Source organism: Cloeon dipterum, chromosome 2 (genome assembly GCF_949628265.1).
Source record: "Cloeon dipterum chromosome 2, ieCloDipt1.1, whole genome shotgun sequence".
Lineage (NCBI taxonomy): Eukaryota > Metazoa > Arthropoda > Insecta > Ephemeroptera > Baetidae > Cloeon > Cloeon dipterum.
This window is the reverse complement of record NC_088787.1, coordinates 255,111-522,837: the sequence shown is the minus strand read 5'-3', so window position 1 is coordinate 522,837 and position 267,727 is coordinate 255,111. Positions and strand designations below refer to the sequence as shown.

The 267,727-nt window shown below is 44.4% G+C and overlaps 33 protein-coding genes, 2 long non-coding RNA genes and 1 other non-coding gene across 64 annotated transcripts; 14 read left to right on the top strand and 22 right to left on the bottom strand.

Moving 5' to 3' along the window:
* Positions 1–12,315: 12,315 nt before the first annotated feature.
* Positions 12,316–12,931, bottom strand: LOC135935063 (uncharacterized). Its single transcript, XR_010574170.1, has 3 exons — positions 12,868–12,931; positions 12,500–12,810; positions 12,316–12,440 (listed from the first exon to the last, which is right to left on the bottom strand). It is a non-coding gene; the product is annotated as an uncharacterized LOC135935063 (long non-coding RNA).
* Positions 12,932–35,608: 22,677 nt separating this feature from the next.
* LOC135936832 (protein yellow-like) lies at positions 35,609–37,833 on the bottom strand. The gene is made up of 5 exons (XM_065479805.1): positions 37,806–37,833; positions 37,221–37,553; positions 36,589–37,149; positions 36,184–36,319; positions 35,609–35,807 (listed from the first exon to the last, which is right to left on the bottom strand). Exons 2-5 carry the CDS (start codon positions 37,533–37,535, stop codon positions 35,767–35,769), a joined length of 1,053 nt encoding a protein of 350 aa, XP_065335877.1. The 5' UTR covers positions 37,536–37,553; positions 37,806–37,833; the 3' UTR covers positions 35,609–35,766.
* A 9,232-nt stretch (positions 37,834–47,065) lies between these two features.
* LOC135936965 (uncharacterized) lies at positions 47,066–49,476 on the bottom strand. 4 transcript variants are annotated; one of them, XM_065479991.1, is made up of 7 exons: positions 49,321–49,396; positions 49,193–49,255; positions 49,082–49,140; positions 48,860–49,022; positions 48,496–48,810; positions 47,337–48,304; positions 47,066–47,279 (listed from the first exon to the last, which is right to left on the bottom strand). In XM_065479991.1, the coding sequence occupies exons 4-7, from the start codon at positions 48,950–48,952 to the stop codon at positions 47,114–47,116; spliced, it is 1,542 nt and encodes a 513-aa protein (XP_065336063.1). In that variant the 5' UTR covers positions 48,953–49,022; positions 49,082–49,140; positions 49,193–49,255; positions 49,321–49,396; the 3' UTR covers positions 47,066–47,113. The 4 variants fall into 4 exon arrangements, with proteins under 4 accessions (XP_065336063.1, XP_065336062.1, XP_065336060.1 ...); XM_065479990.1 differs by having other exon boundaries at positions 49,082–49,124; positions 49,321–49,394; XM_065479988.1 differs by lacking the exon at positions 49,082–49,140 and having other exon boundaries at positions 49,321–49,476.
* Positions 49,477–49,780: 304 nt separating this feature from the next.
* Positions 49,781–53,873, top strand: dos (daughter of sevenless). The gene is made up of 5 exons (XM_065479338.1): positions 49,781–49,990; positions 50,045–50,170; positions 50,381–50,922; positions 51,517–52,255; positions 53,280–53,873. Exons 1-5 carry the CDS (start codon positions 49,904–49,906, stop codon positions 53,520–53,522), a joined length of 1,737 nt encoding a protein of 578 aa, XP_065335410.1. The 5' UTR covers positions 49,781–49,903; the 3' UTR covers positions 53,523–53,873.
* An 824-nt stretch (positions 53,874–54,697) lies between these two features.
* On the bottom strand, positions 54,698–66,218 carry sws (patatin like phospholipase domain containing sws). 12 transcript variants are annotated; one of them, XM_065477747.1, is made up of 24 exons: positions 65,894–66,215; positions 65,640–65,718; positions 65,254–65,584; positions 63,499–63,593; positions 63,198–63,439; positions 62,884–62,997; positions 62,532–62,819; positions 62,175–62,360; positions 61,908–62,122; positions 61,215–61,346; positions 61,035–61,158; positions 60,904–60,982; positions 60,724–60,854; positions 60,343–60,669; positions 59,468–59,806; positions 59,007–59,126; positions 58,751–58,937; positions 58,262–58,378; positions 57,110–57,226; positions 56,477–56,688; positions 55,984–56,073; positions 55,706–55,931; positions 54,981–55,217; positions 54,698–54,922 (listed from the first exon to the last, which is right to left on the bottom strand). In XM_065477747.1, the coding sequence occupies exons 1-24, from the start codon at positions 65,987–65,989 to the stop codon at positions 54,918–54,920; spliced, it is 4,089 nt and encodes a 1,362-aa protein (XP_065333819.1). In that variant the 5' UTR covers positions 65,990–66,215; the 3' UTR covers positions 54,698–54,917. The 12 variants fall into 12 exon arrangements, with proteins under 12 accessions (XP_065333819.1, XP_065333821.1, XP_065333816.1 ...); XM_065477749.1 differs by lacking the exon at positions 54,698–54,922 and having other exon boundaries at positions 54,929–55,217; positions 62,532–62,665; positions 62,735–62,819; XM_065477744.1 differs by lacking the exon at positions 54,698–54,922 and having other exon boundaries at positions 54,929–55,217; positions 65,894–66,072; positions 66,139–66,215.
* A 678-nt stretch (positions 66,219–66,896) lies between these two features.
* On the top strand, positions 66,897–70,531 carry LOC135935102 (casein kinase I). 2 transcript variants are annotated; one of them, XM_065477177.1, is made up of 3 exons: positions 66,897–67,803; positions 69,492–69,723; positions 70,085–70,531. In XM_065477177.1, exons 1-3 carry the CDS (start codon positions 67,054–67,056, stop codon positions 70,093–70,095), a joined length of 993 nt encoding a protein of 330 aa, XP_065333249.1. In that variant the 5' UTR covers positions 66,897–67,053; the 3' UTR covers positions 70,096–70,531. The 2 variants fall into 2 exon arrangements, with proteins under 2 accessions (XP_065333249.1, XP_065333248.1); XM_065477176.1 differs by having other exon boundaries at positions 66,898–67,803; positions 69,492–70,531.
* A 564-nt stretch (positions 70,532–71,095) lies between these two features.
* Positions 71,096–87,717, bottom strand: Col4a1 (Collagen type IV alpha 1). The gene is made up of 30 exons (XM_065477170.1): positions 87,502–87,717; positions 87,399–87,450; positions 79,230–79,331; positions 78,907–79,041; positions 78,737–78,844; positions 78,393–78,525; positions 78,249–78,337; positions 78,073–78,197; positions 77,953–78,016; positions 77,781–77,897; positions 77,566–77,730; positions 77,149–77,514; positions 76,778–77,098; positions 76,516–76,722; positions 76,263–76,360; positions 76,013–76,211; positions 75,795–75,957; positions 75,566–75,742; positions 75,353–75,513; positions 75,012–75,299; positions 74,517–74,955; positions 74,235–74,464; positions 74,031–74,177; positions 73,746–73,980; positions 73,570–73,677; positions 73,409–73,519; positions 73,187–73,356; positions 72,931–73,132; positions 72,584–72,870; positions 71,096–71,657 (listed from the first exon to the last, which is right to left on the bottom strand). The coding sequence occupies exons 2-30, from the start codon at positions 87,447–87,449 to the stop codon at positions 71,400–71,402; spliced, it is 5,256 nt and encodes a 1,751-aa protein (XP_065333242.1). The 5' UTR covers position 87,450; positions 87,502–87,717; the 3' UTR covers positions 71,096–71,399.
* A 36-nt stretch (positions 87,718–87,753) lies between these two features.
* vkg (viking) lies at positions 87,754–99,318 on the top strand. Its single transcript, XM_065477168.1, has 23 exons — positions 87,754–87,845; positions 89,339–89,536; positions 89,590–89,634; positions 89,683–89,904; positions 89,954–90,016; positions 90,067–90,919; positions 90,974–91,138; positions 91,913–92,265; positions 92,315–92,448; positions 92,497–92,612; positions 92,665–92,932; positions 92,987–93,119; positions 93,173–93,574; positions 93,636–94,283; positions 94,339–94,438; positions 94,492–94,649; positions 96,772–96,853; positions 96,909–96,969; positions 97,024–97,201; positions 97,256–97,520; positions 97,898–98,376; positions 98,506–98,681; positions 98,742–99,318. Exons 1-23 carry the CDS (start codon positions 87,783–87,785, stop codon positions 98,929–98,931), a joined length of 5,352 nt encoding a protein of 1,783 aa, XP_065333240.1. The 5' UTR covers positions 87,754–87,782; the 3' UTR covers positions 98,932–99,318.
* Positions 94,890–95,895, bottom strand: LOC135935110 (protein TonB-like). The gene is made up of 3 exons (XM_065477185.1): positions 95,703–95,895; positions 95,239–95,490; positions 94,890–95,183 (listed from the first exon to the last, which is right to left on the bottom strand). The coding sequence occupies exons 2-3, from the start codon at positions 95,389–95,391 to the stop codon at positions 94,989–94,991; spliced, it is 348 nt and encodes a 115-aa protein (XP_065333257.1). The 5' UTR covers positions 95,392–95,490; positions 95,703–95,895; the 3' UTR covers positions 94,890–94,988.
* Positions 99,302–101,539, bottom strand: LOC135935109 (L-selectin). Its single transcript, XM_065477184.1, has 3 exons — positions 101,386–101,539; positions 99,824–100,130; positions 99,302–99,759 (listed from the first exon to the last, which is right to left on the bottom strand). Exons 2-3 carry the CDS (start codon positions 100,126–100,128, stop codon positions 99,405–99,407), a joined length of 660 nt encoding a protein of 219 aa, XP_065333256.1. The 5' UTR covers positions 100,129–100,130; positions 101,386–101,539; the 3' UTR covers positions 99,302–99,404.
* Positions 101,540–108,203: 6,664 nt separating this feature from the next.
* LOC135935111 (uncharacterized) lies at positions 108,204–110,907 on the top strand. The gene is made up of 3 exons (XR_010574178.1): positions 108,204–108,439; positions 108,909–110,405; positions 110,468–110,907. It is a non-coding gene; the product is annotated as an uncharacterized LOC135935111 (long non-coding RNA).
* ath (athos) lies at positions 108,860–112,709 on the bottom strand. The gene is made up of 10 exons (XM_065477173.1): positions 112,474–112,709; positions 112,121–112,419; positions 111,935–112,065; positions 111,475–111,753; positions 110,640–110,827; positions 110,455–110,584; positions 110,104–110,396; positions 109,650–109,821; positions 109,393–109,593; positions 108,860–109,123 (listed from the first exon to the last, which is right to left on the bottom strand). The coding sequence occupies exons 1-10, from the start codon at positions 112,671–112,673 to the stop codon at positions 108,923–108,925; spliced, it is 2,094 nt and encodes a 697-aa protein (XP_065333245.1). The 5' UTR covers positions 112,674–112,709; the 3' UTR covers positions 108,860–108,922.
* A 463-nt stretch (positions 112,710–113,172) lies between these two features.
* On the top strand, positions 113,173–115,774 carry LOC135935105 (thioredoxin-related transmembrane protein 1). The gene is made up of 6 exons (XM_065477179.1): positions 113,173–113,370; positions 113,442–113,603; positions 113,658–113,832; positions 114,087–114,188; positions 114,246–114,326; positions 115,153–115,774. The coding sequence occupies exons 1-6, from the start codon at positions 113,237–113,239 to the stop codon at positions 115,363–115,365; spliced, it is 867 nt and encodes a 288-aa protein (XP_065333251.1). The 5' UTR covers positions 113,173–113,236; the 3' UTR covers positions 115,366–115,774.
* Positions 115,769–122,469, bottom strand: LOC135935107 (neurogenic protein big brain-like). The gene is made up of 6 exons (XM_065477182.1): positions 122,178–122,469; positions 121,628–121,754; positions 117,788–117,977; positions 117,493–117,673; positions 117,330–117,434; positions 115,769–117,127 (listed from the first exon to the last, which is right to left on the bottom strand). Exons 1-6 carry the CDS (start codon positions 122,467–122,469, stop codon positions 116,703–116,705), a joined length of 1,320 nt encoding a protein of 439 aa, XP_065333254.1. The 3' UTR covers positions 115,769–116,702.
* A 638-nt stretch (positions 122,470–123,107) lies between these two features.
* Positions 123,108–124,904, bottom strand: LOC135935104 (uncharacterized). Its single transcript, XM_065477178.1, has 6 exons — positions 124,751–124,904; positions 124,579–124,697; positions 124,216–124,527; positions 123,585–123,691; positions 123,338–123,528; positions 123,108–123,285 (listed from the first exon to the last, which is right to left on the bottom strand). Exons 1-6 carry the CDS (start codon positions 124,896–124,898, stop codon positions 123,143–123,145), a joined length of 1,020 nt encoding a protein of 339 aa, XP_065333250.1. The 5' UTR covers positions 124,899–124,904; the 3' UTR covers positions 123,108–123,142.
* Positions 124,905–139,381: 14,477 nt separating this feature from the next.
* On the top strand, positions 139,382–140,873 carry LOC135935101 (protein yellow-like). The gene is made up of 4 exons (XM_065477175.1): positions 139,382–139,720; positions 139,793–140,356; positions 140,454–140,601; positions 140,718–140,873. Coding segments are annotated over exons 1-4 (1,035 nt in total). The 5' UTR covers positions 139,382–139,399; the 3' UTR covers positions 140,720–140,873.
* A 5,841-nt stretch (positions 140,874–146,714) lies between these two features.
* On the top strand, positions 146,715–157,220 carry LOC135935098 (serine protease nudel-like). 2 transcript variants are annotated; one of them, XM_065477172.1, is made up of 13 exons: positions 146,715–146,844; positions 151,595–151,736; positions 152,224–152,348; positions 152,766–153,419; positions 153,572–153,952; positions 154,293–154,431; positions 154,490–154,657; positions 154,870–154,987; positions 155,043–155,141; positions 155,190–155,294; positions 155,534–155,970; positions 156,024–156,327; positions 156,930–157,220. In XM_065477172.1, the coding sequence occupies exons 1-13, from the start codon at positions 146,779–146,781 to the stop codon at positions 157,054–157,056; spliced, it is 2,865 nt and encodes a 954-aa protein (XP_065333244.1). In that variant the 5' UTR covers positions 146,715–146,778; the 3' UTR covers positions 157,057–157,220. The 2 variants fall into 2 exon arrangements, with proteins under 2 accessions (XP_065333244.1, XP_065333243.1); XM_065477171.1 differs by having other exon boundaries at positions 155,519–155,970.
* TRNAR-UCU (transfer RNA arginine (anticodon UCU)) lies at positions 152,096–152,168 on the top strand. Its single transcript has one exon. It is a non-coding gene; the product is annotated as a tRNA-Arg (tRNA).
* Positions 157,142–159,126, bottom strand: LOC135935106 (farnesol dehydrogenase-like). The gene is made up of 5 exons (XM_065477181.1): positions 158,434–159,126; positions 158,198–158,375; positions 157,538–157,797; positions 157,334–157,489; positions 157,142–157,275 (listed from the first exon to the last, which is right to left on the bottom strand). The coding sequence occupies exons 1-5, from the start codon at positions 158,563–158,565 to the stop codon at positions 157,234–157,236; spliced, it is 768 nt and encodes a 255-aa protein (XP_065333253.1). The 5' UTR covers positions 158,566–159,126; the 3' UTR covers positions 157,142–157,233.
* Positions 159,127–159,276: 150 nt separating this feature from the next.
* LOC135935108 (ganglioside GM2 activator-like) lies at positions 159,277–161,573 on the bottom strand. The gene is made up of 3 exons (XM_065477183.1): positions 161,413–161,573; positions 160,582–160,761; positions 159,277–159,784 (listed from the first exon to the last, which is right to left on the bottom strand). Exons 1-3 carry the CDS (start codon positions 161,512–161,514, stop codon positions 159,404–159,406), a joined length of 663 nt encoding a protein of 220 aa, XP_065333255.1. The 5' UTR covers positions 161,515–161,573; the 3' UTR covers positions 159,277–159,403.
* Positions 161,574–161,584: 11 nt separating this feature from the next.
* Positions 161,585–167,315, top strand: LOC135935100 (uncharacterized). Its single transcript, XM_065477174.1, has 5 exons — positions 161,585–163,399; positions 165,071–165,246; positions 165,309–165,505; positions 165,900–166,729; positions 166,790–167,315. The coding sequence occupies exons 2-5, from the start codon at positions 165,081–165,083 to the stop codon at positions 167,229–167,231; spliced, it is 1,635 nt and encodes a 544-aa protein (XP_065333246.1). The 5' UTR covers positions 161,585–163,399; positions 165,071–165,080; the 3' UTR covers positions 167,232–167,315.
* Positions 167,316–167,621: 306 nt separating this feature from the next.
* Positions 167,622–169,246, bottom strand: LOC135936315 (protein yellow-like). The gene is made up of 4 exons (XM_065479077.1): positions 168,849–169,246; positions 168,198–168,779; positions 167,908–168,055; positions 167,622–167,821 (listed from the first exon to the last, which is right to left on the bottom strand). Exons 1-4 carry the CDS (start codon positions 169,173–169,175, stop codon positions 167,784–167,786), a joined length of 1,095 nt encoding a protein of 364 aa, XP_065335149.1. The 5' UTR covers positions 169,176–169,246; the 3' UTR covers positions 167,622–167,783.
* Positions 169,247–195,885: 26,639 nt separating this feature from the next.
* LOC135935088 (ankyrin repeat domain-containing protein 13D) lies at positions 195,886–201,657 on the bottom strand. 3 transcript variants are annotated; one of them, XM_065477154.1, is made up of 9 exons: positions 201,443–201,657; positions 201,016–201,151; positions 200,788–200,958; positions 200,571–200,714; positions 200,362–200,424; positions 199,262–199,509; positions 198,841–199,005; positions 197,572–198,203; positions 195,886–196,233 (listed from the first exon to the last, which is right to left on the bottom strand). In XM_065477154.1, exons 1-9 carry the CDS (start codon positions 201,533–201,535, stop codon positions 196,005–196,007), a joined length of 1,881 nt encoding a protein of 626 aa, XP_065333226.1. In that variant the 5' UTR covers positions 201,536–201,657; the 3' UTR covers positions 195,886–196,004. The 3 variants fall into 3 exon arrangements, with proteins under 3 accessions (XP_065333226.1, XP_065333227.1, XP_065333228.1); XM_065477156.1 differs by lacking the exon at positions 195,886–196,233 and adding an exon at positions 196,257–196,445; XM_065477155.1 differs by lacking the exon at positions 200,362–200,424 and having other exon boundaries at positions 201,443–201,656.
* Positions 201,658–202,265: 608 nt separating this feature from the next.
* On the top strand, positions 202,266–206,112 carry Git (ARF GTPase-activating protein GIT1). Its single transcript, XM_065477153.1, has 7 exons — positions 202,266–202,500; positions 202,564–202,697; positions 202,756–202,868; positions 203,014–203,263; positions 203,820–204,340; positions 204,917–205,235; positions 205,284–206,112. The coding sequence occupies exons 1-7, from the start codon at positions 202,449–202,451 to the stop codon at positions 205,917–205,919; spliced, it is 2,025 nt and encodes a 674-aa protein (XP_065333225.1). The 5' UTR covers positions 202,266–202,448; the 3' UTR covers positions 205,920–206,112.
* Positions 206,113–206,125: 13 nt separating this feature from the next.
* LOC135935090 (intraflagellar transport protein 22 homolog) lies at positions 206,126–207,629 on the bottom strand. The gene is made up of 4 exons (XM_065477159.1): positions 207,473–207,629; positions 207,265–207,422; positions 206,878–207,077; positions 206,126–206,826 (listed from the first exon to the last, which is right to left on the bottom strand). Exons 1-4 carry the CDS (start codon positions 207,506–207,508, stop codon positions 206,687–206,689), a joined length of 534 nt encoding a protein of 177 aa, XP_065333231.1. The 5' UTR covers positions 207,509–207,629; the 3' UTR covers positions 206,126–206,686.
* Positions 207,630–208,093: 464 nt separating this feature from the next.
* On the bottom strand, positions 208,094–210,365 carry jub (LIM domain-containing protein jub). 2 transcript variants are annotated; one of them, XM_065477157.1, is made up of 7 exons: positions 209,740–210,365; positions 209,347–209,535; positions 209,125–209,289; positions 208,853–208,915; positions 208,668–208,798; positions 208,375–208,615; positions 208,094–208,321 (listed from the first exon to the last, which is right to left on the bottom strand). In XM_065477157.1, the coding sequence occupies exons 1-7, from the start codon at positions 210,187–210,189 to the stop codon at positions 208,289–208,291; spliced, it is 1,272 nt and encodes a 423-aa protein (XP_065333229.1). In that variant the 5' UTR covers positions 210,190–210,365; the 3' UTR covers positions 208,094–208,288. The 2 variants fall into 2 exon arrangements, with proteins under 2 accessions (XP_065333229.1, XP_065333230.1); XM_065477158.1 differs by having other exon boundaries at positions 209,146–209,289.
* Positions 210,366–211,051: 686 nt separating this feature from the next.
* Positions 211,052–215,847, bottom strand: Sdc (Syndecan). 3 transcript variants are annotated; one of them, XM_065478129.1, is made up of 5 exons: positions 215,469–215,847; positions 214,356–214,728; positions 212,995–213,065; positions 212,753–212,936; positions 211,052–212,693 (listed from the first exon to the last, which is right to left on the bottom strand). In XM_065478129.1, exons 1-5 carry the CDS (start codon positions 215,535–215,537, stop codon positions 212,524–212,526), a joined length of 867 nt encoding a protein of 288 aa, XP_065334201.1. In that variant the 5' UTR covers positions 215,538–215,847; the 3' UTR covers positions 211,052–212,523. The 3 variants fall into 3 exon arrangements, with proteins under 3 accessions (XP_065334201.1, XP_065334203.1, XP_065334202.1); XM_065478131.1 differs by having other exon boundaries at positions 214,356–214,722; XM_065478130.1 differs by having other exon boundaries at positions 214,356–214,725; positions 215,469–215,846.
* A 1,363-nt stretch (positions 215,848–217,210) lies between these two features.
* Positions 217,211–220,747, top strand: LOC135935645 (uncharacterized). The gene is made up of 3 exons (XM_065478128.1): positions 217,211–218,736; positions 219,112–219,532; positions 220,175–220,747. Exons 1-3 carry the CDS (start codon positions 218,665–218,667, stop codon positions 220,630–220,632), a joined length of 951 nt encoding a protein of 316 aa, XP_065334200.1. The 5' UTR covers positions 217,211–218,664; the 3' UTR covers positions 220,633–220,747.
* A 1,979-nt stretch (positions 220,748–222,726) lies between these two features.
* LOC135935888 (MAP7 domain-containing protein 2-like) lies at positions 222,727–223,874 on the top strand. Its single transcript, XM_065478504.1, has 2 exons — positions 222,727–222,972; positions 223,186–223,874. The coding sequence occupies exons 1-2, from the start codon at positions 222,958–222,960 to the stop codon at positions 223,753–223,755; spliced, it is 585 nt and encodes a 194-aa protein (XP_065334576.1). The 5' UTR covers positions 222,727–222,957; the 3' UTR covers positions 223,756–223,874.
* A 3,686-nt stretch (positions 223,875–227,560) lies between these two features.
* LOC135935956 (uncharacterized) lies at positions 227,561–228,267 on the top strand. Its single transcript, XM_065478595.1, has 2 exons — positions 227,561–227,629; positions 227,698–228,267. The coding sequence occupies exons 1-2, from the start codon at positions 227,618–227,620 to the stop codon at positions 228,118–228,120; spliced, it is 435 nt and encodes a 144-aa protein (XP_065334667.1). The 5' UTR covers positions 227,561–227,617; the 3' UTR covers positions 228,121–228,267.
* A 382-nt stretch (positions 228,268–228,649) lies between these two features.
* Positions 228,650–232,124, bottom strand: LOC135937065 (uncharacterized). The gene is made up of 4 exons (XM_065480145.1): positions 231,968–232,124; positions 230,470–230,919; positions 229,110–230,037; positions 228,650–229,018 (listed from the first exon to the last, which is right to left on the bottom strand). The coding sequence occupies exons 1-4, from the start codon at positions 232,061–232,063 to the stop codon at positions 228,933–228,935; spliced, it is 1,560 nt and encodes a 519-aa protein (XP_065336217.1). The 5' UTR covers positions 232,064–232,124; the 3' UTR covers positions 228,650–228,932.
* A 508-nt stretch (positions 232,125–232,632) lies between these two features.
* LOC135937117 (cuticle protein 16.5-like) lies at positions 232,633–233,685 on the bottom strand. 2 transcript variants are annotated; one of them, XM_065480204.1, is made up of 3 exons: positions 233,562–233,685; positions 233,156–233,340; positions 232,633–233,125 (listed from the first exon to the last, which is right to left on the bottom strand). In XM_065480204.1, the coding sequence occupies exons 1-3, from the start codon at positions 233,571–233,573 to the stop codon at positions 232,723–232,725; spliced, it is 600 nt and encodes a 199-aa protein (XP_065336276.1). In that variant the 5' UTR covers positions 233,574–233,685; the 3' UTR covers positions 232,633–232,722. The 2 variants fall into 2 exon arrangements, with proteins under 2 accessions (XP_065336276.1, XP_065336275.1); XM_065480203.1 differs by having other exon boundaries at positions 232,633–233,340.
* A 1,967-nt stretch (positions 233,686–235,652) lies between these two features.
* Positions 235,653–236,992, bottom strand: LOC135937010 (prisilkin-39-like). Its single transcript, XM_065480065.1, has 2 exons — positions 236,857–236,992; positions 235,653–236,550 (listed from the first exon to the last, which is right to left on the bottom strand). The coding sequence occupies exons 1-2, from the start codon at positions 236,866–236,868 to the stop codon at positions 235,828–235,830; spliced, it is 735 nt and encodes a 244-aa protein (XP_065336137.1). The 5' UTR covers positions 236,869–236,992; the 3' UTR covers positions 235,653–235,827.
* Positions 236,993–238,032: 1,040 nt separating this feature from the next.
* SrpRalpha (signal recognition particle receptor alpha) lies at positions 238,033–242,215 on the bottom strand. 4 transcript variants are annotated; one of them, XM_065481350.1, is made up of 12 exons: positions 241,963–242,215; positions 241,524–241,890; positions 241,235–241,270; positions 240,987–241,170; positions 240,613–240,745; positions 240,420–240,553; positions 240,223–240,367; positions 239,398–239,589; positions 239,164–239,335; positions 238,905–239,032; positions 238,325–238,501; positions 238,033–238,244 (listed from the first exon to the last, which is right to left on the bottom strand). In XM_065481350.1, exons 1-12 carry the CDS (start codon positions 242,077–242,079, stop codon positions 238,119–238,121), a joined length of 1,911 nt encoding a protein of 636 aa, XP_065337422.1. In that variant the 5' UTR covers positions 242,080–242,215; the 3' UTR covers positions 238,033–238,118. The 4 variants fall into 4 exon arrangements, with proteins under 4 accessions (XP_065337422.1, XP_065337423.1, XP_065337424.1 ...); XM_065481351.1 differs by having other exon boundaries at positions 240,987–241,167; XM_065481352.1 differs by lacking the exon at positions 241,235–241,270.
* Positions 242,216–242,640: 425 nt separating this feature from the next.
* Positions 242,641–245,373, bottom strand: LOC135937962 (uncharacterized). 2 transcript variants are annotated; one of them, XM_065481355.1, is made up of 7 exons: positions 245,244–245,373; positions 244,661–244,918; positions 244,197–244,600; positions 243,678–243,819; positions 243,279–243,403; positions 243,156–243,220; positions 242,641–243,100 (listed from the first exon to the last, which is right to left on the bottom strand). In XM_065481355.1, exons 2-7 carry the CDS (start codon positions 244,838–244,840, stop codon positions 243,033–243,035), a joined length of 984 nt encoding a protein of 327 aa, XP_065337427.1. In that variant the 5' UTR covers positions 244,841–244,918; positions 245,244–245,373; the 3' UTR covers positions 242,641–243,032. The 2 variants fall into 2 exon arrangements, with proteins under 2 accessions (XP_065337427.1, XP_065337426.1); XM_065481354.1 differs by lacking the exon at positions 245,244–245,373 and having other exon boundaries at positions 242,641–243,220; positions 244,661–244,892.
* Positions 245,374–245,384: 11 nt separating this feature from the next.
* Positions 245,385–261,186, top strand: Myo81F (Myosin 81F). 3 transcript variants are annotated; one of them, XM_065481347.1, is made up of 25 exons: positions 245,385–245,518; positions 248,408–248,514; positions 249,429–249,491; positions 250,383–250,662; positions 250,723–250,913; positions 250,985–251,362; positions 251,423–251,665; positions 251,724–251,849; positions 252,191–252,591; positions 252,992–253,389; positions 253,441–253,711; positions 253,802–253,816; positions 254,084–254,696; positions 254,761–255,102; positions 255,305–255,529; positions 255,585–255,722; positions 256,039–256,268; positions 256,329–256,521; positions 256,585–256,894; positions 257,392–257,672; positions 257,732–258,074; positions 259,005–259,318; positions 259,378–259,585; positions 259,649–260,199; positions 260,532–261,186. In XM_065481347.1, exons 1-25 carry the CDS (start codon positions 245,473–245,475, stop codon positions 260,937–260,939), a joined length of 6,675 nt encoding a protein of 2,224 aa, XP_065337419.1. In that variant the 5' UTR covers positions 245,385–245,472; the 3' UTR covers positions 260,940–261,186. The 3 variants fall into 3 exon arrangements, with proteins under 3 accessions (XP_065337419.1, XP_065337420.1, XP_065337421.1); XM_065481349.1 differs by lacking the exon at positions 245,385–245,518 and adding an exon at positions 245,879–246,036; XM_065481348.1 differs by lacking the exon at positions 253,802–253,816.
* The last annotated feature ends 6,541 nt before the right edge of the window (positions 261,187–267,727 follow it).

Below are 267,727 nucleotides of genomic sequence, written 5' to 3'. Positions count from 1 at the left end.
GGTTCTAGCCATCTTCCCGATGTTCGCCTTGGTCCAGGGGTGCCACGCCGGAGTCCCGTAAAACAGCTTGGGCTTCACGAGGGTCTGATAGTCTGATACGCAATCCTTTTCACTCTCTGCGTGCAGCCACGCAAATTGCGGGCCGCGAAGCTGAGAGTGCGCGCCGCATTCTTACGCTGGACGTCGAAATGGTGGTTCCAGCGCAGATCTCTAGAGATGAGGACGCCAAGGAGGCACTGAGTGCCGCCGATCGTAAACTTGGGCATCCACGGCTGGCGCGCTCGCGAGATGTCCATCGCGACGCATTTCTTTGCGTTCAGCTGCATGCCGTTTTTGGTGTACCAGATGTCGACGAGGGCGAGGTCGTCCTACAGTTCGTCGCCGTCGTCTTGGCTGCTCAGCACCGTGAACACGATGCAGTCGTCGGCGTAATGCACCAGGTTGGTTTTCAGGGCTGCGGGCAAGTCGGACACGTAGATTTTGAAGAGCAGCGGCCCAAGCACGCTGCCCTGGAGGACGCCACTCGTGACCTCGCGTGGTTTGCTCCGTGCATCGCCGAAACGCACGACCCTGCTGCGGCCAACGAGGTAGTTTTTGAACCAACCGAGGACCTCGCCGTCGACGCTGTGGTGCTGCAGCTTTTGGACACCAGCTGCTGATGTGGAATCATGTCGAATACTTTCGCCCAGTTGAGGGAAATTGTGTGCACGTGTTACCCACTATTTCTTTCGAGGGCCGCAGTCCAGTTGTCCAGGGGTTTCAGCAGCATTGTCGTGCACGAGCGCCGCTCGCTGAAGCCGCGCTGGCAGTCTGAATTTCCAGCAAATTAAAAAAGCAAATGAAAGAGCAAATGAAAGAGCAAATAATGTTTTTATTTCAGACCCTGAATTTTCATCAATTATAAAATGGTATAAAAGATAAATAATTTTTCGATTTCAGCCCCACAGTTGAGGGATGAAGTGCTGCAGAAGCTGCTGAGGACAAGGCGTCCCGCGAAGATTAAGAGCATTGAGGAATTTAACAGGATGAAGTGGTTGGTGTTTGTTTTGATGAACTCCAGGACATTTAATCTCAATTTGGACGCCCTCATGTCATTTTACCCAAGAAATTTGAATATTAGGGATTCCATTTTGGACTTCATCGAGGTAAAATTGCAAGCAGACAATGATTGCACTATACAAAATTAATTTTTTTTCTTTAAAGGTATTGAAAGAGGTTTCGATTGCTGCCCCAAACGTACGGCATTTACAGATTCACAGTGGTCACATTACAAGATGCTTGATGAAGAGATTTGAATTTCGAAACGATTGCTTAGAATATCTTAGCTCCCTGAAGGAACTGAGGATCTTAGAGTTAAACGATGTTTTTTACAATCCAATGGACTTGGTGGAATTGTGCAGACAACTCCCCAATTTGCAGGTCCTCAGTGCACCTGGTGCTTATTTCGAGCGTACCAATATGTCTGAAGAGGATATCAGATTATCATTCGGGCATCTAAGATTGCTCAATATCAATATTTCGTCGTGTGAGAAACTGACGAACAAGAATTGGAAGGTGGTGCCAAATATCATCCATCGATATTGTTTACCGGAAGGTCTCACATTTGAATATTTCGTTGAGGACGAAAATATCCCAAGAGAGCGTAAATATCTAAAAATTGATGAACACCGGAGCGAATCAAATGTCTGTGAAGACTTCTCCAGCATCAGATACTTGGAGGTATTTTAAAGAAATTATATTTTCTGAGCCTACTTATTTCCTCTTATTTGAATTTTAGTTTGATTGTTATGGTAGAAGATGGAATGATTTTAAGAAGAATCTGAAGCTGCCGACAACACTTGACGGTCTGAGCCTCTTCTGGTTGCATTGTGAAGAGACAGTTGATGCCATCTTGCGCAGATTTGGAGCAAACCTTCGATTGCTTTCATTAAACGGGGGCGGTTTCGAAAGCGTCAATCTGAACCGCATTTCTGAACTATGCCCCAAGCTGGAAGTTCTCAGTATGTCATTATTAAAGGTCACAGGAAATTCCACCCAACAGATCAACTTCAACCATCTGAAAGAATTAATTACGGAACGTGTATATATGTGAGTATTTTCACATTGTTTTGACTTTCCAATTTTTAATTAAAAATATCTCTGCAGGATGAATGGAAGCTTGACTGCCGTTTTGTCCTCGTCTCCGAATCTGCGTAGGTTGAATCTTTTTTTATGGTCTTACTGCTTGGATGATGTACGGCAAGTCAAGAATTTAGTCATCGAAAAGAAGATCCTGGGTTCGTTGCAGTCTGTCGTCTTGAATATACCTAAGATGACATCAGGATGTGGTTTCAATGAATTTGCATCAATTGTAAAGAATGCGTCTGCCACTCTCCCACATTTGAAGATATTGAAGATGTTTTATAAGAATTCCAGGCTTAATAACAATACCTATCAACATTTCTTAAATAACATTGGTTTGCACGAACCCATAAATTGTTACGTAAAACTATTCGAGATTCTAAATTTGTACGAATAAATGGATTTATTAAATCGAATAATATCGTTCTGTACTGTTTTTTGTTTATACTGGTTTCTGTTTGTATTGGAAATTCAGAAAAGAGTCATCAGACAATTCTTGGAACACTCGAATTCGCGCTTTTATTTTGAGCTTCTTTTTCTTGCTGTTCAGTTAGAAGGGCCCAAACAAGATCAGTCGAATGGTTCTTGGATTTTAGGAGAATCAAAACATAAACACTGCGGCCTCTCTTTTGCGAAAAAGGATAGGCCCTCTCCGCCATGATTATCAGAATTGAATTTTCCCGCTCTCTCAGTGATCTGTGGAAATCGAATGAAGTTGCTGACGTCACTCGAAATAAATTTAAAAACATGGCAGCCAGGCCAATGCTCTTTAAAGCAGTGCAACCAGCGCCTCCTTGTGTTCCCTGCTGACATTACTTGACCGGAGTGATTCAGGATGCTGCAAGCAGTAGGCGGGAATTTTCAAATTGAAATGCGGGAATCAGTCTAAGGGCCAACCTCCCTTGCCACTCCTACTCGCACTTTATTACGTTGGAATATAGTGCCCGAATAATAAAAAAATTATTTAATAAGAATTTAAAATCTCAACGAGAGAAGCCATTATTGTCATTTGGCTGAAACTGAGTATTAATTAATCATAATCCTACTGAAAAATTTGAATTTGATATTTATCCATTAAAATTCGTGCAGGAGGCAAATGTGTTTAATTTAGCAGCAATTTATTTCTATTCTCAGTTTAATTGCTTCATGAGTTTTAATATATTTACGAATAAACGGATTATTTAAACAGGTCTATTGTCCAGCATGACGTGAGTAGTAGACGCGGATCTTTTTTTGCCGCCAAATAATATGAACCTTTAGTGCGCGAACGACGCATTTGTCAGACCTGGGGAGGCCGGCAGCTAGCTGACGCACATTATTTTCTCTCGCCGTCTGAGAAGGCTGAAGAAAAGTTTGTCGCCGGACGCCGCCATGTATCGAGGTTGGATTTGTTCCTGCTTGAAACTCTGATTGACAGCCTGTTGCCTGCTCTCCTGCGAGGGCCACTCAAAGTCCAATTTGTGCCACTCGTAGACGGGGCTGAAGTCGACACCGGAGGCGAACCTCGCGCCGAGCAGCCAAATTAATAAAACTCGAAGAGCCATGCTTTGAGAAGTGCCCACGACTCCTCCTTCCAGACGACTGACTGTAAGGCCGCTTTTTAATTTTTATTTGCCTCTCGACTGGGCGCGAAAGGAGAAGTGGGGAATTAGCAGTGCTTTTTGGGCTGTGTCGTCCGGTTTCTATATGCAACCTGCGCAGCTTGCACGTTGGGCAGGTTGCAGGTAAACAATAAGGTCCAGGGTTTGGGCGGAGCAAGCCATTATTGTAGCTCTCTCTGCAACTCTATCTATCTAAATCGGAGTTTGCATCAGTAATCGAACCTCAAGTTGACGCTTTTGATAGAAATTTCCCACTCTGAATGACCAGTTTTATATATTAATTTTATATATTTTAAACCCAAAATTTCGTTTTCGTGTTTGTGTTTCTGCTTGGTTCAAATAAACGAATATACTTCTTAGTTTAAGAATATTTATTTATAACAGTTTAAGATCTCTGCGAGATTCGTGTCAGCAAGTATAGCTTCTTTCAAGCCATCGCCTTGTGGCGAAAAGTAGGTTCTGCACCAAATTGGGTTCATTGATATCACGAGGAAATCGAGGCAACAGGCGTCATACTCGAAAGTGAGCTTCATTTTCTTCAAATCTGGAAGTGTAGCGGAAGCGTTCTTCAAAACTGACGCAGTTTCTGTGAAATTAAGTCCAGATGTGGTGTTGCCCATGTGCCAGTGAAGCGACTGCAAACAACCAAGGATCTTCTTTTCGGTTATCAAATTTTTGATATTGTGCATTTCTTCCAGGTCGCATGCCTCTCCTTGCAGTTCCAACTTTCGCAAATTCGGAGATGAAGACAAAACGGCACTAAAGCTTCCATCCGTCCACCTGTGTTGCATTAAATTAAAAATTAGAAATTAAAAAAATGCATTTTAAACTCACAGATTTAATCCTTCCGTAAATAATTCTTCTAGATGGCGGAAGTTTGCTTGTTGGGAGGTTTTTGCAGTAACCCGAACTGACGTCACAGCGAGAACTCTCAGCCTTGGGCAGAGTTGAGAAATGCGGTTCAGTTCGACGCTTTGGAGACCAGTCCCTATCAAGGTCAACCAGCGGAGGTTTGATCCACATTGAAGCAAAACGTCATCAACTGGTGCAGCATTTTTCATTATTTCGAGGGTCAGACCCTCGAGGGCCGTCGGATGCTTCAGAATCTCCTTCAATTCTTCCCACTTTGTCTCATCACAGGAAAACTGAAATTAATAAAAGATTAATTAATTATTTATGGAAAGGTAAAAATGATATAATACCTCCAAGTATTTGATGCTTGATAAATCGGCAGAGTCATTCAATTTCCGATCTTCAAAATTGAGATGTTTCAGCTCTCTTGGAATATTTTCGTCCTCAAGGAAATCCTCAAGCTTGAAACTGTTTCTCTGGTCGTTTTGGATGATGTCCAGTTGGGGCAGCTCCTTCCAAATCTGCCACTTTTTGTCGCTCGACACATGTTCAATATGGAGCAATCTGAGATGCCCGAATGATCCTATGATTTCCTCCTCAGTCGTGCAGGTGTCCAACAAAGGGATTTCAGGCGCGCTGAGAACCCGCAAATCGGGGAGTTCGCTGCACAATTGCGGCAAAATCGCGATCTTGGATAAACTTCCTATGACCTCCAAGATCCTAAGATTTTTCAGGGACCGTAGATAATCCAAGCACTCCTTTCTGACTTCATCGTCGGCGAAACATCTGCTCAAGTCCAATGAGCGCATTTGCATGTGCCGCACGTTTGGGGCAGATATTGAGATCATCTTCAAAATCTATAAAAAATATGTTTTTTATATTTTAAATAATAAATTTGTTGATATTTTACCTCGGTGAAGTCGTTCACGGAATTCGGATCATTATTTGGTCTTGGATGACATGCCATGAGGATGTACAAGTCCAGATTGTATGTCCTTGTGGTCATCATAGCAAAAACAGACCGCATCGTGCTGTTGTACTCCTCAATGGTATCGAATTTGTTGATAAACCTGCTATGCAGCATTTCCTGAAGGACGTCATCCCTCATCTGAGGTGCTGCAATTGAAAAAAATTGGCTTTTAGTTATTTTATTTGATTCAACGGAATTTCCAGGATTTCTAATACATACACAATTTGGATTGGATTAAATTAGCGTTCTTTTGCGTGTAGGCCTGCAAGTTACTCAGAACAGCTTGCATTGCCAAATCCTTGACCGTCATTTTTTGCTGCAGCCGGAGTTTGGTTTTCTTAAGGAGAGTAGTGTCATCCATCCTGTGTCAGATCTGAAAATACGAGATTTTTCAAAATTAAATTACCACGCAAACTATGCTCATAACACGTGTCCTAGAAAAAATCCAAACAATCCATGGATTCCGAGATTTCCTGCCAAAGCTGGCTACAGAAGCGAGTGCAACGCAATTCCAACTTATTCTATTTGTTCTCAATTATTTCAGGGTAAGTTTTTCTCACCTTATTATCGAGTTTTAGGCTTTAGAGAGTTAATTTGCTGTTTGTTCACGTGTCTCTATTTCCAGGTGGACCCAGATGATAAACAATAACAAACCCTGACCTTTCTTTGGGAAAAGGAATGGTTCTGTCCACCATGCCGCTGAGATGTGACTAGCCCGCCTTTAACGACCGCAGTGGAAATCATATAGGATATATGACGTCATCCGTTTTTGAACTAAAAACATGGCGGTCATTCCTATTCTCTTGTAACCTCTTGAACCAGTGCGATCAGCGCCCCTCATAGATAGTGTTCATTGCAGAAACTACTTAACCAGAGAGATTCAGGGAGCCGCTAGGAGTTGGCGGGAACTGTTTGATTTTAAAGGCAAGTTTTGATCGTGCTTGTGCAGTGCGTGTCCTCGGACAGCGATAAAAAGCAAAACTACGCCTTATAAAATTTTATTTCTAGCTCATGTTTCCTATTTGTTAATATATTCATAAAATATCTTCCATTGTAGTGACTGGAAGTAACTCTTGGATTTAAAATATCAAGTCGAGTAGTGTCTGCAACGATCACAATCCTTCAAGTGGCGCTGATGTCATACTGCTCGGTTTTAAGTTTCCAATTCTAACACCGGGCACAAAGTGGCACTGTTGTCACTGCTCTGTATTGCAATACTTTGGGACATCGATAATTCTAATGGGGGTGGATTGCGGCAACGCAATCGTGACAGAATATTGCAACGTTGGGACATTTTACAGTGCTTCAAATTCAAGCTAAAAAACGGTCCGTAATCCACACTATGTAAAAATTAAAAAAAAGAACCGATAGTAATGTCACTATTCTAATCGATATTAAATATCGAATTTTATGATGAAATATTTCAAAACACATGTGTTGTGTTTACTTCTTACGATAAGATAGCCGAGTAAAACACAGAAACAACAATTTAACACCCAGCAAAATCCTCGAAATCAAGGTGAGTAAAGCTGCTTGTAACGTTTGAATGAACTATTTAGTGATCCGGTTGGAATAATTGCCAAGAAATCGCTACTGCGGGTACGCTTTAGCAGGAACCATTCAAAATTATTAAGAAAAATTATGGCACAGGCATACGTGTGCAACGTTTGTTGTCTGAATTTCTATAACACGCAATTTCACCAGTCCCAATATTTTTGTAATCTAGCAAAATAACTTCAGTCTATGAGAGAGTCCTGCAGTCACATATCGCATCTTGTATTCGCGTAGAGAAACCTTTTGATGAATATTTCTTCTACAGAGAAATAAAATAAAATCAATCTCCACAGGTCAGACACAAGATGGATGATGCTACTCTTGTAAGAAATACCAAACTCCGGTTGGCGCGATCAAAGTCGTTGAAGGATTGGACGATGGAGGCTGTCCTGACTAACTTGGATGCTTACACGCAAGAAGAGGGAGCAAATTACCTCAAAACTAAATTGTGTATGTATTAGAATTTTCATCAATTATAAAATGGTATAAAAGATAAATAATTTTTCGATTTCAGCCCCACAGTTGAGGGATCAAGTGCTGCAGGAGCTGCTGAGGACAAGGCGACCTGGACCAACCACAACCATTGAGGAATTCAACAGAATGAAGCGGTCGGTGTTTGTTTTGATGAACACCAGGACAAAAAAACTCGATTTGGACGTCCTCATGTCATTTTACCCGAGTGATTTGAATACCGAATTGGACTTCATCGAGGTAGAGTTGCAAAAAAATCATAAAATCATTAGAAAATAATTATTTTCATAAAAGGTGCTGAGGATGGTTTCGATTGCTGCCCCAAACGTACGGCATTTAAAAATTAAAGCACATCACATTAGAATCTGCTCGGACCACATTGGAAACCGAAATACAAGCTCAGGATTTCTAAGCTCCCTGAAGGAACTGAGAATCTTAGAGTTTGTCGGTTCTGTTAACAATCCAATGGACTTGTTGCGGTGCTGCAGAAATCTTCCCAACTTGCAGGTTCTTAGCGCACCTGGTGCTGACTTAGAGCATACCAATATTTCTGAGGAGGATATGAGATTATCATTTGGGCATCTAAGATTGCTGCACAGCCGTATTTTGTTGGACACACTGAAAAATATTTGGGAGGCGCTGCCCAATCAGGATATCCTCCGTGAACGAATTATACCAAACGGTCTCACATTGGAAGATTTCCTTGAAGACGAAAATGTCCCAAGAGTACGCAAATATCTTAATTATGATTCACTCATTTCCGGATCAAATGTCTGTGCAGACTTGTCCAGCATCAAATACTTGGAGGTATTTTAAAATTTTTTCTCTTTTCGGAGTTTATTTATTTCATCTCATTTGATTTTTAGTTTCATTGTTCTGAGAGAAGATGGAATGATTTGGAGAGGAATCTGAAGCTGCCGACACCAATTGACGGTCTGAACCTCTTCATGTTGAATTCTCAAGAGATTGTTGAAGCTGTCCTGCTAAAGTATGGAGCAAACCTTCGATGGCTCTCCTTAAGAGGAAATGGTTATCAAAACATTGAACTGAACCGCATTTCTGAACTCTGCCCCAAGTTGGCAGTTCTCAGCATGGCATCGGTGCGAGTCACAGGAAATGTTACCAAACAGGCATACTTCAGCCATCTCGCAGAATTAGTTACTGACCGAGTAGAGACGTGAGTATTTTTGCATGGTTTGAATTTCTAATTTTTAATTACAAATGTCTCTGCAGGATGAATGGAAGCTTGACTGCCCTTTTATCCTCGTCTCCGAATCTGCGTAAGTTAAAACTAGAAGCAAATACGTGCAGTCTAGATGATGTGCAGCAAGTCAAAAATTTGGTCATCGAAAAGAAGATCCTGGGTTCGTTGCATGCTCTGCACTGGAGTATAACTTCTGCCACACCAGTACTTGTTTTTAATGAAATTGCTGCAATTGTGAAGAACGCGTCCGCCACTCTCCCAGATTTAAGGAAAATGAAGATCTTATTCGACAGTTTCAGGCTTAACATCAATAACTATCGATATTTCTTGTTTATTAGGCAAAATTACATTGGCTTTCATGAACCCATAAAAGCTGACACGAATCTCTTCGAGATTCTAAATTTGTATGAATAAATGGATGTGTATTAAATTGAATAATCACGTTCTGTTTTGTGAGTGAACCATATGCGGAGTTTTAGCAATAAGAAAATGAACAAAAAATTAATTTAATCCCCAAAACGAAAAGGAAGCATATCAGAGACCTACAAACCTGATATGACTGCACCAAATGGCATTTCATCCTGGCACCTCAAGGTCGGCGCGAAATCGTATATCTTCAAGGAATCGCCAGGTAAGTTTCCTTCTTCGTCTCTCAAGTCCGTCAAGGCGTTGAAATTGACCATATATGCATTGGTGGCGGCAAAAAAGTCCTCAGGTCATACAATGGGAGGATGGTCAAAATTATAATTGAGTGTCGTATAAAATACGCTCGAAAATGCAGAAAAAGTATTAAGGACTGGCTTGGGATCGGATTTCAGGTCAGGGAACCCTGAAAAAGGTCGTTAAGGTATTCTAAGTATATAGTTAAATTGAATACTTTTCTGATGAGGGGTCGTGGTTGACGATCCGACGAGCGAACGAATTTAAATAAAATTAAAAGCTTTTTTCGAGTTCACACATTGAAGAACAAATTAATAAAAATTAATTTTAATTTTTCTATATGCTCGAAATATCAATAAATTTGTTTCAAGACTAGCGGTGGTCTTGTGCGTATGATTGTGTCGATAAAACTCTTTAAGTCTGCTCCGTTTGGAAAAAATGGCGATTTTTGGATTATCTATTTTATTACGAAGAAAGTGTTAAAAAATGTTTTTCAAAGTTAAAATTCCTACTCCTCGGATTTTGATCGAATCGTCTCTTATTTGGTCTCGAAATATTCCCAGACAAATTTTGAGTTAAGTTTTATTCTTTAATCGCGATAAATTGGCGACCGGAATAATAATTTTGACTTATTGAAAATTCAGCTGTAAAAAAATTAGAAAATTTGACTAATTTTGGGAATCTACAAATGGGCGGACGTTTCTTACTAAGGGATAAGATTATGGTTACTTGAATTTTGTCCCATAGGCTCTCCCTTGGGCCTCGAAAACAAATGTTTGCAATATCAGAAATCGCGTTTCTCAATTTAAAAAAAAACCCTGTAGCTATTGGCTGAAGAGTGGAAAGCTTAATTTTTTTAAGACTCTCACATTGAAATTCTAAGTCTTTAAGGTCCGATTGTTGCTGTCGGCCGCAAACGTCCTCAAATTTGCGCTATTTTAATTGTGTTTCGTTTATTCTTTTAATTCATTTATATATTTTTAACTTTTATCGCGAATTTTCCGGTCAATCAACTCTTTTAGCAGTTAATTGTTAAAAATTGGTTTCGTTAATAATCAAATCTACACTCGACCTGACTCAAGTAGGTTGTTCCCGGAATAAGAGCGAGCTAATCCGCCAAAATAAAGGCATAAATTTAAATAATGAGCCTCTGACGCGCAGAGATTACCGTAAAAAACTGTTTTGGCGGTCAACAGATCTGTCTCGCCGGGGGAGTGAAAGAAAAGGCGTGTGCTAAAGCTGCATTTATTTCTTTTTACGAGCTAAATAAACGAACCTTGATATTTGGCGCTCCTTTCCTCTCGCCTAAAAGAATAAAAATCAATGTGTCGATCATTTTGGGTTTCGGACGAGAACCAGTCCCCAAAGTACCGCATATCTGTTCGCTTGGAATTGGAAGTCTTTTGTACTTTTTCTCCATTGCAGCCAGCGAGCGAGAAAGTGACGAAGGTGTTGAAGATAAAGACGGTACATGGAAAACCCAACAAGGCCGACCTTCTTGGGTTTTCCAACCTCAACACCTTCTCGCTCGCAGGCTGCCCACGAGAAAAAGCACAAGACGTCAAAGCGAACAGAGATGACGACCGGCCTAAACGGCTGGCCGTAAAGTGCGTCGCGAAGTAGAGTTTTATTTAAATCATATTTATTGCTGTGCATTACTAATAAGGTTGAAATTAGATTTGCCTTTACTGTCAGACTTTTTTGTAAATTTTGTTATATCAATGAATTGAGGACACAATTAGTCAGCTAATTAATGTTGTTAATTTATGTACATATTTTGGAGGTTTCTAGCGCCATCTTAAGAGGGGGTGAGAAATCACACAAACGAGCACAGGGCGTACACAAGCATGATAGTGACTGTCATGCCACTATGGTTGTGAGCATTGATGTTACAACCAGTTCAGGGCGCACCGGGCAACTCCCCGGTGGGCCGCGGCCAAAGTGGGCCGCCGGCCGGCCATCTGACCGACACTCATTAATTCGTTGCACTGCACGCAGGCTGCGATCATTGCGGGGCAGTAGCGCAGTGGTCGAGGTCCAGGGTTTGGGCGGAGCAAGCCATTGTAGCTCTTTCTGCAACTTTTATTTATCTAAATCGGAGTTTCTGTGAGTGATCGAACCTCAAGATGACGATTTTGATAGTAATTTATTCCCACGCTGAATGACCAGTTTTGTGATAGCACGAATCCAGAGGTGCCGCAATCCCTTTGATCTAGGGGGATACTAGGTGGATTTAATGTTATTTTCCCCCTGCGCCGCGGTGGATTGGCACCCGACGAGATTTGATTGAGAGGTTGGCATAAATCAACAGAAATCATACTGAAAGATCCCTATGATAAATAAATAATAATCATAATTAGTCTCAATTTAATCCTTCTGCAGCGGCAAATAAATTAAAATAACAACGTGGAGGCCTAGCTAGTCTCATTGCAATCTTCTTAAGCCAAATCAAAACAACGATCGCATAGCGCCGTTTTCGATAAAATATGTCTAATTTTATGTATTAAAACCAAATTTGGTTTTTTTAATATACACGTTTCCGTGTTTGTGTTTCTGCTTGGTTCAAATAAACGAATATACTTCTTAGTTTAAGAATATTTATTTACAATAGTTTAAGATCTCTGCGAGATTCGTGTCAGCAAGTATGGCTTCTTTCAAGCCATCGCCTTGTGGCAAAAAGTAGGTTCTGCACCAAATAGGGTTCATTGATATCACGAGGAAATCGAAGCAACAGGTCTCATACTCGAAAGTGAGCTTCATTTTTCTCAAATCTGCAAGTGTAGCGGAAGCATTCTTCAAAAGTGACGCAGTTTCTGTGAAATCAAGTCCAGATGTGGTGTTGCCTATATGCCAGTGAAGCGACTGCAAAGATCCAAGGATCTTCTTTTCGGTTATCAAATTTTTGATATTGTGCAATTCTTCCAGGTCGCATGCCTCTCCTTGCAGTTCCAACTTTCGCAAATTCGGAGATGAAGACAAAACGGCACTAAAGCTTCCATCCGTCCACCTGTTAAATTTAAATTAAAAATCAGAAATAGAAATTAAAAAAATGGATTTTAAACTCACAGATTTAATCCTTCCGTAAATAATTCTTCTAGATGGCGGAAGTTTGCTTGTTGGGAGGTTTTTGCAGTAACCTGAACTGACGTCACAGCGAGAACTCTCAGCCTTGGGCAGAGTTGAGAAATGCGGTTCAGTTCGACGCTTTGGAGACCATTCCCAATCAAGGTCAACCAGCGGAGGTTTGATCCACATTGAAGCAAAACGTCATCAACTGGTGCAGCATTTTTCATTATTTCGAGGGTCAGACCCTCGAGGGCCGTCGGATGCTTCAGAATCTCCTTCAATTCTTCCCACTTTGTCTCATCACAGGAAAACTGAAATTAATAAAAGATTAATTAATTATTTATGGAAAGGTAAAAATGATATAATACCTCCAAGTATTTGATGCTTGATAAATCGGCAGAGTCATTCAATTTCCGATCTTCAAAATTGAGATGTTTCAGCTCTCTTGGAATATTTTCGTCCTCAAGGAAATCCTCAAGCTTGAAACTGTTTCTCTGGTCGTTTTGGATGATGTCCAGTTGGGGCAGCTCCTTCCAAATCTGCCACTTTTTGTCGCTCGACACATGTTCAATATGGAGCAATCTGAGATGCCCGAATGATCCTCTGATTTCCTCCTCAGTCGTGCAGGTGTCCAACAAAGGGATTTCAGGTGCGCTCAGAACCCGCAAATTGGGAAGTTCTCTGCTCAATTGCGGCAAAATCGCGTTCTTGGATAAACTTCCGATGACCTCCAAGATCCTAAGATTTTTCAGGGACCGTAGATAATCCAAGCACTCCTTTCTGACTTCATTGTCGGCGAAACATCTGCTCAAGTCCAGTGAGCGCATTTGCATGTGCCGCACGTTTGGGGCAGACATTGAGATCATCTTCAAAATCTATAGAAAAATTATGTTTTTTTATATTTTAAATAATAAATTTAACAATATTTTACCTCGGTGAAGTCGTTCACGGAATTCGGATCATTATTTGGTCTTGGATGACATGCCATGAGGACGTACAAGTCCAGATTGTATGTCCTTGTGGTCATCAAAGCAAAAACAGACCGCATCGTGCAGTTGTACTCCTCAAAGGTGTCGAATTTGTTGATAAACCTGCTATGCAGCATTTCCTGGAGGACGTCATCCCTCATCTGTGGTGCTGCAATTGAAAAAAATTGGCTTTTAATTATTTTGTTTGATTCAACGGAATTTCCGGAATTTCTAATACATACACAATTTGGATTGGATTAAATTAGCGTTCTCTTGCGTGTAGGCCTGCAAGTTACTCAGAACAGCTTGCATTGCCAAATCCTTGACCGTCTTTTTTTGCTGCAGCCGGAGTTTGGTTTTCTTAAGGAGAGTAGTGTCATCCATCCTGTGTCAGATCTGAAAATGCGAGATTTATCAAAATTAAATTACCACGCAAACTATGCTCATAACACGTGTCCTAGAAAAAATTCCAAACAATCCATGGATTCTGAGATTTCCTGCCAAAGCTGGCTACAGAAGCGAGTGCAACGCAATTCCAACTTATTCTATTTGTTCAATTATTTCAGGGTAAGTTTTACTAACCTTTATATCGAGATTTAAGCTTTAGGAAGTTAATTAGCTGTTTGTTCACGTGTCTCAATTTCCAGGTGAACCCAGTTGATATACAATAACAAACGCTGACCTTTCTTTGGGAAAAGGAATGGTTCTATCCACCATGCCGCTCAGATGTGACTAGCCCGCCTTTAACGACCGCAGTGGAAATCATATAGGGTATATGACGTCACCCGTATTTGAACTAAAAACATGGCGGTCCTTCCTATTCTCTTGTAACCTCTTGAACCAGTGCGATCAGCGCCCCTCATAGATAGTGTTCATTGCAGAAATTACTTAACCAGAGAGATTCAGGAAGCCGCTACGAGTTGGCGGGAACTGTTTGATTTTAAAGGCAAGATTTAATAGTGCTTGTACAGTGCGAGTCCTCGGACAGGGATAAAGAGCAAAACTACGCCTTATAAAATTTTATTTATAGCTCAGGTTTCCTATTTGTTAATATATTCATAAAATATGTTCCATTGGAGTGACTGGAAGTAACTCTTGGGTTAAAAATATCAAGTCGAGTAGTGTCTGCAACGCTCACAATCCTTCAAGTGGCGCTGATGTCATACTGCTCGGTTTTAAGTTTCCAATTCTAACACCGGGCACAAAGTGGCACTGTTGTCACTGCTCTGTATTGCAATACTTTGAAATATCGATAATTCTAATGGGGGTGGATTGCGGCAACGCAATCGTGACAGAATATTGCAACGTTGGGACATTTTACAGTGCTTCAAATTCAAGCTAAAAAACGGTGCCGTAATCCACACTATGTAAAAATTAAAAAAAAGAACCGATTATAGTACTGTCACTATTCTAATCGATATTAAATATCGAATTTTATGATGAAATATTTCAAAACACATGTGTTGTGTTTACTTCTTACGATAAGATAGCCGAGTAAAACATAGAAACAACAATTTAACTCCCAGCAAAATCCTCGAAATCAAGGTGAGTAAAGCTGCCTGTAACGTTTGAATGACCTATTTAGTGAACCGGTTGGAATAATTGCCAAGAAATCGCTACTGCAGGCAAGCTTTAGCAGGAACCATTCAAAATTATTGAGAAAAAATTATGGCACAGGCATACGTGTGCAAAGTTTGTTGTCTGAATTTCTATAACACGCAATTTCACCAGTGCGAATATTTTTGGAATCTAGCAAAATGACTTCAGTCTATGAGAGAGTCCTGCAGTCACATATCGCATCTTTTGTGCGCGTAAAGAAACCTTTTGATGAATATTTCTATTACGGACAAATAAAATAAAATCAATCTCCACAGGTCAGACACAAGATGGATGATGCTACACTTGTAAGGAATACCAAACTCCGGTTGGCGCGATCAAAGTCGTTGAAGGATTGGACGATGGAGACTGTCCTGAGTAACTTGGATGCTTACACGCAAGAAGAGGGAGCAAATTACCTCAAAACTAAGTTGTGTATGTATTAGAAATTTCATCAATTATAAAATGGTATAAAAGATAAATAATTTTTCGATTTCAGCCCCACAGTTGAGGGATGAAGTGCTGCAGGAGCTGCTGAGGACAAGGCGACCTGGACCAACCACAACCATAGAGGAGTTCACCAGCATGAAGCGGTCCGTGATTCAATTGATGAACACCAGAACAAACAAACTCGATTTAGACGTCCTAATGTCATTTTCCCCGTGGAATTTTAATTCTGAATTGGACTTCATCGAGGTAAAGTTGCAAAAAAATCATAATATCATTAGAAAATAATTATTTTCATTAAAGGTGCTGAGGATGGTTTCGATTGCTGCCCCAAACGTACGGCATTATAAATAAACACACATCACATATTACACTACATGGACAGCGTTGAATTCCAAAACGCGTGCTTCGCATTTCTAAGCTCCCTGAAGGAACTGAGAATCTTAGAGTTTGTCGGTTCTATATACAAATACAATCAAATGGACTTGGTGCCGTGGTGCAGAAATCTTCCCAATTTGAGGGTTCTTAGCGCACCTGATACTCTTTTTGAAGGCAACAACATGACTGAAGAGGAAATCAGATTATCATTTGGGCATCTAAGATTGCTTCACATCCACAGCCGTATTTTGTTGGGCACACTGAAAAAGATTTGGGAGGTGCTGCCCACTCTGGATATCCTCGGTGAACGAACTTTACCAAACGGTCTCACATTGGAAGATTTCCTTGAGGACGAAAACACCCCAAGAGAGCGTAAATATCTCAATTTTGAAAGACACCTGGGGGAATCAAATGTCCGTGCAGATTTCTCCAGCATCAGATACTTGGAGGTATTTTAAAATATTTGTCTTTCCTTAGTATATTTATTTCAATTTTAGTTTCATTGTTTGGAGAGAAGATGGAATGATTTTAAGAAAAATCTGAAGCTGCCGACAACACTTGACGGTCTGAGCCTCTTCATGTTGAATTCTCAAGAAACAGTTGATGCCATATTGCTCAAATATGGAGCAAATCTTCGATGGCTCTCCTTAACAGGAAATGGTAACCAACACGTCGATCTGAACCGCATTTCTGAACTCTGCCCCAAGTTGGAAGCTCTCAGCACGACATCGGTAGAGGTCACTAGGAATTCTACTCAAGAGATCAAGTTCTGCCACCTCAAAGAACTAGATATAAAAGAAGGAAAGATGTGAGTATACATATATACATTATTGTTTTGACTTTCCAATCTTTAATTACAATTATCTCTGCAGGATGAATGAAAGCTTGACTGCCGTGTTGTCATCGTCTCCGAATCTGCGAAAGTTGAAACTGAAAGCATTGACGTGCTGCTTGGATGATCTGCAGCAAGTCAAGAATTTGATCGTGGAAAAGAAGATCATGGGTTCAGTGCAGTCCATCCAATGGGGAATATCTCATTCTGAAACAGGACATGTTTTCAAGGAAATATCAAAAATTTTGAAGAATGCGTCTGCAAATCTCTCAGAGTTAAAAAAAATGAAGCTTTCCGTAGAAAAAGGCGACGCCCTTTTTTGGAACATGATATGTATGGACACGGTTGTAAGGAATACCATTGTTATGTATGACATCATTCTCTTTGAATTTCTTAAATTGTACTAAATAAATTTAGAATAAAATCGAATAATAACGTCATGTTTTGTGACTTATAATTATTCAACGTCGAGAGCAACTTAATAGGCCGCTATCCAAAAGCAATTGCAGGATTTGCAACGGAAATGTCACTAGAAATACCATTCTTCAATAAAAATGGAAAATGCTGCCCCTCTAAAAAAATTAAGAATGCATGCGTGTTGGTTTTTCCCGTTGTATCACCGCGTTTGTAACTAAATATAGTAAATAGTATTACTGGAGCCGAACAAAAAGACAGTCCCGACTAAATTTAAAATTCCCGCCAATTTTACTGTCATCAGCTGCTCTTTACGCCAATCGAGTAGTTTCTGCAAAGAACACAGTCGTTGAAGTGGCGCTGAACTCACTGCTTTGAAAGGTTCATGCTCGACGCGTAGTTTCTTATTCTGACACCGTTGATGGAGTGGCGCTTTGCACAGCTCTGTAATGCAATACTTTGAAATATCGATAATTCTATTTGAAGCATTCTAATGATTAAGGCAACGCAACAGTGATAGAAAATTGCTACGCTGAGACATTTTACAGTGTTTCAAAGTTCGAGCTAAAAAACGGTGCCGTAATCCACACTATGTAATGTTTTAAAAAAATAATCGATATTATTGTCAGTATTTTAATCGATATTAAATATCGAATTTTATGATGAAATATTTCAAAACACATGTGTTTACTTCTAACCACATGGTAGCCGAGTGAAGCAAAGAATAACAAGTGTATCTCTCAGCATAATCCTCGAAAACAAGATGAGTAAAGCGGTCTAACAGGAACTATTAAGCGATCCGTTTGGAATAAATGCCAAGAAATCGATTTTGGAGGCAAGCTTTAGAAGGTACTATTTCATGCTACAGTGAATTAAAATAAAAATCAATATCCAAAGGTTGGACACAAGATGGATGATGCAACTCTTGTAGAGGAACCCAAAATCCGGTTGTACGGACCTATGCCGTTGAAGGATTTGACGGTGAAGACTGTCCTGAGTAACTTGGATGTTTACACGCATGAAGAGGGAGCAAATTACCTCAAAACTAAATTGCGTAGGTATTAGAATTCCCACCAAATTTAAAAAGCAAATAATAGAGCTAATTATTTCTTTTTCAGCTCCTGAGCTGAGGGACTACGTTCTGCAGAAGATTTTAATGGAACGAACTTCGAAAAAATTCAACAACATGAAGGAGTTCAACAGAATGAAGCGGTTGGTGTTTGTTTTGATGAACACCAGGACATACAAACTCGATTTGGGCGTCCTCATGTCATACTACCCACAACATTTCCTTTATAGGAATTCCAAAATGGGCTTCACCGAGGTAAAATTAAAAACAAAAAATGATATCATTACACAAAAATAACTTGTTTCTTTAAAGGTACTGAGGATGGTGTCGATTGCTGCCCCAAACGTACGGCATTTAAAAATGGACAGTCGTCATATTAGAATCTGCTTGTACTACAATGAATTCCGAAACGCGTGCTTAGAATATCTAAGCTCCCTGAAGGAACTGAGAATCTTAGAGTTAGTCGGAATCTTTTTCAATCCAATGGACTTGGTGGAATTGTGTAGACAACTTCGCAATTTGCAGGTTCTCAGCGCACCTGGTGCTGAGTTAGATTGTACCAATATGTCTGTGAAGGATTTCAGATTATCATTCGGGCATCTAAGATTGCTCAATATCAATATTTCTCCGAGTGAGAAACTGATGAACAAGAATTGGAAGGTGCTGTCCAATCTGGATATCTTCCACCATGATATTTTACCGACCGGTCTCACATTGGAAGATTTCCTTGAGGACAAAAACATCCCAAGAGAGCGTAAATATCTAAATATTGACGAACACCTGAGCGAATCAAATGTCCGTGCAGATTACTCCAGCATCAGATACTTGGAGGTATTTTAAAAGATTTTCTCTTTCCTGAGTTTATTTATTTCCTCTTATTTGAATTTTAGTTTTCTTGTCATGGTAAAAGTTGGGATGAATTGAATAAGACTCTCAAGCTTCCGAATACCCTTGATGGACTGATCCTCACCGCTTTGGATTCTCAAGAGACAGTCGAAGCCGTCCTGCTCGAGTATGGAGCAAACCTTCGATGGCTTTCCTTGACAGGAAATGGTAACCAAAGCGTCAATCTGAACCGCATTTCTGAACTCTGCCCCAAGTTGGAAGGTCTCAGCATGTCATCGGTAGAGGTCACTAGGAATTCTACGCAAGAGATCAAGTTCTGCCACCTCAAAGAACTAGATATCAAAAAAGGAAAGATGTGAGTATTTGTACATTGTTTCGACTTTCCAAAATTTAATTACAATTTTAACTGCAGGAGGGATGGGAGTTTATCTGCGCTTTTGTTCTCTTCTCCGAATATTCAAAAGTTAAATATACAAGGAAAAATTTGCTGCATGGATGATTGGCAGCAGGCCCAAATTTGGTCATCGAAAAGAAGATCCTGGGTTCGTTGCAGTCTTTCCACTGGAATATGCCTCGGATGACATCAGGATGTGGTTTCAACGAATTTGCATCAATTGTAAAGAATGCGTCTGCAACTCTCCCAAATATAAGAGAAATGAAGATCTTTTACGACTATTTCAGTTTTAATATCGATGACTATCGACATTATTGCTCATTTGACAAAATTACATTGGCTTTCATGAACCCATAAATAATGCTGACACAAATCTCTTCCAGGTTTAAATTAGTATGGATAAACGTATTTATTAAATCGAATAATATCGTTCTGTTTTGTGAGGAAACCGTGAATCATATTTTGAAATGTTTTGTAGAAACCTTGGCTTGTATAGAGCCATAATTCATCGAGATCTTGAAATGTTTTGAATAAAACAAATTTAATTTTCTTCCGAGGAGATGGTCGTGAGGCATGTAATTGTGGAATTTAAATAAAAAGATGGAGCCTCTTTGAGTGACAGCTTGAACACAAACAATTTTTGTCTTAATTTCAACGATGAACTGCAGCAGAGGGAGAGAAAGAGTGCTTTTGCCATACATGTGTTTGGCTGTATTCAATAAAGACGGTGCAAAATCACGGGTTGAGAGAGAAACTGCATGTTGCAATCGCTAAAAGAAAGAATCAGATGGCCGTAATCTGAATATATGTATGCAACTCCCGATCAAGCAAATTTGAGTAAATATAGGAATTTAAAGGACTCGTACCTTCGTTTTATTTTATTAACAAGAAAATCTCCATCGTGAGATTTTATAACGCATCAAAACGAATAAAAGGGCGCAGTTTTGGCTGTTTCTCACGCAGATGAGAAACGGGTGAGCGAGCGAGAGAGTCGACTTGGCCTCCTATCATTCCATGGGCCGCTGTTTGAACTCAATATCCATCACTTACTTTACGCAAAATAATAATTTGGTAAGAAAATCTCAATTAATAAAATTGAATTTCCCGCCGCTCTAATCATATGTTTGCTTGAAGCCCTTGGTCTGATTTTCAAATGTTTCTTAAGCTGCACATGTCCACAGAGTGGCGCTGATATCAGTCCATTGAAAGGTCACAAGAGCGGAGGCGTAGACGCCATGTTTTTCATTCAAATACGTGTGACGTCATATTGCCTGTATGATTTACACGGATCGCTGAGAGCGGGAAATTTCAAATCAGAAAGCAACATGGCGACGACAGCCTATCCTTTTTACCAAGCTGTGTTTGGTTTTCTTCCTAAAACGAATTCGCACCTGAACGCCGAGTGTAAGATAACACAAGCGTATTTCTCTGTAAAAAAATATTAAAATCAAGGTGAGTTAAGCTGATTTTAGCGTCAATTTGAAATTTTACTGGCTAACTTAAGTTGGAAATGCCTTGAAACCAATAATGCAGGCAAGATTTTAGGGGATTTAATTGAATCAATTCTGTTTTGTTGGCTCTATCTCGCACACGCTTGTTTGTTGCGTAATTGTATATACACAGACGATCTGTGTACTCGAATTGCGTGTATTTGTTAGTTGCACAGACGGCAGAGACGCTTCAGGGATTTGATACGATAACGTCATAACATTATCCGTCAAACGAGGATTGTTCAGCTCCCTCTTGGCGGTGAATTTTTACAAAATGGCGGACGAACGCAAACGGCGTGGTGACGCTGCTCGCTTTTCCAGGTCATAATCAGCCTTTTCAGGGTGGCAATCGCGCCTAAAGCGACCTAAATAAGTGTCATCGCATGAGCGTCGGGTAGGGTGGACACAAGAAAGGTACGAAACCTTTTTCTTAATTTCACCAATGATGAAAATTGTAGCTAGATCGTCTGTGCAAATATGAAATATGCAACAAATTTTGATAAATACACGGATCGTCTGTGTATTTAAAATTACCCGCCGTAACATGCATTATAAGAACTCAACGAAATTGCGTCGTTTATATTTCAGTAAAATTAAAATTTATTTTATATTACAATTTTGGCGTTTCGTATACTACATTCAGTTTCAGAGGGAAAAATGGAGCAAATCTGAGTGCAAGCTGGAAGAAATTGATCTGTCAAACATAATTAATTATTTAATAATTAACGGCTGTTACCAAGAGCAATTATTTGATATCGTCCGCAAAATTTTCAGATAAATGGAGTCGAAGAAGATGAGGCATGGACAAACAAAATTGTCCAATCTAAAAAATTATAAAAGAGAGTGCAACACGAAGTGGAGATTGAACCTCAGGAAGAAAGTCGACTTGCATGCAGACATCGCCCAACTGTCTCTGTATGGTACGGAACGAATTAAAAAAAAATTGTAGAGAAGAGAAAAATGATCGAAATTATTCCAGAGGAAAAATTGGCTGAAATTCACCAGATTATTTCCTTGAACGAGAAGTGTCCAGTCAAGACATGGGACATTGTCAACGTAATGCAGCTAAGTGACTCGACGCTCCAAAGAGTTGCAAAAATTCGTAGACTCCCAAAGTAAGATTGAGTGTCATAAATTATGTTGATATAATTTAATTTAACAACTCAAAATCATTTTTTCTCACCCGATCGATTTTAATTTAATTTTAACCGTTCAAAAATATTATTTTTATTTCAAATGAGGTGTCTTTTCCAATTTTTAGAGCCTTCAACGTCAACAAGCTCTGAAGTTTTCATCCCTCTCGAAAAACAAGCACCGCTGGACACACCAAAATTGGTCAAGTGCAGCAATCCTGCAGGTAAAATAACTTGTCTTCAAATTTCGTCAAACAACTCATCAACATAATTCGTTCAATTTTTCAGAAATCAGGGCCACAGAGGCTGTGAATGAAATTCGTCCCTGCTCTCCGAAAATTGAGGTCATCCAGAGCGAAGAAAAGGAATTTTCTAAGGAAGCATCAACGTCGTTGCCTAAGGATCATAAATCGCAGGCTGTTCCTTTTCAGAGATCATCAGCGTCTTTGAAGAAAATTCTCCCTAAATTCCAGGCAAAGCGTGTCGCTGTCGATCCTCAAGCCTTCAAACCCAGCCCCAGTATGTTGACATAACTTTATTATTACTCTGACAAATTTGAAAATCACCAAAAATGAAATAATCAGCAGCCCAAGGCAATTGGTGGCGTGGGCTATCAAATTATTTCGTTAACAACTCATTAATATACATCGTTCAAATTTTCAGAAAAAAGGACCGCAGAGGCTTTGAATGAAAACAGTTCTAGCTCTTCGATTATTGAGATCAGCCAGTTCAAGAGAGAGAAAGTCTCGACGTCATTTCCTCAGGAACAGAAATCAGAGGCTGTCACTGTCCAGGCACCATCAGCAGTGTCTTCGAAGGAAATTTCCCCTCAAAGCAAGCCAAAGCCTGTCAATCCTCAGGTTTGTTGAAATAACGTATTTTTTATTTATTTTATTAAGTAAATCTTTTCAATTTCCTTCACATATAGCACGTGTTATGGAAAAATTACGCTGCATATTATAGAAAAAAAATCATGGAGCCATCGCAAGTACGGTGGATCAGTGAGACTCCAATTTTGAGGTAATTAATTAATTTTGAGCACATAAAAATCATGTTAAAAAATCCATAGACCATAGACAACAAACAGCCGTAGATCTCTTAATTCAAAACTTCGAAGTTAAAGGAGATAAAATTTACCCCTCAACTGCCTTTTTCCCAAAAATTTTATTAAATATTTTTGAAAGTTCGAAGCTGCCAACAGATGGCGCCATCGAATACTTTCGTAATAAATTCAATTTTAAGGCACTTCCACTGTGATTTCAGACTCAATACTTCTACTGTTTATTCTGCACTTATTATACTTTCTTTTGATGTGCTGAAAACCAAAATCGGTTAAGCCACTCGCCTTTACATGGTCGGAAATATATATTTTTTTATTTCAAAAAATAGTTTTTCAAGATTCTCTATGGCGAGTGTTGGAACCAAATTTGGTTTTTAGCACGTCAAAAGAATGGATATCAAGTGAAGAATGCACAGTGGCAGGATTGTGTCTGAAATCGCAGCGGAATCGCCTTATTACGGAAGTATTCGGTGGCGCCATCTGTTGGCGGGTCTGAACACTAAAATGGAATATTACGCTCTATACTTTTTACCTATATTTTATTCTGTAACTTTTGATTAGAATCTAATGGAAAATTGAACGTTGCTATTGCCAAGTTCCCATGAAATTAAACAAACTTTTTAATAGTCGTAGACCAACTGTTGAGTCACCAATCCAGGAGAAGCCGAAAGCAGTTGCTGTTGTTGCTCCTTCACAGCATTTAACCAAGCCTAAGATATTGACGGGAGAGGAGTTGAGGGAAATGGCAGAAAAAGAACGACAAAAGTGGGGGCCGAAGGATGTAGGCTGCCTTTCCTTCCAGGAACCCGACATATCTGAACTATTGGCAACTTTCGAGAAGCATTTATATGGCGAAATGAGGCACCAACCATTAGACTATACAGAAATTGACCAATTTCTTGGACCCTCACGCTACTATAACGGCTGAAAAGAGTTTCATAAATGTTTTTGGACTTTTGCTGCAGAGTTTATTGGTCGATCTTTCGAAGATGAAAGCGAGTGGACGTGATAAACTTTATCAGAAAGTGTTTATTCATTAATCTTGAAGTTGTGGTAAAACAAATCGCTAAATGCTGCGTGGAAATAATAAATTTCTGTCTTCTAAGATGAGAACTTGAAATTTTTGACTTATTTTAAACAAAATGTGAAATAATCTGTTATACTTTATCAATCAATCAGTCAACTATCTAGGCGTAACTTTTCAAGCATCTGGCACTTGTTTCAGTCAACATATTGATCGAAGGGTTTTAAGACTAAGATGTCATTGAATTTTTGTTCATGCGTTTTTGACTCAAATGATTTATTTTTTGTCAATGCCTTTTAGAATATCAGCTAGAGCACAAATAAATTGTTTTGGATAACGCGATGATCCGATCATTTGCAGCAGGGAATTAATTTGACCATTTAAAAATTTAATATCTTCCCAGAAAAGTGTATAAAATTGCCCGTTTCTATTTTTTGATTATTTTGTGATTGTAATTTTTGTTGATGCGCATGATTAAATAGATGTTATTGGAAAATTCACTCCGCCATATCTTTTGCCATCAAATCCCATTCAAGTCACCGTTAAATGCATTCATATCAACACAGCAAACAATCAATTTAATCACAACGTGAAGCAAAAAGGCTTAATTATTGTCTATTTGACTTGTTGCGGAGATGCATATTTAGCTTTGGAAGCATGGAAAACTGTCTTGAAGAGATAGCCAACTTGTGAACGGAGAAAGAAACCGCAGTTCTTCCAGAACTAAGAAAATTATAATTTTCTTATAAACTGCTCTCGTTCGACGACGCCACCGACCAAAAATGCCGCCATAATGTGAAGTTAAAACAACTTAGTGTTGCCGAATAAATAATTTCCCGCGATTTTTATTTCAAAATTCTCGCCATCTGCTGTCCAAGTCCCGCACTCGCTCAAGGTTTAGTAATTTCGGCAGTGAACGCCGTCCATGAAGTGGCGCTGATGACACAACTCTTGAAGAATATGCGAGGTAGCCATTTTTTATTCAAAAAATGGGGGTAACTTCTACCCCATATGATTTTTCATGGCCAGTTTGAAAATTTCCATTCGTTCCTGAAAAAAACATGGCGACAAGAGCCCATCCTTTCTCCAATGTGTTGAGAGTGTCATTTGTTTACTCCGAAACCAGCTGGTAGTCGACAGGAGCAGTTCATCACGCGTCTATATTTTACTCTGCAAAATAAAATCACTCGCCTCAGATCGGACAGAGGATGGAAGTTGCTAACCTTGTAGAGAAGACCAAATGGAGGTTGAACAGACAAAAGAAGTTGAAGAAATGGGTGACGAAAGCTTTCCTGAGCAATTTGCTTGGAATCACGCAAATTAAAGGTGGAAGTTACATCCAATCAAAATTTTGTATGTATTTGGCGTTGCGTTGAATTCCAAATAGTAAAATGCTTTGCTGTTTCAGCCCCACAGCTGAGGGATGAAGTGCTGCAGGAGCTGCTAAGGAGCAAACGTCCCCAAAAAAACACAACTGACGAGGAGTTGACCAGCATGAAGCAGTCAGTGTTGGTTTTGATGAGCAAAGCGACAAAACAACTCGATTTGGATCTGCTCATGTCATTGTATCCATTTGATTACGACTTCAACGAGGTAGGAGAAAAAATAAACCAAGATGCTGATTAATCAAAAGAATTATCCACAGGTTCTGAAGACTGTCTCACTTGCTGCTCCAAACGTTCGGCAGTTGATCATTCACTTTGATAACCTCGAAGATTGTTTCAACGATGATTCAATCGGAAACACGTTTATAGATTATTTGAGATCTCTGAAGGAATTGAGAATCTTAAAGGTCGTCGGAATCATTGGAAATTATGCGGGAATAGCGCTGCTGTGCGAAAAACTCCCCAATTTGCAGGTTCTTAGTGTGAATCGTATCGACTTAAAAGACAATATATCGGAAGAGGTTATTAAAAATTCGTTCGGCAATCTCAGACTGTTTGAGTATGGAACGTGGAGAATAAGCAAAAATATTTCAAAGTGGCTACCACAGTTGGATGTTGTTTCTGACGTCCGGAGTATTGGACTTAAACTGGAAGATTTCCTTGAGGACGAATATTTGCCAAGAGGGCGTAAATATATGGACTTGGTAGATTACAATTGGGAACCGAATGCCTGTACAGATTTCACCAGCATCAGATACTTGAAGGTAATTTAAATTTTTTCTATTGTATGTCAATTTATATCATGGTGTTTTTTTAGTGTTTTGGTGACAAGAACAGATGGAATGGATATAAGATGTCTCTGAAGCTGCCGACGGAACTTGATGGTCTAATCATCAGCATGTTTAACGATGAAGTACCAGACGATGCAATTTTGGTCGAATATGGAGCTAACCTTGGATATCTTTCCTTGAGTGGACGTGGATATGAAAACGTCCAAATGAACCGCATTTCCGAATTATGTCCCAAATTAGAAGCTCTAGAACTGAGAACAATACCGATCACTCAGAATTTCGGCCATCAGGAATACTTCTACAATCTCAGAGAGTTAGTTTTGGTAAAATTTAATTGGTGAGTAGATATAATTTTACTTTTAATTTTGACGTTTGTAAAAATGATAAATTTCAGGTTGGGGACCAGCATTGCTGCCGTTTTGTCTTGGTTTCCGAATCTGCGGATGCTAGAACTAGAAGGCCGGGCATACAGCCTAGATGATCTGCTGCAAGTCAAGAATTTGATCATCGAAAAGAAGATCCTGGGATCGTTGCAGTCACTACACTGGGCATTTTGTAAGCGCATGCAAGGATCCGAATTCAAGGAAATCGCGGCAATTGTGAAAATTGCGTCCGCCACTCTACCAGATTTAAGAGAGTTGAAGCTCTCGTTCATAGGTTGCAACTCGAGTTTCTTAAACATCGCGAAATCAATGCGCTGCGAACTGACGAGAAAACAACTAATCTGTGGAGCTTTGTTTAGTTCTAGCTTGATTGAAGTCATAAGTGCTGAAGAAAATCTGATCGAGATTTTGAATTTGTATGAGAAATTTTATTAATAAAATATTATAAAAATTATAAAAAGCTTCTTATTGAACGAGCAGCTGTTCTGCGTAACTTGGATAAACTGAATCAAAAAGAAGGAAAAACTACATCAAAAGTATAATTTCTGTATCTAGCATATCGCTTTTGATCAAATTAAAAGAATAAGGGAAACGTTTTCATTTCAGCCTTCAGCCCCATTGCTGATGACAAGGCATTCTATGGAGAGTGTGAACCTTATTTTAATATACGACTCGAAACCGCAGTTGATGACAATTTGAACAAATTTGGTACCGAACAAAAGACAGTCTCGGCCCAATTCAAATTGAACCGCGAATTTTACTACCATCAGCTGCTCATCACGCCAAAGTCGAGTAGTTCATGATTCGAACACAATCCATGAAGTGGCACTGACGATCTCACTGCTCTCTGAAAGGTTGGTGCTTGTTTTGTAGTTTCCAATTCGAACACCGTTCTATAGTGGCACTGGTCTCACTGCTATGTAATGGGCGAATGCTTTGTAATACCGATACTTATCGAGTATATATTCATTTCAAAAATATTGCTAGTCAATGGTGTGGTTTATTGGCTTGCCCTTGAAACACTGTACAATGTACTAGCCCTATGCCCAGCGTCGCCATTTTCTTTCAAGGTTGCGGTATCGTAATCAACCCGAAGAAACACCGTTATAAGTATTTAAAAAATACCGATAGTATTATCTGTCATTTCATCGATATTTTCGAAATTTATGAGGCATTATTTCAAAACACGTGTGTGTTTACTTCTAACCACATGGTAGCCAAGTGAAGCAAAGAATCACAAGTGTATCTCTCAGCAAAATACGCGAATTCAAGGTAACTAAAGCTGTCTGTAATATATGTTATGAATTATATAGTGTTCCGTTTGTTGGAAATGTTCAGAAATTGCTACTGCAGGAAAGCTATAAAACTCTTCAAATCTCCACAGGTTGAGCACAAGATGGATGATGCTGCTCTAATAAGGAATACCAAAATCCGGTTGAATGGAAAAATGACGTTGAAGGATTGGACGGTGAAAGCTGTCCTGACTAACTTGGATGCTTACACGCAAGAAGAGGGGGACAAATACCTCAAAACTCAACTGTGTATGTATTACCATTTCCACCAAATTAAAAAAGCAAATAAAAGACCAATTATTTTTCGATTTCAGCCCCTGAGCTAAGGGAATGCGTTCTGCAGGAGCTGATAAGGAGTGGGAAAAAATGCGACAACATGGAGGAGTTCAACAGAATGAAGCGGTCGGTTTTTGTTTTGATGAACACCAGGACATACAAACTCGATTTGGACGTCCTCATGTCATCTTACACAAGAAATTTGAATGCCACATGGGATTTCATCGAGGTAAAATTGCAAACATACCATTTATATAATATTATCATTAAAAAATGAATTATGTCTTTAGGTGCTGGGGATGGTGTCGATTGCTGCCCCATACGTGCGCCATTTGAAAATGGACACAAGTCAGATTACACTCTGCTTGAACAGCATTGAATCCCGAAATGCGAGCTTAAAACTTTTAAATGCCATGAAGGAACTGAGAATCTTAGAGATAGTCGGAATCTTTAACGATGAAATGGACTTATTGGCCCTATTGTGCAGACAACTTCCCAATTTGCGGGTTCTTAGTGTGCCTGATACTTTTTTAGAGTGCACCACTTTGTCAGAGGAGGATATCAGATTATCATTTGGCCATCTAAGATTGCTTCATATTCCTTTTTTTACGTGGGTGGTAACTAACAAAATTTGGGAGGTGCTGCCCAATCTGGACATTCTCGGATACATTTTACTAAACGGTCTAACTTTGGAACATTTCCTTGAAGATGAAAATTTACCAAGAGAGCGAAAATATCTCTATTTGAATGATCACCAATTGAATGTCGGTGGAGATTTCTCCAGCATCAAATACTTGGAGGTAAATTTTGATTTTATTCATTTGTATGGTTTTTGATATGACCCATATGAATTTCAGATTTATTGTTTCGATAGAGGGTTGGATGAATTAGAGAAGAATCTGAAGCTGCCGACGACACTTGATGGTCTGATTCTCAACACCATCTTTTCTCAAGATATAGTTGAAGCCGTCTTGCTCAAGTATGGAGAAAACCTTCGATGGCTTTCCTTGAGAGGGCATTCTCACCAAAGTGCCGATCTGAACCGCATTTCTCAACTCTGCCCCAAACTGGAAGTTCTAAGTATGGCACACGTACGGGTCACTGAAAATGCCGCCAAAAAAGCCAACTTTCGCCATCTCAAAGAATTGGTTACGGAACTCGTAGAGATGTAAATATTTTTTACGTAGTTTTGATATTTTAATATTTAATTACAATCATCTCTACAGGATGAATGGAAGCTTGACTGCCCTTTTGTCCTCTTGTCCGAATCTGCAAAAGCTAAAACTAGAAGCAAAAACATGCAGCCTAGATGATCTGCAGCTAATCAAGAATTTGATCTTGGAAAAAAAGATCCTTGGTTCGTTGCAATCCCTCGACTGGGGTATTATAACTTCGACCACATCAGGACCTATTTTCAAGGAAATCGCAGCAGTTATGAAGAATGCGTCCGCCACTCTCCCAGATTTAAGGAAAATGAAGTTCGCTGTCAACCGTATCATACCAAATATCAACAGCACTCGCAACAATTGGTTCATTTGGCCAAATTACCATGGTTTAAAAGAAGCCATAAATGCCGACACAAATCTCTTCGAGATTCTAAATTTTTATAAATAAATGGATTGTTGAAATCGATTAAGATCGTTCTGTTTTGTGAATTACTACGAACCATATATGCGGAATTGCCTATAGGAAAATAAATAAAAAATAAATTATGGTTAAATAATTTTTACAAAAAAGTTTCAAATTCTCGCGCCCTGCTGTCTAGCTGCCGCACTTGCTCGTCTGTATCAGTAGTTTCTGCAGGGAACACCATCCATGAAGAGGCGCTGATTCTTCTCAAGATTATTAAAGGATATGCTTGGAAGCCATTTTTTCCTGAAGTAAATGAACCCCAATTGCTTTTAACAGGCTTGAATAAGCGGGGAAAGAAAGTGTCATGGCGGCAAGAGCTTCGTCCTTTTCCCCAACGAGAAAGAAGTTTCGTGAGTTTCATTTGTTTACTCCGAAACCAGGTGATAGTCGACAGGAGCAGTTCATCACGCGTCTATTTAATTTTACTCTGCAAAATAAAATCACTCGCCTCAGATCGGACAGAGGATGGAATAAGTTGCTAACCTTGTAGAGAAGACCAAATGGCGGTTGAACAGACAAAAGAAGTTGAAGAAATGGGCGATGAAAGCTTTCCTGAGCAATTTACAAGGTGGAAGTAACATCCAATCAAAATTGTGTATGTATTTGGCGTTGCGTTGAATTCCAAATAGTAAAATGCTTTGCTGTTTCAGCCCCACAGCTGAGGGATGAAGGAGCTGCAGAAGAGCAAACGTCCTGAAGAGACCAAAAAAGAACAGGAGTTTATCAGTATGAAGCGGTCTGTGTTGCTTTTGATGAGCGCGATGACTATAAAACTTGATTTGGATCTGCTCATGTCATTTGATCCTTATTTTTTTGATTCTTCACTTCACTTCCAAGAGGTACTCTCTGAAACTGATTATAGACGTTGCTTGATTGAAGCCATAATTGCTGAAACAAATCTCGTCGAGATTTTAAATTCCTACGAATAAATACCCTACCTTCAATCATAATTAGTTGTATTTTTAATTAATTATTTCCTCAAACTGAAACAAACCATAAAGGCAGTGCAATGTTAAAATTCATCAGCTGCTCTCATGACGCAAATTGAGAAGTTTCTGCAACGAACACAATTCATGAAGTGGCGCTGATAACTCACTGCTTTGAAAGGTTCTTACTCAATGTGTAGTTTCTTATTCTAACACCATTCATGGAGTGGCGGTTTTCTCACTGCTCTGTAATGCAATGTTTTTGAATATATCGATACTTATCGAGTAAAATAATATAATAAGCATTCCATGGGGCGGATCACAGCAACGCAACCTTGAGAAAAAAATGGCAACGCTGGGCATAAAGCTTGCATTGTACAGTGTTTCAAGATCGAGCTAAAAAAACGGTGCCGTGATCCGCCCCCATGCAATGCTTTTTTAAAAAAATAATCGATATTTAATATCGAATTTAACTAGGCATTATTTCAAAACACAGGTGTTTACTTCTAACCGGAAGCCGAGAAAAGCACAGAAGCAAGATTGTATTTCTCAGCAAAATAATCGATATTAAGGTGAGTAAAGTTGTCTCCGACGTATATTATGAACTATTTAGTGATCCGTTTGGAATAAATGCCAAAAAATCGCTACTTGAGGCAAGCTTTAGCAGGAACTATCCAAATTTCCGGTTTTTTGAGAAAACCTTATACCACACATGCATTTGCGTCGTGTTTGTTGTCTGAATTCCATAACACGCAAATTTGTCAGTCTGAACATTTTTTTAATCTTGCGAAATTTGTCACTCTATAATAAGTGTACTGCAGTCACATTTCGCATCTTACAACGTGTGCGAATAATTAAACCCTTTAATAACTAATTCTGTTACTGAGAAATAAAACAAAATCGATCTCCACAGGTTGAACTCAAGATGGATGATGCAACTCTTGTGAGGAATACCAAAAACCGGTTGACGCGATTAAAGACGTTGAAGGATTGGACGGTGAAGGCTTTCCTGAACAACATGGATGCTTACACGCAAGAAGAGGGAGCAACTTACCTCAAAACTAAATTGTGTATGTGTTACAATCTCCACCAAATTAAAAAAGCAAATAAAAGAGCAATTGTTTTCGATTCCAGCTCCTGAGCTGAGGGACTACGTTCTGCAGGAGCTGTTAAGGAATGGAAAAAAATGCGACAGCATGGAGGAGTTCAAAAGAATGAAGCGGTCGGTGTTCGTTTTGATGAACACCAGGACATACAAACTCGATTTGAACGTCCTCATGTCACCTTACCCAAGATATCTGGATTGCGAATTGGACTTCATCGAGGTAAAATAGCAAACAATCATGATTTCATTGAAAAAAAATTTTTCTTTAAAAGGTACTGAGGATGGTGTCGATTCTTGCTCCAAACGTGCGGCATTTAAAAATAAATAAACATCACATTACAATTTGTATGGACAACAATGAATCCCGAAATGCGTGCTTAGAATGTCTAAGTTCCCTGAAAGAGCTGAAAATCTTGGAGTTTGTCGGACATTTTAACAACAGATTGGACTTTGCGCTCTTGTGCAGAAAACTCCCCAATTTACGTGTTCTTAGCGCACCTGATACATTTTTAGAGAACATAAACATGTCTAAGAAGGATATCAGATTATCATTTGGCCATCTAAGATTGCTCCACATTTCTTTCTGGACGTCGAAGAAAATTAAGATTATTTGGGAGGTGCTGCCCAATCTGGACTTCATCCAAAACAACTTGCCGAACGGCCTCACTTTGGAAGATTTCCTTGAAGATGAAAATTGGCCAAGAGTGCGTAAATATCTCAATCTCAAAGAACACCCGATCAAATTAAATATCTGTGCAGATTTCTCCAGCATCAGATACTTGGAAGTAATGTTCTCTTTTGTACATTCACTAATTCCATGGTATGAACTTTAGTTCTCTTGTGATGAGAAAAGCCGGTGGGACAAATTGAAGAAGACTCTCAAGCTTCCGAATACCCTTGACGGTCTGAGCCTCACCATTTGGAATTCTAAAGAGACAGTTGAAGCCGTCCTGCTCAAATACGGAGCAAACCTTCGATGGCTTTCCTTGAGAGGCTATTATGTTAATAGTAGCGTCGATCTGAACCGCGTATCTGAACTTTGCCCCAAGTTGAAAGTTCTCACTATGAAAAACGTACAGGTCATTGTAAAGGACTCCAAACAGGGAATCTTCAGCCGTCTCAAAGAATTAGTTGTGGAACGGGCAGATATGTGAGTATTTTTGCATGGTTTTGACTAATTTCTAATTTTTAATTACAATTTTCTGTATAGGATGGATGGGAGCTTAACTGCCCTTTTGTCTTCGTGTCCAAATCTGCGAAAGTTAAAACTAGAGGCAAATACATGCAGTCTAGATGATCTGCAGCAAGTAAAAAATGCTATCATCGAAATGAAGATCCTGGGTTCGTTGCAATCTCTCAATTGCAGAATATCTTGGACTACAGCAGGACCAAATTTCAAGGAAATTGCCGCAATTATGAAGAATGCGTCCGCCTGTCTCCCAGATTTAAGGAAAATGATGTTCACAATCAACCATTTTAGACCCAATATCGTTAACTTTCGCTCCCTTGTGTCCTCTTGGCCAAATCACAATGGTTTAGGTGAAGCCATAATTGCTGACACAAATCTCTTCGAGATTCTAAATTTGTATGATTAAATGGATAGTTTAAATTGAATAATATCGTTCTGTCTTATGAAGAAACCATGAAACATAGGTAGGGATGTGCAAAAATACTCGATTTGGCAAAGAAATAATCGATTATTATAGTCGGAAATTTAGAGGCAAATAATCGGTTTTATAATCGGTTTCTAGTCAAATATTCTATCAATTAATCGGTTTCAAATGTGGTTTACTGGTCCTATATAGGCGATAAATTATATATTTTTCTATGCTACATTTTTTATTGGAAAAGCAAAGCAGGACGTTTGTTTACGATATTAAAATGTGTAACATTTTGGCGAAAACAATTTAAAATTTGTATATCACTATTAACTCTTGTGGAATGTATTGATCGTGTTGAAGTATTTTTAGACAGTTAAAATTTAATTAAAGTCGCAGTAATAGCTCAAAATACTTAAAGAGGAATGATACTGCAAATGCCTGGAAAATGGTTGTTGTCAATGCAGAAACTCATCCATTAGGATTCAGTTAAAGCCTAAATTGACCTAGGAAGCACTGTAATTTTTTGAGAAAATTGGCTGGAAAGTTAGCGTGCTATTCAAATGGTAATGGCTGTCTGCTTACTTGAAATCTGATTTAATTCCAAAACCAAGAGTTTGCCCAATAAGTGGCATACACCGTTGGACAGATCTCAACGAGAGGAATCGAAATTTGCCAAGAAAATATGTTCAAGCACTGTACATTTTGGAGAAAATTGGCAAAATTTGAATTTTACTGTAGGAAGGTCCTTTTTTATTAGTGCAAATTGTTGAACAAATTATTTATCGATCCAACAATTGTTTATGGCATCCAACAATTCAAATAATTTTCAATTGTTGCCCAGAATCAGCATTCCACTTTAAAAAAATAATTGTTTGAGTGAAAAAGTTAAAGTAGAACTTACAATTAACAGTCCGCTAAAGATTAAAAATATTTTTGCATTTATTGTTCGCTTTAGCAATTTGTTCATTTTGCTAAAAAAAAATTTGGAATTAAGCAACTTCTACAATGAACAATAATGAAATCAGGTCTGTCAAAAAATTAAAGTTCAGATATTGCCTAACTGCTTGACAAATTATAAAGTTAGTAAAAGAGTTTCGCTTGATTTTGATTCCTTTCGTCACGATCTGTCCAATTAATGGTATGTGATTTATGATCTAAATTTCTCTTCTGGTGAAATAAATTATGATTTCAAATCAAGATATTGATTAGACTGGCAATATGACTAAAATGCAAGCTTAATAGCCGATTTTCTCGCAAATTTGGAAAATTTAAGCTTTTATAAAATTTCGGGTAAATTTAAAAATAATTTGTTCTTGCAGTAGAGCTATACTTTAAGTAACAACAACTTTCTGCAACTGGTTACCTCATGCGGTCCTTACAAATTATTACGTTGCAAATCAATCATTGCTCACGCACATTACTGTTAAAAGATAAAAATGTTAAAATTTGAGCTATTAAAGTAATAACTACTGTATATTTAAATGATTCATTGTTTAAAAATTATCTGTTTTGTAAGATTCCTTTAAAAAATTGGCTTTGTCAACCTCTCTGATTCTTAAAACACTGTTGCACGTTCGCGGATTGCGTGGTTTTCGACAAAATATAGTGGAAAATAACCCCTTTTTAAGAAATCAGACAATAATCGCTTTTTTATGGGAAATAATCGAAAAATAGTCGGTTTGGATGAAATAATCGAAAATAATCGATTTCTAAAATCTGCCAAAATGCTTAAAAATTGATGATTCGTACTCATTTGACAGTCCCAACATCATAGAGGAAAAAGAAAAAATAATCGATAATCGGTTTTGCACATCCCTAAACATAGGAGGAGATACCAATAAGAATAAATGAAAAAAATTAACTTTATTGCAAAAACGAGGGGGGCCTACAAACTTGATGGACTGCACCAAAATGGCATATCATTCTGGCAGTTCAATCTTTTATGCATGACAGTTATAAGAGTACACCATGATTCCAATTGCAGGGGTGAAAATATGGTACCTAACATCCACGGTATTTTTGAGGTTGTTATATATGGTTTAAAGTAAAACTCGCTGATGGTTTCCCTTTCAAACATTTAATATCCAAACTACTACTCGAATTTAATTTTTTACAAAGGTCTCGGAGCTTTGCAGGGAAGTCGAGCAGGCGCGGGTGCACTCTCAGGGTTGGTCAGTTTTCGCCACCCTTTCAGCTAACCTAGCAAAGGGACACTCCTGGAAACCTTAGGCTGCAGTTTCATTCTTGTGACATGAAGTGCCGCATTCTAAAAATTCAAATCATGTTCTTTTATTGTTAAATTGGCAAGCATTGCCCAAATTTTATTAATTCCTTATTGACCAATCTCAACAAACTTATTTATAGCTCAATTAATTTTTAAATTAAATATATCTTTGTTGAAACAAACATTTTTGCACATTGATAAAAATAAAAACTTGACGGTCGTCTATATCGTCGTCTTCCACCCGCAGAAAAGTTAATTTTAAAACTCGATCCTTTTATAAGATCCTAGAGATTTTTTATTAACCTCTCACGCAAAATTTTTAAATTTAAATTAAAGAATTCTCTTATTATCCACCGTCATGTTGCCAAAAAGTTTTTTGCATGGCTAATAGTTAACAAATTTCCAAATTGCAACTTGCCTGGTGATTTTGCTCCAACAGCAGCCTTCAAAAGCCTGTATTTTGGATTTCTTTTATTGTCAAAGACCGTCATCCAAAGATTTCCATTTTGGTCCAAGGAAAAAGTAAATGGCCTAACAATGTCCAAACCGGCGACCTAAAACAAAACAATGCACCGAATTTAATAACCGATAGGAAAGATAGAAAGTGGAAAATAAATATAGAAATAATTGTTCGATATTTCGAGTGAGAGAATTTTCCGGATCTCGCTAAGTACCCTTTTGCTTGTTTCTATTTCTCATCAGACACGCATCGGCATCACCAATTTACTGAAATACATTTAAATAAACCGAGAATTCAAGAATAATTCTAAGGTTGATTTAAAATAAATTATTTGTATTGTAGTCTCAAAATTGGAATCAATACCTGATAAACTCGTTGTTCGTGAAATGGCTGTAAAGAGTTCCAAGAGGACATGTAATCCTTCCACGTGAAAGCGGTATACATGGTCCCGTGACTGTCAATCAGCATTCTATACGATCTTGCAGTCCAGTTTCCGATTAGTTCCGGATTTGCAGTTCGAGTTCCGTTCCTGATTGAGGCAACGGAAATTGAATACAGTTTCCTGGAGCTGAATGCGCTGAAGTAGAGCTTTTTGGGGGACAGGGCAATGGAATAAGCATCTACTTCTGGCATGTCCACAATCCAAGATTCATTTTTCTCCAAACTGAAGACGAGAAAGCCTTTTTCAAACCACCAGCGCGTGATGTAGGCGAAGGTTCCGTTTGGCGTTTCGTCGATCACCAAATCTTGCACCCAGCCGGGAAAAGATAACGGATGAATGAGTTCGGTTTGGTTGTTTTTCAAGTTGAAAATCCATAAATTGGATTTGCAGGTGTCGCTTCCCTGGTGGAGCATCCACAGCCTTCCAACGGAGTCCACTTGAAGCCCTTTTGCCTGCTGGATCTTGCTGCAGTCTCCGTGTCCCTGCAAAAACAGGAATATCGAGTTGTCAATCATGAGGATTCACGAGAAGAGCATTTATTTTTGCAACTTACATTCATCTCCCACGAAGGGAATGGAGTGAGCTTCGGGGCTGCGGAGGACGCGCTGCTCGTCGGCATGGACACCAAAGTCACCGGAATTCCGTCATCTTTGTTCAGGCTGAGGAATAGCCTTGATCCGTAGACAGCCATGAAACGCGGATCTATATTCTCAGGTTTGAAAGTTCCATTTTTCAGGGCCAGTGTCCTGCTGGCCTCCGACGGCCACTCGTAGTCCAATTCATTCCAGCCAAAGACTTGTTTGAAGTTGGCTGCGGTGGCCAGAGATGAAAGGCCGAGCAAGAAAATGGCGACCAAGAACGGAGCCATGCTTCCTGCCTTTTTCAACTGGCAACAAAATAAAAAGATAATTATGCAAAGTGCCGGCACAGACAACGAAAATCCAAAAATATATTAGCACGGCGATTACGTGAATTTTTCATATTCTCTATTGGCTCGGTTTCGGTATTTTTCTTGCAAAAACTTTTAACCCCTAAAATAGGAACCAATTTTTCTACTATTCACGAAAATATATTCCTTGCTATAATTTTAATCTAGCCGACTGACGAGATTTGATTAGTATAAAAAGGAAATTCTTACCAGAAGTGAAGGTCCGCGTTGCTTTTCGGACTGAATCACATTTATTCAAGTGCGCCTTTTTATATCACAGAGGAGTCGCAGAGGAAAGGGCAAGCGATTTCGTCTCAAGGGCGTAGATATTGCGGTTGCTGTTACCAAGCAGCTATATAAATTTATAAATGGTCTAATTCGGCGTTTTCAGTAAATTCAAAATTGACGGGAGCGAGAAAAATAATTTTTAAAATTTATATGTCGCGGCTTGAATTCATCAGGTGTCCAATTTTATTTATTATTTTACACAAAATTGCAGCAAAATTTTAAAAAATGTTTAAGAAATTTTAGAATCACAAAGGGTCAAAAAGGTTACCGTACTTGCCACTTTGATCTTGGCCTCTCTCCTTCTCCAACAGCGATAAACAATTCAATGCGCAGATTAATATCAATTATATGCCTCTTTTCTTAATTAATTCTCGTCCGTGCGAGCTTCACTTTTTCGCAGCAAGAAAATTAAAGCATCACAAGAGGTCGTCGAACAGGCTGTTGCTTTGATCTTGGCCTCTCGATCTCCATCTCTTATTTAAAACGATTTTTTATCACATGGGGCGCCGCGACCGATGCCGAGTCTAAATACAATCAAGCCGACGACCACCAGTCCAAAAAACGAGGGTCCATATCAATTTTGCAGAAATTACACTCGAATAAAAAAGGTTAGTTCATAATTTTATTACAATTCTTCTATAAAACGTTTTATTTTTAATTAGAACTTACTAGACACAGCACTAAGTGAAGGTTTGGCAATATTTGTCTTAAATTTTAAAATTTTTAATAATTTTTACCTTTTTTTAAAGATTTTGTCGAATTAACTCGTGGTAAAAATTTGGACGGAACCTGAAAAACAATAATTAATTTGCATAAAAGACAGCAAGGCCGAATTATTTGATGTTCGAGACCGGCCGATCGGAAAGTTCATCAAAAGAGGATTGAAAATTACCTTTGACAGCGTTGACCAAGTATAATAAACTCTGCATGCCGAAACTTAGAATGAACTCTATTTTTTCCCATCAAATAGGTCAACTTTGGCAAAGCAGTGGAGGCGTGTTTGTACAGGAAACTGCAGCTGCTGGAAATTGACCAATTCGACGATTCAAATTTTGACGACGATTTTCATGAAAGTCTCATCAGTTCTTTTTTGTTTACTGAAAGAGGTAAAAAAATCACGATTGATAAAATGAAAAAAATAACCTTGCTTCAGAGCCCATAGAATTTTTGTGGACGAGTGCGGTGCCGTGTTCGAAGAACGATCCGCTGAACAATAGCCACGAATTCGTGCTCCAGTGTCACCTGGTGTCCAAACAATGTGCAAACTCGACTAAACTACACGTTGAATTTGGGAAACTTTACTCGGCCCTACTGCATGATTTCCAGAATTCGGGAGAATAAACTATGTATAGAACCTATTGATTGCTACTCGGAAGCTTCTTTTATATGCGAGGTATTTCAAATCGGAACTTCTTTAATTAATTATATACTCTTCTCAAATTTAGTCGGCGTGCTCGAAGCCAAAGTGTCCGTCACCGAATGAGTGCCAAAAAGATGTAAAGGGAAAAATTGAGATTTGAGTAATTAAGCAGGATACAATAAAATTTTGCCAGGAGTGCTTATTTGAAGTAATTGGCGGGAAAACGTACCTCAAAAAAGGTTCCTTGTTATTTATCGGTAGAAGCATTTTCTTAATTGTAAAGCAGAACATGAGATCCGTGGCACTTGGGAGGAAACCAATTTCGCCTTTTATTTCTTTGGAGAGAAATTGGTATTTCTCATAGATATTCCTCGAACAAATATTATAATTATATTTAAACATTTCAGCTTTCAAACGTCTAATCAAACGCGTGGTAAAAAATTAATGAATATTTTTATTTATTTGGCTGATATTTGACGCCTCTGGAACCCGGCTACCCGTTTAAAGTAATAAGCGAGGATTCTTTGAGTTCACTTTATTTCTTACAATTCCTAACTGACCTTTAATTTGGTTGGAATCGAGAAATTTGAAAACAAAACAGTTCTCACGCGCACGAACCTCCGATAGCAAGAAGGAGACGTAATCAAATCCCCTACTTACGTCTTTCTTGGTGGCGCTGGCGAGCATGGGAGCTAGGGTTGCCAGCTGCATTTACTTTGGAATAATAATTTTCCGGATGTTCTGTTCTAGAAACGGGCAAATTAGTGTCCAATTCGGAAAATTTAATCATTTTCAGCAGGTTTTCAGGCCCAACAGGATCCTAACGTATTGATTTTGAAACACCTTCGCGTTAATTCTCACATGTGGCAACCCCAGCAGAAGATGCTGGGATCAGCTGGGGATGTTTCCATTTGTTTACCTGCGAGTTACAGCGGGTAAATTCAAAACCGTTCCTCTCCAAAAAACGATTTGTGTTACCGTAACCGCTGCTACTATAAATTCCTGGGTGATAGTAAGTCTTCATAGAGTGCTAGGTTTGCAGCGGCTTTTGAGGATCTCCACAAAATTGAGCCACGCAGAAGTATACGTGGTTCACGTGGCGTTCTTTCAGACCCAAAATACCACCGAATCTATTTTCTTTTCATCTCTGCAGCGGCGACTAAAACGTTTTTCCCCCAGATTAATTTAATCAGTCAAAGCTCGTCACTTCTTTGCGTCCTTTGCGGGCGAAGAGGTGACCATTCTGTTAAGGTGTTAAGAGCCGCAAAGACGGCGAGAATTGAATTTCCCCAAATAAAATACGAGTGCAATAAATGAGTTGTGTATTTATTATTAAACCCTGCCTCCCACACTTTGAAACATATATTGTATGAACGTCAGCAGTCCCTACTACTCACGCCCTTCTTGTGAAATATTTTTCAAATCCTTTTATTTAGTTGCTGGTTTTGGAACGTTTTATTTCTAAAACAAGTAATGCAGACCGTAAATAAATTGATCGGAAATTAAAATAAGGGATTAAATTTATTCCAACAACAAATGCCTTTTACAAAGAAGGAACAAAAAAAGATTTAAGAAATAGTCCATGCTGTGGCTGACATTTTTTTCACAATTAGGAGCACAATTTTGAAAAAAAAAGGTGAGACATGAGCTCAACACTTGTTGAAAAACTGTTGTATTAAGAGTTCCTTAAATGCATTTATTTATAGGTGTTTGTTGAGACACAGATTCGGTGCAAGATCATTCCACAGGAGCTAGGTTGCTTTGAGATTTAGGGCAGTTCAATACGTACGAATAATATATGATTCGCAACCTAAAGAGCGCAGTGCACGAGCTAATTCATGGAATCCTTCTTCATTGTGATATCGGCGAATGAAATTGACGTAATACCTAATCTCCATCTTAGTCAATTTGGTCAATATCATGCGATTCCTAATCTGGTACAAAAGCAACTCTTTGTCACCAAGATCTATTTCAGTGGGTAAGCAAATGGCAATGTCTTCTAGAAGAGGCGCAGACAAAAATCTGCCAAGTCCTACGGTGCCAGACCATTCTGCTCCAAAGCAGAACCTGTAAATAAAATAATCGGGTTAGATTTATATCATTTAGATTCGAAATATATATTTTACTTGTTTATCCAGGTAAAACTTTTCAACCGGCCAAAAGAAGTTATCGGCCCACCATCCGCTACGTATGAGCCAGTTAATGTCAGTGATTCCAATTCGATGCAGTGTTCAAAGATATGTTTGAATGTGATATTCAATTCTGCCTTTAAGTCTTCGATGATAAGAGCTTTCAGAGTTCCTCCTACTCTGCTCAGGTTGCGCAACAAACAGTTTCTCTCGCTTTGGATGTCAATTGTTTGGCGGGCCTGAATCTGAAATGTAATATTATTTTGAATAACAGCACAACAGCTGGAAAAAAAATATTACTTCCAGTTTCGTCAAGCCTGACGGGATCAGTTCAAGAAAGTCTTTCGAAAGAGACACTAATGCTTCTCGATGAGGTGTAACATCGTCTGTCTTCTTCAAAGTCATTCCAAATTGTCTAGGAAATTTCCATTCATACTTTTGGTAGGCAAAATTGGAGGCGAGGGTCTCCAGAATGTTCTTCATGGAATTAGTTGGTTCCATATCGACCAGAATATTGTCTGCTAAAATGAACTTCAAGTTTCGGCTTTCTCTGCAGACTCGCACAAATTCTGTAAATTTGATGTCAACTCCGTTAATGCTGACTTCCGTTAAGTTTTCTATCTTCAAGAGCAGGTCAATGGCAAGTGGCTGTAGCCGTATTTGTTTTGACAACTCTCTATTCAAATGTGGCCTTGGGTCCTCAATCTCGAGCTCTTTCAAATTCGGAACAAAATCAACCAGATATTGAAGAAACTGAAAGCAAAATCAAAATTTTTTATTATGTTTCGGCAATACGCACGGCTCTAATTTTTACCTCTTCTATTGAAACGGATGCTTCAGAAAAACCTCCATATTTGCTTTTCAAGCGGAAAAGTCTAGCAAAATCTTTGATTGAAAAACGTTCAGTCGTCTTGTGCTGGTCAAGGTATGGAAGAGCAGCCCAAACCTGGTCTTCTCCAATTTCTTCCATGCTTTCCATTGCTTCGTCAAACAAAATTTTGCGCATTGGAGGAGCTAGAATTTGTTAAATATAAACGAAAGCTAAGATAATAAAAATGATTAAACAATACCAATCTTCTTGGTAATGAGTTCTCTGTAGCCCCCAATATTTTTAACGATTGTGTTGATCGGCAAATCTTGCAGGGATAAAAGAACTGGGATGAACTTCAACACTTCGTTTTCTACGTCGCTTTTTTATTTATCTGGAAAAATAAACGGGATTCAATTTTGGAAACCGATAGCGTTTATATAATTAAAAATTTCAACGAAATAAAATCAATTACTTTCTTATTCCCTAAAATCTCTAAATTTGGTAAATTCTATAAGGACTCTTTAGTATCGAAGATAAATTATTTGGAGGAATTTGTAAATTAAAATAACAAATTTGATGGTTAGATTTATTTTTAATTTTTGTTCTGTCTGTTGATAGATAAATTTACTGTTCAGGTCTACCTTTTTTTAATTCTAGAATTACGTTTTTATGTAATATTTAACCAATAAATGGAATAATTATGTTAAAGTTTCGGAAAAGCTAAATATTTCAGCTTTCAAACGTCTAATCGTCCGCGTGGTTAAAAGTTAGTGAATATTTGTATTCATTTGGCTGATATTTGACGCCTCGGGGACCCTGATAAACGTTTAAATTAATTGACGAGGCTTCATTGAGCTAATTTTTTTTCATAAAACACCTAACTCACCTAAAATTTTGTTGGAATCGAGAAATTTGAAAACAAAACAGTTCTCACGCGCACGAACCACCGGTAGCGTGGAGGAGACGCGTAAACAAATCCTCTAGTTACGGCTTGGTGGCGCTGGCGAGCAAGGGAGCTAGGGATGCCATCTGCATTTACTTTGGAATAATAATATTTCGGTTGTTCTGTGCTTGAAACGGGCAATTTACTGTCCAATTAAGAGAATTTAATCATTTTGAACAGGATTTTGGGCCCAACACGATCCTAACCTTATTGATTATGAAACATCCTTGCGTTAATTCTCACATGTGGCAACCCCAGCAGAAGATGGGATCAGCTGATGGGAAGTTTCCATTTGATTACCTGTGAGTTAGAGCGGGAAAATTCAAAACACTGCTTCTCCATGTAAACAATATTTGATACGAAAAGTTCACGAGCCAACTCTTGGAATTCTTCTTCATTGGAATCGTAATTGTATTCGACATGATACCAATAAAGCTTCATCTTAGTCAATTTGGTCAAAATCTTACGATTCCTAATCTGGTTCAAAAGAAACTCTTTGTTACCCAGATTTAATTTGGTGGGAATGCAGATAGAAATGTCTTCCAGAAGAGGCGCTGAAAAAATTCTGTCAAGTTCTACGGTGCCGTACCGTATTTTTGTCCAGCGCCAATCCTGTTAATAAAATAGTTGAGTTGTATTTGAATTATTTTGTTTCAAAATAGACATCTTACAAGTTTGTCCAGTGTAAACTTTTCAACTGTCCAAAAGAAGCTATTGGAAATTCAAGACTCATAAAGGAATGGATTAGCACAATTTCTTCCAATTCGATGCAGTGATCAAAGATATGTTGGAAAGTGATATTCAATTCTGGCCTTAAGAATTGGAAGATAAGAGATTTCAGAGTTCCTCCTGCTCTGCGCAGGTAGCGCAGCAAACGGTTTCTCTCACATTGGAAGTCAATTGTTTCCCAGGCGCAAATCTGAAACAATATTATTTTGAATAACTGAGATATAGCTGGGAAAAAATATCTTACCCGCAGTTTCGTCACACCAAAAGGAATCTGGTAAAGAAATTCTTTCGAAAGAGAGGCCAGTGCTTCTCGATGAGGTGTAACATCGTTTGTCTTCTTTAAAGTAATTATAATTTTTCTAGGAAATTTCCACTCATCATACTCTTGGTATTCAAATTTGGAGACGAACGTCTCCAGAATGTTCTTCATAGAATTAATGAATGAAATATTTATTAAACACCAAAAGGTGTACAACAGACATAAAATATAGAGTAATTAAATCACATATCAATGCTCGTTTTTGCTTTGGCGGCTTGGCACAACGTCAGATTGTTCTTAACACATTCAAAAAAATGGTAAAAGTTAATTTGTTTAATATCACAGAATTTGCACTCGCAGTCCTCACTCGCGCAGGAGTGATAGGTCAATTTATTACAGATCAAATAGTGAAAACCGTGACAAGCGTGTCTCGTGAACATATGTCTGTTAATAAACATGGCTCCCTTCCAATTTTGGTTGACCATGGCGGGGGTGACGAATTAATTCATAGAATTAATTGGTTCTATATGTCGACCAAAATATTTTGGGCGTCAAATGTCCTCAAGTTTCGGCTTTCTGTGCAGACACGCACAAAATCCGTAAATTTTATGTAAACATCATTTATCATTCTCGTATAGGTGAACTGGAAGGAAAATTGGATGACATGCTGCAGTCTGGGCCTCAAACCTTTAGCCCTGACTAACGCTCTTATCTATACCAAATTAATGAAAATCCAAATACCCGTAAAACTCTAAAATGGCATAAATAGAACTTAGGTTTAATTTTGACAGTGTGTGTTTTAATCAAACCCAGAGCAGGGTTAATTTTTATTCATTCAGCTGAAAATCAGTGAAAAGCGTTAATTAGTCTGTCAATTTCCGACCCTTGTTCAAATATATTATTAAAGTTTAATATAATTTTGCTAAAAGGCGCCCATGGGAGTCGACGTTAAATCGAAGATGCATTATCAACTTTGCAGGAGAAATTTCAGGGTTAAAGAAAGTATATCTTTTATATATTTTATGATTTGTTCTGTTCCAATTCGATCTTCATTTGTTGCTAAAAGGCGAGGCCGAGAAAATTTGGAACACTGGCTATTTTTGAGCCGCACCAGTTACGCAGCCAAAGTAAAACCAAAAATAAATACAAATTCGTTAATATATTAACGCTTAAATCGGTCTTGCAGCAAATGATTCAATGCCTTGCAGAGCACACAGGACTGGTTAAGTCGACGAAAAGTTAATGAGAAAAATTATTAATTTAAACAATGAAACCCAAAGGTGTACAACTCGACCAAAATCAATGGGCACGTGTACTTGAAAATGATGTCCAGGATGTTTTATCCCCTGTAAAAAATTATAACACTTTTGAATCAGAAATTCAAATTTTCAAAAGTGACTTCTATTCGATGCAAAGAGCGATTCGTCAACAACAAGTCAAGTACTCGCCGTTGGAAGACGTTTACGGCAAAAAGAAGATAAATACTTTCTTATTCAACGTGGTTTATGACGTGACAAACGAGTATTACTCGACCAACTTTGATCTTGCCGCCGAAATGATCATCAAACTCTACGAAAGCGGAGAAATGAAAAGTATAAAATACTTGCCAAAAACAAATGAAAAAAAAAACATTATTTTTCGGTAATAATATTTGAAGCTATGAACGAGGAAACGTTCGCGTTTGACTTCCTTGGTGTTTCTCCTTCAGGCTAATAAGGCGGCGAACCGCTTCTGGAAAATCTACGATTTCACCTTGGAGGTATTTCACAATCCTTTTTTTTTTGTCAACGACAAGACCTTTAAATTCTTTTTCCACCGATTTAAATAAGCCACATAGTCGGATTCCCGCCGAGCAAGATCTAAGCTCACCGTGCATGACGTTTGACGGGTTTTTTATAATTGACTCTTCGTGCACTAGCTGTATGATTTTCTTTTTCATATTTTCCACATTTAATTTCGTTTTAAAAGGGATTCCGCTGACTGAATCTAAATCTGCTCTCACCACGAGAGCGATCGACACAAGATGGGTATAATTTTGGCACAAATTTAGCATTTCTCAATAGCAATTTTTCCACAGTACGGCATGTCATCTCTCAACACGTGTTTGAAGATGAGGGGCTCGCTTCCCTACGCAGAAACCAAGCAGGAGTTTGAAATGATCTACAATTTTATCAGAGGTGAAATATTCCAAGAAAAAAAACAAACGCTAAATTAAATCAAAGGAGTGAATCCGACGCTGATTATAATCTGGGACCAAGGCTTTTACGACAAGCTGAACGACAAAGTCATGTGGTGCCGCAGCGACTTCATCCCCTTCGGACCCGGGGCAAATATTCCGATCCCTGTCGCCGTGAACGTGACGACGAATCAGGATTTCGTGATGCTCGTCTCGCTGCCTGGTGCGACGCCAAATCTGCACGCCGTCCCCGCCACCGATGAGCTAAAACACCAAACCAACGTCTACTGCCGCTTCTCAGATTTCGTCGTGAGCGGTTGCAGAGCGAAGTAAACCGAGATGGAGGCGAGAACTAAATTCTCTTAGGGTTGTAGGCTTTTAAAGGTTTCTTAACTTTTTGGAATAAAAACACTTTTTCTAATCGAGTTGCTTTTTTTAATATTTATGGACTTGTTAGATGTGAAGAAAGTTTTTGATTCGTTGCAGTCTCTACACTGGAAGATTAATAATTCGCAACGAGCCAACATTAAAATTAATGTTGTTTATTTTGCCGTCATCAATAGAAAAAAGATAAAAAAATGCTTTTTACCGAATTATTTATTTACTTTTAGCATCTGGAAAAGCTGTATTAAATTTTTAAATAATAATTTGGAAAATTCCTAATGTCAGGACTGTGCTAAAAATTGTAATTTTTTTCAATTATTTTCAAAATAATTAAAATGGTCTGCCGCTGCTTTTAAAAATAAAAATTGTCTTCTATCAAGATTTAATAAGTTTATTTAATCGAAAAGGTTCAACATTTAATTATTATCTAAGGTCTGAATCATTTATTGGCCCTTCTGGGGCTTCGGGAGGTGCTGGGACTGCGGTTTGGCGAGCTGCGTTTCGAGCCGCTCGAAGACTTGGACGACGACGACGACGGACTCGCCGGCCGCGTCCTCAGGGCGCTCAGGTTCTTGATCTTGCCCCACGACGACGAAGGTGACACCCTGAAGGACAGAGTTTAAGAAAATGGTTTGTCAAATTATAAAGGGAAGGAGACTCACCCTGACTTGGAGGGCGGGGGCGGAGGGCGGTTGGGAGTGGGCGCGTGCCGCAGGATGTCGGCCATCTGCTGCTCCAGCTCGGCGTGCGGCTCGGCCCAGCTTTCCGAGCTCGCCTCCTCGTACATCCTGCCAGGGCCGACCTGCTCAGGTGCCTCCTGCGCACCCTGATAGTCCTGCAAGGGCGCAGCCTCCGGCTCCTGGTACGCCGGGATCGGTTCCGCTTGGGCTCCTTCGAAAGGTCGTTCCTGACCTTCGTAAGGTACTTCTTGAGAACCTTCAAAGGGTCGTTCCTGAGCGAAAGGCCGTTCCTGAGGACCTTCGTAAGGTTGTTCTTGAGGACCTTCGAGAGGTTGTTCCTGAGAACCTTCGAAAGGTCGTTCCTGAGGATGTTCGTAAGTTATTTTGTCCTGATGACCTTCAAAGGGTTGAACCTGGGCAGGTTCTTGGTAAGGTTGCAGTTCAGGTTCTTCGTAAGGTTTTACTAGAGACTCACGGTAGGCTTCAACCTGAGGTTCTTGGTAAGATTCACGATAAGGTTCGACCTGAGGCTCTTGGTAAGGTTCGACCTGATTTTTATGGTAAGGCTCTTCCTGAGGTTCTTCGTGCAAAGGTCTCGGAGGTTCTTCATTGTACGGTTGGTATGACGGACCCGGAGATAAAACCTGAGGTTCTTGATGAGAGTCACCCTGAGAATGGACATCATTTATCGGTTCTGGCTCGGAAATACTCGTCTCCAAAAATTGTTGTACGGAAGGTGCGACCTGAGACCCTTCCAAAGGCGCGACCTGATTTTCTTTGTGTGCTGGAGCGTCGGAATTCCGTCTGAATTCAAGCGGAGCTTCTTCGACGGGTTCATCGTAAACCCTTTTCTCGTGAACCTGAGGTTCTTCGAAAGGTGCGACCTGAGCAGGAAGGTACGGCTCGACCTGAATCTCCTCCAGAGGCTCCTCTTTAAGGTTTTCCAACACCTGAAATCAGGAAAGTGGTTAATTAATTTTCCGTGGCATTAACTTGTTCCGAATGATGCACAATTCGGTTAATATTTTTAGCCAAAATGGCGCTTTTGCAGTTTATTTACGTCTAACAAGGACAAAAGTTTGCAAGTCTCGTTTTAATTCGTGTCAATCGCTTTTATTGCAGGGGAAAAATGAAGACGCACCTCGTGACAGGCTTGGTCGGAGGGCACGGACACGGAAGCTGCGTGACGTTTGGCTTGCGTGTCACCAGCGGCGGCGGCGGCGGCGGCGGAATGTAGGCCAATCGATTTCGCCTCAACCCTCTCGTTGATGGAGGCCAAAAAGTTTTCCACCTCTCTCGACACTAAGCGTTTTTCCTCCTTTTTCTTCTTGCCCGACAGGTCGAGCACCTGATCCAGGTCCAGGTCCAACCCTGGCCACTCGGGCCGCCTCACGGCAAAGCTGTCGCTCATGGTCAGTTTCGGTTGGAGACGCGCGTTTAGACTGTCCCACTGCCGCTAAATCGAAAATAAAAATATATTTTTCAAAAGAATTTTTCTCTGGTACCCTGGAGGCCCTGAGGTGTTCGGTCTTGGCGTGCATGACGGCGGCGTGCTGCTCCAAACTCTCGAGCGAGGCCATCATGTTCCTCGTGCGCATTTTCCGCTGGCGTTCGTGCTCCAAAAATCGGGAATACTCCTCTTTCAGCTGCAGAATCGTGTCGCCATTCCTGCAAGCTCAACGTTAAAACGACTCGAAAATTTGGAAAATTTACAAAAATAAACCTGCCTCTACTTTCAAATCTCAGAGGAAGCTACAGGTGCTGTCAACGCTACGAAAAAACGCAACTAAATAAAGTGCATTCGCAAAGAATTCGTGCAAAAAGAGCGGGGGCCGAACCTCCTGCGCCTGTTCTTCACCAGGGCGGCGTATTTTTCGGCCAGCATCGTGCGCTCCTCCTCCCTGCGGAGCAGAAATAATTTGCGTGAGAAATTCGTGCGTGAAAAAAGGCGCAGTTCGGCACTGACAGCTGATGCAGCCGCTCCTGCAGCTCGGCCATTTTTCGGTAGAAGGTGAGCGGCTGCTCGTGACCCGAATTTGCCAGCATCCCGCGCGATCCAGACTCGACCGAACGAAAAGAATTTTTCAATTTCGCTCCGTTTGTTTACGTCCGTTGCTCTGGACGACGAGTTGCAGCACGAATGTGTTTCGTACCGGTTTTCTAACTTTTAACCGTGGGAAACAGCAACCAACAAAGCTACAGAGGAATTTTAATCGAAATATTTTCACTTCAAAACCGGTACCACGATGAATCACAAACCGGTTTCCCATCAGCCAATGAGCAGCGTTGTTGATCAATCATAGAGTTTAAAACCAGTCAGAGCGGAGCCCCCGCCATCTTGGTTTTAAAATTAACATCAATGTAATACGGATTTCGAATTCACCGCCGTTTTTAAGATGGCGGCGAGGGAGCGGTCGGTTGGTGGGAGGCATCAGCAGGCAGCCCGAGGCAGCGCAATGTCAATGGCGAGTGTTTGACTTTTAGAGGCGAACAACAAGTGAAAAATTGCGAGACTGAGACCACGCACTGGGCCGCACGGAGGCAGGACAATGTCCAAGCGGCACTCGAACGAGATCGTGCACGAGGGATGGCTGACCAAGTCGCCGCCGACGCAGCGCCTGTGGCGCGCCGTCAGCGTGAGTTCGTTTCCGTTGAAAAGGCAACGCAATTTCACCCGAATTCTTTTGCAGAGGTGGCGGCGCCGCTGGTTCGTGCTGCGACAGGGCGACCTGCCCGCACAGTACTGGCTCGAGTATTACACGGACAAGAAGTGCCTCAAACTCAAGGGCCGCATCGACCTGGACCAATGCGAGCAGGTGCGAATTTTTCTCTTTAAAGTGGTCGGGTTCTGTAAAGCAACCGATATTTCAAAATTCTTGCTTCCAAATACGTTATTTACCGCCAAAAAAGTAGTCCCCAACTACAATTTGACCATTTAAGAGTGGCCACGATCCGTTTTACGACCAATTCTAGCCGTAAAGGTGGCCATGATCTGTAATACGACCATTTAATCGATTTTTCCTCAGGTTGACGCTGGAATCGAGAGTCCGGCGCACCTGCGGGTCAAGTGCCGGGAGAACCTGTTCGACCTGAAGACGCCGCGACGGACGTACTACCTGGCGGCGGACTCGAAGGTCGAGATGGACAAGTGGGTGGAGTGCGTGTGCCGAGTGTGCGGCCTCCGGGCCGAGATGGACGCCACCTTCGGCTCCGTGGAGGTGGAGGAGCTCTCGTTCCCGCCCCTGACCGACCCTGAGCCGCCCTCTCAGAGCTCAGGGTCGACGCCATACATTTTCATCAGCGAGTGCTACTCAGGGCAGCCGCCACCTGGCGTGCTGACCAAACAACTCGAGGCCCAGGTCGCTTCAATGACTTCCAGGGGCCAGAAGCCGACGCGCCTCTTTGACGCGCCGCACCCTGTCGATGACTTCTACGACCAACCGCGCACCCTCGCTGCCCCCGTTTCCCTCGCGCAGGCAGACGACGACGTCTTCACCTGGGACGTCGCCAGGGCGCCCTCTGTCAACTGGAACACCTTCCCCAGGGACAGCGTCTCCGAACTCAGCTTGTACGTATTTTTTATTTCGACTTTAAAGGAATCTTCCACTTGGTATCTTAAAGGCCTGGGACATCCGCCATTTTGAATTTTATTTTTTGGTGTGATACAAAATTTTGTATAAAGGTTCAAGATAAAGATCAAAATGGTGGCATTTTAAAGGCCATATATTTTTTAAAATTTAAAAGGTGGCCAAGAATTTAATTTTTAACGTCATTAGAGGTGGTGGTTTGTTGAAATGTCTCCTAAAGGCCAAAAATGAACAAGTTACAGCTTAACAAATTAATTTACTTTAAAGGAAAAATACAAAATGGCGGCGTGTAGACTCCAAACTAGTAAAAACTGTTTATATTTAAAAATTTCGAGCTGTTGTTTGTGGAAGAACGCTTGGAAAAGTGCTTGGCGCCAAATTTCGAATCCAAGATGGCGACCAATTGACGTGTCCTTAGATTCCAGGCCTGAATTCCGCCATTTAGGTCTTCCTTTCGGTGTTTTCAACCTATCCAATTGTCCCACACGTTCTTAAAATGTTTGTTGCAATTTTTATAAATCCAAGATGGCGGCCCTTGACGTGTCCTTTAATGCTGTTTTTTTTTCTTGGTGCAGAAAACGGGCGTCTGAGAGCTCGGAGGCGTCAACGACAGAAGAGCAGCCGAGTTCTGCGGAGCTGGGCTCTCTGGTGGCCGCTCAGCGCTTCAGCAGGGCGATCGGGGGCGGCAACGGCGGCGGCGGCGAGGAGGTGTCGGCGCCGCCACGCCCACCGAAGCCGTCGCACCTGGCCGAGGTGCACAGCTACCTGAACATCGAGAGCGTGCTGGAGAACCGGGCGAGCGCGCCGACGCGTCCGGCGCCGCGCAGCCCCGACTGCCTGGACGAGATGTACGACTTTCCGCGGCAGCACCCAGCCGCCGGCCGCAACTGCTACTCGAACGCGGCGGCCACGACGTCCTCCTCGTCCTCGACGGCCACCGGCACCGTCTTCCAGTTCGAGGTGCACGAGACCTCGGAGGAGCCCGGCACGCCGCGCTCCGAGGACGACTCTGAAGAGCTGGGCAGTCCGCCGCCCCCGCCCTCGGTGCACCGCGACCTCAAGCCCCGCAGGAGCGAGCCAAGCCCCTCGCCCGCCCCCTGCGTCGACCGTGCCCTCAAGCCGAGGCGGCGAAACGCCCCTGACAGCCCCGACGAGCAAGCTTTCACCCTGGCCGCCCCGCCGACCCAGAGGGGCGCTGAGGGCCGCCAGCGGAGGCAGAGGGCCGCCCCCAGCCCCACGCCCCCCGGCACGTTCGGACCTGTCGGCGCTTTTTTCCACGGAAACTCGTGCTCTGAAGAATCCGACGAAGAGCAGGTAAATAAAAATAATAAAGCTCGCTTTGAAATTAAATCATCTCGATGTAACATTATATAAATTAATGTAAAAGAAACCTCATTGAGAGATAATTAAACTCGAAAAAGAAAACCTGGTGCCTTCCAACGTCGATTTATTTTTTGAGCAAAGAATTTTGCCGTCAAAAGAACCCCATGCAAAACCATCCTGCTACTGATTAGCGGGAATCCAGTTGCCTGATCATTTCTTAATTAATCTGTCGATTTACCCTGCCGTAAATTAATTAAAATCTGATTTAACTCTTATTTTAAACACAAAAACGGAAGAAAACAGCAAGAATTCTTTGTTTATAAAATACTCAACGCTGATTGGTTGGCGCAGCGCGATTGTTGACTGTTCCCACGGTTGCTTAGCAACTGCTCAAAACACGCGGGAGCGTTTTGCGTCGAGAATTTTATAAACAAAGAATTTTCACAAGAATTCTCTGCACGAAAAATCTTTGACGCTGAATGGCTGTTGTACGCGCATGACAGAATCTCGTCTCGCGCATTTGAGCGGGAGTTCCTGACGAATGCGCGACAACGTCGAGAATTCTTGCTGCTTTCTTCGATTTTTCGAATTTTTCCCAAGAATTTTCGGCACAGAAATTCGCCACCGCTGATTGGCTGACGCATCGCGATTTTTAACGGTCCCCACGGTTGCCTAGCAACAATTCAAATTGAGCGGGAGCGTTTTGTGTTAGCCAATCAGCGCTGAGAATTTTTGAAACAAAGAATTCTTGCCAATCTTTGATTTTTCACAAGAATTCTCTGCTGAAAAATTCCTCGACGCTGATTGGCTGACGCAACGCACTTGTAAACAGTTCCCACGGGTGCCTAGCAACTGCTCAAAATGCGCGGGAGCGTTAAGCGTCAGCCAATCAGCGTCGACGAATTTTAAAAACGAAGAATTCTTGCTGCTTTCTTCGATTTTCTAGTGTTTATTCGCAATTTAACCAACTTTTAACGCTTTTGCTTCCTTAACTAATGAAAAATGTTAATTTCAGAACTTTTTTCACATCGTGAACAACAAATTCGTGCCGTCGAGCAAGGGTCTGGACAAGCTGAAGTACCTGGACCTGGACCTGGAGATGGGCGGCGCGAGCGGCGGACTGGCGAGTCGGCAGCCGAGCAAAAGCACTCTGTCGCTCGGCCCGCCGACCATTTACAACACGGTCGACTTTGTGAAGACACAGGCCTTCAACCGCACGCGCAAGGAAGTGGAGAGCCTGCGCCAGCTGCCTCATTGAACACTCGTCGCATCTCGCTACTGAAAACTAAAATTCTGTGCCTTGTCTTCTTCGCTGAACGAACGCTGCGACCACTTCTTAGCTTAACCGATTTCTTAGGTTTGCTTTTTGAACTCCAAGTATCGGACGAAATGCCGGACAGCGAACAAATTGAAATAATTTATGTAATTTAAGTGTCTGGTATCTGATTAAATAAAGTGGAAGGAAGCTTCGTTCGCCATGTCCCCTGGTGATCAAGGATTCGCTGCCCTCACAATCGCAGCGAGTCGCGATATTCAGCATAATATTAGACGTGTCTAAAGATTAACTAACTTCTATGCATAAATAAATATATCTATATAATAAATATACGATGAATATATTTTATACTGAAACAATGCTTTTATTTTCCTGTCGTTCGCAATTAGCACGCCAAGAATTTTTTGAATTTCCCGTCAGATGTTTTTTCCATCTATATGGGCCCCGCCAGTGAAGTTGTCCAAAAATGAATGCTGCGAATTTTAGCCGTTTGGATTTGGATAGCCCGCCATTTTGAATTTTAGCAAAACAACTAAGCCTCAAAAGGTGATAATAATTCCTCTGTTACTGTGTTGAAACATCAGTGACTCAGTAAAAAGCGAAATTCTCCAAGAATTTTTCATTTCATCTCTTCAGGCGGCCATCTTTGATTTTTAATTGCGTCAAGAAGTGTCGTATTTTGTAGTAAGCAGCGAAGCGCCGGCTCTCTAGGCCCCCTAGCGAGCATCACTGTAAAGAGCTCTAATAGGAGTGTAAGTTAAGGAGTAGTAGAGTATCAGCTCTGATGCCGTTGTCACCTGCTAGTATCTGCTCTCCTTTCCTCACACTCCAGTATGGAAGCGGTCGTCACGTTCCTACCTAGAGAGCCGGCGCATCTGATTGGTCGACGCGCTGCTTACTATGAAACAGTAATTGACGCATGCGCAGTTTTAATTTTGCCTAAATTTTACGTTAGTTTCACACATAGTATTTTAATTCTTGATTTTAAATATCATTTTTTTATATCAAAATGGCGAAAAACGCTCCAAGAATTTTTTTTATTCCCCGCCAATATTACGTTAATTTATTTTATCCATAAAATACGTCTTTGAAAGCGTGATTTCGACTCGATCTGAAGTAAAACTTAAATATCAGAGGTAAAATACACGATAAATATATTTATACTGAAACAACGCATAATTTTCTTTATTCTTTGGCTAACAATCCGTGCAACAAATAAAATGGAGGAACCAAACGTTGACTATATCGCGTGTATCACACTTGTCTTTAGCACGAGACTCTCTTGTGGTCTTGTGGAGGGGGGGGGGCGTGTCCGCTCCCGCTTGGGCCTCGAATCTCGGAGTACAGTCTTGAGAGTTGCGGTGCAGCATCAGCGGCTCAATCTGTGCAACACACAGCCTCGGTTTTAGACGTAGGAGACGTCTGTTAAATCGATTCTACCAATGCGCGCGTCGTCGAGCTCGTTGTCGGACAGCGAGTAGCCCTTCTGCTTGGGCTGGCGCATGCTGGTGCCGACCGTCGGCTCGGACACGTAGCCGCCCACCTGCGCCTCCTGGTCCGTGTCGTCCTCGTCGTCGTCGTCGTCCTCGTAGTAGTCCTCCTCGCTCGACGACTCTGCAAGTTTGAGAAGAAAGCGTTGAAGCAGTCCGCTGCGCTCACCTGGCGACTCCACCCGGCCTTCCGATCCATCGCAGCACCAAAATTCAATTTAATAAAATAAAATAAAAAAAACCAATGGACTAAGCAGAAAGCGCGGTGGCTGCGAGCGAGAACCCTTCGCCGAAATGATTTTTCAAGCTTGCAAGCAAACGGCGCATGCGTCAATTACTGTTTCGTAGCAAAGCAGCACGGCGACCAATCAGATGCGCCGGCTCTCTAGGCCCCCCAGCGAGCATCACTCGAGTGTAAGGAAAGGAGAGTAGATACTAGCATGCGACAATGGCATCACAGCTGATACTCTACTACTCCTTAACTTACACTCCTCTTAGAACTCCTCTCTTTAGAGTAATGCTCGCTAGGGGGCCTAGAAAGCGCTGCTTTACTAGAAACAAGACACTTGACTGACTTGACGCATGCGCAATTTTAATTTAGCATCAATTATCCCAAACTTTCGCATTGCATCATGAAAATAGCGGTTTTTTACAAACTAATGAATTTTAAGAGACCTTCGTCCACGTATTTCGGCTCCTTGCACACCATCTGCGCCAGGTCGGTGAAGGTGTAGTGCGGCGAGGCGTCCGGCATCGTCCTCCGGATCAGGGTGCGGCTGCTCAGCACCGCGCTCAGAGCGCACGGCGCGATCTCCTCGGCCCGGCTGTTGGTGTACGGCAGCGTGCTGCCCGCCTTCAGCAGGCCCGCGAAATACGTCTTCCCGCACAGGAAGCCCACGTCCTGCAAAACCTTCCAGTCACACGACCTTCAGGGCAAGGCAAAAAGGACGAACCTTGATCTCGTCGAAGCTGCCGAACTGCAGCGTTTTGTACTTGTCGATCGGCGGCCGGATGTACTCGCAGTAGTCGCTCGTTTTCACCTCCTGAATTGGATATAACGGTCGGTAATTAAAAATGGGGGCGTGGTCGTTGAATTTGTTAGGAAATAAAAACAAAACATCGTCGTTTTTTATGTAAATCGTTATAAATTAGTCAAAAACAGAGTCTGTGTGGCGAAAAAAGGCGGGAGACTTAAAGAATTCACGTTAAAATGGGCGTGGCAGTTTAAAATTCTTCGATTTAATGTAAAATCAACCAGGGGACCAACACCAGGCGCGCGAAATTGGAGCAAGGGGCGTGTCAGCTACAATTTTTCAGCAAAGAAAAACAAATGAATATCGTTTTTTGTGTAAAACGGATAAAATTAAGTCAAAAAAATGCGGGAGAGTGAAAGAATTTTCCGAATTTCCATTAAAATGGGCGTGGCAGGAAGAATTTTGCTGTCACCTCGAGTTGTCGGACGCAGGAGACGTAGGCGAGTCGCGTCTGGATGTCTGGCAGGTTCGGCACGCGGACGGGCGAGGTGAAGGGATTCCAGCGCTTCCACAGCAGCCACCAGCCTGAGAGCGTGTCGCCGTAGTTGGTCAGGTCCTTGTCGTCCTGCGAGCCCACGTCGATGGCCAGGATGTGCCTCGCACCTTGGCTGCGCATCACGTCCGCTTTGAACACGAAAAGAAACACAAAAATGCCTAAAGTACCGGCCGAAAGTACGGGAATATGACTGTGCATTTTTGTTAGAGGGTCCTCGAATTGGGCGGCAGGCGCAACAGTCGCTTCTTAAAGGACGCGAGCAGCCGCCATTTTCATGTTCCAATAAATTATTTAAATTTAGGCCCAATTCGAAAGGCGTGTTGTTATTTTACAGGGGGAACAAAAGCATGGGTTCTAAAATTGCCTCGAGTCATCCACACTAAGGACGGTCGAGGTGCGAATGTTGCCTCCATTTTTGTATTTCTTTAATGGCCGACCTCGACCGCGCTTAATCCTCACAAGTCGAACGGGAGAGCAAAAGCGAGTATGTGAATAATATTGAATTGAATTTATGTCTGCGTGTCTCATTTTTGGTGTTTGATGGGTTACCTGGCACGTTGTTGACGTAACACCCGTCGATGAGCAAGTGCCCGTCGTGCGGGTCGCAAACGGGCGGGAAAATGCCCGCCACCGACATGCTGGCGCGGCAGTACCTCCAAAGCACGCCTGTCGGCACCAAGAGTCAGACAACTACTCGCTTTTCGTTCGTAAATTTTCCTCTTTTTGCACCACCTGAAGTCTATTATGCGCGGCGACCTTGCGAGGACAGACAGACAAGACTACCACCTCGGCGACTCGCTTGCAACAGTGCGTTTCCTCGCGCATTTCAAATCCAGTTTCGGCTTTCAGCAGGCACATTTCTTCAAACACGCGTGTTTGGCGCCATTTTTCGAAAATTAGAAGTGGGGAGAGAGAGACAGGCAGCAAGAATTCTTTGCACGAAAATTCAGCGTCAGCCAATCAGCGTCGAGAATTTTATAAACAAAGAATTCTTGCTGTTTTCTTCGATTTTTCTCAAGAATTCTTTGAACGAAAATTCTCTGACGCAACCCGATTGTCAACTATTCCCGCGGTTGCTTAGCAATAACAGATTGAGAGGGAGGTTGTCGCGTCAGCCAATCAGCGTCGAGAACTTTACAGGCAAAGGTTTTGCACAAGAATTCTCTGCACGGAAATTCCTAGACGCTGATTCGGCTGATTGGCTGTTGTACGGATGACAGAATCTCCCGCGCATTTAAGCGGGGGTTCCTGACGCATGCGCGTATGTCGAGAATTTTTGGAGCAAAGAATTTTAGCTTAATTATCCGATTTGCGTGTTTACTTCCGCAATTAAATCGACCTTTTCACATGTTTCTTCGATTATTCATCGATTGATCAAGGTAAGCGGAAAATTCCGGCTTTCTCTAGCGCGCGAATATTTTTTGGCGCCAAAAGCACGTGTTCTAATTCCAAACCAATCCAATTTAGAGCAAACAACAGCTAAAAGAAATGAGGAAACACACCGAGCAAGTCGCCGCTCTACTCTAAAGTTGAAAGAGAGAGTGTGAGCGCGAAGAAAAAGAAAGATTTTAAACCAAAAATGTGGACATGCACACGCATTCACGCCATCATCAAACGAACCGACTTGCAGCCGAGAGAGAGAGAGAGATGCAATTTTAGGACCCATTTTCTTAATATTAATTGCAGAGAGAGTCAAATTACCTGGCAGGTTGTTGACGTACCCTCCGTCGAGCAGCAGGTGGCCATCGGTGGGGTCACACAGGGGCGGCATGTAGCCGGAAAGGGACATGGACGCCCGAATGTAACGCCACAACGATCCTGACAAGCAAACCGCCGCGTCAGCATACACACAGCACACCCCTTCAATTCAGTCTTTTGGATGCAAAACAACCCCGTCCATTCACCGCAGACTTGATAAAAGAATTAATGCTTTCGGGAGAGGCGCATGCTACTCGCCTCGCCGGACAGTTTCGCAGCTTTGAAAGAAAGATTCAAAATGGCAGGGGGCGCCATTTTGAATTTTAAGAAGGGAGATTTGAAAGCTTCGAAGCGGTCCGGCGGGTGGAAGTGAAAATTAGCAGGGTGTGAAGCGTGAGGGTCGCGTCGTCGGGGATAATAGCCTTCAGAGTTGTCGAGAGAGAGAGATAAAGAAAGAAAGAGAAAGCGTTTGTAAAGTTGTATTTATCAGACCGTGGGTGTGGATGCGCGGCGCGCTCGCCGAGATGTCCGTCGTGACCGTGAAGTACGGGATCCACAGATCCTCGATCAGCGTCTCGCCGAACGTGTCGCGGATCGTCTGATTGAACACGCTGCCCGTGAACATGGAGGTCGCAGGGTAGGTCAGGTCCAGCAGCTGCTTGAACCAGCTCGTCATTTTCTGCAGAACAATTTAACGCGGTTAATTCGGCCCCAAGAGCCGCCATCTTGAATTATTCTTTTTAATTACCTTGGACCACTCCCTGGCCTTCTGGGTCATGGTGACGATGTCCCTCTCCAGGCACCAGAGCCCGCCCATGAAGGCGCCGATGGACACGCCCCCGACCATGTCGATCGGAATGCCGGCCTCCTGCAATTTGAAATAATTTCCTCTTGTCTCACTTGAAAAGGATAATTTCGCTAAAATTCTTTGCTCCAAGAATTCTTGATGTACCCGCATGCGTCAGGAACCCTTGCTTAAATGCGCCGGGGAATCTGTCATGCGCGTACAACAGCCAATCAGCGTCGACGAATTTTCGTGCAGAGAATTCTTGTGGAAAAAAAACAAAGAAAGCGGCAAGAATTCTTTGTTTATAAAATTCTCGTTCCCGCGCAATTTGAGCTGTTGCTAAGCAACCGTGGGAACAGTTGAGTTGACAGAAGAATTTTCGTACAAAGAATTCTTGTGAAAAATCGAATTGTTTGTCTCACCAAAATGGCCTTGATCATGCCGACGTGTGCGGCGCCCCTGGCGCCGCCGCCGCCGAGCACGAGGCCGACCGAGGTGCCCGTCAGCCAGCGCGCCAGCCGCGAAAAGTCCGAGTGGATGTCCGGCGGCGTCAGCATGAGTTTGCTGTACAATTCCGCGATTTGGTTCTGCGATCGCTTCGAGAACATGCGTTTTGGGCAGATGAGGTGGTGGTGCTGCGATATCCAGGTGCGGTTGTTCAGCCATTCGACCGTGTTCTTCGGCTTGGCGCTGCCTTCTCGATGCAGCAGCACCAGCTCCTTCTGCGTCCGCATGCCCAGACGCTCAACCTCCTTTTCCATCTGGATGAAAATTGAAAACAAAATAGAAAAATGAAGGAAAATCCTTTAAAGGAGCCGCCATTTTTAAATTTATTTCGGCAATTTTTCCTTTAAGATTATTCAAAATGGCGGCGAATCAAGGATTTCGTTAAGAATTCTTGCTTCCGCCATTTTTAAATGGCGTCGTAGCCAATTTTTTCCTATCAGCTGGTTCAAGATGGCGGCGAATTAAGGTTTTCGTACATGAATCTTTCTTCCGCCATTTTTAAATAGCTTTGAAGCCAAATAAATCCTCTAAGATGGTTTAAAATGGTGGCGATAGTATATCTGTTTGAGTTTTATGTTATTCAAATATCTAATAAAAATGCAAGATCTCGCATTTTAATTTTTAAAATTCCAAAAAGCGTTCTTAATAATTTTCCCTCCTCCATTTTCAAAAAATGGCTGCCGCATTAAATTTGTTTAGGAAATGGCTTGCACTCCTTTGTAAAAATCCATATCAAGGCGTCTCCCCGTGAGGAATTGCGCCGAAGTTTTAAAAATGGCGATCAACTGACCTTTCCGACGTTGGGTCCGCGTTCGAAGAGTCCGACGATGAGGACGCAATCGGCCTGTCTGATGCAGCGCTGGCTCCAGGCGGACATGGAGGTGTCGCACTGGTAGAGCACGATGCGGTGCTGGTCCTCCTGCTGGGCCAGCCACGACGTCAGCCGGTACTCGTTGTTCGGGTCGAGGATGGACATGCCCTGCGACTTGCGGATCGATTCCGACGTCAGCCGCAGACAGTGGCCGGTCGCCGCCAGCGCGTGGAACAGCTCGTGCGAGAACGCCGTCAGCGGCACGTCGTCCGAACTACCCACCACCGCCACCGTGGACAAATTCACCTGGAAAATTAAATTTCTGGGGTTAAAAGGTTGATTTATAAGCGAAAAAATTACCTGAGTTGGCCTGGAATCGATGGCACGGCCGATGGAGGGTTTCTGCCAGGAGCCAAGGATGCGGTGGCCGAGCAAACTGATCAGCCGCGTCACCACGATCGGGAAGCGCAGTTTGATCGCGTTGAAGAGACCTGAAATTTAATTTTAATAGAAACCACATTTTCGGCTACGTCTTCGAACCTTCAGGCAATTTTGCAAGCTCGGTGTCTCTCACAGCCATGACGGTGGTGCTCCGCTTGGTTTTGGTCACCATCTCGACCTGAAAATTAATTAAATAAATTGTAACCTTAATTTAAAAGAAAGAAACTAACAATTCCGACGAGGTCGCCCTTGCCGTACTCGCCGACCAGCTCCTTTTTGCCGTTCGCGTGCGTGATCACAGATCGAAGACGCCCGCTCAGCACCACGTAAGTGCAGTCAGAATCGTTATCTTGTCTAAAAAGCACGAGAAATAAATAAATAAATCAGAAGTTAAATCAGGGAATTCCAACCTGTAGAGTGCGCGGCCACTCTCGGGAAAGACCCAGTCCAGGGCGAAGTCGACCTGTCTCACGAAAGGTGACAGCCTGCGGACCACGGTTCGGGCCACGTGCAGAACGACCTTCGGCCGTTCTCGCATGATACTGGAAAAAAAATCAGGAATATTCGTTGAATGTGTTAATAAAATTATTTAAAAGACACAATTTCCGGCTTCCGGTGATCGCAATTTTTCGCGATTGGGGAAAAAATTCGACAAACCGCACAGTAAATCAACGCGGAATTTATCTGTGAACATTTTGAGACCAAATACGAGCAGATCCGGTCAAAAACTAGGACTAGATAATTTTTGAACTTTGAAAAACGTGATTTTCTGTCACAAATCCGAAATTTGAGATTTTTTCCAAACGGAACAAATTTAAAGAGTTTTACCTACTGAATCACACGCTAAAGATCGTTGCCGGTCTGGAAACCGATTTTCAGATTTTTCTCGCCCATAGAAAAATTAAAATTAATTTTTTACGCTTTTCCGACTTCACATAAAAGTGGTTTTATTTTTGTTTAAATTCGGCCGTTCGTCCCACCATCAACCACGACCCCTCGTCAGATAGGTTTCAGTCTGCGCTTCAACCTAGCCTACCCTGATGACCTTTCTCAGGGTTCCCCGACCTGAGATCCGATTTTTTAACGATAATAATTATACTGACCTATAAAAAGTGCTCTTTGATAAAAGAGCAATCCTAGTAAAGTGTTTTGCTTTGATGGTGAAGAAGCTGGGCTCGCCCGTGAGGACGGCCAGCCCACCCACGACCTCGCCATGCGACGCCGAGAACATGTACACCTCGTCGTCCTCCTGCGGGTTCACCGCGCTCTTTTGCGACACCGTCAGCATGCCGGAGATAACGTAAATCAGCGCCACGTCCTAATAAAAACTAGTTAATTCTCGAGTCTCAGGGTCAGGGCATGTTTGGTACCTTGTGCGAGTCTTCCTTCATGAGGTGGGTGCCGACGGGCACGTCCCTGAGCTGAACTTTTCCACCCTGGAGCACGGTGGCGTCGTCGAGGCCGAGCTCCCTGACGAAGGCAGCCGTGGCGATCTCGATCAGGGTGTCCTCGTCGTTCAAATCGGGCACCGTGCGGCGGCGCGTCAGGTCGGGAGGCTGCAACAAACAAAAAGGGGCGTTGTCCAAATTCTCCCGGCAAAAAATGTGCCTCGTGAGTAAAAAAATTAAAGTAGTTACGAAAAGAAACCGCATGAGGCGCCACTGCGAAGGCTGAGTTGAGGGTTAGCTCTGAGTGAATAACGAGAGGGGAGGGGAGGGGAAAGGCACCTGGGGCGAGATGGTGGGGTCGAGCTCCGGCACCATGTCGGGCGTGTGCGCCGAGGAGGCCGCCCTGTGCGTCCGCGGCCTCACGATGGGCACCGGTTGCGTGCCCTCGGGACTGAACTCGGCGTCCATCGTGTCTGAGGGAAAAAAATCCTTTAGCCGGAGTTCCTCGAAGAGCGAGCTCGGTTCCTCCGGCGCCTGCTCACCTTCCGCCTGCACCCACGAGTGCCTGCTCTTGGACGGCGACGTCACAAACGGACTCGTCCGCCGCTTCTGGTGGTGCGCCGGACCCTGAGAAGAGATGGGAAAATAAATTCCAGATTTCAGGGTCGGAGGAATGATTTTTAGGTCTTACCGGATTGACTAGCTCGGCGCTGAGACCGAGGTGCTGGTGAAGCGCCGTGAACGTGACCCGCTGCAGACGCACCATGATCACCTGAATCACCCTGATGAACGTGTCAGGGTATTCCTGAAAATTCCGGGCGTGAAAACTGCGTTTTTAACCAATGTCAAATGATACTGGGCGATACATCGATATCGCACCGTGTTAAAGGATAGGGAAATGTCGATATATCGCCCGGTGTCGAACGATATTTATTAAAATCGTGTATTTACAGAAAAATATCAATAAATATCGCCAAAAAACACATCCGTAGTTCCAACCGATACCTCGAAGACCTCTTGGAAGGCATTGACTGGAAGCCTGAGGACGATGGAGTCCTCGATGGCCCTGGCGGAGACGGTTTTGTAGGGGCTGGGGTGTCCGGCGAGCACGTCGACGAAGCTGAGCAGCGACGTCACGCTCTCGCCCTTCTTCACGTACTTCAGGGTCAGCGTCGTCGAGTCAGTGCCCGTGATGTACACATTCAGCAGCCCGTCCTGCACCACGTACACGTTCTCGTCCGGGTCACCTTCAGAAGAATATTATTTAGGGAAATAAATTTAAAATAATGGAAATTAAAAGCCGCACCGATTTTGAAAAGGTACGAGCCGGCGTGCAGACGAACCACCTCCACGTGCTTGCACAGCGTCAGGAAGACGGGCTTCTCGAAATGTCCGAACACCCTGAAATTTCATCATGACATTTTTCAATCCAATTGAGTCCACGACCCAAATTTGGCTTTGAGATAATTGTTTTTCCTAATTGAGTGTCTGATAATGACAACGAGGCGCATTAAAACAAATGAGATGAGTGCTTTTAGCTGCGTCAGCTCTCCTCGCGGTTTCAATGCTGACATTATTTCGCAAGTGCGCAGAGTCGCGGCCTTGCTCCGCGAAACCGTGCAAAACAAATCGCATGTGCAGAGTCAAGGGTTGTGATTAACGATTTGCACTCGCGCACAACCCCTCATATAGAAATTATTTCACTGCTACGTACTCGATTGACATAACTTTAAGAGCTGGAAAAATATTTACTGGCTTTTAAAATTGAGAAAGAGTTGTATTTGTTCACAGAAAAGCTTGACGTTTACCAAATACCAGCAGTTTTTATTATTTTATTTTTGTTCAAGGGTCAGACGGTGAAATCAAATCTATTTTCCGACTATTTTAGGTCAAAATCGATTAACTTTCGTTGCAAGAATTGAAATGTCTTGTTTCCCGCGGGAAATGACGACTGCCGCGCCCCCTTTTCTATTCGCTGCGAATTTTGGCCGTTTAGATTTCCCGCCATTTCGAATTTTAGCCTATAACGAACTATTCAAGCCTCAAAAGGTGAGAATAATTCATTTGTTACCGCGTTGAAACCTCAGTGACCCGATCTAAAGCGAAAATCTCCGAGAATTTTTCATTTCAACGAATTTCAGGAATTTCTGCGCAGTTCATCTCTTCAGGAGGCCATCTTTGATTTTTAATTGCGTACTATTTTACCTACTTTGTTTAATTCTGAGCTTAAAATATTGTTTTTTGATTCCAAAATGGCGAAATAAGAGCCAAGAATTTTTCGAATTTCCCGCTAATAATTTTTTTTTTATATTTTTGTTTAGAGTTCAGATCAGTTCAAGAATTAAAATGTCGTGTTTTCCGCGGGTAATGATGACTGCCACTCCCCCTATTTAATTTTCTGGGAGTTACGCCCCTCTTCAAGATCCCCGCAAATGAATTTTTCGTCTGTAAAAATGAATGCTGCGAATTTTGGCCGTTCAGATTTCCCGTCATTTTTATTTTCAGCAAAACAACGATCTTTTCAAGCCTCAAAAGGTGAGAATAATTCGTTTATTAACGCGTTGAAACATCGGTGACGCGGAAAAAAGCGAATTTCTCCAAGAATTTTTCATTTCAACGAATTGCGGCGCAGTTTATCTCTACAGGCAGCCACATTTGAATTTAAATTGTGTAATATTTTAATTCTCTCTTTAATACTGGTTTTTTTTTATTAAAACGGCGAAAAAAGTGCCAAGAATTTTTTGAATTACCCGTTATAATTAAGATAAGTCATTTAAACCATATAAATGCGACTTTGAAAGCCTGATTTCGACTCGAATTGGAAGTAAAATGGCGCGAAATCGATTTTATCCAAAAATAAAAAATTGTAAAGATGTTTTAAAAAGGTTTTTCACCTCATCAAAAAAGGTACAGGTTTTTTAAAATAAAAAAACGATTTTTTCGTTTTAAAATCGCCAAAATTATTCCAATGGCAGCCATAAAAATTTGAAAATAAATTTATTTGTTAATTTCCGAGCAAAAAATGACATTTTGAAAAAAAAATAAGGATAAGGGTGCACACCTTATGCTCTGGAGGATGTAGAGAGCGTCGAGGGGGACGCGGTCGTCCTGTCCGGAGGTGGTGGCCTCCTCGAGGTACTCGGAGGGCGGCTCGAGCACCTTGAGTTGGGCCGGGACGGCGTCGCGCTTGAACTGCAGCCATCGGCCTGCGAACTTGATGAGCTTCTTGCGCTTGCCCTGCGTGCTGTGCACCTGCCGAGAGATGCTGGTCACCTTGCGCAGCATCTTGCGTCCGTAGAAGAGCACCTTGTCCCGCTTGCGGAAGCGCGGCCGCCCGCCGCCCACGCCCAGCACCTCCTTCACCTCGGCCGGGATCAGGTCTGCAACGAAACCTGAGTCCGATTAAAGGGTCTCCTCAGGGCCAGGGGCCAGGGTGTTTGCTAATACCTTTGTTCTTCCATTTCCGCACGAGCAGCGTCGTCACCGTCACCACCACGGCCAGCAGCAACAGCCACAGCAGCCCCACCTGCCAAAATTGGACAACAAACAGTTGAGAACCACATTAAATTATCGGAGGTTGACCTATCCAGGCCACTGGGGACACCTTACAATAGGTGGCAACCTGTTAAATGGATGAATAACATATCTCGGCCACCTATTGAACCCGTGACATAATCAGAGCCAGCGGGGCGGTGACGCACCTTGTTCTGCAGCAGGAAATCCGCCGAGTCGTTCCAGGAAGACCTGAGGGCGTCGGGGCCGGCGACGGCCCACAGCTGGTCCCAGAGGCGGCTCATGACTGCGACGGAGAACGGATCATGTGCGCCTCGTCGTGTTTACGCTCGCCACCAGCGGCGCACTTGGCATAATCCGATTGATCCTGCACCGAGCACCGAGAATCGTTGGTTGTCTTGCGTCACTACCGAATGCACAATCACACACGTACATACATACCCACAGCACACCTCTTGCCTAACAATAATAAATATTTTTGAGTGACGGCCGCTCGGACAGTCGAAGCGACCCCGTCAGCTGACAGGCGAGCCGAACAAGGAAAACCGGTTTGGGTCAGAATGGAAACCGGTTTAAACGAAAGTAGGGCGAATGTTAAGCAGCTATGTAATATTGAAACCGGTAAATGTTGTTAAAAACTACCGGTTAATAACAATTTTCCGGTTATACTGGGCTTTACAATGTGTTGGGTTGACAGAAATTTAATAAAAATCGGTTCTTGACATCAAAACAAATCTGCGAATTTCCTTTATTTTTCCCGTTTTATTAAATTCTGCAGGTTTCTTGGACGTTGCGGCTAAGAATTTTTGAAAAACAGCAACGAGAGTCGTTTTTTACGCTGATGACGGTGAACCGGGACGATGAGAACAGACGTAATTAGGTGGCTTCCGGCGATCAGCGGAAGTGGGAGGTGGCGCGAATTTCGAACGGCCATTAGCCAAGCGGCGTGATTCGAACCTCGGTCGTGAGAGAGCGACGCTAGCGCCGCCAAGGGGGCCTGGCCGTGAACGCAAACGCGACGCTGCCAACCTGGCAACATTTAATTAATTCGATTGTTGGTTTGAATTAAACGTTTTATTGGGAGGAGTCTTAAGTTAATAACTTATTTTGAAAGAATTTTATTATTTTCAACTGTATCGATCGAGTTTGTTTTGAAAATCGCGTGGAACTGTTAGTTGTGGAAGGCGGTTCGGTTGGCAGGCAGCAGTCGACGGGAGCTTGGCAAGCCAGCTGTTAAATAAGGAAATGGCGAGTGTGTAGTTGGGAGTTTATCGATTGCGAGTGCTGAGAATCGGCCGCTTTTTCGCGAGGTGCAGCTGGATGCAGGTGTAGGAGCGGCGGCCTGAACATGTCTTCAGTCACGTCGGGCAAGCAGGAGTTCATCGTGGGGGCCAAGTACCGGCTGGTGCGTAAGATCGGCAGCGGTTCGTTCGGCGACATCTACCTGGGCATCAACATCACGAACGGCGAGGAGGTGGCCGTGAAGCTCGAGTCGGTGCGCGCCCGCCACCCGCAGCTGCTCTACGAGTCGAAGCTGTACAAAATCCTGCACGGCGGCATCGGCATCCCGCACATCCGCTGGTTCGGGCAGGAGCGCGAGTTCAACGTGCTGGTCATGGACCTGCTGGGCCCGTCGCTCGAGGACCTCTTCAACTTCTGCTCGCGCCGCTTCACCACCAAGACGGTGCTGATGCTGGCCGACCAGATGATCGGCAGGATCGAGTACGTGCACACCAAGAGCTTCATCCACCGGGACATCAAGCCGGACAACTTCCTCATGGGCATCGGCAGGCACTGCAACAAGCTCTTCCTCATCGACTTCGGGCTGGCCAAGAAGTTCCGCGACTCGCGCACCCGCCAGCACATCATGTACCGCGAGGACAAGAACCTGACGGGCACGGCGCGCTACGCGTCCATCAACGCGCACCTCGGCATCGAGCAGAGCCGCCGCGACGACATGGAGTCGCTCGGCTACGTCCTCATGTACTTCAACCGCGGCTCGCTGCCCTGGCAGGGCCTCAAGGCCGCCACCAAGAAGCAGAAGTACGAGAAGATCAGCGAGAAGAAGATGTCCACGCCGGTCGAAGTCCTCTGCAAGGTTCGCTGACGTCATTCCCTTGCCCGCCGTGATCGTGACGTCACCTTGCCCAATAACACATTATTTTTTATTTATTTCCTAATGTTTTCGGTAATTAATCCGGGCAAGTGCGTCGTCGCTTTGTTTTTGTTATCTAAGTGTGCCGTAACCCAGTTTGATTGGCGATCGGCGCCGCCAAGGTCGCGCACTCGCAAACTGACGGAAAAAAACGCAGCTTTCCCTCCTAATCGATTCTTCTTCTAATCTCGCTAATTCCAAATTTACAGGCTCTCAAAGCTAATTAAAAGCCGGCGCGACACTCGATTTTAATCTCGAACCGGCCGCCCTTCAAGGGCCTCCACTGTGAATATTTTTTAAAAGGTCCAAAACGGCCGGAAATTAATTTAAATCGGGCCACTTTTGGATTTTCTTTGTTTTGATCGGCTGAATTTTGAATTATTATGTCAAACATTATTTTAATAATATTTTCAGTTGAATACTGACAAAATATTTTGAGAAAATCCCCTTTCGACCTGAAAATATTAATGATTTCTTTCAAATGGCGGTTTAAAATCAGGCTCTGAGTGGAAATTCGCAATAATAAAGGATCTTTTTTCGCTCAGCGGAGGACCGCGGACGTTCTGATTGGCCAAATGTGACGTTTTCCGCCGCCGGGACAATCAGAGCCTCCGTGGTCCTCCGCCAAGCAAAAATAGATCTGCTCAAAACAGGAAATTCGTCTCCTTAAGTGCAATAAGGCCTCCATCTTGAAGCATAATTAGGTTTTTGAAGCAAAGTTTAAATCATAATGGCTCCTTGACTGCATTTAAAATCGTTAAAAATCACTTTCAATAATATTGATGCGAGGAAGAATCTATTTTGAAGGAAATCGGCGTTTTTTAATAATTTTATTTTCAATTGTGTTTATTCCGAGACATCTTGGAATATTTTAAACTAAATTAACATTCAGATTAGATTTTTTCAGTTGAAGTTCTTTGTCTTTAAATCACGAAAATTACGTTATTCCTCCGCCAAGTGAAAATAGATCCGCTTAAAACGGGAAATTCGTCTCAAAAGGTGCAACAAGTCGGCCGTCTTGAAGCAAAAGAACGTTCTTGATCGAAATTTAAATCTAAATGGCTGCTTTGCTTAACCATGACCAATTTCTTAATTAAATTCTCAAATAACCGCGTTCCTTAAGAATTTTTTGTCATTTCTGCTTGAAGAATCCTCGACGCTCATTGGCTGACAACGCGCAACTCACTGTACGCGTTGCTAGGCAACCGCGGGAGCTGTTGACGTGCGTTCAGCGTCAGCCAATGAGCGTCGAGAATGCTCTGAACAAAGAATTCTTGCTGATTTCTCCGATTTTCGTGTTTTAAATTCTCAAAATGTCGGCCTTCCTTAAGATTTTTGTCTATTCCGCCATCTTGGAATGTTTAAAATTCAGTTTAGATTTTTTCCGGTGTCTGCATTAGAAGTTCTTGGTCCTTAAATCAAGAAAATTACCGAATTATTCAAAATTAAAATCCAAAATGGCGGCGTTAAAGATTTTATATTTTTTTACATAATATTTTATTAAGAATTGAGAAAATTAATTTAAAATGGCGGCCTTTATCTTGTCCTTTAAAGAGAAAAATGACGTAAATTTCCCTTAAACTCCCCGAATTTGTATTTTATCGTATTAATTTTGAATATTTTCCAATTAGGGCTTCCCTGCCGAGTTCGCGATGTACCTGAACTACAGCCGCGGGCTGCGGTTCGAGGAGGCGCCGGACTACATGTACTTGCGGCAGCTGTTCCGCATCCTGTTCCGCACGCTGAGCTTCCAGTACGACTACACGTTCGACTGGACGATGCTGAAGCAGAAGGCGGTGATGACGTCGTCGGGCAACGGCATCAGCGGCCCGTCGGCCGGTACCTCGGGCGTGCCGCCCTCAGGTGAGCCCTCCAAACAGGCCTCTGCCAAAGAGCGATAGAAGCGAAAAGAAAGAAAGAAAGAATCAGCCAGCACGAGCAACAAGCAACCGCAACCTCTCCTTGTGTCTCCACCAGCTTATCCACCATCCAATCAACCGATTTCATTTAAACCAAAAAACAAAAAAAAAGTAAAATATTCACAAATTTCGGCACTAGGCGGACGTCAAAAGGTCTAGTGTGACGCCGCTCCTTTGCGCACACCCCCGCTGAACGGGGTGTTGGCACGGGAGCGAAGGACTTTGGAGCAAAGTTGTGCTGCTTGCCGCCCGCGCGCCGCTCTCTCCTCCGAGACTAAGCTGTGTCTTTTTACATTGGCTTTTAGGTGGGCGGTAGAAAGGAAATCGAATCAGTTTCCCCCGTCTGTCTGTCTCTCTCTCAAAAATGCACAGTTTGGACTCTCAGTGAAGCAGTGGACTTTCTCACCAATCAGATTTCCATCGTAAATGTTCAGAGGTGCGTCGACTGTCGAGCCGACGGCAGAGAGAAAATAAATCTTAAAAACTTTATATATAAATGCATATTAAAATGCTGATGATGCGATGAATAAATCGAATTAAAACACACACAAGAGTAATTATTACGATCATACGATAATATGTTATGTTATTCTTACGCCCTAAGTTTAAAACAACTCGGGGACCCGCGCGATCCACGTGTCCCGCTAGACTAATAAGCAAGTTTAAGTTTAGATTACCTGGTAATTCGTAATGTAATTAATTATTGCCGTTTTATATGTTTGAAAATGAAATAAATCCAGAATTACTTGAAATGTCTGCGCCTTTTATTCCGACCCAACAGAAAAAAATAATAAAATGTTTTGTCCGCTAGATTGCACGTCAGGCTAAAGGAAATGGAACAAAATTCGCGGCAAAGAAATTCTTAGCACGCCCCTTTTTGGACGCTTCTGAATGGACGCTGCAGACTGTCTCCTGATTCTGACCGGCGGGAACCAACAGTTGTTCAAAAACTTCTCTCAGGATTTGATTTTAAAGGTGGTCAACGTTAAGCAAAGCAGCCATTTTTATTTAAATTTCGACCAAGAAAGTTATTTTGCTTCAAGGCGGCTGACTTGTTGCACTTTTTTGAGACGAATTTCCCGTTTTGAGCGGATCTATTTTCCCTTGGCGGAGGACCACGGAGGCTCTGATTGGCCCGGCGGCGGTATTCGTTGTTCTTTGCCAATCAGATCGTCCGTGGTACTCCGCCGAGCGAAAATAGATCTTTTTTTGATTGCGAATTTCTCGCTCTTCATTTTTGCTTCAAAAGATGATTTTCTCAATATATTTTTAAATAAAGATATTTTCGAACCAGAAAAGAATAAAACGCCATTAGGTTTGGTTTTAATTTGTCGATTCGAAGCCGTAACTTTTTATTTAAATTAATAGTGGTTGCGCGTTACACAAAAAATAATAAATTTTTGGCAGTGACTGGTGGTTATTGCCTGTGCAGGTGAATGTAATGTACAGAAGAACACATTTTATGGCACTCGTCTCAGCGACAAGGAAACTAACTCGTTAAATTATTAATAATATCGTACAGCGAGGAAAAAAATAATGAATTATCACAATAATCAGTAATAATTATTATATTAAACCTTAAGAGAGAGAATAAAACGACCGACGAGAGGGAGAAAAGTCCTAGTTGCTCTTGATGCACACCTGGCAGCGGCTGACCCTGGTGCGCAGGCTGCCCGCCTTCAGGGTCTCGGAGCGCGGCGCCACGAACTGGTCCCGCTCCTCCACCGTCGCCAGCCAGAAGCTGAACTTGTTGGCGAAGTAGTGGCACGAGCCGCGCGCGCCGTTGCACTCGATGAACGGCGTCGCCCGGAAGTCCTCCAGGCACGACCCTGGCGACGCCAGCGACTGCCCGCCGCCCTCCGCGCCCGCCGCCGTGTGCTGCCACCAGACGATAAACATTTTTAAAAGGTAAGAACATACAAAACAGGGATCCTAATGGATTAAAATGGTTGAAAATAGTTTAATTCCAAATAAAAACACTTCAAATCGGAGAAATCAGCAAGAATTCTCTGCCAGAAGAATCCTCGACGCTGATTGGCTGACAACGCGCATGTCTGATTCTCCCGCTCAATTCAGTACAACATCAAAGCTGTTTTGCTAGGCAACCGCGGGAGCTGTTGACGAGCGTTCAGCGTCAGCCAATCAGCGTCGAGAATGCTCTGAGCAAAGAATTCTTGCTGCTTTCTCCGATTTTCGAGTTTTAAATCGACTTTTAATGGATTTCTGCCTTAATAAATCGATAAACCAACTCTTTCTAATAAAGAGAGTAATTTAAAATGGTTTAATTGCGAATGAAAACACTCAAATCGGAGAAATCAGCAAGAATTCTCTGCTAGAAGAATCCTCGACGCTGATTGGCTGACAACGCGTTGCTAGGCAACCGCGCGGGAGCTACTTGCAAGTTTTTATTTCAGCCAATCAGCGACGAGGAATTTTCTGGCAGAGAATTCTTGCTGCTTTATCTAATTTGCGAGAATCATCAGCGGGAAAGTGCGTGCCACGCCCCCCTCTGTTTCCTCTGTTTGTTTTTGCCAGTTTTCTCCGGAATTTCCACCGCTTGACCATGTTTTCTCAGACGATTTTGAATCCTCTGATCAAGATCTATCTGCCAGTGTGACTTTTTCTTTGGGGAAATGTGAAATTCAGTAAAAATCGCGATTGCAAAATTCCTCTGAGAATTCTCCATTTAAAACAATGCTAACTTTGAGGCTGATTTTCTCGAAATTTTCCACGGCTACCTATGACTTTTTTAAACTGATCATGATCCACAGGACCTAATTGAATTTAAAAAATTGAAATATTACCATGACGAAGCTCCAGCCGATCCACAGACCGTTCCAACCAGCCGGACAGTCTGGAATGTTGTTTGACTGCGAGTGGACGGCCATGACGTTGGCCGGCACTTCGCACACGCTGCACCTCGAAATGTACTTTTTGATCTCGGACTCCATGACGGGCATCATGGGAATGGGCGCCGTCGTGCTGAGCCAGTACGACTTGTCGTTGCGGCTCGCGTAGTTGCACACGTTGTTGAAGTCGCAGAACAGGAACGGCATCGTCGAGAACTTCTTCACGCACGACCCGGCGAATCCTGCCACGAATCGAAATAAAATTAAACTAATTAATAATTAATTAATAAAATTGTGCTCACCTAAATCTTGGTGGTGGGCTTTTTCGTTTCCTTCGATGTAGAGCAAGCTGTATCCGTCCCACAGCTTGACCTGGCCAGGGTCGCACCTTGGCACCTCCGAGCTCTGGCTGTGTTTCACGAGCAGGATTCCGGTCATGTAGTCGGGCGTCGTCTCGCAGGGTTGGCCTGGTTCGCCAATGCGACCTGGCAGCCCGTCGATACCCTGTCGATTTTTTTTAATGAAAAATAAATCTTAATATTTTTAAAATTTTCTTACGTTTCTTCCTGGGAGTCCGTCGATGCCAGGCTCGCCCTTGGGTCCTGGCGGCCCCATGGGTCCCGGCAGGCCGTCCTTGCCTGGCCAGCCGTCGACGCCCTTCATGCCGTCCAGCCCAGGGTAGCCCCTCTCTCCCTTGTCACCCTTTGCGCCTGGGAAACCTGGCTCGCCTGCAAATCCAACCTTTTAATACTTTTTGAATTTTAATATTTTAATTCGTACCTTTGGGGCCGATATCTCCGCGTATGAGTGGAGCGATTGGCACAATGCCCTGTTCACCCTTTAAACCCTTGTCACCCTTAAGGCCAACATATCCAGGCAGCCCGCGAACACCTGAAAATTAATTTAAATTATTTTATTTATATAAAATTCGATTTTATTACCTGGAATTCCTGGCAGGCCGATTTCACCCTTCAAGCCGTCCTGTCCCGGACGACCGTCCAATCCAGCATCGCCCTTTATTCCCTTTGTGCCGTCCCTCCCGTTGAAACCTACATTATATATATTTATTAGACCCTCTCTCGAACCTCTCGGGCGGATAATTTAACACACGACGTACCTGGCATTCCCTTGTCGCCCTTTTCTCCAGGAACGCCGAACGCTCCCGGAGGACCGGTGTCACCTTTCATGCCTGGCAGACCTTCCGGACCCTGGTTACCCTTGACGCCTGGCACACCGTCTCGCCCTGGCGGGCCTGGGAAACCTGGCTGACCAGTCTCACCCTGCGGACCAGGAGGTCCCAGTGGACCAGGCAGGCCAGGAGCGCCCTGAATGCCCGGCAAACCAGGGAAGCCCTTTGGAAAAATTTTGTTTTAGAAAAATTCAACCTTTTTAATTTTAAAACCTTGTCGCCCATCTGTCCCTTGAGTCCAGCTGGTCCCTCGCGTCCGTGCTTTCCAGGCGCGCCCGGAAGTCCCTTTTCGCCCTTGACGGTTTGTCCAGGAATTCCCTGAGGTCCGGCGTCTCCAGTGTCGCCCTTGGCACCTGGGAACTAGTAAAAAAAATTAATTCCCTTTGCCCGCGAGCTGAATCAGCCTGAATCTCCTACCCCAGGTGCGCCCGTGAGTCCCGGTGCTCCCTGAGGACCATCGAAGCCCTTGTCACCACGAAGTCCTTCAAGGCCATCCAGGCCAGTGTCACCCTTCTGGCCAGTTGCGCCGATCATTCCCGCGCGTCCTGGCTCACCCTTTTCGCCCTTGACGTCGACTGTTGGGCCGGACGGCCCTCTTTCACCTTTGTCGCCTCGCTCGCCCTGAACGCCAGGCATGCCGGGAAGACCTAACAAAGGGTGATTTAATAAATATTCAGGGTCCTCGAAGGTCCGTCTCACCTGTGCTGCCGAGTTCACCCTTCAGGCCCTCCAGCCCGGAGAAGCCAGGCTGTCCTTTGTCACCCTTCGCACCAGGGAAGCCTCTCTGGCCTTCAGGTCCTTGGTCACCCTTCAGTCCGTTGAGGCCGTCGATGCCAGGTCGGCCAGGTTCTCCGTAAGGTCCTCGTTCGCCCTTGTCGCCGCGCATTCCCGGGAAGCCTGGCAGACCAGGCATTCCCTTCTCACCGTCGATTCCGTTCAAACCTGGCGCCCCAGGGAAGCCAGGTTCACCCTTGGCCCCTGGGAACCCTGGCACGCCGATGGCTGGCAGTCCTGCGTCGCCCTTGGCTCCGGGGCGGCCGTCGAAGCCCGGCAACCCTGGCTGGCCCTGCACACCAGGCAGACCGGGCTCGCCCTTCTGGCCCTTTTCAGACACCAGACCCGCGGACCCTTTCATACCCTGTAGAATAAAAAAATTTGTCATCTTCCCTTATTATTACGATGAGAAATACGCACAGGAAGGCCGGGCAGGCCCCGGTCACCCTTCTCGCCGTCCAGACCGAAGACGCCAGGCATGCCAGGGGGGCCGATTGGCCCTTGGTTGCCCTTTTCACCCGGAAGCCCTGTGAGACCCTGAACGCCTGGATTACCGTCGACGCCAGGCATTCCGCTGAAGCCCTGCTCGCCCTTGTTGCCTTTGAGTCCGGGAACGCCGTCCTGGCCCGGAAGCCCACTCAGTCCAGGGTAGCCTCGCGCCCCAGAGTAACCAGGAGGTCCCTCCACTCCGGGAATTCCTGCGTCACCCTGTTGAAGATTCATAAATCAGGTTATACAGAAGATTTTCTGGGAAAACTTACCTTCTGTCCAGGGAATCCAGGGAGACCTTGCCGACCTGCTTCTCCAGGCAAACCTGGTTCGCCCTTGGGACCTGAAGTGCCTTGCGGACCTGGTATTCCTGGCACGCCCGGTGGTCCGAGTGGTCCAGGATCACCCTTTCCACCGACCGGGCCCTCCAATCCTGAAAAATTGAGTGTGATCTCGTGCTTTTTGGCGATTTGCGTCAGGTTCACCTGCGAGTCCAGGCACACCAGTGTCTCCCTTCTCGCCAGGTAGGCCGGGTGGCCCCTGAAGTCCCGGAGAACCGTGTTTACCCGGCAGACCAGGAAGACCCTTCTCACCAGGTTGTCCGTCGCGACCTGACGGTCCTGGTGGACCAACCGATGGAATTCCAGCCTCGCCCTTCAAACCTGCGGATGGCGAATGTTACCCTTTCTCGTTTAAGTTACGTTTCGATCGTACCTTTGTCTCCTCTGGCGCCAGGGTAACCGGGTGTTCCGTCCTTTCCAGGCTCGCCTGGGAATCCCATGGGACCCTCGTTGCCCTTATCACCGCGTGGTCCTGGGAGGCCGCGGGGTCCGATCGGTCCGGGGTCACCCTGAAGGCCAGGGCTGCCAGGGAAGCCCTGAAACAAAAATGTGACCTGAGTGAAGTAAATTTCGGGCCAATGGCCGACTAACGTTGGGTCCCCTGTCGCCCTTTTGTCCTGCCGGACCCTGGTAGCCCTGCCCGCCTGCCACTCCTGGCTCGCCCTTCGCACCAGGTTCTCCCTTGAAGCCGGCGGTCAGGTCCAATGGCGGGCAGACTCCTGGCTCACCCGGAGGACCGTCTTTTCCTGGAATTCCTTTGTCTCCTGGCGGGCCCTCGGCACCCGGCTCTCTGGAGCAGGATTATTAATCTCCCTGGAAAACTCAGGAGAATAGTCCGTACCCTGGCCTTCCGATAAGGCTGAAGCCTTTCTCGCCTTTCACTCCGGGGATTCCTGGCCTTCCGCTCACTCCATCGTTGCCAGGGAAACCACGTTCACCCTGAAATTTATTTTAATATTTTAAATTTGGCGCCTTGAAATTGAGAAAACTGCGCCGTCGTGCAGTCGAGCGGCGCAGGTTGCATATCTGACAGGTATTTTTAGCGATTTACGCCTTTTTTAAAGGCATTCGATGAAAATAAGAGAGAGACCAACCTTGTCGCCTTTCACGCCTGGAAAGCCGATGGTACCGGGCAGGCCTGGCAGGCCGGCGAATCCCTTGTCCCCCTTGAAGCCAAGTGGACCCTGAATGCCAGGGTCACCCCTGTCTCCCTTGATCTCCTTGATGAAGCTGCCGTCGAGGATGGCGTCACGACCTGGTGGTCCTGGCGCGCCGATGTTTCCTTGAATGCCGTCCTTGCCCTGCGAAGAGCGTAGTTAGGCCACTCAGGGTCGCTTTCAGGGTAGGAATACTCACTGGTGGACCAGGATCACCGGTCACTCCTGGGTTTCCGGTGTCGCCCCGCTCGCCAGGGTAACCGCGCTCTCCTGAAGGTCCTCTGGCGCCCTGGAGCCCAGGGAAGCCTTCGCGGCCCTCGGAGCCCTTCTCACCCTTGTCGCCAGGTCTGCAGTCGGAGCAGCGGCCGCCGATTTCACCTTTGTCGCCCTGAACACCCGGAAGTCCCGGCTGGCCAGGTCGTCCGTCCTTACCGGCGTCGCCCTTCCGGCCAGGTACGCCAGGGTTGCCCGGTGTTCCTAGCAAAGAGTCGCCAGGCGCACCCTGACGCCCTACGAAACCCTGTGAAAAGAATCGTCAGGTTTTCTCCCATCTCCACCTTTTAATTTTACCTTTTCACCCTTGTCACCCTTTGGTCCGTCCCTTCCTGGAATTCCGTTCTTGCCGGGCGGTCCTTCGATGGACTGTCCTCGCTCACCGGGGGCGCCCCTGAGTCCTTGCGGCCCAGGAAGACCCTGGTAGCCCCTGGGGCCGGGCTGGCCAGGGAAGCCTTGGAGTCCTCCTTCACCCTTGCTGCCTTTCTCGCCAGGGAAACCCTCAGGGCCGTTCTTTCCTGGCTCGCCCATGCCACCCTTGGGCCCTACGGGACCTCGTGGGCCCGGATCACCTGGGAATCCATCCAGTCCTTTCGGTCCAGGGGAGCCAGGGTAGCCGCGAGGGCCGGGAAGTCCCTGAGGACCCGGTGTCCCTTTTCCGCCCTGCAGAGCAGTGGTAATTTTTTTGAAAGGGTTATTTAACTCTCAACTCACCCCTGGAGGGCCTGGAGGACCCCGAAGACCCTGCTGTCCCTCCCCGCCATCGCGACCTGGCTCGCCCTTGAGTCCAGGTCGGCCCGGCAGACCAGGAATTCCCTCATTGCCACGGTCACCTTTCATGCCCTGAACTCCAGGAGGTCCAGCCAAACCGTCTCGACCCTGAAACCGTCACCTTGTGGTTAACTGGCGACTGCCGAAGATTCCCTTACCCTGGGACCTGGTGGCCCTGGGAGGCCCTTCTCGCCCTTCATGCCGATCTCGCCAGGGTAGCCGGGATCTCCTTGTCGGCCCTGGGATCCTGGGAAGCCCTGCAGGCCAAGTTCACCCTGAAACACGAGAAATGTTAAAATGGGCTCAAAGGTGGATGGAGAGGAAACTGACCCTGTCACCCTTGTCGCCGTGGTCGCCGCGAGGTCCGACCGTGATGTTGTTTCCTCCGCCGCTCCTGCAATTCAAAGCCGAATAAGGGCAGACCTGGCGAATTAAAAATTAAATTCTCACGGTTCCTGGGTGGAGTAGCCAGGCGGACCAGGGTCACCCTTGTCACCCTTCGTTCCAGGTTCGCCTTGGAAGCCGACGCCCATCTGTCCTTTCAGTCCGGCTGGGCCGCGAGGACCGACCGGACCCTGAGGAAATTAAAAGTTTTAAACAGGAGGGAAAAAGGTGACGAAACTCACCAAGGGTCCGCGTTCACCCTTTGGACCAGGGTAGCCCGGCACTCCGGACGCGCCCTGAGGCCCGCGCGTGCCCGCGAATCCGTCACGACCTGTGCATAAAATAAATAAATTGGACAGGTCGCTAGAAAAAGGGGGAAAACGGACCTGGTTCTCCTTTCTGGCCCTTCGGGAAGACGCCGCTGTAGGCAGGTTCGCCCTTCTCACCCTTGGAGCCTGAGACTCCGGGCAGACCTCTTGGCCCCTGCTCGCCGTTGAGCCCCGGCAGCCCTGGTTGGCCCTGTCGTGGGGAATTTGGCCGAGTTAAGCGAAGATCACGCGCGCCGCGATGGCGACGAGGAGGAAGAAAGGGCGCCGAGAGGTCACGCCATTACGTCACGCGTGGGCCGAGCGAACATTCATCTCGAGTTTCGCCCTTTGATCTAATCTGCGCGCTTAGTTCTTCCTCCTCGGATCGCCGCTTAATTGCAAACAGCTGTCAAACAACTCACGTCGGTGCCGTTGCAGCCGTCCAGCCCAGGCAGACCCTGCGAACCCGGCGGACCCTGCACCCCCGGAACGCCGTTGATGCCTGGGAAGCCTGGCATGCCCATCTTACCCTGAGAATTGTTAATTTTTTATTAATTCGGATAAGAAGGAGAATAAGGTTTTATGTACGGACCCTGTCTCCTTTGGGGCCGCGAGGGCCCTGCGGTCCTGAGTCACCTTTGTCGCCCTTGGGCCCCGGCAGGCCCTCCATGCCAGGGTAGCCCTGCTGTCCCTTCTCGCCCGACAGCCCTGACAGGCCCGGGGGACCCTGAAATCATTTTTACCAGATAGAAAAATAAGTTTTTTTTCAATTTTATGGGCTTAAAACCTTGAAAATTCTAAGAAATAAAATAATTAAAATAAATTCAAGGTCGTCTTGGGCCGGTTTTAACCAGTAAACCGTGTTTTTTGGCGCCGTGATTATTTTTGAAAGTGAAAAATTGTGTCAATACGGACCATTGAACCTTTTTCTGCGTAGCATCTGGGACCGCCTCCGCCGCACAGCTCGCGCAGATTCGTTTGTCTGCTGCTTCTCCGAGTCGCCTCTGACGAGTTGCTCTGCAAACAATCGAGAACAAAATGAGACAGTGCCAACCAACGCTGCCGCTGCCGAATTTAAAATTAAATTATTTGTATTATTTGCGCGCTGCCTACGCAGTGTCAAATGAATTCGCTCGCCTCCGCCATCTCGCTCGGCCGCAAACAAATTCGAGCCGCCGCGCAAACCGCATCCCGGCCGCCGAAACCCTGCTGTCGCTCGCCGAGAAAAAGAAAATAAGCGAGGATCAAGTGATGCGTAAGTCAGCAACTAAACGAACAATTTTTTTTTTACTGAATTTAGTGCCTGGTTAAAGAGCGAAATAAAAAACTGCCAGTCACGCGCAATTGAAGGGAGCTGCTCTTCGACAAAGAGCAAATAGAGAGGAGAAATAAAACAAATTTTCGCTGCGGCGAGGAAGATGAAAGAGCGAGACCACCGCGGCGTGCATTTTTTAATTTTTTTCTGTCGAGAAACGCGATATGCGAAGTGAATGAGCGCGATGCTGTCATTGGACGCGTGATTCATGTAAACAATGATGTCACTTTTCGTGCAAAGAGCACATGTGCACTTTCACAGTGTATGAAAAGAGCTGAAGAAAAGGAGGAGAAGAGAATGCATCGTAAATCATGCAACCTCTTTTTCCATCTGCTCCGTTTGTTCCAGAATATATAAAATAAAGTGTAGCATGTGTGTGAGTCGGATTCGCGCGCCGAGCCGTTGTTTCCCAACTTCCGCCGCCAGATAACAAAATTATTGTACGCGTCTAATCGCGAGAGCAACACTCAATGAGAGCAACTTCATTCAACGCGCCTGCTGCTCCTTTGTTTTTTTGTTCTCCAGTCTAAACAGTTGTAAATCCTCCCAATATTGAAGAAATGTTTTAAGTTTGAAAAAACCATTCGTTAAAATCACTCAGGTTGGAAATGAACTAAAATATAGGGCAGAAAATTATTAAATTGGAGATTTTTTAGCACCTCAAAGGTTATATTTCGGTTATTAAAAATAATAAGTCATCAGGAACGCGATTTTGGGAAAATCAGGGCGTTCCCTGGGCGCCCTGACGACTTCCAAAGGGTCGAATTGCACATATTCTGAAAGGTCTCAACTTGGCCGTTTCAACGGTGTGCAAATCTTAAAGATGGATCCAATACAGAGCCCGTCAGGCGTCGTTAAAGTGGCTGCAAAATGAGATTTTAATAAATTTTCGATTTTTTTCAAAATTTACCCTGACGCCAGGGTTTGATTTCTAGACTGTACAGATAATTTTTCTAACCTCGGGAGTGATTCTCAGAATATTTAGAAAATAAAATTCAAAAGATTATGCAAATTTGATTTTTTTTTAGTTCGTTTAAATTTTTTAAAAACTTTTAACAATTTTTAGCACAAAAACTTTAGATAATTTTAATTTAGCAAGCCCTGAGAGGGTGATTTTTAAAGATTTCGCTCTGATTTTCCAGGAAAATGTCCTCGCATATCTTAGAAAATTAAAGAAATGAAAAGTCATCAGGAACACGATTTTGGAAAAATCAGGGCGTTCCCTGGGTGTCCTGACGACTTCCAAAGGGTTGAATTGCATATATTCTGAAAGGTCTCAACTTGGCCGTTTTAACGGTGTGCAAATTTTCCAGATGGAACCAATACATAGCCCGCCAGGCGTCGTTAAAGTGGCTGCAAAATGAGAATTTAATAATTTTCGAATTTTTCAAAATCTACCCTGACGCTAGGGTTTGATTTCTAAACTGTTCTGATGTTTTTTTTAGCCTCAGGGGTGATTTTCAGCTTGTTCAGAGAGTAAAATTCAAAAGATTATGCAAATTTTATTTTTGTACTTCGTTTCAATTTTTTTTAAAAACCTTTAACAATTTTTGGCACAAAAGCTTTAGACAATTTTAATTTTGCAAGCCCTGAGAGGGTGATTTTTAAAGATTTCACTCTGATTTCCAGGAAAATGTCGTCGCATATCTCCGAAAATTAAAAAGAAATTAAAAGTCATCAGGACACGATTTTGGGAAAATCAGGGCGTTCCCTGGGCGCCCTGACGACTTCCAAAGGTTCAAATTGCACATATTCTAAAAGGTCTTGACTTGGCCGTTCCAACGGTGTGCAAATCTTGAAGATCTAACTAATAATTAGCCCCACCAGGTGTCGTTAAAGTGGCTACAAAATGAGAATTTAATCATTTTCCTTTTTTTCCAAAATTACCCTGACGCCAGTGTTTGATTTCTAGACTGTTCTGATGTTTTTTTCTAGCCTCAGGGATGATTCTCAGCATGCTCAGAGAATTAAATTCAACAGATTGTGCGAATTGGTTTTTTTTAATTTTTTTAACCAAAAAATGACATTTAAAATAGTTAAAATGTGGCTTATAAAAGTGGTAACATTATTTTTATTTTTTTACAAAAAAAATCGAGCTGAAAATCAGGGATTTTGCACCCTGGAATTAGTAGATTTTTAAAAAATTCCAATTTTCGTGCAGATTTACGTGGAATTAATTCCAAATTTGACTGAAATTTTAATTCAAACTATTCGAGGTCATGGTTTGCGGCTGCGATATTTTATTTAAATGAATTTGCTTGGAAATTATCGTTTTCAACCACGAATTTATGAAGAAAATAATATTTAAAAAGTGCTGCGAACGATTTGGCAACAAAATTCGCGTTTTGCGTGGGGGTGGTTCGGCGTTGGCTGCTCTTGTTGTGTGTCTCGGATGCATGGGAATTATCGAGCACTTCCGCGCGCTCGCGTTTTATCTAATCGCTCGTGCGTCAGGCCTGCGCTCGGATAAATTTCCGTCCAGCGGCGAAAGGCGAAAGGCGAAAGTGTGAAGAAAGAGACCAAAAGCAAGAAAGGCTGTTTATTTTGTCAGCCCCCGTCGCGGCCGCTGTTTAGATTATCCAAATTATTTTTAACCCGCCGCGTGCGTGCGTTAAAAGCGGCCTTTTCTCACTCGTCTCCGACTTGACCAAACCCCGGCCGACCGAAAATTAAATTTTCTTCTGTCGGCTGTCACTCAAACTTTTCTCTCTCTCGAGTTAACAACCTCCCGGAGGTTAAATCATTTTTAAAAAATTATTGGAAGTAAGAAGAGGTGTTTAAACCGTTTGTTAAATGGGGCGCAGGATTGTTTGAATAACAATCGGATTGAGTGGCGAGAGAAAGGATCGTTACTCGCGACTCAAGGCCGCGAACGCACACGCTTTTTCCGCTTTTCGACCCTCCCAACTAATTAAGATCGGCTTCAATCAATTTTTTCGATACAGATCTGCGTGTGGGAAGAGTTTTTAATAGCCATAAAATAAAATTATTAATTTTATTCGCCAAGGTAAAATAAATTTAAATATTTTCCCAAATTAAAAACCAAAAATTTCAGTTTTAAATTCTTGGATAAATTAAAATTGGTATTTTTGTTATTTTTCATTGATGCTTGGCGAGGAGAAATGCATTCTCGGGCGCGCATCGCTTCGTCTGCTCTATTTTTAGAAAGAAAAATGACGCGTGCGAGGGTGCGATTCGAATTTGAATGTCGGGCCAACGACTAATCGGTGCGCTGGAGATTTTTGGAAATTGCTGCGGCGTCGTTGTTTTCCAATTGAGACGCTGAGAGAGTGGCAAGTGGAGCCAATTAGCTTGTTATGCCAACCAGCCAATTGGCTGCAACAATTTCATTTGAGCGGCCAGCTGCTCGCTCAAGAACTCAAGAAGCAGCCGAACGGAAGCTGCCAACGAACCGACACAACGAGCCTCTTTGTCCGCTGCGCGCGTCAAAAAAGAGCAGCGTAATTGAAACCAAGATGCACTTTTTGTTCCACGCAAAAGCAATTAAAATCAGCAACTTTGATTGCTTAGATTCGGACGCAAAAAATATAGAAATGATTCACGCGATAGCAACTGTGTCAGGAGGAAATTGAAGCCTAAAATTAGAAAAAATTGGAATGAATTAGGGAAAAATTATTTTAAAAAATTTATAATATATGCGAGGACATTTTCCCGGGAAATCAGGGTCTTGGGGCTTCCAAAATTGAAATTATCTGAAAATAAAATTGAAACGAAGAGTAAAATTCCCATTTTTCAGCCATTTTAACGACGCCTGACGGGCTCTGTATTAGTTCCATCTGGAAAATTTGCACACCGTTAAAACGGCCAAGTTGAGACCTTTCAGAATATGTGCAATTCGACTCTTTAGAAGTCGTCAGGACGCCCAGGGAACGCCCTGATTTTCCCAAAATCGTGTTCCTGATGACTTTTAATTTCTTTTTAATTTTCGAAGATATGCGATGACATTTTCCTGGAAAATCAGAGCGAAATCTTTAAAAATCACCCTCCCAGGGCTTGCTAAACTAATATTATCTACAGTTTTTGTGCCAAAAATTGTTAAAGGTTTTTAAAAAAAAATAAAACGTAGTAAAAAAAATCAAATTTGTATAATCTTTTGAATTATATTTTCTAAATATGCTGATAATCACCCCCAAGGTTAGAAAAATCATCTGAACAGTCTATAAATCAACCCTGGCGTCAGGGTAAATTTTGAAAAAAATCGAAATTTTATTAAAATCTCATTTTTTCGCCACTTTAACGACGCCTGACGGGCTCTGTATTGGTTCCATCTAAAACATTTGCACACCGTTAAAACGGCCAGATTGAGACCTTTCAAAATATGTGCAATTTGACCCTTTGGAAGTCGTCAGGGCGCGCAGGGAACGCCCTGATTTTCCCAAAATCGTGTCCTGATGACTTTTAATTTTCGAAGATATCCGAGGACATTTTCCTGGAAAATCAGAGCGAAATCTTTAAAAATCACCCTCTCAGGGTTTGCTAAATTAAAATTATCTAGAGTTTTTGTGCTAAAAATGGTAAAAAGTTTTTTAAAATTTTTTAACGATTTAAATAAAAATCAAAATCACACAATCTTTTGAATTATATTTTCTAAATATGCTGAGAATTACCCCCGAGGTTAGAAAAATCATCTGTACAGTCTAGAAATCAAAACCTGGCGTCAGGGTAGATTTTGGAAAAAAAAATCGAAAATCTATTAAAATCTCATTTTGCAGCCACTTTAACGACGCCTGACGGGCTCTGTAATTGATCGATCTTCAAGATTTGCACACTGTTAAAACAGCAAAGTGGAGACCTTTCAGAATATGTGCAATTTGACCCTTTGGAAGTCGTCAGGTCACCCAGGGAAACGCCCAAAATCCTGTTCCTGACGAGTTTTAATTGCTTTTCAATTAAAATGTAGAATTTTAATTTTACATGGCAGTGCTCTCCAAAAACTCAAGAAATTTATGAACCATTTTGAATAAATGATGAATTTATTTGCTCAGGTGTCGCATAATGTCGAAGGTTTATGATCGTGTCACTATTTGCACACGTGCGAAATGCGATAGGCTGCCAAATATTGGTTCTGGTTTGGCGAAATGGGGCGAAGGGAGCGGAAGAGTGCGGAGCAGGGCGCCCACAGGTGTCTTTCAGCAGGGCGTGGGTGCCCTGAGACACGGACCTGCGGAGACCTGAGAAACCTGTCCGAGCCTCTCTCTTTTTTCATTATTCGAGATGCTCCCGCGCGAAGGAATTCGCGAGCACAAAAGATAAAGCGCGGCAGAATAAAGACCGGATTCGAGTCTAGAATTTCTTTGAAAAATAAATTTTGTCTCGTTCGAAGGGCGGTGAGTCGCCGACCGCGATCGAGAGGAGAGAGAGAGAGAGATTGTGAGTGAATAATATTGTCTCGTTGTGCAAGCGAACGAACGAACGCAAAACGCGCCGCCTTTTAAGGCAAACACCGAGAGAGCACTCGCCGATTTATCTCAAAATAATGCCTCTCGGCGGCGGCTGAAATTTAAATTTAATGAGACGCGTCCGTAGCTTTAAATTAATTTAAAGGCCGGCTGAAAATCGGGGAGAGGAGACGGTATTCCAGGAACGAAGGGACAAAAAAGGCAAATAATTTTCCTGGTCGTCTGCTCGTCACGCGGAGCACAAATAGAAAACAGGTTTTGTCGCAATTCCATGGTGCGCCGAGCGATGATTAATAACTCTGTATGATTTAACCCAGATGCGCGCAGGGAAAGGTTAGGGTTGCCCTGGCTCGAATTCGAGTAACATAAAAAGTCTGAAAACTGGTCCAGTGGCACGTTGGATTGGAGAGGAAGGGGTTTTAGTGCGGCGCGCACCGACGTGGGCTCAATGACATCAGCGCGCGCAAATAATCCAATTCAAAGTTACACGCGAGAAACGAGGCAGAGAAGCGAAATCAGAGCCTCAATCCGACGAGCATGTGCTTCTCGGAATCGCGTTTTAATTTCAATCTTATAAGCGCTGCATTTAATTCCGTTCAAACTGCATTCCAACCTTAAACGCGATCTATTGTTCCCAGCTTAAACGGAAATAAATTATATTTTGAAATCCAATAAATTATTCGGACCTATTTAAATAGAATAGGAATGAGCCGCAGAGAGGATAAAAAATATATTTTTAATTTTAAACCAAATTTATTTGAACAAAACTCACAAAGAAAATTAAATTGGCCTCGAGTCGTGGCTTGAAATTGGCGCAACCCTCGAAAATTGCATGAATTAAATTTAACAATCCGAAACCCGAGAGAAAAAAATGGCCTGTTCAATTTTATCGTTGTTGAGAATGCGTTTCGAAGCCGCGTAATTGGGGTTCGTTGATTCGGTGTGTGGCTGCGTGGCTGCTCGTGCCTCTCGGCGGCAATAAATAAAGTAAACGCGTCGTAAAATGCGCTTTTCTCTTTCTTCTTGCTCTGCTCTGCTCGATCGCGAGTTGAAAGGCCCTTTGCCCTTTTCCAGTCTTGTGACCGACAACAAACAGACAGTATTATATTCTCTCTCTCTCGCTATCACAGCCAGATAGATAACCCCCGACACCCCGCCATTCAAATCCTGCCAAAATCGAATCCCAACTGATAAATTAACGTTTGGCGAGCAGCCGGAAATTGTTTAGGGAGGAAATATCATTAATTTTTACTTTTTTCTAAGCTTCAGATCATTTCGGGACTTTCTAATGAGCACGAATCATGCAATTTCAAGCTAAACCACACTTAAAATCGTCTTAAAGACGTCTAGAACGCGTCTAAAAACGTAAAATGTGCCAGAACCGTCTAAAACCCGACTAAAACCGTCTAAATAAATATTTGGCAAGCAAAATTTTCCAAAAACATTATTTTCTAATGCCGTGAAAAATATTCATGACAAAAATTTGAACTGTGATGGATCAAAACCCAGTGAAATGACACCAAACTTTTCACTTTTGGGCATATTTTCGCAATCTGACCCTAAGGGCCATGTCAGGGTAAGAACCTGAGGCTCGGAATCAACCTTTGGTGGTTCAATTTCCATCCCCGCAGTGTGTTGAAGTAAATAGGACACGGAAAAATCGATTTCTCGGAAATTTGATCTTTTCAGGGTAGCGAAAGTTGTTCAGGATGAAAAATTAGATCGGTTAGGGACAATTTCATGACGATATCTCAATGCAATCAAAAGTTGCAGTCCAAATTTTATCTTAAAAATTTAATTTTTATAAATTTTTGAAATTTTGAATAAAATATGGTTCTTTCTGATCTCAAAATAATTAATTGAACGTCATGAAACAATGAGGTTATCATTTCTGAGGTTTAGAAATGTCAAAAATTGATTTTTAAATTTAATTTCAATTTTTAGAAATCCCGAAAAAATGGAAAATTGTCTTTCGCACCCCTAAATATATTTTTTAATTTGTTTAAAACTGATTGAATTGTCGTAATGAAGGGTTTGTGAGCGTTTTGCGGTGGACGTGTTGGCGCGTCCTGGGGTTCTGGGCGTCGAGCCTCCTTGTCGCCATGTGTGCACCAAGTGAGCGGCAGGGCAGGCGGCCGGCGAATAAAATAAATGACTGTGTGTGTGCCTTACAAGTCGCGGCGCGAATTGGCAGCAATTTGGCAGATGCGAAATGCCGAAATCGCCGGCATTTAAGTGTCAATTTGGGCTTTTGCGGCAGTGACATCACCGACGAGCGAGCGAGGGACTTCGCGCGTTCAAGTCTCCGCAAACTCGAAATTTGGCGAAAAAATGGAAAAAAAAACTCACCTGCAAACTGTGGCCGACGCTGGCGATCGCGAACAAAAGTATCACAAGCATCCTGAAGAGTGAAATTAATCAGGGAAAGCGGTCGCGTGCGGGGTGGACGAACCTGAGAGGGTGGCGCGGCGCTTCAGGGTCGCAGGCACATGTCTCGCGTCTCGTGGGGGCGGCGGTGGCGGGCAGTAAGCGACCGACCGAGCGCCCGGCTGCCGTCCGTATGAGCGCGGCCCCCGAGGGCCGTCCGTCCGCCCGCCTGTCGCGGTGCCCAGGCGTGGAGGGGGCCGGAGGGGCGCCGGGGGAGGGGGCAGCCGCGCCAGCCGCTCCAGACGCCGAGGCCGCAGCCGCGCACACACACTCCAGAGACTGTGCGAGCGAGCGACCCGCGCAGACATGCTGCTGGTGGCCGCCCTCCTGCTCGCGGCCCACCTCGGGCCCCCGCCGGCCCACGCAGCGGTGAGTCACACCCCCAACCCCCGAAACCACCCCTAACTTTGATTTTTAATCGAGATATTTTCAAAATATTTATTTTTGGGGGTCGAGAGTCCGAAATTCGGGAAGGGAGGGGGCACGCTTTGGCCCCCGCGGCAGTGAGTCACAACCTCGACCCCCCAGACCCCCAAAACAACCCCTGAATTTTGATTTGAATTTTCTTATTCGAGATTTATCCGAAATATTAATTTTTTGGGGCCAAGAGTTCAAAATTTGGGGTAATTTTGGAGAGGGTGGGGGTACGCTTTGGGCCCTGCAAGCCCCCAAAACCAAAAACAACCCCTAATTTAATTTTAAAAATTTTCAATTTAAAAAAAACTTAATTTTTGGGGTTTAGAGTCCAAAATTTTGGGGATTCGGGTCAAGGGTGGGGGTGCGCGGCCCCCTCCCCTCCTTCCCCTCTGAAAATTTGAATTTTGTGCCATTTAAATTGCGCAGTAGGGGCTTTTAAAGCGCGGAAAAGAGCAACAAGCGGCCGCTTTTGTGCCCGTAATGAGCGGCAAATCGCGTGTTAACACGCACAAAGCCTCTTTTTCTTTCTTTCTTTGACTCTGGAGCGCGTGAATGGAAAGGTATGCCGCCTGCCTGCGCATGTGTTGGCTCTCTCGGGGGAGGAATCCACCCCGCGTGCCGTCGCCACTTCTCCCGTTTCTCTGATTTATCGCGCAGCGGCTTATTACGTCCTCTCTCTCTCTCTCTCTCTCCGGTTCTCTCTCTCTCTCTCTTTCTCTCTCGCGCTCCCCACGTGCTCCCAGATGGAATGGACCACGCCAAGGAGGCTGCAGCCGAGGACGCGCCCACCGCCGTTTTTTCCTCGCCCGTCATCGCGATTAACGAGCTCGACAACATGTTTCTCCACACACGAATTCCCATTCTCGTTTCCGTTCATGGCCATTCCTTGGGCTTTTAAATTATTTTAAATTAAAAAACATGAAGAATTACGACTGTTTAATTTTTTTAACAATTTAAATTTATTTTATTTATCTGTCGATGAGATTTTGTCCGTAAACAGAGACAGTTTAATTTTTTTCCCATGAATTCGGAGAAGTTAATAAACAGAGAATGAGATTTCCTTTTCTCTGCTCTGCGGTGCCGTGCGACTCGGTTTATGTGCCCTTTGAATAAACAGCGGCCATGTGGCGCGCAGATGCAGACCCGAGAGAGTGAAAGTGCAAAGGCCGACGAACCGAACCGAACCTCGGCTGTTCTCCGATTCTCCTCGCCTGCCCGCGAATCGAAAGAAAGAAAAAAACAGAGTGACAACCGGAAAATTAGAAAATCATATTCGAATAAATTGCCGCCGTAAATTATTCTTTCTTTTTTTTAAAGTAAAGAATAGCAGATTGCCCCGTTCTTGGATTTATTTATTTTTCTTTCTGGCCGTTTGGAAATAAATCTCGCGGCCGGAGGTTGAGGAAGGTGTCCCGAAATAGAAATTTGAGTTTGATTGGTTGCAGGCGTGCAAAGGGTGTGCGCCCAACTTGGCCGCCTGCGACTGCGACGGCATCAAGGGCGAACCTGGCATCAAGGGCATTCCCGGCATGCCGGGACACGAGGGCCTCCCAGGCGACATGGGCCCCGAGGGACCCTTCGGCGTCAAGGGCGAGAAGGGCGCCTACGGAGAGTTTGGCTCGCAGGGCGACAAAGGATACAGGGTAAGCCACCCACCCACCTGACCGCTGATTCATTTTAATCAAGTGTTTTTCAGGGCGACACGGGCGTTCCCGGCTTTCCAGGCACGCGCGGCATGATGGTGAGTGCACCCTTCGGAAGGTACGACTGACCAAAACCGCTTTTTTAGGGCTTGCTGGGAGACTCAGGGCCCGCGGGACCGCAAGGTCTGCCCGGCTGCAACGGCACGGACGGACGCCCCGGCCCACCTGGCCCGCCAGGGTACTCAGGGCGACGGGGTCTCCCTGGGCCTGACGGCCCGGACGGGCCACCAGGTGACGCGGGCGAGGGAGGCATCAACAGCTTCGGCACCAAAGGCCAGCAGGGAGATTCGGGCTTCGATGGGCCTCCCGTGAGTTTCAGGGTCTTTCTCAGGGCATTTAATCAGGTGTTTCGTACAGGGTGAGCCAGGGTACGTGGGATTTGAAGGAATACCAGGTGCGCCAGGCATGATGGGCGATGCGGTGAGATCTTTTTTATTTTTTGAGGGACTTTTGCATTAATCGTATGTCAGGGTCCGATCGGCCCTGAGGGAGCCCCGGGGCCGCCAGGAGACAAGGGCGAGAACGTGATGGGCTCGAAGGGCGCAAAGGGACCGAGAGGTGACGTCGGCGAGCCAGGCCCAGTGATCGTCGAGTTCGTGGGCATCGACACGAAGAAACTGAAGGGCGTCAAGGGCGAGAAGGGCTACAAGGGTGACCAGGGGTACCAGGGAGCCGAAGGCGTGCCCGGAGAGGACGGCGTCCGCGGCTACTCGGGGCAGCCGGGTTTCAAGGGCACCAAAGGGGCGCGGGGCGACGACGGACCGCGCGGCAAGCCCGGCAAGGAGGGGCCGCTGGGCCCCGCGGGCTTCAAAGGCTTCAAGGGGGCTCCGGGTTACGCGGGCATCGACGGCCTCGACGGCGCCAAAGGCCCCATCGGCGAGTCCGGCAGACCGGGACGGCCGGGAAGACAGGGCGAGGAAGGTCCTCCGGGGGTCTACGACCCCACGCTCGACCTCGGAGGCCAACTCGGCGGCCAGGGGCCGCAAGGCCCCGTGGGACTGGACGGACCACCGGGATTCAACGGCCTGAAGGGCGCCCAGGGCCTGGTGGGCCTTCGCGGCCCCGCCGGCCCGCCCGGCGACCCTGGCGTGCCCGGATTGAGAGGCCCCAGAGGAATGTCCGTCAAGGGTGAGCCCGGCGACGACGGCGTGGCCGGCGAACCCGGCTCTCAGGGCCTGATCGGCATCCAGGGCATCCCTGGCGGTCAAGGCGAGAAGGGCTTCGCGGGCCTGGACGTCGTGGGCCCCAAAGGGGCCGACGGCACGGACGGGACGGACGGCTACCCTGGCCTCACCGGTGACCTCGGCGAGGTCGGCGACCCTGGTGAGCACCTCGCACCCTTAAATCGCGCCCCACCCTGACGCTGCCTGATTTCAGGTCCACCCGGCCGGCCCGGCGGCGGCGTCGACGTCGTCGGCCCACCTGGCGAGGACGGCCTGCCCGGCTTTCCTGGCGACGCCGGCTTCAACGGCATCGACGGCTTCCCGGGGCCCAAGGGACCCAAAGGTCTCCGCGGCGACGACTGCGGATTCTGCCCTGACGGTGAGCCACGCATTGCAGATTTTTTTTCGGAATTCGGTTAAATCGGCAGAGGCGAAAGCACGCGCAAAGTGCTGATAAGCGGCGGCCGTCCCACGCCGGAGGATGTCCGGCCGCTCTGAACCAATTCTGCTGCGCTATCGGCCAAAGATAAAAAAAAATTAAACGCCTCCGCCATCCGCAAAGCAACTCTTTACAAACTCTCTCATGCTACGTGTGCTGCAAAGTTCACCAGATTATTTTTGCCAAAATCTAAAAACTTAATTTCAATCGTTAATTGAATTTTATTAAATTAAAAATATTTTAAAAATTTGAATAAATTAGTTCATATGATTAAAATTAATTTTAAATGATTTAATTAAATCGTTAGGTTAATTTAACAAATTAAAAATTATCCAAAAAATTTATAAATTATTTTAATTAAATTTAGTGCATTTTAAATATTTAATTTCAATCAATAGGTATAATTAAATAAATTTAAAATCATTAATAAATAAATAAAGTTATTTTAATTAAACTGAATTAATTTTAAATTAATAAATTTGATTTATTGAATTTAAAATTATTAAAAAAAACTGTTTTAAATAAATTAAATCAAGTTTAAATACATAAATTAAATTTATAGTTAATTCAAATAAATTAGTAATAAAAAATTGTATTGATGAAAATAAGTTATTGTTAAATTAATAAATTAAATTGTTTGTTTTTTAAATTTAATAAATAAAAAATTTATTCTAAAAAATTTTAAATATTTAAAAAAATCCTTTCCGTTTTCAGGTCGGCCAGGAGTGAAAGGAGACGGCGGCGACGACGGAAGGCCCGGTCTGCACGGGTACCCTGGGAAGCCAGGACTGCCAGGTGCAAGAGGCCCAAAGGGTCCGAGGGGCTTGGACGGACCGAAAGGACTTCGAGGCCCCGCGGGCCTGAACGGACAGCAGGGAGAAATCGGACAGTCGGGCGAGCGAGGCCCCGACGGTCAAATAAGAGACTTCCGCGACAGCCAAACGATCATTCCGGACAAGGGCGACCCTGGCTACCGCGGCCTGCCGGGCGAACCTGGCATCAGAGGTGACGAAGGCGACGCCGGCCTGCCAGGTTTGCGCGGCGAAATCGGCAAACGCGGCGACAAGGTGCGTTATTTTTCAAAGCTTCCTGAGGTTTAATAAAACCTGATTTCAGGGCGAGTGGGGCGAGGTCGGCATTCAGGGCCGTGACGGATTCGACGGATTGAACGGTCTCAACGGCGAGAAGGGAGACGCGGACCTGCGACCTGAATACGTCCTGATCGGTCAAAAGGGCATCACCGGTCGAAAGCAAGTTTTTTTTATTTAAACTGACCTGTAGATTAAATTACCTTTCAGGGGCCAGATAGGACAGCCAGGTGACGATGGTGTCCGTGGTAAAATGGGCGACGTACCTGAAAACATTTTGAGAAGCTACGGAGAAGCAGGCGCCAGGGGAGAACCTGGCTTCAGAGGTGCGCGTACCCTGGCTTATTCTAGTTGGCCGGTTTTGTAACCCTTTTACAGGACCTGACGGCTACCCTGGGGAGAAGGGTGGAGTTGGTGAAGCTGGCTACGAAGGAGCCCCTGGCCTCAAGGGCCGCCGGGGAACCTCTCTGCCAGGCATTCCCGGATACAAAGGACACCAGGGCGTGCGCGGCGAGGAAGGTCCCAAAGGACCTTTCGGCCTCCCTGGCAGGGACGGAACCCCAGGAATACCGGGCATCATCGGTCCCAAAGGTGATAGAGGCGACAACGGACTTTCAATTCTGGAGGGCGAAATGGGATTGCCAGGGTAATTTAATAATTTCGGCCCTTGAATGAAATATTAAGTTAAAAAACACAAAAGGCGACCTGGTTCTCCCGGTCCTCGAGGTGACGACGGCCTGTTTGGCTACGATGGCTTGGCCGGCACTCTCGGCTACACAGGAGAAAAGGGTAACAAGGGTGCGCCTGGACCTGCAGGCTTTACCGGACTCAGGGTATATTTTAAAATATTTAAATTTAACATTAAATGTGAATAATCAACTCTCAGGGTCGGAAAGGCTCGAGGGGTGACATCAGGGTGGGCCCACCTGGGCTGCCCGGCTCGCCAGGGTTGCCTGGACTGAGCGGCGTGTTCGGTTCGTTCGGATTCCGCGGCGCGGACGGCTGGAACGGCACCATGGGCGTTAAGGGCGTTAAAGGCGACCCTGGACGACCCGGCCCTGCCGGCCGACCTGGCATCCCTGGCGAGCCCGGCCTGCCCGGCTTCAACGGTACCGACGGCCTTCCGGGCACTCCGGGAACCTTTGGCGACAGGGGAGACAACGGCCTGCCAGGGTTGGACGGACGACCTGGTCCTCAGGGACTGATCGGACTGCGCGGCCGCAAAGGGGAAATCGGCGACGAGGGACCTGAAGGTCGCAATGGCCTGCCGGGACGACCTGGCATGAAGGTACGGTGAACCTTCTCAGGTTGAAGATTATTTTATTTAATTTATTATTCTTTCTTCTCAGGGCATGGCCGGCTTGCCGGGGTACCCTGGCATCAACGGAGAACCTGGCGATAATGCGTTTAGCGGTCCGAAAGGAATTTCAGGCGACCCAGGCATCGACGGGCCTCAGGGTCTGCGCGGCCGCGACGGTTCGGACGGGCTCAGGGGCGAAAGAGGCGTCGACGGCCTCGTGCTGGACGCTCCGCCAGGGCCCAAAGGCCTTCCAGGAGACAGAGGTCCCAGCGGCCAGAACGGACGCTTCGGCCGCCCTGGCGATTCCGGCGTCACAGGTCAGGACGGCAACAAGGGCGAAAAAGGAGAAATCGGGTTGGCGGGCTTCGATGGTCGACCCGGCCTGCCAGGGAAAGACGGCTTCCGAGGCGGAAGGGGCGACCCTGGAATGATCGGACCTGACGGGGAAAAGGGAGAATTCGGCATGGACGGAGACCCTGGCGCTTTCGGCCGCCCGGGAATGAAGGGAAATCCAGGCCTGCCCGGTCCTCAGGGTCTGCCGGGCCCGAAAGGTTTGAAAGGCTTCGTGGGCGATCCGGGCTTCACACCCTACACGGAAGGGTCGAAGGGCGAACCCGGCGAGACGGGACTGTTCGGTCAGATCGGCTTCAAAGGCATCCGCGGCGAGCAGGGCCGACCCGGCGTCAAAGGGCCTCCGGTAAGCTGCCCTCCAAAGGTTAAAAACGCGGTACTCACCTTTTCCCTGCCATCAGGGTCCTCGTGGCAATCCAGGAGCCCCCGGACTGACCGGACTGCCAGGCGAATTGGGCGTAAAGGGCGGCAAGGGCATGCGCGGACCGCCCGGACTGCCAGGTACCCTGACGCACGGACCCAGCCAGTTTTATTAACAATGAGTGATTTAACAGGAATGGAGCCGCGAGATGCTGAGAGGGGAGACGAGGGCGTGCCGGGCTTCGACGGCTTCCCTGGCCGTCCTGGACGCGTTGGGCAGAAGGGCAGCCCTGGCGGCTACGGCGAAGACGGACCTAAAGGCCGACAAGGACCTCCAGGGTTCAGCATTACGGTATTTTATTTATTTTTTTGTTGAGAAATGAATTCAGGGATTGAAAAGAAGATTATTGCGCCATGCGATTGATAGAAAGTTGTAAAATGGCACTGATAATTCCCATCGGAGCAGGAGATTTGATCACGCGAATATTATAACACGGATCGATATTGTGCAACACGCAACCAGTTTACCCACTGACCCGGCAAACAATTTTTTTCAACTCGTTTTCGACGGTCAGTGACCCCTCGGAGCCAATTAGCCAGGCGTTGCGCAACAAAGCGACACGAAAACAATTCCATTCATTCATTTATTTAATTATTGCAAAAATATTCTTACAAAATCTGTCACTAAAAATCACGAGTCCGATTCGGCGCCGACGATGAAGAAGACGCCGCCCTTGGCGTCGGCGAAGGAGGGTTGCGGGGGCGGACGGCCGCCCCACGCCTTGCTGGGGTCCAGCTTGCGCCGCTTTTGCAGCTTCTTGGGGGCCGCCGGGGGCCCCTTCACGATCACGGGACTCGTCACCACGTACGTCTTCTCGCGCACCAGCTTGAAAAGCAAAAATTACATTTTTAACAAATTAAAATAAAAAAATTAGACGTACCGGGGGCGGCGGAGGCGGCTGGGGGTGTGCGGGGGCGATTGCCGGGAGCGGCGAGTAGGGCGAGAGATCGGCAGAGCGGGGCGGGGGCGACGGCGGGGTCGGGGGATGCCCGCCCCCGAACAGCTTGCTCAGCAACCAACACGAGTCCCGCATGGGCCGCTCGGGGGCGCTCGGAGGCCCCGGGGGCGCCGGTCGACTCAACGGCGGCAGATGCACAGTCTTTTTGCAACGCGGCGGCCCTCCCACCACCTCCTAAAATTCAGAAAAATTTTTATCAATTAATAATTGTGAAAATTCACTCTGGAGAATCAGGAAAATCGATTTTTTACTTATTCGTGCTTCCCCTAATTATTTTTACAACAAAATACGCTGAATAGAAATAAATCTCACCCCCTAAACTTTAATAAATTAAAATTCACTGCTCACGAGCAGTTAAATAAATTAAAACAAACAATTTAACTCACGAAACGAGAAGTTGTTGGCTTTGGTCTGCGAGTAGCGAGCTTGTTTAGTTTGTCGCGGCGCGGCTGCAGTTCCGTATTCGATGCGATCGGAGTGGCGAGTGAGTGAGTGTGTTTGTCGCCGGGCAACGCGCTCGGAAACACACACTCGTGCCAGCCACGCCGCGCACCGAGTCGCACTTTCCATAATTCCCCGCTCCCCAATAAACCACCGCTCTTTTTCTTTTCTGCGCCCGAAATCGAGAACGAGGCCACTCAATTCCCTAAAGAAAAATTCTAAAACTCCCTTTTCAGTCAATTAAAAATATTTTTTTAAAAGGTGGCGGTGGAAAAATCGCGAAAAGTGGCTCAGGAACCGATTTCAGGGTAAATGACCCTGAAAAAGGTCATAAGGTGATAGAGCTTGGTGAGATCTTTCGTTTGAGACCTTTTGACTTAAAATCCATCAATCCGTTGAATTGTTAGAAAATTTTCTGAAATTTGGACATTAAAAAAATCGTAGTAATTCGAAAAATAGTCCAATTTTGAAAAACTGAACACGGGAATTCATGCCCTACCAAGGGGCATTGACTGGCGTAGAAATCATCGCCGTAGGACCCACAGGGCCGCAGCCAGGCCCCAAAAAAAATTTAGTAATGTCCGATTTACGTTTTTTCACATTAAAAAATCAATAACTCGGCTCGTGTGAGTCGCAGAGGAAAAAACCAATGTTGTTTGGACTCGCGGTGAAATTCTGCGTCGAAAGAACTTGAACGTGGGACCCGTACGCGAAAAGCCCCCAAAATTCTCTAAAATACCCCTTTTCTTCTGATTTTTTTATTAATTCACCTATGTGCCACAGGGTGTTTTTGACTTTATTTTCCTTCGTTTGGCACCCAGAGGCATCGAATGGCCGAGTTTCGTGTCGAAATTTGCGTTTTTGGCGATTTTTTAACACAGGAAGAAAGGAAACCTTTTTTTCATGATCGAAAGATTAGGCAACCGGCGCTAAAAAGCAGCTCGGCGGCACAGTCTACCCAACGTGTTGGCAGGCGCCAAGATTAAAAGAATAAACCGAACTTTCGTGTTGCAGGGCGTGAAAGGATTGATCGGCAACGTGGGTCTCCCGGGCGCCGCGGGAATCAACGGACGCGACGGATACCCTGGCGAGACTGGTAACAATTAATTTTTTTTAAATAATCCGGAATGAATTAAAAAATCAATTTTCAGGTGATCCTGGTCTGTCTGGTTTGAAGGGAATGCGTGGCGACCCTGGCAGACCTCCCGCAGGGTAAGCTCAGGGTATTTCGACCTGAAATTAAGAGCTAATTTTAAAATTCCACAGGTCAAAGGGGCAGCCGGGCGACATCGGAATGCCGGGACTGGACGGCTGGCCGGGAGTCAAAGGTGACATCGGACTGAGGGGCCTGGACGGCATACCTGGCAGGAAGGGACCCAACGGAGAGGCCGGAGTGCCCGGCCCTGAGGGTGTGCCCGGCATTGGCGGCCCACCTGGCCTACCGGTGAGAACTGAAAATTATTAATTCCCCGCCATTTTAATATTTATAAATTTTCAGGGTGACGTAGGCGATCCTGGAGATCCAGCGCCGATTCCCTCGGACTTCTACAAACCAGGGCCGCCAGGGGAAAAGGGAGAGCCAGGGCTGCCGGGCATGTGGGGCATCAAGGGCGGCACCGGCGACCGCGGCCTCGACGGACTGCCGGGCATGCGCGGAGGAATGGGCATCGACGGCCGGCCGGGCTTACCGGGACCTCCAGGACAGCGTGGCTTCCCAGGGGACAGGGCCAGGGACGGATTCCCCGGACAACCCGGCATTCCAGGTACGACATTTTGAAACTATTACGCAATATGATGCAACTTTTAATATTTTTCTTTTGAGAAGTAAAAAGGGGATCTATTTTCGCTCGGCGGAGGACCGCGGACATTCTGATTCGCCAACAACAACGTACACCACCAATCAGAGCCTCCGTGGTCCTCCACCAAGCGAAAATAGATCCACCCAAAACGGGAAATTCGTCTCAAGTGCAACAATTCCGCCATCTTGAAGCTTATTAAAATTCAAAATGGCCGCCTTTCTTAACCTTGACCACAATTTAAATCAAATTCACAAAATGGCGGCGTTCTTAAAGAATGTTTTGATCAATTTTGTATATTTCTGCCACGCCCCTTTCTAAAAAAAATTCTCACTCTGTTTCAGGTCTTCCCGGGGGTCGAGGTCCTCCGGCGCTGCAGCACTCGGGTCCGAAGAGCCGCGGCTTCGTGTTCACGCGTCACTCGCAGTCGGTGCTGGTGCCGGCGTGTCCGGCGGGCAGCACGCGTCTCTGGGACGGCTACTCGCTGCTGCACTTCACGGGGAACGCGAAGGCGCACGGGCAGGACCTGGGCGCGCCGGGCAGCTGCCTGCGCCGCTTCTCGGCCATGCCCTACCTTTTCTGCAATCTGAACAACGTGTGCGACTACGCCAGCCGCTCCGACTACTCCTACTGGCTCAGCACCTCCGAGCCCATGCCCATGAGCATGGCGCCGGTCGCCGCGCCCGACGTCCGCCGCTACGTGTCGCGCTGCTCCGTCTGCGAGGCGCCCACCCGCCTCCTCGCCCTCCACTCCCAGTCCATGGTGCTGCCCTCCTGCCCCAACGGCTGGTCCGAGCTCTGGATGGGCTACAGCTTCCTCATGGTTCGTTTTTTTCTACAGAAATCCTTTAAGAAAATCCAAGATGGCGGACCTTAAAGGAGCACTTCATCCGCCATTTTGGAATTAATTTCTCCACAAAAATGGAGTTTTTAACCTTCTCACCTATTACAGCACACGGATTCGGGTGCTGAGGGCAGCGGACAGGCGCTAGCCTCGCCAGGGTCGTGCCTGGAGGAGTTCAGGGCGTCACCTTTCATCGAGTGCCAAGGAATCGGCCGCTGCAACTACTACTCGACGGCCTACTCGTACTGGCTGGCCACGCTAGACGACATGGACATGTTCCGCAGGTGAGACCCTGACACAGACTTACCCTGAGAAAGGTTTGCTGACCGGTTGTGTTCCCGTAGGCCACGGCCGCAGACCCTGAAGGCCGCCGACCTGACCAAGCGCATCAGCCGCTGCGTCGTGTGTCTCAAGCAGAAGCCCGGCGACGCCGCGGCGCCGCCATCTACGATACCTGCGCAGTTCGAGGCGGCGCCGGTGCGCACGCGGCGGCCCAACTCGGGCCGGAGGCGCGACCCCACCTTCAGGGGCTGACGTGATACTCTCTCATCTTTCTAGTTCTAATTCTAATCACGCCGCTTTAATTTAACGAAAATAAAAAGTCGTGCGCGCTGCCGCCATCTTGGAAAGTGCGATTCCAAAGCAGCTAGCTTTTAGGCATGCGCAGTAGTTATTGGTGCGCATTACGCATGCGCAGTCGGGTTTTTCGGACTGAGGATTGAAACTCGGTTAGTTTATGACCGACTGCGCATGCGCAGGGCGCACCAATAACTACTGCGCAGCCTGTTTTCCAGTCTCGCTACTGCCATACTTTAATCTAGTGAAATGTAAGTTGACTATTTTGTTAAATAATTTAATTAATTCCAAGTGAAAGAGTGTACGAAGAGGAGAAATAAAAGCTGGGTCGTATTAATATAATAATTTTGGATTCACTTTATTGGTTTGTCCTGAATCACACTGGTCTTTACAAATAAATAAGTTAAAAGCTAAATTTCTCGGGTCGGGGATCAGAGACGGATGCCGGGGTTGCGGGACGAGACGAAGTTGAGCAGCTCCTCCGAGTCCTCGCAGACGAACGGCTTCTTGTGGTGGCAGGCGACGTCGTGCCACTTGAGTCCGTCGTTGTAGAAGTTGTTCAGGATGGACAGGCACGACTCGTCGTTGCCCTGCGCCGACTCGCGGTTGTCCGGCTGCGGCTGGTTGAAGCCGCCGGTGGCCGACCAGTCGCCCGAGTTGCGCTGGTTCGTCGGGCCGATCTTGGCGCCGGAGCCCGACCAGAACCAGCCGTTCACGTTCGTCGGCTGCAGGTCGGCGCGGTCGCAGCCGTTGAAGTTGCACTTGCGCCCGGACGTCCAGATGTACCTGAGTTGAGAAGAAAAATAATTAATAAACGCCAAAAATCGCGAGAAAAACTGATTTCACTCACTTGACGCCGCCGCGGGCGACGCGCTGCTTGATGAACTCGTTCTCCTGGGGCGTCTCGAGCGACACGGCGTCCATGCAGTGGCGTCTGCAGATGTTGCGCGCGTCCAGCCAGTCGACCTCGATGCTGCGCGTCGGGCCGTGCTCCCAGCTGAAGAAGTACGAGTGCGAGACGCCGCGAGAGTCGCGGAAGGTCGTGTGGCGCACGCGGCTCGCGCACGAACGCGCGTCCGGCAGCGCCAACCGCCGCTGCGCCAACGCAGCCGCCGCCACCAACACCAGCACCAGAACGCACTCCCGCAGCATCATTCCTGAGGAACAAGATTTATTAGACCCGTTGCGTTCGTAAAAATCACGATTTTTATGATACCATGCGAATGTCACGGAAATTGAGGCTAAATTAAAACTGCGCATGCGTCAAGTGTCGTGTTTTGTAGCAAAGCAGCGCGACGACCAATCAGATTCGCCAGCTCTCTAGGCCCCCTAGCGAGCAACACTCTAGAGAGAGGAGTTCTTTGCTCACGACGACCACGCCCACATTAGAGTGTAAGAAAAGGAGAGTAGATACTAGAAGGAGACTAAGGCATCAGAGCTGATACTCTACTACTCCTTAACTTACACTCCTCTTAAAACTCCTCTTTTTAGAGTGTTGCTCGCTAGGGAGCCTAGAGAGCTGGCGAATCTGATTGGTCGCCGCGCTGCTTTGCTAAAAAACACGACTTGACGCATGCGTGGTTTGTTACGTCAGCAAAAAAAAATTAAATTAATTATTTCTGGAGCGTCAATCCATGAATTTATCATTTTTTTAAAACAGAAATTTTCTTATTAGCGAGTTAATTTGGAATAGACGAGATTAGGAATGGAGAAACTCCGTTATTTTGGTTTCCGGGCCGATTTGGGCATGGTCGTGAAGCGAAGACGCGTCCGAACGGTAAACGAGCGTGCGTGCGTGCCAATTGGAGTTGTCGACAGCCGTCGGCCACGCATTTGCATAAAATTCTTTGTTTGCGTGGCTGAAAAAGGAGCGTAATTGAATGGTAGAAAGTCGCGCGCGCACCTTGTTTGTCGAAGGAAGACGCGCCGAGGAGAAAATAAATAAATGCACGACTCCACCTACTCCTTCTCGGAAGACGAGCAATAATTGCTTCTCGAGAGTTAATTGCGGCTGCCGAAGGAATTTAAGGAGTTGCCCAAATAAATTATCTACCGTTCGCATTCCAATCAAAACGGGGGTTTTTCCGAAAAACCCGTCCCGGATGGGTTTTTCGCAGGGGGAAAAACTAAACTAAAAAAATTTGAGGAGGCGTGCGAGACCTTGGACCGCGGTCCCGTTAACGCGCTCCGGCGACGGGTCAGTGGCACAAACGGGACTCACGAGCGCGTCTTCTTCTTCTTCGCTCTCCGAAAAGATTAAACAAACAAAAAAAGCGGCTTTGTCCGTAAAAGGCCGGCCCCGTGGCCTGCTCTTTTATTTCCCGGGAAATGAACGCACGCACGCACGCTCTGCACTGCGGTTTGTTGTGAAAGAAAACACCTTTCGACGAGTACGCGGGTACTGGTACTTACGTGTGCGTGAGGGACGGACGAAGTGATCCTCTCGAAATTGAGTTTGCAAGTGGTGCCCCTCTCTGCGCGGCCGCCGCTTTATACCGCGGCCTACTTTGGCCCCAGCGCGCCGAGAGAGGAAAAAATTTAACCCGTTACCCACGCCACCACGCGCGCGCAGCCGATCCTTATGCCTGCCTCACCGATCGCCAGGGTAGGGATGGACCCTGAGCAGCCAACCTTTGCACCCACCGCGCCGAGCCCGAATTAAATTACTCAATCTTGTGCAACAATTCGGGATGAAGGGGTGGTTTTTGTCTATTTATTCGGGTTCAAATCGTCACACGTGAAATTAGAAAAATAAATAAACGGCTAAAATTAAACAATTTTAAACGCAATTTCCATATTAGGGAATATTTTTAATTTTTTATTTTGGAAGACGGCGTTCGGCATTGACAAAATTTGTAGTAAATTAACACTGTCGCACTTGTCTTAGAATTTATTCTACAAACAAATTTCATGTCAAGGTAAAAAACAATGTTAATTGTCCCTCCTGCGACTAGATTTAATTTTATTTGATTCCAGAAAATTCTCTGCATTAGAAAAAAAAAAGAAATCGTTGCTGCATTTCCTCTAAAGGTTCATAGGAAAATGGCTGCGGAGCGAGACTATCGAATCTATTTGGAAGGAAGGAAGTGCGCGTCTCGATAAAATCAAAACTAGTTATTTTCACTTTTCGAACGCGCGGCTGCTGTCGGCCGATCACGTAATGAAAAGGAGACGAGCGCGCCAGCGAGCCTTGGGTGACAGCACGACGCCGCTGGAATTTCATTTTATTCTTTATTGTCCACCTTGCACGCGTGACGCGCATTTCAATCGCGGCTTTCCATTTCGCTCGAAAAATTCAGCGCTCGGCGGAAAAGGAACCGCCGAGCAACAATTTCGGACGCACGGTGAGAAGCGAGAAACTCGATCAATATGGATGCGCGCTTCCGCCGCCGCAGCCGCAATTAAAATGCAGTTTTCACTTTAAATTAATTAATTAATTCTTGCCTCAAACAAACAAACGTAATTTCACCGGAATAATCATTATTTAAACTCCTATTGTACGGATTTCAATGGTTTTAAATTAAAAAATGGGGGAATTTCAGCAGGAATTTAAAAAAAATCAGGAAATATTTAAACTTATTTTAATAAAAACAAATAATTTAATTCTCTGAACTTATTAGCAGTGCCAGAAATGGAGAAAAATGGAGTAGAAATGTCTGATTGGTCAATTTAAAAGCTCCAGTCACTGTTAGAAAGGATGCGCAGAAGAATTCTGCGCATCCCGCACATGCGCATTTTAAACAAATACACATTTTCCCGCCAAGAAACCTAACAAACCTCACTGCGCACATGTGAGATTACTCAAGAGCAACTGCGCATGCCCTAAACACTAAAAAACCCGTAAAAATCATTATTAGCGTGCGCATTAGCTTCCAGTCACCGTAACGCATGCGCAGTTGACCACTGATAGAGAATTACCTGCCAGGAAATTTAAAAATCGTCACTGCGCATGTGTGAGATGATTCAAGAGCTACTGCGCATGCTCTATAACCCTAAAAAACCCGTTAAAATCGTTATAAGCATGCGCAAAGAGAAATTCAGTATAAAAGCTTTATTTATAATACAATTTTAATATTTTCATATATTTTGCCGACATTTTCAAACAAATCGAAGACAAAAATCAGGAAATATTCCAATTTAATTGTATAAAAATTAATAATTGATGCTTTTTGAACGTCCCAGTCTAGAATAAAAAATTAAACGAAACTTTCCTCGATCGAATCGATGTCAAATGTATTGTTGTTCTAGAAAAGGAAAAGGAACAATAAAAGCGAAGGCTCGGAACTAACCGGGGAAGGCCAATTAGTCTAACGAAGGTTGAGCTAGGTCAGCGTGCGTGCAGCCAGTCAGCCATCGCTCGTCGGCAACGCGAAATGACCAAATTTATCTAATGGAGTGAACGACCTCTTTAATTTAACTCTGGAATAAAAAAAATCGTGCCGCCGCCGACCGCCAAAACAATCCGATCGATTCGCTCGCTCGCGGTCGAACTGCACATTTATTTATTTTTCTAATGAGCAAAACCTTCGAAATAAAAAGCTGCGCTTTCTTCTAATATTTGTCTGGACGCGCGCGGCCTTCTTCTCTTAGGAGAATAAATAAATAAATCTGTATAAAGAAGGAAATTTGAGTGACGCAAGCTGCAAATGTGCAACTGCTTCGAGTGCATGATGTAAAATGATTGTTATTTTTTGCCATTGTTGCGAGCGCGCCGGCCGCGCGTTCGTTCTCACACACGACCTGACTTTGTGTTTATCCTAGTTTCAAATCGAATAATTTATTGCGAAAATCGCCGCTTTTCGCGCGTGACTGCGAAAATTAAAAGCAGACCAGGAAGGAGTCGAAGATTGAATTTAATTTGGGCAATTTGCGCGCGAGACGAAATGGCTGTAAAAGGAGCAGCGACTTGTTTTCCTTGGCTTTTGTGCTTCTCTTATTTGCTTTCTCCCCGCTCGCTCGCTCGGCACCCACGGCCAAATTCCACTTTCTTTTTCTTTGTTCGCGGCTTATTTGCAGCAGACACAAATATAGCCATCCTTTTCTTATTCTTTCGCCCGCAGACACGTTCGTTCGTTCGTTCGTTAAAGACTCTTTTATTTATTAAGCTATTTTCCCATTTCTCTGCGCTCATGTCAGCCCAAAATAACCGTCACTTTCGCTCCCAAAGACCAAGAGATTTATTTATTTTAATTCGTTTAGCACTGGAATTTCATTTTAAATTATAAAAACAGTTGCGTTCGCGTTTTAAGGTTTTAAAAATGCCCGAAAAGGGGGGCGTAACTGAGGGAATGCAATATGGCACTGCACGCCGCTCATAGGGGGCGTGGTCACGTGGTGCGCCGCGATTTAATTATTTCCTCGGTTACGCCCCCTTCTTCAGCTGTTTCGACGATGAACATTTCGGTTTCACGTCACTGCGGCGCTGCTGTCTCGATCTCTGAGTGGTCGCTGGATTATTCTTTTCGCTAAATTCATATCTAAAACCACCAAAGTAATGCTTTTTACATTTCAACCGTTTATTGTCGAATTTTAGACAAAATACGTGGGAAGGAAATTCTTAGCCTCTTTTTCGACGCTTCTGATCTCCTGATTTTTTCAACGCCATATTGACTTCTGACCGGCGGGAAAACCAACAGATCAAAACCAGGTCTCCCAGTGGGATTTACGACTGCGCAGAAGGTTTTGATTCGGGTCACGCATGCGCAGTGATGAGTTTCGGCCTCCCTTTAAGATTAAGAAGCGATCTGAACACACTGCGCATGCCTAAGATGCGCACAAATTTACTGCGCAGCTTCAAAACAGATCCTAACTCGGTCCGCGGTGATTTTTTTATAGTTTCCAGGAAAATTCAGACTAAACGATGAGTTTTAAACATTTTTTAGCAGTTTAAAATTAAATTACTCGACGAGTTTGTCAGGGATTTCCCCGCAATATTCGGGAAAACCTGAGAAATAAAATATTTCTTCGATTCAATGTCTGAATTCCAAGGCAATAATTTTCATTCCCGATTTATTTGCCGAAACTGCTGCTGGTGGGAAGCCTTGGAATTGAGAATTATTGCGGCTGTAAGAGTAGATAAACAGCGATTATTCAAACGCGTTTCACCTTTGTCTGAGTGCGGGATGATTGGCGAGAATGATTCGCGCTATAAACCTTGCCGAATTTATTTTCTTCTTTCCAAACTGCGAGGATCCTTGGCTGCAAATTAGGCAGGCGTTCAATTAAGCGCTACAGCTGCGGCTGATGAATCCGATTGCGTAAGTGAAGAGAGTGAACGTACAAACGATTTTATCGTGCCTGCTCCATTTTTAGCGAATGTGGAGCGAATGAGTCGTGCCTGCCTCTTTAAACGCACAATAAATCGATTAGCCTCCCGTCGCCGGCGCGCGTAATTAATTCTCGCGCTCGTCTTCTTTTTCTGCCCAATTGCGCCACTTTCACGCATTTAAATTTTTATATAAATTATTTACACTGAAAAACCACTTTCTTTCTTCGCGAGGAGAAAATTTTGTCACCGCAAATCCGTCAAATTAAAGAAAGCGGTGGAATGCATAAAACAAACGAATATCTTGATTAATTTTAATTTCGGCGGACGGTCGTCACGACGAGTCGAGACGAGACGAGAGCGTGCATTTCTTTCTCTTCGCGAGTCGATTCGATTCAAGGCGAGAAGCGCAAAAAAGACGACCTGAATTTTGCCTCCGATTTTACGCAGGGCCGCCAGCTCGGCAGCGAACGAGCGAGACAATGCGCTCTCGACCATTTTTACAACTCTTTCTGCACTGCAATCGTGGCACGGAGATCGACACGTGAAGAGCATCTCTCTCACGCCCGCGTTTATTTCTCTCTGCCTCTGGGAAATTCCCGCCATTATTTGCCTCGTCAATCGACAATTCATTCACAACCGTTTAAAGTAGAAACAAAATTGCGCGTTTCGAAAAGAAATTACTTTCCAAGCAGTAAAAATAATGGAATGCGCGTGCTTTTTTCGTACGGTTCACCGCTTGAACTGAATTTTTTCCCCGCCACTTTTATTTTCACTCGAATTGCTTAAAGACGGTCTTTGACGAGGTTTCTGAGCCCACCAATCGATTCCTCAGGGTCGAATTAGGTAGAATTGATATTTTTTCCGTTAAAAAAGTCCATTGCGACGTGCGAACTTTTTTTCCCGCCAAAACAATATGAACTGCGCATGCGTCAGAGCTGGCTGGATGAGACACAGGAGTAATTTTTACAGGCGGTCTCTCTGCAAGTGCTCAAACCAGCTCTCACGCATGCGCAGTTCTCGAAAATACGTTAAATCCTTTTGGCGGGAAAAAAATTCGCACGTTGCGCTGGACTTTTGAACGGAAAAAATATCAATTCTACCTAATTCGACCCTCAGGAATCGATTGGTGGGCTCAGAAACCTCGTCAAAGGTCTTTAAAATTTTTTTTCGTGTTTTACAAAATTAATTTAGTGCAAAAATTGATTTTTTCCTGGTTTTTAGTTGAATAAAAAACACTATAAATAAAATCACTTTCTTATTTATTAATTTGCAAGCAAAAAGAAGTGTCGACCTTGCTCAGGTTCAGGGTGCGAGCGGAGCTGTGAAGACGTCGGGTGCAATCAGGGCGACCCTGACGGCGAATATATTCGGATTAGAAGTGGAGCGGAGGCATCTGCTCAGGTGCAGATTGCTTTCCAAGGTGACGCAACCTGGCGACCTCAGGGCGCAGATGCTCTGCTATGCGGCTGACGTAACCGCGCGCTGCTCATCTCCATTCGCTCTCTTTTCGTTTTAATGAGGTGTTAAAGCTTTTTCGCGCCTTTCAACCCGGAATTTGCGAATGCGCGACAATTGCGCCGAAGGTCGGGTTAAGGCTGGCACCTCAAACTCCTTGAACGCGCGGCGATGACTCTTCGAGGAAATGAAGAATTTTATGGGCGCACCTGTGCGAGAGAGAGAGAGGCGAGCCCATCCTTTGTCATCGCAACTACCGTAAATTCCGGTTAAGATCGAGCAAACTTGAACCCGGCTAAAATTCGTAGAGAGGATAAAACAAATCTAATCTTGATGACAACCGACACGAATTTTTTACATAAAAAAGCTTGATGGAATGATAAAAAATATTTTTCACTGGAATAAATAAAAATGATCAAAAAATTCTTCAAGAACGCCGCCGTTTTCATTTAAATTTCGACCCAGAACTGAATTATTCTTCAAGATGGCGGCGTTGTTGCACTCTTTTGAGAAGAATTTCCCGTTTTGAGTGGATCTATTTTCGCCTGGCGGAGGACCACGGAAGAATTTGGTAATTTTCTTGATTTAACCACGAAAGAACTTTGCTGCGCAGACTCTAGGAAAAATCTAATCTGAATTTTAAACATTCCAAGATGGCGGAATAGACAAAAACATTATTTAAGAATGCCGCCATTTTCTGAATTTGATTTTAAAAGTGGTTTAAGATTGAGCAAAGCAGCCATTTTGATTTAATTTCAATCCAGAACTAAATTATGCTGTAAGATGGCGGCCAGTTGCATTCTTTTGAGACGAATTTCCCGTTTTGAGAGGATCTATTTTCGCTTGGCGGAGGACCACAGAGGCTCTGATTGGCCCAGCGGTGGTGTACGTTGTTGTTGGCCAATCAGAACGTCCACGGACCTCCGCCGAGCGCAAATAGATCCCTTTTTCATTGCGAATTTCACGCTTTCCACTCAAATCGAGGAATTTGCCTGTTTTTAAACCATCATTTCAAAGAAATAATTAATATTTTCGGGTCAAAAGGTCATTTTCTCCAAATAATTTGTTATTTTCGTCAAGAGTAAGACGTTTTTGAACTATTAGTGGAAATTGGTATAAAAATAAAGCACTCAAAACAGAGAAAATCCAAATTGGCGGCTGAAGCAGGAATGTGAGGCCCGATTTAAATTTATTTTCGGCAGTTTGGACCTTTTTCCCTTTTTTCATTTTTAATTTCGTAGAAACAGTTCTCCGTCTATGCGATTTTCGGCCCGATTCGGAAGGGAAAAAATTAATTCGTGACGAAAGCGAGAAGAAAGAAACTTTTTCACAGACTCTCTCTGATTGTGTAGAATTTGAGGTTGCGGCGCGCGCGGATAAATTCGCTAGGAGCGATAGAGTGTACGTTGTTTGTTATTGTCACGAGTCGCCTGAGGTGCAGCAAAAACACATCTTTTCTCCTGGGCCGACGAGATGCATTCCCACGGATGAAAGAGAAAACGCCGAAACGCGCGCAGACGACGAAGAGCGCGAGCAAGCGCGCGATGGCCGGTCCATTCATTCCATTAACACAGAAACCCACAATCGCGCTTCTTCTCACTGCCAGTGCCGTATGTCCGTGCGCGCAGAGAAAGCACCTTTCAAAGGTCGATCCGCGACACACACACAACCGCGCACGCTTGACCCTCGCTCACAAATCAACAGGAGAAACACACATCTCCAGACTCCAGACGCGCAGCATCCGTTTGTTTTTTTCTGTCTCTCCTCTTTATTTACAGCTGCCTCGACACCAGCTGTTTAGGCAACCGGCGCGACTTCCACGCACGCCGGGGTCTATAACCTCAGCGCAGTGAATTAAATAGACAATAAATTGTTGTTTAAAGTTAGTAGAAATTTCTGATTGGTTAATTTAAAAGCTGGAGTCGCTGTTAAATCAAAGATCAATAGTTGAAAACGGCCAAAAGGATGCGCAGAACATTTCTGTGCATCCCGCGCATGCGCAATTGAACTTCAAAGACATGGTTTCCTTCCAGAAATCCTTTAAGCCTCACTGCGCACGTGAGAGGTTATCTAAGAGCTACTGCGCATGCCCTAAACACTAAAAATACCGTTAAAATCCTTGTGAGCATGCGTAATTGAAATCATTAACACAGAAAAGATAAATTCTTTACAAAAACTTTCTTTAATAATACAATTTTAATATCGTACACAGGTGGAGGGGCGTGGTCAGGCGTGAGGGGAGGCAGCGAGTCGGTGCCTGAGCGAGGGGAGGGCGTCGGCGGCCCATTCGGCGTCTACGACGCTCACGTTGCGCATGTACGAGCGGCCTGTGTGCACCAATTCGGAGAAGAGCACGCAGCTAGGGGGCGTGGTCGCGTCGAACAGCACGCTGGACGGGTGCAGCGACACGAACTGACGGTTCGACACCTGCGCAGCTCAAGAATTCAAATTTTAAAAGAGTGCGACGGACAGTTACGTGAAAATTTCTTAAAGAATGCCAAGAATTTAGAATTGGCGGGAACTCTTCAACAGGTCTTGCGGATTGGTTGCGAAAATGGCGGGAAACTTATTAAGAATTTCGAGAATAAGCGAATTTTTAAACCAAGGCGAGGTTAGTCGCACATTTTGGCGGGAAATTCAAATTTTAAACGGCAACTGCCACGATTTGAATAAAAAGGCGCCAAAAAAATTCTTACCGTGACGTAGAGCTTGTCTCGGGCGTGCGTGGCGAGGTTGCTGAAGAGGCCGGAGACGAGGCAGCGCCTGACCTGCGTCAGGTCCTTGCCGCACGAGCCCTGAGTGACGCCGGCCTTGTCGCACAGCGCGACCAGCTGCTCCCTGACCTGCGTCGCGTGGCTCAGGGCGCGCAGACTCAGGTGGTTCTCCCTGCAAAAAACCTGTACGCACGCATGCGTCACTTTGAGGCGTTCATCAGGGTCTCAGGGTGGCTCACCTTTTTGTTTTTGGCGGCTGTGAAGGCGTTGTGCACGTTGAGCAGCGTTTCGTGGTCGCCAAACTCGGAGTGGAACTTGCTCTGCGCCACCAGCGCCTCGTTGCGCTTACTCGAAGACGACTGCAGCACCCCCTCGCCAGACAGCAGCGCCACCAGGGTCACGATTTCATCCCTGAAGGGTATAGGGAAGATAAACGGATTGTTTTGATGAAAAAATCGAGCAATTAAAGCCCGTCATTGCGTTCGCGCCGCGGAGATTTGGCCGCCCCGCCCACTTTTATATCTCTCCGCATCACCCACACGAGTCAGCTGATCGGAGTGAAGTTAACTCCGTTTGATAGACCTCTCCAAGAGCCAACTTCCCTCCGATTAGCTGAATCAAACGATCGGCCAGATTTCCGCGACACGAAAAACTAATGATTTTTACGCAATTGAAGATAAAGTTGATTTTAACCTGCACTGGAGCGTGCCAGAGGCGATGAGGACGCGAGCGTAGGCCGCGTCGATGGGGAAGGCGGCCATCTGACGTCCGAGCGGCGTGATCTGCAGCTCGTTAGAGGCCTCCAGCACGCCGCCGAGCGCCTTGAGCTGCTGCACGGCGGACAGAAGCGCCTCCGGCTTCGGCTTGTCCACAAAGTCAAAGTCGGCCACCTTGCGCACGCCCATGGTCAGCAGCTGCAGCACCACCGAGCTCAGGTTGATGCGCAGCATCTCAGGTACCGTCGACGCCGGAAGACGACTGAATTCCTGCACCCGGTAATCGAAATTAATACAAAAAAATGGACGCCATTTTCACGAAACTGACCTCTTTGGTGTAGCAGCGGAAGCAGGTGCCTTGGGCCTCTCTTCCGGCGCGTCCGGTGCGCTGCCACGCCTGGTCCTGCGCGATTCGCTGCACCTTGAGCACGTCCAGCCCCGTGCCCACGAAATGCGTCCTGAAAATTCGAGATATTTAACGATTTCATGCTTTTCCTAGCGGATTTTGCGGACCTTTGCTTCACCATGCCGGAGTCGATGACGTGCCTGATGCCGTTGATGGTGACCGAGGTCTCGGCGATGTTGGTCGCCAGCACCACCTTGCGGACTGTCGCAGCCACCGGCTTGAACGCCTGCACCTGCTGCTCCTGCGGCAGGGCGGCGTACAGCGGCAACACGACCATCGGAGCGCCTCCAACCTCCTGATCAAACAAAAAGCTAGTAAAATACGAACCAACGAGAATGTTTTGAGTTGAAAGATGAATAAACGAAAACAAATATGGCCGCCGAACTTTTATTTGGTGTCTGAAAATCATCAAAAGTTAATTTAATACCAATTTAAATTACGCAATGTGGAGAAGGCAGCAAGAATTCTTTGCTCAAAAAATCCTCGACGCTGATTGGCTGACGTCAGCAGCTCCCGCGCAATTGCCGTTGCTAGGCAACCGTGGAACTGCTGACATGCGCGTTGCGGCCAGCCAATGAGCGTTGAGGATTTTTTGAGAAAAGAATTCTTGCTGCCTTTTTACGATTTTCATGTTTTAAACTCAATTATTTCAGTTTAAAACGACTTTTAATGTGTTCCAGCGATTATAAATCGATAAAAAAAACTCTCGAGCTGCAAATAGAAAACGAAAATTCGGTTGCGGAATGATCAGCCGGTAGATGAAGAACATTCTTTACAAATAAATCAAATTTTACAAAATGGCGGGAAATTCAAATGACTGAAAAATTGCAGCGTTAATTTTAAGCAGATAAATGCCTGGTTTTGATGTTATTCGACGTGAAATGGATCAATTTATCATTATCTGAGGTCAATTTTCCACGAAAACAACCATTTTAAACGCACCTTTGCGATTTTAGGAATGGTGGCAGCCATGTCTTCGATTTCCTCCTGGCCCGTGAGGAAGATGAGGACTCCCTCGCTGGCAGGCGCTGTCTTGTGAACGAGGAAGAGGGTGCTGAGCGCAGCGGCGGCGTAGTCGTCGTGGCTCTTGGTCGTGTGCTTGATCTGCACCTCGTGCACGCGGCCCTCGACCCACACCACCGGCACAACCTGCTTGGCTGGCCGCCCTGCGAAGTAATTCCGCAGGTGGTCTACGTCCATCGTCGCAGACATCACAACAATCTGACAAATTAAAAAATTGCCAAGGGACACTTAAAATAGGGTTCTAAAATGTGAAAGGGGCGTGGTGGGCGTTGCAATCGCGGGAATATTTGAAAAACTGTCATTCTTAAAGGATTTCAGGCTTTTTTTAAAAAAAATTAATTTTTTTATTCAAGCTAGCAATAAGGATGACCAGCTGTACCTTAAGGGGCAGATCCTGCTTGGCGCGTCGGCGCTGCGCCTCCTTCACGACGCCGAAGAGCACGTCGGTGGCGACGGAGCGTTCGTGGGCCTCGTCCAGCACGATCACGTTGTACCGGAGCAGCAGAGGGTCTGCAATTTCCCAAAATTAACGTCTCCTGAATAAAGGGTGAATATTATTTGGTACCAAGCATGGCCTCTCGGAGGAGCAGGCCGTCGGTCATGAACTTGATCTTGGTGGTGTCCGAGGTGACGTCCTCGAAGCGGACGGCGTAGCCGACCTGCTCGCCGATGCAGCAGCCGCGCTCGGCGGCCACGCGCTGCGCCACCGTGATGGCGGCGACCCTGCGCGGCTGCGTGACGGCGATCAGCCTGTTCCTGTGGAGGCCGGCCTCGAGCAGGAACTGCGGCACCTGCGTCGTCTTGCCGCACGCTGTCTCGCCGATCAGCACCACCGTCTGCTGCCCGCGTACGGCGTTGATCACCCTGCCGAGGAGCGTCACACTCATGCCTCAGGGTCAAATTAATCCAAAGGCTCACCTGGCCCTGCACTTGAAGATGGGCAGCGCCTGCCGCTGCTTCTGGAAACTCTCCCACGACAGGCCCGGCTGGTCGTTCACCCGCGGCTGCGCCGCCTGCTCGCCGAACTTGGCCTTCTTCGCCTTGTCCGGCGACGGGACAGTCGCCGCCGCCAGCGGACGCTTGCTCACCACGTTGTACTTGCTCGCCTCCATGTCCATGAGCACGGACGGAGACAAACACGACGGCCGCGTGCGTTTGTTTACAATTGACCAGGTGGTGACTGGGGTGTACAGACGGAAGGCAAAACGTATAACTCAGATTTCAACTTTAAATCAATTTTATTCAATAAATTTAAATATTTTTAATGCCAAATATTTATATTTAGTGTTTATGTTGAGGTTTTTTTATCATTTTAATGCGAAAAAGGCAAAGATTTGAGTTTGAAGTGTCAACTCCTTAGTGCACACCACTTTTTTCGTACTTTCCACAAAACACGGCGTAAATTTGAAAAACTAAAACTCTGACGTTAAGAAAAGTTCATAAGATTCTAATTCTAGCAAGCATTTAATTAAAATCAAGCGAAACCAATCCCAAGAATCCTAAGAATTATGAAAAATTTCTGAAATTCTCGTAAAATTCTCGAGAAGAGCGCGCCGGGCTGTGATTGGTCGAGCGCGGCAGACGAGCCAATCAGCGCGCGCAGAGTGTATTCGAGGCGCAGTGGCGAAGGAAGGCGTTGTCGGTGTCGGTGTCAGACAGACAGGACGCAGCAAACAGAGGCATGTCGCGTGCCGTGTGCTTGCTGTTTTTGGCCTGTTGGCTGGCGGCCGCGGCGGCCAAGCAGCAGGCCACCATCGTGCAGCTGAACGAGGACAACTGGGAGCAGATGCTGCAGGGCGACTGGATGATCGAGTTGTGAGTTGCCCGCCCAACCAACCGCAACCGAATCCGAATTTGTTTTATTTTGCTTCTTGTCATCTCGGCAGCTTCGCGCCGTGGTGTCCGGCCTGCAAGAACCTGGGCCCCGTGTGGCAGGAGCTGGCGCAGTGGCAGGACGACCTGGACATCAGCGTCGGCCACATCGACGTCACCGTGGACGTGGGCCTCAGCGGCCGCTTCATGGTCACCGCGCTGCCCACCATCTTCCAGTGCGTTTCTCTTGGAATTTATGACATTCTGACTTATTAATTTCGGCTCTGCAGCGTGCACGACGGCCAGTTCCGGCAGTACCGCGGCGCCAGGAAGCTCGAGGACTTTGTGTCCTTCGTTGAGGACGCCAAGTGGCAGGAAATCGAGCCGATTCCCGGCTGGAAGGCGCCCGACTCGCTCCAGATGTCCGTCGTCGCCCACTTTTACAAACTCTCCATGGTCCTCAGGGTCAGAATGATTGAAAATTAATTAAGTTCGATCGAAAAATAATTACTGGAACCGACCGGTTAGAAAGTAATTCGAAAAAACGTTACGTCACATCGTTTGTTTATTTAAATTAAGCAATGTCAGTCGTGTCACAACCCCTCCTTCAGTTGTAATGCGCTGCGTGAATGGTTTTCCCATCGCGAGTTGACATTCACGCGTATTGGGTTTCGCTTTTGCATAATCGGCTTTGATTTTCTTTCGTTCTCGGCGCGCAGACGGTGCACAACCACCTGATGGAGACGTACGGCCTGCCCATCTGGGGCAGCTACCTCATCTTCGCGCTCTTCACCATCCTGGTCGGCGCCCTCCTCGGCCTGGTAACAATTTTCCCTTCCTCGAAACCTTGCTGGATATTTATTTAATTCGTGATTCAGCTGCTGGTGTGCGTGATCGACTGCATCTACCCGCCTAAGCCTTCGAGCCGCGCTGCGGACCATCGCGGGGAAAGCGAACCGGTGAGTACAAACCCTTTTTTTACGCGAAAAACCCGATATTTTGGACACTTTTCTAATTTTGTTGCTGGTGCGCATGTCAAAATGGCGCCTAGTGGAGTCTGGCCAATGAGAAAAGCAAGAAATTTTATTTGTCGTTCTGCGCAAATATGGCTGCCAACAGCGTCTGGCGAAAATTTCGATCCTCTAGCGATGATTTAACGACGAAATTATAGTATCGTGCTCTTAAATGTATTTTGCTGAATTAATTTCGATGCCATATTACAAAAATGGTGACAACGTATTATAAATCGATTAATCAACTCTTTCTACCTATGTTTGATCGCTTTAAAACATTCAAAATGGTTTAATTCCTAATGAAAACACTCAAATCAGCAAGAATTCTTTGCTGGAAGAATCCTCGATGCTGATTGGCTGACAACGCGCATGTCAGATTCTCCCGCGCAATTCAGTACAACATCAAAGCTGTTGCTAGGCAACCGCGGGAGCTGTTTACGTGCGTTCAGCGTTAGCCAATCAGCGTCGAGAATTCTCTGGGCAAAGAATTCTTGCTGCTTTCTCCGATTTTCGTGTTTTAAATCGACTTTTAATGGACTTCATTCCATATCGGCCAATTCTGTTCTACTATTCGCAATTGGTCGGACGCTGATCGACTCCATTTTGAAGTTTTGAAAGTATAAAAAGCTTTGCAATGAAAAAAAGCCTATTTATATAAAGCATCAGTAGCTTAAAACGTTGAAAAAATCATTCTTCCCTTAGCTTATAGAAAAAAATGGCGCCCAACTGCAAGATGGCGGCTGAAAACCAATTTTTTTGTATGTTTTATTAGGAGGACGATGACGACGACGTGATCAAGGACGATCGCGTCGGCGGTGCGAGCGGCTCGGAAGCCGAGGAGGACGAGGAAGGCGACGAGGTGGAAGGGGAGGGGGCGTCCGACGAGGACGGCGAGGAAGGGGAAGGCAGCCAGGCGTCGGCGCCGTCGTCGGCGCAGGGCAGCCCGAGGAACGTGCGGCGCCGCAAGCCGCCGCGAGCCGACTGACTGCAGTGATTCAAGGCTGAGTGATTGGTCCTCCCCTCCGCACCCTTCGACCCCTCCCCTCCCTCCCTCGTTTCGATAATCCGGCTTGAAAGCACGCACACTTTTCTTTCGTCCTTTTTGCGATTAACCAACCGGTCGGAGGAGATTGATTGCCTTGGAAAAGAAATTAAGGAAAGCTTTATCTCGTGTAATAATGATTAATTTTGTATAACCGTGTTCAATCGGAAAACAATGTTGTTACTTGTCGACAGCCATTCCTTTTTTATGAAATTGTTAGCAGAGGAGAAATGTACGTGACTCTGTAATGAGGACAATTAACACGCAACGCTTTCTTATCATAAGTAATATTAATTAATTAATTAAACAATTACGTCGAATGTTGTTGGAATAAAACAAATAATAATTCGTATTCGAAGCTCGTTTTATTACAGAAAATCTTTGTATAAAAGAGGCAGTCCGTATAAATACTTCTTTGGATTTACAAAATAAAATAATGCAAGAGTCCTAGCCTAGGATTGAGTAAATACCGTCGCAGTTTGTACACTTTCTTACATAAATTACGCAGCTTTTGGAATTTCTCAAAATTGAGCACCGCGGTAAATCGTTGAACTAGGTTTTTAATCGCGTTTCCAGGCGGTCAAAGGGCGCTGGCCGGGAATGTTTTCCTAAATTTAATTGCAGGCTAGAATTACAAATTTTGTCTTTTAATTCGAGTGCAGCACGTATCTGCAGACCGATTTTTGCCTGGGCAGTGATAGCCGATTCCTCAAACACGCAGAAATAAAATTAAAAATGCATCGTCCGCTAGGAATAATATTTGCAACCATCGCTCTCCTTAAAGAAGGTCTCTGACACGTTTTCTGAGCTCACCAATCGATTCCTGAGGGTCGAATTGGTCAAAATGTATCTTTTTTCCGTTAAAAACGTGCGAATTTTTTTGGCGGGAAAAAAATTCGCACGTCGTTCTGGATTTTTTGGTCGGAAAAACGTCCTCTGTACCTAATTTGACCCTCAGGAATCGATTTTTGGGCTCAGAGAAATCGACAAAGACAGTCTTAAACTAAATTGGAAGACTGACACGACAAAATTTGAATAGTTTTCCCAGTTTTCTTACAATTGGGATGTTTCGTGCGTCAAAACAGCTGAAGAGGGGGCGTTGCCAAGGGAAAACAATAAACATGGCGCACCACGCCCCCTATTAGCGGAATGTCCGCGCCGCCATGTACTATTCTCTTGGTTACGCCCCCCTCTTCAGCTGTTTTGAAGGAGAAATCCTTGCGATGACGAAAGTAAAAAAAAAAACTAAATGGTTGACATTCTTTGCTCAGTCGGAATTTTCAGTAATTGACAGCGGGCGAGTTGAGGGAGGAAAAGTCCCTTGGGGGCTTGGCGGGCAGCTTGTAGGAGCCGTAGGAGGAGGACTCGGGGCTGGCGGACGGCTGCCGCTGGCCGTAGATGGGCTCGTGCGGCTGCGACCTGAGCTGGTAGACGCTCGTGTGCGAGGGGCGTGGCACGTTGAACGTGCGGCACACCATGCCAGGGTAAAGCGACTGCGCGGGCGACAGTGGCGCCCTGCCGGGCACGCCCATCCCCGGCGGCGGCCCCGGCGGAGACTTGGCGTACACCGACTGGCTGCGGTTCAGGTTCGCCCTGGTCAGCGCCGGCGACTTGCTGTACATGGAGCGCGGCGAGTAGATCGGCTCCGCGTTCGCCGCCGCCGCGCTCTTGATGTTCAGGCAGTAGTTGCTCGCGCTCGCCAAGCCTGAAAATAAATTCGGTGGTTTTAAATATTTGGCGGGAAAATGTGTGAAGAGGAAGGGGCGTGGTTGGCCTACGGCGCCATTTTTCATGTGAGAATTCTCGAAATAGACCTCAAGAATTTTCATAACAGTGGCGACATTTTGAACTTTTGGCGGGAAAAGAGTCGTTTTCGTTTAAGGGGCGTGGCAGGAGGGAAAATTTACCTGGTGAAATGGGGCTGATGGGCTGTCGATTCCTGAGGCTGTTGTAGGCGCAGCCCTTGTCCAGGTCCTCATAGTTGTCAGGGTCGCTACGCACGCTAGACGAGTCTAGGACAGAAAACTCGGGGTTTAGTCAGGGTCAGGTCGAGTTTGGGACCGGTCTCACCTGCGTAGCTCGAGCCTTTGTTGCGTTGGCTGAACTTGCTAGGGTTCAGGATGAATTCGTAGAGGGCTCCGGCGAGCAGGGCGCCCAGCAGCGGCCCCACCCAGAAGACCCAGTGGGCCTCCCACCTGTGCAGCACGAACGACGGGCCCAGCGCCCTCGCAGGGTTCAACGCAGGTGCCTGCTGAAGGAATTTAAAAATGATTAGACTTAAAAAAATTCAAAATGGCGGATGAGTTGACTGGTCCTTTAAAAAAAATCAAATTTTTAAAGGATTTTAACAAAAAAATAAAATTACCGTTGCTGTGAGGGTGGCGGCGAGGTAGGCGGCGCCGACGGCGGGCGCCTTGGCGGCGCCGCTGGAGACGAAGTAGCAGAGGGCGACGAGGAAGGTGAGCACGACCTCCTGCGTGAACAGCTGCCAGGGCGCGGCGGAGGTGGCACCTGGCAGCACCGCCAGCTGCAGCATGCCGGGGCTCGCGCTCATCCTGAAAACACACACGAGCGCCGGGTTATTTGTTATTCTCTGCAGCGCTCCGTTCACTAGACCGAGACACTGATTGTGAGTGATGCAACAAACAAAGGGTGTTTGTCGCCATTCAGGTCCACTTGCAGGTGGCTTCTCAATTTTAAACGGGAATAATCGGGGTTTTTTATACAAAAAATTTATTACATGGAAAGTAAAGCCTAACGAACCCAAAAGTGCCAAAAAATCAATTTTTTTTTTAATTTTACCGGTTGTTTTTACGCCCTCTTTTTCAGCAAATGAAATAAATTGAGAAAATTATGAAGAATAAATAGTGAGAAGATAAAAAATGGTACTCTTGAGTTGGTTTAAATCGACTTTAAGTGGATTTCTGAGTTATTAATCGATATAAATCAACTCTTTTTACTGATGTATAATCGCAGAAACACATTTAAAACGGTTTCATGCCCAATGAAAACACTCAAATCAGGAAGAATTCTCTGCTGGAAGAATCCTCGACGCTGATATGCTAACAACGCGCATGTCAGATTCTCCCGCGCAATTCAGTAAAACATCGAAGCTGTTGACGTGCGTTCAGCGCTAGCCAATCAACGTCGAGAATTCTCTGAGCAAAGAATTCTTGCTGCTTTCCTCGATTTTCGAGTTTTAAATTGACTTTTGATGGATTTCTGCGTTTGTAAATCTATAAATTAACTCTTTCAACTCGCAGAAACACATTTAAAATGGTTTAATTGCAAATGAAAACCCGAAGATCGGAAAAATCAGCAAGAATTCTCTGCTGGAAGAATCCTCGACGCTGATTGGCTGACAACGCGTTGCTAGGCAACCGCGCGGGAACTACTAGCGAGCTTTTATTTCAGCCAATCAGCGACGAGGAATTTTCTGGCAGAGAATTCTTGCTGCTTTATCTAGTTTGCGAGAATCAACGGCGGGAAAGTGCGTGCCAAGCCCCCTTATGTTGGTTTTTGCCTGTGTTCTCCGGAATTTCCAGCGCTCGGCCATGTTTTTTCACATGATTTGGAATCCTCTGATCAAGATCTATCTGCCAGAGTGACTTTTTCTTTGGAGAAATGCGGAAAGTCAGTGAAAATCGCGATTGCACTTGAGAATTCTCCATTTAAAACAATAATTTTGCTATCAATAGAGCAGTAAACTCAAAGGAAAACCAATAATAAATGAAACTCAGTGCTCGTGCGATGATCAATTATCCTTGGGCGACCAGGGATGTAAAAAAAAACACCAGATTTGACAGCTAAAAGAAATTCATTTATTTTGAAACGTGAAAAGGCGACCCTCTCTGTAATGACGTCCAGCTCCAATTGTGCTTTCTTTAAAAAGACTATATGACCAGCAAAGGCCAATTCGGCACGCACGTGTGTTTGCTTCAGTAAGAATAACAAAAGTTTAGTGCTCGACCTTTTGACAAGACGCTGTTTCTTTAAACAGTGCGCTGTTGATTTTTAAACAACACGACCCAACAGTTTATTATTTTCCACTTTGAGGCCGATTCTCTCGAAATTTATTTTTATTTTAACTCAACGTGATCCTTAGGACCTAAGAATTTCGCGGGGAAATTCACTTACTTAAATAATCTTTACTAAAACGGCAGATTCGATTCTTGTCTGCTGCTAGCCAGCTGTCATTTATTTTTTTTCTTCCCTGCGCGATTTGGACAATCGAATGAAAACGAGGAGCGCTGGCTGGCTCCCTTTCGCTCTCTCGACCCTTCTAATTCTCATCTCCTGTCATGAATTTAAAAAGAAGAAGCAGCGAATTCGCTGCGGGCTGGAATGTTATTTAGCGTGCGCGCGCGAGCTGGCAACTGCGGCGCGAGGGAGGCCAAGCAACCGACAGCTGTTGCTCTTCTCTTCCCCTCTCTGCTCTGCTCTGCTCCCCCGACCCAAAGTAAAAAAACGGCAGGCAGATGCAACAGCCTGCCTCTTCTCCGGTCCGTCGGGCGGGCAGCACGTGCATTAGAAACAATATATTCCTCCCGAGCCGAGCCTCTGCGTGTGTTTTAACCCCAATTACGAAGGAGCAACGAGACCAATTCGCCAATTCAACTCGCTTCGAATGAATTTATTTTATCTCGGGAGTGATTTAAAAATAAAATGTCAAAGATTTTGAGACTTCCTGCGAGGCAAGGTGATGCGCCGGCACGTGCAGCCGCTTTCCAAGGGACGTGCTGCCGCCTCTTAATTGGGGCTGCTCCTCGGGGGAGGAAGGTGCAGCTGCCCTGAGCATCCGCATCTCAAATTTTCCCTTTGTCCCTGTCCCGCCGATGAGCACATGTTCGGGATAAAAATTCTTCCCTCCTTAGCGGCGCATCCACTCTTGCGAGAAAAGAAAGACACACGGGCGCAGAGCAAAAAGGGAGAAACGCGCGGCATCTGGTCCTTCAAATCCACAAACTCGGATATTTTTGGTACATTAAATTGGTTATTTTAAACAGCGATCTGTCCAAAAAGGGAATTTCTCTTTAAAAAGGTTGTCTAACGGTCAGTTGAAATTTTCAGACAAATAAGACACATGTACAGTTCAAAAATAAATTTTCAATGGCGATTTTAACTCAATTTTCGCATTTTCCCAAAGAAAAAGTCACACTGGCAGATAGATCTCAACGAGAGGATCCATATCGTGTGAAAAAACATGGCCTAACGCTGGAAATTTCGCAGAAAACTGGCAATAACCATCAAAGGGGGGCGCGGCACGCACTTTCCCGCTGTTTCCGAAGCTCACACACACATGTGCGTGCCGAATCGGCCTTTGCTGGTAATAGTCTTTTTAAAGAAAGCACAATCTGGATCTGGACATCATACAGAGAGGGTCCTTTTCACATTTCAAGATAAACGAATTTCTTTTAGCTGTCAAAGCTGGTGTTTTTTTATCCCTGGTTGCCCAACAATAATTTATCATTGCTCAAATATTTTTAAAAGTACTTTCAAGACTCGAAAGAAAATTTCGTAACTTTTCTCCCCTTGAAGCAATTAATTTGGATTATTCAATAAAAAATGAAGAATCAACCGCAACATTGTTAAAACTGGATCGCAGTGGATGAAACATTTGGCTTTGGAATCGGCGCAAAGTGTTGAATGGGAGCAACAGGCTGCGAGGGGCGGCGGACGCGGACAAAGGGGTAGCGTAATTGGCCCCTATTGTGCGTCATTGAGACAATCTGTCGCGCCAGGGGAGCGAGAAACAAAGCCGAAAATCACCCCTGCGTGCGATCCCGAGGGAAAAACCGCACTTGCCGCTCGCAGGTGCTTCGATTCGCGAAATTTCGGATGGAAAATATTAAAATTAGGGGATGAACGCGGCAAGAATATAAGAAAGGGATGCTCGGCGCAGCATCTGCCGGCGGGAAACCGTTTGTAGCCGCCGGCCGCAAATAAAACTCCAGATTTATTTCCCCGATAGGAACAGAAAAAGGTTTTGAAGCCTCGAGAGACGGCAGATTGAAACACAAAAGGGCCGATCTGCTCGCTTTTGGCAGGGAAGAATGCGTCAGGGATTCTCGTGGGAATAAATTTAAAAAATAAAAAAAAACGAGGCGTCGCTCTCGGAATTAATTGGCCACAATTTGACGAGATGAATTGTTGTGACGCGACGGCGCGACACAAAATTAATTATTTTAAATTAAATAAGACTGACCCGTAGAGGAGGGCGGCGCCGGCGATTCCGCCGCCGCACTGCGCGGCGATGAACATGACGGCCCTGATGGGCGAAATGTTTCTGGTTGCTGCCAGGGCGAAGGTCACCGCCGGGCTCAGGTGTGCGCCTGCAACACAATCGGTGGCCGGGGGCTTGAGAAACAAATAGAGAGCAGCAAGCAGCAGCCACTTCCGGCCCTCAATCGCAGAGGATGTCGGACAAAAAAAAATCCAATGAGAGCCAGCGCAGCCGCAAAAAATAAACAAACAAAGACGTCATTTCTAAACGCGTCCAACCGAATGCCAACGGAGCAAAATTACGGCTCGGAAATTTACAAATTAAATTGAATTAAAATAAAATAAACTCAAAGAAAATTAAAAAAACAGTTTATTTATTTTTTATAAATTACATAAATTAATTACCGGAGGTTAAACTAGTAACAACTGGGTTTGAAGAGTTTAAATAAATTATAGTAGATTTTTTTTCATAAATTCTAAGAATTTTTTTTTCAATTTTTTAATTTTTTTAAAAAAATAAAAAAATTAATTACCGGAGACGGCGTCGAAGCAGAGGACGAGTGCGGCGGCGGCGGCGCCGATGGCGAGGGCCGTGGCGTCGGCGTGGTGGGCGGCGGCGCCGCACACGAGCAGCACGAAGAGGAAGGCGCCGACGCACTCGGCGATGATGGCGCGCCACAAGTGCAGCGAGCGCAGTTCGGCGCGCGTCGACGCCACGCCGTTGTGGCCGCGGGGCCCCGCGGCGCCGCCGGCCGCGTTGGCCTCGTTCTGCAGCGTCTGCAGCGCCTCCTGCAGCAGCTCCACCGCGCGCCCGTTCTCCTCCATCGCCGCTTTGAAACTGAATTTCGAGCCGCAGAGCGAGAAGAGACGCCGGCCGGCCGGCCGGCACGCACGCCGAGGAGGGGAGACCGCCACCTGCCGCCCCCGGCCCCCACCCCCGAGCCCATTCACGCCGCGTGCAGATCCTCATCCAAAGACAAGACGCTTCTTTTCCTCACTCCCAGCACTTTGTTCTCATTTAATTTGCTCGCAATTTTTGGCCGGGCATAAATGGGTTTTTTTAAAGTGAGGAATTTTTGTGACATATAAATTTTATTGTATATTTCAACGTAATAAAAAATCGCAACTCTACATTTTTCGGATTATTAAAAAATTTAAAAAAAATGGATTGAATTGGCTATACACGGTTCAGAAAAAACCATTTTTTTCGAAAAACCCAGCGGGCTGGATTAAACTGGTTAAAACCGGGTTTAAATTAATCAAACCCGGTTAAAACTGGTTAAAAACCGGTTTTAGCCATGCCGTTTTAAACCGGTACGATAAAACTCAGAAACGTGATGGCTACAATAAGTTGTTTACTACCGAAACACAGTTAAAATTTTATTATTTACGCTAAATTTATAAAATTTCAGTTGGTGAGATGTGTTTTAAACTTGAATTATTTTATTTTGATAATTCCCTCCAATTTAAAACCTTTTTTTTTGTAAGAAATTAATTGTCAGGCGACCACGAGGAGGGCGACGGCCGATTGGAAGAGGTAGACGATGTAGTCCCAGTAGACGATGGCCAGCGCGGCGAACAGCGTCGAGGAAAGCGTTCCGCCCATCGCGATCGCCACCCAAATCAGCCAGGACGGAACGCCTGAAAATTTTTAAATTAAAAACGCGCCAAAATAAAATCAGGAAACACAAACCGGAGCAGAAGTCGGTGAAGAAGCGGTTCTTGCACAGTTTGCGGAATTGTTTCCTGAAGTCGGGCTGCGTGCACGGGTCGACGCTTTTTTTGTTGACCTGAGGAGTCGTGCACAGTCCAGGGTACACCTTCGAGGGGTGCTCGCAGTCGGGTTCGCCCGCCTTGTACAGCCGCCGAGTGTTTTCATCCAGGCTGCAGATTTGAAATTTCAGTCGAAAGAGAAATGTGTCACGTTTTTATAGGCTTACGCGGGGGCGATGTAGCAGGGGAGGTAGGAAAGGTACTCCTCGTCAGGGCCGATTTTCTGGAACAGGCTCTTCGAGCAGCCGATGGCGTCCGCCTTGTCGTAAATCACCTGCGAGGCACGTCTCAGGGTCAGGGGAGGGCGATAACGGGAAAAGGGTTAAGGGGAGGGGATAAAGGTACCAGAAGGGCTTGGAAGAGTGGAATAAAAGCGTTAGTAAGGGAGGGGGTGAAGGTTTCGAGGCAAAAACAAAGAGGGGAGAGACGAAAGGGGCACGTCTGATGGTCAGGGAATTGCGGTTTGGGTAGAGGGGTAAGGGGAGGGGATAAAGGTATCAGAAGGATAGTTCAAATAAAGGGCTAGGATGAGTTCAGAAGCAGAATTACGGAGAAAAGCGTCAGCAGGGTTTGGGCGAGGCAAAAACAAAAGAGGGGAGGGACAGAAGGGACACTTCTGATGTTCTGGGAAGCAAGTTGTTGGAAGAGGGGTTAAGGGAAGGGGATAAAGGTACCAGAAAGGCTATAAAGAGTGCTGAAGCAAGCATTAATTAGAAAAATCGCCAGTAGGGGAGGGATGGAAAGGTTTCGGGAAGCCAAAAACACAGAGAGGGGAGGGACGGAAGGGTAGACGCGAACCATGGCCCAGTGGGAGAGCCAGGCGTCGTCGTGGGCGTTCGCGAAGTGGTCGTGGTCGAAACACCTGATGGCGGACAAGGGGAAGCGATTTTCGCAGACGGCGAGGCGGAAGACGCCGTCCATGAGGTCGTCGAGCGGCTGCATGGCGTCGTCCTGCTCGAGCGGATGCGCGTACAGCCCTGCGACCACCTGAGCGTCGTTTTGCACTGAGTTGAAGCCGTGGATGTTGTTGGCGGCGGCGCGCACCGCCGCAGGGTCCATGCACTGCTGCGCCAGACGCAACATGTGGCGCTGAAACTCCTTCACCCACACCTGCCGATCGTTTAGACACATTCCGCGCATGCGCAGTAATTCAAATCTCACCAACTGGAGCATGTTCCTCGCCGGCGGGTGACCTGGCACCTTCCCCAGGGCCACCATCTGCCGCAGCTTGTTGTAAAAGTGCAGAAACGCCCTGTCTTCCAGTTCACTGCTGCCGCTGCCTGATTTAAAAAATTATAATTTGTTTTCGAGACGGAATTTGGGCGGTTCTCACTGACGAGCCGCAGCGTGGTCGAGTTGCACGCGTTTTCCTCGAAGCACATCAGGTTGCTGCTCTCGCTCCTGAAGCAGTCCATGCCCTGGCACCCTTTTGCCAGGTACAGAAACGCCGCCACGATCGCCAACAGCCGCATTTCCGCCATTCTCTGTCCGACAATCGACTTTTCCACAACAATTATTTTTTCTTTGAATTTTAAACAATAAAATATCTTATAACAATGAATTGGTGTTTTAGTCGGTTCTCCACATTCCACGTTTTATTTTTAATTTGAGAAAATTCGTAATTAATAGAAAACTGGTTTTGCTGGCCGAAAGCGAAATTAATGCTCAACAATTTTAATTTGTGCCCGCGGTTGAAAAGAGAATTGTTGTGCAACGAAAACGCGGAGAGGAATTCATTTTTTGGAGGCTGCTCGCGTTTTTTGTGGCTCGCACCTGCCGTTCGCGTCTGTCGATCCGAGGAAAGACCTTATTTTTTTTCTGTTTACGCATTAAGCGCGGCTCGCGTGCCTCGCCGCTCCGAGATTCTTTTCCCGTGCGGCAGAAGGTCGCGAGCAGCTGCCTCGCAGACACCGCGATTGTCGCGCGCGGCCGGCTTCGAAAACCAAAATTATATAGTGCTTTCGATCGCCCGCCAGATCGCCAATCCGCACCTGTTCTCCTCTCAACTGCGCCAAACAATTATTTATTCTTTACAGAGATATTCAAAATCGCGAATAACGAGAAAGGTTTTATTATTTTTTATGGTTCAATCAAATTGTGAAGCTGCGTAGTAACTTTGTGCGCATCTTAAGCATGCGCAGTATGTTCAGATCGCTTCTAAATCTCACTGAGAGACCGAAACTCATCACTGCGCATGCGTGACCCTAACCAAAACCTTCTGCGCATTCGAAAAAGAGGCGTACTGACCTAATAATTTCATTCCCGCGTATTTTGTAACATTTCCATTGGCCCTCTAACGGTTCATTCGCAAACTACAGGTGCTATCAGCTGTTTTTTAAAAAATAACATTGGAATTTCGAAGCTGCGCAGTAAACTTGTGCGCATCTTAAGCATGCGCAGTATGTTCAGATCGCTTCTAAATCTCACAGGGAGACCGAAACTCATCACTGCGCATGCGTGACCCTAATTAAAACCTTCTGCGCAGTCGCAATTCCCACCGGGGTCCGGATTGCGATCTGTGTTGGTTTTCCCGCCGTTCAGAATTCAAAATGGCGTTGAAATTAAAGGAGACAGTCCAGCGGCCAATCAGAAGCGACGAAAAAGAGGCGTGCCGACCTAATAATTTCATTCCCGCGCATTCTGTTACATTTCCATCAGCCTGATGTGCCATCTGTCGGTCCATTCGCCAATTTCGAGGCTAATCAGCTGATAGTAAATAAATAACAACAAAATTATTAATTGTTCGCATTCTAGCAGACGCCATATCTGCGCGTCGCGTGAATCCGGACCCCGAAGATGTAAAAAAATTCCCAGATTTGTCTTCACGCTGGCACGGAGAGAAACATCCATAATATTTAATTTTCGATGCTTATCGCAGCGAGTCGTTACGTGAGACGCGCGAATTGTGTGTGGGAACGAGATTTCGTGTGTTGCTAGGGTTGCTCTGCACGCGAGCCATTCCCACCTGAACCTGAGCGAGCGAGCGCGGACCCTGCCAGGGTAATTAGCTGCTGGAGCGGAGAGCATCACGCACACAATGGGCTCCGCGCGCGCTGCTTCCGCCCGGACCGCCAATTATTACACACTATCTCCTCTCCCTTCCTCTCTCGGCTCTCAGATAAATAAATGAGCGTTGCGGCCACTCGGATAAAACTTTATAACTCGTGCAAGAATAAATTTGGCTGTGCGTCATTCTTTCTTTTAATAAAAATTATTGTTTCTCTAAAATAAATTTAAAAATATACCTCCTCCGAACGATAGACCCGTTTCGTTCGTAAAAAGGCCCTATTTTTATGATACCATGCAAAAGTTACGGATAATTGAGGCTAAATTAAAACTGCGCATGCGTCAAGTGTCGTGTTTTGTAGCAAAGCAGCGCGGCGACCAATCAGATTCGCCAGCTCTCTAGGCCCCCTAGCGAGCAACACTCGAGAGAGAGGAGTTCTTTGCCCACGACGACCACGCCCACATTAGAGTGTAAGGAAAGGAGAGTAGATACTAGAAGGAGACTAAGGCATCAGAGCTGATACTCTACTACTCCTCAACTTACACTCCTCTTAAAACTCCTCTCTCTAGAGTGTTGCTCGCTAGGGGGCCTAGAGAGCTGGCGAATCTGATTGGTCGCCGCGCTGCTTTGCTACAAAACACGACTTGACGCATGCGTGGTTTGTTACGTCAGCTCAAAAAATCATTTTCGCGAAGGGTTCCTTGGGGTCCCAGGGGCCGAGTGGCACGGGGGTTAATTAATCCTCAATTATCCGTAACTTTTGCATGGTATCATAAAAATAGGACCTTTTTACGAACGCAACGGGTCTATAATCGCAGAAATTATTTTCTACAGTGTGTGATTTTTACGTCAAACCTGCTGTCTGGAAGGTATGTAACCTGCTTAGCGAGCGTGACCTGCAGGTTGCCTATCCTGAAGGAAGTTGACGGCGTTGGCTGTCAGTGATGAAAGGCCGGGCAAGAAAATGGCGATGAAAAACGCAGTCATGTTATTCCATCTAATTCTAACTGTCCACAAAAGGGAGGGAAACATTTTAAACGTGCTGCCGCGAAAAGGAAATGCAGAATAAAATTATGAAGATATAGCGATGTCAGGGTTTTACCTGACGATATTACGATCAATATTATTTGTAACGAAGCAGTGCATGTAAAATATTCGGGCGCCCAAAGGGGAGCGTGGAGGGAGAGTCTCAGGTTATACAACCACCCCTCACGGAGGGGAGCGCTCGCACGCACACCGGACCGGTCAGGTCGGGCCACCTCGAGCTCTCTCTCCCCCTGCTCATCCCTTGGGTAGCCGCAGTGTAATTCTCATCGCAATGGACACCAATAAACCGCCAAGGGTATGGAGTTGAAACCACCAACCCTCCTGCTATCCTTTATCGACTGGCTAAATACGCAGTCAACCCCTTTCCGTAGTTATGGCTAAGAGAATAAAGCTCAGGATTCGTGAGGAAGCGGCCCTGCTGACAAGCGACGAATGAGAGACTCACATTAAATGATAAGGCTCGACACGCTGGTTGCAATAAAAGGTACAAAACCACAATGATAGCCCTCAGTCCGGTGGATGATATTGGGACGCGCGAGTTTCTTGCTATCAGGGGTCGCCCGTCTCAAAAGAGGGGAACTGGCCGAATTAAATTAATAATTTTGTTCAAATTAATCGTGATTATAATATTCACAGCTAAGATACACGGTTCATTTTTATTTAACAGAAATCATGAGTCCCATGTATATTCTAATTAGTCAGAGTTCCATTTCTGTTTCTTCCGGTTTATTTGTAAATTTCCTGTGTCGCCGAACCAAAATATTTATTTCTATATATGGTTCGACTATAGATTTTGCGTCACATATTTATTTGCTTCTTCTCTAAAAATCGCGCACCCAGTCAGATCCGGCTGCTATTTTTGGTTATCTCTGAAATTTACACAAACTTCCGTGTGCCGAACTGCTTTAAAAGAAAAGCTTTTCGCTATAGAAAATCCATTACATCTTTGTTATGGACGCGGCAAGGCTCGGTCTGATGGCAGTCAACCAAAGGTTAGTTTTCGTCCCTAATTTTCATCATATGTGTATATTCGTCTGTTTAAAACCACAAAATAATTTAATCGTTTGCTGGGGTTTTTGTAATCGTGAAATAATCAGAACTAAAAGTAATTTGCTCTTACATGCTGTGAAAAAGAATTTTTGATAATATTGCACGCAAGTATTATCGACTTTATTGTTTCCGTATCACTCTTTGTGGTGCATTTATTTATTCGATATTATTCATTTTTTCACTCGCAGTTCTTGAACGATGAGTTGGTTCCTTCTTCCGGCTTTTCTGTTCGGTCTGTCCGCGGCCTCCGTCAACTTCACCGCCGTTTTCGAGTGGGAAAATATCGACTTTGTGTGGCCTTCAGAAGATTTTCGAAAAGAAGCTGAGAGGAAGGGAGACTATGTCCCTACCAAAATTTTCCTAGATGAGCTTGTAATTTATGGGGAGAGAGTGTTCATCAGCATTTATAAAGCGGCAGACAGCCCAACTCCGTTTACCCTAACCTGGTTGCCACTCTCTGCGTCTTCAGGGTCTCCGAAACTGAATCCATATCCTTCGTGGAGAATGCACGTAAGAAAATCAGTGAATTTACATAATCCAAATTCAATGTCATTAATTTTAATTTAAAACAATCATTTTTTTGGATCATGTTTGGTATTTTCCTGTTAATTTTGAGGAAGACTGGTCAAAAAATAAAAAAAGGTTATGATATTGAATGAAAAATGTCGTAATGCCTTTTGAGAGTAATTTTTTAACATCTGTGAAGGGATACATTTTTTTAAAATAGTTCCGTATTTTTTTATAGGAAAAAGGAAACTGCGATGCTATGCAGGGAATCAGGGGCATGGTGGTTGACGTTTGTGGTCGCCTTTGGGCCGTTGATACCGGAAATGAGATTTGTCCAGCGAAGCTCTGGATTTTTGACCTAACGGAAAACGATTCGGTCATCCTGGTCCATGAATTCACCAATGAAATTGCGTCGCACACTTATAGCAAAAGGGATCTGAAATCCGTGGTCCTTGACGAGAGACCGAACGACACTTTGGCCTACATTCCTGACTATCTATCGGGAAACATGATCGTATTTAGCCTCAAGGAGAATGTTTCATGGGCTATCCAAATTAAGGACATCAGCATTGATTCTGTTGCCCTTTCGCCAATAAAGGGAAAAGAATTGGCCTACCTGGGACATCGGGATAAATCTGAACTATATTCAGTTCCCCTTTCGGAATTAAGGACGAGGGGAAAAAATACTCTTTTGACCCCAAGAAATTCTCTTTTGGTTGGCAAAAAGACAGCCGGCTCCTTAAGAATGCTGATGGACAACAAAGGGAAATTATATTTTGACCTCAGAGGCTTGAAGTACGTCGGCACTTGGGACACCACTGCTCCCTTCAAGGAAGAACAATTCTACAAGGTATTTTTCTTGGTGAAAAGTATAATATTACAGACAACTTAGCTTTTAATAAATATTCACATAGTGGTCAAATGAAATTGAAGATTCATATCGAAAATATTTAAAATTTCCTATCATAATAAAGTTTTAGACGAATTTTTGGACTGATTGACGGGAATTTTTTTATTTTTGCTGGTAGAATATTTTTTCAATGAAACAAAAAGAATAAAAAATGTTTGCTATAGAGCAATGTTCCTCCATTAAAAATGTATTATTTTCCAATTATTATGCACTTTAAATAGTTCGTATTTTCCTTATTTGTTGTAGGATGAGCGACTGACTACTTATAGCTTTCCGTTCAGTTTCGCCTTTGACACGTGTAATAATCTTTGGATACTGACCAGAGAACAAAATAAAGATACAAATTTTCGGCTCCTTCGCGGGGCAGTCGGAGCGAAGACGTACTTGTACAACGACCTCATTGCTCCCAAAGGTAATGCACTTCTCTTAATTCACCAATAAATACCATCACAAAGCGGGCACTAGAGATGATAAAATCCAGGGAAGACACTTCATTTCTTAGACAATTTAATCCTTTAAATTCCTGCCAATTATTGAACTGCCAGTTAGATTTTCAACGTATCTTTATAAAAATGTTTTCTGTTTGTACAGGGTGCGGAAGAGTTTCCTCAAATTACCCTACAAAAAAATACGAAGATTCCATCGAAAAAAACGACTTCAATATCGCATATTTGGTCTGCTTGGCCGTTTCCTGCATGATTTCATGTTGCATTATTTTGTGGCTGGCTCTATGGGTGAAAAGGTTGAAGAAAACCGCCGCCCGGACGAGAAATGAACTCCAGGAAATGTCCGTTTTTCCTCCTGATAACGTAGTCCACCGCGAGCAGTCGGACGATGATAATAATTACGACGACGTCGCTCCCCCCGACGCCTCGACATCAGTCCAAGTCGAGCTCCGAAGCGCCAGACCTTATTCTCACCCACATATTTACGATCAAGTCCTTCCATCGCCTCCAGGCTCAGAGCTTTATCTCAGACTCCAGGACGAGCCTCATCACTAGCTTATTTGTTATATATATTCCACTATATAATTGCATACATATTTATACAGTGTTATTATCAATTTATTCAGAATAATTTTGCGCATCAAAACTAACAATTTAAAGTTTATAGTGTGTTGAGCCAAACAATAAAAATTGAACAAAAACTTTAGCTGAAATTGCTTTTTAATTTTTAGAGTTTATCTAAAATTTTTATCATCAAAACTGATTGTGAGTGGCGTAATGTTAAATTTAATATCATTTTTCCTCGAATAAATTTTTAGCAGCTTTTACACTCTAAAAGGTTTTATAAAGTTTTTACGAAACTTTCAAGAGTAAGACAGAGAAAAACATCCCATCCTTTTTATAATGCAAGTGAAGCTAAGCAGTTTTTTCATTCAAATATCGGAATTACTGATAGTTTGGCAGCTTGAACAGTTGGCTCTTTGATTAACTGAATGAAAGCGAGCTGTTAAAAGAACAAAATCAACATCATATATCCCGATTTTCTATAAAAAAAACCAATAACGTAATTTATAAATGAGTCCAAAGCCACAAGAAGATCGCGCCGCGTTTGAATCAAAATATTTTTAATAAAAAAAATTAAATTCCTTTACTGCAATTTTTAAGTGAATACTTTACTCAAAAAATATAGAGCAACACACATGTTAAAAAAAATGAAGTGTGGTGCTGTCTTCCGACCACAAAATTTAATTCTCAATGTCAGCAGCTAAAATAATAATTATTATAGAGCTATCTAAAAATTAAAAAAAAAAATGCTTCCTCGTTCACGAATCATAATGTGACGCCCTGAAAAGATGTTCCTTGGAAAAATAAGATCAGGCTGCTGGACGGTCAGCTCCGACCGGACGTCCGAGTGTCCGCCGGGCTGCGTCTACTAAGAAGATTGCTGGCACCACAAGGACGTCACCTGCTTCGGCCCTTTTCAATACTAAACCCGAGTTCAGAGGTGGAGGTGCTCAGCGTCAGTGACAGCACCCTGGACAGGGTTTCAGCAGGTCGGACATCTCATCAACCTGAGCCTGAAGAACGAGCGAAGCTGGAGCGTTCGACAACCTGACACCTGACTGCCCTGAAGCACGTCGACCTGGCCGAAAACCACATTTCTGAGCTCCACTAATGACTAATGATGACCATGTCGAGAATCGTATTGTAGTGCCGGGGGCCGCAGGATTCGCACGAATGAAAGGTCAGCGAGCAAGAAAATGGCGCACGAAAACGGCGGAGTCATGCCTACAGCCCATCTTTTCCAACTGTCGACGTCACAAAGTTACACACGGTTTGATCGTGGCTGCGTCCACGGCACCTGCGACCAACCCTGGGAGAGCACCTGCCAGCCCTGATTCCACGCAAAGCTCTGCTGTGACCCCGAAAGCGATTGCAGACGCAAACTCGATAATAGATTTTAGTTAGAGATTAAAAATGTTTTCAGCAATTTCGACCATACACATTGCAAAGTGTTTACGCGCGAGCAATTCTTTTAAATTGTGTTTATAAACAAAGAAACTCAAGGTTGTTGCAGGAAGAGGTCACTAATCCGCAAAATAAAGGCATTCGCATTGTTTTGGTAAAAATAATAAGCCTGTAAAGCTCAGAGATGACCTTAAACTACCGGTGTGTGGCAGTCAAGAGAATTTTTTGGGCCAGCCTGAATTCGTTCCTTCCGTGCGCACGTGCTATTTTCTTGACGCTCACAAAGAGAAACAGAGTTAATGTGTAGCCCATTTTGAGTTTTGGCCGACGGCCTCTGATGCACCGATGGTTTTTAATTCCCCGAGAAAAACTTTCGAGGTGTGACATTTTCATTCCTTCTCCGGTTTGAATAGTGATAATTAAACAGCAAGAAGCATTTCCGGGAGAGAAACAAAAATTATTTTCATATTCATGCGAGCATAAATCCGGTTTTAGGCAACCTGCGCAGCACACACGTTGAGCCAATTGCGTTGCTTACATAAAATGGTCTTGTTGCGTTCCAAAAATGTATTTTTGATCGTTCAGGGTCCATCATAAAAATTTATAATCATGAGTGCGACGAATTCCTCTCTTATTTGCAAATTCAGAAACACACTTACCCCTTTTTAAAGTATCGCGCGACTAAAGGAACGAAATTATTTAAAAAAGCTGGTGCTTAGGGCGTAAAAAATGTTGAACCAACTTAAATTGGAAAAGGAAAAAAACCGGGACATTTGATAAAATTCGGAGCGATGAATATGACACTCGCAGAACTCTTTGGGGGTTGCACAAAAATAAATCCTCGCGCCTGCCTCATCGACACGAAACTGAATTCGTTCTGGCCGCTCGTCTACGTACAAAAGATGGAGAGGCAGGTGTTCCTTTCGTTCGCAGAAACTCGTTGTGCCGTCACGAGCGGCCGCTGAGAGTCTCTATCTTCACCCTGCCGCCGCACCCCCAGGCCAGCCACCGGGAGTTTCCGCTCGGCAAAATGGAGTTTTATTCATACAGGTTCGCCTCGACGGACATTTCAGGGCAGTTTTTGAGCCGGAGGCGCGGTTCGGCGGAGACCAACAGCAGTTCGGAGGCGTTGACGGCCACGACATCGACAATTCCACAGAGAAAACATGGAAAAGTGGCACAACAAAAGAAATAGGCTCGATGCGCAGGTTGCTATTTTAAAAAAACATCTAGAAAATACCTAATTTGATGGTCTTTTATATATATCATATTTTCTATAAATTTCTGGTACCATGAAAAAAAAGGATTTTTTAAAATTTATTTTCTAAATCACAACCACACACATACACACGCATGCTTTACATCTGGTTTTGACTCTAATCTGAGTCCAACAGGAAATTAGATTAAAATTCATATGGCCTGAAAGGAAGTGCGCTTTTTTCGACAGAAAACTAATTTTTTAATAAATTCATTTTTTTCAAGGTGATTTAGCGTTATTTAACAGAGTAAATTTAATAATTCTTGCAACGAGACAAATAAATGTATCTACTCAAAATACAAAGTCTAATTGTTCCATTGTGCAAACAGGTATAATAAGATATTCTTTATTAATCACGATTTCTATATGAATTGTTATAAATTCAGCAAATTTTAGAACTAAATTTAATAAAATAACTAAGCAAGCGTATGCGAAGGAATGTTTGGGGGTTGATTGCTGGCTGAATCGAACATGTGTTTGCCTCTGTTGCATATTGCATTGACGATTCCTTTCGGATTTGTGGGAATTTCGACTCGCTACTTCAGTTTTGCACCTTTCCAGAATGTCTGGACTAATTGTAGAGGACATTTCAATAAAAGACCTTGGCGTGGGGGTTGTAAATCTCGTGCTGGTCCTTTTCCCGACTGGGCTTCCAACAATGAGGCTCTCTTGAGTCCATTTGGAAGTTATTAGTAAGCGAGCTTTTCGCTATTAGGGGTCTCCTATCTCAAAAGAGGTCAACTGACCGAATTAAATCAATAATTTTGTTCCAAATGAAAGTGAATTCAGCTCTCTCCCTAACAATTAATCGTGATTATTTGATTCGCTGATACACGGTTCATTTATTTCACTCAAATCAGTCGCATGTATATTTTAATTAGTCAGAGAAAACCATTTCTGTTTTGGAATTTCCTGTGTTGCCGAACTAAATAATTTTTTCTCCAGAGTGTATAGAAATTGCGTCACGTGTTTTAGATTATTTCTCTTTATCGCGCACGCCACTCAGATCCGGCTGCTATTATTGGTTCTCCCAGCATTTAACCAAAACTTCCTTGTGCTGAACTGCTTATAGAGAAAAAGCTTTGGGCTTGTCAATCATTTCCTCGATCCAAGTTATGGACGTGGCAAGGCTTCATCTCTGCGCAGCCAACCAAAGGTTAGTTTTCGTCCTTTCTAGTTTATATCGATTACGATTATACTCCCTTCCGCCCGCGGTCACCTCCGACTCCCACCGCCAGCCAGTTTTGCTTTCCGCGCGGTCAAAGAGGAGGACTGCGAGACGTCAGTCGTCTCGTGCCTCCGGCCCTTCAAAAATTCACGGCAACTGCGTCCCCTCCGGTCCTTGAGGAAACGCTAGGCCTACTGGTCCCTGCGCGGTCTCTACAGCGACTGCAGCCCTCGAGTTAACTCAAATCCGTCTATGGGAACTTTAATGCAGGCCCATCTGGCCCCTCAAAATCCTCCGCCGGAATCCGAATCACGATTCAGAACAATTGCGGGGCAACACCTTGTGCCCGGAGACCTTCGCCGGGTTCCTCGAATCCCGAAATGGTCTTCGACGGCCCTTACAAACCCTCCGGTCTAATGTTGTCGAAGATCGGCCGTTCCGTCCTCTTCGAGGGGGCGTAGCCTCCCTTTTCCCTTCGTCCGATGACGCTGAACCCTTTCCTTGTTCGGTTCCTTTCGACCTCGTCTACCACCGAAGTGTGAACAAGTATTTTTAAATGCAATTTTTATTTATTGCACTTATTAAAAGTTTAATCGAATTCTGTTACTGTGCTTACGATTTATCGTGCAATGATTCCATATTTTTCAATTCTCTTTTTGACCTGCAGTTCTTGAACGATGAGTTTGATCCTCCTTTTGACTTTGCTGTTCGGCCAGTCCGCGGCCTCCATCAACTTCACCGCCGTTTTCGAGTGGGAAAATTTCGACTTTGTGTGGCCTTCAGAAGATTTTCGAAAAGAAGCTGAGAGAAAGGGAGACTATAATAAAACAAAAGTTGTACCATATGACCATGTCGTTTACGGGGAGAGAGTGTTCATCAGCATTTATAAATCGGCAGATTACCCAACTCCGTTTACCCTAACCTGGCTTCCAACCACTGCGTCTTCAAAATCTCCGAAACTGAATCCATTTCATTCGTGGAGAATGCACGTAAGAAAATCACTCAACCAAAACCAATATTATTTTGTATATTGATTATTTGAGGTTGGTTTTTTCATCTTTTAAAAGTGTGGAAGACTGATAAAAATAGCAACGGTTAAGAGATTAAATTAAAAATTTCTTGCCTTTTGAGAATTAATTTTTCGGCCATCCGTGATGTATTATTGAACTAGATTTTTTCTTTAATTTTTATAGGAAACAGGAAACTGCGCGACTATGCAGCAAATCAGGGGAATGGTTGTTGACGTTTGTGGTCGCCTTTGGGCCGTTGATAGAGGAAATGAGATTTGTCCAGCAAAGCTCTGGATTTTTGATCTAACGGAAAACGATTCAGTCATCCTCGTGCATCAATTCACCAATGATACCGTCAGATACAATTATGAAAAGAGGGGACTAAATTCCCTGGTCCTTGACGAGAGACCGAACGACACTTTGGCCTACATTCCTGACTACACATCGGGAAACATGATCGTATTTAGCCTGAAGGAAAACGTTTCATGGGCAATCAAAATTAAGGACATCTACATTACTTCTATTGCCCTTTCGCCAATAAAGGGAAAAGAATCGGTCTACCTGGGATCTACCTGGGAAACAGAACTATATTCAGTTCCTCTTTCGGAATTAAGGACGAGGGGAAGAAATTCTCTTTTGACCCCTACTCTGGTTGGCAAAAAGACAGCCGCTTCCTATAGAATGCTGATGGACAACAAAGGGAAATTATATTTTGACCTCGATAACTTGAACTACGTCGGCACTTGGGACACCACTGCTCCCTTCAAGGAAGAAGAACTTTACAAGGTATTTTTTCTTGATCAAAATTTAAAAATTTAGGCAATTGAGCACCTAATAACATAGTTTTATTAAATATTCATAAATAGTTGCCAATTAGGAAAATTAAAATACACATTAAAACATTCGAAACTTTATAAAATATTATAATGGGCAGTTGCAGGCGATTAGTTATTCTGATAGACTTTATTTATTTCTTTTTTTTCTGCTAAAATATTGACCACATATTTAAAATTACTGAAATCATTTTCTAAGAAATGATAGAATTCCAAGTTTGGAGTCCTATATTTGGCTATCTCAAAGTTATTACAAATAGTAGATATTTATATTTCCTAAAAATGCTTTCCCAAAAAAATAAAAATTAATTGCTTTTCGAGAAGGGTTCTAAATTAAAAATGAATGATTTGCAATGACTTAACACACCTTGAATAATTCTTATTTTGCTTTGTTGTAGGATGAGGGACTGACTTACTTTAACTACAAGTTCAGTTTCGGCTTTGACGCGTGTAATAATCTTTGGATCCTGACCAAAGAAAAAGGAAAAACGACAAATTTTCGGCTCCTTCGCGGGGCAGTCGGCGTGAAGTCATATTTGTACAACGACCTCATTGCTCCCAAAGGTAAAGCACGCAAAATAATCTAATAAAACCCAACACACAGAAAATCAAGGGAATAGACGCTAAATTTCATACAAATTCTATGTAACATTTAATCCCTAAAATATTATTGTACTGCCAGTAATTTTTCGGCGAATGTTTTAAAATACTCTCTTTGTTTACAGGGTGCGGAAGAAATCCCTTGAGTTACCCTCCAAAAAAATACGAACCAACCACTGTTACACCTACCAAATTGCAACAAACTTCGAGCACTGTGCCATTCCAAGTATTAAAAGACAACTCTCAAACAACCGTTCAAGTTATTTCGACTGGAAAGCCGCATCCCGAGAAAGAAGCCTTCGACGAATCCCATTTTAACATCGCTTTGATCTGCTTGGTCGTTTTCATCGTGATTTTATGTTGCATTATCTTGTGGCTGGCTTTACGGATGAAAGGATTGAAGAAAACTATCAACCGGATGAAGATGGAAATCCACCAGGAAATGTCTGTTTTTCCTCCTGATAACGTAGTCGAACGCGAGCAGTCGGACGATGATAATAATTACGACGACGTCGCTCCCCCCGACGACGCCTCCACTTCTGGCCAAGTCGAGCCTGGAACTGCCAGGCCCTATTCTGACCCACATATTTACGATCAAGTCAATCCATCGCCTCCTGGATCAGAGCTTTATCTCAAACTGCAGGACTAGCAAGCCCAACCACTAGCTTTATTAAACATTATATATTCCCCTAATTAGTAATTACATATTTGTATTCTACAATTCCCAACGGGGAAGCCGCCCCGGGCGAGAACCGCTTTTGGCCGAAGGGCCCTTTCTTACAGGGTATGCAAGCCCTGAGACGACCTGCCACCAAGTTTAAAGGACTGATGTGACGCATCGAAATTCCCTTCCTTGTGCGAGAAGTTCCTGTGTTGCAATTTCACAAGTGTTTGCGAGTGTTAATTTATTAATTTACGCACGTGACGTCGACGAATCAATATTTTGTTTCGGGCGTTAATGCAGATCCTGCTTTTCATTTCTTGCCATTGTTCATTAGACTTAAAAATTTATGCAGGTTCGTAATTAAAATGAGCAATAAACAATAATTTATACATGCAGTATTAATATATATTCGGAATCAATGTGTGCATAAATACTATTAACAGAGTTTGATTTTAATTTAGTGTGTTGAGCTTACCAATAAAAATTTAATCAAATCTTCATCGGAAATTGCTTTGTAATTTTTTTAGTTTTATTTGAAGCGATTGATTGTGAGTGGCAAAATATTTTTATGATCGACCCACCGTTCCAAGGCGAAATTTAAAGCCTTGGTGCAGTTGAAACCCTGGTTGTTTGCTGAAAGGGAAGGTATGCAGGTGATCAACTTCCCGGCTCCTGCGTCATCTGAAAGCAACCAAATTTTCCGAAGCATTTTAATTCCGTTTTCATTTGAAATTTTCCTCACGTAGTAAGCAATGAATTTGTGATTTCATATCAATAAAAATTTTCTTTGTGTTACGCGTAGTCTCGGATAGCCTTTGAAAATCTCAGAAATTATTAAAATAAAATAATAATTTTTTTCAGATTCGATTCTCGAATAAATAATCTTAATTTTGGGTATTTTGATGTTTCCCCAAAAAACATAAAGGTTCTCTAACGTCCAGTTGAAATTTTCAGACAAATTTTGTGCGAAAATAGTAAGTTTGAGAAAAATTTGCTCAAGAGGATTGTTTTTCGCTGTTAGAGATGGAGAGAGGCCAAGATCAAAGATTGACAGTAACCTTTCCGACCTCTTGTGACGCGCAATTCTCTTGCAGAAAAATAATCTACAGCTCACACGTACGAACATTGTGACTGGCGAGAATTAATTATAAAGAGACATAAACCACCAGAATTCGATTTTGCAATAATTTTATTTGAGCTTCATTAAATTGATGGGAAATATGGTTTTAATTTAAAAAAAAACACTCGCGTGACAACAGCAGCAAGAATATTTGCGGCAGTTTGGCGTTTTATGAATTAAAGCCGCAAATATATTTTAAAAATAACTGTCTTCGCCCCCAGCAGCATTGAATTTATACACATTTGCCAATAATCGCTGCCTGGCAACAGCAAACAATATCTTCGCAGTTTGACCCGAAATCGTTTGCCCTTCCCTCAGCCTTGCTTCTCTGATATAAAAAGGCGCTCTCGAATTATATGTGATAAGTCGAAAACAGCAGCGCAACGCATCACTAATGGCTCCGTTCTTGGTGGCTATTTTCTTGCTCGGCCTTTCATCCCTGACCACCGGCGCCAACTTCAATCAAGTCTTCCAGTGGGATGAATTGGACTACGAGTGGCCCTCCGAGGCCAAAAGGACACAGGCCTTGGAAAATGGAAGCTTCAAACCAGAAAATATGCTTCCTCTCTACATAGCTCTGCACGGAACAAGACTCTTCATTAGCCTGCACAAAGAAAATGGCGTCCCGGCCACTCTGGTGTCTTTGCCGACGGGCAGCGCGTCCTCCGCACCACCGAAGCTCACTCCGTTCCCTTCCTGGGACATGCATCTCAATGTAAGTAACAAAAATAAATACTATTCGGTTTATAAATGGGTAAAATTGTTCTCGATTCCTTTTTCTTTGCAGGGAACAGGAAACTGCAGCAAGATCCGGTTCGTAGAAGGGCTTCAAGTGGACTCCGTTGGAAGGTTGTGGGCGCTCAACCTAGAAAGCCCCGACTGCAATACCACACTAATGATTTTCAACTTAAACACCGACGAAATCGAACTCATTCATCGGTTTCCGTCAAGCGAACCGATAAACGACTTTGTGATCGACGAAACGGCCAGCGGAACCTTCGCCTACATCTCGCGGTCGGGTGGACAACGCATTGTCGTCTTTAGTTTGGAAAGAAATGAATCTTGGACAGTGGACACACCAGGAATCGAGGAATCGTCCGCTGCCCTGTCCCTTAAGGAGGAACAGCTCTACCTTGGCAACATGGACTCCAAAGAATTGTTTTCAATTCCTGTCGCCGCTCTCCGCAACGGAACTCGAACTTCGAATCCTAAACTAATCGGAAAGTGGACTGGAAAACCATACAAAATGCTGATTGACAACCACGGGACCATGTACGCCACCTTTGATCGGGAAAACTACATTTCCTCTTGGATCACTGCCCAGCCATTTCAGGAGCAGCGTTTTCACGAGGTAATGAGACCAAATTTTAAATAAACATAGATTTAATATAATATCAAAAGCTATTGGATATTTGTTGAATTATTAAGGGTTCTTTGAATTATTTCAGGTCACTGGACTGAATTTTTCTTGGCCGTATACTTTGGCCTTGGACCAAAATGGAACTCTTTGGGTGACAGTGTTTGATCAAAATAGGAAGCCAAAATACAGGCTTTTGAAAGCTGCAGTTGGAGGAAAATCCTTCAAAGCCGCGGCATGTAAGTTTTTAGTTACTGAAATTATAAAATACGTTACATTGGTCAACGATTTGATACAAAATTTTAACCAATATAAAAAAGAACCCCCTCTTGAACATGTAACGTTATTTTTTTAGGATGCTCTAGTTCGTGACAAGGTCGGGAGAATTCCGTTGCAAGGTTGGATGGAAGGGCGAAAATCGCAACCAAAACCTGACCAACTTCCATAAAGCTCTGTGACCTCGGAAAAAAATAGACTAGTAGTAGTTGGATAATAAATGTTTTCAGGGAAATTGATTCCTAGTTTTACTTAAAACAAACAACCCGAAAATTATTAGTAGTTCCTTTCACGAGAACAAGGCCGAAAGAGAACCTTTGCCAGGTGGGATGGAAGGGCGAACACAACGACACAACCTAGATGCGTCCACGGCACCCTTCCTTGCATAGTTCCGTCACAGAAATGACTAAATATTTTTTTTAATTGTTGAACAATAAGTTTTATGTTTAATTAATATCACACAGCTAAAATGTCATGAAAGTCGTGAATATAGTTCATTCTTTACTTCTGAAAGCAAAAAGAAATTGCAAAAAGTTCTGGTCGCCACCAAGCAGCATAATTTCCTTGGAGAAAGGAACAAGCGGAGTGTAGTGGAGGACAGTGCCGCGTCGAGGCAGCATCGGCAGGAATTCCCTTCCTAAATTGATGCTCAATTCCACCGTGCTGAAATTCGGCAGGAAAACACTCGAGTTCTTGATCAGTTCTGTAAACGCACTCAAAGTGTCAATAGCCAGTCCGTGCAGTTCAACTGAATAAACGCCGAAATTCAGCGTGAAAGACTCGAGGAGCTTCCCCAATCGCCCTTCAGCCACGAGTTCTGCCACTTTTTGCAGGTCTTCCAACTCGAAGATCCCAACTTGCGTCTTCTTGAGTGTCAGCCGCTCCAAATTCGGCAACGAACGCAGAAGACCAGACAGGAAATATCTCGATTGGTTGCTAAAAGAATTTAAAATGTTATTAGTGCCTCAATATAAAATGAGTAAATTGATCAATTACCTGGAAATTGTCCAGCTGAATTCCGTGATTGTCGGGAAGACTGCTGGCCTACTGCCACATTCATTTTCAATGATGACATTGGCAATTGACAGCTTCCTCAGCAGTGGACACGATTCACCAATCTCATTGAGGTAAAGGCTGTAGGGTCCGCCACTAATGTTCAACTCAAGAAGCCCACGCCCATAGGACGCCACAAACTTGTCCACCACGTTTTCGACGTCGTAGCTGCAGTTCAACTCGAGGCACTCGACGTGTCCAAAGTTCAGCAGCGAGTCGATTTTCTCCTCGGGCACCACCCAGTAGAGGACCTTGAGGGACTTGACTTCAGGGAAAAATTGGTCCAACGGCATCATGGTGGGAACGGTGTACAAGTGCTGCAGGGCAGACGCTTCAAAGGGCAGATCGTCCTCTTCCAGGAAGCCGAGAGGAAGTTCTTGCTTCTCCACGCGGCATTCAAATATCTGCACGTTTGGCAGGTTTTTGATGCAGTGCCTCCTGAATTTGTCTATTCCCTCGCTCAAATCTGCTACTGGCATGAACAGGAAAACCTCCAGACGCGACAGGCACTTTTTAAACTCTTCAACGTGTTGGTAGTTCGCCCCGCACACGTTTATTCCTTTGAGCTCAATGTGCGTAAGGTACTCGAGCTCCTTGCACGTGTGCATCACGTCGCTCAGGTCCAGGTAGAGGTCAGGCGCGGTCAGGGTCTGGAGGTTGCGCAGCCTGCAAACCGACGTAAGCACGTGTTGCTCGCCGATGATCGCGTTCCAGTTTTTCGTAATCTCCAGAGTTTGCAGATGGGTTGATTTTTCTGCCAGGAGATACAGAGCCTGCTCAAAAAAATGATGTTGGTTAAAGAAAGACTAATTTTGCGAGGTTCCTCAGCCAAACAATCGATTCCTGAGGGTCGAAATAGTCAGAAAATATGTTTTTTCCGTTAAAAAATTGCACCGCGACGTACGAACTTTTTTCCCGCCAAAACAAATGAATGCAAGAGTTGCGCATGCGTCACAGCTGGTTAGAGCACTTGCAGAAAGACCGAATTTTATGTCAGAACCATACACAGCTGGTTCATTCGTTTATTTTGGTGGGAAATAAAGTTTCGCTAGGCTTTTTTAATGGAAAAACATCCTCTTTACCTAATTCGATCCTCAGGAATCGATTAGTGGGCTCAGAAACGTCATCAAAGGCGTTCTTTAATTTTAAATTTAATTTACACAAACCTTTTTATAGAATTTTGCGCGCAACTTCTTGCGGCAAAATGTCATCAGTGCGTCGAGGTCCATTTCCGTCGTTTTCCAATTAAGCAAATCGGAAAACGCTTGAAAATAATCGACGAATTCGGTATTTGGAATGCCGTTTGGTCCGCCGTACTCAGTTCTAATAAGTCTCTCCAACACTAGATTTTTCACGTCATTTGCTGGAATTTTAATAAATTATTAATTAATAAATTTTTACTTTCACGTGATTTCAGCGTCTTACATAAGCTTGTTAGAAGCAAGGTGCGTTCTTTGTTGTACAGGTAAAGCGGAGCATTGTGTCGAACTGTCTCGGCGGCCAACTGCTGCAAACTCTTGACAGCAACGGGCTTCAAAGCCTGCAACTTGTTTTCGGCGAACTGCAATTTCTCCTTGTTGTCCATGATGATCTTCCTGCACGGAATGGAGGTTAGCAAATTTTGAGTCACGAAGAAACAGTGTTTATAAAAGTTTATTTAATTAACCGAAGAGAAATTTATTCCCGGCAGTGCAAACTATAATTAATTCAAAATTTCAACATCTTTTCGAGGCAATTAAAAATCACCAAAAGTTGGTTAGATGATTTTCTAGAAGTTAATCATTGGCGGGCGAAGTCTATGTACGACCAACACTGCCGGAAAGTGCAAAAAATAAGCATAAAAAACAGCCTCTGGAGCAATCTCAGGTCGCGGTACCCTGAAAAAGGTCATCAGGTTACTGCCCACGAAAGCCGAAACGATTACCTATTGAATGAGTGGTCGTGGTCGAGGGTAGTTCGAAACGTCGAATTTTGCGGCAAATTAAACCATTCTCGGCTGGTGAACTTTCTCGACAACCAGCTCAAAAACCACAAAAACTCGATTTTTAATTTTTCAATTTGCTCGAAAAAATAGAAAATTGCTACGCAGATGGGAGGTGGTCACCAGCGTTGGGTGGAGTCACTGTCTTTCCATTTGGAGTTGGCGTTTTGAAAAAATCGCCAATTTTCTATTTCAATTTTTAATCTTATGAGCCAAGTCCAAAAATCACGTTTTTCAATATTCAAAATCAATCTTCTAGAAATTCGCTAATGGAATCGGGTGATACTTGGTCTTAAAGCATAGCCAGATTAACTGTTTACAATTTTATCGTGAGTTTTGCTCGATTTAATTCCCCAATCGCGAGATGCAGTGGCCGGAATTTGCAGCTTTTGGCAAAAACACGCATTTTCCATTGCAGCACCGCTCAAGCCAAACCCTCCAAACGATTTTGAAAAAAATCCCCCAAAATAATTTTTATTCAAGATGGCTAGGCGGCATTTTCAATTAAAATACGGGTGAGGATGAACACATTTTTTGAAAATTTTGACTTTTTTAAAAATATTGTTGAAAAAATGACGCCGCGTCCCGAAAAATTATCCGATTTTGAAAAACTAACCACAAGCAGACCGGCATCGTCGAGGCGGATCGTTTGGTGCAGCAAAACCACCCGCCGACCCGCTGGGCCCCGGCCAGGCCCCGAGAACAAAAATTTTTAAATGTCGCGATGCGTGTTTTTTCAACTTTAAAAATTCATAGCTCAGCTCCTATGGGTGGCACGATCAAAAACGAATGTTCCCCGTACTCTCTGCACAATTCAGCGTAGGATTCAACCCCTCGCCGCCCCTGACCACCCCCTCCTGGTCTTCGGCCACTTGATTTCAAACCCCCGCACGTTGATTTGCCGGGTTTGGCGTCTGTCGGCGCGGTTTTGCCGATTTTAACCCGCGAGCATAGGGAATTAGGGAGCCGTTTTACAGATCGGGATTATTAAATTAAAAGAGTCAATAAAAATTAATTACCTGAATAGAGCGTTGCAGAGAGCAAATCCTGTTATTATTTCAACCACCACGCGTTGATTTAGGGGTAGAAACAGCCGAAAAGCGAGTAAAATCCGCAGGAATTTTTGACACGTGGTGTTTTTGGTGGCGAGAAAGACGGCTGCTTGATGCGTGCTATTGTTGCCTCTCCTGCAGCTGCGGACGCCTGAATGGAATGCTTTCTGGAATACAAGGAGCATCGGCTATAGCACACCTTCTGAGCTGTGGCGCTGCGAACGCATCTCCTCTATATCCCTGAGACTGCTAGGAGGTTTATCCAGGGTCCAACAAAATATTCCTGAATTTCAATATCAATTAATTACCTGAATAGAGCGTTGCAGAGCCAATCCTGTTAATATTTCAACCACTGTGCGTTGCTTTAGGGGTTAGAAACAGCAGAACAGCGAGGAAGTTTTGACGCACGTGGTGTTTTTGGTGGCAAGAAAGAGGACTGCTTGATGCGTGCTAGTGTTGCCTCTCCTGCAGCTGGATGCTGAATGATTTCTGGATTCTGGAATACAAGGAGAATTGGCTATAGCGCACGTCCAAACTGTGGCGCTGCGAACGCAACTCCCCTATGTACCTGAGACTGCTAGGAGGTTTATCCAGGGTCCAAGAAAATATTCCCTTGCATAAGGCGAACACATGTTTTCAAAAATAAATAATATTAAATTTGTGCTTTTTATTTTTTTCTGTAAAATAATAAATTGTTTTTACTTAATGGATATTTTTTATGTTATTTCTTTAGTAACAGCTGATTAGCCCGGTAATTGGCGAATCGACCGTTAGATGGCACGTCAGGCTGATGGAAATGTAACAAAATGCGCGGGAATGAAATTATTAGGCCAGCACGCCTCTTTTTCGAATGCGCAGAAGGTTTTGATTGCGGTGACGCATGCACAGTGATGAGTTTCGGTCTCTCAGTGAGATTTGGAAGCGATCTGAACATACTGCGCATGCTTAAGATGCGCACAAGTTTACTGCGCAGCTTCAAAATTCCAATGTTATTTTTTAAAAACAGCTGATAACGCCTGTAGTTGGCGAATGAACCGTTAGAGGGCCAATGGAAATGTTACAAAATACGCGGGAATGAAATTATTAGGTCAGCACGCCTCTTTTTCGAATGCGCAGAAGGTTTTGATTGCGGTCACGCATGCGCAGTGATGAGTTTCGGTTTCTCAGTGAGATTTAGAAGCGATATGATTATACTGCGCATGCTTGAGATGCGCAAAAGTTAACTGCGCAGCTTCAAAATGGGTCCAATGAAATTTCTTTACGCGTTTTGCAAATCAATTTTCGGAAATCCAGTGCACAGTTTATTTAGCGTTCGCTTCAGGGGCCATTAAAGTGACTTTCCCATCCTTTTCTTTCTTGTTTTGCGCAAAATACATGTGTTCCATGGCTGTCAAATTCAAGGAAAATTGAGGGAAATTCCAAATTTGGTGTTTTATCTATGTATCACATTTTTGTTTTGTTTTTACTGCAATCCGACGCAAAAAACTACAAAAAGAATAACTTGCTCTTGATTCCATAGATAAAAACTGAAAATGTTCCGTTTTTTCGGGGAATAAATATTCAGGAATTTCTAAGAAAAAATTATAAACCTGCTGAGGCGTCAAATTATGAAGCGAGCAGCTTGCCATGCACGTTTTTCTGCACGCAACCAGCTGAGCGAGTTTAAAAAAATATTAAATTGGTCTTTTCAATTTTAATTTGAATCGAAATTCTGTAGAGGAAGCTGATATTCCGCAAAACTAAATTTTAATTTATAAAAAAATAAATTTAATTTCTGGTACGGGGAAAACAAGAAAAAATTAAAAAATTAATTTATTTTGAGAGCGCAGCAAATAAAATGTTTGAATGAATGGAATTAACAGGCAAAGGTGCGGGAATTAAAGAGCGGAGGGCGGAGGCGGCACCTGTCGGCGCGCTGCGGAAGGCGGCTGACCTTGCGGCCGAGGTTGATGACCAAAGGCAGCAGCGAGGCAGGTTGGTGCGGCGCGCGCGCTCAGCTCAGGTTCATTCGAATGCCGGCGCCCGAGCCGCCCTGAGCCTCCAGCGCGCGCGACATGTGGTCCTCCTCGGCCGCCAGCGACCATGCCTACCCTTCCCTCAGGGCCTACCACTCCTACCCTGTGAGTACCATTTTTTATTTCGATAAATTTCATTTTATAATTTTTTATTTATTGGTCGCGGCTTGAGAGTCAGTGACACCCGCAGGTTTGCGTGCGGGTCGCGCTTCCTAATTGCTTTTTTCATTCACGCCGTGTGTCATCTTCTCTAATTATTTTATATTTTTTCCGCCTCGTACGCTTTTCGGTTTTATTTTTCAAGGAAAAGGTCAGGCCACGAATTCAAGGTTGCAAGAGAAGCTCACATCTCGTCGCTAATTGACTTTGAAACAGAAGCCGAATTTTGGCAATACCGAAAAATGTTTCATCGGCTTTGATTGTGCTCGAGCGGAATTTTCCCAAATGTTTGGCTAATTATGCGCGGCGGCGGTGTTAGCAATTTTCCCACAGACGAAGAGAAGAAGAAGAAGAAGAAGAGGAAGAGTTGTTTTCGCCTTGCGAGAGACGAGAGTCGAGTGCAGGGATAGGGATCATTGGCCTGGCTGTCGGCGCGGCCACTTTTGCTCTCCGATCGCCGCCGCAGCCGCCGCTCCGCCGCCCGACAACAACAACAAATAATAAATTTGCAATATAATAACTACTCCAATTTCGCATTGGCAACGCTCGGCCGCGCGCCCAGACACAAAAATTCGGCAATTTTCCGAGCGAACGCGTGCTGTGGCCGTCGACACGCTCGATCGGCGCGCCTCCTTTTTTCTGCCAAATTAACAACAATGACACTTTGCCGAATGGACGAATTCATTCATTCCGCTGAGATCTTTATTCGCGGCGCTTTTAAATTGTGATACAAAAAATCCAGGGTTTAGCAAAAGGATGGAGAGAACGAGTAAATTTTTAAAAAATAATCACCCCGGGCCGGATTGCGATCTGTTTTGAAGCTGCGCAGTAAATTTTTGCGCATTTTAAGCATGCGCAGTATGTTAGGATCGCTTCATAATTTTACAGGAAACCCGAAAATCATCACTGCGCATGCGTGACCCAAATTAAAACCTGCTGCGCAGTCTAAAAAGAGGCGTGCTGACCTAATAATTTCATTCCCGCGTATTTTGTAACATTTCCATTCGCCTTCTAACGATTAATTTGCTAATTGCAGGCGTTATCAGCTGTTTGTAAAGAAATTATATTGGAATTTTACAGCTGCGCAGTAAAGTTGTGCGCATCCTAAGCATGCGCAGTGAGTTCAGATCGCTTTTAAATCTTACAGGGAGCCTGAAACTCATCACTGCGCATGCGTGACCCAAATTAAAACCTTCTGCGCAGTCGTAATTCCCACCGGGGTCCGGATTGCAATCTGTGTTGGTTTTCCCACCGGTCAGAAGTCAATATGGCGTTGAAATAATGGAGGCAAATCAGGAGACAGTCCAGCGGCCAATTAGAAGCGTCGAAAAAGAGGCGTGCCCACCTAATAATTTAATTCCCGCGCATTTTTTTTACATTTCCATCAGCCTGATGAGCCATCTAACGGTCGATTCGCCAATTACCGGGCCAATCAGCGGTTAGTAAAGAAATTTTACGTTTGTAATTTTCCCGCCGTGCTCTACCAGACGCCATATCTGCGCCAATCTTTAAATTAATTTATTCAAAATAAAACAAAACTGCAAACCTAAATGAAAAACAAAAAATCCGCGCGTGTTACCGTTTTCCTGAGAGAAGCATCTGTCCAAATTGCCAGCTTGCTCCTGTGGATTGAAGGCAGATAAAATAATAAAGCATTTCCGCGGTGCACAATCTGCAATCTGTCGCACGCGGGTCATTTTTTGAAGAAAACGGAACCTGTTATGGGTGCTGTTATGAATATTCGAGAGATACAGTTGTCGCGCCTCCGCGTTTGGTGCAGCTGTCCTCTCGCGCGGCGCACGAGAATGCGAATCACGATTCTAAATTGGCACGCGGCCCAATCGGACAGCACTCGCTGCGTTCATTCACTCGGCGCCAATTCGGAAATAATTCAAATTCCTGGGATCGATTTGCGGTTGCGCCGGACGGTTGTCGACCCCCTCGAATTAATGTTTTGCTCGAGAAGAGGCGCTAATCGCTTTATTTGCCTTTGCATCAATAATTTCGGAAGTTAACGCGCGGAAAACGAGATAAAAATGAGTTTTCGCAGTTGTCGGGGTTGTTGGCTGCGCGATTTGCGAGAACGCGACCGCGACCTTTGAAACTCATCAGCGGAATTAGCGAGGCGCGAACGACAAACAGCGAGTGCGACGAGATTTTCTCACGACTTTTGCTCTCGAGACGCCGCACGCTGCGAAGAATCATAAAATTAATCGCGTTGCGTGCCGACGAGACGCACTGATTAAAAAACCAGATTGTTTACCTCGCGCAAGTTCAAGTGCAGCCAAAAATTTGACAGATTTTCGCTTTTAATTATATTCGTCTTCAAATTTTTGGTACTGGTCACATGTTTTCGGGCAAAATTTTAATTTTAAGCTTCAGTTTAAAATATTTCGAGCTCTTTTTAACATTTAAAAAATTAACAACGCAGAATATTAGAAGATGGAGTTGCATTTTTGCGCATTGCAGAATTGGCAAATTAATCCGAATGGTTGGGATGATTTTTAATCGCATCTTGGGCCTTGAGCTCGTCTCCTTGCGTAAAATAAAAAAACAATTTGCGTTTGACGTGGCTGCGGTCGAAATGCGATTCCAGCTCGTAGTGAAACCCGAATCCTCGGCAAAAAATCACACGCGGCACTTATATAAAATTGCTGTCCAGAAAACTCTATCGAGGGAGATTAATTATGGAAATTTAGTTAAAATATTTATTTAAAAAAAATCAATTCTCTAGGCCGAAGATTTCTTCTCGCTAAGTTTTATTATTTCAGAGTTGTAAAGTTCGAAATGGCTTGTGGTTTGACGTTTGGAGGATCAATTTGTCATTAAAGAAAAGATAAAATGAAATTACGAAACGCCTTCGTTGAAAACTGGCAGGCAGGCAATTTTTCTTCGAGGAATAATTGCATTTGTCTGTAATGTGCGATAAAGGCGGCGAATGGGCGGCCACTTTGTTGGGCATTTTCGCAAAAATCGAGTTACGTGGCTCGGCGGCACGAGTGTTTTCGACAGAAGCGGCGGCGCTCGAGGTGAGATCGGGTTGCCAAGGGCGAAATCATCTTCATTTCTCGGCGCAGCATCCCAGCCGAGATGCAAAACAAAACAAAAGAATCGTTTGCTTCGACGCCCTTGGCCCACGCATCACGCGTTCGCGCTTATTTCCCGGGAAAATCGGGCCAGCTGTTTTGCCGGCCTTGCGATAAATAAAATAGGAAAATATATTTATGATTTACGAGACGTCAACAAAGACGCGTACTTCTTCCTTCTAATTCCTTCTTTGGAAACTCGTTCGCCGCCGCGCGCGCTCTGACGTCGCTCCATCATTTCTCGGCTCGGAAAAGGGCAAAATTTTCATTTCGCTCGCTCTCAAGGCTGCTGTTAATTTCCTCTCATCTAAAATTAATTGATTTAATTTAATTTATAAATTTGTCGTGTTTGCTCGGTCCTTGGCGACGCGGCAGACGTTTCGACAAACAAACAAAAGGAAAAAAAGGCAGGTACGTTGTTGAGGCAAGCGCGCGGTCGTTGGTAATCGATGACACGGTTCTCTGCTTTCCCAGTGAGCAGAGGCGCAGAGAAACAAGCAATTAATGGTCCAAGCAAAGCAATGAATGGCCGAGACAAGATCAAAAAGAGGAAGATGAGGCAAAGCGAAGGTCCCTCGCTGATGTAACGCCGCGCCAAGGTCGCTTTTCCTTCGTCGCACGCACACACACAGCACCCATAAATCGCACACTTTTTTTCATTTATCTCGCTTCTAGAGGAACAATTCACTGCGATGATAAATTTAAAAAAAAGACAGTAATTTGGCATTATTGGCGTTTCCCTTGCCATTGACGTGAGAGCTTCTGAAAGCCGGCTACAGGTGGCGCTCTGCAGTTTAAAAATTTTATTTGAAGCGAAATGAGCAAAAGACCGTCTTTGATGAGGTTTCTGAGCCCACTAATCGATTCCTGAGGGTCGAATTAGATAAAATGGACCTTTTTTCCGTTAAAAACGTCCAGGAGCGACGTGCGAATTTTTTTCCCCGCCAAAACAAATGAATGCGAGGACTGCGCATGCGTGAAGATGTGAAAAAGAAGACATTCGTACCTGCGGTCTCTCTGCAAGTGCTCAAACAAGCTCTCACACATGCGCAGTTCTCGAAAATACGTTCATTTTGTTTTGGCGGGAAAAAAATTCGCACGTCGCGCTGCACTTTTTTAACGGAAAAAATGTCCATGTTACCTAATTCGACCCTCAGGAATCGATTGGTGGGCTCAGACACTTTGTCAGAGACGGCCCTTTAATTTTAATTTAAAAAAACTGAATTTTTAGCCTGTCAACTGCCGTCTTTAATTAATTCCTTTGTGTCAAGGACAATTAATCAGGTCTAATTAAAAGCTTCCGTGAGATTTAGACAATGAAGGGCCTCCTCGGTGATTAATTTGAATTAATAATAAATTTTAATCGCGGCGTTTGATTAATTAATTAGCTGCGATCGATGGAGCGTGCATGCAAATGCGAACACAATGGACGGAAAATTGCGTCAACCTTGTTTCTACGTAATTCTCATTGAGCCGCGCCGCGCGGCGACACGATTCATAGCAAAGGTGAACCCTGACGTAACTCCTGCAGAATTTTTGCGTCATTCCTTCGGGTTTTCGATTTTTAATAATTTTCCTCATGTTTTTTGTTTGTTTTTTGCTCTGCGCAGGGAGGCAGCGAGACGACGTGGTCGCAGCACTCGGCCGGCGGCAAAGGTCGCGGCCACCTGTGGACGGCGCTGCTCGTCTTCATGGTGTGCATCGTGACCCTGGCCGTGCTCAGCGTCGTCGCACTCGCGCTCGTTCTCTCAGGTACCAACTTTAATCTCGTTTCATTTCAATAATTCAATTTGTATGCAGAAATATAAATTACTTCTCTTCCTCATCACAGATAAAATAATGAGATTTTAATGTCGAGTGTTGTGTGTTGTGTTGTCGTTCGTTTCGCAGGATGCACGCGCGCCAATGTCATTAGCATTTTAGCATTGCTGATTTCGTTTTACAACAATCGCACGCGCGCGTGTATGCTCGTAACGGCGCCGCCCGCCGCCACACAGCCAACAAAATGATAACAATTTTATTTTCCTCTCGCTTCTCACTTCCGAAAATCCGAGCGCATGCGTGAAAACTCATCACTACAAATAACGCTTTTTTCTCCCCTCTCTAACGTGGTCCCTTTGGCGCAGAGGATAGCGCGCTGGACTTCTAATCCAGAGGTCATGGGTTCGATCCCCATAAGGGATGGCTTTTTGCATCGATCAATTGTTTCTTTTTAATAACGGGATTATTTCTGTAACAGGCTACAGTGCGGGAAAAGCGACCAGTTCCTCGGACACGCGGCCCTCGGCCTCCTGGGGCGAGGATGCAGCAGACGAAGCGCCGATCAAGTACTCTGACTTGCCGCAAAGACAAATCATTTTGCAGGTAATGCCTCACCAAATGTAAAATACAAAACTGACGGTTTAAAATCACAGAAAATTTTATTTTTAGCGGATATATAAAATAAAAATCGGAAAAGCAGCAAGAATTTTTGCATTCAGCCAATAGGCGTCTAGGATTCTGCGGGAGCAAAGAATTCTTTAATAATTATGCTTTCTTCAATTATTATTCATTCACAGTTAAAAATTCTTTGACTAAAAAAATAATCGGCGCTGATTGGCTGGCTCATCGCGATTGTCAACAGCTGCCTCGGTTGCCTAGCAACATCTCAAATTGCGCGGTAGCGTTTTGAGTCAGCCAATCAGCGTCGAGGATTTTGCGAGCACAGAATTCTTAATGATTTCTCCGATTTGAGTGTTTCTGCGACTTTTAATCGAAAAATTCTCATTTTTCTTTCTGCAGACTTCCAAGCCACCGGTGCCTCCACCACCCCCTCCGCCCCCATCGAGCAGCATGGCGCCGACCCCGAGCACAGCGGCCCCCAGGACGACCAGCCCTCGCCCGAGCAGCCCGCGGACGGCCGCCCCCGCCCCAAAACGGCCGCCGCAGGTGACGCCACCCCCTTACGAGGTGCGCGGCGGCGTCGACTTCGAGTGGACGCCGCTGGCCAGGCCGTCAGGTGGCGTTGTCGGCGCTGCAGTGGGCGTGGCCGAGCCCGCGGTGGGCGTGGCCGAGGTTAGCGGCCTCCCGGAGGCGGCAGAGCTGCCGTCGCGGTCGTACAGCGGCCTCCGGCTGCGTCCGATGCCCACGCTGTTCCCTGCGGCGTCTCAGGGCACCGACCCTGCGCCGCCGACCTCCTCGACCACGCCCTCCACCCCCGAGGAGCCCGCCGAGGTGGACTCGCCCTTCTTCCAGGCGTCGCTGACCACCCCGCGGCCCCGCATCAGCGCCACCTACAAGCAGGAGCAGCAGCAGGCCGTCCTCACCAACACGCACGTCAGGGTGCAAGAGACCGACCGCCACCTGAGCCAGGACGACTCGATCAAGATGGCCGGCGTCCACTACAACCCTGTCACCAGGGTGGAAGCCCAAGAAGAAGATGAACAAGTCGAAACTGTGAGTCCTTATTAGATTATTCTGAGCATGCGCAGAAGAATCTTGGTTGTTTTACGCATGCGCAGAAGTGATTTTTGCTTTTATAACGCATGCGCAGGGATGCTCACTCGAACTCTATAAATTAAATTTCATTTTTTTTTGTTTTTACATAGACGAGCGATGAGGAGGTGCCGAGCAGCACGATCCCAGTGTTCGTGGTGGAGTCTAACGACGGTGACGAGGCGGTGACCGAGCCTATTTTCACCATCGACACGGCCGAAACGACGACCGCCGACACCGAGGCGACCACTCCCGCGGCCCTGGCGGCCGTGGCCAAGGTGAGCATGCCGCGGCCGGTGGCCGCCGGGCAGCGCACGGCCGAGGTGGACCCCGTGAAAGCGAGTCTGCTGCTCTTCCCGAGCAGGGAGCCCAAGTCGGGGCCGCCGTCCAAGCAGTCCGTCCTGCCCGCCTTCCCCAAGAGCGAGTTCAACAGCGTGCCCGCCTTCCTCCGCAGGAACAACACCCTGAAGGCCACCTCGACCACCACCACTGCGGTAATCAACCCTAGAATAATTAAATTTCGTTCGTGTTGCGGAAATTTGGCCGATCGATCGCCCAGCCCACTGGTATGTCCCTCTGCATCGCGTGCGTGAGTGAAGTTAGCTTTAGGAGAGGTCTATCAGATGGAGCTAACGTCACTCCGATCAGCTGACTTGTGCGCGCTATGCAGAGGGATATAAAAATGGGCGGGGCGAGGGATCGGCCAAATTTCCGCGACACTATTGGTGAATTAACCGATTTTTATGACCCTTTGATGCCGGAAGATTGAAAAATTAAGAGATTTCCGATTAAAACCCCTGAAAATTTAATTTCTAACGATTTTTCAATTGGCAGGCACCGGTAACGGTGATCACGATGTCCGAGTCGTCGTCCAACTGCAGCTGCGCAAACCGTCTGGAGGCGCAGGGCCTTTCGCGCAAGCTCTGTGACGGCATTGTTGACTGCTGGGACTTTTCGGACGAAACCTCATGCGGTCAGTTTAAATTTCGCGCTCATAACGGTTGGAAACTGAGTCTCTGATTGGCCCGCAGAGTGGTGCGAGGAGGGGCAGTACGTGTGCGCGCGCAGCAGGGCCTGCGTGCCGCGCGAAAAGCTGTGCGACGGCCACAAGGACTGTCCCTTCGGCGACGACGAGCGCACCTGCGTCGCCATCGTGCCCCACGCCGACTCCGCCAACGCTGTCCACTACTACGACGAAGGTTTGTGGACACACACCCTGATATCAACACACTTGATCCCCTCCTAATGATAGAGTGGTGGTTGGAACAGTCGATAAAAGCCAAAAGGCTTGACTTCCATACATTGAAGGGGGTCAAGTGTGTGTCTTACAAAATTTATTTAATTATCGGCCTTTAACATTACTTTAGAACAGCGTTTTTGCTTACCTTACGGGGAAATATGATTATTTTAGGCATTTTAATGGTGCAGCAGAAGGGTGAGTGGGGTCCATTGTGCATGGAGATGCTGGAGGAGTCGTCGTTGCGGCTCGGCAACGTGGCTAGGGCCGTCTGCAAGTCGCTCACCTACCAGTAAGCTCGAAAGAAAATAAAAAATTGCTAGAAAATAGAACGGCTTGATTTTTAGCGACTTTGACTTGGCCGAGCAGGTCGTCGACCCTGCCATCAGCGGACCTTTCTTCCAGTTTAACTTCGAGAGGAACGGCAGCAGGGGTGCCACTCCCAGGTACAATCAAAGGCTTATTCAAATATTGTAATACAAATAAATTTGTAGGTTAGCAGTGACGTCATCCAAGTGCATGAGCAAGACGGCAATCCGGCTTGGCTGCAACGAGCTGCAGTGCGGCGAACGTCCTTTAGCTGTCAATCAATGGTCCAGGTAAGAGTTTAAAGGATCGAATATTCATACATAATAAAAACTTTAAAGGAATAGCTGCATCCACCATTTTGAACATTAAAATCCTGGATATGCCTGTTTTAAATCCTCTGCCAATAATAAATAAAAAACCCACCATTTTGAATTTTAAAAATTCCCGCCACGAGCGGGACGCCGCACGGAGGGGAATGAGGTGCATGTAGAGCATTTTGAGTGAAGAATACCAGGTCTCGTGCTTCCAGGGTGGTGGGCGGGAGCAACGCGGGCCCTGGCGCGTGGCCGTGGCAGGCGGCCATGTACAAGGAGGGCCAGTTCCAGTGCGGCGCGAGTCTGGTGGGCGCGTCCTGGCTGCTGTCGGCCGGCCACTGCTTCGCGCACAGCCTCGACGCGCACTGGGTGGCGCGGCTGGGCGCCCTGCGCAGGGGCACCGACCTGCCGTCCCCCTTCGAGCAAACGCGTCGCGTCGCCAGGGTCGTCCTGCACCCTGGCTACCTCGACAAGGGCTTCCTCAACGACCTGGCCCTTCTGCGCATGGAGCGGCCCGTCGAATTCAGCGACTACGTCCGCCCCATCTGCCTGCCGCAGGCCAGCCCTGAGCCGGACCCTGAGCCCGCCCAGGACGCCGAGCACTGCCTCGTCGTCGGCTGGGGCCAGCTCTCCGAAGTCGGACGCATTTTCCGTGAGTGCCCTTTGACTTTTTAATACAAAATGGCTGACATTTCGTCATTCCAGCGGACACCCTTCAGGAGGTTTCGCTGCCGGTGATCTCTGCGGAGGAGTGTCGCCGGCGGACCGTATTCCTGCCGCTGTACAAGGTCACGGACGACATGCTGTGCGCGGGGCTGGAGCGCGGAGGCCGCGACGCGTGTCTCGGCGACTCGGGAGGGCCGCTCATGTGCCGCGACCGCCGCTCGCACGCCTGGCGCCTCACCGGCATCACCAGCAACGGCTATGGCTGCGGCAGGGCCAACCGGCCCGGCGTCTACACCAAGGTGGCCAACTACCTCGACTGGATCAACGCTGTCCTCGATGCCCCGTAAGCACTCTGATTTCTCGTTGCCATGAGCGAACGTCGGTGAAGCCGATAGAAGGCGCTCAACTCGATTTAAAATTTATCTTGAGACTGATTTAGGTTCCTTTGCCCTGAAATGCTGGTAAGACCGTGTTTGACGAAGATTCTCAGCCCAGCAATCGATTCCTGAGGGTCGAATTAGTCAGAATGAACAATTTTTCCGTTAAAAAAGTCCAGCGCGACGTGCGAACTTTTTTTCCCGCCAAAATAAAATGAACGTTTTTGCGAGAACTGCGCATGTGTGAGAGCTGGTTTGAGCACTTGCAGAGAGACCACTTGTACGAATGACTTCTTTGGTAGATCCAGCCAGCTCTCACGCATGCGCAGTTCTCGCAAATACGTCCATATTGTTTTGGCGGGAAAAAAATTTTCCCGTTTTTAACTGAAAGATTCGAAATTTTACCTGATTAGACCCTCAGGAATCGATTGGTGGGATCAGAAACCTCGTCAAAGACAGTCTTCAACCCTTTGCTTTAAATAAAATTAAAGCTGCGGAGCGCCACCTGTAGCCGGCTGTCAGAAGCTTCCAACGGCAACGGAAATGCTAAATTCCTTAAATTTCTCAGGATGGACTCGAAGCAGGAGAGGAAGGAGACGGCGTGTCCGAGCGGACAGCGGCGTTGCGCCCTTGGACAGTGCATGGCGGTGGCGGCGGCGGACCAGTGCGACCGCGACTTCTGCCTGCCGCCCTGAAAAGAACGCAACCTTTGACAGAGACAAAGCAGTGTGTGATTTTCACCCGAAAAAAGTGCTCACTAGGTGTTAAGGCGAAAAAGACTTATATAAATTGTTTCTCTCTTTTATTTTATTTATTGTGGAGATGCGTGTTCCATAAAAAAACACGATCGAGGCTCAAACCCGCCTTTTTCTTCACCACTTTTCCCCGTTCGGCTGCACGGTCAGCTCGTGAACCTTCGAAATCGAGAAATAAATTATATTTTAATAAATTTTAACGAAAAAAAATGCTAACCTGGACATGGGGCGGCGCCGTGAGGACGTAGATGACGGCGTCGGCGATGTCCTTGGGCTCGAGGCACACGTTTTCGCTGAAAATGGCGTCGTTGGTCTCTTGAGGAACGCCGCTGTTGGCGAAAATGTTGGTCCGCACCAGCCCGGGGCTCACGCTCTAATTATTACAATTAAATTTATTTTTAAAATTTATCGGCGCGCATACGGAGACGCGGATCTTGGTGCCGATGTCCCTGAGCTCCCTGCGGAGGCCCTCGGTGAGCACCCTGACGGCGTGTTTGCTGGCGGCGTACATGTAGTTGCCCTCGGGCTCCTGCACGATCGACTGGCCGGACGTGCTGTTGATGTGCACGATGTGGCCGTCCACGCCCGTCCGACGCATCAAACGCACCGCCTCGCGCGTGAACAAACTCAGGCCCAGCACGTTCACCTCCAGCGTCCGACGCAAGTCCTCGGTCTTCCCGTCTGTTTCAAATTTTATCAAAGACCGCCTTTGGTGAACATTTTGAGCCCACCAATCGATTCCTGAGGGTCGAATTTGTTAGGGTGGATGTTTTTCCCGTTAAAAACAGTGCAGCGTGACGTGCGAACTTTTTTTCCCGCCAAAACAAATGAATGCGAGAAGTGCGCAAGCGGATCTGACAAAGAAGTCATTCGCACAGGCAGTTCTCAAAGCAGCTGTGACGCGTGCGCAGTACTCTGTCATATTGTTTTGGCGGGAAAAAAATTCGCACATCGCGCTGCACTTTTCAAGCGTAAAAAACCATCAATTCTACCTAATTTGACCCTCAGGAATCGATTAGTGGGCTCAGAAATGTCAAATTAATTTTTAATTAGTAAAATTGAATAAAAAAATATAACGAACCGTAGAGGGTGGCGTGAGGGCAGGTGGCAGCGTTGTTGACGAGGAAATGCAGTTTTCCGAAGGTTTTCTCGACAAAGGCGATGACCCTGTCGATGTCCTCCTCGCGGGTGTTGTCGCACTGCAGCGGGTGGACGCGGCCCTCGACGCCCTTTTCACGCAGCCACTCGGCCGCCCATTCCTGAATTTCCATCAAATAATTTTCTCTCGATCAGTTTAATTAATCGTGCGTTTTTAACCTGGATTTTGGCGACGTTCCTGGCCACCGGAACGACGACGGCGCCTTCGTCGGCCAGTTGGCGCGCGATTGCGGCGCCGATGCCCTCGCTGGCGCCGACCACGACGCCCACCTTGCCCTGCAGCCGCTGCATCCTCGACTGAATCAACTCTGATTATTTTTCATCGAGCCTAATCTCGCTCCGCTCTCGAGTGTGCGGGTCGCCCTTTACACGTGGTAAATGAATTTTATTTAAATAAAAGAAAATTGACAAAATCGATCAAAATATTCTTGAACAACGCCATCATTTTCTGAATTTGATTTTAAAAGTGGTCAAGGTTAAGCAAAACAACCATTTTGAACTTAAATTTGCTTCAATATGGCGGCAAGTTGTACTTTAAGAGACGAATTTCCCGCTTTGAGCGAACCTTTTTTCGCTTGGCGGAGGACCACGGAGGCACTGATTGGCCCGGCGGCGGTATACGTCACATTTGGCCAATCAGAACGTCCGCGGTCCTCCGCCGAGCGAAAATAGATCCCATTTTGTCTGCGAATTTCTCGTTCTTCACTCAAATTGAGAAGTCTGCCTGTTTTTAAACCGTCATTTCTAAGAAATCATTAACATTTACGGGTCAAAAGATGATATTTTCATTTAGTTCAAGAACCAGGACATTAAAATTTTCTTAATAAATGACGTTTAAATAAATTTAAAACGCCATACCTGAATTTTTGGAAGATCGGAGGGCTACCCACGGTCCATTAGCCGAATTGAGCGTGATAAGGGCTCGTTGAAACAAATAAAGAGGCCCTTCATCTCGCGCCAGATTAGAATATTGATAGAGTGACGCACCCAAAAAAATCTCAATTAAGTGCAACACATTATTTTTATTAATTATTAAGTCTGAGGTGAAAATAAAATACAGCCACTGTCGGAACGAGTCTTTGGGGTGCTCTAACAATTAAATAAATAGGGTTAGGGTTGGGGGGTGGAGTCAGAAGTCGAGATCGAGTTGGGTTTCGATGCAGGCGAGGCGGCGCTTGTGCCTCGTCAGCTTCATCTTGACGTAGAAGCCGCCGTTGAGCAGGTAGTCGGGCAGCAGCACCGCCGGACTCGACAAGTTGAACTCGAGCGGCGGCATCGCGTACAAACCCTTGGGGATGGGGCAGGCGCAGGCCCGCCACGCGCTTGTCGTGTTGTAGTCGGCCGGGCGGCCGTCCAGCGACGGCGCCGGACACACGGAGCCGTCCCGCGGCAGCAGCTCCGGCGAACACACGTCCGGCACCGAGCACGAGTCGCCCGGACACGGCAGCTGCACCCACGTGCTGCCCAGGCCCAGCGGAAGCGCCACTTCCTTCTCCACCTGCACCGACATCTGACGCCAAAACAGCACAAAATCGGTTATAATTAATTATTGCCCATCTCAGGGTACGGTACCCTGAAAAAGGTCGTCAGGTGGTAGGACTCACCCAGACCTTTCATTTGAGACCTCGTGAACTTGAAATCCATCAACCCGGCGAATTTTAACAAAATAAAAACCATTTTTACACGTAAGAAAAAACAGTAAAAAATGAATTTTAATTTTTCTACGGGCGCTAAATATCTAAAAATCGGTTTCTAGACCGGCGTTGCACTTGCACGTGCGATGAAATAGGTGAAAACCCATTTTGGGTCCCCGTTCGGAAAGAAATACCGAATTTTCCATTTCCTAATGGAGAAAAATCCAAAAATCCCCAAAATTCATGATTTTTTATTTTCAAAACCTATCTAGTCCTAAGATTTTAATTCAATTGGATCTTAATTGTTCTCTAAATTATTCCAGGCTGCATAACCGGGAAAAATCTCGGTTATGGTTACATAATTATTTGAAAAATTTGACTTTTTCCTAAATTTAGCCCTTTAAAAAATCGTATTAATTCGAAAATTGGTCCGATTTTTTAAATTGAACACAGGAAGACGTGCCCCATTGAGGGGCATTGAACGGTGCCAAAATCATTGCCCTACGGCCCATAGGACCCCGGCTGGCCCCAAAAACAAAAATTTCGAAATGTCACAAATCACGTTTTTGGACCTTTTAAATTCAATAAATTAGCTTCTATGGGTCGTAGAGGCAAAAACCAAAGTTTGTTGGACTCGTGGTAAAATTTTGCGTCGAATGGACTGTATAATTACCTTGATGGGCGGCTGGATGGCTTCCTTGACGAGCAGGGCCATTTCGGCTCGCATGATTCCCGGCACCTTGACAGGGTTGGGCAGCAGTTCCAGCTTCTGCAGGCGCATCGGGTCCTTTTTGCTGCCGCACGAGCGCCACTCGAGCGCCGCGGTACCTGAACGCGCCGCACGCACCGCAGCCTGCACCAAAATTTAAAAATAAATTTAGTCCGGAACGTCACTGAGAATTTAAATAAAATTTAGACTCTTGGAATGTGAACGCTGGACCGTTTTGCTGTGTTCTGGTTGAGCAGGTTTGTGCTTTTCATTGAATAAAAGTGGAAAAAGTGCATTTTGGCCAAGGTTGAGTTGCGAGTGAATCAAACGCGGCCTTGCGAGCCGTTCACTCCGATCGAGATGCAAAAAGCGCTCGCTCTCGAAAGTGATTTACCCGCCGCCGCGAATAATTGCCAACACACAACACCAGAGAAAGCAGCGTCTTTTTTCTTGCAAAATCGGTCTAGCGCCGTGAATGGCACCGATTATTTTCGTTCCGCGATCCTCACAAATTATTTCCGCATTTTTTTTAAATGGAAATGGTAAATGTTTAATTTAAATAAAAATTTTAATTTTTTCAAGCATTAAAAAAATATTTGAACTCTCTCCTCTAACTGAACAAAATATAATTTAAATCCAATTGATTTGTAATTTAAATTAATTTGAAATTGAAATGACGCAGAGAAACATTTCGAAAGAGAATTTCGCGGTCAGTGTGTCAGTCGAGCGAGCATGGGAATAAATTAAACTTTCGATTCGAACGAACGCAGATATTGAAATATTCGAAATACGGACCCTTGGGTGTCTGGGGGCGGCGAGGGCGGCGGCCTCGAGCAGCGAGGCGTGCGAGGCGGCCAGCAGGGCGGCCAGGGCGGCGGCCAACGGCAGCAACCTCATGTCTCTTCTTCTTCCTCGGAGGCGGCGGCGGCGATCACGACGACGACAGAGAAAGCTTTGCTTTGCTTTACTCTCGGCGGCCGAGCGCAACCTCGATTCCTGCCGTTTCTCCTCCCGCCATTCACCCGCCGCAAATCCCACTCCGCCGCGATTCATCGACATTCAATGAAAAAATTTAATAAATAAAAGACGCATTCCAATTTCCTGAAATTCTCCATCTGATTTTGTGCAGATTAAAATTCGAATATTAGTTTGGGAAATATATTGTGAACCACGTAGAGATGGTTAAAATAATGCATTTCTGAATAAATCACCGGGGTCAGGATTCACGCGCCGCGCAGATATGGCGTCTCGTAGAGTAAGGCGGGAAAAATCACAAAAATAGCTTCAGCAAAATGCATATTTTTTATGTTATTTCTTTATGAACAGCTGATTAGCCCATTAATTGGCGAATCGATCGTTAGATGGCACGTCAGGCGAATGGAAATGAAACAAAATACGCGGGAATTAAATTATTAGGTCGGCACGCCCCTTTATCCTGATTGGCCTCCATTATTTCGACGCCATATTCATTTCTGACCGGCGGAAACCAAACTAGATCTCAAATCCGGACCCCGGTGGGAATTACGACTGCGCAGAAGGTTTTAATTCGAGTCACGCATGCGCAGTGATAATTTTCTGCCTCCCTGAAAGATTAAGAAGCGATTTGAACATACTGCGCATGGTTAAGATGCGCACACGTTTACTGCGCAGCTTCAAAACGGGCGAATATTCAAAAAATTATAAATTTCAACGCCAGATTGACTTCTGACCGGAAGAAACCAACACAGATCGCAACCCGGCCCCCGGTGGAGTAAATAAATTATAGATTTATTATAGGTTAAAAATATATATATAATTAAATTTGTTTTCAAAATTTGTTGCTTGTAAATTAAGCGTCAAAACGTCACTTTTATTTTCATTGTCAACACGTGTTGAGAAAAATTAATTTGAAAAACTCTGGGCATATTTGAAATTTTATTTCAATCAAAATTACTGTCTACGCTGGATTTTCTTGGAATTTTTAAAGGCGTGTGAATGTAGTGGCTCTAAAATTTACGAAAAGAAGCGTGGAAGGTGCCTTATTGCTAAGAAAACAATTTAATTTTATAGGTAAAAAACAATTTGAGATTTTACAGAAAAAAATAAAAAGCATAAATAATATTTATTTTTGAAAACATGTGTTCGCCTTATGCAAGGGAATATTTTCTTGGACCCTGGATAAACCTCCTAGCAGTCTCAGGTACATAGGGGAGTTGCGTTCGCAGCGCCACAGTTTGGACGTGCGCTATAGCCAATTCTCCTTGTATTCCAGAAATCTTTCCATCCCGCATCTAGCTGCAGGAGAGGCAACACTAGCACGCATCAAGCAGCCATCTTTCTCGCCACCTAAAACACCACGTGTCAAAAATTCCTCGCTTTTCGGCTGTTTCTACCCCTAAAGCAACGCGCAGTGGTTGGCTCTCTGCAACGCTCTATTCAGGTAATTAATTGATATTTAAATTCAGGAATATTTTCTTTGACCCTGGATAAACCTCCTAGCAGTCTCAGGGATATAGAGGAGATGCGTTCGCAGCGCCACAGCTCAGAGGTGTGCTATAGCCGATGCTCTTTGTATTCCAGAATACATTCCATTCAGCATAGATTAAATTGAATTTCAGCATCCGCAGCTGCAGGAGAGGCAACAATAGCACACGCATCAAGCAGCCGTCTTTCTCGCCACCAAAAACACCACGTGTCAAAAATTCCTGCGGATTTTACTCGCTTTTCGGCTGTTTCTACCCCTACATCAACGCGTGGTGGTTGAAATAATAACAGGATTTGCTCTCTGCAACGCTCTATTCAGGTAATTAATTGATATTGATTCATTTAATTTAATAATCCCGATCTGTAAACCGGCTCCCTAATTCCCTATGCTCGCGGGTTAAAAAATTGGCAAAACCGCGCCGAAACGCGCCAAACCCGGCAAATCAACGTGCGGGGGTTTGAAATCAAGTGGCCGAGGACCAGGATCTCCCTAATGTTGATAGGACAAATAAAAAAAATAATCAGAATATCTTTACACTTTTTGCGACGGTTTTAGGGGGTGGAGGGGGCTGTCAGGGGCGGCGAGTGGTTGAATCCTACGCAGAATTTTGCAGAGAGTACGGGGAACATTCGTTTTTGATCGTGCCACCCATAGGAGCTTGAGCTATGAATTTTTAAAGTTGAAAAAACACGCATCGCGACATTTCAAAATTTTTGTTCCCGGGGCCTGGCCGGGGCCCAGTGGGTCGGCGGGGGTTTTTTCTGCACCAAACGATCCTCCTCGACAATGCCGGTCTGCTCGTGTTTAGTTTTTCAAAATCGGATAATTTTTCGGGACGCGGTGTCATTTTTTCGGCGAGATTTTTAAAAAAGTCAAATATTTCACAAAATTTGTTCATCCTCACCCGTATTTTAATTGAATATGCCGCCTAGCAATCTCGAATAAAAATTATTTTGGGGGATTTTTTTCAAAATCGTTTGAAGGGTTTGGCTTGAGCGGTGCTGCAATGGAAAATGCGTGTTTTTGCCAAAAGCTGCAAATTCCGGCCGCTGCATCTCGCGATTGGGGAATTAAATCGAGCAAAACTCACGATAAAATTGTAAACAGTTAATCTGGCTATGCTTTAAGACCAAGTATCACCCGATTCCATTAGCGAATTTCTAGAAGATTGATTTTGAATATTGAAAAACGTGATTTTTGGACTTCGCTCATAAGATTAAAAATTGAAATAGAAAATTGGCGATTTTTTCAAAACGCCAACTCCAAATGGAAAGCCAGTGACTCCACCCAACGCTGGTGACCACCTCCCATCTGCGTAGCAATTTTCTATTTTTTCGAGCAAATTGAAAAATTAAAATTCGAGTTTTTCTGGTTTTTGAGCTGGTTGTCGACAAAGTTCACCAGCCGAGAATGGTTTAATAATTTACCAAAAAATTCGACGTTTCAAACTACCCTCGACCACGACCACTCATTGGATAGGTAATCGTTTCGGCTTTCGTGGGCAGTAACCTGATGACCTTTTTCAGGGTACCGCGACCTGAGATTGCTCCAGAGGCTGTTTTTTATGCTTATTTTTTGCACTTTCTGGCACAGTTGGCGGTACTTTGACTTCGCCCGCCAACGACCTTCCTCAGGTCGATGCTTTTACGTGGTTTTGCCGGCTTAGTCGCTACTTTATGGATACTTTGACCTACTTTTGGTCATATAATTGACAAATTGGGCAGAAAACTGACTGAGCGTTTAAAGCGAGCCGCGACGCGCATGCGCCCTGCGCAGATCTACGTCCCTTTTTTCCTTAAAAAATTAATTAACTTCCAGAAAATCGTGTAACCAACTTTTGGTGATTTTTAATTGCCTCGAAAAGATGCTGAAATTTTGAATTAATTAGTTTGCACTGCCGGGAATACATTTCTCTTCAGTTAATTAAATTAACTTTTATGAACACTGTTTCTTCGTGACTCAAATTTTGCTAACTTCCATTCCATGCAGGAAGATCATCATGGACAACAAGGAGAAATTGAAGTTCGCCGAAAACAAGTTGCAGGCTTTGAACATCAAGCCCGTTGCTGTCAAGAGTTTGCAGCAGTTGGCCGCCGAGACAGTTCGACACAATGCTCCGCTTTACCTGTACAACAAGGAACGCACCTTGCTTCTAACAAGCTTATGTATGACGCTAAAATCACGTGAAAGTAAAAATTTATTAATTAATAATTTATTAAAATTGCAGCAAACGACGTGAAAAATCTAGTGTTGGATAGACTTATTAGAACTGAGTACGGCGGACCAAACGGCATTCCAAATACCGAATTCGTCGATTATTTTCAAGCGTTTTCCGATTTGCTTAATTGGAAAACGACGGAAATGGACCTCGACGCACTGATGACATTTTGCCGCAAGAAGTTGCGCGCAAAATTCTATAAAAAGGTTTGTGTAAATTAAATTTAAATTTAAAGAACGCCTTTGATGACGTTTCTGAGCCCACCAATCGATTTCTGAGGATCGAATTAGGTAAAGAGGAATTTTTTTCCATTAAAAAAGCCTAGCGCAACTTTATTTCCCACCAAAATAAATGAATGAACCAGCTGCGTATGGTTCTGACATAGAATTCGGTCTATCTGCAAGTGCTCAAACCAGCTGTGACGCATGCGCAACTCTTGCATTCATTTGTTTTGGCGGGAAAAAAGTTCGCGCATCGCGTTGCAATTTTTTAACGGAAAAAACATATTTTCTGACTATTTTGACCCTCAGGAATCGATTGTTTGGCTGAGGGACCTCGCAAAATTTGTCTTTCTTTAACCAACATCATTTTTTTGTGTAGGCTCTGTATCTCCTGGCAGAAAAATCAACCCATCTGCAAACTCTGGAGATTACGAAAAACTGGAACGCGATCATCGGCGAGCAACACGTGCTTAGGTCGGTTTGCAGGCTGCGCAACCTCCAGACCCTGACCGCGCCTGACCTCTACCTGGACCTGAGCGACGTGATGCACACGTGCAAGGAGCTCGAGTACCTTACGCACATTGAGCTCAAAGGAATAAACGTGTGCGGGGCGAACTACCAACACGTTGATGAATTTAAAAAGTGCTTGTCGCGTCTGGAGGTTTTCCTGTTCATGCCAGTAGCAGATTTGAGCGAGGGAAAAGACAAATTCAGGAGGCACTGCATCAAACACCTGCCAAACGTGCAGATATTTGAATGCCGCGTGGAGAAGCAAGAACTTCCTCTCGGCTTCCTGGAAAAGGACGATCTGCCCTTTGAAGCGTCTGCCCTGCAGCACTTGTACACAGTTCCCACTATGATGCCGTTGGACCAATTTTTCCCCGAGGTCAAGTCCCTCAAGGTCCTCTACTGGGTGGTGCCCGAGGAGAAAATCGACTCGCTGCTGAACTTTGGACACGTTGAGTGCCTCGAGTTGAACTGCAGCTACGACGTCGAAAACGTGGTGGACAAGTTTGTGGCGTCCTATGGGCGTGGGCTTCTTGAGTTGAACATTAGTGGCGGACCCAACAGCCTTTACCTCAATGAGATTGGTGAATCGTGTCCACTGCTGAGGAAGCTGTCAATTGCCGATGTCATCATTGAAAATGAATATGGCAGCAGGCCAGCAGTATTCCCGACAATCACGGAATTCAGCTGGACAATTTCCAGGTAATTGATCAATTTACTGATTTTATATTGAGGCACTAATAACATTTTAAATTCTTTTAGCAACCAATCGAGATATTTGCTGTCTGGTCTTCTGCGTTCGTTGCCGAATTTGGAGCGGCTGGCACTCAAGAAGACGCGAGTTGGGAGCTTCGAGTTGGAAGACCTGCAAAAAGTGGCAGAACTCGTGGCTGAAGGGCAATTGGGGAAGCGCCTCGAGTCTTTCACGCTGAATTTCGGCGTTTATTCAGTTGAACTGCACGGACTGGCTACTGACACTTTGAGTGCGTTTGCAGAACTGATCAAGAACTCGAGTGTTTTCCTGCCGAATTTCAGCACGGTTGAATTGAGCATCAATTTAGGAAGGGAATTCCTGCCGATGCTGCCTCGACGCGGCACTGTCCTCCACTACACTCCGCTTGTTCCTTTCTCCAAGGAAATTATGCTGCTTGGTGGCGAGCAGAACTTTTTGCAATTTCTTTTTGCTTTCAGAAGCACAGAATGAACTACATTTCACGACTTTCATGACATTTTGGCTGTGATCTTAATTGTTAAGTGTTGTAATTATGCGTGTAATATATTTAATAATTTAAAAGTATCGATTTGTATTTGACCATGTCGATCACAGAACCCTGCAAGGAAATCAAGAATCCAATTGTGCCGTGGACGCAGCCAGGTTGGGTCGCGGTGTTCAATTTTCCTTCTCACCTGGCAAAGGTTAACAAACTGTTCTCTAAACACGAACTGGAGCATTCGAAAATTATAGAAAACCTGATTGAACACCATCAGGTGGCGGCCACTCTGCAATAGCAGGCTAATAGAGTTGCTCTCGTCGTGGCAATACAAATCAAAAAATACTAATGTTCAGGGTTTTGGCAAAAAGTAAAACTAGGAATCAATTTCCCTGAAAACATTTAATATCCAACTACTACTCGAGTCTAAATTATTTTTAGGTCACAGAGCTTTGTATAAAAGTTGGGCAGGCGCAGGTGCACTCCCAGGTTGGTTCGCAGTTTTCGCCCTTCCATCCAACCTTTGCAAAGGCACTCTTCAAACCTTAGGCAGTCTGACGCTTGTTGCACGAACAGGAGGATCCTATAAAAACATCGAGACAAGTTCAAAATGGGGTTCATTTTGTTAGATTGGCGACCGATTGGCCAAAATTCGTATTAATAACTGACCTGGCGAGTCCTCGATTGATTTTGTGCCGACTGCAGCTTTCAAAAGTCTGCATCTGGGTTCTCTTTTGTTATCAAACACCGTCATCCAGAGGGTTCCGTTTTGGTCCAGGGCAAAAGTAAACGGCAAAGCATGTTCCAAACCAGTGACCTAAAACCAATTAATTCACAGACGTAAAAATTAAGAGTTTTACCGAAAAACAGGCTGAGCTCACACTCTATTCTCAGCAGGCGTAATTGAACTAAGAGAATCGATACAACAAATCTAAGAATAATAAAATTTGGTTTCAAACCTGATGAAAACGATGATCCCGAAATGGCTGAGAAGTGTTCCAAGAGTATATAGAATTATTGTCCAAAAATGCGGCGTACATAATCCCGTGGTTGTCAATCAGCATTCTGTACGATTGAACTGCATCCCAGGTTCCGATTAGCTTTGGTTCTGCAGTTCGAGTTCCGTTCCTGAGAGCGGAAACGTAAATTGCATACAGTTTATTGGAGTTGTCTTTGCCAAGGTAGAGCTGCTGCCTCGGTTCCTGATCCTTAGGGGAAAGGGCGACGGAGAAAACGTCGATTCCTGGCGTGTCCACTATCCGAGAGTCTTTTCTTTCTAAACTAAACACGAGAATGTAATCGTCACCCCAAAACGTGATGTAGGCCAAGGTTTCATTGGGCGTTTCGTCGAGCACAAAATCGTGCATCCTGTTGGCTCGAAAAGGTAAGCGATGAAGCAGTTCGGTTTTGTTGTTGCTCAAGTCGAAAATCCACAGTTTGGCAGTGCAATTGATACTGCACTCGTCGAGAACCCACAGCCTGCCGATGGAGTCCACTTGAAGGCCTTGTGCCATGTGGAACTTGTTGCAGTTTCCTGATCCCTGAGAGAAGAAATAAAATCAATGACCTGCAGATTCAGAGCAATGTGTAAACCGGAATTTGCAACTTACATTAAGATGCATGTCCCACGAAGGGAATGGAGTGAGCTTTGGGGGTGCAGAGGACGCGCTGCTCGTCGGCAAAGACACCAGACTCACCGGAATGCCTGGAAATTTCTCAAGGCTGAGGAAGATCCTTGATCCGTAGACAGCCATGAAACGAGGTTCAATAGTCCCTAGTCTGAAAGTTCCGTCTTTCACGGCCTGCGTCCTGCTTTCCTCCGACGGCCACTCGAAGTCCAATTCATTCCACTCAAAGACTTGATTGAAGATTGAGGCGGTGGCCATGGCCAGCGATGAAAAGCCGAGCAGGAAAATGGCGACGAAAAACGGAGCCATTCTTCAATAAGCTTCTTCCAACTGTTCACAAAATGAATGAATCGCTTAATTACCAGTATTGGTGCGGTGCGCTGCTCTTTTCGACTAATCGCATAATTTGAGAGCGCTTTTTTATATCAGAGAAGATCCGGAGAGGAAAGGGCAAACGATTTCGTCACTAGGGTCACGGGTCAAACTGCGAAAATATTGTTTGCTGTTGCCGAGCAGCTCTTTCTGGCCAAAGTGTATAAATTCAGTGCTCATGGAAGCGAGGAAAATAATTTTTTAAATATATTTGCGGTTTTCATTCTTATATACAGTCCAACTGCCGCAAATATGTATATTGTATGTGATCCTTGGTTTATATACGAGCAACTATGGTGTTGAAATGAACATAATGCCACTCGAAATCAGTTGGTGATAAAAACAGATAAATTATAATAAGCTATTTTTCCGCTGACGATTTTATTCAATTGTTATACTTTGTGTTTGGTACACAAAATTAAAATCAATTTAGAATCGCTAGTTTTACGCACGTATATATTATGGATAAATATGTAATTAGGGGAATGTTATAATTTTAACAAAGCTATTGGTGGGGCTCGCCATCGATAGAAAGGATTCGGGGATAAAGTTCAGAGCCAGAAGGCGATGGAATGACTTGATCGTAAATATATGTGGGTCAGAATAAGGCCTGGCAGTTCCAGGCTTGACTTGGCCAGAAGTGGAGGCGACGGGAGGAGCGACGTCGTCGTAAATGTCCTCGTCCAACTGTTCGCGTTCGACTACGTTATCAGGAGGAAAAAACGGACATTTCCTGGAGTTCATTTCTCGTCCGGGCGGCGGTTTTCTTCAACCTTTTCACCCATAGAGCCAGCCACAAAATAATGCAACATGAAATCATGCAGGAAACGGCCAAGCAGACCAAATATGAGATATTGAACTCGTTTTTTTCGATGGAATCTTCGTATATTTTTGTAGGGTAATTTGAGGAAACTCTTCCGCACCCTGTACAAACAGAAAACATTTTTATAAAGATACACGTTGAAAATCTAACTGGCAGCTCAATAATTGGCAGGAATTTAAAGGATTAAATTGTTTAAGAAATGAAGTGTCTTCCCTGGATTTTATCATCTCTAGTGCCCCCTTTGTGATGGTATTTATTGGTGAATTAAGAGAAGTGCATTACCTTTGGGAGCAATGATGAGGTCGTTGTACAAGTACGTCTTCGCTCCGACTGCCCCGCGAAGGAGCCGAAAATTTGTCGTTTTTCCTTCATCTTTGGTCAGGATCCAAAGATTATTACACGTGTCAAAGGCGAAACTGAACGGAAAGCTATAAGTAGTCAGTCGCTCATCCTACAACAATCCAAAATACGAAGGAAGGATCCATATTAAGTGAACCCCTGTTTGGCAAGTGGTCTTCAGATCTTGATGAAATTCGGTGAAGATGATGCCCTAGGGAACCTAAGTTAAACCCTAAAATATTAGGTCAAAATTCCAAAAATTGTTCATTTTACAGGGGTTCAAAGTTTGAGATTTTTGAAAAAGGTGATGTTTTCAGCGATTTGTAACTTGGACTCTGTTTATAGTAAACACAAAAATTAGGTATCCAAAATATTTTACGTTTGATGCCAAACAACTTTCCCACGATGACCAACTTCGTAGGTCAAAGGTCAAGGTCACTAAATTGGGGTCAAACTTTTCAAAAAAATCCCACATACCCAAGTACATAAAATTTGGGAAATTCAAAATAGCCAAAATGTGCCTCATATCCATGGTAACAACATATAAAAAATTGGCGATACGTTTTTTTTTTCGTTTTCGAGATATTTTGAATTGATTGTTAAAATCGATGTTTTCCGGGTCTTCTGATCATAAGTAAAAACACGTTTTCCGCTTAATCTCAGCTTCTATGGGTCCGATTTACAAAAACCGCACACCGTTTGATACGTAATGACCTCCCCTAGGTAATGCAAGTGATCATAAGGGTGCCCACCCCCTTCAAACCCTTAAGCACCCCCTGGAAATCCGAAAAAATTATTTTTTCATATTTTTAACCTCTATCTCGACAAATTAAGCGTGATACCAATCAAGTATGTCCCAAAATAGTTACAATAATAAATATTATTATTTTCTTTGTAGAGGAAACCTTCAAAAAAATAAAATTGCTAATATGAAGATATTAAAAAAATATTTAAGGTTTATTTAAAAAATAGCATTAAATCGGGTTTTCGTTTATTCAAAATAACTTGATTAATCTTTATTTATTAATATTTTAACAAAAAATTATTAAATGCAACCAATTCAAATATCTGAAATTGCACACAATATGCATCAAATAATGATGGTTGCACATAAATTATTGGTTGCATTTATTTATAATAATAAAAGAACAGTGTGAAATATTAAATTTATTTTTAAAATATTAATAAATAAAGATTAATCAAGTTATTTTGAATAAACGAAAACCCGATTTAATGCTATTTTTTAAATAAACCTTAAATATTTTTTTAATATCTTCATATTAGCAATTTTATTTTTTTGAAGGTTTCCTCTACAAAGAAAATAATAATATTTATTATTGTAACTATTTTGGGACATACTTGATTGGTATCACGCTTAATTTGTCGAGATAGAGGTTAAAAATATGAAAAAATAATTTTTTCGGATTTCCAGGGGGTGCTTAAGGGTTTGAAGGGGGTGGGCACCCTTATGATCACTTGCATTACCTAGGGGAGGTCATTACGTATCAAACGGTGTGCGGTTTTTGTAAATCGGACCCATAGAAGCTGAGATTAAGCGGAAAACGTGTTTTTACTTATGATCAGAAGACCCGGAAAACATCGATTTTAACAATCAATTCAAAATATCTCGAAAACGAAAAAAAAACGTATCGCCAATTTTTTATATGTTGTTACCATGGATATGAGGCACATTTTGGCTATTTTGAATTTCCCAAATTTTATGTACTTGGGTATGTGGGATTTTTTTGAAAAGTTTGACCCCAATTTAGTGACCTTGACCTTTGACCTACGAAGTTGGTCATCGTGGGAAAGTTGTTTGGCATCAAACGTAAAATATTTTGGATACCTAATTTTTGTGTTTACTATAAACAGAGTCCAAGTTACAAATCGCTGAAAACATCACCTTTTTCAAAAATCTCAAACTTTGAACCCCTGTAAAATGAACAATTTTTGGAATTTTGACCTAATATTTTAGGGTTTAACTTAGGTTCCCTAGGGCATCATCTTCACCGAATTTCATCAAGATCTGAAGACCACTTGCCAAACAGGGGTTCACTTAATATGGATCCTTCCCGAACTATTTAAAGTGCATAATAATTGGAAAATAATGCATTTTTAATGGAGGAACATTGCTATAGCAAACACTTTTTTTGTTCTTTTTGTTTGATAGAAAAAATATTCTACCAGCAAAAATAAAAAAAATTCCCGTCAATCAATCCAAAAATTCGTCTAAAACTACTCATTATGATATTTCTAGGAAAGTTAAAATATTTGAAAATATTTATCTTTATTTGGCCTCTTCTTTATGAATATTTAATATAAATCAAACATTGAATTGGCTCAAATTCAACTTTCCCCAAGAAAAAATACCTTGTAGATTTGTTCTTCCTTGAAGGGAGCAGTGGTGTCCCAAGTGCCAACGTATTTCAAGTTATCGAGGTCAAAATATAATTTCCCTTTGTTGTCCATGAGCATTCTTAAGGAGCCGGCTGTCTTTTTGCCAACCAGAGTAGGGGTCAAAGGATATTTTCTTCCCCTCGTCCTTAATTCCGAAAGGGGAACTGAATATAGTCCTGTTTCCAAGGTAGATGCCAGGTAGACCAATTCTTTTCCCTTTATTGGCGAAAGGGCAATACAACTAATTCTGATGTCCTTAATTTGGATTGCCCAAGAAACTTTCTCCTTGAGGCTAAATACGATCATGTTTCCCGACATATAGTCAGGAATGTACGCAAAAGTGTCGTTCGGTCGCTCATCAAGGACCAGGGATTTCAGATCCCTGTTGCTGAAATCATGACTGACGTCCTCATTGGTGAATTGATGGACCAGGATGACCGAATCGTTTTCCGTTAGGTCAAAAATTCAGAGCTTTGCTGGACAAAACTCATTTCCGTCATCGACGGCCCAAAGGCGACCACAAACGTCAGCCACCATGCCCCTGATACGCTGAATGGTCGTGCAGTTTCCTCTTTCCTATAAAAATTAAATAAAAAATCAAGTTCATTAATACACATTATTTCATGGATGGCCGAAAAAATAATTCTCAAAAGGCAAGAAATTTTTAATTTAATCTCTTAACCGTTTTGCTATTTTTATCAGTCTTCCACACTTTTAAAAGATGAAAAAACCGACCTCAAATAATCAATATACAAAATAATATTGGTTTTGGTTGAGTGAAATCACATATTTTCTTACGTGCATTCTCCACGAAGGATATGGATTCAGTTTCGGAGACCCTGAAGACGCAGTGAGTGGCAACCAGGTTAAGGTAAACGGAGTTGGGGAATTTCCCGATTTTAAAATGCTGATGAACACTCTCTCCCCGTAAACGACATGCTCAGATGGAAAAACTTTTGTTTTATTATAGTCTCCCTTTCTCTCAGCTTCTTTTCGAAAATCTTCTGAAGGCCACACAAAGTCGAAATTTTCCCACTCAAAAACGGCGGTGAAGTTGACGGAGGCCGCGGACAGGCCGAGCAGAAAAGCCAAAAGGAGGATCAAACTCATCGTTGAAGTACTGCGGGTCAAAAAATGAATAAATGCACTACAAAGGGTGACACAGTAATTAATGTCAATAATACTTGAGTATGCAAAAGATACGAAAAATATTTTGCAGATAATTGAAAAGTAAAAACTTTAATTCTGATTATTTCATAATTACAAACCCAGCAAACGATTAAAGAAATAGAAGCAAACATGCGTGTATAATCATTTGTAATGAAAATAGCGGACGAAAACTTACCTATGGTTGACTGTGAATAGATCAAGTGTGGCCATGTTCAAAACTGGGAAAAAATGATTTTATCAAGGCAAGCCTTTTCTTTTAGAGCGAGACATCACAAGTAATAGATTTTGCAAACCGGCGAGTGAGCCTAAATTAATCAGCAGCCTTATCTGAGTGGCCTGCGATATGGCGCAATCTCCGAACAAACAATATTAATAAAAGACCATAGAAAATGATATATAGTTCGATAGGCGACTTGTTTCAATTAAACAAATGAATCGTGTATCTGTGAAGTGAAATAATCATGATTTGTTTTCTGGGAAAGGTCTGCTCATTTACTTGTCAAATTCGATGAATTCTCACATTGAATTGTACCATAATTATTGCTTTTTTGGCAAGTATTGACCTCTTTTGAGATGGGCGATCCCTAATAACGATGAACAACTCGCATCCCAATATCGTCCAATTGGCTCAAGCAGGGGCTCTTTGTGGAAAGCCCAGTTGAGAAAATGACTAACTCGAGTTACATATTGTCCCACGTTGGGCTCTTTTTGAAACGGTAGACAAACGTCTTGTAAAATTAATCCAAGCGCACGCTGGAATGGAGTAAATCTGTATGTAACTAGAGAGTCGGAAAGCTTTCACTATTCCCCCAAATCCGAGTGGAATCGTCATTGCAATGCAAAAGTAACAAACGTAGGCTCAATTCAGCCCGCAATCAAACCACAAACATTCCCTCAAACGCTTCCATATTCATTTTATATTATTTTATCCCTATTTTTGTTGAATTTAACAATTTAAATAAAAATCATGATTAAAAAATATCTTTTTATACCTGTTATAGCACAATTAAACAATTAGACTGTGTATTTTGAGTAGCTATCTTTTAGTCTCGTGACAAGAATTAAATAATTTATTATGTTTAAACCTTACGGCAATAAATCGCCATGAATTAAAAACCAATTTATTAAAAAAAAATTTTAGTCAAAAGAGCACTTCCTTTCAGGCTGATTAGCGCCAAAGCCAGATGTACAGCATGTGTGTGTGTGTGTGTGATTTCGAAAATAAATATTAAATAAGTTCATTTTTTCATGGAACCAGAAATTTCTAGAAAATATGATTCATAAAAAAGACCAGCAAATTTGTTTTTTTTCTGGACTTTTTTAATTGCAACCTGCTTCTTGCCTTTTTTTGTGTTGTGCCACTTTATTGTCGATGTCGTGGCCGTCGACTCGTTCGAACTGGGGGCGGATCACGGCACCGCAACCTTGAGAAAAAATGACAACGCTGGGCATAAGGCAAGCACTGTACAGTGTTTCAAGGTCGAGCTAAAAAACGGTGCCGTGATCCGCCCCCTGCTGTTGGTTGCCACCGACGCGCACCTCCGGCTCAAAATGACCTGAAAAGTTCGTGGATGCGAACCTGGAGAGACTGGAAACACCATTTTTCCGAGGGGCAGCTCCCTGTGGCAGGCCTGGGGGTTGCTTGAGGATGGGGTGGCAGGGTATGGAGACTCTCAGCAGCCGCGCGCTCGTGCCGGCAGAGCTGAGTGCCACGAATTTCTCCGAAATCAACACTTTTGCTTCTCCATGTCCTGTCTACGTAGACGAGCGGGCAGAACGAACTTTTAGTCGTGTCAATGAGGATTTATTTGTGTGCAATCCCCAAAGAATTCTGCGAGTGTCATTCGTCGCTCCAAATTTTATCAAAGAGGTCTCGGATATTTTCCTTTTCCAATTTAAATTGGTTCAACATTTACGTCCTTCTGGAATCTGCATTTTTTAATAATTTCATTCAATTTGACGCGCAACACTTGAAAGAGGGGTAAGTTGTTCTCAATCTGCAAATAAGAGATTCTAAATTAGGAATTTATGTCATGGATCCTGAATGATCTAAACTACATTTTTGGAACGCAACAAGACCATTAAATTTTATGTAAGCAATGCAATTAGCTCAACGTGTGTGCTGCGCAGGTTGCATAAAACTGGTTTTCTGCTCGCTTCAATATGAAAAAAATTGTTTCTCATCGAAAACAAGCTTCTTGCTCGTTAATATTTCAAATTGGTTGGCTGGCGGAGAGAAGGAATAAAAGTATCACCCACGTCAAAATTAACCGTCGAGCCTCACAGAAAAAGAAATAGTCATTCTCGGGGAATTAAAAATACCAACGGAGCGTCAGAGGCCGTCGACCAAAATGCAAAAAATGGGCAACACAATAATTCTGTTTCCTTTTGGGCGAGAGAGGAGCGTCAAGAATAGCACGTGCGCACGGAAGGAACGTATTCAGCTCGTGAAAAGGCTGGCCCAACAAATGTCTCTTCACCTCCACACTGGTAATTGTATGCAATCTTTTTAGAGACTTATTATTTTTATTAAAATAATGCGAATGCCTTTATTTTGCGGATTAGAGAGCTCTTTCTGGAACAACCTTGAGTTTATTTGTTAATAAACACAATTGAAAAGAGTGCTGGAGAAAACACTTTGCAAATGCTCAGATTTTTGGTTGAAAATAAAGTCCGCAAATAATTTCCCTGAAAAAACACCTTTTAATATCCAACTAAATTAAATTGCGAGGTCAGAGAGCTTTGCATGGAATTCGGGCCGGCACTGAGGTGCATTCCCAGAGGGTCGGTCGCAGTTTTCGCCCTTCCATCCAACCTTGCAACCTTGCCCGGTGACCTTAGGCAGTATCATTCTTGAGACACGAACTGGACTGATCTAAAAATGTAATAGAAAATTGATTGTTCTGAGATTGGCAATTTTAACCAATGTCCGAGAGCATTTCAAAATGAGCACGATAAATATTTTAATTTATTAAAGCAGTAATTGAATCCCCTCCTAAATTTTTCCATTAACTACGTCAACTTTGACGGTAAATTATGTTTAATTATTTGGGAGTTGAATAAAATTGAGTGTAAAAAGTGATCCTTGGTTATATACGAGCAAATATGGTGTTGAAATGAACATGATGCCACTCGAAATCAGTTGGTGATAAAAACAGATAAATTATGAAGCTATTTTTCCGCTCACGATTTTATTCAATTATTATACTTGTGTTTGGTACACAAAATTAAAATCAATTTAGAATCGCTAGTTTTACGCACGCATATATTAATATGGATAAATAGTTAGTAATACCGTAAAATATGTAAATATATGTAATTAGGGGAATGTTATAATTTTAACAAAGCTATTGGTGGGGCTCGCCATCGATAGAAAGGATTCGGAAATAAAGTTCAGAGCCAGAAGGCGATGGATTGACTTCCTCGTAGATATTTGAGTCGCAATGAGGCCTGGCGCTTCCGAGCTCGACTTGGACTGATGTCGAGGCGTCGTCGGGGGGAGCGACGTCGTCGTAATTATTATCATCGTCCGACTGCTCGCGTTCGACTACGTTGTCAGGAGGAAAAACAGACATTTCCTGGAGTTCATTTCTCGTCCGGGCGGCGGTTTTCTTCAACCTTTTCACCCATAGAGCCAGCCACAAAATAATGCAACATGAAATCATGCAGGAAATGGCCAAGCAGACCAAATATGCGATATTGAAGTCGTTTTTTTCGATGGAATCTTCGTATATTTTTGTACGCCCTGTACAAACAGAAAACATTTTTATAAAGATACGTTGAAAATCTAACTGGCAGTTCAATAATTGGCAGGAATTTAAATGATTAAATTGTCTAAGAAATGAAGTGTATTCCCTGGATTTTATCATCTCGATATTGCCCCCTTTGTGATGGTATTTATTGAAGTATTAGGAGAAGTTACCTTTGGGAGCAATGAGGTTGTTGTACAAGTAAGACTTCACGCCGACTGCAGCGCGAAGGAGCCGAAAATTTGTCGTTTTTCCATTGTCTTTGGTCAGTATCCAAAGATTATTACACGCGTCAAAGGCGAAACTGAACTTGTACTCAAAAAATGTCAGTCGCTCATCCTACAACAATCCAAAATACGATCCATTTAAAGTGCATAATAATTGGAAAATAATACATTTTTAATGGAGGAACATTGCTCAATAGCAAACATTTTCTTCTTTTCATTTTTCTTCTTTTTGTTTGATTGAAAAAATATTCTACCAGCAAAAATAAAAAAATTCCCGTCAATCAGTCCAAAAATTCGTCTGAAACTCGTCGTAGAAAATTTTAAATATTTTCGATATGAATCTTCAATTTCACTTGACCACTATATGAATATTTAATGAATATGAAAGAAAAATACCTTGTAGAATTGTTCTTCCTTGAAGGGAGCAGAGGTGTCCCAAGTGCCGACGTAGTTAGAGTTGTAGAGGTCAAAATATAATTTGCCTTTGTTGTCCATCAGCATTCTTAAGGAGCCGGCTGTCTTTTTGCCAACCAGAGTAGGGCTCAAAGCAGATTTTCTTCCCCTCATCCTTAATTCCGAAAGGGGAACTGAATATAGCCCTGTTTCCAAGGTAGATCCCAGGTAGGCCAATTCTTTTCCCTTTATTGGCGAAAGGGCAATAGAAGTAATGTGGATGTCCTTAATTTGGATAGCCCAAGAAACTTTCTCCTTCAGGCTAAACACGATCATGTTTCCCGATAGATGGACAGGATTGTACGCAAAAGTGTCGTTCGGTGTCTCATCAAGGACCAGGGAATTCAGATATCTCTTGCTAACAGTATGCGACGCAATTTCATTGGCGAATTGATGCACCAGGCTGACCGAATCGTTTCCCGTTAGATCAAAAATCCAGAGCTTTGCTGGACAAATCTCATTTCCTCTATCAACGGCCCAAAGGCGACCACAAACGTCAACCACCATTCCCCTGATTTCCTGCATAGTCGCGCAGTTTCCTATTTCCTATAAAAATTAAAGAAAAAATCAAGTTCAATAACACATCATTTCACGGATGGCCGAAAAATTAATTCTCAAAAGGCAAGAAATTTTTAATTTAATCTCTTAACCGTTGCTATTTTTATCAGTCTTCCACACTTCTAACAGATAAAAAAACCGACCTCAAATAATAAATATACAAAATAATATTGGTTTGGTTGTGTGAAATCACATATTTTCTTACGATGTTTTAAAATTCTTAGACTAACTACTGGATTAAAGTCATGCTTGCAAACTCTATTAAATTATTTTAAATATTAATTTTTAACTTTCCAGCAAATTTGAACCAATTTGCGTGCTCCAAAATCGAAGAATTAAAAATTAGAAATTTTAAATTGGCCGAACTGGAAGTTTTAAAATTCTTAGACTAACTACTGGATTAAAGTCATGCTTGCAAACTCTATTAAATTATTTTAAATATTAATTTTTAACTTTCCAGCAAATTTGAACCAATTTGAGTGCTCCAAAATCGAAGAATTAAAAATTAGAATTTTAAAATCGGCTGAACTCGAAAAATTAAAATTCTTATTGCAAATACTGGATTAAAGTCATGCTTGCAAACTCTATTTAATTATTTTAAATATTAATTTTTAACTTTCCAGCAAATTTGAACCAATTTGCATGCTCCAAAATCGATAAATTAAAAATTAGAAATTTTAAATTGGCCGAACTCGATGTTTTAAAATTCTTAGACTAACTACTGGATTAAATTCATGCCTGCAAACTCAATTAACGCGTTCTAAATACTATTTTCTATTTTTCCAGCAAATTTGAACCAATTTGCATGCTCCAAAATCGATAAATTAAAAATTAGAAATTTTAAATTGGCCGAACTCGATGTTTTAAAATTCTTAGACTAACTATTGGATTTAATTCATGCTTGCAAACTCAATTAACGCGTTCTAAATACTATTTTCTATTTTTCTAGCAAATTTGAACCAATTTGCGTGCTCCAAAATCGAAGAATTAAAAATTAGAAATTTTAAATTGGCCGAACTCGATGTTTTAAAATTCTTAGACTAACTATTGGATTAAATTCATGCTTGCAAACTCAATTAAATTATTTTAAATATTAATTTTTAACTTTCCAGCAAATTTGAACCAATTTGCGTTCCCCAAAATCAAAGAATTAAAAATTAGAAATTTTAAATTGGCCGAACTGGAAGTTTTAAAATTCTTAGACTAATTACTGGACTAAATTCATGCTTGCAAACTCAATTAACGCGTTCTAAATACTATTTTCTATTTTTCCAGCAAATTTGAACCAATTTGCGTGCTCCAAAATCGAAGAATTAAAAATTAGAAATTTTAAATTGGCCGAACTCGATGTTTTAAAATTCTTAGACTAACTATTGGATTAAATTCATGCTTGCAAACTCAATTAAATTATTTTAAATATTAATTTTTAACTTTCCAGCAAATTTGAACCAATTTGCGTGCTCCAAAATCGAAGAATTCAAAATTAGAAATTTTAAATTGGCCGAACTTGAAGTTTTAAAATTCTTAGACTAATTACTGGATTAAATTCATGCTTGCAAACTCAATTAACGCGTTCTAAATACTATTTTCTATTTTTCCAGCAAATTTGAACCAATTTGCGTGCTCCAAAATCGAAGAATTAAAAATTAGAAATTTTAAATTGGCCGAACTTGAAGTTTTAAAATTCTTAGACTAATTACTGGATTAAATTCATGCTTGCAAACTCAATTAACGCGTTCTAAATACTATTTTCTATTTTTCCAGCAAATTTGAACCAATTTGCGTGCTCCAAAATCGAAGAATTAAAAATTAGAAATTTTAAATTGGCCGAACTTGAAGTTTTAAAATTCTTAGACTAATTACTGGATTAAATTCATGCTTGCAAACTCAATTAACGCGTTCTAAATACTATTTTCTATTTTTCCAGCAAATTTGAACCAAATTGCATGCTCCAAAATCGATAAATTAAAAATTAGAAATTTTAAATTGGCTGAACTGGAAGTTTTAAAATTCTTAGACTAATTACTGGATTAAATTCATGCTTGCAAACTCAATTAACGCGTTCTAAATACTATTTTCTATTTTTCCAGCAAATTTGAACCAAATTGCATGCTCCAAAATCGATAAATTAAAAATTAGAAATTTTAAATTGGCTGAACTGGATGTTTTAAAATTCTTAGACTAATTACTGGATTAAATTCATGCTTGCAAACTCAATTAACGCGTTCTAAATACTATTTTCTATTTTTCCAGCAAATTTGAACCAAATTGCATGCTCCAAAATCGAAGAATTAAAAATTAGAAATTTTAAATTGGCCGAACTGGAAGTTTTAAAATTCTTAGACTAATTACTGGACTAAATTCATGCTTGCAAACTCAATTAAATTATTTTAAATATTAATTTTTAACTTTCCAGCAAATTTGAACCAATTTGCGTTCTCCAAAATCAAAGAATTAAAAATTAGAAATTTTAAATTGGCCGAACTGGAAGTTTTAAAATTCTTAGACTAATTACTGGACTAAATTCATGCTTGCAAACTCAATTAACGCGTTCTAAATACTATTTTCTATTTTTCCAGCAAATTTGAACCAAATTGCATGCTCCAAAATCGATAAATTAAAAATTAGAAATTTTAAATTGGCCGAACTCGATGTTTTAAAATTCTTAGACTAACTATTGGATTAAATTCATGCTTGCAAACTCAATTAACGCGTTCTAAATACTATTTTCTATTTTTCCAGCAAATTTGAACCAATTTGCGTGCTCCAAAATCGAAGAATTAAAAATTAGAAATTTTAAATTGGCCGAACTCGATGTTTTAAAATTCTTAGACTAACTACTGGATTAAATTCATGCTTGCAAACTCAATTAACGCGTTCTAAATACTATTTTCTATTTTTCTAGCAAATTTGAACCAATTTGCGTGCTCCAAAATCGAAGAATTAAAAATTAGAAATTTTAAATTGGCCGAACTTGAAGTTTTAAAATTCTTAGACTAACTACTGGATTAAAGTCATGCTTGCAAACTCTATTAAATTATTTTAAATATTAATTTTTAACTTTCCAGCAAATTTGAACCAAATTGCATGCTCCAAAATCGAAGAATTAAAAATTAGAAATTTTAAATTGGCCGAACTCGATGTTTTAAAATTCTTAGACTAACTACTGGATTAAATTCATGCTTGCAAACTCAATTAACGCGTTCTAAATACTATTTTCTATTTTTCCAGCAAATTTGAACCAATTAGCGTGCTCCAAAATCGAAGAATTAAAAATTAGAAATTTTAAATTGGCCGAACTTGAAGTTTTAAAATTCTTAGACTAACTACTGGATTAAAGTCATGCTTGCAAACTCTATTAAATTATTTTAAATATTAATTTTTAACTTTCCAGCAAATTTGAACCAATTTGCGTGCTCCAAAATCGAAGAATTAAAAATTAGAAATTTTCAATTGGCCGAACTTGAAGTTTTAAAATTCTTAGACTAATTACTGGATTAAATTCATGCTTGCAAACTCAATTAACGCGTTCTAAATACTATTTTCTATTTTTCCAGCAAATTTGAACCAATTTGCGTGCTCCAAAATCGAAGAATTAAAAATTAGAAATTTTAAATTGGCCGAACTTGAAGTTTTAAAATTCTTAGACTAACTACTGGATTAAAGTCATGCTTGCAAACTCTATTAAATTATTTTAAATATTAATTTTTAACTTTCCAGCAAATTTGAACCAATTTGCGTGCTCCAAAATCGAAGAATTAAAAATTAGAAATTTTCAATTGGCCGAACTCGATGTTTTAAAATTCTTAGACTAATTACTGGATTAAATTCATGCTTGCAAACTCAATTAACGCGTTCTAAATACTATTTTATATTTTTCCAGCAATTTTAAGCCAATTTGCTTGCTCCAAAATCGATAAATTAAAAATTAGAAATTTTAAATTGGCCGAACTTGAAGTTTTAAAATTCTTAGACTAACTACTGGATTAAAGTCATGCTTGCAAACTCTATTAAATTATTTTAAATATTAATTTTTAACTTTCCAGCAAATTTGAACCAAATTGCATGCTCCAAAATCGAAGAATTAAAAATTAGAAATTTTAAATTGGCCGAACTCGATGTTTTAAAATTCTTAGACTAACTACTGGATTAAATTCATGCTTGCAAACTCAATTAACGCGTTCTAAATACTATTTTCTATTTTTCCAGCAAATTTGAACCAATTAGCGTGCTCCAAAATCGAAGAATTAAAAATTAGAAATTTTAAATTGGCCGAACTTGAAGTTTTAAAATTCTTAGACTAACTACTGGATTAAAGTCATGCTTGCAAACTCTATTAAATTATTTTAAATATTAATTTTTAACTTTCCAGCAAATTTGAACCAATTTGCGTGCTCCAAAATCGAAGAATTAAAAATTAGAAATTTTAAATTGGCTGAACTGGAAGTTTTAAAATTCTTAGACTAATTACTGGACTAAATTCATGCTTGCAAACTCAATTAACGCGTTCTAAATACTATTTTCTATTTTTCCAGCAAATTTGAACCAATTTGCGTGCTCCAAAATCGAAGAATTAAAAATTAGAAATTTTAAATTGGCCGAACTCGATGTTTTAAAATTCTTAGACTAACTATTGGATTTAATTCATGCTTGCAAACTCAATTAACGCGTTCTAAATACTATTTTCTATTTTTCTAGCAAATTTGAACCAATTTGCGTGCTCCAAAATCGAAGAATTAAAAATTAGAAATTTTAAATTGGCCGAACTCGATGTTTTAAAATTCTTAGACTAACTATTGGATTAAATTCATGCTTGCAAACTCAATTAAATTATTTTAAATATTAATTTTTAACTTTCCAGCAAATTTGAACCAATTTGCGTTCTCCAAAATCAAAGAATTAAAAATTAGAAATTTTAAATTGGCCGAACTGGAAGTTTTAAAATTCTTAGACTAATTACTGGACTAAATTCATGCTTGCAAACTCAATTAACGCGTTCTAAATACTATTTTCTATTTTTCCAGCAAATTTGAACCAATTTGCGTGCTCCAAAATCGAAGAATTAAAAATTAGAAATTTTAAATTGGCCGAACTCGATGTTTTAAAATTCTTAGACTAACTACTGGATTAAATTCATGCTTGCAAACTCAATTAACGCGTTCTAAATACTATTTTCTATTTTTCTAGCAAATTTGAACCAATTTGCGTGCTCCAAAATCGAAGAATTAAAAATTAGAAATTTTAAATTGGCCGAACTTGAAGTTTTAAAATTCTTAGACTAACTACTGGATTAAAGTCATGCTTGCAAACTCTATTAAATTATTTTAAATATTAATTTTTAACTTTCCAGCAAATTTGAACCAAATTGCATGCTCCAAAATCGAAGAATTAAAAATTAGAAATTTTAAATTGGCCGAACTCGATGTTTTAAAATTCTTAGACTAACTACTGGATTAAATTCATGCTTGCAAACTCAATTAACGCGTTCTAAATACTATTTTCTATTTTTCCAGCAAATTTGAACCAATTAGCGTGCTCCAAAATCGAAGAATTAAAAATTAGAAATTTTAAATTGGCCGAACTTGAAGTTTTAAAATTCTTAGACTAACTACTGGATTAAAGTCATGCTTGCAAACTCTATTAAATTATTTTAAATATTAATTTTTAACTTTCCAGCAAATTTGAACCAATTTGCGTGCTCCAAAATCGAAGAATTAAAAATTAGAAATTTTCAATTGGCCGAACTTGAAGTTTTAAAATTCTTAGACTAATTACTGGATTAAATTCATGCTTGCAAACTCAATTAACGCGTTCTAAATACTATTTTCTATTTTTCCAGCAAATTTGAACCAATTTGCGTGCTCCAAAATCGAAGAATTAAAAATTAGAAATTTTAAATTGGCCGAACTTGAAGTTTTAAAATTCTTAGACTAACTACTGGATTAAAGTCATGCTTGCAAACTCTATTAAATTATTTTAAATATTAATTTTTAACTTTCCAGCAAATTTGAACCAATTTGCGTGCTCCAAAATCGAAGAATTAAAAATTAGAAATTTTCAATTGGCCGAACTCGATGTTTTAAAATTCTTAGACTAATTACTGGATTAAATTCATGCTTGCAAACTCAATTAACGCGTTCTAAATACTATTTTATATTTTTCCAGCAATTTTAAGCCAATTTGCTTGCTCCAAAATCCAAATATTAAAAATTAGAAATTTTAAATTGGCCGAACTCGATGTTTTAAAATTCTTAGACTAACTACTGGATTAAATTCATGCTTGCAAACTCAATTAACGCGTTCTAAATACTATTTTCTATTTTTCCAGCAAATTTGAACCAATTTGCATGCTCCAAAATCGAAGAATTCAAAATTAGAAATTTTAAATTGGCCGAACTTGAAGTTTTAAAATTCTTAGACTAATTACTGGATTAAATTCATGCTTGCAAACTCAATTAACGCGTTCTAAATACTATTTTCTATTTTTCCAGCAAATTTGAACCAATTTGCGTGCTCCAAAATCGAAGAATTAAAAATTAGAAATTTTAAATTGGCCGAACTTGAAGTTTTAAAATTCTTAGACTAATTACTGGATTAAATTCATGCTTGCAAACTCAATTAACGCGTTCTAAATACTATTTTCTATTTTTCCAGCAAATTTGAACCAATTTGCGTGCTCCAAAATCGAAGAATTAAAAATTAGAAATTTTAAATTGGCCGAACTTGAAGTTTTAAAATTCTTAGACTAATTACTGGATTAAATTCATGCTTGCAAACTCAATTAACGCGTTCTAAATACTATTTTCTATTTTTCCAGCAAATTTGAACCAAATTGCATGCTCCAAAATCGATAAATTAAAAATTAGAAATTTTAAATTGGCTGAACTGGAAGTTTTAAAATTCTTAGACTAATTACTGGATTAAATTCATGCTTGCAAACTCAATTAACGCGTTCTAAATACTATTTTCTATTTTTCCAGCAAATTTGAACCAAATTGCATGCTCCAAAATCGAAGAATTAAAAATTAGAAATTTTAAATTGGCCGAACTGGAAGTTTTAAAATTCTTAGACTAATTACTGGACTAAATTCATGCTTGCAAACTCAATTAACGCGTTCTAAATACTATTTTCTATTTTTCCAGCAAATTTGAACCAAATTGCATGCTCCAAAATCGAAGAATTAAAAATTAGAAATTTTAAATTGGCCGAACTCGATGTTTTAAAATTCTTAGACTAACTACTGGATTAAATTCATGCTTGCAAACTCAATTAACGCGTTCTAAATACTATTTTCTATTTTTCCAGCAAATTTGAACCAATTTGCGTGCTCCAAAATCGATAAATTAAAAATTAGAAATTTTAAATTGGCTGAACTGGAAGTTTTAAAATTCTTAGACTAATTACTGGACTAAATTCATGCTTGCAAACTCAATTAACGCGTTCTAAATACTATTTTCTATTTTTCCAGCAAATTTGAACCAAATTGCATGCTCCAAAATCGATAAATTAAAAATTAGAAATTTTAAATTGGCTGAACTGGAAGTTTTAAAATTCTTAGACTAATTACTGGATTAAATTCATGCTTGCAAACTCAATTAACGCGTTCTAAATACTATTTTCTATTTTTCCAGCAAATTTGAACCAAATTGCATGCTCCAAAATCGAAGAATTAAAAATTAGAAATTTTAAATTGGCCGAACTGGAAGTTTTAAAATTCTTAGACTAATTACTGGACTAAATTCATGCTTGCAAACTCAATTAACGCGTTCTAAATACTATTTTCTATTTTTCCAGCAAATTTGAACCAAATTGCATGCTCCAAAATCGATAAATTAAAAATTAGAAATTTTAAATTGGCTGAACTGGAAGTTTTAAAATTCTTAGACTAATTACTGGATTAAATTCATGCTTGCAAACTCAATTAACGCGTTCTAAATACTATTTTCTATTTTTCCAGCAAATTTGAACCAATTTGCGTGCTCCAAAATCGAAGAATTAAAAATTAGAAATTTTAAATTGGCCGAACTGGAAGTTTTAAAATTCTTAGACTAATTACTGGACTAAATTCATGCTTGCAAACTCAATTAACGCGTTCTAAATACTATTTTCTATTTTTCCAGCAAATTTGAACCAAATTGCATGCTCCAAAATCGATAAATTAAAAATTAGAAATTTTAAATTGGCTGAACTGGAAGTTTTAAAATTCTTAGACTAATTACTGGATTAAATTCATGCTTGCAAACTCAATTAACGCGTTCTAAATACTATTTTCTATTTTTCCAGCAAATTTGAACCAATTTGCGTGCTCCAAAATCGAAGAATTAAAAATTAGAAATTTTAAATTGGCCGAACTGGAAGTTTTAAAATTCTTAGACTAATTACTGGACTAAATTCATGCTTGCAAACTCAATTAACGCGTTCTAAATACTATTTTCTATTTTTCCAGCAAATTTGAACCAATTTGCGTGCTCCAAAATCGAAGAATTAAAAATTAGAAATTTTAAATTGGCCGAACTGGAAGTTTTAAAATTCTTAGACTAATTACTGGATTAAATTCATGCTTGCAAACTCAATTAACGCGTTCTAAATACTATTTTCTATTTTTCCAGCAAATTTGAACCAATTTGCGTGCTCCAAAATCGATAAATTAAAAATTAGAAATTTTAAATTGGCTGAACTGGAAGTTTTAAAATTCTTAGACTAATTACTGGACTAAATTCATGCTTGCAAACTCAATTAACGCGTTCTAAATACTATTTTCTATTTTTCCAGCAAATTTGAACCAAATTGCATGCTCCAAAATCGATAAATTAAAAATTAGAAATTTTAAATTGGCTGAACTGGAAGTTTTAAAATTCTTAGACTAATTACTGGATTAAATTCATGCTTGCAAACTCAATTAACGCGTTCTAAATACTATTTTCTATTTTTCCAGCAAATTTGAACCAAATTGCATGCTCCAAAATCGATAAATTAAAAATTAGAAATTTTAAATTGGCCGAACTCGATGTTTTAAAATTCTTAGACTAACTATTGGATTAAATTCATGCTTGCAAACTCAATTAACGCGTTCTAAATACTATTTTCTATTTTTCCAGCAAATTTGAACCAAATTGCATGCTCCAAAATCGAAGAATTAAAAATTAGAAATTTTAAATTGGCCGAACTTGAAGTTTAAAAATTCTTAGACTAACTACTGGATTAAATTCATGCTTGCAAACTCAATTAACGCGTTCTAAATACTATTTTCTATTTTTCCAGCAAATTTGAACCAAATTGCATGCTCCAAAATCGATAAATTAAAAATTAGAAATTTTAAATTGGCCGAACTCGATGTTTTAAAATTCTTAGACTAACTACTGGATTAAAGTCATGCTTGCAAACTCTATTAAATTATTTTAAATATTAATTTTTAACTTTCCAGCAAATTTGAACCAATTTGCGTGCTCCAAAATCGATAAATTAAAAATTAGAAATTTTAAATTGGCTGAACTGGAAGTTTTAAAATTCTTAGACTAATTACTGGACTAAATTCATGCTTGCAAACTCAATTAACGCGTTCTAAATACTATTTTCTATTTTTCCAGCAAATTTGAACCAATTTGCGTGCTCCAAAATCGATAAATTAAAAATTAGAAATTTTAAATTGGCCGAACATGAAGTTTTAAAATTCTTAGACTAACTACTGGATTAAAGTCATGCTTGCAAACTCTATTAAATTATTTTAAATATTAATTTTTAACTTTCCAGCAAATTTGAACCAATTTGCGTGCTCCAAAATCGAAGAATTAAAAATTAGAAATTTTAAATTGGCTGAACTGGAAGTTTTAAAATTCTTAGACTAATTACTGGATTAAATTCATGCTTGCAAACTCAATTAACGCGTTCTAAATACTATTTTCTATTTTTCCAGCAAATTTGAACCAATTTGCGTGCTCCAAAATCGAAGAATTAAAAATTAGGAATTTTAAATTGGCCGAACTGGAAGTTTTAAAATTCTTAGACTAACTACTGGATTAAATTCATGCTTGCAAACTCAATTAACGCGTTCTAAATACTATTTTATATTTTTCCAGCAATTTTAAGCCAATTTGCTTGCTCCAAAATCCAAATATTAAAAATTAGAAATTTTAAATTGGCCGAACTCGATGTTTTAAAATTCTTAGACTAACTACTGGATTAAATTCATGCTTGCAAACTCAATTAACGCGTTCTAAATACTATTTTCTATTTTTCCAGCAAATTTGAACCAATTTGCGTGCTCCAAAATCGAAGAATTAAAAATTAGAAATTTTAAATTGGCCGAACTTGAAGTTTAAAAATTCTTAGACTAATTACTGGATTAAATTCATGCTTGCAAACTCAATTAACGCGTTCTAAATACTATTTTCTATTTTTCCAGCAAATTTGAACCAATTTGCGTGCTCCAAAATCGATAAATTAAAAATTAGAAATTTTAAATTGGCCGAACTTGAAGTTTTAAAATTCTTAGACTAACTACTGGATTAAAGTCATGCTTGCAAACTCTATTAAATTATTTTAAATATTAATTTTTAACTTTCCAGCAAATTTGAACCAAATTGCATGCTCCAAAATCGAAGAATTAAAAATTAGAAATTTTAAATTGGCCGAACTCGATGTTTTAAAATTCTTAGACTAACTACTGGATTAAATTCATGCTTGCAAACTCAATTAACGCGTTCTAAATACTATTTTCTATTTTTCCAGCAAATTTGAACCAATTAGCGTGCTCCAAAATCGAAGAATTAAAAATTAGAAATTTTAAATTGGCCGAACTTGAAGTTTTAAAATTCTTAGACTAACTACTGGATTAAAGTCATGCTTGCAAACTCTATTAAATTATTTTAAATATTAATTTTTAACTTTCCAGCAAATTTGAACCAATTTGCGTGCTCCAAAATCGAAGAATTAAAAATTAGAAATTTTCAATTGGCCGAACTTGAAGTTTTAAAATTCTTAGACTAATTACTGGATTAAATTCATGCTTGCAAACTCAATTAACGCGTTCTAAATACTATTTTCTATTTTTCCAGCAAATTTGAACCAATTTGCGTGCTCCAAATTCGAAGAATTAAAAATTAGAAATTTTCAATTGGCCGAACTCGATGTTTTAAAATTCTTAGACTAATTACTGGATTAAATTCATGCTTGCAAACTCTATTAAATTATTTTAAATATTAATTTTTAACTTTCCAGCAAATTTGAACCAATTTGCGTGCTCCAAAATCGAAGAATTAAAAATTAGAAATTTTCAATTGGCCGAACTCGATGTTTTAAAATTCTTAGACTAACTACTGGATTAAAGTCATGCTTGCAAACTCTATTAAATTATTTTAAATATTAATTTTTAACTTTCCAGCAAATTTGAACCAATTTGCGTGCTCCAAAATCGAAGAATTAAAAATTAGAAATTTTCAATTGGCCGAACTTGAAGTTTTAAAATTCTTAGACTAATTACTGGATTAAATTCATGCTTGCAAACTCAATTAACGCGTTCTAAATACTATTTTCTATTTTTCCAGCAAATTTGAACCAATTTGCGTGCTCCAAAATCGAAGAATTAAAAATTAGAAATTTTCAATTGGCCGAACTCGATGTTTTAAAATTCTTAGACTAATTACTGGATTAAATTCATGCTTGCAAACTCAATTAACGCGTTCTAAATACTATTTTATATTTTTCCAGCAATTTTAAGCCAATTTGCTTGCTCCAAAATCCAAATATTAAAAATTAGAAATTTTAAATTGGCCGAACTCGATGTTTTAAAATTCTTAGACTAACTACTGGATTAAATTCATGCTTGCAAACTCAATTAACGCGTTCTAAATACTATTTTCTATTTTTCCAGCAAATTTGAACCAATTTGCATGCTCCAAAATCGAAGAATTCAAAATTAGAAATTTTAAATTGGCCGTACTTGAAGTTTTAAAATTCTTAGACTAATTACTGGATTAAATTCATGCTTGCAAACTCAATTAACGCGTTCTAAATACTATTTTCTATTTTTCCAGCAAATTTGAACCAATTTGCGTGCTCCAAAATCGAAGAATTAAAAATTAGAAATTTTAAATTGGCCGAACTTGAAGTTTTAAAATTCTTAGACTAATTACTGGATTAAATTCATGCTTGCAAACTCAATTAACGCGTTCTAAATACTATTTTCTATTTTTCCAGCAAATTTGAACCAATTTGCGTGCTCCAAAATCGAAGAATTAAAAATTAGAAATTTTAAATTGGCCGAACTTGAAGTTTTAAAATTCTTAGACTAATTACTGGATTAAATTCATGCTTGCAAACTCAATTAACGCGTTCTAAATACTATTTTCTATTTTTCCAGCAAATTTGAACCAAATTGCATGCTCCAAAATCGATAAATTAAAAATTAGAAATTTTAAATTGGCTGAACTGGAAGTTTTAAAATTCTTAGACTAATTACTGGATTAAATTCATGCTTGCAAACTCAATTAACGCGTTCTAAATACTATTTTCTATTTTTCCAGCAAATTTGAACCAAATTGCATGCTCCAAAATCGAAGAATTAAAAATTAGAAATTTTAAATTGGCCGAACTCGATGTTTTAAAATTCTTAGACTAACTACTGGATTAAATTCATGCTTGCAAACTCAATTAACGCGTTCTAAATACTATTTTCTATTTTTCCAGCAAATTTGAACCAATTTGCGTGCTCCAAAATCGATAAATTAAAAATTAGAAATTTTAAATTGGCTGAACTGGAAGTTTTAAAATTCTTAGACTAATTACTGGACTAAATTCATGCTTGCAAACTCAATTAACGCGTTCTAAATACTATTTTCTATTTTTCCAGCAAATTTGAACCAAATTGCATGCTCCAAAATCGAAGAATTAAAAATTAGAAATTTTAAATTGGCCGAACTGGAAGTTTTAAAATTCTTAGACTAATTACTGGACTAAATTCATGCTTGCAAACTCAATTAACGCGTTCTAAATACTATTTTCTATTTTTCCAGCAAATTTGAACCAATTTGCGTGCTCCAAAATCGAAGAATTAAAAATTAGAAATTTTAAATTGGCCGAACTGGAAGTTTTAAAATTCTTAGACTAATTACTGGATTAAATTCATGCTTGCAAACTCAATTAACGCGTTCTAAATACTATTTTCTATTTTTCCAGCAAATTTGAACCAATTTGCGTGCTCCAAAATCGATAAATTAAAAATTAGAAATTTTAAATTGGCTGAACTGGAAGTTTTAAAATTCTTAGACTAATTACTGGACTAAATTCATGCTTGCAAACTCAATTAACGCGTTCTAAATACTATTTTCTATTTTTCCAGCAAATTTGAACCAAATTGCATGCTCCAAAATCGATAAATTAAAAATTAGAAATTTTAAATTGGCTGAACTGGAAGTTTTAAAATTCTTAGACTAATTACTGGATTAAATTCATGCTTGCAAACTCAATTAACGCGTTCTAAATACTATTTTCTATTTTTCCAGCAAATTTGAACCAAATTGCATGCTCCAAAATCGATAAATTAAAAATTAGAAATTTTAAATTGGCCGAACTCGATGTTTTAAAATTCTTAGACTAACTATTGGATTAAATTCATGCTTGCAAACTCAATTAACGCGTTCTAAATACTATTTTCTATTTTTCCAGCAAATTTGAACCAAATTGCATGCTCCAAAATCGAAGAATTAAAAATTAGAAATTTTAAATTGGCCGAACTTGAAGTTTAAAAATTCTTAGACTAATTACTGGATTAAATTCATGCTTGCAAACTCAATTAACGCGTTCTAAATACTATTTTCTATTTTTCCAGCAAATTTGAACCAAATTGCATGCTCCAAAATCGATAAATTAAAAATTAGAAATTTTAAATTGGCTGAACTGGAAGTTTTAAAATTCTTAGACTAATTACTGGACTAAATTCATGCTTGCAAACTCAATTAACGCGTTCTAAATACTATTTTCTATTTTTCCAGCAAATTTGAACCAATTTGCGTGCTCCAAAATCGATAAATTAAAAATTAGAAATTTTAAATTGGCCGAACATGAAGTTTTAAAATTCTTAGACTAACTACTGGATTAAAGTCATGCTTGCAAACTCTATTAAATTATTTTAAATATTAATTTTTAACTTTCCAGCAAATTTGAACCAATTTGCGTGCTCCAAAATCGAAGAATTAAAAATTAGAAATTTTAAATTGGCTGAACTGGAAGTTTTAAAATTCTTAGACTAATTACTGGATTAAATTCATGCTTGCAAACTCAATTAACGCGTTCTAAATACTATTTTCTATTTTTCCAGCAAATTTGAACCAATTTGCGTGCTCCAAAATCGAAGAATTAAAAATTAGGAATTTTAAATTGGCCGAACTGGAAGTTTTAAAATTCTTAGACTAACTACTGGATTAAATTCATGCTTGCAAACTCAATTAACGCGTTCTAAATACTATTTTATATTTTTCCAGCAATTTTAAGCCAATTTGCTTGCTCCAAAATCCAAATATTAAAAATTAGAAATTTTAAATTGGCCGAACTCGATGTTTTAAAATTCTTAGACTAACTACTGGATTAAATTCATGCTTGCAAACTCAATTAACGCGTTCTAAATACTATTTTCTATTTTTCCAGCAAATTTGAACCAATTTGCGTGCTCCAAAATCGAAGAATTAAAAATTAGAAATTTTAAATTGGCCGAACTTGAAGTTTAAAAATTCTTAGACTAATTACTGGATTAAATTCATGCTTGCAAACTCAATTAACGCGTTCTAAATACTATTTTCTATTTTTCCAGCAAATTTGAACCAATTTGCGTGCTCCAAAATCGATAAATTAAAAATTAGAAATTTTAAATTGGCCGAACATGAAGATTTAAAATTCTTAGACTAACTACTGGATTAAAGTCATGCTTGCAAACTCTATTAAATTATTTTAAATATTAATTTTTAACTTTCCAGCAAATTTGAACCAATTTGCATGCTCCAAAATCGAAGAATTAAAAATTAGAAATTTTAAATTGGCCGAACTTGAAGTTTAAAAATTCTTAGACTAATTACTGGATTAAATTCATGCTTGCAAACTCAATTAACGCGTTCTAAATACTATTTTATATTTTTCCAGCAATTTTAAGCCAATTTGCTTGCTCCAAAATCCAAATATTAAAAATTAAAATTTTCAAATTGGCCGAACTCGATGTTTTAAAATTCTTAGACTAACTACTGGATTAAAGTCATGCTTGCCAACTAAATTAACGCGTTCTAAATACTATTTTCTATTTTTCCAGCAAATTTGAACCAATTTGCGTGCTCCAAAATCGAAGAATTAAAAATTAGAAATTTTAAATTGGCCGAACTTGAAGTTTTCAAATTCTTAGACTAATTACTGGATTAAATTCATGCTTGCAAACTCAATTAACGCGTTCTAAATACTATTTTCTATTTTTCCAGCAAATTTGAACCAATTTGCGTGCTCCAAAATCGATAAATTAAAAATTAGAAATTTTAAATTGGCCGAACATGAAGTTTTAAAATTCTTAGACTAACTACTGGATTAAAGTCATGCTTGCAAACTCTATTAAATTATTTTAAATATTAATTTTTAACTTTCCAGCAAATTTGAACCAATTTGCATGCTCCAAAATCGAAGAATTAAAAATTAGAAATTTTAAATTGGCCGAACTTGAAGTTTAAAAATTCTTAGACTAATTACTGGATTAAATTCATGCTTGCAAACTCAATTAACGCGTTCTAAATACTATTTTATATTTTTCCAGCAATTTTAAGCCAATTTGCTTGCTCCAAAATCCAAATATTAAAAATTAAAATTTTCAAATTGGCCGAACTCGATGTTTTAAAATTCTTAGACTAACTACTGGATTAAAGTCATGCTTGCCAACTAAATTAACGCGTTCTAAATACTATTTTCTATTTTTCCAGCAAATTTGAACCAATTTGCATTCTCCAAAACCGATAAATTAAAAATCAGAAATTTTAAATTGGCCGAACTTGAAGTTTTCAAATTCTTAGACTAATTACTGGATTAAATTCATGCTTGCAAACTCAATTAACGCGTTCTAAATACTATTTTCTATTTTTCCAGCAAATTTGAACCAATTTGCGTGCTCCAAAATCGAAGAATTAAAAATTAGAAATTTCAAATTGGCCGAACCCGAAGATTTAAAATGCTTAGATTTATAACGCGATTAAATTGCTTGCAAACTCTTTTAAATTATTATAAATATTATTTTCTAAGATTTTGCAAATATAACATTTTTTCAAATCATTTTACAATTTGAAACCCCGCAGCAAATAATTAAATTAAGTATTAGAGTGAAACATCGAGCACACAATTGTTGAAATAAAGTAGAGACGAAAACTAACCTTTGGTTGACTGCCATCAGACCGAGCCTTGCCGCGTCCATAACAAAGATGAAATGGTGTTCTAGCCAAAAGCTTTTCTTTTAAAGCAGTTCAGCACAAGGAAGTTTGTGTAAATTTCAGAGATAACCAACAATAGCAGCCGGATCTGACTGGCGTGCGCGATTAGAAGCAAATGTGTGGCGCAAACTTTATAAACGAACCATATATAGATTTAGTTCAGCGACACAGGAAATTCACAAATAACCCGATAGAAACAGAAATGGAACTCTGACTAATTTTAATAATACTTTGATTTATTTGTTCACATCTAGGCTGGTTTCAGTTCAATAAATGAATTTTTAGGGAGAGAGCTGATCATTTATATGCTTGTCAAATTCGGCCTGGTACTCTGGTACTAGTGCCCAATATTTTGTTGCAATTCTGCAGGCTTCGTGTTCTCTGTATAGAATTTAGGCATAAACGATAACTTTTTGTTTCTGGCGACCTTCAGGTTGCTGATGAAATAATTGAGAGAAAGGTTGTGGTGAGAATATTAAAAGGCATTTTGTTGCGTTTGGCTAAATACAATATATTTTCAATGATTGCGTGTCACTCGGCCGAGAAAACAATTCAGGGTCGGAGGGGAGGTGTCTGCGAGGAGGAGGGGAAGGAGGAGGAAGGTTCACTTTTCAGTCAGGGAGAGCGCGAGCACTTGCTGGACGATGCGTTCTTCCTCCTGGCGCTGGCGCTCGGTCTGGTCCTGCTCCTGCTGCGACAGCATCAGCGCCAGGTGCAGGTCGGCGTCGACGCCTTCGGCGCCGTCCGGCGGCGCCCGCTGCTCCTGCGGCGGCGGTGGCGGCAACGGCGGCGTCGAGCAGCCGGCCAGGTGCGCCAAACTAGCTTGGATAGCCCTACGCACAAGCAAAACACACGAGCCTTTGTTTACTCTGCTCTAACAACAATAAAAGCGCAGCTGGGAAATAATCAATTCGGCGAGTCTAAATTTAAAGCCAGGGGTCAGCGGAAGCGGCGCGCCGATTCCGGCGCCGAAGAAGGCCGCGGCGGCACCGTCGGCACCTGGATCGAGTGGCGCCGCGGCGTGGGGCTGTTCCGCGCCGACACTCTGAGCCAAATATAGTCACAAAAATATTTAAATTTTTTCTAAATACTTCATAGATTAATGAAACCTATAATTTGCTCCTATAAGAACCCCAAATTCCTTCAGATTGCTTGCTTTTCTGCCTCTGGTTGAGAAAGTAACCGATTATTTGGTCTCTACTTGATTAATCAGAAAGAATTCTTTGTTTACAAAATTCTCAGCGCTGATTGGCTAACGCAAAACGTTCCCGCTCAATTCGAACCAGATTCGAACTGTTGCTAGGCAACCGCGAGAACTGTTGACAATTGCGATGCGCCAGCCAATCAGCGCCGAGTATTTTTTGGGCAAAGAATTTTTAAGTGTGAAGAAAGCATTAAGAATTCTCTTTGCTCGCAGAATTCGCGGCGCAGATTGTCTGAACGCAACGCGCATGTCAACAGTTGCCGCGGTTGCCTAGCAACGCAGCTCACACTGTTGTGAACGGCGCGGGAGATGCAAGCGCAGCCAATCAGCATCGAGGATTATTCTAGCAGAGAATTCTTGCTGATTTCTCCGATTTCAGTTGTCATTCGCAATTAATTCAGTTTAAATCACCTTTAATCGTGTTTCTGCGAATATAAATCGATAGTGCAACTCTTTGGCTGCTAGTTGAGGGAAAATAATCGGTTTTTTGTCTCAATAAGAGGCAGAAAAGCAAGCGATTTAACAGAGGCATTTCACATAGGGACGTTTTTGGCGAATTTGCACCGGTTCTTCCCATTATTTTTATTTTATTTTTTTGAAATTTTAGAAACTAAAAATTCTTGACATTGTCGGCACTGACAAAATGATTTTCGCTGATTGCATAATCTAGAAAATCCATTATTAGAGATCTGTTTCTGCCAGAACACGAATAAGCAATTTAATTATGTTTTTAGATGATTGATCGCCAAATTCTAGCCTCGGCGAACCCGTCAACTGCAACTTTGACGTGTATTTATGCTTAATCAGCTTTTCAAATATTACTTTAAGCGAAATTCCGTGCCTAAACTCTTTGGGCCAATTTAATACGTGAACTTGGCGGCGTGGCGATGGGAAATTTGGATTTTTATCAACAAAAAATATATGGAATATAGGGATGATTGGAAAAATGAGCAAGGGAAAGACCGACCTCTGCAGCTGGCGCTCCTCTTCGGCCTGCAGCAAGTTGGGCGCAGGCTGCGACATGCGGCGGTCGCTCTTGAGCGCCTCCCAAATGTCGACCTCGTCGGCCTCGGTGCCCGAGTCGAGCAGACTCTGCTGGATGGCGAACTGCAGCAGTTCGTCCTCGTCCTCCATGCTGAACTGGCGGCGCGGATCGGCGCCGCCCACCGAGTAGCCGGCCGGTGGCTCGAAGCACGCCTCGTCCACGACGCAGCTGAGCGCGTCGTCGGCGCCGACGCGCGCCACGCCCGCCACCTCCTCGTCCATGCCGAAAATGTTGCCGAACGTGATGCGCGCGTTCAGCACGTGGAACAACGGGATTTCGATCTTGACGGGGAATCCGGCCGGCAGTTGCATCTGGATGAAATCCTTCAGTTTGGCAAAGTGCGTGCTCGAGATGGCCATCAGGTCGACGATCGGCATGATCTGCTCGGGCAGGGTCAGCGGGTACTTCTCGGCCAGCCACAGGTTTGCGCGGAACTTCTGGATCTTGCAGTGCACGTCCTTGGGCCGCCCGATGTCCCTGCCCTCCAGGTCGATCGTCGAGAAGTAGTCCTGCACAGAAATGTTGCAAGGGTTGCCCTGGTGCTTGCTTTCCTCCTGCGCAAAAATTTTTATATTTAAAATTAACACGATCATACAATCGACTCGGACTGGCGCAGTAAATCGCAACTTTTCTGCCTCTGATTGAAAAGAAACCAATTATTTGGTTTCTACCAGCAGCTAAAGAGTTGCAGTATCAATTTATAATCGATGAAACACGTTAAAAGTTTATTTTAATCGAATCAATTGCGAATCAAAACGCGGAAATTGAAGAAATAAGCTAGAATTCTCTGCTCGAATAATCCTCGATGCTGATTGGCTGACCACGCGCTTGCTAGCATCTCCCGCGCAAATCACAACAAAGCCTAGCAACAGCTTTGATGTTTTACTGAATTGCGCGGGAGAATCTGACATGCGCGTTGTCAGCCTATCAGCGTCGAGGATTATTCTAGCAGCTGCTTTCTCAAATTTCCGTGTTTTCATTCGCAATTAATTCAGTTTTAACCAACTTTTATTGTGACATTGCGAGGATAAATAGACTGACTTACTCTTTAGCTGCAAGTAAACACGAAACAAACGGCAATCAGTAGCAAGAATGGTAAGCAATTTAAGAAGGTTCAGTGATATTTAGGATTTTTAATTTAAATCGAGGTTGGTAGCCCTGTTTGGGACACCTTCAAAGGGTGAAACTTGCCATATTGAGGTCCTGGCTGGGCGAGTGGGCGCGCTCCTCGGTCTCGGCGATGCCCAGGAACGACTGGAAGGCCGACTTGGGCATGTGGATTTTGGAGCGCTCGGCCGCCGACAAGTGCTCCATCCGCGTCTTCGTCACCAACTCCACGTTATTCGCAGAGAACACCTGCATAGCGTAAGCAAAAAGTACCCGATTTCAGGATTAAACTTGGAGATAATCACAAAATTAAAAATGTTTTATAATGAATCGATTAATTTTTCTTAAGCCTTGAACTCGTGTGATTTCTGCTTGAAACACCTTGACAGTCGCAGAAAATTAATAGATTATGTACGGGTGAGGGAACTCAATTGAAGCCTTGCAACGCCGGCCGCCGCCGATTCGATTTAAATTGGATTTGATCGAGAAGCGATTTTAAAGGCACCTTGCACTCGTGGCCGTTGACCTCCTCGAGTTTGTCCGCGCGCCAGCCCCAGATGCCGCTTTTGTTGCGCTCGAAGCTGATCTTTTCCGTGTCGACGTAGGTGGTGACGATGGGCGTCGAGAGGCGCGCGCCCAACGCCTCCGAACTCGGATGCAGCGACGACAGCTCCTCGGCGCCGATCATTCGCATCTCCTCCTGCAGCACCTCGCGCTTTTCGTGGTCCACCTCGATCATCAGCGCAGAGTCACCTGCAGAAAACAAAATTAGGCTCGATTGACGCCGGAAATTGGTCTTCGGCAATGCGCCGTCACAACCGAATTTTTTTAAGGGAGGTTTCCTTCGACTTTTGCCACCGGAATTATTGGTTTTAAAATATTCTATATTTTATGGCCGATTTTTTTTATCTATTTTCGCGATTTTTCGCGTTTCAATTCAAAATTAAACCAACTTTTAATTGCATAAATAGGAGATAGCAAGAATTCTTAGCTTGAAGAACCCTCGAAGCTGATTGGCTGACGTATGCGCATGACAGAATATCCCGCGCAATTTACAATAACAATGAGCTGTTGCTAGGCAACCGCGTTGCGTTCAGGCCGTTCGGCCAATCAGCGTCGAGAATTCTTCAAGTTAAAGAATTCTTGCGTGAAACCGAAATGTTCCTAAGCCAAAGGAAACCAATATGGCGTCGCAGACGAGCCATATATTAAAAAAAAATATAGAATTTTCTATACCAAAAAAGGTTGAAGAAAACATCCCTATTAAAGGATATTATTCAAATTGTCGCTGCCAATTTTGCAGCGCACTTGAAATTCTAGATTAGATTCCATTAGCTGCCTGCAGATAAAAATAACAAATGTATATCAGTTTAGACGGAAGTTATAGTTCTTTATCTTTTTTTTAAGTAGTGACGGCGCAGTGGATTTCTCAATCCTTGTCGCAATACATGTTTTGTTGATAAATTCTACTCTGGCGTGTGGTTCTCGGGTAAATAAACCGAGAATAAAGACTAGCGTACGTTCTCGACTTTTGAGCAAAAGCGGAGCGGCTGAAAGCGATTGTTAGTTTGCGAAAAGCCAGGGTGGCCAGGTGGCAGGGCGCACCTGACGGCTGCAGCTTGAACACGTAGCTGCGGTCGCAGCGCAGGACGCGCGGCGTCGCCACTTCTTCGCTCCGCCAGGTCACACGAGAGGAGAAAATAAACCAGAATCATTAAAAAGTAAAATGCACTTAATCTCCTCTGGTTGCCCATTCTCGACATTTCTTCGTCACGAGTTAAATTAAAAAAAGGGAAGGAAGGAAGGGTACTCACTCTGGCCCTTGAAGATGTAGGACTTGTCGCCGCGCTGCCAGTTTGTCTGGTCGAAGCCGAGCAGGGTCGTGTCGATGCGCACGTTGGAGCCCTGTTTGTACAGCTTGTAGGTGTCGCTCGGACACATCCGCGCCACCAGCGGAACTGCAATTAGAATAATAAATTTAATAATAAATTGTTGTTTTCAAAATGGAAAAAGGGAAAACAAGGAACGAACCCCAGCTGGTGAATTCCCACTTCATCTCGACGTAAAAGTCTGGCACGTCCTTGAGCCGCTGCAGCAGCTCCGGGACGCCGCCGATGCGGCTCGAGTAGCGCTGGTAGTCGCGCCGCTCGAGCACCATCTGCAGCAGGTCGGGGTCGCCGGTGGCCGTCGCCTCTTGCACCGCTGCGTCACGATTTTTAATTGATTAATTCAGGATAAAAATAACGAAGATGGGCGCACCGGTCCAGCACTCCTTGTTCTCCGTGTTGACGTTGGCGTGGTGGTTGAGCAGCACCCTGACGCTCTCCAGGTGGCCCAGGGTGACGGCCAGCATCAGGGGGCTGCGGCCCCGCGGGTCCTTCTTCTCCTTGTCCTCCTGCAATCAAATCGATCCGTTTTACGTGTGTGTCACCGCGCAAAATTAGCAAAGTGGGTTGCGGTGCGGCTTCCGAACGCGCGGCACTTGCACGGCTTCCTCGTCTCGACCCTTTTTTCCTCCTCGCCGTCCCACCTGGACGCGTCCGGACGGTCCCAACGGACCAGGGCAGGAGGGTCGGGTCGAGGACGGCGGCCTTTCGAGTCTCGGACCGGCTCGGACGGCGCCGAAAAGTGTCAAAAAGCGAGGAGGGCGGAGGGAGGACCGGAGGGAGGCGGCGGAGGCGCTCACCGAATTCTTCCTGAGGGCGGCATCCAGCTCGACGTAGTCATTGTGCCAGACGTGCCAGTGCAGGGGGTACTGCCGCTTGATCGACTCGGTCATCGAACCAGGTTCGCGTCCGCTCGTGTCTCGACCTGGCCACCTGACAGCACCGTACACTCGACTAATCGCCTTTGTTTTGCTCCCTTATCGGCCCATTATTGCTACCAGCAAGTGTGTGAGAAACGGAGACCGCTCACACCACCCACAGATTGTGATTTTTACGGAATTTAGATCAAATAAACTGCTAAAATGAATGAAAATAAACTAAAAAATGGTTATTAAGATTTCTTAAATATATTAAAAAGGTTTATCACGCTCTTTGAGCGTGTTTTCCTCTGCTCCTTTCCAAACACCCAGAGCCCGACCCTAAAAGTTGTCCGTCTGCTGCGGGGCTCGATCAATCCAGCAAGAATGCGCGCGAACTTTTAAAACTCTAGAACATTAATATGTCCTGCGTGCATTTAACGCATAAAAATACGATTTTAGCTAATCTTATAGCCCTGGAAAGATTAACTCGTGTTTTTTCTGATCGAAAACACTCGGTTTCCCCCGCAAAATAATGATTCGTACTCTTTGGCGCCAGTCTTCAAGACGAAATATGGCCGCTTATTTGTGACAGACAATTTCCAACACAACAGGAGTTAAAATGAAAGACCAACACGGACGCCATGATCGAGAACAATTGAGTCAACCTTCCCACTTATAATGACGTCATCATCATTATTTTGCGAGCACGTGAATGCGTCATTCGGGAGGCGAGGCCGGCGAGCGGAACCAAGATGGCGGCCGCGGGTGTTCAGCTGACTCGGCCAAGTCGGCCGTGTCGCGAGGTGTTGTGTACGTTTTCGAGTGGAGAGCGGGTGGGTGCCGCTGTTGCGCATCATCGGACAGAAATATTTATTTTTAAAACGCGAGTCGCTCGATTTCGAGCGTGAAACGGAGCAAATGAGACGATGGAGCTGAGCTGAGAGCCATGTCGGCGAGGAGCAAACGCGCCGACGTGTGCGGCGACTGCGGGGCGCTCGGTGAGTCCGGATGCCGATCGCGATTCGACCAATTGACGGGCCGAATCGGCCTTAAAATTGCAGAGCCGACGTGGGCCTCGGTGAACCGCGGCATCCTGCTGTGCGACGAGTGCTGCAGCGTGCACCGCAGCCTCGGCAGACACATCTCGCGGGTCAAGTCGCTGCGCAGGGGCGCCTGGGTGCCCTCGCAGCTCAGCGTGAGTCCTCGCCGCACGATTGTCCGAAAAAAGGGCCTGCCTCACTGTCTGCTTTCAGATGGTGCACACGCTCAACAGCAACGGCGCCAACAGCATCTGGGAGCACTCGCTGCTCGACCCCACGCACGCCAAGACGGGCCGCAAGAAGCCCCAGCCCAAGGACCCCGTCCAGTACGTATTTTTTTTTAATTAAATTGCGTCCTGTTTGAGCGCCCGGAGCAAGCCGAGCTACATAGTCCGAATGAAGTGGGAAAAGTGGCGCGCAATCATGGCCGCCGTTAGGGTTCCCTATTTAAATTTCGTCAAATGTCTGCAGCCCGACGAAAGCGGACTTCATCAGGGCAAAGCACCAGTTGCTGGCGTTCGTGTACCGCGGCGGCGACGAGGGCGAGGACGCCGACCTGAGCCGGCAGCTGCACTCGGCCGTGCGCACCGTCAACCTGGAGACGAGCCTGCGCATGCTGGCCCAGGGCGCCGACCCCAACTTCCTGCACCCTGAAAAGGGCACCAGGCCGCTGCACGTCGCAGCCAAAGAGGGACAGGCCGGACAGGTTGAGCTCCTTCTCGTAAGTTTATTTTCTTCGAATTATAAAAAATTCGATTCGTAAATGAATTAAAATTGAAGTTAAATATCGAAATTAAGGTTCAGCCTGAGGAAGGGTTTGGCAAGGGCAGAGTGGGTGTGAATTTAAAAAACCAGATCGAATATGGCGTCAGGTTAATGAAAATCGGAATGTTTATCAAATGCAAGGGGGCGTGGCATATTCGGGCTTTGAAGAATTTCAAAAGAATCTCAGTGTAACGATCAGGAAAAATGTTTTGAAAAGTGAAATATTCGGATTTTACCAATGCCCTGCAGCATTTAACGAATGTTAAGAGGGCGTGGCAGGCAATGGGTCGGCGGGAATTTCAAAAAAGGGGCGTTATCTATTAATTCGCCGACGCGGGTATTTTTTCTGCTCTTTTCGATTGGAAATTCTCCGTTAGTACCTTTAACCAGGAATTTCAGCCCTGAACCTGACGATTTTACTACCTGAGACCTGAGAACGCCAAAAAATGCTCTTTTTAATTGCAAAATACGCGAGAGGAAAAGGTGAAAAGGCTGTGTATTATTTATTTCAGGTGTATGGAGCGAGCGCGACGGGTTCGGACGCGCACGGCCAGACGCCAGCGGTGGCTGCGGCGGCGGCAGGGCACCTGGACCTGGCGGCGCGGCTGCAGGAGGCGGCGTTCGAGCTGACGGATCGGCTGTCGCACTATTTGTGCGGCCGCGTGCCGGACCACGCGAGCGGCCGCCACTTTCTGGTGCCCGAGATGGCGGACCACGTGGAGCAGCCGGAGGCGGCGAAGGCGGCCCGGTGCCGCCTCCAGCAGCTGCCGAACCGGCTGTTCGAGGAGCTGGCCACCGACGTCTACGACGAGGTGGACCGGCGCGAAACCGAGTCGTGCTGGGCGGCGCTGCAGCCGGCGCCGTGGCCCTCGCCGGACCGCAGCATCGTCCCCTTCCTGCCCGTCAACCCCGAGTTGTCGGCCACGCGCAACCAGGGCCGCCAGAAGCTGGCCAGGCTCAACGCCCGCGAGTTCGCCATCCTCATCATGGACGTGCTGTCCGACGCCAAGCGCCGCCAGTCCTTCACGCCAGGGTAGGTGTCGAATTTAATTCATTTACGCCATTTTACGATAGAATGCGAATATTAGGGAAAATTGAGGCTAAATTAAAACTGCGCATGCGTCAAGTGTCGTGTTTCGTAGTAAAGCAGCGCTTTCTAGGCCCCCTAGCGAGCATCACTCTAAGAGGAGTGTCAATTAAGGAGTGGTAGAGTATCAGCTGTGATGCCATTGTCGCCTGTTAGTATCGATTCTCCTTTCCCTACACCCCAGTGTGGGAGTGGTCGTCGCGGGCAAAAAGCTCCTCTCTTCAGAGTAATGCTCGCTAGGGGGCCTGGAGAGCTGGCGCAAGTTGAGTAGACTGCGCATGCGTCAAGTCGAGTTTCCTAGTAAAACAGCGCCACGACCAATCAGATGCGCCGGCTCTCTATGCCTCCTAGCGAGCATTACTTTCTTTACAGTGATGCTCGCGAGGGGGCCTAAAAAGCGCTGCTTTACTACAAAGCACGACACGACGCATGCGCAGTTTTAATTAATCCTCGATTTTCCCTAAAATTCGCATTCTATCATAAAAATTGGCGGTTTTTACAAACGCAACGATTCTATTCTAGGCAGCGAGGCGAGTCCGAGGTGTCGGACGACGAGCCGCTGTACGACAGCGTGGCGTCCGACGATGACTACGTGACCGCGGCGGCGTCCGTGGACACTCTGTCCGCATTGTCGGCGCTGCACTCGAGCTCAGAGGAGAAGGAGAGCGGTGGTGGCGGCGGCGGCAGCGAAGATTCGCGGGTGGAGCAGCTGTTGAAGCAGCAGCTCGAGTGCTCGGAGACGCGGCTCGACTCGATGAGCCAGCAGATCCGCGCGCTGCAGGCCACGGTGGCCAAACTGGTGCAGACCAACGACAACATCCCCTCGCAGCTGCAGAGCCAGGTATTTATTTGTTGGAAAAATATGAAAAATGCTAATTGTTATCGGCAGGTGAGCTCGCTGATGGCGGAGAACACGCATCTGCGCAGCATCATCGCGCAGGCCGGGCTGAACGCGGCCAACGGCCACGCGGAACGCAGTCCGCCGGCCGTGGCCGCCATCCGCTCGTCGCTGTCGCAGCAGCAGCGGCCGGTGTCCATGTACGAGCCGCGGACGCAGCTGCAGGTGGGCCGCGTGGGCACCGGCTCGTACTCGAACCTGAGCTCTGCCGACCCTGAGATGTGGCGGCTGGAGTGCGAGGCGAGCGTGTCGCCGGCCGAGGTGAAGGAGCGCACCGACGTCGTGACGAAGCGCATCCAGGAGCTGTGGGCCGCCATGGTGGACAACCGGCGCGAACTCTTCTTGCCGTGCGCGGTGCGCATCCGGGCGGCCGTGGCCGACCTCACGGCCATCTTCCCGCAGGAGGGCGGCGAGGAGGTGGTGCGCGAGGCGGTGCAGCAGCTGACGCAGCACTCGGGCAGGCTGCAGGCCGAGTGCGCGTGTCTGCTCAGCCCCGGGGTGTCGCCCAGCCTGGGCCCCGAGGGGCCCTCGGAGCCCGGCCACACGCTGCTGGTGCAGAAGGTGCGCAGCTGCGCCTACGACATCGCCAAGGCCACCAAGCTGCTCGTCACGCACTTCCAAGTCTAGCCAAACGCCCGCCCTTCCGCCTGCCCGACTGATGTAAATAACCTCAACTGTGAGACAATACACACTTCAAGAAAAGAAAAGAAACACAAGTGCCTCTGCGCCAACCGCAATTTTATATATTATTATGCTATTTACAAATACAACACACGTGTTATATAATTATTATACAGGTGCTACACTCTCTTACAACTCATTATCTGCGTTTTATTCAACCGCATTCCTTCCAAAAATAAGTCATTAAGTCATCCAATTACCTGATAAATTCTCTAACTGGTTATCATTCACGAAAATGATTCATTTTGCCCTTATTTGCAATATAAAAGGATTTTTGCAAGAGGAAATGATCTGACGATATGTGATCATCTTAGAAACACGTTAAAGTGGATTTAAACCGAATTAATTGCGAATGTAAACACTCAAATCAGAGAAATCAGCAAGTATTCTCTGCTAGAATAATCCTCGATGCTGATTGGCTGACAACGCGCATGTTAGCATCTCCCGCGCAATTCACAAGTGTAAATTGCGTTGCTAGGCAACCGAGGCAGCTGTTGACATGCGCGTTGCGTGCAGCCAATCAGCGTCGAGGTGTCTGCGAGTAAAGATTTCTAGTTATCTCTCATTTACGCAAGAATTATCTAGTTCTTTCTAACTGGTTATTTTTCATATATATATCTAAATGATTGATTTTGCCCTTTTATGAAAGAATATGTATTTGCTCCAGCGGAATTCGAAAATCTTATTTATTATGCTGCAATTCGGACGCGAAATCAGGTGAAGGAAAACTCGTCCCTGTCGGAAGCGACTGCTGCGACGTCCGAGAGGAAGGTGGCGACGTCCCGGCGCAGCTGCTGGCCTCCGTCGGCGGCCAGGTCGGCCCTGAGCTGCCGCGCCTCGCTCCACGCGCCGGCTGTCGAGCCGATAATTTATTCGATAATTTTTAAAATTGAATTTTAATTACTCAGTCTGAGGGGCGGCGAAGCCGGGAAGGGGCCGCTGGGCAGCAGCACGACGAGCGCGTGGGCTTGGCCCGGCGGCCGGTTGGCCAGCAGCGGCGAAAAGCGATCGGCCGCCGCCCTGGCCGCCTCCGCCTTGCACGGGTCCACCACCAGGATGGCCGCGTGCGCCCCGTGCTGCAGCGCCGGCCAACAAGACTCGAACCTGCGCTCATTTCCACAGAATTAAAAGAGATTTTTTTAATATTGTTGCTTGCTGGGCCACAAAAATGGAAAATTTAGTGATATTTAATTTAATATTAAAAAGGGTAAGGATCAAATAAAAATAAGATTATACTGTTTCTTTATTTTTTTTTAATTTCAAAGAGGCTGCAAATAAAAATGAAAGCAACCTTTGGTGTCCGCTGCAGTCCCAGAGCTCGGCGACCCACTTGTTGGCGAAGGTGGTGGCCGGCTCGTACTCGAGGATGCGGACACCCTGCGTGGGCGAGCAGACGCCGGTGTCCTCCACGGCCTCGGACAGCACGTTGGCCACCCGCGTTTTCCCCGACTGCTGAGAATTCAAGAAACCGCAATACGCAAAGAAAGACACGAACGCACCTTGCACGCGCCCACCACCAGCACCTTCAGCCGCATGGTCCTCCCTCACGCAGGAATGCGGCCTTTGCTTTCCCGCCAAACCGATTCAAAATGTAAATGCTCCATGCGAAAGTGAAGGAAATAGAGGCTGAATTAAAACTGCGCATGCGTCAAGTGCCGTGTTTTGTAACAAAGTAGCGCGTCGACCAATCAGATGCTCCCTAGCGAGCACTGTAAAGAGAGGCGCTCTAAGAGGAGTGTATGTTAAGAAGTAGTAGAGTATCAGCTCTGATGCCATTGTCGCCTGGTAGAGTATCTACTCTCCTTACCTTACACACTAAAGTGGCGACCAATCAGATGCGCCGGCTCTCTGGGCCCCTAGCGACCATCACTCTTTGTTCGCGACGACTGCTTCCATACTTAACAATAAGTGTAAGGAATGGGGAGTACAATATAGCAGGTGACAATAGCATAGAACTGATACTCTGCTATTCCTTAACTTACACTCCTCTTTAGACTGGTGCTCGCTAAAGGGCTAAGGGAGCCGGCGCATCCGATTGGTCGCCGCGCTGCTTTGTTGCAAAATACGGAACTTGACGCATGCGCAGTTTTAATTTAGCGTATAAAATAAAAGAATTGCGGTGTTATCCTTAAAAGTATTCGTTTTTATTGTTCAGAAACCCACGATGTAAATAAATCTGGGGAAACTCAATATTAAAAATAGTAACCATTTGAAAAGAAGCGGCTGAACAAAAATTAAAGATAAATGCAAGAGAGTTTGCTCGGAATAATGCATCTTTGGAGGCGGCGGAAATAGCTGCAGGCCGTGGTTGGCGTTCAGATGACGTACTTGTAACTGGCGGCGACGGCCTGAAATCAAATTGAAAGTGAGAAAGCGATCGGAAACGCATCGAAAAGCGAACCGTGGGCTGCTCGGCGGGGTTGGCGCTGATCCGGAGCAGGTGGCACGCCCTGCAGAGGAGGCAGCCTTCCAGCGGGTAGCAGCGCTTGTCCGGCTCGTCGGTCAGCTGCACGCCACACTCCTCGCACACGTAGCAGTCCACATGGAAGTCCTTGTTCATCGACACGACGCGCACCGTCTCCTCTGTGCCCTCCACCGGCGTGATTCCATTGCCGCACGCCGCGCACTTTGGCGCAAACATCCTGCCAAAAATAAATTATTTTCAAATTAAAAACAGGCGAGGGTCGAGCGCACCTGTGGTAGTCGTTGACGCAGTAAATCTTGTGGTCGACGTCGACAGTGAAGGGGACGCCGTCGAGGCACTCGTTGCACACGCAGCACCGGAAGCAGCCAGGGTGGTACGACCGGCCCATCGCCTGCAGGATCTGCTCGCATTTGTAATTAATTTCATTTCACGTAGAGTGCGGCAGGTGGTTTACCATTTCCATGATGAGGTGTCCGCAGATGGCACATTTCTCGGCCGTCTGCTGGAAGCCAGAGTACTGCAATCGACAATTGAAAGTGAGCCACGCGGCGAGCCAAACGGTTCGTAATTAAAAATCAAAACCGGGAAGGGGTTTAGTTCGTTTCTACTGAAAAGGAATGTGCAAAAAAGTCCAAAGAAGAGGAAGAAACGCCTCAAAGACCCAAAATTTCGCTCGGTTTTGCACAAGCCTAACTACGGATTCTTTGGATTTAACTGAAAACGAACGAGAATTGCGTCGTCACTCGCCAGGTAGTCCTCCTCGCAGTAGACGCGTCCGTGGACGTTGTAGAAGGCCTTTCCGCGGAGGGCGCGGCCGCACGAGCAGCAGATGAAGCATTTGGTGTGGTACAGGTTGCCCATCGCCTGGCACGCCTGCCCTGACCCCGTCACCTGCCATTCAAAACACGCTTGCAAATAAATAAATTAAAATAAAACGAATGAGGGCACCTTCTCGGAGCAGGTGTGGCAGACGCCAAAGTACTCGCCCTCCTCCTCCTGCCGCTCCATTTCCTCCTCCAGCTGCCGCGTCAGCTCCTCGATTTTCAGCTCGGCCTCCGACGGACCCTTCTTCTTGCCCGTCGTCACGATGAACGGCAGCAGGTTCTTCCCTCCGCCGCCCCCCGGCTTCATCCGCACCTGAAGAGCACAATTTTTTCACATTACTTCTCTTCGGATTTAAGATTAAAAAAATATATTAATACGATGGAGAAAATTAAGGGATTGCACAATTTTACCACCTGGCTTCTTCTTTCGAAACATTAAAAAATAAAATTGTTTCGCAAGAAAGGATTTTTCCATTAAAAAAAATCGGGGAAACTGCAATTTGACCATTTTACCAACCTTGGGAGGCTTGACTGGCGCGGCGGCCGGCTTCATGACGACGTACTCGGCGCGCGGAGAGTGCGTGGCGGCGCCGGCGGCGACGGGCGGCGACGGGAGCGGCGGCGAGGTTGCGTGCTGGCGCTCGGCGCCGGGCAGCTGGCCGTCCTTGCCCTGCGGCTCGCTGACCGTGAGCCCCGTGGCGACGGGCGGCGCCGCCGAGCGCAGCTGCACGGCGGGCTGCGGCGCCGGGGTCACCGGGACGGCCGGGTGGCCGCCGCCGTGGCCGCCGAGGTAGAGGCCGGACATGCGCGCCGCCACGGCCTGCACGTTCTCGTAGAGCGGCGGCGCCTCGTAGGGCGGCGCCCGGCTCCGCCGCGGCCCCGCAGCGGCCGCCTGCAGGTTGAACAGGTTCTCGTAGAGCGGCTGAAGGTCGGCCGAGCCCTGCGGCGGCCCCTGCTGCTGCTGCATCTTGTCCCGCCTGCTTCTCGCCCTGATCTCCACCGACCCTGACCCTGCCCCGATCCAAAGGCCCACCTCCGAGGCTTCCGGCCCACGCGACCTGAACCTGAATGAGCCGGTCAAGCGTGCACCACCTGCAAAATGCACCTGCGCCGCCCCAGTCTCCAGTCTGCACTGATTTTACAGGTTTGTTGTGATTTCATACCGACACCGGTTGTTTTGGTGGTGCTGAGTGAAAAACCGGTTGCTCAGCCGCTCTTAATTAATAGATAAAACGGGATTTTTCATAGGAAAACAAGATAATCAGCTTTTTTGCTGGAATTTCTGAATTTTTCGTGCCAAAATACAATATTTCTTAGTCGAGAAATGAAAAATAGGAAATTCTTCGGCACGCAAATTTTTAAACCGGTTTTATTAAAAATGCGTCATCGCCGCATTTGGTCTCGAGACTCAGTTGCACCAACCAAAGCTTGTAGGAAAATATAAATTCTTGCGAAATATTGGTGTTTTTTTGCGAAATATTTACGCCAATGAAGCAAACAGAACTGAAAATAATTAAAATGAACATATTAATTCGATATTATGTGGACAATATATCGGAAATATCTTGATTGTGAAACATGTTTGGTTGGCGCATCTTGCTCCATTCTTCATTCTTTAGGTATTTTCAGATTTAAAGCACCGCACTTCCTGGTCGTCTGCCGGCATAAATTATTTCCTGCTGCTCCGCTTTCTGCTTTTACTCGTAATTTCCTTATCAGTTAAATTTTTTCACGGCCAATGACTCACAATCGGAGGTGCACGGCCGGTGACTCCGGATGACTCTGCAAATGAATGAATGACGAGTAGGAAAAATAATAAAAGGCGGCGGTTTTAATCCTTTTCGTATAGATACATCATCAGATTTATTAATCATGTTACTTTCATGTGTTTTATCAGAGAACAACAGGACTATTACTTTGCTTACGCAGCTGCACATAATAATATAATTCTTTTCACTTGGGTTTGCTTCTTCTTTCTTTGTTTTTTGTAATTTTTGTCATCCGAGTGTTGCGTGAGTGAGTGTGTGTGTGTGTTCGTCCTATGTACAGGCATTGCACCAGCTACAGAGATAGATGATGATCGTATCGCCGCGCGCGCGCGTGTATAAATACATAAATCGTAGTAAACGACTCGTTTCTCCATTTCCACTTTGAATGCGTGTGTGTAAGAAATCGAATAACTATTTATTTTATTAATATATAATGGCTCTGTGTGTGTGACAAAATAAAGAGTGAGGAAGGCGAGCGGCGCAGGCCTGTTTTTGTTTTGCTTAAATTTTCCTTGCTGTCGGGGCGAAATTCGGAAATTTGGGGGCTGGCCGGCCGGCCGCTCGCCGCGTTGAACACAAAAGATGACACTTAGAACAGCAAACTTCTATTTACACTTATATAATTTCTCGCTCGTCCTTTCTCTCGGTGTCTCTCGCTCTCACTCGCGCTGCGATATATTTTATTCTTATTTATACCTACCGTGTGTGTGTGTGTGTGTAAACAATAATATATTTATTATAATAATGTACGTGTCTGCGTCTCGTGGACGCGCGTAATAATAAAATGGCTTCGTTAGACGGATTTGTCGATAGAGAGAGTGAGAGAGAGATTTAAATGGCTACCCCGTCCCTGGTCGATCCACGCGCTCCAGCACCGTCGTTAAGAATAGAATAATTAATTTGATTCGACAAGTCAGTTGGTTAGTAGCGGTGTTAACAAACACTTATTGCGCGCGCCGTGCAGGAACGCAACTTAACATTTAATAAATAATTCGTTTTAATTCGATAATCGTAGGTAGAGATGTGGCACAAGGCGGCCGTCTGAGTGAGGAATGTCAGCTGCAGGCCGCGTTCCAGAACGAGGGCGCGCCGCCGGCGAGGGCGGCTTTCCTTACATATATCACATGCGAGTGCCGAGAGAGGGGAGGGGAGGGGTAAAACGGAAGAGGAGAAGCTGCCCTGATCGCGAGCCCGCCCTCGCCGACGCGCCCTGCCTTCCGTTCGCCGGGCGACACTTTCTTTTGGCTCGGTCGCCGAACGAAACTAAAATAAAAACGAATGAAAGAAAAAAAGAAAGAAAGCTGCTCGCAAGAATTTTCCACTGCTTGTGAGGTGAAGGGCCCTTCCGCACAGACAAAGTTCGCCGAAAACGCTGCTGCTGCTGCTGCTTTTGTGCACTTTTGTCTCGAAACATAATAAACAATAGTGTGGCGTGTGTGTGGGTGTGTGTGAGAGAGAGAGTTTTCTTGTATGTCAAATGTGTGGGTGTGTTAAAAAAGTCTTGCGGTGCTGCAAAGAAAAGGGCGGCGGGCTCAAGCGTAAAACTCGCGGTTCGAGTTCTTGGTGTACGAGTTGATGGTTGGCGAGCGCTTGGGCTCGTCCAGCGCGTACGAGCCCTCGTCCTTCTTCCGCATCCGGTACACGATGAACATGACCACCAGGATGGCGCACAGCAGGCCCACGACGGCGCCTCCGATCACGGCTGCGGACACACAACAAAAAATCAGAACGGGAGAAGAGAGGAGGGGAGGGGACACCCACCTGCCAGGATGCCCGGCTGCGCGAAGAACGAGGTGGCCCGGTCCTCGGGCTTGTTCATCGTCACGCCCTTGTCCTCGACGTCCGACGTGTCCACCGGGTAGACGCCTGGCTCGCTGCCCGCGCCCACGCCGGGCACGGGGTCGATCTCGAACGTCTTGCCGTCGTCCTTGTTGCCCTTGGGATCCTGAAAAAGCGAACCGCTTTCAGTTTTCGGCTCGCCGAAACACGCGGCAAACACTCACCGATGCCTGTGGCTGATTCTTCTTCGGGCTTTCTGGCTCTGGCTTGGGGCCTCCGATCGGAACAACTGGACCTGCCGGCACAAAAAGGGACAAAAATCAGAACAAATTAATTCACCGAGATAAGGAAACTGTTGTAAATTTATTGCATTCGTGTGACCTCATGGCCTGACCTGCAAAAGTTCAGCGCTCGCCTTTTTTCTTATTAATTAATTTTTACAATTAATAGGAGCTCAATCAAAAATAACTATTGCTAAATTTGAGAAACATTAAATTGTTGATCGATTGGGAATTAATTAAATCATGAAAACCCGCTATTTTAATGATACAATGCGAATGTTACGGAAATAGAGGTTAAATTAAAACTGCGCATGCGTCAAATGTCGTGTTTTGTAGTAAAGCAGCGCGGCGACCAATCAGATGCGCCAGCTCTCTAGGCCCCCTAGCGAGCATTACTAGAGTGTAAGGAAAGGAGAGAAGAATCTAGCAGGCGACAATGGCATCACAGCTGATACTCTACTACTCCTTAAGTTACACTCCTCCTCTTTTTAGAGTGATGCTCGCTATAAGGGGGCCTAGAAAGCCGGCATCTGATTGGTCGCCGCGCTGCTTTACTACAAAACACGACATTTGACGCATGCGCAGTTTTAATTTAACCTCAATTTCCGTAACATTCGCAAAGTATCATAAAAATAGCAGATTTTTACAAACGCAAATGTTCTATTCTGATAGATAGCTGACAAAATTTCCTATTTTTCATGCAGAATATCTTTTCAGTTCAATGAGGAAGCCAAAAATTGTTATTCATTCTATGTGTTGATCTCAGTTTTCTTCAGAAACACGCTTTTTCACTTAAGACTTATTACAGTGTCTGGTAATTTGGTTTTATGTCATAATTCTCAATACTTTTCAGCTTAAAAAAATGCAGCTCTATTTGTACACCCGTAACGTTTGTGTAATTGATTTGGTGTTAGGGGGATGATCCGAGAAATGAGGTAAAACATGTAGCAACGAGTGTTTGGCCCCGGCCGAGAACACATTTCATCTCATTTCAACACGCCGCTGACAATTTGTAGCGCCACTCGATATTAAATTCCAGGTATAAATTGTTCTTGTTCCTTCCTAATACTTGCATCAAACTGATTATTTTATTTCACACATTGTGTAAATTTATGAAATTCCTCTTGAAGTCTTGAATGCAATTGGGTTTTTTTTAATTTTATATGTTGGATTATAAAAAAATATCGATAAAATCTCTCGAAAGAATTTTGGAGAGAACTGACAGCAAATTAAATAATTGATTTATCCAAAAATTAATTTTTTAAATTCCTTTGAGATTCGAGGCAGAGACAAAGGGATCTTACCGTCTCCGGAGTGTTCGGAGTCGTCGTGGTCGTCGTCGTCATCGTCGTCGTCGTCGTCGATGGGCGACTTTCCTGCCGGGCCGGTGCCCGAGCCCTCGTCGTCGTTCCTTCGACGACCGGACGAGGCGCCGCCCGAGCCGACGTCCTCCTCGTTCCTGCGGCGCCCCGCGGAGCCGCTGCCGCCGCGCTTTGGCGCCGCGCCGGAGCCCTCGTCGGCGGCCCAGTCGCCGTCGTCGTCGTCCTCGTCGTCTTCACCGTCGTCCGCGCTGTCGTCCACGTACAGGTCCTGGTTCGACTTGTCCGGCGCCGCGGCGCCGCCCGCCGGCGCCGACACCGCCGCTGTTGCCGCCTTTCCGCCCTGCTGCTGCTGCTGCTGTGGACACGAATTTTCATTTTTTATTTTCTTTCTTATTTCGTTCGAGGCGAGTTCTTCAATGGGTTCGAGAGCGTGTTTGCAGACTCTGGTTATCTCGGCGCGGCGGCGATAAGCGGCGCCGCGCACACACACACACAAGGAAGCAATTAAGGTGTGACACTGCCAATCCGATACGCTCGCACGCCGAAAAAAATGTGGATGAAAGGAAAAAAACATATTAACGCGGCAGGGGTGAACGGAAAAATCCATTCAAACGGAAACTGCTTAAGAGGGTGCATTAACTGCTGACCGACACAAACCTTTAAAAGTGACAAAGGAAAATGAATAATGCCCGCCGGGGGGCCAACAAATTGTTATTGGGCAGCGCACACCTGCCGCTTTGTCAACCTGCGACCTGGCGCACGGACGGTTTTATTGCCGTCGGACAGTGTCGTCCTCGATTGAATTGTTGCGAAAGCGAGGGGCAAAGGCCGGGACAGCTCGGCGAGTGACCCTTGGCCGCCTCGCAGCCTCGCGACTCACGTCACAGCGGCGATCCGAGTGTGTGCGTCGCAATAATAATTTATTCCACTTCCTCCTCGGCCGCTCGCCGCCGCGATTTCGCATTCGGCCGCGGCGCGCACGCCCCGAAAAGGGTCTCGCTCTGCTGGTCGGGACGCAAAGTGGGACGGGGCCCCCGAGTGGGCCCCCGGGGGAAGGTATGTAAACAATGGCGGGCGGGGGCGACGGCGACTCACCTGCTGGGCCTGGCCGGAGGCGGCGAGGGCGGCGAGCAGCACGATCAGTGCCAAGTGGAGCCGACGCATCGCGCAGACTTTAGCTCCTGTCCATGCACGGACACGGGCTCTCGCAAGGGAAGGAGCAGGCGGGGCGCGCCTCGCGATTCGGCCGACTCACGCTCGCGAGGGCACTCGTTCGGCGGCCGACGCACTCACTCGCACTCTCACTCGCACGCCGTCCCGTCTCGTCTCTGCTTGCTCGCGATGTGTGTGTCCGCACTCGACTGGTTCTGCTCTCGGCTTCGGACGGTGTTGATGCGCTGCGATTACGCGAATGGGCGCAGGCCGAGATCAATCAATGCAGCTCCTGTGGCCTCCGCGACTAGTGTCTGCTCGGCTCCGCTGCTGCCTTCGCTGCGCACTACTTTCTAGGGTTGGGTATATCAACGTTGATATATCAAAGTTGATATGATATTTCAAATATCATATCAATATCAAGCCTGATATTTGATATATCATATCAGGCTGATATTGATATCTAAGTCGGATATCAAGGTTGATATCAGTTGACATTTTTGACCGACAGATGGCATTTTTCATGCCGGTTTTCGCATAAAAGTTTAGGATCAAACTGTACTTTCCGTCCCCAAACATGGGCGTAACCGATATTGAAGTTTTCGCAATGCACAAAAGGCGCGAAAAATGTCTCAGCTGATCGATCAGCTGTGGTCAGCTTTTATAGTAGCTTTTGTGTTGAATGAAAATTAAATTAAATTGTTTGTAAACAATGGTCAGCAACGTCAGGTAGGTCAGGTTAAGCCCTGACAACACGCCAGCTGATCGGTCACAGATGACCTCTGTCAGCTGGCAGTACCACATTTTCTTGTTGAATTAAAATGATAATAAATTGTTTGTAAACAATTAATTTTGATTTGAATGGTGAATAATTAAGAACTTATTGTAACTAATCCAATCAAAATGAGTACAAATAACGCAAATATTATTGCGAACATAATGCTCTGCTGATGGCATAGCCCCAAATTACAAATTGAAATACTAATTAAATACATAACAGCTACGGTTTAAGGTAATTTCATTCTGATTTCTCTTATGTGTATCAATTAAACTCAATTATTTAATACCAGATGAAGGTTGAAGAGCACATATGATGTGGAGAAAAACACTCCAATATTTTAATTTGAAGATAAATTGACGCTCTCACATTATCAGCTGATAATGTAAACATCAAACTTAAAATTAATTTTAAAATGGCACAATTAAATTATAATATTTTATTAATTACCTAATTATAGCTATTAATTAATTAATTAATTAGACACCCATGTGGCGGGAAGGGGGGAAGGGAAAGCAGCCAGATGCAAATTTTGGCGCCATATGGTGGGATCCGACACACCCCCTTCTCAAACATCTGTTTTAAAGGCGCGCAATATTTAAATTATTTGAATACTCATCCCATGACTGCGGAAAACCGCCATTTTTCAAAAGTTTTCTTATTTAACCGATATTTATGAAAAAAATCGGTGAAAAATGCTTAAAAAATCGGTTTTTAAGCCTTTTAAATAGCCATAGCCGGTTTCGGTTCGTCCAGCAGCCATTTTTTGATCATCTGGAAATATCAACGTTGATATATCAAATTCTGATATTTTTCGGTTGATATATCAATTTTTTGATATTTTAAATATCATATCAATATCAGATATTTGATATCGATTTTTGAGCTTGTACCCAACCCTACTACTTTCCTCCGCTCACCACGCCGCCATCTTGACCCTCGCACACACTCCGTGCTATTTCTCGCCGCGCACCGCTCAGGACCGTCATCTGCCGACCGCCGCCACAACCGCGACAGCCTCTTTTCAAACATGGCCGCTGCACTCTTCTCTTCTGGGCTACTCGCGAATATCGTGCTTCTGATTGGCTCGCATCAGACGCAGGACGCGAACAGAGAAGTGACGTCACGCCGAGCGCGGGACGGCAGCGACGAGGAAATAATATTGTTCTCTGCTTTTCAGGCTATCGCTTTGATCGCTTCACGCGCACTTGGAGTGACGCCTTATCGTTTGAAGGCATGAATGAACGAATCAACTGTCAAATTTTGAGATCACAGTGACGCATTATTTGACGTGAATTAAAAAGATCCGGGATCGCCCTTGATTGTTTTTTTTTCCGTTTTTTCGCGTCGGTATAATTCAGCTAATCAGAATAAAGAAGTGATTATTCTTGCTCATATAACTTCATCAGCGCTTGCAGAAGCAGTTTTTGCGCTTGGAATTCCTGTTTTGCATTGTCGAGCGGACGTCCAGCCCAAGCCCATATCAAGAGGCGCCGGAACCGCGACGGCTAATAAAAACAAACAACGCCTGCCTTTATGGCAGCGCATATTGCACACCGATAAAAGAAATAAATATTGCGAACCTAACAGAAATGTTTGTTTTAAATAATTTTTGGAGGAATACAAAAATCGAAAGTTGCGATTTCTCCTTGGATAAAATAAATGCGTTTCCGAGAAGTGGATTATTTATTTTTCCCTTTTTTTTCCTGCCGAGACAGTTTGAATCGTGAGATGACAATTCGAAACACGAAAGGTAAAAGGCCTTTTCGTGCTTTGGCGCTTTATTTGTTTGTTGTGCGACGCGTCAGACAAAAGTAAAAGTGCGGAATCAAAAACGGCAGAGAAGCGAGAACAACAAAAAGCAGAGCAGCAGCTGTCGCGTCTTCACCGATGAATGAAATAATGAAATGAATATAAATGCGCCGCTCGCTCTTGGCCCCGAAATTCAAATGAAACAAAGCATCCCATCCGTGCGCAATTTTATTGTCGCACTCGCAGCGAAATTAAGCCGTGAAACTCTTTCTAAACGGCGAAGAATCGAAATTAAATAGAGCACATTTTACTCAAAGCCGCAAATTACTATGGAGATTTTCATTTTGAAAATTTAATAAATTAAAGTGAGCTGATAAAAATAGAATTAATTTCGTTGTTTCATAAATTTTTATTAAGTCGAGTTGGATGATTTGCGTGGAGAGGTTGGCAGGTGGAAAGAAAAGAGAGGCGAGAGGTGACGGGGAAGAAAGAAAGAAAAGGGATCGATTGCGATGAGAAAAAGGTTGCGATGAGGAGAGGAGTGAAAGGGTCGGCTATAAATCGGTGCAGCGGCCTGCGGCGCCGCATCCCGGCCCCGACTCCTCCGCCATGCACACCGCTCTCATCCTCCTGGCCGCCGCGGCCGCCTCCGCAGCCGCGGCCGCCCCCAGCATGCCTCAGGTACGTTCGACCTCTGCTTTTAATTTCATTTTTTTTATTTATTTATTTAAAAGACTTCTGATTGAATATTTTATTTCTGGTAAAGCTGTAGTGAAAGGGAGGTAATATTTTTATTTCTTAAAAAGGTTTGCCTAAGAATTATTTTAAAGCCTGCTAAAAGGCACGGAATTCTAAGGCTGAACCTTAGTCCGACCATAAATAGAAAATAAAACGTCAATATTTGATCTTTATTCAAAATATTGACACACTTCTGTTGCATATTTGTTTAAAAATTATTTGTTTTCAATAAATAAAGCCAATATTCCAAAGAGAGCTGGACTTTGTTCTGGTTTTTAATTTATAACTAAATTTTTGAATTTTCCACGATTTTCGTAGGCGCGTCGAGTGTGGAAACGCGGCGCAGGCGGCTCGTGGGAGCAGTTGGCGCTGCTGGCGTCGCTGAACCCGTACGCGGCGCTGCTGGGCGGCGGCTCCGACCTGCTGCACGCCGACGCGCTGGGCCTGGGCTCGGCGCCGCCGCTCTACGGCGCCAACCAGCCCTTCGGCCACCACTTTGGAGGCCAGCACTTCGGCGGCCAGCAGTACGGCGGCCAGCAATACGGCGGCCACCAATTTGGAGGCCAACAATTCGGCGGAAGCGGCGTCCAAGGCTACAGCGGCCTCGGCCTGCTCAACGTCGCCGCCGCGGCGCCGCTCGCCTTCAACCCCTACTTCGCCCGACCCCCGCAGCCCCCCGTCCACGCCCACCGGCCCCTCGACCCCAATGACCAGCTCGACAAGGCCATCAGCGCATACGGTAAACTCACTTTTCTTTTTAAATTGCATAAAAATATTTCCGTAAATTTTTAAAATCTGCTTTTGGTACAAAAATGAAGGAGACAATTCTTCAAAGCCGAGAAAATTAGGACAAACGCAGAAAGTATGGCAAAAGATAATAATTGCTTTTCTTGGAAAGCGCGAATTCAAATTGGCTTTCGGCTCCAGCGAGCGCATGCACCGCCAACAATGCTTTTGAATTATAATGATGCTCCTGCTGTCCTTTCGACTCTCCCATTGTCTGTGAAAAAGAGACCAAAATATTTCCGATCCGTTCAAAACATCGGAACAAATCGATTTCACGCACGCTTCAATTTTCGAACGAGCTGCTTAAATTTAAATAGAATGAGAGAATGTTCCGCTTCATGGACAGAGCAAAGGTTTCGTTCGGGACATTGTTGATATTCTGGGTCTATTTAATTTATATTTCGTTCAGTTCAATTTGCAACACTAAAATTAGGACAAAAAAATGGAAATATTCTTATTTTAGAGACTTTTACCGCTTTTAAATTAAGTTTTATAATTTAATTTGAAACCCAAGTTAATTTTAGCTTGATTTAATCACTCCTTACCCTTTCCCGAATATTATAATTAATTAATTTTTTGTTTTTGATTTTCGAAGTAAACCAAGGCGAGTTGCTGGCGGCGCTGGCGAAGAACAAGGCGGCGACGGAGGCTGCCGGCGCCGCGGACAAGGCGGTGAACGCGTACGCGCAGACGGCGATCCTGAGCACGCCGGCGCCGCTGCACGTGGTGGCGTCGACGCCGGCGCCGACGCCCGCGGCCGCGACGCTGTCCGAGGAGCCGTTCCGCCCGTCGCAGCCGCACCCGAACGAGCCGTCGCGGCTCAGCCTCTACCCGCAGCACCAGCACATGACCCTGGCGGTGCCGGCGACGCCGGCGCCGCCCTCCGCTGCGCCACCGTCCCTGAAGACGCTGTCCGCGTCGTACGCCGTGGCGCCGACCGCGTCGCCGCGCTACCCGGCCGCCACGCACCCGCTGTTCGGCGCCTACGGCACCGCCTTCCCGCCCCCGGCCGCCGCCGCCGCCGCCTACCGCCCCCACCACCAGCCCTACTGAGAGGGAGGGAGCCCTGACAATGAGTGAGAGGAGCCAACCCTGAATCAAAAGTCTGCGCCACACTAGTTCCCTTTTTTCTACCACCACGTTGTTTAATAAAAAGAGAAAATCTAAAAAATGCCTTTTTTCTGCCTCTCCCTCGGCTTGGTTTTAAATTTGCGGAAAAACAGTCTTAGGTTTCCTACAAAATGGAATCTTGAAATAAACATGTTATGAATTTAACGCAGAAAAAAAACATCTGACCCAATTTTTTAAAGTTAAATCAATTGCAGCGCATCAAGTCGAAGTTTCGCATTTAAATTTTGAAACTGGATCACGGATAATGCGTATGGGATGTAATTCTAGATTTTAGAGATAAATGCGCGTGCTTTTCATCTCAAATGAAAGAGGACGCTGCTCGTGCGTGTTTTGATTTTCACTCTTTATCCTGATCTGCGTTTGCAATTGCAGCTGCGCGTGATGAGCAATGGCGCATTTCCTCGTCTTTCATCATCCTTTGCTTCCGCTTGTAAATTTATTATATTTAATAAAATATAAATTGTATGCAATATTAATTATAAAATAGTTTTTAGATTTGTTGCTTTTAAAAATAATAAATACGACACAGCCGATTCTACAAAACCTTTCCCGGATTGAGAATTATTTTTTACGAAATAACCTTTTTTAGTCGAATTTTCGTTTTGCTTGGAAAGCCTATTTTAATAAAATGCTGCAAAAAGTTGGTTCCCAATTAGATTTCAGAAAGATCCTATCAGCAAAGTCGAATGCCATCACACTCTAAAATGGACCAAGTTGCAAACAAATCTCACAAAAGAAGACAAATCCTTTCATCTTTCTCTTCTCTACGTGAGCGAGAAGAGTGAAAAGGGATTGCCGCTCCCAGGGGATGAGCGTTGTAAATTTGACAAAGCGGTGGATGCGTGTCGAAACTTTCCGACCTGAAGCTAAATGAATGAAGATACACGAGACGCAAAATCTACAGCGATGACTAATCCGTCGATTTTATCAAAAGCAGGACCATTTGTACTTTCCAATAACATGCTTCTGAATATTGTGACAAGTATCATAAATTACGGCCTAGAAAATCGTATTTTGGTTTGAAAATTATTGTAAAAAAATCTATATTGCGATCACGGCAAAACGAACAGTTGAGGATTTTTTTCGTATTAAAAAACCTGGTTATTGACGTTGAACCTTTTTTATTTTTCACTCTTAGGAACTTCCAATTACAAACTTCTCAGCGAAGACAATCAGCAAAACATTTAAGCATTTAAAAAATAAAATCATTCTTGGAGTGCCGGCAATGGTTTCTCTTTAAATGCAATCGATTTTGGGAGCGAGGGAAAGCAAAAATAAATTAAAAAGAGCAACGCGGACGGAGGCTTTGTTTTCTGTCTGTCTGGCTGGGCGTTTCGATCGTGGCAAAAATGAGCCGAGAAACCGCTGCTCGCGTCAACAAGAAGTGTAATTGATTATTTAATTCGACTGCAGCCACCGCTCATTTTGTGTTGTCGGCCGAGATTAAAGAGACAATGCGAGTGAATAGAAAAAATAATTTGCTCGTGCGTTCGTGTTTCTTTTCCTGCTTTCTTTTCGTGCGCTCTCCTCCTCCCGCCCGCCCGCTTATTACTCTTATTACCCTTTTCCATTCTTTTCTGCAAAATTGTATTCGGCCAAATTGCATTACTATATACGTCTTCGAAAGATGAAAAAAAAACTCTGGCTTGAATAAAAACTGTCCCTGCATTGAAAATTCATTGAGACAAATTTTTAGAGTAAAAAGATTTACGGGTACGTCCCGCTGCGTTTTTCCTCTGCCCCGCAGGTGTGTGTCTCTCGACAGGGTGGTCGTAGGTCACGCACAGCATTCTTTATTGAGTCGTTTCCTACCTTAAGTATTATGCATTGTGCAGCAAGGCAGGATTTATTTTGTTTATTGTGAGCTGAACGGGTGGTTCAAAATAGGGATGAATGAGCACACCTGGGGCTGATGGGAAAAATCTTTTAGAGCAGCTCGATATTCCTGGTGCACCCCAACACAAAAATTGCCTGAAATAAATGTAACATTTTAAAGCATTAAAGAAATTGTTTTGTAAGTCGGGCGTCGGGCGGTAGCTGCGGTGATCGGCATCAGGAAAAATGCAGTTTTGCAAAGAATGGAAGGAGTTTTGTTTGTGCGCGCGCGGAGAGATTTAATTAGGGGTTTGAGGTGCGTCGTGACGCTGGATGAGACACCCTGAGCGCCATAAAAGCGGCCCGGCGCCTTCTCAGGGCATCAGTCTTCCCTGAGAGACCACAGCAGCCCAAGCTACGCAAACTGAAACCATGAAGCTCCTTTTGGTGAGTATTTTAGAACCCTGAAAATTGTAAGAGTTTTTTTTAACTGATTTCCACTTGCTTATTTATTAATTTAAAATTCCAGTAAGAGCCTTTTAGAAATGTTCATTTCGATTTAAAACACAAATTAAATTTCCCAGCTAGTTTTGCAAGTCTGAATTTGGTTTTTGTCTACCCTGAGACGACCCTGAGAACTGTTTGATTGTGTGTTCACAGGTGTTGGCCGGTGCGGTGTGCGTGGCGTCGTCGCAGGAGGCTGTCAAGGTGAAGCGCGGCCTCAACTCGTTCGGCGGCGGCGCGTTCGGCGGCCTGGGCGGCCTGGGCGGGTGGCCCGGAGCGGCCGGCGGGTGGCCGGGGGCGGCCCTGGGGGCCGTGGGGGCCGGCGGACGGCACCCGCTGTCGGTGGAGGCGGCGACGGCGGCGCTGATGCAGCAGCAGCGGCGCGCCGAGGCCGAGGCCGGCTGGATCGAGGCGCAGAAGCGCGCCGAGTGGGAGGCCGCGCATGCGCACCAGCGCAAGCGCCACGAGCTGGAGGCTGCGCTGGCCAAACAGCGCAAGCGCGCAGAGCTCGAGACGGCGCTCGCGCAGGAGCAGCGCTACGCCGAGCTGGAGGCCGCTCTCGCGCAGAAGGTGGCCGCCGCCGCCGCCGCCAGGGAGGCCCAGGCCGCCGTCGCGCAGAAGGTGGCCGCCGCCAAGGAGGCCATGGCCATCCAGCGCTCCGCGGCCGCCGCCGCCGCCGCCACCGCCCTCTCGCCCTCAGCCCCCAGGTCCCCCTTCCACTGGTGATCTGACCTGACCTGCCCTGCCTGCTTACCTTCCCTCAGGGTGCGACACGGCTGACCAACTGCTCTCTCTTTGTTGACTTTGATCAATTTTACCCAAAATAAAAAATATTTCCGCGCGGACCTGATCGTTTTTCATTGCACCCTCTGCTCAAACCAATAAGAACCTCGCGAGTGAGAAACGAATTTTTCTTTTTAAAAAATGGCCAACAAATTTTGATTATTATTATTATTATTCAATTTACGAAACGACGGAGGACTCTCAACGCGTTGTGCCTTGTTGGCTTCAGCAACAAATAATTAGGTCAAAAATCCAGAGCTTTGCTGGACAAATCTCATTTCCGGTATCAACGGCCCAGAGGCGACCACAAACGTCAACCACCAAGCCCTTGATTTGCTGAATAGTCGTGCAGTTTCCTTTTTCCTATACAAAATTTCATGAAAATCTATTTTTTAAAAATACATCAGTACACGGATTTCTGAAAACGTAACTCTCAAAAGATTTTAATTAAAACTCCGAACTGTCGTTATTTTTTTTATAAATCTTACAAGAGAGGAAAATAACCAACAAAAGTCCCTAAAAAATCACAGATTCTTACGTGCATCTCCCATGAGGAGACTTGAGAGCAACAGATCAAAAAATTACTTTTAAGTAATAGAAAAACACACAACTCTTATTCTTATCATTTCACAATTACAAACACCAGCAAACGATTAAATAAATAGAATTAACATGCGAGTAATCATATATAATGAAAATTAAGGACGAAAACTAACCTTTGCGCCGGTTGACTGTGAACAGATCAAAACTTGGAAGAAATGATTTTATCAAGGCAAGCCTTTTCTGTTAGAGCGAGACATCACACGTAATAGTTTTTGCAAACCGGTGAGTGAGCCTAAATTAATCAGTAGCCTTATCTTTGTGAATGGCCTGCGATATGGCGCAAACTCTGAATAAACAGTATATTAAGATTAAGGGAAAATGTTATTTTTAGATTATGCGGCACTGGTTTTAGTTAAATGAATGAACCGCGTGTGTATATCTGTGAAGTGAAATAATTTTTTAGGGAGAGAGCTGTTATCATTTACTTGCCCATTTCGATGAATGTTCGTTTTTTATTTAAACAAAATTAATAATGCTTTATTTTGGCCAGTTCGCCTCTTTTGAGATGGGCGACCCCTAATAGATAATTCGACATACCGCACGAATCAGTACTTTTTTAACTAACATAAAAATGGCATGCCATAAAATATGCCAGGCAATAAATGCTAATTCGCATTACGCTGCAGATACATTAATTTTACAACTTCTTTCCTTCCTGCACTGACGGCATTGATTGCGATGTATTTTCAGTGAATAATGCTACCTCATCAAACTGTTGACGAGACTTTCCGACCAACATTCATATTTTTAAAATCACAGTTGGTTATGCAAAAGAGTTTGTTTTAATTAGCAGATTACATGATTTTCGTTTAATTTTCAGCCATGTAACTGTTGGAAAAAAATGAATTATGGGAAAAATGCGTTTCCAGTGAAGAACACTGATTTTAACACTAAAAAATATTATAAATTCAGCACCTGAAGATCTAACTTTCAATAAATGTTTAATTTGAAGTGCACGAGCTAATTAGCAAATGGTATAAATTCAATTAAAACAGCGTTTACTGTGATTTCAATCTTTTCCCACTTAAGAACTATGAGTTGACACCTGCTAATTTAAAAAAAAAACTAATAATAAATAACTTTTACTATTTAAAACTCGATTTTTCTCTAATAATACTTTTTTCTATTTTTTATAGGGCTCCAGCACAGACAATAACTAAAAAAGATTGATCGTATCAATTCGCACGTTCATTTGTAGTGAGAAGAAGAGATGAGGTAGGTCAGGAGAAGGGCCTGCTGCACGAGATCAAATTAAATTTTACTCGTTTGAATAATCCGTTTAGCCTGGTTTTTTCGGTTGCGAGAGACTCGTTTTTGGAGAGAAAGTCGAATTCGAAACCGGCTTTGCACGCAGATAATAATCACACGCGGCGCAATTACTCCGCGGCCAGACCGGCTTTCGATCCATCCATTTTCTCACAATCATTTCCATTTCAATTTTTATTTTTTCATCGCGGCAGAATTTTGGTCGGAGCGAGTTGCATAATTTTATTGCGAGCGAAGGACGAACGGATGGCGAAAGAAAGAAAGAAAGGCGATGCGCGAGAGAGTGCAGTGAACTCGCGATTGTGTTGTGAGTCGGAATGCGCGCACGTGCGCACTTGGAGGCTCAAGTGCAAGTGCAGCCGGCAATTACCCGCACAGCTGCCTCCGTTTTCACTTTCCTCTCCGGGCCGCTGCATTTCCGCACTTTTCTTCGAAAACCGAAAAAGTCCGAAAAACCGACACAGCCCTAATTTTTCCCTCAAAATCGCTGCTTTTAATTTGCTTAAAATGCGGGAAACAAAAAAATAGGAAGTCGGAATGCGGAAGGAAGACGCATTGTCGCGTTGTTTGGGGAAAAGCCGTGGCGCGCGCCAAGAATGCGGTTCGTTTCCTTTTTCAGCGGCGCATCCGAGCAGCGAGCGAGCGAGCGAGAAGAACAGACGGATGGACGGACCGACGGACCGACGACTCAATCTCATTTTCCGTGCGCCTGCTGCTGCTGGTCACTCGATTTCTAGTCGTGCGGTCGCGCGAGAAACAAAGGTCGCGACCTGCCGCCCGACCCTGCACCTCATTTCTTTCTTTTCATTCCGCCGGCTGCCGCCCTGCAATCCTTCGATTCGCCCAAAACAAAATTAAATAAAAATAAATAACTGCAATTAGCTCGACTCGTTTTTTGTCATTTGCGCGGTCTTTGGAAAAAGGACCTGAAATTCTTGGGGAATATGAAAATGGAAAGTTGGAAATCGGGAGAAACATGCGCGATGCACCTTTGACGCGATCGAGAAATCAGGGAGAGTTGCATCCTCTTTCCGATCCACCGATCCCGTTTAATTTTAATTGCAACCATTAGAGCTCGGCCGTGCACGCGCCTCATTTTTCCGCCAACGCTTTTTCTAACTTTCCGCTGACGCAATTTTTACTGCCGATCATTACGCCACACTCGACAGTTTTCTTCGCTCGCTAACTAATGCAAAGCCAAATAAAAAAAAACGAAATGAAGCAAAACTCGAATTGCACCCATTTAAATAAAGGCTGTGAATTCTAAATGATTTTTCCGGCGACACAAGAGAGACCATCCAATAAACACAAACAATTGTTGCTATTTCAACCAAACTATATTAATCTAATAAAAATGCTTCTCTTTTTGAACCAAAATATTTTTCAATCTCTAATTTTTTGAACATTGCGAATTTTTGAAACTTAAATCCACATTTCAGCATATAAAATAAAGCAAATAAATTTCAAAATAGGAAAATATCTATTCAAATGACGAGAAAAAATATTTCCTTCGTTCCTAAATTAAATAAAATAATTTGAAAAAATTTCAAAGTTCAGATCCAATTTTAAAAAATATTTCACGTTTTTGTTTAGCAAAATCCAATATTTTTATTTGTGCTTCTGCCGCGACGAGGATTCCGAGTAGAGCTTTTGAACAAGTCTGAATTTGGCGAAAAATCGCGACACAAACAATCAAGTGAATGATTGAAAAGTGCGAAATGCGTGCGTGTGATATTTTTCTGCGCGCCGCGAAGAAAGGGAAAGAAGCTGGACGCGAGAGACGAGAAAAGACTTTCGCCTGCGTAAGAGGGATGTCTTGTCTGTCGGGGGGAGTTGCTATTGCGACGAGAGACGAGAGTATAAAAGGCGCGCGCTGACCACTGCGCTCTCACCTTCCGCTCTCAACCTCCGCTCCGCTCCGTCCGACAACAATATCATGAAGTTCGCAGTGAGTATATTCGCCTATTTATTTCCTGCCTCGAATTCGATTCAAAATTAATTAATTATTTTGCCAAGGTTCTGTGCGTGGCGTGCGTGGCGCTGGCGGCGGCGTCGGCGTCGGCGCCCGCCGAGGACGAGTACTACGACGACGACGATTCGTCGAAGGCGAAGCGCGGCGCCGCCGACCTGTACGACGCGACCGGCTTTGGCGCCACGGGCTTCGGCGGGTGGAGCGGTGGCGCGGCGGTGGCGGCGCCGCCGCTGACGCAGACCGTGACGGTGACGAAGGCGGTGCCGGTGGTGAAGGAGGTGCCGTACCCCGTGCCGTACCCCGTGCTGCACCCCTACCCTGTGCTCAAGACCGTGGAGAAGCCGGTGCCGGTGGTGCAGCACGTGCCGTACGCCGTGCCCAAGCCGTACGCCGTCCCCGTGCCCGTCTACAAGCACATCCACCACTACCCCAAGATCACCGTCACCCGCTACTCCAAAAAGTGGTAGTTCCACCCCCCAACCCTCTGCAAAAAGACACTACTATTTTTAATACTCTCCCAAAGTGATCGCCGCGACTAACAAACACAGTCACTCTCTATATTAAACCTTTTGTAATAAAATACCATACGTGTGTGTGAATGTTATTTAAGAAGACTCGCCGCTCGTTTTATTTTTTCCCTCTCTCAGAAAAATCAAAGAGTGCCCTTTCTCTGGTCAAACCACTTTCGCCGCTCTCGATCCATTCCAATCATCCACTTGCCGCTGCTCTTTTTCATTTTCCATATTCCAATAAATAGGGTGGGCGTTTTTAATTTCACGAGAAACATATTTCCATCGCTCAGGTCGGATTATTTTTTCTCCATTTGAATACAATCCTAAAATTCAGGATGTATCTCACCGACAGGTGTCAAAAATAAATAAAGCAAAAGAAAATTTTTTTAAACCTGCTCAAAATATTATATTTAAATTAAATTAAAACTCCTAGTATAAAAATAGGGTGTGTCAGAGGGTTTTACATTCCCAATTAAACGCGAAATTATCTTAAAACAAAGCCATTTTTTATTTCACTACTCGAGGACATTGTCGAAAATCGTGACTCTTTTGGCGCTCTGAACGCACGCGGCGGGCCACCTGAAATCAGGTGGCGCTGCGGCTGTGCCATGCCAGCGCAAACGGCTCTCGCGCGGCGGCAGATGGCGCCCGCCGCCTCTCGCTCTTTCTTTCTTTTAATCCTATTAATTGCAGGCGTTGTACTCTCTCGCTACTCAGTTGAAAAACAATAATGTTAAAAAGTCTGCGGCCGAGCGGCTGGCTCGCTATCATCGCTGCGCAGATCCGCGCACCTGCGACACCAGCACCAGGTTCTCCTCAGGCTTCTCTTCGGCCTCGACCTGCCCCTCGCCACCTGCCAACGTTAATAAATTTATTGAAAAAAGTTAATAATAATAATTAATTTTTTAAAATATTCATGAAACAAGGGAAAAGGGCGGCATCACCTTTAGATTCAGGTTCTTGCGAGGTGAAGGATTGCGGTGGGAAAAAGACGGGCGCCCTGTTATTGAAGGATTGAGGTCCAGGGCCGCCGAAGCCCTGCTGCTGACCGAAGCCCTGCGGCGGCTGCTGCTGTCCGAATCCCTGTGGTTGCTGCTGTCCGAAGCTCTGTGGTTGCTGCTGTCCGAAGCCTTGGGGCTGCTGCTGTCCGAAGCTCTGCGGCTGCTGGAGTCCGAATCCAGGTTGTTGCTGCTGAGGGCCGAAGAACTGCTGCTGTTGCGTGAGAGGCGGTTGGCCCTGGGCGGGCGGAGGCGGCCGCTGGAAGGGGCCCGAGGGCGGCTGGAAGGTGCCTGAGGGGGGCTGGTAAGGACCTGCCGGGGGCCGGAAGGGGCCAGGGGGCGCCGGGAGGGCCTCCTGCGGCTGCTGGGGGGCCGCGAAGCCGCCTCCGCCGCCGCCGCCGCCTCCGGGCCGCTGGAAGACGGCGTTTCCGAACTGCACGCGGTTCACGTAGTTGGGGGTCGGCGGGCGGGGCGGCTCGCTCTGGGGCTCGTGGACCCCCGCCGAGGGCACGGGCGTGGCCACGGAGAAGCGCGTGGGGGCGGGAGGGCCGTCGGCGGGCTGCTGCTGCACGTGGAAGGCGCCGTCGCGGAAGACGTAGGTGGGCGTCGGCGGCGGGTTGTACGGCAGCGAGAACTGCTGCTGGTGGGGCCCCTGGACCCCGCCGGGCAGCCCCTGGACGCCGGCGGCGGACACGGGCAGGCCGAACTGCGCGGGGCTGGGCGCGAAGAAGGCCGGCGTGGACTGGTAGGAGGGCTGCTGCTGGCCGTAGGGCGGGAAAGCGCTCGGCTGCGGCGCGTAGAAGGAAAAGTGGTTGCCCTGCTGCGCCTGCTGCATCAGCCGCAACAGCTGCTGCAGGTCAGACACCGACGGCTGCTGCAACTCGACCAAAGACACCACGCTCTTTTACACAACAAAACCAGCAATAAAATGCAATCGAGATGATTGCGTCTTGTTGCGCAACTCGTTACTACATGGAATAAATATTGGCCGAATTAAAAAAAATACATAGATAATTTAAAATTTATTTGAGTGGTTCTTTGGGCATTGCTGGAAGATATTTTGACCAACCTAAAACTTTTAAAATAAAAAAAAACTCCACAAGCACGGGAAATGAATAGAAAAAATAAATTTAATCACCCTGACTAGAACAGTCAGTATTTCAGGTATAGATAGCCTGACCAGCTTCTACCCTAGAATTTATTTTTGATTAAAAATTATGTCATGAAATTTACCCACTAATTTAATAACCTTAATTTAAAAGACGAGTTGAAATTGGCAAAAATGCCAAAACAAATGTCCTGGTACCTGCTGGAAGGGTTGTGAGGGTCCGAAGGAGGGCGTCTGCGCGGCGGCCCTGAGCACGTCGAGGGCGAGCTGCTGCTGGCGCTGCTGCTGGGCGATCAGGTGGGTGCGCAGGTCGGGCAGGCCGAACAGCTTTTCGGCGTTGGGCGGCGCGTCGTCCGTGGCGTTGGCGTTCGCCTCCCTCTCCACCTTCCCCTCCTTCGCCTCGTCCTCCCTTTTCTCGGGAGCCTCGGTGGTCTCCTCCTTGGACGCGTCCTTCTCCTGCTCCTCCGCGGCCGGCGACGTCGCCTCGGTGGGGGCCTGAGTGGAGGTCGGAGGCGGCGGGGGCGGCGTCGTCACCGCCACCCCCCGCACCTTGCTGACGAACTTGCGGAACTGCGGCTTGAAGGCGTCGCGGTGGTTGTCCTGCGCGCCGACCGCCGCCAGCAGCACCAGCAGCCACACCACCTGCACCTTCGCATCGATGGAAAAACGCTTTCGATTATTCGGCTTTCAAGATTTTTGGAGCGGCGCCGCAGCTGCTGTTTCGATTGTCCAGCTGGCCGGCCGCACGATAGAGCGCGCAAATCCGTCGAGTGGAAAAGATTGAAAAGGCCAGCAATCGCATATTGTTAATTCTACTGCGCGCCACTCCAAATAACAATATCGCCTCGCAGACACAATCAAAATTTGTCGCATTGTTTTCCGGCGCAGCAACCGTGAACATTGACACGAATTGCGGATTCAACTGTCATCTCAGATCTCAGCACCAATTATAATCGGAAAGATACGGTAAATCGTGAATTTCCGACTCACTAACAATTGGCGACACTCAAGAAAGAGGCCAGAAGACAGATTGTTATATTTAAAGTTTCATTTTTTAATGCAATTCATGTTCGGCAAACATATAGGTGCCTGCCTAAATGAATTTTTACAGGAACTTGAACACAAATTACGATCGATTAATTTAATTTCTATATTAAATTAAATATTTTACAAATTTTATCACAGATTTAGACTTTTTTAAATTTAGGAAAGATGAAACAAATAGGCGCTGCTGCTGATCCAAATTAATTTATAACAATTTAAAATTACTCCTGCAGCTCTCTAAAATGCTGTAGCAGGTCTAACAGCTTTTACTTGGCAATAAAGAAATTTTAAAGTGCTTCCTGATTGAAATTTAAATAGTGAACAGAAAATCAGACAGCTCTCGCCACTCAATTTATACTCGACGAGTGCATTTTATCACATATTGATAGAATAATGAAACCTGTGTCTTTGAGAGAGGTCAATAAATGAAAATGATAATTAAGAAAAATTAAAAGTTCTGCAGAAAATTATCTAATTCTATGCCGTTTTTAATTCGCAGCTTTGCGAAAAACGAGCGTGTAAATTAGATTTAAAAGGTGTAAGAGGTTTTCGATGGTGGTGTGTACTGTGTGCTGTGTGCTGTGTGAGGTGAGAAATTGAAATTCAGGTTGTGCCGAAGATGTGCATGTTTGTCGGCGAGACGTGTACGTACCGTGTGGCGCATCGTGAGCGAGTTTGCAGCGCGGGTGCATCGATGCCGAGTTTTATAGCCTGCGCTCCTTTCTTTCCCCTGCCGCGCGCCGCGCATCCTGACGATCCGATAGCGGCAGGCACGCGACAGGTTGCGTCACCTTCGCTTCAGGTCGCGTGCCGCCGCTTCCTTCCGACCCTCCGTCCGTCGCGTCTTTGCTATTTTTTTTTGTTTTCGCCGAGACAAAAAAGTGAAATAGCCGCACCTTCCGAACCAGGTTGTCAGGTTCAGGGCCGGTGAAAGGCTGGCTGGCACTTTGACGCTTTTGCCGGACAATCGGCTTTGTCCGCCGTGCCACTTTCTCGCCCCTTTCGTTCCGTTCACCGCCGCGCCGATTTTCGGACGAATTAATTAAAGCTGCAGCGCCGCCGCCGACAATGTTTTCCCACGAGCGGAGAAATTCATTCGCAATTCGGTGCAATTATCGCGGCGACGACGACCGCTTGCCCGGCGCGGCGCTAATTATTTTATTGTCCACACCGAGATCGAGAGTGAAAGGGAAAACGAAGACGGACTCTCATCACAATGACGTAAATTAACTCCAAATTTCAGCTTTCCTCCGATTTGCACATCAATTAATTTTTTTTATTTCTTTCAGGTTCGAATTAAAAAAAGAACACGGGCGATTGTTGCAAAAAGAATCTTTTTATTTTGGCAGGTTTCACAATGGATGACTAGCGGGTGGTGAGCCGTGGCCAACGGCCAGTGGCCGCTCTCTAGCTCTTGTAGTAGGCGGCGGCGGGGGCGGCCAGCTGCTTGGCCTGCAGGGGCTGCGCCGCGTAGCTGTAGACGGCCCTGGCCTGCTGGGCAACGGCGTAAGTGGCCGCCGGCTGAGCGTGGCCGTAGTAGGCGGCCGCCGGGTAGGCTTGGTAGGCGGCCGGAGCGGCGGCCACCACGGCCTGCTGCTGGTAGTAGGCGGCGGGGGCCGCGTGCTGGTACACGGGGGCGGCCGCGTGGTAGGCGGCCACCGGAGCGGCGTGATAGGCGGCCACGGGGGCGGCCGCGTGGTGGTAGGCGGCCACGGGGTAGGCGGCCTGTTGGTAGGGATAGGCGGCCACCTGGTGCGTCTGGTAGGCCTGCTGCTGGTAGGCCACGGGCGCGGCCACGGCCTGCTGGTAGGCCACGGGGGCGGCCACGGCCTGCTGGTAGGCGGCCTGCTGGTACACGGGCTGGTAGGCGGCCGTCTGGTAGGCCGCGGGCTGGTACGAGGCCACGGGAGCGGCCACGGCGGCCGGAGCGACCACGCCGCGCTTGTCCTTGTCGCCGCCGCTGTTGGAGGAGCTGCCGGCGCTCGAGTCGCACAGGCCGACGGCCAGCAGGCAGGCGATCACCACCTGAAAATAAATTAAGTAAAAAGAGAGCACAATTTGGAACAATGATCGCAATTAAAAACGATGACGTGCCAGGCGGGAATTAAAAAAATCTAATTTTGAAACGCGGATGAATTTCGCCAGGTTGACAGGAAGTGCGTGCGTCGCGGCGGAGTCGGAGGAAGTGGGTCGGTTGCAGCAGCAGCATCCGACCCTGCCGAGCAAGAAATGATGGATGGACTTACCAGAGTGTTCATGTCGAGTGCGTTTGTCGGGGTGCGGAGCGAATGATGCTGCGACAAGGTCGGCCGCCGCTTTTATACCGCGTTCGCACCTTTGCCTGCTTTCTCCGCGCGGCCAGGTCGCCACGCCCAATGCCAAGGGCGCCCTTTCCTACCCTGATGCGATGCGTGCCTCGCTCGCAGAATCACAGATGCGTCCCTTTCAAAGACCGGCCGGCCGACCGACGCCTCTGCCATTATCTTGCAACGTTATATTTTCACGCCGTCATAAAACTCGTCTTTCTCTCTTCCGCAACGCAGAGCAAATTAATTCTAATTCGCTGCAATTTCTGTAACGGACTCTCCAACGGATTTTATGTTCTCGAACAATTATAAGTCGCAAAGAGATCGCCTTTTTATTTAAATCCAGAATTTCAGTAGCCGCAGAAACGATGATTAACCAAAAATTCACGCGAGGAGAAATCTAGATTTGAAGTCTAATTACCGACATTGCATTGTGCGCTGATGCCTCCAATTAAAGCAAATTGCTTCTGGATTCTAGCAACAATTCATTCACCTTTCCAGCCAAAAAGATATAAAATCAGCGCCAAAAAGGTAAACCAAAATCCTGACAAGTAGGCTGTTAACGTTTCTTTTACCAGTTTTATATTCCAGCAGTTGTGGTATAGTAATTAAATTCTTCTTGCGCATTGTTTACCGATGCAAACTCAGGTTCAACTTGGGTGAACCCGGAACAAGGGACTTTTATTATTGTGGAGAACTTGCCTTGTAATTCACATTTTTTTAATTCCTCACCTGAGTTCGTTGCATAATACTCACTGCCATTAGCGAAAAATCACAATAATTATCAGAATCTAGAAAGTGCTGGTCGCTTGAAATCCATTTTAAGCAATAAAGCCGCGATATTCTTGGAACTTTAACTGCATATATATATTTTATATGTATTTTCTGTGCAATGCAAAATATAATTTTTTTAAACCTACTAATTTGCTCTATATACATCGAATTTTTTAATTTTCCAATTATTTGATGATTTCTTTAGTCCAATCTTCGCGCGCTGAATTAATATTATTTTACAATTGGAGCCGCGCGCAAAATCACGGCTCTTTAGGGGCATTGATGCAATTTTCCCACATTATTATTGCAAGTTTCTCGAGTGATTGCTTGTTTGTATATTTTGTTTCAGGAATGCTCGAAATAAAAACAGTTCTCGTTTTATTGAATTAAATTCACAGTTAAAATAGCAATAATTCACGACTCGGCGTGAATACACAAATTATGCAATTTATTTTCGATTGATCAACGCTAAAGGAAAGTGAGAAATAATACTAGATAATATATCTTTACTTTTCTTTTTTATTGGGTGTTTTAAAGCAATTGCGTGAGGCACTTGCTCAAATGTGAATGATGGCTTTTGGGGAAGGCCGAACGGAGCGGAAACAAACATAAATCATCAATTTGCATAATGACGCGAGCGTGCGAGAGAGAAACGCGGGCGTGTGAAAGGTGAAATGGTCCTTTGTGATTGATCGTCGGCGGACGAAAGCGAAAATGTATCATGTAACGCCGCGCCGCACCGCACTGATCGTATTGTGAGCCACCGCGCGCAGGAGAAACTCTCGCGCGCGACCCAAACATTTTTCGTTCGTCTGCGCGACACCCAAGATCCCTGACCTATCCCACCGGCAACCAACAACTCGAAACGTGGCCTCGGTGAAACCCGGAGATTTGATAAATCGGCTCAGTTTCAAAAAGACAAAAATCGAATTTTCTCGAACTGCGGCTAATGAGCGCGAAATTTTGTGAAGGGGCGCGGGTCGACGACCGCTCGCCTGCTTTTAAAAAGCAGAGCAGTTTTCCGCGTCGAGCTTTCCTGTTGACACACGACTTACTTAATTGCGTGAGTCCGAGGAATATAACTTTTTCGCTGTGGGAAAAAAATGATAATCTGCGGCGTTATGTGCAGTGCAGTGCTCTGCTTGCGGCAACTGGGTCATTTTGCTTTCTCCGCCGCGCGCGCCATTTGACTCATTCTCGCGCGCGCTTCTTTTTCCTTTCTCTTCGCGGGCAGTAAATCAAATCAAACGCGAGATCTCGTCCAGGCAGAGGCGATTTATTTCTTTATTCATCTTCCTCACTCTGACATATTATGTACAGGAAATTTAAATAAAAACTAAATCTAAATTAGAGCAGTCGGCATTGCGGTGACGATGGATCGATGGGCGTGATTTTTTTTTATTTTTAATTTAATTCGCTGCTGTGGTTTTATTTAGTAGGGCCTGACGAAGCCGTAGCCGCCGTTGTTGACCTGGTTGGAGGCGGCCGTGGCCTGCCGGCCGCCGCCGTGCGTGCCGAACGTGGCCGGGCCCACCCTGGCCGCCTGCGGCTGGAACTGCTGCGGCTGGATGCGCGGCTGCGGCTGGAACTGCGGCTGCAGCGAGTAGGCGGAGGCCGCGTTGAGGCCGGCCGAGCCCGAGTAGGCGGCCAGGTCGCCCGCGTAGCCCTGCAGCGACTGCTGCGCGGCCGCCGGCCTCAGGTAGGCGGCCGACGACTGCCGAAAGCCGTAAGCCGGAGCCTGCGCGAAGCTCTTCTGGGCCTCGAACGGCTGGAAGGCGCCCTGGAAGCCCTGAAGGTACGGGTACGACGAGTACGCCTGCGCGGGGAAGCCCAGGTTGTAGCCTCCGGCCGCCTGCGACGGGTTGAACGCGTACGCGCTGGCCGCCTGTCCGAACGCCTGCGGGTAGCTCGTCTGGAACGCGCTGGCCGCCTGCGGGAAGCCTGACGCGTAGAAGCCGCTGGCCGCCGGCGAGTAGCTGGCCGCCTGTGGGTAGTTTATGGCCGCCTGCGGGTAGTTTATGGCCGCCTGTGGGTAGCTGCTGGCCGCCGACTGGTAGCCCGTCGGCGTCGACACGATCGTCCGCTTCTTGGGGCCTTCGGCCGCCGCCGCAGCGGCCGCCAGGCAGGCCACGGCCAAAAACAGGCTCGTTTGCTTCTGCAACAAAGGAGAAAATATTTTTAAATTTTATTTTGTACAAACCAAATCAAATAAAAAATTATTAATACTAGAATAAAAGTGACCAGCGAATTTTTATAATTGCGATTTCTAGAGACAAATTAAAGGCAATAAAAATTGCATCCAGAGGACATTCTCTTTCTTTAAAAATGTGTAGAATACCCCTGTTGCTCAATTAATTTCTCGTGAATTTGAATGCGTCAGGGCAAGGAAATTAAAACTGATTTTCTTCGGGAGTTAAGAAATTGAGAAAATTGCAATATTTTTTTCGCGAGTGGCACTCACCTTGTGTGACATGTGGGCTTTGTGTTCGGCGCAGGAATGGGTGCCTGGCGGACCAATTCTGGTTTTATAGTCGCTCGCTCCTTTCGCTCTCCCTCTCTCTCTCGCACACACACACACACACACACACACGCGGCCGGGGCCGAATGTTCTTTTTCGACGCACACGCGTGAGCCTGTGTTTGAACTTTGGCTCTCTGCAGGAAACACTTGAAAGGAAATGTCTTGTTCAGTCTCCTTAAGCGAGAGAATTCGCAGCAAAAAGAAATCCGCGATTTCCGCGTGTCTAACAAATTTCGGGAGAAAGCAACTAAAAAAACAGGCTTTTTCAATTTGGAGGAAAAAATGAGCATGCGGAATGAGGACAGTTTAATCGTTGCTGATTTTGTTGTAAAACGGTTAATTAAGTGCGCGGCCTTGTCCCAGCTGGATTTTCCGATGGCTTTTCTCATTGTTTGGAAACCTGAGATGCGCGCGCCAAAGACAATAAAACTCTTTTCTGCCTAATTACACACGCAAAATAATTAGTGTCGCGCGCGTTGCGCAATCAAATTGCTGCGCGTGCGACTTTTGCTAATCGGCGGTTGCATAGCGGCGGCCGCTTTTTTATTTCCAATCCGGCTTCTCGACGATTCGTCCGTTCGATCGAGCGGCGGCGGCGGCGGCGGCGGCGGCAGGTCAAGAAAGCTGCAACAACGAGGACAAGAATGGCAGCGCCCGCGGCCACGCAGGAACCGGCGTTACGCAACCGAAGCGAATGCAGAATGCACGCGACGCATTGTTGCACAATCAACAATCAACAATGCGCGGCCGACGACAGATCAGCGTTTTCTGTGTCCGAGTGTGAAAAGAAAAAAATGCGCTTTTTGGGTGACTTGCAGCGCCAAAAAATGGAGAGCAACGGGAAAGGAGTGGCTGCTGCAAGCGGTTCACGTGTGCGTCAGCGTGTGCAGTGCAACAATTAAAATTGCCGCGGGTGCTGTCGCAAGACTTGCTGCTGAAGCCGAGGATTCCTCGTCGATTCGCGCCTCCGCATTGTTTCGACGACTTTTACTTTGGCAAAGCGCGAAAAAAACCGGCCGCGCACTTCCTTCTCACTTTCGATTAAAACGCTCCTTTCCGTTTGCATGCGAATATATCTATTCATATTTGGGACGAAAAATAATCAACACAGGTGGCGTCTTCAAGAATATGGAATCAACGATGCGTGTTTATTGGTTCAACGAGTAACAAAAAAGTAAAGGCGATGAACAAGGGTAGAAAAGGTCACTTCATGAGCGCGTGCACCACCGCCTTGGCGTTCAGCGACTTGAGATCAGTGTAGGTTTGGCCCGTGCCCACGAACACGATCGGCTGCCCCGTGATGTACGTCATCGAGATGGCGGCGCCCACCTGTCGACAAAGTCAAGGCAATTCGTTCAAATCAATTTTTTCTACCCAGAATTGGGATCAAATGAAAAATGAAGCGAGACCTTGTCGTCGATGGTGTCAAACTTGGTGAGGACGATTCCGTCGATGAGGTGCGGGTGCTCGGCAGCCGAGTAGTCTGCCATGGCCTGGTTGAATTTGACGAGCTGGTCGACGGCCTCGTTGCCGACGAGCGCCTCGCCGACGAACAGCACCAGGTCGGGGTCGTTCACCTTGATCAGCTGCGAATTGCCAGAAATTTAATTAAGAAATTGCATTCAGAGCCATTGCGTTTGTAAAAAACGCCAATTTTTATGATAGAATGCGAATATTAGGGAAAATTGAGGCTAAATTTAAACTGCGCATGCGTCAAGTGTCCTGTTTTGTAGCAAAGCACCAAGGCGACCAATCAGATGCCGGCTTTCTAGGCCCCCTAGCGAGCATCAATAGACTAGAGTGTAAGGAAAGGAGAGTAGAATCTTAGAATCTAGCAGGCGACAATGGCATCACGATGCCGATACTCTACTACTCCTTAGGTTTCACTCCTCTTAAAACTACTCTTTTTACGGTGATGCTCGCTAGGGGGCCCAGAAAGCGTTGCTTTTCTACAAAACACGACACTTGACGCATGCGCAGTCTATTCACCTTGGCCAGCGCGCGCATCAGCGGCTCGTTGTCCTGCATGCGTCCGGCCGTGTCCACCAGCACCACGTCCAGCCGCGCCTCCCGCGCGAAGTTGATCGCCTCCATCGCGATGCCCGCCGCGTCCTTGCCTGCGATACAAGAGAAAAAATTGTTTAGACCAGTTTGACGCTTCGAAACAGCAGTCGCGATTCATTTCGGGGCAGCGAGGAATTTTGTTTTTAGCTTTCTCATGGTATCGGAAAGCGAGATTGGGGCTCACCGTATCCCTTCTCGTAGAGCTGGACCATCTCGCGGCCGTTGTGTCGCTCGGCAGGGTGCAAATTGTTGAGATGGCGCACGTGCGTGCGCAGCTGCTCGACGGCGCCGGCGCGGAAGGTGTCGCAGGCGGCGACCAGCACGCGCAGGTCGTTCTCGATCAGCCAGAAGCAGATCTGAAACACGATTCGGGCCGGTTAGCATGCTCAGGGTCGCGTCAGGGCGGGCGGGCACGCACCTTGGCCAGGTTGGTCGACTTGCCGACGCCGTTGACGCCGCAGAAGGTCATCACGAAGGGCCGGCCCTTGCGCTGCGACTCGAGCGCGTCGCGCAGAATGTCCACGCGCCGCCGCGGCGACAGAATCTGCATCAGCGACTCGGTCAGCGTCGTCTTCACCACCGACGCCACGCCCTCGAACGTCCCGATGACCTGCCAACACACACACAATTTACAGCATGACCTTTAATACTAGTTTACAGGGGGTTTTTATTTCTTATTTTTTTTTGGTTATTGCGAGACAATTCTCGGGAGACACAACCAACAATACACACAGCAGGCCATAAAAAATAAGAGAAAACACAATTGTCCGTCAGAGCACATTATTGTCTATTTAAACGGCGCGATAAGGCTGACACGCTTGTAAAAATTATTATTTGCAACAGTGGATTAAAAGAATCAACAAAGATTAAGACAATAATCTAGCAATGTAAAAAAATAATTCTTTACAACTTGACCAAGTGGATTGTTGCAGAAAAATGGAGCAGAACGCGGAGAATTTGAGAGTGGTCGACGGAAAGGTGAGCGATCAGCGGTCGCCTCGGCAATTGATTAATATTTTGGCTAGGAAATCAGCGGGCGAAGGGACAAGTTGGCGGCGCTGCAGCAGCAGCTGGTCGCCCTGCGGACCGAGGTGGAGGCGGTGGAGCAGCAGGCGGGCACCCTGACCCTGACGCAGCGGCCCGGCGGCGTTGGCTTCGCGTGGCCGTGCTTCTTTGCCGCCACGGCCGCCATTCTCTTTTTCGCCAAATAAATCTCACCGCCCCGTTCAAATTATTTACTGACCTTTCCATCGAGTTTGGTGGCGACCGACTCGCACAGCTTCTTGGCGATGTCGGCGGCGACGTTCTTGGCGATCAGCAGGTCGCACATTTTGTCCAGCGCCGGCTGCATCGTCTCGCGGCTCAGGCTCTTGTTGCCCACCAGGCCCCTGAATTTATTTTATTTAAGCGTGGGCGTGCGTTTGCGAACCGAAAACTCACTTGAACATGGAGAGCAGGCCCGATTCCTTGGTCCTGGCGAGGCGCACCTGCCGCTCCTCGTCCTGCTCGTCGCCGTCATCGTCGCTGCTGTCCACCTCCAGGTCCTTGATGCCGCCCACCATTTGGCCCACCAGCTGCGAAAACAGGAGATTAATTTCAATCAGGGCTGATTTTGGACGCCAAAGGGCCGCACCTTGGAGTCGTAGGTGTCCTGGCGGACGCCGTCCTTGTCCTTGGTCCGCTCCAGGTTGGCCACGTCCTTGTTGGTGCCGCCCAGGTCCCATTGCGTCGGCGCCTTGCCCGTCTTCTTCGCCTTCGGACTCTTCCTGTTCGCACAAAATCATTTCAGCTTTCGAAAATAATTATCTACAACTTTCTGATCTCTGCCGAATTTTTTGATAAACACTATAGTGACACATAAACGAGTTATGACGTTGGAAAATTCACAAATTTTTCAACAGATTTATTAAGATTTATTTAAGGACAAACAGCAGGATTTAATGCTGAGTCGTCAATCTGTTGCGAGACCCAATTCGGACAGGAATAAAAATTAGAAGAAGTGCATACTGTTTGTCGGCGGCGGCGGCCTTTTTCTTGCTGGCGTTCGGCGAGCCGAGGCGCTGGGCGAGGCGCATTCGGTTGAGGGCCATCGTCTCCTCGTCCAGCTCGCCGGCGCCGCTGCCGTTCCTGGGGCTGGCGGGGGCGGCCGGCGTGGCCGGCGGGCTCTCCTTCGCCGCAGACTCCTTCTCTACTAAAAAATTACACGCGCCCGGCGTTACCACTCGTCTTTTCTCAATTTAAAAGAATGGCGTTACCCTGCTCCTGCTCCTTATTTATTTTTCCAGCCTTGCCTAAAAGCAGCCAAACACCAACCTTTGTTAGTTCCTTCAACCAAAGCGATTTGTTTTGGTAATGCGTGTTATTTTTTATTAATCCCTGCTAATTTTTAAATTTCATGTAAAATATAATACAAAAAAGGTCAATTTCAGTGCTTGCTGGATACCGATTTACTAGTTACTTAAAAATTTACTAGTTCAGGAAAAATAATAAATATTTTGGTTAGTTGTTTTCGCGGGATTTTCTTGTTGTCGGTGCGAGCGTTACCGGTTTTCTGATTTTTCTGCTCGTGCGGTCGCTCGATCATGGAGGAGACGGTCTTCTTGGACTTGTGCGACTGCTCGAAGGAGCGCATCTGCCTGGGCTGGTTGTCCTGGCGACGGCCCCATTCCTCGGCTGCGGCCAGCACGCGCTCGAACGGCCGGCGAAACTCGAGGCCCGGCCTGAGGCCCTGCAGCTGCTGGCGGTAGAGGTCGCGGAACTCGAGCTGCACGTCGTCCAGCAGCTTGTCCACGTACGACAGCTGCAGGATCTTCTGGAACGCCACCACGAACACCAGGTCGAACTCGTTGTCCAGCTTGTACTTGAGGGTCAGCGACTCGTGGTCGAAGCTGTTGCTGCCGCCGCCTCGTTCCTGTCCCATTCCACGCCGTAAACATAAAAATAAATATACATACGTATTGGTCGGAATGCAAATGTGGCCCACCTGCAGGATGACGGTGCGGATGAGCGCGTTCACCGACGGCGTGAAGATGTGGCCGGTGCTCTGGAAGCACCACAGCACGATGCCGCCCTTGCCGAAGATGCTGAAGAAGTCGAGCATGTCGTTCGATTAAAAACGCAAAACAAAAAGAGTGGCGAGAGAAAGAGAGCCCGCAGTCGCAACGTCGCAACAGCTGCTTGCACGGCACTGCACCAGTCGACAGTCTGTTTGTGTGTCAAACTCTGTGTGTGTGTGCGTGTGTGTTGTTCCAGTTGGCAGACCACGTGACGCACCTACGGCCACGCCCCTCCACCGTATGAACGAGAAATCCGCCAAAGACGCGTGCGAACCAAAAAATATCACACGACAGCTCTAGCACTAGAGTGTACGTTAAGGAGCAGTAGAGTATTAGCTCTGATGCGATAGTCGCCTGCTAGTATCTACTCTCCTTTCTTTACAATCTAGTGTCATCGCGGGCAAAGAGTGATGCTTGCTCTGTGCTCGCTGGGGGGCCCAGAGAGCCGGCGCATCTGATTGGTTTGCGGTTTGCTACAAAACATGACACTTGACGCATGCGCAGTTTTAATTTAGCCTCAATTTTCCCTAACCTTCGCATGGTATCATAAAAATCGTGGTTTTGGTAGTTTGGTACATGTAGTAATAAATAATTATACTGTTAACTAAATTCTATTAAATTTTTAATTTCTAAATTTAGCAGCACAAGTGGTATAGGCGTAACAATTTTTTTATTATAACAAAAATATTTTTAAATTATAAAAACAAAATAAATACACATCAAATACGTTCAAAAACCATGTCTCACGGCGAAAAACTGCCTGATTTATTTTGTCTTGAAGTCAAAATGATCTTAAAACTCTAGAATAGTAATTTTTCGTGGAATGTGTGCTGCGCACACACCTTTCAAGAACAATAAATTGTGTATTGCAGAGAACTAGAAATAACGAAGATATCACGAGCAAAGAGCAGCGTTCTTTGGTGGAAAGGGAGATGAGCGTCTGTTTCCTCGTCGCTTATTCGGTCCCTCTCGAGATCTGTCCTCGCGGCTCACGAGGCTAGGAGGTGGTCGAGGGTGAATTTCGGTCTCGCATGGCGCGCGCCTTGCGCTGCAGCAGCGTCCGGCCTACCTGGCGGGTGCAAAGGGGTCAGGGTTCGTGGCACCAAAGGGACACACTCACAGCGCATCAACTGGTACAGCGTCCTGGCCCCGGACTGATTGTTGTGGCGCTGCGGCCGCGGCTCTCTGCCCGGCAAAGGAAAAAATAAAAAGAGAACTCGGAAAGAAAGAGGACTAGTCATACTCGGGCCGGCAGAGGCGCTGCTGCAGCCTGCTCAGCCGCAGGTCGGTGCTCGGGAAGAGGCTCACCTCCAGCCACTCGGACACCGAGCACCCGCCCACCACGCCGCGCACCCACGACGCCACCGGCTGAAACGATTTTTTTAATTAATCCATCAATTTAGCACGAATTTGTATTTGGATATTATTAATAAAGATATTATTAAATATTTATTTTATTTTTAAACAAATCGTGACGAAATCGGATGATACAACAAGCGCAGATTGTGGAAACATTCGCGAAGATAAACATTGTTGGTCAGCAAACCATTAATTAAATCAACAGCTACATCGACAATGTGCTATTTTAAAAAGATCTTTTGAAGTGTGGAAGTCCGAAGGAAGGTATTAAGGTGGTGCTTACTGAGTGGAGGAAGGCGGCGATGGCGTGGGCGACGAGGGCGGCGAGCAGAAAGACCAGGCCGGGCCCCAGGTCGTCGGCTGCCGGCGGCGCCGCGGCTACGCTCTGCATCCACCCTGGCATCAGGTAAGAGTAGCACGCGCACCTGCGGTCACAGGGGTTAAACCGTTGAATTGGTTGGTGCTTCATTGCCACATTTTCACAAAAGTATGATTTTTTTCCCTAAGAGTTTGTCCTGTTTTTTTAATTATTTTGTTTGCGAAAGAAAATGAATTAATTTCACGTCTTGATAAATAAATAATTAATTTTTTAATTTTTCCTAAATGAAAAATGAGCCATTATTTGCAAGTTTCTCAGAAAATTCAGGAACTAGCCCATGATTAAATAAAAAATGGCTTCAAAATCAATTTTTAATTTATTTGAAAGGTAAAATTCGCAAACTTTCCCTCCGTGCTTTTACATGATAACTCAGCATCATAAATGAAATACGCTCAGGGTCAGGGTCAGGGTCAGGGTGGTTACCAGGCGAGGGCGAAGGCGCAGAAGAAGCAGAGAGCGGTGGTGCGCAGGCGCAGGCTGAGCGCGAGGCGGCCAATTTGGCGCAGCAGCTGCACGCCGCTCGCGTGCAGACAGAACTCGAAGCCCAGGTCGGGCCAGCGGGCGGCCAGGGCGGCCACGGGCACGAGGAGGCGCGTGGCGGCCTCCGCGTCCGGCCGCCGCCACAGCGCCTCGGCCTGGCAGGCGGCCACCACGGCCACGTAGGCGGCGACGTGCGCCGGCGGCCACTCGGCAGAGGCCGCCGACGGCCGGCCGTCGAGCTGCGCGGCGCTGAGCAGCGCGGCGCCGGCGGCCGCGCCCGCCTCCCAGGCGGCGGCCGCCGCGCGGCCCGCGCGCACCCGCGTCAGGCCCATCCGCAGCAGCAGCGCCTGAAACACACTCGTCTCGTCAGGTCGCTCAGGGTCGAAGGTGAGATCCTTTCAGCGCACCTGCGTGCAGGCGGCGAAGGCGCGGTGCACGCCGGCCCACAGCACCAGCACCAAGGCCACGAAGGCGGCCGGGTGCGCGGCCAGCCGCCGGCCCCAGGTCGCGGCCGGCGGACACCCTGGCCCGGCCACCAGGGCCGCCAGCCCGTTCTGCACCTCTATCAGCCGGCCCAGCAGGTCCATCGCCTTCCTACCCTTGGCGGCTCATCAGCTGCTTGCTTTTGTTTACAGTTTTTCCCGTTGGCACTTTAAAAACCGGTTCTGCGAGAGCAGAGAACACTCGTTATTTGATCGTAAGTATGGAATGGCAAACTGGATCAGGCATAAAATTATTGATTTGGACAGAATTGATAAGAATTTAATTTTCTTGATTTTCAAGGCTGCCGGTGAGTTTGCGAGAACCGGTTGAGGAAAGTTTTTGCGCTCCGCCAGTTTGTTTTGGTGGAGTGCGCAGCGGAGACCGGTTGGTCGATCGAACTCAAGCCACAAAAACGTGAGAATGCGTCAATGTCAGAGGATTTTGGTGGCTAATGTTTTATATAACTCTAAAACTGTCTGAAATCTGAAATTTAAATTATTTTAAAACCTTTTTATGGAGTAGCTCACGTTGACTCCGTTGCCTACACCCCTGAGCGAGACCGGACGGGTGGGAACGGGTCGCTGCGGCGGTGACTAAGAGGCAGACGAGGAAAAGCAGTGTTTCTTGGACGCGAGCGAGTGACAGGCGCGGCTGCGGGCCGCCTCAGGACGCGGACGATGCGCCGGCTCGCGTGACATTCCGTTCGCACACCCTCGGCCCTGGGGTCAAGCACAAAATGAAGATGACCGTCGACCTGACCGGCGTCAGGGACCTCAAGCACGGTTCGCTATTATTTCCTAATTTAATTTTTTTGCATACATTTAAGTCTTTTAATCTTGAGACGCCTCGATTTAACAAGCTCGCCGCGAGGAAATGAGATTACGCCGCAAAATTGAAACAACAACTGGTTTCCTGCCGCAAACACTTGGCAATTGTGATAAGAGCAATTACATTTTTACGTCGCCGGCACTTGTCCTCAGATTTAAATTAAAATAATTTTTTTAAATTCATTTTTTTTTAAATGCGGCACATTAGGAAAAACATGCCGCATTCGCGGAGACTGCGAGTGGCAGAAGGAATTTGGTTGGGGCGGCGGACGCGTGCGGCGCTGGGGGTGCGAGGGCGGGGGTTGGCGGAGGGCGAGCGAGCGAGCAGCTGAGAGCGGGTTGCAGCAGTTCAGTCGGCGTTCGGCCGGGCCAGGGACGACTCCCGCAGCCCCGAGGCCCTTTGCGCGAGTGCACCGACGACGCAGATGGACCTGACGCAACCCTCGACCTGAGCATGGCCTTCCTCCCCCAAGGTACGCCCCCGCCGCCGCCCCCGACGGCCGGAAAAACCGGGAAAACCCGCCGCGCCGCGCAGCTCGCGGATCGATCGCCCAGCTGGGCCGCGCAGCGGGCCCGCGAGGGCCCGCCGACGGCCCTGGCGAGTCGTCGCGGGCCGCGATTTGGCATTCGCGGCGCGTGCCGCGGCCGGAAGCGCCGCTTGCCTCGATTGTGATCGCTGCGGGACGTCGCCAAATCGCCGCGAGGGCGTCGCCGGCGCCGACCAGACGCACTCTGACTCACCCCCGCGCGCGTTCGGGGCGCACTCTGCACGCCGGGGTGGCGCTGGACATTTCTCGCTCGCTCTTATTTACGAGGAATTTCCATCAAGGCTTGCGTTAACGACCACCCCCTTTTTTCCGCCTGGCCGCTTCGAACGAACAGAAAGGAAAATAAATAACGTGTGTTTCGTCACAATCGCGTTGAAATAATTTGGAGATGAAAACAAGAGGCTAGAACATTGAAATAATTCCAAATCTTGCGCCACGCGAGATGTAAATGTTAGAATCGAGCGTGAAAGGCAGGCGAGCGAGAAGAAAGGGTTGCGGGAGTGACCGGAAGCGTGTCATCTGGTCGCCGGCCGACGAGAGTTAGTGGCAAAAAGAAATGCATCGCGCGGCTTCGATCGCTGGAAGTGGCGCCGAAAATAGACTCTCTCTCTCCTTTTCTGCCTTTGCGGGCGAGCTGGCAGGGTGGGTGGGTGGGCGGGCGGGCGGGAGGGAACAATGCGGCCGCGTTGTGCACCGCGAAATATTATTTACAAAAAAAAAGGTGGCGAAAAGACGTGCGGCGCGAGCGAAAATCAACACGTGAAGCGAAGTGACGGGATCTGTTGCACTCCCCCTTTTTTCTCTTCTCGTCGTCAGCGGCGTTCGTGCTCTCGAAACGCGAGCGGCCAATCGTGTTTCCAACAAAAGCCAAATGCATAATGCGCCCTGCCATTGTTCTCTTCGAATCGCGAAACGTGCAAACAGGTTTTCTCTCGCTGCACAATGAGGCGAAGCAGCAAATCCACCGAGATGATGATCGCGTGACAAACACGCCGATTATGTCACAGTTTTCAAAAAATTATATAGGAATATAAGTTTACGTGAATTTAAATGTTAAATTAATTTTGTGGCTACATTAAGATGTTAATGGATCTGTTCGTTCGGCCAATTTATTGTACTCTGCAGCGTGCAATGATTAAAAGGAGAGATTAAAAATAAATTTCGGCATTTGCATGGAATATTTCTTGCAGGGTTGCATAGCTGCTTACCACCCGGTTTTTACCACTCCATTTTTACCAATTTCTCGCGCAATAAATGCAAGAAATTAATATTCTTCTATGAAAGTCTGAAATTTGCGGTCGGATTGGTCAAAATCGCCATTTGCTGCCTCAATTTCTCCAATTATTTACCCTAAAATATTCCAAGTCTAGGTCATGAGTTAATAATTAGAAAATTAGCAAGCATTGCCTGCAAGAAAATGGTTAAAATTGAACAAAACGCTTTTTACCAATGCACTTGATTTATTTATTAATTTCGGGTTTTTGCAACCCTGATTTCTTGACTCCTCTCGTCGCGAGTTCTAATTGCCTGCACTTCCCGGCCAAACTTGATTTTGTGAGTTAAAATACGACTCCCAAAAAGGCAAACAGTGCTCGCCATTCGAATAGGATGATGGCTCTTTATTGAAAAATGTCCTGTACAACCTAGCTAACTTTTGGCATGAATTCAATCCCTTGTTACAATCACTTGTAATAAAGGCAATAGCTCAAATGGCAATCACGTAAATTGTGTAAAATGATTTATTTATTTTTGTAAAAACATCTTTCCATTAAATTCCTTTGTGTCATTTTTTGCGATATTCCTATCTTAATTTTTTAAAGATGTTTTTACAAAAATAAAATTAAATCAATCATTTTACACAATTTAAGTGTTTGCCAATTTAGCTATTGTCTTTATTACAAGTGATTGTAACACCCTGATGGCATTGGAAATAAGAGATTTTCGTGGTAAATTAGGGGAAAATATTTTATCTAATTTACCACATATCCTTACAAAGGATTTGCTGTAATCCTATTAAAATTCACCTTGATCTTGATTCGTGACGCCGGTGACGCGCCAGTCAATCAGATTGTCTTTGGTCGGTGAGAGTTGCTCTTTTCAGGTGTTTCGTGTCGCGTTTCAATTTATCTGCGGCGATCGATTGGTCCGAAAATCGGTGCGCCCGCCGCGTCCTACCGCGTTGGGGCAGGTCAGCGAGCGCCTCCGGATGTTGCCACCCTTAATTCCGCTCGTTCACACCCCCGCCTCGATTGTCTCTTCTTCTCTAATTTGGTGCGTTTTCGTGTGTTTGTTGCAGGCTCGCGTCCCGAGTCGGGCGTGCCGGACATGACGATGCTGTCCGACATCGACGAGGAGGGCATCAACCAGAATCTGCACGTGCGCTACGACCGCGACCAGATCTACGTATCCTTTTCTGGCTTTGGCCCGGGGTCGCTCTCGTACGGGGAAGAAAAGAAATAAAGGGGCCAACGACCCCTCGGGGGGGTTGCCATGGCGACCGCCGACTCTCTTTGATCCCTCCGAAATGGGACACCGCCGGCTGGCCGGCCGATCTCGACTTTTCTTTTTCGCTCCGCCCGCGCATTTGGGTCACACCAAGGTCGCAGATTTATTTAAGAAATTCCTCGCGAAAATTATCAGATGCTCGCTAATTGCGCCGAAATTAACTGGCAGTTTTGGCAAAGAAGACGTCGGCAAATCCGGAAAGAATCGAGTTGCATGTTTGCAGCGCGCGGCGGGCGATTGGGCGTTTCTGCGCGCGAGCCGCATCAACAATCAGCTTGATTGCAATGCAGCAACAGTGCCCGCCCGCTCTTTAATTGCGCCTAATGCTCTCGAACGAACGAACGAACGAACCGATCGAATCGAATTTCAAAAAGAATAATTAGCACTGGCGCAGCTCGCGAGAAAGATAAATAGCCGTGTTGGACTGTTGGAGGGCCGCTGGTGAAAGCATTTGTCGAGTCGAGGGTTGTTGGCGGTTTGTTTCGGCCTTTGCAGAATGCACCGCGCGCGCTCTCGACAAAGGCAGACACGAGCACGCGATCGATTGCCGCCCGTCCTTGCGTCCGCCGCCCGCCCGCCCGCGGAAGATGCTCTCGCGCTGCGACTCGCGAATGCAGTCGCGCTGCAAATCTTTTTTTTTACTTGTATTTGCTCTCGCCGCACGGCCACGAATAAAAGAGCGATTGTTTTGCCGCTGAAAAAGACGCAATTAAGCCGCAAACGCGGAGGGTTGAAGGGTTGGGGCGAGACACGAGGGTGCTCGCGCTCTCAAGAGGTGTTAAAATGTTTTGCTTAACTCTGCCGATCTGCAGACGTACACGGGCACCATCCTGGTCGCCGTCAACCCCTACAAGGAGCTCGACATCTACTCCACGGTGAGTCACCCTTCGCAACCCTTGCAATGCCACCCTCCCCCGGCCCATTGTTGCCGCTCGACAAAGTCACTTTATCGCTTCTCTGATCGACCCCTCGAGTCGAAAGAAACTACTTGTTAAATCGCTCCGATCGATTTCACGCCTCCTTCCACCCCTTTTTTCGCCAATTATTAAATTAGCTTTTTGTAGTTAATTACCAAAGAGATGCTGGTCTGCCAAAAAATATGCTTTTAATTGTTTATTCCTGGGAGACACAAATTTTCTCAAAAATGAATAAACGAATGGAATTTTTGTTTTGTCGTGGGCGAAACGTGTTAATTGCGTGCTGGTTCGAGGGTTTTGGTTCGTTTGGGGTCTGGGCGTGGCGCACGGCAGGCAGCTCCGGCCCGAGAATATCGATCGGCGCCTGCAACCCCCGAACCGAACGAACGCACGCCGGCAGCTGCTCGGCCGCCCCTTCTCTTCCCTTCCTTGCTCATCCTTCCATTCATTTTTGATCGCCGCAAATTGCTCCCATTCTCTCGCGCATTTTTTCACAAAAAAATGGAATCCCCCGGCCTGCCCGAGCCCCCTTGCCTCGCACACCAGCCGGAAATAATTCACAGCAAATTCACCGCAAAACGCAAATCCTTTAACACGCAGACCAGTTTCTTTTTTTTAAATTTAATTTAAGGAAAAAGCTTAACAAATGTGGCTTACAGAGATTTATTTTTTTGCTTGATCGCCTGGTTTTCCTCGTTGCTTATCAAAATGATAATGAAGCATCCTGGGAGATATCACAAGTTACAAATATCCCAAAAAAGAATTTCGAGAATGCGTTGTCAGGGACAGTTTGACTCGTCGCAGGAGAATTTGAATTAATGAAAAAAAAATGAATTGTTTTTGGCGCAGGAGAACGTGTTCAGGTACCATGGCTCGAAGCTGGGCAGCCTGGAGCCGCACGTGTTCGCGCTGGCGCAGGCGGCGTACCACTCGCTGCAGGCGGCCGGCGTGGACGACCCCGACGACGAGGTCGCCGCCAACCAGAGCTGCGTCATCTCGGGCGAGTCGGGCGCCGGCAAGACCGAGACCACCAAGTTCATCCTGCAGTTCCTCTGCTCGGTCACCAGCAACGTCAGCACCTGGGTCGAGCAGCAGATCCTCGAGGCCAACACCGTCCTCGAGGCCTTTGGTGCTTTTTTCGATTTTAATTTTAATTTTTTTCTCATTTTAATTTTAATTTTTGCGACAGGCAACGCGAAGACGGTGCGCAACGACAACTCGAGCCGCTTCGGCAAGTTCATGCAGGTGTGCTTCGACAGCCGGTGGATGATCAAGGGCTGCATCATCCAGGACTACCTGCTCGAGCAGAGCCGCATCACCTCGCAGGGCCGCGACGAACGCAACTACCACGTCTTCTACCAGCTGGTCGCCGCCGCCAAGGTTCGGCCTTCGACGATTATTCAATTCACCGCCTGTTTGCATTTTTATTAATTGGAGAATTGTGGTGGCAGGCGAGCAAGGAGCTGGGGCAGCAGCTGCGCGTGTCGGCGTCCAGCTCGTTCGCCTACCTGAACGAGGCCGGACGGCTGGAGGGCGCGGAGGAGGTGCGGCGCTTCGACGCGCTGCGGCTCGCCTTCAACGTGCTGCAGATCGCGAGCGAGATGAGCGACGGCCTGTTCGCCGTGCTGGCCGCCCTCCTTTGGCTCGGCAACCTCGAGTTCGAGGACGTGGACGGCGAGCGGTGCGCGCTGGCCGCCGCCGACGCGCCCACCCTCGACACGGTGGCCGCCCTGCTCGGCCTCCAGCCGGAGCAACTCAAGGCCGTGCTGCTCCTCCGCCAGATCAACGTCCGCGGCAACATCACCGAGATCCCGCTCAAGCTCCACGAGGTCTGCCCTTCTTCACTTCTTCGAAATAATTTTTTTTTAATTTGTCGTGATGGTGTCTAGGCGCGCGAGAACAGGCACGCGATGGCCAAGGCGCTGTACTCGCGGACGTTCGCGTGGCTGGTGAACCACATCAACACGTGCACCAACCCTGGACAGGACTCGACGCGCTTCCTCGGCGTGCTCGACATCTTCGGCTTCGAGAACTTTGTGTGCAACTCGTTTGAGCAGCTGTGCATCAACTACACCAACGAGAAGCTGCACAAGTTTTTCAACCACTACGTCTTCGCGCTGGAGCAGGAGATCGTGAGTCCCCTCTTCCCCCTTTTTTTCCGCCCTCTTGAACCTTTTGTTCGTCTCAAAGTACCGGCAGGAGGAGATCAACTTCGCGCACATCCAGTTCACGGACAACACGAGCTGCCTCGAGCTGATCGAGAAGCCGCCGCGCTGCATCCTCAAGCTGCTCACCGAACAGTGCCACATGCCCAAGGTGACCCACGAACCACCGCACAAATGCATTTGATTTTCAATTTTATTTGTATTTTAACTCATTTTGGGTTCCAATAAACAACACTCAAAACGGCTATTTCCAGACATCTGATTCCAACTAATAGAAATAAAAATTTGACAAAATAAGAACCGCAATCAGAAATAACATGTGTTGATTTGAAGCTCCAATCTTCTTGATTGTGGCATTGAACCGCAGGAAATAACTGAGACATTCTAATATAAATACTATTGTCATTTTTATTATTTCCTGATTGAACAGAATTTAAAGAGGAACAAATTAATTTGCTAAAAATTAACGATAAAAATTAATATTTTCGGCAGGGCTCTGACGTGGCGTACCTGACGAATTTGCACAGCGAGTTCGAAGCGCACCCGCACTTTGTGAAGGGCGACGACCGGCGCAAGTGGGAGACCGAGTTCGGGGTGCTGCACTACGCGGGCGCCGTGACCTACAGCGTGCACGGCTTCGTGGACAAGAACCGCGACGTGCAGCAGGACGTGCTGTTCGACCTGATGAGCCGCGCCTCCAACGCCTTCACCGTCGAGCTGACCAACTTCCAGGACCTGCTCGGCGGCGGCGCCAGGGTCAGCAGGGCCAGCTTCGGCTCGGCCGCCGCCACCCTCGCGCGCCCTGGCACCGGAAAGGGCAAGCCCACCGTCAGCGACGCCTTCCGCCACCAGCTGCAGTCGCTCGTCGACGTCCTCCAGGCCACCAATCCCTGGTTACCACCTTTTCTTACAATCCAGTTTTTTTTTTATTTTTAATCGATTAGTTTTAATTGGACTTTTAAGTGCCAACAATAAATAAATTAGTGCGGTCAATTAAATCCAGCAATCAAATTAGGACGAAGAATAAAAGAATTAAATTTATTATTTTTCCCTGTTCCTTATGAATTAAATATGCAATTTTTGGGCTCTCTTTCGTTGAGATCTCTATTAAATGTTTTGCGAATTTTGTGAAGAATTTTCCCATCAACTGAATTTTAAATGATTAAATTTTCTCAGTCACTTGAACGGCAAGCGGAGCATATTTCGGCTATTTCCCAATTTTTAGAGACTATTTTTCGCAAGCTGAACGGAAAAGCGAGGTTTGATTTTTGTGGTGGTGTCCGGCTTCGGCAGGTACGTGCGGTGCATCAAGCCGAACATGGAGAAGGCGGAGGGCCGGTACGACGACCGGCTGGTGCTGGACCAGCTCAAGTACCTGGGCATGCTGGAGATCATCAAGATCCGCAAGGAGGGCTTCCCGGTGCACGTGCCGCTCAACGACTTCGTGCAGCGCTACGCGTGCCTCCTCACGCCGCGCCGCAACCCCCTCTGGCTGCAGCTGAACCCCCTCGAGGCCGTCAGTCTGATCATCGGCCCGCTGGACGTGCCGAGCAGCGAGTGGCAGGTCGGCAAGACGAAGCTCTTCCTGCGGCGCTGCGTGCACGAGCCGCTCGAGGAGCGCCGCTCGCAGGTGGTGCAGCACCAGGCGCTGGTCATCCAGCGCTCGTGGAAGCGCTACAAGGCCGCCAAGGGTGAGTCAAAAAGCATTTTATATAGTTGTTTGTCTAACTTGTTTCGGGCAGAGTACGCGAGGGTGCGGCAGGCGGCGCTGACCATCCAGCACGGCTACCGCGGCTGGAAGCAGCGCATCCTCTTCCTCAGACAGCGCCGCGCCGCCGTCGTCATCCAGTCGCACCTCCGCGGCGTCTTCGCCAGGGAGGTGGCCAGCGCCCTCAGGGAAATGCGACGCGTCGAGCAGGAGATGCTCAAGCGCGAGCGGCTCGAGGAGGAGCGCCGCGCACTCGAGGCCGACGAGGCCAGACAACTGCAGGAGTCGCTCGAGGAATCAGAACGGTACTTTATTTTTTGTCTCCCTTTTTATCTTGAATTATGCAGCAAATACAAGTGCTCAACTAAAAATATTTTCGCTTTTCTGCAATGCAGTCGCAAGGACAAAGGGTAAGATACACTCGTTGGACGCGTTTTTCCCAAATTCAAGTCTCTCTTTGGAAATATAAAATAGTTATTCGTTGGCCACTGCTTTATTACAGTTATTTTTGAAATAATTGAATAAAATATAATTTAAAACATCTGAAATTGGCGGAAATTTGTGGCCTAAGATAATTTTAAAATGTGTTTGCCAAAGCCACACAAACTCAGTAAATTCAACACCAATTGAGCTGTGTTGAATTTATCGGGTTTGACTTTTTCCAATTGGATCGGCAGGTTGGCGCAGGAGGAGATCGCGCAGCTGTCGCAGCTGACCGAGCAGTTGAGCGGGAAGCTGGAGGCGGGCGGGCAGACGGACAGCGTCGACCTGGACAACCTGTTCGCCTTCCTGTCGGACGTGCAGGTGAAGAACTCGGTGATCGACGAGATCGGCGCGCAGATGAGCGGCCTCTGCGACGACCTCGACCTCGAGCTGGAGACGGTGCTGCAGGAGGCGCTGCGCGGCGCCGCCCCGGCGCCGCCGCTGCCCACAGGGGCGCTGCCCATGCCGCCGGACCTGCCGCGCCACTGGCACCCGTCGCTGCCCGAGCCGACGGAGCCGCCCCCGCCGCCCCCGGCCTGCGCGCCTACGGACCACCCGACGCCCGAGCCGCTGCCGCCGCCGCCGCCCCTGCTGCTCGACGACCCCGACGAGCCCATCTACGAGGCCGTGCTTCCCCGCGACGCCGAGCCGCCGGCCCCGCCCCCCGGGCCCATCCCGGGCCCGCCCTTGAAGCCGCTGCGGCCCAAGAGCCCGGCGGCGGCGCTCGAAAAGTTGCAGCAGCGCACCGCCAGCCCCCTGCAGCCCTCGCCGCGGCACAGCAGACCCAACTCGAGGGCCTCCAGCACCGTGAGTCTCTTCGCTTACCCTTTTTTTAATTTTTGCACGGATTTGACCTTTTTTGTGTGTGCAGGGCGGCGGGAGCTGGCGCGGCGGCGCGGAGGAGGGCGAGCGGGACGCGCGTCGGCGCTTCCGCGTCGAGCGCAAGCTGCAGGAGATGCAGCAGAGCGAGGAGAACGTGCTGGAGCAGCCGGACGTGCACCACGACATGGTCGAGTTCGCGCACAACTACTTCAACAGCCACGAGCGCTCGCCCGAGGGCACCATCATGGCCACCCTCACGAGGAACAAGCGCGCCTCCGAAATCATGCCCAAGTACGAGATGGTCACCTTCTACAAGGGCAACTCCATCCCCACCTCGCACGTCCACATGTACGACCCTGACAACGTCAGCATCGCCTGCGCCATCTTCAGGGTCAGTCCTTTTCACACCTTTTTATTACTGAAACCGAAATTCTCTAATGAAACGCACTTATTTGTTTATTTTTGTTGCTGTCTAAACTCAAAAGGCTATTGTTGCAAGGAGAAAAAACTGCGTTATTTGCAGGCGTTCATTTTTCTCTTTTAGCTGCTCGTGTCGTGTTTTGTAACGAATCGAAATAAAAAAATTTGCGCAGGAGCTGTGCCGATATTTGCGCGGCGAGCTGAAGGCCGAGGCGGAGGCGCAGGCGATCCAGACGATCGTGGCGCACGGGCTGGAGCGCGAGGAGCTGCGCGACGAGATTTTCGTGCAGTGCATGCGGCAGGCGACCAACAACCCGAGCGCCGAGGCCACCGAGCGCGTGTGGCTGCTGCTCTGCCTCGCCATCGTTGCCTTCCAGCCCTCCAAGCTGCTCTTCAGGGTGCGTCCTTTGCGTGCCACCTTTTCCAAGCCCATAATAATTACGTCGATTGCAGTACTTTGTGTGCTTCCTGCGCAAGAACAAGCGCCAGCTGGACGGCAAGCTGCGCCAGTACGTCGAGTGGTGCCTCGACAACTGCAAAAACAGCAAAGTCTCGCCGCGACAGTGCCCACCCTCCACCGTCGAGATCGCGGTACAATTTGTTTATTTCAGCTTTTGCTCGTGCGAGAATTCGATATTTTTCGCCTCTGTTTCTTAATTTAAAAAATTCTAAAATAGTTGAGAGCTTTCAAATCAATATTAATTTATTGAGTCATTAACTCTGGTCTTAAATTCAATAAAACATGAATTGTTTTGATGAAACCCGAATTTTCTTTATTTTTTTTTTAAAATATAAAACAAAAATATCGTGTGTTCGCAAGTAACCAATAATAAAGTGAACCTCATTGCCAGGTATTGTTGCAAACTGCGTGAACTGTTAATAATAAGTGTCGGTGTGGTTGGAACAGGCGATGAAGCGGCTGGGCACGATCGTGTGCCGCTTCTTCTTCCTGGACGGGCGGACCAAGGCGATCGACGTGCACCCGACGGACACGGCGTGGGACGCCGGCCTCAAGCTGGCCGAGAAGCTGGGCCTGCGCAGCCTCGACGGCTGGGCCATCTACCAGAGCCGGCCCGACGGCGAGGAGCACGTGCGCGCGCACGACTACCTTTACGATGTGATAGCCGCCTGGGAGCTGTCAGTACCAAAAACCATTTCCCCCTTTTCCGTCGCGATAACCGTTTGTTGCGCCGGCAGGAAGCAGCACAAGCCGCACCAGGCCGCCGACAACAACAACAAGACGGTGTCGAGGCGCAACGCGCCCACGCTCGGCAACGGCGAAAATCGGTTCGTCTTCAAGAAAAGACTCTTCAAGGCCGGACGCGAGTTGTCGCAGGACCCCGTCGAGATCAGCCTTCTCTATGCTCAAGCTGTCTATAGCGTAGTAAAGGTATCAATTTGGTTTGGCGTTGACAAAAAAAAAAAAAAAAAACGGAACAATTTGTTTGGGCAGTGCGACGACTTCCCGGTGAGCCAGAAGGTGGCGCTGCAGCTGTGCGGGCTGCAGGCGCAGGTTGCGCTGGGCAACCCGAAGCCGAACAAGCTCGACTACTACCAGGACGTGGACGCGTTCCTGCCGCTGCGCATCAGCCGCACGCGGCCCGACGAACAGTGGGTGCCGATCATCGCGCAGGCGCACCAGCAGTACGGCACCGGACGCACCGAGCTCGCCGCCAAGGTGCTCTACCTGTCGTGCGTCATGCAGTACCCGCTCTACGGCACCACCATGTTCCCCGTCACCTACCGCGGATACTGGTCTTACGGTAACTCAAACCTGCACAAACATTTTATAAATTTATTTTCCTCGCTCGCATCGCAGACTCCGCGAATTTCAGAAACGCTGCTCGCCTGATGGAATTTCCTCGTGAAATTGAAAGTTTTTTTTTGTCTAATTGAAAATATTTGCAAATATAATTTTTTGGAGCATCTCCTGAATAACACAAGCTTATAGATACACTGTCTTGCAATCAGCTTAGAAATTTTAAAGCAATTTCTTAGTGTGATGAACAATTTGCTAGTTTTTTGGGCCTTTGAATACGTTTGAGGATAGTAGAAAATTACGAAAACAAAGATTTAATATAAAATCATGGCTTCAAAACGATTCCTATTTTAAATCGCGCTAAAATTGTGTTCTTTTGACGGTCCATAACTTTTAATTGACACCCTCGAATTCTAAAAACTCCCCTTTTCACTCTTCTTTCAGTGTCAAAAAATGCGACAATTAGCGGGTTGGATTTTAATTCTTGTCTGTTTGTTGAAGGCAACAACCTGATCCTGGGCGTCAACTGCGACGGCCTGCTGATGATCAAGCCGGACGACAAATTCGTGCTGAACGAGTATCGGTACGCGGACATCGAGTCCATCTTCCTGGACCCTAGCGACAGTTTCGTGACGATCAACCTGATGAAGCTGATGCCAGAGAGCCACAACAAGTGCTTCGTGTTCGAGACGCCGCACAAAACCGAGATCGGCTCGCTGGTGGCCAGCTACTGCCCGGTGCTCGCCGGCTGGATCACAGAGTCCGAGGCGCCCGCGAGGAAGGTTCGTTTTCCCACGCCAGCTGACAATTGCACACAATAATGAAATGGTCTGATAAAAAGCTGAAGCCGGTGACGAACGAGGACCGCGTGCGGCTGTTCCATAATTTGGTCAACTGCCGCAAGTCGCTGGTCGACTCGGGCGTGCTGAAGAAGCCGCAGGACGCGGGCGGCGGCTTCATTCGCAACACGCTGCGTCGGCTGAGCAAGCAGCGGCTGGAGAAGCTGCGCCACGAGTACGGCGGCGGCGGTGGCGGCGCCAACGACCCTGGCGAGACCTACCGCGGCTTCCCCTACGCCTTCTGGGCCTTCAGCAGCGCCCCCCTCCAGCACAGCCTCAGCAAGCTCAACGAGCAGGAGGAGCAGGTCGCCAAGCAGGTCTTCTCCACCATGCTCACCTACGCAGGTCAGTCCCCAATTTTTTTTATTATTATTTAATACGCCAGTTGTATAAGCCGTTAGTATTTGAAGCTGCCAACAGATGGAGCCACCAATTACTTTATTTTTTAAAGGCTTTTCCGCTGCGATTTCAGACTCAATCCTGCCACTGTGCATTCTTCACTTAATTTGCTTTCTTTTAAAGTGCTGAAAACCTAAATCAGTCCAGCCATTCGCTGTAGAAACGTGAAAAACTATTTTTTTGAAATACAAAAACTTTTCAAACGTTTCTACGACGGTTGGCTGAACCAATTTTGGTTTTCAGCACGTCAAAGGAAAGAAAATTAAGTAAAGAACCCTCAATGGCTGTATTGAGTCTGAAATCGCAGCGGAAGTGCCTTAAATTTAAATTTATTACTAAAGAATACGGTGGCGAAATCTTTTGGCTGCTTATTGGAACACTAAGGGTCATAAGACCCGTTGCGTTTGTAAGAACCTGCTATTTTTATGATACCATGCGAAAGTTGGGGAAAATTGAGGCTTAATTAAAAGTGCGCATGCGTCAAGACAAGTGTCGTTTTTTATAGCAAAGCAGTGCGGCGACCAATCAGATGCCGGCTTTCTAGCGAGCATTACTAGAGTGTAAGGAAAGGAGAGTAGATATTAGCAGGCGACAATGGCATCAGAGCTGATACTCTACTACTCCTTAACTTGCACTCCTCTCTTTACAGTGATGCTCGCGCTGCTTTACTACAAAACACGACTCTTGACGCATGCGCAGTTTTAATTTAGCCTCAATTATCCCAACGTTCGCACGTTATCAAAAAATAGCGGGTTTCCGGGTTTTTACTGCTGAATTTCAACAATTAATATTGGCATGCTGGTTGAGCTATGCGCAATTTCACTGGCACTAGGACGAAATGTGAAACCTGAGAAAATAAATGAATAACTTTGGCAGGGCTGGGGAACCACGGCGACGTGGTGCGGCGCGTGGAGGAGGAGCACGTGAACCTGCTGCAGAGCATCGTGGAGCGGTGCATGCACAAGGAGAACCTGCTGAACGAGCTGTACCTGCAGCTGGTGAAGCAGACGACCGACCACCCCGACCCCAACTCGAGGGTGAATCTGCGCCACTGGGCGCTGCTGTCGCTCGCTTGCTCGGTCGTGCTGCCGCACGACAAGGCGCTGCGCAAGTACCTGATGGCCCACCTGAAGAAGTGCGCCTCCGACTACATCACCGAGGAGGGCAAGTACGCCAGGTTCGCCGACAAGGTTCGCTTCCCCGCCCTCCCCTCTTTTCAATTAATTAATTCATTTTGGTGCGTCCGCAGTGCCTTCACCGGACGCAGGGCACGCGGCGGCGGCAGTTCGCGCCGTCCAAGGAGGAGATCATGTGCACCATCAACCGGCGGCCCATCTACGCGCGCTTCCACTTCATGGACGGGCAGTACCACGCCGTCGAGTTCCACCCGTCGGCCACCGCCGGCGCCGTGCTCGACGTGGTCAAGGCCAAAATCGGCCTGCCCGACACCGCCAAAGGTGCGTTGAACTTTGCTGTTTTGTCTCCACTCCAGGCAGGGTGTAAATTTGCTGGCTTTGCAGGCTACGCGATCTACGAGGTGCTGGGCAGCTGCGAGCGCAGTCTGGCGGCCGACGAGAAGCTGTCGGACGTCATGTCCAAGTGGGAGCGCTACCGCACGGCCACCGCCAGCAACGGGCCGAACGCGCAGGCGCCGCCGCCGCGCCGCCAGACGCACTTTTTCCTCTTCAAGAAGCACCTGCTGCTGGACCAGTACATGGACCTGAACGACCCTGTCGAGAAGGAGCTGCTCTACCATCAGATGCTGCACAGCCTCCGCACCGACCGCTTCCCCGTCTCGGACAAGGACGCGGTGATGCTGACCGCGATCCAGGCGCAGGTGGAGTTGGGCGACCTGCCGGAGGCGGCAGGCCCCGAGCCCGACGAGCCGCTCGAGTACGCCGAGGTGGCGGCGCACTGCCTGCCGCCGGCCATGGCGCAGAACGTGCTCAACGACACCGTCGCCATGCACCACCAGAGCCTGCGCGGCATGACGGCCGCCGAGGCCAAGAAGGCCTTCCTCAACGTGGTGCACAGCTGGCCGCTGCACCGCGCCACCATCTTTGACGTCATGGTACGTACCACCAGCACCCGAGTCAGCCTTGCAAATTATTTCAATTGGCCGCCGGGGTGAAATTTTATTAAAGACTGACTTTGACGAAGATTCTGAGCCCACCCATCCATTCCTGAGGGTCGAATTAGTTACAGTGAATGTTTATCTCCGTTAAAAGAGTAGCGCGGCGTTGCGAACTTTTTTTGCGAACGTATTCATTTGTTTTGGGGGGAAAAAAGTTCGCACGCCGCGCTACACTTTTTAACGGAGAAAAACATCCCCTTTAACTAATTCGACCCTGAGGAATCGATTGGTGTGCTCGGAAATGAATTAATATGTTGTTTGTCGAGCAGCAGTCGTTCACGTCGAACTGGCCGCGCGTGCTGTGGCTGGCCGTGGACCAGAAGGGGCTGCACCTGCTGGAGCACCGGTCGCGGCACGGCCTCTGCAGCTACAACTACGACTCCATCCTGAGCTACAGCCCGGCGCTCAACTGCCTCATGATCATCATCACGGGCAACGAGCAGCACAAGAAGCACAGCAAGGTGTTGCTGACCACGTCGCAGGCGTTCCAGATCGCCAGCCTCATCCGCGAGTACACGGAGGTGCTGCAGTCGCCGCACGAGGTGCGTCGGCAGGCCAACGGCCCCAAGCGGGCCGGCACCGGCGGCCACGCGAACGCGGGCGGCCAGCAGCGGCCACTCAGCATCCTGCTCAAGCCGGTGCCGACGCTGGCCGAGGAGGACGAGCCCCCTTGCTAGCCACCTTCCTCTTATACATACATTTTATGATATATCTCATAATTTTCCCTTTGTTTTTTATTTATTTGTTGGTTCGTTTGTTTGTTATTGACCAGCGCCGGCACACACGACTTACGGTTTTTAGTTATTACTCGGCGGACCGGATCGGACAGGCTCTCCTCGCAGCCAAAATATCTGTGAAACATGGAATGAATCTCGAGCACAAGAATATACAACTCTGTACAGAAATAAAACATGAAAAACCAGACACTAACGACTTTAATTCGATGCTCATTCATTTTTGACACTGAAATATTGGGGCGTAGAATCAATAACCTGCTTTTTCTAATTAATAAATTAAGAGACTCGATTTTAACTGCTATGGACGTGCGAAAAATATAGAGAGCGTGGCCATCAAATTTTAAAAGTGCTACTTCCACCACAAAAATTAATATAACGGAAAAAACTTTTTTTATAGCTAAGAAAGCCTGATACGAAAATCCGCACGTGAAAAATCAATTTTTAAAAATCAAAACTGCCCAACCACGTCTCATTACTCGTTCTTAAATTATCTACTGCGAATATTCGTAAAATTTTGACGCATCGTAGGGGTTCCAAAAAAAACCTATCACAGTTTTTAAGCCACGAGATTAAAATAACTCGCTAGTTGAACGTTTTACAAGTTGAATTAGCACAACAAAACGCTTGGCAAATGCAATTTATATTAAAATTTGATTGGAATACATAATACTTAAGGAACAGGAGGGATTTTTTCAGTTTTAGCAATTTTTGTTCAAACCAGAAAGCGATTTTGATCCAATTCAGACCGGTCCCCGGTAGCCCCCAATTTGAACGTGATAATCGTAATAATGGGAGGTAATTGTAATTATGCATTATTTATGTAATTAGGTATAATTATGGCAGCTGACCTCGGCGATTTCGTGCGTGGTTTTGTTAATTTGATGCGCAACCATTTTTTACTTTTATAGAACGCGCACGCGTTATTTAAATGGAAAATTCTCGCTAAAAACTCGGAGCTCGGAGAGTACGGAACTGATTTTCGAAGACAAAAGTTTCTCACATAATCAGACACGGGAGAGCACGTCGCTGTACTTTCAGACCAGTTTTGGGTCGAATTCGCTGAATTTAATTCGAAGTTTTGCCGGAAAGTGCCCTGTCAGTTGTCAGTTGTCAGCTGGCTGCCAGCTAGCGCTAGCACTAATACGTGGTGCATGCGTGTTGTTGGCAATAAGTAGGCAAATTGGTTCAAATTTGCTGGAAAATTAGAAAATAATATTTAGAATCATTTAATAGAGTTTGCAAACATTAATTTAATCCAGAAATTGCCCTAAGAATTTTAAATTTACGAGTTCGGCCGATTTCCAAATTCTAATTTTTAATATTTTTATTTTGGAGCACGCAAATAGGTTCAAATTTTCTGGAAAGTTAGAAAATAATATTTAAAATAATTTAATAGAGTTTGCAAACATTCATTTATTCCAGAAATTTCCCTAAGAATTTAAAAAATTCGAGTTCGGCCGATTTCAAAATTCTAATTTTAAATATTTTTATTTTGGAGCACGCAAATTGGTTCAAATTTTCTGGAAAGTTAGAAATTATTATTTAAAAATAATTAAAGGAGTTTGCAAGCATGTCTCTAATCCAGTAATTGCCCTAAGAATTTTAAATTTTCGAGTTCGGCCGATTTCAAAATTCTAATTTTTAATATTTTTATTTTGGAGCACGCAAATTGGTTCAAATTTGATGGAAAGTTAGAAATTAATATTTAGAAATAATTAAAGGAGTTTGCAAGCATGAATTTAATACAGTAATTGCAATAAGAATTTTAAATTTTCGAGTTCAGCCGATTTCAAAATTCCAATTTTTAATATTTTTAATTTGGAGCACGCAAATTGGTTCAAATTTGATGGAAAGTTAGAAATTAATATAAGAAATAATTTAATAAAGTTCGCAAGCATGTCTCTAATCTAGTAATTGCCCTAAGAATTTTAAATTTTCGAGTTCAGCCGATTTCAAAATTCTAATTTTTAATATTTTTATTTTGGAGCATGCAAATTGGTACAAATTTGATGAAAAGTTAGAAATTAATATAAGAAATAATTTAATAAAGTTCGCAAGCATGACTCTAATCCAGTAATTGCCCTAAGAATTTTAAATTTTCGAGTTCGGCCGATTTCAAAATTCTAATTTTTAATATTTTTAATTTGGAGCATGCAAATTGGTTCATATTTGCTGAAAAGTTAGAAATTAATATTTAGAAATAATTAAAGGAGTTTGCAAGCATGAATTTAATACAGTAATTGCCCTAAGAATTTTAAATTTTCGAGTTTCGCCTATTTCAAAATTCTAATTTTTAATATTTTTAATTTGGAGCACGCAAATTGGTTCAAATTTGATGAAAAGTTAGAAATTAATATTTAGAAATAATTAAAGGAGTTTGCAAGCATGAATTTAATACAGTATTTGCAATAAGAATTTTTAATTTTCGAGTTCCGCCGATTTCAAAATTCTAATTTTTAATATTTTTAATTTGGAGCATGCAAATTGGTTCATATTTGCTGAAAAGTTAGAAATTAATATTTAGAAATAATTAAAGGAGTTTGCAAGCATGAATTTAATACAGTAATTGCAATAAGAATTTTAAATTTTCGAGTTCGGCCGATTTCAAAATTGTAATTTTTAATATTTTTTATTTGGAGCACGCAAATTGGTTCAAATTCGATGGAAAGTTAGAAATTAATATTTAGAAATAATTAAAGGAGTTTGCAAGCATGAATTTAATACAGTAATTGCTATAAGAATTTTAAATTTTCGAGTTCGGCCAATTTTAAAATTCTAATTTTGAATATTTTTATTTTGGAGCACGCAAATTGGTTCAAATTTGTTGGAAAGTTAGAAATTAATATTTAGAATAATTTAAAAGAGTTTGTAAGCATGTGTCTAATCCAGTAATTGCCCTAAGAATTTTAAATTTTCGAGTTCGGCCGATTTCAAAATTCTAATTTTTAATATTTCTATTTTGGAGCATGCAAATTGATTCAAATTTGCTGAAAAGTTAGAAATTAATATTTAGAAATAATTAAAGGAGTTTGCAAGCATGAATTTAAAACAGTAATTGCAATAAGAATTTTAAATTTTCGAGTTCGGCCTATTTCAAAATACCAATTTTTAATATTTTTAATTTGGAGCACGCAAATTGGTTCAAATTTGATGGAAAGTTAGATTTTAATATAAGAAATAATTTAATAAAGTTCGCAAGCATGACTCTAATCCAGTAATTGCCCTAGGAATTTTTAATTTTCGAGTTTCGCCGATTTCAAAATTCTAATTTTTAATATTTTTATTTTGGAGCATGCAAATTGGTACAAATTTGATGAAAAGTTAGAAATTAATATAAGAAATATTTTAATAGAGTTTGCAAGCATGAATTTAAAACAGTAATTGCAATAAGAATTTTAAATTTTCGAGTTCGGCCGATTTCAAAATTCCAATTTTTAATATTTTTAATTTGGAGCACGCAAATTGGTTCAAATTTGATGGAAAGATAGATTTTAATATAAGAAATAATTTAATAAAGTTCGCAAACATGACTCTAATCCAGTAATTGCCCTAGGAATTTTTAATTTTCGAGTTTCGCCGATTTCAAAATTCTAATTTTTAATATTTTTATTTTGGAGCACGCAAATTGGTTCAAATTTGATGGAAAGTTAGAAATTAATATTTAGAAATAATTAAAGGAGTTTGCAAGCATGAATTTAATACAGTAATTGCAATAAGAATTTTAAATTTTCGAGTTCAGCCGATTTCAAAATTCTAATTTTTAATATTTTTAATTTGGAGCACGCAAATTGGTTCAAATTTGATGGAAAGTTAGAAATTAATATAAGAAATAATTTAATAAAGTTCGCAAGCATGTCTCTAATCTAGTAATTGCCCTAAGAATTTTAAATTTTCGAGTTCGGCCGATTTCAAAATTGTAATTTTTAATATTTTTTATTTGGAGCACGCAAATTGGTTCAAATTCGATGGAAAGTTAGAAATTAATATTTAGAAATAATTAAAGGAGTTTGCAAGCATGAATTTAATACAGTAATTGCAATAAGAATTTTAAATTTTCGAGTTCGGCCGATTTCAAAATTCTAATTTTTAATATTTTTATTTTGGAGCATGCAAATTGATTCAAATTTGCTGAAAAGTTAGAAATTAATATTTAGAAATAATTAAAGGAGTTAGCAAGCATGAATTTAATACAGTAATTGCAATAAGAATTTTAAATTTTCGAGTTCAGCCGATTTCAAAATTCTAATTTTTAATATTTTTAATTTGGAGCACGCAAATTGGTTCAAATTTGTTGGAAAGTTAGAAATTAATATTTAGAATAATTTAAAAGAGTTTGTAAGCATGTGTCTAATCCAGTAATTGCCCTAAGAATTTTAAATTTTCGAGTTCGGCCGATTTCAAAATTCTAATTTTTAATATTTCTATTTTGGAGCATGCAAATTGATTCAAATTTGCTGAAAAGTTAGAAATTAATATTTAGAAATAATTAAAGGAGTTTGCAAGCATGAATTTAAAACAGTAATTGCAATAAGAATTTTAAATTTTCGAGTTCGGCCTATTTCAAAATTCCAATTTTTAATATTTTTAATTTGGAGCACGCAAATTGGTTCAAATTTGATGGAAAGTTAGATTTTAATATAAGAAATAATTTAATAAAGTTCGCAAGCATGACTCTAATCCAGTAATTGCCCTAGGAATTTTTAATTTTCGAGTTTCGCCGATTTCAAAATTCTAATTTTTAATATTTTTATTTTGGAGCATGCAAATTGGTACAAATTTGATGAAAAGTTAGAAATTAATATAAGAAATATTTTAATAGAGTTTGCAAGCATGAATTTAAAACAGTAATTGCAATAAGAATTTTAAATTTTCGAGTTCGGCCGATTTCAAAATTCCAATTTTTAATATTTTTAATTTGGAGCACGCAAATTGGTTCAAATTTGATGGAAAGATAGATTTTAATATAAGAAATAATTTAATAAAGTTCGCAAACATGACTCTAATCCAGTAATTGCCCTAGGAATTTTTAATTTTCGAGTTTCGCCGATTTCAAAATTCTAATTTTTAATATTTTTATTTTGGAGCACGCAAATTGGTTCAAATTTGATGGAAAGTTAGAAATTAATATTTAGAAATAATTAAAGGAGTTTGCAAGCATGAATTTAATACAGTAATTGCAATAAGAATTTTAAATTTTCGAGTTCAGCCGATTTCAAAATTCCAATTTTTAATATTTTTAATTTGGAGCACGCAAATTGGTTCAAATTTGATGGAAAGTTAGAAATTAATATAAGAAATAATTTAATAAAGTTCGCAAGCATGTCTCTAATCTAGTAATTGCCCTAAGAATTTTAAATTTTCGAGTTCGGCCGATTTCAAAATTCTAATTTTTAATATTTTTAATTTGGAGCATGCAAATTGGTTCATATTTGCTGAAAAGTTAGAAATTAATATTTAGAAATAATTAAAGGAGTTTGCAAGCATGAATTTAATACAGTAATTGCCCTAAGAATTTTAAATTTTCGAGTTCGGCCGATTTCAAAATTCTAATTTTTAATATTTTTAATTTGGAGCACGCAAATTGGTTCAAATTTGATGAAAAGTTAGAAATTAATATTTAGAAATAATTAAAGGAGTTTGCAAGCATGAATTTAATACAGTATTTGCAATAAGAATTTTTAATTTTCGAGTTCCGCCGATTTCAAAATTCTAATTTTTAATATTTTTAATTTGGAGCATGCAAATTGGTTCATATTTGCTGAAAAGTTAGAAATTAATATTTAGAAATAATTAAAGGAGTTTGCAAGCATGAATTTAATACAGTAATTGCAATAAGAATTTTAAATTTTCGAGTTCGGCCGATTTCAAAATTCTAATTTTTAATATTTTTATTTTGGAGCATGCAAATTGATTCAAATTTGCTGAAAAGTTAGAAATTAATATTTAGAAATAATTAAAGGAGTTAGCAAGCATGAATTTAATACAGTAATTGCAATAAGAATTTTAAATTTTCGAGTTCAGCCGATTTCAAAATTCTAATTTTTAATATTTTTAATTTGGAGCACGCAAATTGGTTCAAATTTGATGGAAAGTTAGAAATTAATATTTAGAAATAATTAAAGGAGTTTGCAAGCATGAATTTAATACAGTAATTGCTATAAGAATTTTAAATTTTCGAGTTCAGCCGATTTCAAAATTCTTATTTTTAATATTTTTAATTTGGAGCACGGAAATTGGTTCAAATTTGATGAAAAGTTAGAAATTAATATTTAGAAATAATTAAAGGAGTTTGCAAGCATGAATTTAATACAGTAATTGCTAAAAGAATTTTAAATTTTCGAGTTCAGCTGATTTCAAAATTCTAATTTTTAATATTTTTAATTTGGAGCACGCAAATTGGTTCAAATTTGATGGAAAGTTAGAAATTAATATTTAGAAATAATTAAAGGAGTTTGCAAGCATGAATTTAATACAGTAATTGCTATAAGAATTTTAAATTTTCGAGTTCAGCCGATTTCAAAATTCTAATTTTTAATATTTTTAATTTGGAGCACGGAAATTGGTTCAAATTTGATGAAAAGTTAGAAATTAATATTTAGAAATAATTAAAGGAGTTTGCAAGCATGAATTTAAAACAGTAATTGCAATAAGAATTTTAAATTTTCGAGTTCGGCCTATTTCAAAATTCCAATTTTTAATATTTTTAATTTGGAGCACGCAAATTGGTT

Excerpts from the sequence above, each read along its gene's own strand:
- LOC135935100 (XM_065477174.1), top strand. The coding sequence starts at position 165,081 with ATGGACAACAAGGAGAAATTGAAGTTCGCCGAAAACAAGTTGCAGGCT. Across the intron at positions 165,506-165,899 it reads GCGCAAAATTCTATAAAAAG|GCTCTGTATCTCCTGGCAGA; the intron begins GTTTGTGTAAAT and ends TTTTTTGTGTAG. Across the intron at positions 166,730-166,789 it reads TTCAGCTGGACAATTTCCAG|CAACCAATCGAGATATTTGC; the intron begins GTAATTGATCAA and ends AAATTCTTTTAG.
- vkg (XM_065477168.1), top strand. The coding sequence starts at position 87,783 with ATGCTGCTGGTGGCCGCCCTCCTGCTCGCGGCCCACCTCGGGCCCCCG. Across the intron at positions 94,650-96,771 it reads CTCCAGGGTTCAGCATTACG|GGCGTGAAAGGATTGATCGG; the intron begins GTATTTTATTTA and ends TTCGTGTTGCAG. Across the intron at positions 98,377-98,505 it reads TGGGCTACAGCTTCCTCATG|CACACGGATTCGGGTGCTGA; the intron begins GTTCGTTTTTTT and ends CACCTATTACAG.
- Sdc (XM_065478129.1), bottom strand. The coding sequence starts at position 215,537 with ATGCGTCGGCTCCACTTGGCACTGATCGTGCTGCTCGCCGCCCTCGCC. Across the intron at positions 214,729-215,468 it reads CCTCCGGCCAGGCCCAGCAG|CAGCAGCAGCAGCAGGGCGG; the intron begins GTGAGTCGCCGT and ends TCGTGTCCACAG. Across the intron at positions 213,066-214,355 it reads CTCCGAACACTCCGGAGACG|GTCCAGTTGTTCCGATCGGA; the intron begins GTAAGATCCCTT and ends TTGTGCCGGCAG.
- LOC135935090 (XM_065477159.1), bottom strand. The coding sequence starts at position 207,508 with ATGCGGCTGAAGGTGCTGGTGGTGGGCGCGTGCAAG. Across the intron at positions 207,078-207,264 it reads GACTGCAGCGGACACCAAAG|GTTCGAGTCTTGTTGGCCGG; the intron begins GTTGCTTTCATT and ends AAATGAGCGCAG. Across the intron at positions 206,827-206,877 it reads TTCGCCGCCCCTCAGACTGA|CCGGCGCGTGGAGCGAGGCG; the intron begins GTAATTAAAATT and ends TCGGCTCGACAG.
- LOC135935108 (XM_065477183.1), bottom strand. The coding sequence starts at position 161,514 with ATGAGGTTGCTGCCGTTGGCCGCCGCCCTGGCCGCCCTGCTGGCCGCC. Across the intron at positions 160,762-161,412 it reads CCGCCCCCAGACACCCAAGG|GCTGCGGTGCGTGCGGCGCG; the intron begins GTCCGTATTTCG and ends ATTTTGGTGCAG. Across the intron at positions 159,785-160,581 it reads CCATCCAGCCGCCCATCAAG|ATGTCGGTGCAGGTGGAGAA; the intron begins GTAATTATACAG and ends TTTTGGCGTCAG.
- ath (XM_065477173.1), bottom strand. The coding sequence starts at position 112,673 with ATGGACATGGAGGCGAGCAAGTACAACGTGGTGAGCAAGCGTCCGCTG. Across the intron at positions 112,066-112,120 it reads CCTCCGAGAGGCCATGCTTG|ACCCTCTGCTGCTCCGGTAC; the intron begins GTACCAAATAAT and ends GGGAAATTGCAG. Across the intron at positions 110,828-111,474 it reads CCATTCCTAAAATCGCAAAG|GAGGTTGGAGGCGCTCCGAT; the intron begins GTGCGTTTAAAA and ends TTGTTTGATCAG.
- SrpRalpha (XM_065481350.1), bottom strand. The coding sequence starts at position 242,079 with ATGCTCGACTTCTTCAGCATCTTCGGCAAGGGCGGCATCGTGCTGTGG. Across the intron at positions 240,746-240,986 it reads GCCGCCGCCGCCGACAAACA|GAAGAGTCCGAAGGCGAAGA; the intron begins GTATGCACTTCT and ends TTGTGCGAACAG. Across the intron at positions 240,368-240,419 it reads GGCCTGCTCTCCATGTTCAA|GGGCCTGGTGGGCAACAAGA; the intron begins GTGAGTTTTCGG and ends AAATAAATTCAG.
- LOC135935104 (XM_065477178.1), bottom strand. The coding sequence starts at position 124,898 with ATGGCGGAAATGCGGCTGTTGGCGATCGTGGCGGCGTTTCTGTACCTG. Across the intron at positions 123,692-124,215 it reads GGCTCTCCCACTGGGCCATG|GTGATTTACGACAAGGCGGA; the intron begins GTTCGCGTCTAC and ends CGTGCCTCGCAG. Across the intron at positions 123,529-123,584 it reads CCCTGCTACATCGCCCCCGC|CCTGGATGAAAACACTCGGC; the intron begins GTAAGCCTATAA and ends TCAAATCTGCAG.
- LOC135935088 (XM_065477154.1), bottom strand. The coding sequence starts at position 201,535 with ATGACCGAGTCGATCAAGCGGCAGTACCCCCTGCACTGGCACGTCTGG. Across the intron at positions 200,425-200,570 it reads CTACATCTTCAAGGGCCAGA|AAGTGGCGACGCCGCGCGTC; the intron begins GTGAGTACCCTT and ends GGCGGAGCGAAG. Across the intron at positions 198,204-198,840 it reads CCAGCCAGGACCTCAATATG|GAGGAAAGCAAGCACCAGGG; the intron begins GCAAGTTTCACC and ends ATTTTTGCGCAG.
- jub (XM_065477157.1), bottom strand. The coding sequence starts at position 210,189 with ATGCAGCAGCAGCAGGGGCCGCCGCAGGGCTCGGCCGACCTTCAGCCG. Across the intron at positions 208,799-208,852 it reads GACACCTCATCATGGAAATG|ATCCTGCAGGCGATGGGCCG; the intron begins GTAAACCACCTG and ends AAATGCGAGCAG. Across the intron at positions 208,322-208,374 it reads ACCCCGCCGAGCAGCCCACG|GCCGTCGCCGCCAGTTACAA; the intron begins GTTCGCTTTTCG and ends ATTTGATTTCAG.
- LOC135935110 (XM_065477185.1), bottom strand. The coding sequence starts at position 95,391 with ATGCGGGACTCGTGTTGGTTGCTGAGCAAGCTGTTCGGGGGCGGGCAT. Across the intron at positions 95,184-95,238 it reads AGCCGCCTCCGCCGCCCCCG|CTGGTGCGCGAGAAGACGTA; the intron begins GTACGTCTAATT and ends TTGCTTTTCAAG.
- LOC135937065 (XM_065480145.1), bottom strand. The coding sequence starts at position 232,063 with ATGCGCGGCGCGCGGCAGGGGAAAGAAAGGAGCGCAGGCTATAAAACT. Across the intron at positions 230,920-231,967 it reads CGCTCACGATGCGCCACACG|GTGCAGGTGGTGTGGCTGCT; the intron begins GTACGTACACGT and ends ATCGATGCGAAG. Across the intron at positions 230,038-230,469 it reads CCTCACAACCCTTCCAGCAG|CAGCCGTCGGTGTCTGACCT; the intron begins GTACCAGGACAT and ends GTCGAGTTGCAG.
- LOC135935105 (XM_065477179.1), top strand. The coding sequence starts at position 113,237 with ATGTCGCGTGCCGTGTGCTTGCTGTTTTTGGCCTGTTGGCTGGCGGCC. Across the intron at positions 113,371-113,441 it reads GGCGACTGGATGATCGAGTT|CTTCGCGCCGTGGTGTCCGG; the intron begins GTGAGTTGCCCG and ends TCATCTCGGCAG. Across the intron at positions 114,189-114,245 it reads TCGGCGCCCTCCTCGGCCTG|CTGCTGGTGTGCGTGATCGA; the intron begins GTAACAATTTTC and ends TTCGTGATTCAG.
- LOC135935101 (XM_065477175.1), top strand. The coding sequence starts at position 139,400 with ATGGCTCCGTTCTTGGTGGCTATTTTCTTGCTCGGCCTTTCATCCCTG. Across the intron at positions 139,721-139,792 it reads CCTGGGACATGCATCTCAAT|GGAACAGGAAACTGCAGCAA; the intron begins GTAAGTAACAAA and ends TTTTCTTTGCAG. Across the intron at positions 140,357-140,453 it reads AGGAGCAGCGTTTTCACGAG|GTCACTGGACTGAATTTTTC; the intron begins GTAATGAGACCA and ends GAATTATTTCAG.
- LOC135935098 (XM_065477171.1), top strand. The coding sequence starts at position 146,779 with ATGTGGTCCTCCTCGGCCGCCAGCGACCATGCCTACCCTTCCCTCAGG. Across the intron at positions 155,142-155,189 it reads AGCAGGGGTGCCACTCCCAG|GTTAGCAGTGACGTCATCCA; the intron begins GTACAATCAAAG and ends ATAAATTTGTAG. Across the intron at positions 156,328-156,929 it reads AACGCTGTCCTCGATGCCCC|GATGGACTCGAAGCAGGAGA; the intron begins GTAAGCACTCTG and ends TAAATTTCTCAG.
- sws (XM_065477741.1), bottom strand. The coding sequence starts at position 65,989 with ATGAGCCGCCTCTGGGACCAGCTGTGGGCCGTCGCCGGCCCCGACGCC. Across the intron at positions 63,594-65,253 it reads TACATCCTCCAGAGCATAAG|GGTGTTCGGACATTTCGAGA; the intron begins GTGTGCACCCTT and ends ATGAAATTTCAG. Across the intron at positions 60,983-61,034 it reads AGGGCGACCTCGTCGGAATT|GTCGAGATGGTGACCAAAAC; the intron begins GTTAGTTTCTTT and ends ATTAATTTTCAG.
- LOC135935645 (XM_065478128.1), top strand. The coding sequence starts at position 218,665 with ATGCACACCGCTCTCATCCTCCTGGCCGCCGCGGCCGCCTCCGCAGCC. Across the intron at positions 218,737-219,111 it reads CCGCCCCCAGCATGCCTCAG|GCGCGTCGAGTGTGGAAACG; the intron begins GTACGTTCGACC and ends CGATTTTCGTAG. Across the intron at positions 219,533-220,174 it reads CAAGGCCATCAGCGCATACG|TAAACCAAGGCGAGTTGCTG; the intron begins GTAAACTCACTT and ends TGATTTTCGAAG.
- dos (XM_065479338.1), top strand. The coding sequence starts at position 49,904 with ATGTCCAAGCGGCACTCGAACGAGATCGTGCACGAGGGATGGCTGACC. Across the intron at positions 49,991-50,044 it reads GCCTGTGGCGCGCCGTCAGC|AGGTGGCGGCGCCGCTGGTT; the intron begins GTGAGTTCGTTT and ends ATTCTTTTGCAG. Across the intron at positions 50,923-51,516 it reads AGCGTCTCCGAACTCAGCTT|AAAACGGGCGTCTGAGAGCT; the intron begins GTACGTATTTTT and ends TTCTTGGTGCAG.
- Git (XM_065477153.1), top strand. The coding sequence starts at position 202,449 with ATGTCGGCGAGGAGCAAACGCGCCGACGTGTGCGGCGACTGCGGGGCG. Across the intron at positions 202,869-203,013 it reads CAGCCCAAGGACCCCGTCCA|CCCGACGAAAGCGGACTTCA; the intron begins GTACGTATTTTT and ends AAATGTCTGCAG. Across the intron at positions 205,236-205,283 it reads CCTCGCAGCTGCAGAGCCAG|GTGAGCTCGCTGATGGCGGA; the intron begins GTATTTATTTGT and ends TGTTATCGGCAG.
- LOC135936832 (XM_065479805.1), bottom strand. The coding sequence starts at position 37,535 with ATGGCTCCGTTCTTGGTCGCCATTTTCTTGCTCGGCCTTTCATCTCTG. Across the intron at positions 36,320-36,588 it reads ACGAACAACGAGTTTATCAG|GTCGCCGGTTTGGACATTGT; the intron begins GTATTGATTCCA and ends GTTTTGTTTTAG. Across the intron at positions 35,808-36,183 it reads TGTTGGAGCAAAATCACCAG|AATGCGGCACTTCATGTCAC; the intron begins GCAAGTTGCAAT and ends TTGAATTTTTAG.
- LOC135935106 (XM_065477181.1), bottom strand. The coding sequence starts at position 158,565 with ATGCAGCGGCTGCAGGGCAAGGTGGGCGTCGTGGTCGGCGCCAGCGAG. Across the intron at positions 158,376-158,433 it reads GGAACGTCGCCAAAATCCAG|GAATGGGCGGCCGAGTGGCT; the intron begins GTTAAAAACGCA and ends ATGGAAATTCAG. Across the intron at positions 157,798-158,197 it reads CCCTCACGCCACCCTCTACG|ACGGGAAGACCGAGGACTTG; the intron begins GTTCGTTATATT and ends AATTTGAAACAG.
- LOC135935102 (XM_065477176.1), top strand. The coding sequence starts at position 67,054 with ATGTCTTCAGTCACGTCGGGCAAGCAGGAGTTCATCGTGGGGGCCAAG. Across the intron at positions 67,804-69,491 it reads CGGTCGAAGTCCTCTGCAAG|GGCTTCCCTGCCGAGTTCGC; the intron begins GTTCGCTGACGT and ends TTTTCCAATTAG.
- LOC135937962 (XM_065481354.1), bottom strand. The coding sequence starts at position 244,840 with ATGGACCTGCTGGGCCGGCTGATAGAGGTGCAGAACGGGCTGGCGGCC. Across the intron at positions 244,601-244,660 it reads CCTTCGCCGCCTGCACGCAG|GCGCTGCTGCTGCGGATGGG; the intron begins GTGCGCTGAAAG and ends AGTGTGTTTCAG. Across the intron at positions 243,820-244,196 it reads TGCGCCTTCGCCCTCGCCTG|GTGCGCGTGCTACTCTTACC; the intron begins GTAACCACCCTG and ends CTGTGACCGCAG.
- LOC135936315 (XM_065479077.1), bottom strand. The coding sequence starts at position 169,175 with ATGGCTCCGTTTTTCGTCGCCATTTTCCTGCTCGGCTTTTCATCGCTG. Across the intron at positions 168,780-168,848 it reads CGTGGGACATGCATCTTAAT|GGATCAGGAAACTGCAACAA; the intron begins GTAAGTTGCAAA and ends TTCTTCTCTCAG. Across the intron at positions 167,822-167,907 it reads ATCAATCGAGGACTCGCCAG|GATCCTCCTGTTCGTGCAAC; the intron begins GTCAGTTATTAA and ends ATGTTTTTATAG.
- Col4a1 (XM_065477170.1), bottom strand. The coding sequence starts at position 87,449 with ATGCTTGTGATACTTTTGTTCGCGATCGCCAGCGTCGGCCACAGTTTG. Across the intron at positions 78,338-78,392 it reads GGGCCAGAAAGGAGAACCAG|GTCGTGACGGATTCGCGGGC; the intron begins GTCCGTTTTCCC and ends TTTTATGCACAG. Across the intron at positions 75,514-75,565 it reads TGGTGTGCCTGGACTCGCAG|GATTGGAGGGCCCGGTCGGT; the intron begins GTGAACCTGACG and ends TCAATTTTTCAG.
- Myo81F (XM_065481347.1), top strand. The coding sequence starts at position 245,473 with ATGAAGATGACCGTCGACCTGACCGGCGTCAGGGACCTCAAGCACG. Across the intron at positions 251,363-251,422 it reads TCCCGCTCAAGCTCCACGAG|GCGCGCGAGAACAGGCACGC; the intron begins GTCTGCCCTTCT and ends GATGGTGTCTAG. Across the intron at positions 256,269-256,328 it reads GTGATAGCCGCCTGGGAGCT|GAAGCAGCACAAGCCGCACC; the intron begins GTCAGTACCAAA and ends TTGCGCCGGCAG.
- LOC135935109 (XM_065477184.1), bottom strand. The coding sequence starts at position 100,128 with ATGATGCTGCGGGAGTGCGTTCTGGTGCTGGTGTTGGTGGCGGCGGCT. Across the intron at positions 99,760-99,823 it reads GTCGCCCGCGGCGGCGTCAA|GTACATCTGGACGTCCGGGC; the intron begins GTGAGTGAAATC and ends TTCTCAACTCAG.
- LOC135935107 (XM_065477182.1), bottom strand. The coding sequence starts at position 122,469 with ATGGAGGAGAACGGGCGCGCGGTGGAGCTGCTGCAGGAGGCGCTGCAG. Across the intron at positions 121,755-122,177 it reads CTGCTTCGACGCCGTCTCCG|GCGCACACCTGAGCCCGGCG; the intron begins GTAATTAATTTT and ends ATTGTGTTGCAG. Across the intron at positions 117,128-117,329 it reads CATCAGCCCCATTTCACCAG|GCTTGGCGAGCGCGAGCAAC; the intron begins GTAAATTTTCCC and ends ATTTATTTTCAG.
- LOC135936965 (XM_065479988.1), bottom strand. The coding sequence starts at position 49,400 with ATGCTGGCAAATTCGGGTCACGAGCAGCCGCTCACCTTCTACCGAAAA. Across the intron at positions 48,811-48,859 it reads AACACCTCAGGGCCTCCAGG|CGGCAGTGGGACAGTCTAAA; the intron begins GTACCAGAGAAA and ends TTTTCGATTTAG. Across the intron at positions 48,305-48,495 it reads CCGACCAAGCCTGTCACGAG|GTGTTGGAAAACCTTAAAGA; the intron begins GTGCGTCTTCAT and ends TCCTGATTTCAG.